We start from the raw sequence: 288,358 nt of genomic DNA, 5'->3' as shown, positions 1-288,358 counted from the left end.
CAAATGGTCCCCCTTGCGGTGGACGATAAAATAGAATTTAACCTGTTATTACTCAACTTGCGCCTAGAACAACTAAGCCGTTGTCACAATCGAAACCAAAGCGGCTAAATTTACCCCCCCCCGAAAAAAATCCTGGCTACGCCTATGATGTGTATAACTAATATTGCAACAAAACAGCTCTATACGACATGACAACGAGCTACTGGTCTGAACTGCCCACAGTTTGTGACGTTGCAGAGACAGTGTTCAGGTCTTCTGTATCGATTGGTCTCGAGTAGCCGCGGATTGGGTCCTACGTCTGAATTATCATGACACTAGTCTAGATCTCATACTCAACGACTTGGCAGTCTCCCCATTAGATAGACACATTTTGAGACTGCCTACAGATAACGATCTTTAGATCTGTAGAATGTGTATCTACTTTATTAGACTTCAAATTGTTTACAAATAAAGAGTGTTCAAAGGCCTAACGTAACCATTAGCACAAATCCACAACAGAAATATTTCACGACGTTCTCTGAGGATAGTATTAGCAGAAGTAAGACATTTTTTTTTATTCAAAGGCGGCTCAAAAATTGCGTCTTGTTCAAATCAGGAAACGGAGCGAAATAAAATGTAATAATAATAATAATAGATCTATATATTTTAATTATCTGTGACAAAATTTGTTTTACAATTTTACGATACGCAAAACAAAACATGTGTTCATACTACTGTTTCACTCTAACATTACATGTAGTATTGTATTTAGTGATTAGAGACAAAAAAGTTTTCGTGTCTGTTCTTATAATCGGCATCTTGTAGATTCTCTGTGGTGGTTAAATATGGGACGTGTGGATGAGTAGTCTAAACAGCTTGACCACCTATGGAGTGGTCTAAACAGCTTGACCACCTATGGAGTGGTCTAAACAGCTTGACCAACTATGGAGTGGTCTAAACAGCTTGACCACCTATGAAGCGGTCTAAACAGCTTGACCACCTATGGAGCGGTCTAAACAGCTTGTCCACCTATGGAGTGGTCTCGAGTTCTAGACCTAACTCGAGCTAAGATTTGTTTGTTTGAGCTTAAAGGCAGCACGATAACCCCCCACCCCTCCTCCAGAATCTCAAGGAGATTAGACCATAGCGTAATGAGCATGCTATAAGTCAGAGGCGTAGTGAGCAAAACGTGAGCCTAGAGCAAGATATTGGCGCCCCCCTCATTTCCCATGAAAATCACATAGATATATATAGGCTGCGTGTGCCACCCCCTCCCCCTGACTACCTCTCTGCTATAAACATGAAAGATCCGCTATATAAAATTGTTAAAATAAGTGTCAGAATAATTCACTTATTTTGTTCGCTTTAAGAATTTTTTTTCTTTCAATAGCACAAGTTACAGTTTTAGGCCTTGGGAGACCTGGCCGAGGCAGCATCCATGATACTTTAGCACAAAGTCACTTCCCTTGACTTTGTCAAACACTGTACTAAACAAGGGTTAATTCAAAATAATAGATCTGTTGTTATGAAGTGTGTACAAAGTAAACGTCACGCATGCGCCTGAAACCTTCCATTGTTGATGTTTTGTCTTACGAGCTACTACCACACAGTGTTCTGTAAGTACAGACTAGTTCAATGGATGAGCAAGGAAGAAAGGATATAGACCTAATATTTCTTTACTTTGTATGCCAACCTGCTTTAGCTATTGTGAATCAAGTACATAAACTTCTTAATGTAAATTGTTGGAGTAATTCTTTTGCAACCCGGAGGTTTTGACATTTTAAACATTAAGCTTATTATTAACTCACTGAAATCTGATCTCAAAATTGGTTCTAAAGATTTTCCTATGAATTTAAAACATTTGATGTATATCGCTGAGAAAATAATTATTACCTCGTTCGCCACATGGAGAAAACTCTGGTTTGATCGTTATAATTTTTCAAAGTAAAAATAACGAAATTGTAATTTGGCTAAAGTTTAAATCTAGGTCTAGATCCGACATCGAATTTTAAAAGGACTATCGCCTTCTTGAAATGACTATCGCGATTCAAGAGTTTAATAAAGTAATATTCAGGAAAATTTTGCTCATAGTCTTCTAAGTCTAGATCTAAATGTTTATTTATTGAAATTTAAAAAATGTACTAGATCTATTCATTCATTTAACCGGAAGTCTTTCTCATGGATACGTGGAAAAAGGCGGGGTAAAAGAATGTTTTTGAATCTAACATTCATCAATTTTCCAGAGAAAATCGCTCCATAAGTTGCCTAGAGGAGATATTGTCTTTTTTTTTAAAAAGTATTTTTAATGTTTTTCTTGTTAATCTTTAGATAATTTCTACTAGATCGACTGGTATTTTAAGCTTGATCTTATTTCCTCTCCTTTTCATTCTATCCACCCAACTCTAATAAGTACCTGACTTCCGTTGGGGAAAGTAAAGACGGTTGGTCGTTGTGCTGGCCATATGACACCCTGCTCGTCAACCATTAGCCAAAGAAACAGATGACCTTGACATCATCATCATTGCAAGGTCTGAAAGGGGAACTTTTCTTTCTATCAATGTAGTCGCCCTGGCTCTAATGTTCTCGGTCTATTCAACTTCAGTACCTCTGGCGAAACAATGTGTTACAATATCGAACTTCGATATTTGTTGTGGCTATTCCTATAAGTGCCGATACAATAAAAGATCGTATATGTTAAATCTAGAATTCATACGTGTCTCGCGTACTCGATACTTCGGCTTGTATTTTCTTTAAATCCTTTACTTGGCACGCTAAGTTGATTATCTTATCTTCTTATCTTATATAATACAGACGTTACTTCAAAAAAGAAGATGATTACGTCCTACGCGTCATGCATTTAGTCATGCATATTAACCAATGACTTAAATTCTGCCAAGTCACTGGTTTTCCTGGCTAGCTCAGGCAACCCATTCCATGCTCTAATAGCACTAGGGAAGAAGGAGTATTTGTACAAATTTGTCCTAGCATATGGGACGAGGAATGTGCCTTTATCTTTGTGTCTTTCAGAGTATTTTATTAAATTTTGTTTTTGTATTTGAAGATTATGGTTCAGTGTTTTATGTATGATTGCTACTTTACTTTTGAGCCTTCTGTCCTGAAGGCTTTCTAAATTTAGTGATTTTACTAAAGGTGTTACTCTAGTCAAATGTGAATATTCGTTTGTTATGAATCTCACTGCTCTATTTTGTGTCTGTTCCAGTTTCTTAATGTTTTCTTGAGTTGAGGGGTCCCAAACGGAGGATGCATATTCTATTATTGGCCTAACCAAGGTTAAGTAACATTTTAGTTTTATGTTCTTATTTGATTTATAGAAATTTCTTTTAATAAATCCTAATGCTTTGTTTGATTTTTTTGTAGTTTCATCAATATGTGGATTCCATGATAGTTTTTCATTTATTATAACACCTAGGTATTTTGCGTTTTTAGTCTGTGATACTGGTTTGCCATGAATAAGATAAGTGGAATTAATTTGTTTTAGTTTTTTTGTTACTCTTAACAACTGACATTTTTCTGGGTGGAAAGACATGCTCCAATTTGATTCCCATTTCTGTAATTCATCTAATTCTCTTTGTAAAATATCTGTGTCTTGTGTTGTTTTTATTGTTCTCTATATTATGCAATCGTCTGCAAATAATCTGACTTTTGTTCCTGAACTAATGCAATTTGGTAAATCATTTATGTAAATTAAAAATAGTAGTGGACCCAAGACTGTACCTTGAGGTACACCTGAGTTTACTGTTATCGGTGTTGATTTAGAGCCATTTATTATTACAGTTTGTTCTCTCCCTATCAGAAAGTCTTTAATCCACTGATGCAGTGGACCATTAATGCCGAAATATTTTAATTTTTTAAGCAAACTATGGTGGTGAACTTTGTCAAAAGCCTTAGAAAAATCTAGTAAGATAGCATCTATTTGTTCACTATTATCTAAACCTTTTGAAAAATCATCAATTAGTCCTATTAGTTGTGTTTCACATGATCTATATTTCCTAAAGCCATGTTGGTATGGTGTGAGGACATTATGTTTGTCTAAGTGGTTTATGATGTTGCTACATATTATGTGTTCTAGGATTTTACATGTGATGCTGGTAAGTGATACTGGTCTGTAGTTCCCTGGGTCAGATTTTTCTCCTTTTTTAAATAGGGGGGTGACATTAGCTTCTTTCCAGTCCTTTGGTACTCTGCCCTGGTTAAGTGAAGCCTGAAAGAGTATTTTGAACACTGGGGCTAGCTCATTACTTAGTTCTTTGAGTAATCTAGCTGGAATACCATCAGGTCCAGAAGCTTTATTTGGTTTGGTGTTGGCTAATAGTTTTTGAATTCCATTTTCTTGTACTACTATATCTTCTATGTTGTCTACTTGGTTCAAATTCAGTAATATGTCTTTGTCTCCTGGGGCTGAGAATGCTGATGCAAAGTATTTGTTTAGAATGTTTGCTTTAGTTTCATTATCATTATGTATTATGTTATGTTCATCTTTTAATGGCGCTACGCCTGTTGTTTCCATTTTCTTAGACTTAATGTATGACCATAGGTTTTTGTTGTTATCTTTAGATATTACATTGTTTATGTATTCACTCTGCAGCTGTCTGCTTACTTTTTGGGTTAAGTGTTTAATTTTTATATACTTTTTGTAAACTCTTTCTGCATTAGTTTCTTTAAATTTTCTATAGAGGTTTTCCTTCTGTTTACAAAGCTTCTTTAGTCTATTATTAAACCAGCATTTATTTATTTTGTTTGATGTGTATTTAGTTGGTATATGATTTTCTATTATGCTTTTAAGATGGTTTTTAATGAAATTCCAGAGGTCATCGACTGGTTGGTTAATGTCTTTTTCTAATAAGAATGTTTGTTGAAAGTTTAGTGCAGCTTGGTGTAGTTGTGTTAGGTTACATTTATTCCAGAGTAAGATTTTTCTTTTGGGTTTTGTATTGGCTACTGCTTTTATCTGACTGTGTATTTTTATGATCTCATGGTCTGATAGACCAGGGATAATTTCATAATCAACTACTAATCCAGGTCTGTTGGTTAAGAAGAGATCTAATGTGTTGTTTAATCTAGTTGGCTTTTTAATGATTTGATCTAAACATAGGTTGTGTAAAGTTTCTATGAAAAGCTCATTTATGTCCTTAAGGTTTTGGTGTTTATCTATGGTTAGTGTTTTCCAATTTATATCAGGTAGGTTGAAATCACCCATAATCCAAAAAACTGCATTTTTATTTGTCTCTTTAAGTGTAGTAATCTGATTACATAGTTCCTGCATGTATTCTAAACTAGAATTTGGTGGTCTGTAAATGCTGCCTATTATTAGGGATGTTGAGGTGGTATTAATTTTACAAAATGTTGATCCTACATTTTTTGAGTTAGGTAAGGTAATTTCTTCTGCTATAAGAGTGTTTTTTATTGCTAAAAGAACTCCTCCATGATTATCAGCCCTATCTTTTCTAAAAATTTCATAATTACTATTGAAAATTTCTGCATTATAAATTTCAGGATGCAGCCAAGTTTCTGTTCCTGCAATTATGTCTGGTTTCTCACATTCTAATAAAATTTCTAAGTCTGCTGTTTTGTTCCTAATGCTTTGAAAATTTATAACTAAGGTTTTAAGGTATTTTGGTATTACTTCTTTAGTAGGTTTGTTTAGTGCTCGATCAGTTATGAAACAAAGAAGACACAATTCGAAATAATTTTATTATTAAAATAAGACCGAACTTAATACAAGAACAGTCGTTGTTCCGAATGAATTAGTAATACTATTTGATGCTTAGTGTTTTAACAGTAGAACAGATAAAAGAAAACTTCTCATAAAACTAAAACGAAATCTCATTAAATAATACAATAATATCATACTTCTCATTCAATGGCACTTTTGGTTTTTTTTTGTTTCCAGCTTATTTTTTAATTATTCGTATGTCTTTTCAAAGCAAGACTCTTGACCAGAAAATAGCCAGAGTGCAAACCCAGTTATTTGAAACAAGACAGCTACTTGGCTGAGTGGTTATCCCTGCTAGCGGCCATTTCCTGCTGTCCAGAAAATGTAGCCCTGCTAGCTGCCATCCCCTGCTGTCCAGAAAATGTAGCCCTGCTAGCTGCCACCCCCTGCTGTCCAGAAAATGTAGCCCTGCTAGCTGCCATCTCCTGCTGTCCAGAAGTCTTGACTAGGACGTAATAACCTTTATTTCTGAAGGAAATTTCGAGACTTGAAAAATAAAACAATAGAGAAAGAGAAATTAACAATAGAATGAAGAGAAACTTGCAATTCTTTCCAGCCCTTCCCAATAAAAAAAAAACCACGTATGGACTTTTTAAAAAAAGAATAAAAACCCTCCAAGCCTTATTTTAAAGAGACCCTCTTTTTGTCTGTAATCATATAACACTAGGATCTCAAAAGTGAATGCACTTACTTATAAACTCTGAGGTCATGACCTGTTAGTCACCGACATTGTGACGTAGTACGTAATAACTTCAACCAATCCTCTAGGAAGATCCCTAGGCAAAGCGAAAAAAAAGATTCACAATGTACACAAAATAAACCAATTGTGTTTGAGATATCCTTTGAACTTATGACGTTCTTTATCTAACCTAGAAGTACCCAAGGTAATCTAACGCAAAGGTTCTCACTATGACGAGGCGTGCCCCGATGATCCAAAATCTCAAATTAACTTTCTTTATAAATTGTCTTCTATTTCATCCCAGATTATCTCGTGTTCACTCAAACTGATTATTCTATGAAAGAATCTTAAACTTCTTTTTTAAATATCCTTGTGTAATCTAGATAACGACATTTTTTTTTAGGTCTAATCAAAATTTTATATCTAGAAATTTTCTTAGATATAATATTTGAACAGATGCACACGCTGAAAATGTTTTGACCCAGAGGCCATAATCCTGGTCTAAATTCTATTTTTTCGCTTATTAAATGGCACTAATTATTAACAAGAAATTTCTGGCGCATATCTGCGAAAGTTGATTACAAACCATAAAGCAATACTTGTAAAGCGCTTTAGTGGAGAGCTGAAGTCTGGCTCTTGCAGTTACTTGCACGCACTATACGCGAGATTTCAAAACATTGACTAGAATATATAATGTTATTGTTTATGTTAGCTCCTGCTTCGTGGTACTATATGAACTCAAAGTTGGCAGCGGATATGATAATAAATATTAGCTGCAAACAACCACAGTTGGCAGCAAGACGTTTAACAATATAGAACAAGCCTATAGAAAAACAAATAAATTGGAGGCTACATAAGATTTAGATACAACTATACGCTTGTTGGTGACGGTCATTGACTTGTAGCACCAAACTGCTGGTAGACAACTAAAATCGCTGTAGGCATATTATATTTTAACTGGTAAAGCTTAAAATAACTTGAAATGACTTCTTTTTGAACAAAACTAAATGTAACTTTTTATTACAATGTAGACACATTCAACTTGAGATAAAGAAAAATAAAATAAATTAAATGCTAGTAGACTTTACTAATTATATAAAATGGTATTTTGAACGAAATTAAACTCACTACAAAAACACGTCTTTTCACTCTGGCATTCAGGAGTCGCCTGGCCTCCCCAAGACAGCTTACGACAATGTTGCTTAACTTGCATCATACACACTGCACGGCCACCAACCAATCGCTAACTTCTTCTCACTGTCTCACCACACACACACACACACTCCATAACAACACTGTACAGTGGATATTGTTCGGACGAGACCATGAATGAAGTCAATTCCATTTTGTTTGCTTTTAATCGAACTCAGATCCACTGTAATAGGTAGATCCTATTATGTCTTGTTTACACGCATATTTTGCAGAGTAAATAATCTAGTTGAACAAGAGACTCTAGCTATCAAATCGAGTCTATCCTTAGAGTTTTAATCTAAGATCTTGTTATGTAGTCTGATAGGTGAACAAGTAAAATGTGTGACATACTGATGCAATACAGACTTACGACGTCATTGCGTTACCTGTTACTCGATATTTCTTAACATTTCATTTACAACTCTTATAAGGGTACTTAAAGAATCAGAAGGGGGGTCACTGTGGGAGCGTGCTGCGTCTTTACGAGGTGTTGACGAGGGCTCGACGAGTCTTACGAAAACAACCACGTGACCTCGCCGATCAAAGAAAACAACCACGTGACCTCGCCGATCAAAGAAAACATCCACAACAAACTCATTCATAAATCAAGGACGTGTTGGGTAGTCAGCGGCACGGTTATCTCCCCGTAACACGCAATAACAACCAACAACACTAATATACTGACGTCGTTTTGTCATAATTGACATGTCATCTAATTGACATAGTTATGTCATTTCCTTATTGGTGTCTTTCTTTTGTAGAGAGCGTAAAGGGGAATAACTTTCGGAAAAAGAATTCATTGAGACATTTTGAGTGGAGCTTTTTTTTTTTAATGTTGCAATCTCACACACTCATACACGTATTCACACACTTACACGCACACACTATCACACTCACACACCTGTAATCACATGTTTGGTACAAATTTTTTTCCTAAGCAAGCTCTTTAAAATATATATATATATGTTAATTCATTTTTGTTTTATATGTTTGGTTTCGGATGTTCCTTCAAAATTAGATATCATCAAATTCTAGCCCAATACTCCCGCAGGACCGCGGGGGATGTCTTCAGACAGGGTTCGCACCCAATAAAACGACAGTCCAGAGCGCAGACCACCCGAACAGGCATAATGCTAAGTTTCTGTAAAGACTTATTTAGGAGCGAGTTGAAAATGCAATAAAAATTGTTTACTGAAACAAGAGATTAACCATTCCGCCCCCGCGCCCCCGTTAGGTACTGAAGGAGGTTTAATTGTGTAGGAGTTTTAACAATTACTATTAAGTCTTTTTTAAAAAAAATAGTTCCAAAACTGCAGTCACTCTGACTGAATGTTCTACCATAATGTACAAGTTCAAATATACAGAAGAAAACGTTTTAAATAAATTGGCTAAGACTTTCCCCGTTCATCATCATCATCATCATCATCATCAAACTCCATTTGAGTGAGGGCTTGAGAGGCTCAAATCCTCTCTTGCAAAAGGCCTGGACAGAAACCCTGCTGTCTTGCGTAGTGCATACATGTTACTATACAGGTCGAGAATTTTTGGTTTCCCAGACCTGTCGAGGCGAAGATCAGCAAGTCTGGGGCAGTCAAACAGAATATGTGGCACGGTTTCCTCTTCTTCCCCGCAGCGGGGGCACCGTGAATCGTACATAGATATGCTCATTTCGTCCAGTAGAAACACGAAGGAGAATGGAATAGTAAGTTTTATGTCCTCACAAAGATTAAGGTTGTTCAGAAATCGTTCATACTTCACGGTGTGTATATTATCCAATGTTATCTGGTGTAGCCGCGTGAGTGTACACATCGCACACGAACGAAGTCCTTAGAACTTGGGATTATTTTTGAAAATTAATGTCTTAAGTTGCTAAGTCACCTAATACAAAATTATTTTTTCCTTTCAGGCAGACAGATAAGCGTGAGTTTTTTTTTTGTTTTTTTTATAGGAAACCTTAGAATTTGATATATTCAATTTTAGCTTTATCATCATAGGAATCCTTGCGCCTTAGGCCTCTTTTCTTTGCCTCTTTTTGGGGCTTTATATGCCTCTTTTATGGGCCCTCTTGCCTCTTTTCTGGGCTTTTTTTCGCTTTTTTTTTTCATTTGTAAGTTCTCATAATTCACACGTATTAAATCATGAACAATTGAAAAGTGATTAAGCTAAAAATCTAATAATAGTAATAGAAATATTATTTAATATCAAAGACATACTACCTAACCATTGAAACTACTAGAGACAGAAAAATGATACAAGGATCCTCTACCCCAGAACAATCAACACAATATCAAATATCCCTGACCCCCAACACCCCATTTCTGGATTACTGCCTGAGTATTGTACAAGCATATGAAAATCAAACTAGATAATTCTCTACCCTAAAATCAATAATTTTCCTAAATGTCAATTCTAAGTGATTAGGATCAAACACTTTATTTTTAAGTAGAGCTTTGAGCCAACTAGCACAAACAAGATTTCTGTATTCGGAAACAATAATCAAATTGAAGTTTTTTCTAGTTTGCTAGTAAAGAGAGATTTGCGTTCGTTAGATACTAAGGACTTAAAAGACCTCGAGAAATTATCATTCTAATTCACAAACAAAAGATACGTTTTAATAAAATGAATAGAATTGCACATTTTAATTTTATTTCATTGATACCTTTCATTTGCTAAGTTGGATATTTAAAAAAAATATCACAATGATTAAACATCCTCTTCTAGACGTCATTTAAAAAAAAAACGATTTCAGGATTAAATGATTAGATGTTGATCTATGTTTAGGCTTATATTCCTTTACATACATTTATTAGGCTTGCACTGCACTGACGGTTAACGAGGGTGTCATGTGACCAGTACAAAGGCAAACGCCTTTACTTTTCCCCAACTAATGTAAGAACTGAACGGACTCAAGGGCGCCCTAACAATACCGAAATTAGAAATCCTAGTCCTAACAGAGAATAGAACCCGATATCTCCCGGTTCGGAATCCAAAAGAGCAGTAACGCTCAACCATCACGCCCCAAGAAATACTTAATTCAAAACAATATTTAGTTTATTTTGGAGATCATTTGAAACCCCACCGGAAATAAATATCACTCTGACGTAGCCGGAAATGGGAAACATAATGAAATCAATTCTAATACACAACAATTAATATAAAACCAGAGCATATGAAGAGCGGCCATCTTTATTTAGCGTTTCCGGTTTTAAGATATACGTTCTGTCAATTTTAGTTTTGTTAGTTTGTTTTAGACAATTAGTAGCTCCTTTAAAAACTTCCTGCAGGACGGCGGGGAACAGAAAGGGCAGGGCTCAAACTCGCGGCTATTATGACGTCTGTACGAAGCGCATACTACAGGAGCAGTCAGTCATCCCTATGTATCACTTTTGTAAAGTAACCTTTGAATATTACACTTTTTAATAATCGTATCATTCTACCCCCACTGTAAAGATTGTATAAGAATCACATGTCCTGCCCCAGATCTTCTGCTCGAATGTCAATGTTATCCTTAAAAATGCAATACCCCATGCCATAAACAGCCATGGGATTGTGATCTTCGTTGAACCAGAACGTACCTGAATAGTTGTTCCGGCATTTCGTTTGTTACCGACATTAGGTGAAGCTTTGCTGACGTGGATCTATGCGCTTCTTAATTCTCAACGTGCGACCGCGTTCCGGATTAGATTATCATCACATACACTTTATAGTGTTAGCGTTATAATGTGTGATCAACGTTCCCAATACTGTGCAGGTCAAACTTTAGTGCTAAAAAATGAATAAAATCTAGACCACTAGCGGATCCAGAACTTTGGAGTGGGGGGGGGGGCGATTTTTTTTCAAACCCTAACCCTAACGCCCAGTAAACCCAAACCCTATGCATAAACGTGCGTTAAGCATATATATATATATTTATGGGAATAAAATAAGAGAGTGTTAGGACTCCATTTTCCTCCTATATAACACAGTGGCCGTCTTCAGGCCGTGTAAGTGTCCAGAATAATGAACGGTTATCAGCTTGTGGATTGTGTCTCTCCTCAAATCCCCAACCAGTGCAATGAGCAAAGTTCTTGGGGCGCCACCTTCGTGAATGAAGACGGTCCTGCTTAGGCCGAGACCATTCGCTATAGAAGGCCTCAACACTGATCTGCAACGTCACAACCTGTGGGTAGTTTAGATGAACAGCTCGTTGCCACGTCGTACAGATGGTCTCAAGAAGTCCTTGTACATACTCCGTAATCTAGATTAAACGGGTTTCATCGGTATTCAACCTTAGCGCAACATATATAGGTCATCCAAATGTAAACTCCCACTACCAGACTTTGGCGAAGCAGGATTATACTAAGTTAGATTAAAAGAAACTAGTTAAAAGGGTTTTCCTGTGACCAGAGAGATCCTAGTGCAAGCCGTAGAAAACGCTTGTAACCCTTGCAGTAATCCAACATGGCGAACTCTTCAGAGCTAGATCTTAAGTTTGAACGATTGTTTTAGCCGTTTGAAAACCAGATCGGAAGTTGGGGGCTCAACAGTTTCTTATTTTCCTCTTTCAGTTCATCAAATGCTTGATAAGGTTATCCACCTTTAATTATTAATTAGTGCATGTGTTTGTGTGTTTATATTCTAGTAGATTATCCAAGTAATCATTTTACACCAGCATGCCCGAGGCTGTATTAGTTCCGGTCGGCACTACAGATTATTAATTCGTTCTCCATCTCCATGAGGTGGATGAAGAAATCGATGCTGCTTGGTTTCATACAATGAGATATACACTACATCTTTCCATTGTTTTTTTTTAGCTTTTTATTTATTTTTATTTTTTTTACCGAAGTGCCATTCAGTTTTGTAGTCAGTTGTTTGGTATTAGTTCGAAGATAAGAAAGATTTTAAACTACAAGTATTTATTACAATACTAAGATTCTTTTGGCGCATCCAAAACATGCAATTACTTTACAATATCTTCCCTTTGAAGATCAATAGCTTCCCCTTCGAGGTCAACAGCTTTGCTTTCAGGTTAATATCTTCCCCTACGAGGTCAATAGCTTTGCTTTCAGGTCAATAGCTTCCCCTACGAGGTCAATAGCTTTGCTTTCAGGTCAATAGCTTCCCCTACGAGGTCAATAGCTTTGCTTTCAGGTCAATAGCTTCCCCTACGAGGTCAATAGCTTTGCTTTCAGGTCAATAGCTTCCCCTTCGAGGTCAACAGCTTTGCTTTCAGGTCAATAGTTTCCCCTACGAGGTCAACAGCTTTGCTTTCAGGTCAATAGCTTCCCCTTCGAGGTCAACAGCTTTGCTTTCAGGTCAATAGCTTCCCCTACGAGGTCAATAGCTTTGCTTTCAGGTCAATAGCTTCCCCTACGAGGTCAATAGCTTTGCTTTCAGGTCAATAGCTTCCCCTACGAGGTCAATAGCTTTGCTTTCAGGTCAATAGCTTCCCCTACGAGGTCAATAGCTTTGCTTTCAGGTCAATAGCTTCCCCTACGAGGTCAATAGCTTTGCTTTCAGGTCAATAGCTTCCCCTACGAGGTCAACAGCTTTGCTTTCAGGTCAATAGCTTCCCCTACGAGGTCAACAGCTTTGCTTTCAGGTCAATAGCTTCCCCTACGAGGTCAACAGCTTTGCTTTCAGGTCAATAGCTTCCCCTACGAGGTCAATAGCTTTGCTTTCAGGTCAATAGCTTCCCCTACGAGGTCAATAGCTTTGCTTTCAGGTCAATAGATTCTTTTTCGGGTGACGCTGGAAAGGTCCAAAAAGTATGATGTGAGGCTGAGAGGCCGAAAACCGCTGGGCTACGCTTCGTCAACTAACAAATCGAGCAGAGTTGTGTTTTCAGAGCGCCTAAAAGCAGCATGGAAACCTTCTCCGGGTACCCCTCCCCCACTGGTCCACATTTCCCACAAAAGGGATTGAATCATTGAGCATACGGTTTAAAAAAGTCAATTCAGTTTATAATTACCAGAACAAAACAATCGACAATAGCTAACAAAACAATCGGCCATCTAATCTGTGGCGGCCCTATACTTAACTAGATGGGCTAGATGTCACTACATCAAATCAGTCACTATTGCGCATATAAAATACTTGTTAAATCAACAAAAAAATCAATCCCACAAATAAAAGGAAAGACATCTGTTTTGTTTACGATTTCCTCTTCTTGTTTCTTAATCAACATAATTTCAATTGTCCAAACATATTTGTATGAATTCGGAGACAATCCTTGAAGCAATAAAGGGCAATAACCTGCCTCCAGGTTACCTTCGTGCGCGTGCAGGCTTACTGCCTTCTCCTCCGCCCCTCCTCTTCACTCGGTCATTGTTTTATTGTGCCAGCAAGACATTAATAAATAGATAAAGCAATTCTTGATCATATTGTGATTACCTCCCTTCCAAATATCCCTCTCTTATAAACAGGCGCGTCTCTCCCGCGTCCCCGACTCAGTTAGCAGCCACAGCTATGACGTAGCTGAACCGCTATCACGTGCTTCCGGAAGCCATATAAAGTGGCGCGCAGTTTCAGACGACTCTGGAGAAGTCTAGACTAAAGTGTTGGTTTTCATTCCAACCTGGTCACAGATGACACGTTAGTGAACGCGACGTTTAAATAACGTTAGGCCAGGCGTTTAAAGTTTAAAATATAAACAACTTTAAACAACAAGAGACATTAATTCGGCGCTGAACAGTAAGTAATGATTAAAACTAAAATGTAGAAAACAGACGTTAGTTTTTAAATAAAAATACACGTATCACTTTAAGATCCCAGTTATGTGTTTATAGTTCTCATTTATACGTTTATACTTCTCATTTAAACGTTTATAGTTCTCATTTATAAGTTTATAGTTCTGATTTATAAGTTTATTCTTCTCATTTATAAGTTTATACTTCTCATTTATAAGTTTATACTTCTCATTTATAAGTTTATACTTCTCATTTATAAGTTTATACTTCTCATTTATAAGTTTATACTTCTCATCTATAAGTTTATAGTTCTTACTTGCTCAAACTTAAAAAAAGTTTCCCACTAAGAAAATAAGGATACAGAGCACAACAACAGTTCTACTTAAGTGTTCCTAGATTTCATGCAGGAACTGCAACTTCAAATTTAAACGTCTGAACGTTTATAAGTTGCACTGCAAAGACTTGCTTCCAAACCAATAATAATCTCAAGCAAAGGCGTTTTTTTCTTTCTAGACTGGAGGGTCACTTAAAAGACTTTCTATTAAAACCTTCATGTACAAATTCATTTAGAACTAAAAGAACACCAAAGCGACTCTTTGCAAAATGAGCTCGGAAATATTTTTATCTTATGCTTTCTTCACAAATTATCTAATACTTTATAGATATCTTTTATATGTTCATAATTTCCATGTACTATTAGCGTATTCACTCTATAAGCAGAAAAAAACAACACCAACATAATAATGACTTCTAATTGGTTGTGATATCACTTTGACAGTGACCTGGTACCCATTTCATAACACAGACGTTACTTAGGGCGCCCCCCTCCACAATCGACGAATTATTTAATTCATCCCACTAATTCATCTAATTACACCGCCAGCAATGGGCCAGACCTCCCAGCCTATAATAACCCTGGTTGACCTCAGGAATTCGATTAATGAAATTGACCTAGTGTGAACCATCGTCTGCTGGTGATTAGCGAATGATTGAAAAGGGGTTCAAATTGCTAAAGCTATAAGTGTTTACTGTGTCCAGGGAGTCTCACGTAACAAATTGGGAGAAAACTTTCCTTCACTGCATTTTTATAGGAAATTTTAATGAATTAAAAAGAAATAAATATTTTAAAAAGTCAAACATTTATGGAAATTATTCTTATTGACAAAATTTAATATCTTTTTTTTTGTCCGCACACAAAAATAGGTAACGTTAAGTTAAGGTACATCTTTCAGACCTTGTGATCTAAGTGAACAAACAATGTGATGTTCATATGTCTTTATTCCCGACGGTTAACGAAGGTTTCACGTGGCCAGAACAACGATGAAACGCCTTGACTTTCTCAAAGAATGCCAAGAACCCATTAGAGTTGGGTGGACTTAGGGTCGTTTGAAGGATTCCAAATTTTAAAATCAGTTTTCAGAGCGATAAACGAACTCTTCTTTGGCCTGCATGTCGTTCCAGCAGCTGCGTGCCGTCATACGACTTAGGGTGCTGATCATTCAGAATATGACAACACTTTCAAGCGACCTAGAACGTCTGATGTATTGTTTTTTTCATTGTGCGAGTTTACTTTTCTTAACTCGCAAATAAGTTGTTAGGTTCGTTGACTAATGCTGTTCAATGGGACTTTCGAATCTATTGTTAATATTTCCAGAAATCTTTCAAACACTTTAATGTCGCAAATCCAATGATTTCTTTGTGTTTTTTTAAATACTCAACTTGTGTATTTCATTTCTAACTCAGCTTTTTTTAAATACTCAACTTGTGTATTTCATTTTTAACTCAGCTTTATTTAATACTCAGCTTGTGTAAATCAAAACATGTTCCAATTCTATGATATGTAGCCAGAAGCGACATTTTGGCGGGAAACGGGAGTGCCGAGCTTTGTCTCCGTTGAGCAGACGCGTTAAAAAAAAAAGATTCCCGTTCGAACCCAATTATGTGTTTTTTAATTTGACTTGGTGAGCATTTGGCTGATCTTTTGGTGGCTAGTGGTCTTTTTGTGTTCGGACTGCAGACTTAATGATGTGAGATTCGAATTCGAGCTGCTCTAACGTAGATTAATAGTTATAGAAGGCCCGAATACAGCCTCGTCGCAACATGTTGACAAGAACTATAGATATCCACTACCCAGAGGCTACGATGTTATAGGTCAGTGTTAGGCCTTCTATGAAGATTGGTCTCTTTCCAGCGCCTGCTGATCTTCAGATGCATAACACTGAAACATGTTTTCAAATTCTATCAAGAAGTAACCACCGCAACCTGTAGCCTACAAAAAAAAAGTATAATTTCGAGCGTGCACAATTTTTAGACATTATTAACTTTTCTGCTAAGGCTTTTACAAGTCTGAACTGAACTTAATCTGTTATCTTTGTAAAGCTCTTTGACGTCTGTTAAAAAAAAGCACTTCTGGTCTTCTTGTAATTTACAGGAAAAAAAAACAAACTAGCTTAAACCCATGAATTAATGAGTTGAATGTAAAATTGTAGGACTGTTGTTCCCTCTTTAAATAGAACTGACTTGATAGCGTCAATTTAAGGAGTAGAGATAAGTGATGGTATACGAATGACGAACTGTTTTCGGTGATGTGTGTACGTGCGTGCGTGTGTTGATGTGTTATCGCAGTGCTGTCGTTTGTTACGTTGGGACAGGCTCATTGAATGGTGTGAATTCACTAGAGTGACAGACTATATTAAGGCTTTTAGAGGTACGCTTCAAAGTGTGGAGATAGAATCTGAGAAAACAGGTTGGTGACGTTACGTAACGATAGATCATCTAGTCACTGCAACATTACTCGTGTGTGTTGCATACATGTGAAGTGGTGTTTGAACTTAGCATACATTAGTTGAAGTTCTAGTTCGGGTCCATTCTGTGTTCAGTGTCTGTGTTAGAGTCGCTGACATCCTGACAGACCAAATAGCTGCTATCTCTATCCACTGGAGCGTGGTTACTCCTTGTGAATTAGGAGGGCACACAGAAGTTTACTGGCGTGTCAATAGCATTGGAAATAATTTTAAGTTGGTTTTATTTTAAAAACGACGCTAAAAACAACAGTGTTAAAAGACTTTCACTACGACAATGACGATAAATTATGTTTATTTTTTTTTAATCTACGATCTATACGCGAAATACGGACAAAAACAAACCAAAAAGATTTTTTCTACCGTGAACCTTTGTAGAGTTTGCACTTTGGATATCATCTGCTCTAGAATCGTGCTTTGAAAGGGCATACAAAGAACAATACCAAAATAAAAATAAAAATAGTCGGGTCTCCGTTCAAAGGTCAAGGATAGAAAGATTGTATTGTGACGTAATAAAGTGTTGAAATCTTTGCGGCTCCATAAGAACTTAAAAACTTAGACTTTCAGTGGCGAACTAGGGTGGATGATCGATCTTTGAAAATCGCCACTGTAGACTTTACTCGTAGTAAGACATACACAGACTCTTGAAGCTTTGAGAAGTCGTAGTTGTCACTTTAGTACATTCCATGAGAAGATCCGGGGGTCATAGACTTGTCAACTTTTTTGTGTGTAGAAATCAAGTTTGAAACCCACGTCCTTGGTCTCTCTACCACACGTTATGGGCCCACCCCTCTACACTTTCTAGTCTGCTGTTGTACTGCTATAATCCAGATATTGCCATGGCATCCAACATTTTCTAAGTTTATTCCCTCTTTTACCTAATTTCAGAACCAAAATAAAATGTGTGTGTCTTTTTATCATGTGTACGATTCTGTGTGTGTCTTTTATATCATCTTTAGCACTATGTGTATGTGTCTTTTATATCATCTTTAGGACTATGTGTATGTGTGTCTTTGCATCATGAATAGGATACTCAGTGTGTGTCTCTTTCTATAATATCTTCTAGGAATATGTGTGTGTGTCTTTGTCTTTGTATCATGTGTAGGATCAGGGCCGGCATAAGCAAACTAGGCAACAAACTTGGTGGAGGCCTCGAGCAGGGCACAAAACAGGTGTTGCTAGAGAGGGTTTGAGTACTCTAGGTTTGAAATAAATGATGTCATTTTATTTTTTCGTTGCTTTTCTATTTCATTTGGGGCCACTTAGTGTGTGTGTGTGTGTGTGCCTTTGTATCATTTAATGTAGGACTATACGTATATCTCCTTGTATCATGTGTCGGACTTTATGTATGTGTGTATATGGACTATATGATCTTGTATTATATGTGTAGGACTAAATGTATATGTGTGTAGTGTGCAACACACTAGAAGACACATTAATATATCGATCATTTGTAACAAACGAGCTAGTTGTGTTGTTGGACCTGTGCTCCCATGTAATCAATGATCGTCAAATTTTAATTACCTCGTACACCGCGGGTCTGATTACACGGCGCACGTCCTAATAGAGTACCATCGCCACACTCGCTCATTGCTGCAGTGACTGAACGTCTGAATGAACGAGACATTTGACCGCGCACGTCCTCACAGCTAGACCATCGTCAGACATCAGCCAACCAGTGAGTGTATGGAATTATTATCTTATATAATACAGACGTTACTTCAAAAAAGAAGATGATTACGTCCTACGCGTCATGCATTTAGTCATGCATATTAACCCAATGACTTAAATTCTGCCAAGTCACTGGTTTTCCTGGCTAGCTCAGGCAACCCATTCCATGCTCTAATAGCACTAGGGAAGAAGGAGTATTTGTACAAATTTGTCCTAGCATATGGGACCAGGAATGTGCCTTTATCTTTGTGTCTTTCAGAGTATTTTATTAAATTTTGTTTTTGTATTTGAAGATATTGTCATTTTTTTTTCTTAATGAGGACAATGAGTTTGTTAGATTCATTCCCATAAACCTTTTTGGTGGTCGATGAATCTTAACCCTTCAATTAACCCATGTTGTACGTTTATTTTAGGATTGGGGGTATATGCAATTTTAGATGTTACATAAACTAGACCAAGGACGTGGTGGCTGAGGGTTAAAGTGTTTAGCTTTCGAACTGAGGAGTCTCGGGTTCGGATGAAGACTGGGATTTTGAATTTCGGGATATTTAGAACGCCGCCGAGTCCCCCCAACTCTAATGGGTACCTGACTTTAATTAGGGAAAACAAAGGCGCCTGGCCTTTGTGCTGGCCCTCATTGACTGTCGGTCATAGAAACAAATTGCATCTACTGCTATATAAATCGCAAGGTCTGAAAGGGGTACTTTTACTTTTTTTAAAGCTAGAACCACTGATCATGTCAAATGTCAAGATAGCGTGCTTCATCAACTGGTCATTTCATTTTTTGCTAACGTGTCACACACACACTTCTTTACAACGGCTGAGGTGAATGTGTTAAAAGAGAGAGAGAGAGAGAGAGAGAGACGATATTTGAGTAGACTCTAATTAATACTCATTAAGACACTTGGGCACGGAGTTAGATAGAAAGAAATAATTAAACGTACGACAGCTGGCTGAGTAAACGGCTTAATTTTGTAAATGTTTATTTAAAGAAATGTTTGAACTTGAGAACTGCGTCCTGTGACTACATTATAGAAAACAAAAATAGCACAACGTCAAGGGAGATCACTGCTTAACTTCGTTACAACTTTACAAATAATTTGGATTATAAAAGTATTCTTTAAATTTGTTTTATGTGAGATTATAATGTAACAATATTCAATCAGTCGAGGTTTATGTCAAGTTTACGAAAATCTATTCCCTTCCAAAGATCTGAGAAAAAAAAAAACACTTGACTTCTGCAACGCTGTCCACTTCCAGGCTTCGACCAGCAGAAGGAGAAGTGAACGATCTATTACATCGTTATTTGAGGGCTTGTCCTCTCCACACGAGGGCCTTGTCCACTCATCGCCCAGTCATAAACTGGCTGTTAAAATTAGGTGATGACTTGACCTCCCCTAACCTCTCTCTCCCCTCTCCGTGTCACCATTCACTTCCTCTCGCGCTCTGACGTAATTTTAAATAACCCTACTTAGCAGGACTGCACCTCAGTCTTGACCTGGACTCAGACCTGTGCGCATTTCTGTGGCTGGGGTTAAAGTTGTTCAATGAAGTTGTTTGGTTTATACATTTCTTCATGAGTATAATTCTTTCATTATATATACAATTTTCTTCTGACAACAAGAAGGTAAAATAGTGTTATACTTCTATATTGCATAGCTGTTCATGTGTAGATCTATGTAGAGTTATGTAATTGTGTATGATTGCTTACAGCCAAACGCAGCCAGTCGGTCAGTAATTGGTTTATTTTTTTAATTTTAGGTTTGCATAGACTTCCTCAAATTTGCTTAATCTATTGCTTTTCTATTTAAACTTCAATTAAATATTTACAGAATTTGTGTTTAATCATATTGGAATCTTTAAGAAAATGTTTTCTAAAATATAGATCTATAACCGAATATTGTTGTTTTTTGTTTTTGTTTTAGATAGAAGATAGAATGAATGAAGTTCATTTCGTAGACATTATTTTAGTGCGACTGTAGACGGCAATTCATTTGCTTCATTATTTGAAACATGATCTCGTGATGCAGCCGTAGGATCTGTGCACTTTTAAATCTGTGCACTTTTAAATCTGTACACTTTTAAATCTGTACACCTTTAGATCTGTACACCTTTAGATCTGTACACTTTTAGATCTGTACACTTTTAGATCTGTACACCTTTAGATCTGTACACTTTTAAATCTGTGCACTTTTAAATCTGTACACTTTTATTTCTGTACACTTTTATTTCTGTACACTTTTATTTCTGTACACGGGCGTTCTATTTAGACTCATATTTACGTACATGTAGGTTATCCCCTATATTAATATCTCCACTTTTAAATTAAATTAAGAATCTTGAAATTCTAGAGTTTAGAATCTGGACGGACGTTGATTTTAGTCTCACGCTACTATAGAATGCCTAATGATGTTCAATGGACTTAATGAGTTCTGTGTTCTACGTGCATAGCAACTGGACACGCCTCTGTACGTTGAACATTACACATGGTAGTCCGGTGCTTACATACTGTAATTCTCTTGGACACTTAAACCTTATCTAACATTTAATTATATTTTAAATTGGTCTAGGTTCTAATAATTAATTCAACTTAAGTGCTTGAGTTATAAACATGGGTGTGACGACCATTCCATTCATCACAATTGTCGATCCGATTTTTAAAAATTTTTGCTGTATTTTTTAAAACATTTACAAACATCGCTGATGATGTAGGTGGGCGCTGATTCTGTTGCATGTATTTGTCACCTAACACATAGTAAATGTTTTCTTTATACATTTTGTACTGTAAACATCTGTAAAACAATGTCATTGTTAAAATTTTAATATTTATTTATAAAGACAAAGTAAGTACAGTTTGATTTGTGATAACAAAAAAAAAAGGTTTTATCTTTACTTTTAAAACCCCCTCGCGTTCTTTCTGTTCAATTGAGAACCATCTTTAAGTATTCAATCTTGTTTTAAAAGTAAATAGTTTGGTTTGTTTATCCAGTACATCATGTGGCAGGATGTTTATCTCCTCTCACGTCATTGACAGGATGTTATACACTTACCCGTATATTTCCTTTCACAAAAAATATAAAACCAACATTAAATGACTGTCATCCGTCAGACTGGATATAACAAGCCAATTAGGTCAACTTCCTAACAAGATATACTGGCTATTTATATAAACTAGTATGCAATTTTTTACATTTATTTTACAGGTTAGCTAATAAGCAAACTGGCTATAATAAAGCTAAATAGCTGTACTTGCTAACTAGCTTAAGACTGATTACTAGCTGAATTAATTACTTAACTATGTATCTCGTTATCTCAAACAAAAAAACAAGCAAATAGTCCGTGAATTTGTCAAGGTGTTAGTACAATCTTTTCCTTTACTTGCTCAAACTAGATCACTACCAGCTACAAACGAAATAAACTTAGGTCAGCATTAAGTTCGTATCTCTTTAACAGTTTTTTTTTTTTGTCTTCTTCAGGTCATTGGCAGGTATTTAAGATAGTCAGCTCTTAGCAACAGAGAATAAAAACCACCGAAAGGAAAAAAAAATTAGGCCAGATTGAAATCTGCTATTACGTATTGTCATTCGATTATCTAATCTAATCCTAGAGAGAGAGGGAGGTGACAGAAACACAGAGAGGGACGAGGACCGGAAATTTCCAAACTTAGAATATCAGCCGTCATCTCGTTGTGTAAAGTTGACCGGAGCTTGAACCAGTAAGGGTAAGGCTTGACGATAATCTTTGAATCAAAACACCCGCACCTACCTGGTTGTACACTTTGGTCACATGACCCTCTTTCAGGTGTTAACGTTCAGACGAACAGGATTTACCTGAGAGACCCTCCCGCTACCACCGTGCCCCCGAGATCTAGGATTTTAATTCATTTAAAAAAAAGCGGACCTTTTCTCAGTGACATTGTGTCTGTGCCCATTACGTTGTTGTTTGATTCAGTGCCATCAATATTCCCAGGGATCGTTTATTGAATCACGTACCGAGCTGGCAACAAGCTTTTTTAGCTCGGAGGTTTAACTCAAGTCTGGAGTGAAGATCGAAGCATTGACCTTCAGTGTTTAAATCGTCTGTTGACAAACAGTTTAACCAACGGTTTAACCAAGCTGTAAACACCTAACGACGTTTCTGTGTCTGATTCAGTACTTGGGATAAATTGTTATTTTGGATATTGTGGTCTACCAAAGGCTCGACACGATTTCGAGATATTGTGTTTGAAAGGATTGTTTGATCAAGTCATAACAAACACCTATTCACAGTTATTTATAACTCTAATCAAAGGGAAGATAAAGTTTTCTGTGTAAAGCAGTCTACTTCACAATTACCAGCATGACATCATTGGCAGTTTCCAAGCAAGTCATTGTTGACTTTTTCGTCTTCCTTTCACGTAAGTAATTGATCTGTACACTGTGGATTTATACATTTATATTTATATAATTATATTACATTATTATATATTTATATTTATTGTTTAAAAAATGCATTTATTTGCATCATACCTATAAATATAATATATTGAAAGCCGAGCCTAGATTACCTTCAAATTTGTTTTAGAAAACAAAAAACAATAACATTTCTGGTCTTAATAAATACATTACATTAAACAATTCATCACTATTTATGTAAACCCATGGAACCTTTTTTGCAGAACGAGAGATAAATTTTCAAAGTACATGAGAACTCTTTTTTTAACTGCACAACAAGTATGCAAGCGATTGGCCAACATTCTCCCTTTTGGAGAGTATGTTGTTGTTTTTTTCAATTAGAATACCAATTGTGGCAAAATATGTAGGTCCTATCTGGGGTTGCTCAACATTAATCTTCGGACTCGAAGACAAGCCTTATTGTTATTGATTGTAACATCGGCGTCTACCCGATTTCTGTCTTCCTTAGGCCCAATAGCATAAACAAGCAAAATTTAGAAAAAAGGTTATAAAAGGGAGAAATTACTGCCACTTCTCTCACTACTGCAAGATTAATCTCCTTTCTTTATATACGACAAAATTACTTACTTACCATTAATAAATTAACTAATTGGTTATTTTTTTTATGATTCTTGTGTTGTTGACGACAATGAATAATTGTGCTAAGTTTTAATTAGATCCTGGAATGGAAAGTGGCAGAAATAACGTGTACAAGATTTGTACCAGACAGACAGACGGAGTGAGTTGATCTAAGACTATAGCTCATTGATGCTGTAGAGTATCATGTAAGTTCGAAGGGGCTCGTTGCGCCTGGGCTCAAGACTAACAGGGGCCTAGAATGGAGATTACAAGATAGCCGTGAATTACTTTTCAAGACTTCGTGCCACTTTATTCATTGTTCTGTGACCTGTTGTTATAATTCTTGAACTCTGGCCCACTGTCAACTTGCTACGCCTCTGCATAGATTTATTTTATACACAGACGTAATGGAGTATAGATTCTAGCTTGATAATGTCTAGTAATCAATTAGTTATCATAAGCAAAACTTGTATTCAAATATTCCTACTTAAAATGTTATCATTTGAAAAAGAAATGTAAGACCTTAATGTCCAACTGAAATGTTTCGTTAACGTATATTTGTGTACCTTGTCAAAGATTTAATGACACCTACACACCGTACTAGGCTTTTATTTCCCATGGGCACAGAAAGACTCGGAACTGGCAGTAACTTTAACTCGAGCGTTGATCTCTTCTAATGCAGGCGAACTTGAAACACGGCTGTTGAAGACAAAACGTGAAACACGGCTGTTAAAGACAAAACGTGAAAAACGGTTGTTAAAGAGATATGAACTTGAAACACGGCTGTTGAAGACAAAACGTGAAACACGGTTGTTAAAGAGATACGAAGTGAAACACGGCTGTTAAAGATATACGAATGTGAAACACAGCTGTTAAAGAGAAACGAACGTGAAACACGGCTGTTGAAGAGACAAAACGTGAATCACGGCTGTTAAAGAGATACGAACCTGAAACACGGCTCTTAAAGAGACACAAACGTGAAACACGGCTGTTGAAGAGACAAAACGTGAATCACGGCTGTTAAAGAGACAAAACGTGAAACACGGCTGTTAAAGAGACAAAACGTGAATCACGGCTGTTGAAGAGACAAAACGTGAATCACGGCTGTTAAAGAGACAAAACGTGAATCACGGCTGTTAAAGAGACACTAACCTGAAACACGGCTGTTAAAGAGATACAAACCTGAAACACGGCTGTTAAAGAGACACTAACGTGAAACACGTCTGTTAAAGAGACACTAACGTGAAACACGTCTGTTAAAGAGACACTAACCTGAAACACGTCTGTTAAAGAGACACTAACGTGAAACACGTCTGTTAAAGAGACACTAACGTGAAACACGGCTGTTGAAGAGACAAAACGTGAAACACGGCTGTTGAAGAGACAAAACGTGAATCACGGCTGTTGAAGAGACAAAACGTGAATCACGGCTGTTAAAGAGACAAAACGTGAATCACGGCTGTTAAAGAGACACTAACCTGAAACACGGCTGTTAAAGAGACACTAACGTGAAACACGGCTGTTAAAGAGACACTAACCTGAAACACGGCTGTTAAAGAGACACTAACGTGAAACACGTCTGTTAAAGAGACACTAACGTGAAACACGTCTGTTAAAGAGACACTAACGTGAAACACGGCTGTTAAAGAGACACTAACCTGAAACACGGCTGTTAAAGAGACTCTAACGTGAAACACGGCTGTTAAAGAGACACTAACGTGAAACACGGCTGTTAAAGAGACACTAACGTGAAACACGTCTGTTAAAGAGACACTAACGTGAAACACGTCTGTTAAAGAGACACTAACGTGAAACACGTCTGTTAAAGAGACACTAACGTGAAACACGTCTGTTAAAGAGACACTAACGTGAAACACGGCTGTTAAAGAGACACTAACCTGAAACACGGCTGTTAAAGAGACACTAACGTGAAACACGTCTGTTAAAGAGATACAAACCTGAAACACGGCTGTTAAAGAGATACGTGAAACACGTCTGTTAAAGAGATACAAACCTGAAACACGGCTGTTAAAGAGATACGTGAAACACGGTTGTTAACGAGACACAATCGCTCCATTTATTGTGACAGAAATGACTTGTCAAACAAAAGACTTAGACGTGACTGCACGGCTCATCTCCCTAAATGTGAAATCATGAATGTGTACTTTAAAAAAAAAAAAGTGTCGCGGCATTCTTCTTCGCTACTTCCAATATAGAGACTTCGAAACATTAAACCCTTGTATACTTTGGAAAATACAACTTCCTTGTACAATCTTTAAGTTAAGGGCAAGTGGGAATAATGGAAGTCTTATAAAGTTACGAGTAAATTATTTTGTAGTGTGTCTTGCTGATTACAAAGTCGGTAAATAACTTCAAAATAAAAAATTACTTTTTAATAAAAAAAAAAAATAAATATAATGAAATCCCCTACAAGTATTCACTGGCTAGCTGTCCAGTTGGTCGAAAAAAATGGCTATTCAAATTCCAGTTCATCAGGCGTAGTTTTAAATGAACTCGTTGGTCAATGAGTCCAACTAGCACGCACAATTTAGATTTCGTAAAGACTTAATTAAATCACTGTTTAATTTAGACAAAACACTAAACTCCATAGTACTCTAGCTATCAGAACGATTCAATATGTTGCATTATAGCTTTCAGAATGATTCTGTTGGTTGTATTCTATGAACTCATTGTATGGTTCACTTTTGCTCAAACAGTTATTTACAGATATATGAAATTTGTTTTGATCGTGGAAATAGGGTATCGAAATTAGCAAAAGGCCTTATCGTTTGCTGAGTTTATATTGATAAAGTCATACTATACTCAGAAAAACACAACGATAAAGGCACATTTCTCGTTTCATATGCTAGGACAAATTTGTACAAATGTTCTTACCTAGTGCTATGCATGGAACGGGTTGCCTGAATCAACCAGGAAAACCAACGACTTGGCAGAGGTTAAGTCATTGATTAACATGCATGACTAGATTGACCTAGGGACACGCGTAGGACGTAACCATCATCTTTTTTGAAGAGTCGTCTGTATTTTATAAGATAAGATAAGATTTAAGACATACAACACACACACACACACGTACACACACAAGTCATGTGATGTGTAATACAAAGTACTAATTGTCACATTAAAAGAAAAGCGTGTATCCCCATATACCCCCCCCCAGCCCTTACAAAAAAACAACAACATTATCTTGAGGGTGGGGCGAGGTCATACCAGTTGAGTCATTCGAGTCGATTCGACCTTTAGTATCTTGAGGTTAATTAAATTGAACCTTGAACCTATGACCTGCGCGTGAATTTCGCCCCAATGATCCTCGCGTTGTAAAACTACAAGTCTTTTAATGAATCACCTTTTTCTTTTTCAGCCTATATATATATATATTAAATGTTCTTATGGAAGCCCACTGGCTAGACCAAATGGCGAAATATCTCGAACGAATTTCTCACTTACCTTCTGTTTGCCATTCGGAAATTAAAAAAAATTTTTTTTGGTAAATTAAAAAAAAACAAACTTAAGTTAAAAGTATTTGGCGAATGTTTAAATACATTTTAAAAGATATTTTATTTTTACCAGCTTCTCCGGACAAGACTACTTTTTACATTAAGGGGTCCTATAGTATCATTACCGTCGTTAAGAAATTCATAAAAGTCACTTTAAAAATATAATTAACTGGAGCGTACACCCGTGACAGTCCAAGCTCTGCATGACACCAATTTATTTTTATCAATGCACACACACTTCAAATAAGTGTCTATGTATGTGTTTGTTGAAGTGCGGCGATGGTCTATTTAGTTTACAAGCTGTGAAACATTTTTGAAATTCAATTCAGATTTTTCATTTGACTAAATCATTTAGAAGCTCTCCTGTATACCTTTACCTACCCATGATGTCTGTCTGTCTGTCCTCTCCGTCTCTCAACGAAATTTCTTTCACTAAAGTCTTTCAACCAGACTCCCAGGGGCATTGTGTACCGTGAGGTGATGTCGGCCAGGGGTTTAAACTGTATGAATGAAATGTTTCACGTCTGCTTCGTTCACTTCCCGCCAAGCTGCACGCTGTGTCACGTGACACGAATATGCCACAGTTAGTTTATTTAATTAAAATTTTTAGGCTCAGTGTCTTCTCCAGTTCTTTCACAGATTGGTATTTTCCACTAGCAATCTGAGTATTTTGATCTGGGTAGATAGTAATTTTTTTTGTTTGTTTTAGATTTTAAAACCTAAATTATTGTACTCACGTTTTTTTTTTAATTTTTTCTTCTTAAAACAGTAAATACATTTCTAATTATCATAAACATAACACTTCCCCCCTAAAAAAACACCTATTTTTGATTGCTTGTGTGTGTGTGTTTCTATAGTTACGGTGGAAAGATGCTGTCGATTGATTGTGAATAATGCAATATAGGTGGCCTTGTCATCATTGTAATTAGGACAGGCGACTCCCGAACGTGAGACTGAAGGGTTGTGTTATTTGTAGTGAGTTAGATTTTGTTTAAAATGACAATTTATATTATTACTAAAGTTTACCACTTTACTCCTATTTCATATGAGCTGGATTTTTGTCTATATTCTGATATAAGTTATATTTTCTATTGTTCACAAATAGTCATATTTCGGCGGATGACATGGTCAATTGGTTTTTCCATTCTACATTATCACCAAAATGTAACAACAAACATTTGGTGTAGTGCTACAGATTTTTCATTTAGTATTGACTATACACTAATAGAGAAGTTCTATATCAACATGAACTTAAAATAAAAAACTATCTCATGTAATATCCTCAGTTATTGTATTTATTGCGGTCAATAATGATGGGCCTTTAAAAAGGAGATAACCAGATTAATACAAACAGACTTTTACAAACGTGGTTATCTGCCCTTTACAATATATATATATATATATATATATATATATATATATATATATATATATATATTGTATTTAAAGATAAAAATATGAAATAAATCATGATATTTATTAAGTTTTACTCTTGAAACTGCTGTTAATCATTTCTTACTTTTAATTTGGGAAGTTAGGGTTCGTCTGAACTATGATTCAAGGGGGATCACAGTGTCCCTATTTCAGGATGAGAGAAAAAGTGTTGCATGTTCTTGGTTGTCCCAGAGTTGCCTCCCATTCATCGTTGAGGGTCATTCTCTACTGATTTACAAACTGCGGGTTTCTTTTCATGGGCTCTCAAGCTAGAACTCCAGCCTTTCAAGCCCTAAATCAAGTGGGGTTGGATAATTAGACGGTGCTTGATTTTGACTTAGATAATTGGAGGCCCTCGGCAAAATGAATTGTGCTGGTTCTAAATGAAATAGAAAAATAATAAGCGGCAAAAAAAACAACAACAAAAAATATGCAATTCATTGAGAACCTAGTGTACTCCAACAATAGCACTAGGGACAGGTTTCTCTATTTCTTCATTAAATAATTCCCATGAGAGACCTACCAATCGGAGGCTCTAGGCAGCTGCCTAGTTTGCCTATGCTTAAGGCCGGCCATGCTTGATATATTGCTAGAAGGGAGACTAGGGTTACAATGTAATAAACATCTATTCTGAAGGGGCTTCCTAAACATATATATATAAACAATCGAAGGGGTTGCGCATGTCTGGTTTAACTTGTATATAGTTCATGTAATTGTCATGCATTTAAGTTATATTTGCTAATGAAAGAAGGCTCTAATAAATGTGCTCTGTTTCTATCACAGTATGTGTCCCAGTTTTAATTGTACACATCATGGCCGAGCCGGTCAACGTTGGCTTTTTCTGCAAGGACGAGTCACTGACCCTGCCATACAAACCAGACACTGTCTCTCAGGCTTTGCTTCTTATAGTCAGTGTCGGATCTCCATTCGTGGTGGTAAGTAGTAACATAGGAGTCAACTTAAGACCTGATCTTTTATCGATACAATTTCTGTTCATCAGTTTTTTTTAAGTTTGTAACTGAAGAATCTAAAAGAACGTGTATCTTCTTTTTTTTTTTTTTTGAAGTAACATCTGTATTATATAAGATAAGAAGAAATTACAGACGTTCCTTCAAAAGATAAGATAATTACGTCTCACTCGTATTCATGTGTCAATCTAGTTGTGCAGGTGGGCCCAGTGGCTGAGTGGTTAAGCGCTTGGCTTCCGAAACGGGGGTCCTGGGTTCAAATCTCGGTGAAGATTAGTAATTTGCATATCGGGATTTTTAGGTTGCCCATGAGTCCATCTAACTCTAATGATTTAATTAAAGGTGTTTGGTAGTTGACTCGTTAGCCGTTTGTCAAAGAAATAGATTACCTTAATATCATCTGCCCCATAGATCGCTAGGTCTGAAAGTGGGACTGTTTAGAATACAGGTATGAGTGTTAATCAGTGACTTTAAACCTGCCAAGTCTTTGTCTGGCTGATTTACTAAGTTTGAATTTTAAAAAAATTGACACTGAAGGGAAAGTGTAATCCCTTGACGTGATTTAAACTGCGATTGAGACATTATAATCGGTTTACTGCAGTAGCCAGCATTAATGATTTTGCCAGGTACAAACTTTTGACGATCTTCCATTCAGTTTCTTTAACATGGATCACTTTTTTTTTCCACTATTACATTCTGTTTTAGACATTCTAATAATAGAGTTACTTTCCTTTTTTTGTGATTAAAAAAAAATCTTAAAGTTAGTGACCTTTTTCTGATACTGATCTTTAACCCAACATCTAATTTACATAAATCTTCTATCCGAAGAGTAGCACTACACTTTGCAGCAATCTAACACAAAAATAAGTATTTAAAAAATTATTATTTAAGGTTTCAGATCATAGTAAACCTAATTCTGATTTGTTTTAATAGGGCCATATGGGTGCTATATATAGTGATGCTGTATTGAATCTAAGACCTGATATTATTGTGACTTGCTAGAGATTACATCCATATTAAGCTTCAATTACATCCCTTTATAAGTCTTTCCATCTAACCTTTGCAGATAGCTGTCACTGAAGGTTTTCGGGCAGCTGCCAAGACACGACAGCCCCAGCGTGTGAGGACCGCCATGTTTATTTACGCCAAAGCTTTTGGTCTCTTCTTGTTTGGATTGGTCATTAACTGCATTTTCACGGACACCATCAAATATTCCTTTGGCCGGCTGCGGCCACACTTCCTTGACCTTTGCAAGCCAGACTTTACCAAGTTTAACTGTACAGATGAATACGGAGTCGCTAAGTGAGTTGTTTTTTTAAAAATCAGATCTAAATCAATGGCTTGTGAATTATGTGGCTCCGTTTGTTGGCCATGGGTTTTAGTAGTCTAGTTCAATTCAGATTACATTATGTTTGTATTGTAGATAGTAATTATGTGAAAGATGTTATATAGACTGAAAAATAAAAGATTTAATGCCATTCGATGATCCAAAAGAAACACTCTGACATGACCAACAGGAGAAACAGTTTGATATGAGAAACAGTGTGATTGTGATTTGAGAAACAGTGTGATTTAATAAACAGTGTGATATGAGAAACAGTGTGATTTAATAAACAGTGTGATATGAGAAACAGTGTGATTGTGATTTGAGAAACAGTGTGATATGAAAAACAGTGTGATATGAAATACAGTGTGATTGTGATTTGAGAAACAGTGTGATATGAAAAACAGTGTGATTTGAGAAACAGTGTGATTTGAGAAACAGTGTGATAGGAGAAACAGTGTGATATGAGAAACAGTGTGATTTGAGAAACAGTGTGATTTGAGAAACAGTGTGATAGGAGAAACAGTGTGATATGAGAAACAGTGTGATTTGAGAAACAGTGTGATATGAGAAACAGTGTGATTTGAGAAACAGTGTGATATGAGAAACAGTGTGATATGAGAAACAGTGTGATATGAGAGAAAGTTATAATTTGTATATGAATATAAATTGTATATGTTTTTATTCAATGATTTTTTTTCTATGTGCAGATATATTCAAGACTATGAATGTACTAACACATTAGCAGATGAGAAGTTAATTAAGGACAGTCACATGTCATTCCCATCAGGCCATGCGTCAGTCTCAGTTTACAGCGCCATATTTGTTGTGGTTAGTCACATTCTTTTTCTAGTTTTGTTCTAAGTAAGTTTGCAGTTTTATACATTTTAAAACATGAACAAACTATTTATCTTATATTCTAATCATTTAAGGCTATTATTTCAATTTAAAATTTTTATTTGACAGTTGTACCTTCAACTCAGAATGAACATCACTGTCTCACATTTCCTGCGCCCTGCCTTGCAAGTCGGCTTCCTGCTCATGGCCACCCTATGCTGCATCACCAGGGTGACAGACCACAAGCATTTCTCCACAGATGTCATCGCTGGAAGCTTGCTGGGCGCCACCACAGCTGGTCTCCTGGTAAATGTATTTTCATTATCTCTGGATAAATTAACTATGTAACTAACAGGAAACTGATTGTGCAGTGCTATTGGTCCACCTTGTGACAAAATGCTTTTTATTGTAAATTCTGTTTCTATAAAATATAAGTTTAACATATCCAATTTTTACTCATCAACTGGAAAGGGCAATAAACTGATTTATGAAACTTTTCAAATAAATTATATCTTTATATTTTTAGTGCTTTTAAAATGTCATGTCAATCAATAAGACATTATAGACTTAGACTTGAACGTAGTTTAAACATCTATAGTTCGGGCCAATGGTGGATCAACAAGTCAATAAATTATTTGGGACACAGAAATCAATTTTATTTTGCATTATGTGGTATAAAAGTGTGACATTGCATGAGCTAATTGTCATGGAGCTTAGAGAGATTTACAGAATGTTCCTTGACGCCTTCAGCTCTTATGATACCTGACATTTGTTTGGGAAATTAAAGTTGGAACGTGGATTAGAAGACTTCTTATACCATTAATAAATTCCTTGTCATACAATTTATAAAAACAAACTTAAGTTGATGTTCCTTTCTTATGTTTCCAATTAAACTTGTACTGTAATTTATAGGATGAATAAAAACTGAAGTTAATAATTCTTCTTTCACCCAACGTTTCATCTCTTTGATTACATTTTTCATTTCTATGTTTGGATCATTTTTTAAATGGATATGTGGGGCATTGATATTGAACCCTGTATCATCACCTCATTATCAACTTCATTTGACATTGTACAATATTTTGTATTCCAACAGTTCTTTAAAATTGGCTGGAGGCTGATCCCAGGAGCTTTAACTAGTAGCCCACCGCGATTGCCAAGGGCGACGTCCATAGAATCTGAGCCACAGACCCCAACACCGCTGTTAAGGCCAGAACGGTTGGTCATCAACAACATCTATAAGAACGGTAACGTGCAAGGACTGAAGGATGGATTTCTAAACAAAGTCTGAAAAAAGTTGTTGACATTTAGTTGAAATCGTAAACTTCTACCTAATTCTTATCACAAGAGCTTGTTTTACAAGTGACCTGTGCAATACAACTACTGGATACCAGTTTGTACCAAGTATTCCCTGTAGTTTATACAGAGAACAGTGGTGTTTGTGATTTGGGCAGTGCAAGACTGATTTTGGCCAACTGAAAGTCCACACCAGAGTTCTGAAAACTGTTGGCTTGGGTCTATGTTAACTTATTAACTCCACAAATGGACAATTTTGTTTTGTTATTTTAACAACTTCCGTTTTGTATTTTGAGAAGTTATCATTTTAACTTGTATGCAATTTATTATTATATGTAGTTTGAATGAGCACCTTCGTTCACAGCCCCCCCCCCCCCCACCTACGCACACACACACTCACACAAGCTGAGGCTATTTTACCAATTTTTAAGTGAATGTATTTAACTATATTAAGATACTGTATCTTATAAACCTGGTTAAAGAAATTCTTATTGTCCTGTGTTTGATTGAAATAGAAATTTTGTTAGTTTTGTAGGCAAAAAAAAACAACAACAAAGCAAAACAAATGTATCATGTTTTTTGTATTTTTGTTATTTGGATATTTTTCTTGATCTAAAAATTTTGTCTGTTTCTGTGCTGTTGCATTACTTTAATTATTGGGCGCTTAATTGAAAATCTAATATTATTTTTATCCAGGAAATATTGAAAATACATGAATTAAAGGTTATTTTATTGAGGGCTACATACACATTTGATTGTGGGGCATGGGAATAGTGGCTGTGTTTTGCTTAGAACTCGGAAAGGGAGATCAAATAGTACTATTGGTCTCTATTCCAAAATTGATACCTGAAGGAAACACCAAGCTGTCCCAATGTCAATTAACATTAAAAAGTAATACAACATGTAATCAAGTTTTTGTTTTAGCACATCAACTCCCACAACTAAAAACACAAACGCTGTTCCGAGACTAAACAGCACGCATCCAAGTCCAGTAAATGACTTGTCCCAGCTAATCCCTCACTGTTTGCTTTGAATACAGCAACCAATGTGTTACGTAGAGACTAAGTTCATCACCTGTGTAGTAGTGAATAAATTATGTCCACACACTTCAAGCATTCCTGTGTAAATAATGTATTATATATGACCGTCCAGCGGTGTTAGACTAGTAGCTCTATACCACTATTGTTGTAACACACCTAGATCAAGATAGTAGAATATTAAATTAAAAAATTATTAAGATAAATGAAATGCAAATAAAAACATTTATTTCATATCGTCATTTAGTTTTTCTTCTTTTTTTTCTTGAATTGATGATTGATTTAAAATATCAACTTTTATTTTACCAAAAGCTAATTTTGTATTATGCATATAGGAAGGCTAAGATCTCTTTCCAATCGCCTCAGAGCAGTGAATGCGGGTTGCCTGAATCAGATAAGGAAAGCAACTTAATTAGATTTACGTTTGATCCACATTTGTAAGCTGCCATGCACCAAGGCTCCTTGCGATACCTGGCAGTGTTCTGTAAGGTTTGCCTGTCTCCTTAACAAGGGCAAGATCCCCGCATGCACCAGTTCTATCTCTTATCTTATCTTATAAAATATAGACGTTACAAGATGTTTCAAGACTAGTCGTATCTTGTGTTTCTGAGCACCCTGCAGTGGTTGAGGATGTGTTCTACTGTCTCGTCTTCTGTGTGACAGTGTCAACATTTAGGATCGTGATTCTCTCGGACCCTAGCGAATTAGGCTCCTGTCGGACAGTGTCCGATTGGCCTGATCCTTTCTGTTTGGCCCACAAGATTAACTCATAGATAGCCTACATGTAGGACGTAGGCCTACTAATCTTCCTTTTTTGTTGTTTAAAGGAACGTGTGAAATGTATAATGTAAACACTTACATTTACCCACCGGCTATGTCCATTGATTTGTTAAGCGATTTAACACAATATACTCTTGTTGGAAAATTTCAAGATGTCTCAAGGCATTCTTGTACGATTCGAGGATAAACCCTTCCAATTCATGCCCTGTCAAATATTTAAGCGCAGAGGATTGGCCAAATTAAATCATAGATTTTTAACGTTTCATTTTGTTTTAGATTAGGTTGTCATTTCAACAGCGCCTTGAGCGTACATTATGTTTGTTTACAGCGCTCTATTAATGAAGTCATTATTATTTCCGGATAAATATGGCAGAAGTCTCCAGATTGCTTCAGATTTTTGGGATTGTCGCAAGAGTTGAATCGCAGACTCTTGGAAATCTGTTCCCACGGAAGCCCGCGTACATCGGCCTGTCTCAACTATTGCTCTGTCTGGGAGGTCTCCAAGCTGATGTAGGACCCTATTACCAATGGCTCTTATCCCAAGACGCTCGGGTTAGAGGCGAGGCCGAACACACCAGGGTAATTCCCCCATATTTCTTCTCTGTTCAGGTGTACAGGTGTTCACCATAATAACGGTCCTTTGAGGAAGGAAGTGTGGATAATGATAAGCTTTTTGAAGCTTTCTTCTATCTTCCTTGTAATTGCAGAATTGAAGTCATTGATTAACATGCATGACTAGATTGACTCATAAAATACATAGGACGTAATTATCTTCTTTTCTGAAATAACGTCTGTAACATATAAGATAAAGCTCATTTTTTCATTCAGTAGGGCAAAAAATGGCGCGAAAAAGAAAATCTTAGACATAGAAATATAGGTCTGTGATTAAAAAATGTATCAAGTTCAAGGTTGTTTTTTAAACATGGCAGATCTTCCTGTGACTATGAACTCTGATAAAGAATCTTCGCCGTGCAATAAAAGTAAGAACGACATAGACTATCTATTGATATATGTACATATAAAGTGAAGATCTAAATTAAAAAAAAAAAGCAAAATGATCTTTATTTTAAAAATACAAAGTAACTGAAAGTAGGTTAAGGCACAATGTTGAGAATAAACAAGTAGATGTACTAGATGTAGATCTAACATAAAAACAAGATAGTTTAACATTTCTTTTTTGGATCGAATTGGATCTGATTAGATTGGTTTTGATTGAATCGGATCGGACCTTCATTAAAAAAAAAAGATCCAATATGGAGATCGAATTTACGTGGTGCACCTTCCTACCAGCTTCTAATACATTTCTTATTCGATATTCTAGATTAAATACAAAATGGAACTCCCTCTATCCAAGTGTCAATAGAGCATAAAACAAGTTGGTCTGAAGAAGTTGAAAGAAAAAGAAGCAATACAAAAAAGAATACTGTTTAAAAACAAAGCTGGTCTAAGGGAAAGAACTGCTAATTGTTGCCATTTACTGAAAATAACAGGGTTTAGCTCCCTTTCTGTTACATAAATCAAAATCAGTTAATTAGTACTAAAAGATTCACTAATTGGTATTTTTTTTATGGATTCCTACATTTCGATATGAAACAAAGTAATCGCCAATAATTAATTCATTGTTTTTTTTTTATTGATTCATGTGTTGTCAGATTCAATGAATAATTGTGCAAAGTTTTAATTAGATCCAGGAATGGAAAGTGGAGAACTAACGTGTACAATATTTAACCAGACAGACCGAGTTGATATACGCTTTGTAAAAAATGACTTACTTCACTTCATAAATCAGTTAACTTCATAAATCACAAAATATATAATCAATAGTTGAGCATACATTAAGTACGCGAAATTATTTATTTTAAAGAATGTTTGTAATTTATAAGATGAGATACCATATATATCTAAGGACTAAGTAGAGACCCAGATAGATTCATTAACAGTTAGAAGGTCAAGAGTAGATGTGATTTCTAGTGCTGTGTTTAGACCCACATTGACCTCCCAATGTTCTTTAATACCATGGACGTCTTGTCTCTTCAGGTATGCTGGCCAAAAAGTCCGTCCTCTCAGTCCAGTTTCTCTGTGATTGTTTACTCTTTGCTATACGTAAGTACGTCCAACTGGTTCCAATTTTTTAAAGACCCTATCTAACAAAGTAGAGGCAAAGCAGCGTCACAATTAACTCCCTTTTTACTGGTAAAATTTGATGTCAGTATTTTAGCTTTAAAAAAAAGTCGTTATTGAAGACAGGCGCAGAAGACGGAAAGAAAACCAACATAGACCGCCAGTGGACAAAGGCTTTGTCTGCACGAGATGCGGGAGTATAAGCAGGTCTCAACTGGCTCTGCGTAGTCATGTGAAACATCCATATATATAATTCTCTTCTTCGCTCAAGAGTTTCGACGAGAAGAAGAAGTAAAGGAAAGATCACTCTCTTATTTCTGGTTTAATTTAATAATTTATACACCTTGAATTAGCGCGGGTTTTATGTAAGTGCGGATCCTATGAAAGTGTGGGGCCCACTGCAGTCACATAGGTTGCAGTGGCCTTAGGCCGCCCCCTCAAAATAGCCGCCGGCCGACTAGTTGCATTTATTCTTAATCATCGGAATCGAAGACATCGCCATTCTTATTAAATCAACTAAATGGAAGTCTTCTCTCATAGGGGAAAACAAAGAGGAATCTGTTCTTCGGTAGTTAATGATAGCTTTTATTTATAATTACTACCGAAGCAGTGGCGTAGCAAGGTTCAAGAATATGATGGTGTCCCCCCAAATTCTCAAAGGTTGAATGGGACAAAAAAATAACAACAATCAAATAACAATCATTATGTATGTAGATGTATTTTAGAATACACTTTCATTTATCACCTTTTTACAATACCTCTATTCAAGTCATGACTTCTATATAGGACTACTGTTTCTTGGAAATGACCCTGACGATTTTCTTGGAAATTTAACAGTTACTAGATCGTTGGCCACACTGGGAAAAGTCTAGTTTTGCCGTTTTAGATTGCAAAAGTAAAAAAAAATAGATAAATTTGTATTAGCATAGAGAACGAGAACATATTTTTCTTGGTATTCGATACTCTAAATATCTAAATATTCGATATTTTAATAAAAATAAAGAGGAGAGAAATGCAGAAAAAAAAAAGAGATCACTCCTAATTTACCGTTTATCGCCCTTTTTAAAATACCGCACACACATAGAAATAGTTGTCTAATGTTTCTTGAAGACAGTTTTAAGCCTCATTATAAATGGAGGAGACTTCTCTCAGATACCCCCCTCACCCCCCCCCCTTTTTACAAAGGATGGTTGTCTGGTGGTTTTATGTGCACTCTGGACTGTCGTTTGGTGATCTCGATGGTCCTCGATTCTAACCCTGACCACTGCAACCTGTTCACGCCACACCCCGCTATCCTGCTGAATGTTTTGGCTAGGATCTATAAACCTGAAGGCACAACTGAAACATATAAAACGAAAAAACAAAAAGAGGTTTGAACAGCGCGCTCTGAGCATGCATATAGCATACAAAAAATACTGTCACTTACCATGTTAGCTTATATTTAAAAAAAATTAATGTTTTCTTTTTCATGAAACTACTGACTTGTCAACAGTAGGTATAGCACTCCTGCTCATCCGGTCCGTAGCGGAGCCCCACTTCCACGGGTTCTGGTGTGGCGACAAGTCTTTGAGTCTTCCTTATAAGAAAGATACAGTGACCACGTCACTCCTGCTGGTAACAAGTCTTGGTGGTTCATTCTTAATGGTAAGTTGAGAGCTTTCGTTGTTTTTTGTTTTTCAATTGTTTTGGTAGTTAGCCCTAAACAAATACTTAGTGTAAAGACTCTCACTGTCCAGGGCTCCAAAGTAACGCAACAGTTTAATGCTCATTAAATCATAGCTAATACTGTACAACTGGCAGCATGTAACTCTAACTGTACAAATGTTCTGCCGTGGATATCTGAACCGCCCTATAACAATTTTTATTTTATATTTGTTTGCCCCAAAGCACAAGTGTTACAAAGGCATTCATTATAAATAATAACAGTATAAAATAACATGCTCAAAATAATCAAAATGAAAACAAAAGTAATAATGATGTATCAACTCTGTTGTAGCAAGAACTCTGCTGGCTTCTCTGTACCTTGTTGAACTCACACAGTCTTGACCAGATGACAATAATGGCCTACATAGATCCAGTATAGTGACAGACGAACCATTTAATTCTTGGCAAAACTGCGCGACAGTGAAATTACTAAGGAAGCATTTTTTTTTTTACTATTTCCATTTATTCGTCTATTTTTTTTTTTCTTTTTAAAAAATGTTGTTTTTTTTTTTAAATCTATTTCTAATCTGCAAGACTTATGGTTACACCACCAATATTTTCCCCTACCTGTTTTCTCACACAGTTTGCAATCAACGAAAATTTAGTGGCAGTGGTTGAGAAGGGTCCGTTCATGGGATTGAAGAACGTTGTTTTCATCCAGTTCAAAACCTATTCCATATTTTTCTTCGGCTTCATTATTGACGTCATGTTCGTCGACGCCATTAAAAATACATTTGGCAGACAAAGACCGCACTTCTTTGATGTATGTAAGCCAGATGTTTCTCAAAGCAACTGTACAGATACAAACGGACTTGACAGGTAGGATTAACTTTTTTTTTTTTTTTTTTTCGCTTGTCAGAATTTAACAAGTTGTGTTTCATTCAGTAACTTGACCTAGACTCATACGAAGTAATGAATTGGAACAATTGAACCACAATTCAGTTTATTTTTTTCAAACTGTGGTAGGCGTGCCGCTGTGATTGGCGTATCGGTTGCGGATGTGCACTTTAAGCTATGTCACGTGATACACGAATCGATGTTTGGATCTTTCCGTTTTTCTTCTATTGACACTTTTTCATCTAAGTTTATCACTAGACGATAAACGGGAACATAGTTCAACTTTTTGTTTTAAATTGTTTTATGCCTCCTAGTTAGAGACAAACAAAAACAAAATAAAACAAATAATTATTAAAAAACAAACAAACTATATTATGGAAACAACTGTACATTTATAGCCATATCTATCAATTAAAAATATTTTTATTTCTCTTAATCAACATCGAACTAAATTGCTTATTTGCCAATAATTAATTGACTAATTGGTTTATTTTTTTTTTATTGATTCGTGTTTTGTTAGGTACAATAAATAATTGTGTAAATTTTCAACTTCACCCGAGAAGGAGTGTGGGAGAAAAAACGTGTACAAAATTTGGCACATCCAGGCTGACAGCGATTTGGTAATAAAATAAGCTATGTAAAAATAATGTAATACAAGTCGTTCGCCAGTTCGCTGTGCCACACCTGGTTTCTCAGCAGTCATTTTTGCAGTATAATCTAATATTTGTCTCAAGGAATGTGTTTGAAGTTTGAAGAGCATTGCCATAATTTACAACTAAAAAATATAGTCTAATAAAATACCCAGAAAGACACACGGCTAGAAACACAATCGTAGTGTTAATTTCCTGGAGAAACTTGTCTAACAAATTTTAAGATACCTTTAGAAACCCAAATCTTTCACACCCATAAACTCGATCGCCCGGTCGGATATCCTGGATCCACCCTCAATATGCTTTATATATAATTAAATGTTTACAGTTTTGCGCACCGACAAGAGTTTGCGAAAAGATTTTTACAGCTGAACATATTTTATACGAATTTCCCGATTACTTTTAAGTTGCATTGTGAGAGGTTTAAAGAAGTCGAAATGCAACCATGACGAGCAGTTCGGAAGGGAAGATTGCGTTCGATATTGTGGTGTCTTTTCTCAAGCGGAAATGTTCCTTGGTCTCGTGGCTCCAGTTCCTGGTGTGTCTGTTCTTCTGGTTGATGTTGTGGGTCACGATGATCGCCCTCAACGATTTGATTTTCAGAGACAGTCCGATACGTCGATTTCTGATCAGCAACTTACCTATAGTGTAAGTGTACATTATATTTATATTATTTCTTATCTTATCTTACCTTATATATTACAGATGTTTTTTTTTTCAATGTGATATAACCTAATTATACCCTAGGCTAAGTTATGTGTCAATTTAATCGTGCATGCTATTTCTTTGTATGTATTTAAGTAGATCTATATCTAGATTTAGATCAAGTCAACTTACGTATAGACAGAGTGCTCCTTCTTCCCAAGTAACATTAGATGATCAGCCAAGCTAAGTAGAGTTTAAGTCTCTAACATGCATGACAAGATTAACACATGGATACGCGTAGGACGAAATTATCTTTTGTTGTGTAGAAACGTCTGTAATTTATAAGATAAGATAATTAAATCTAGTTAACTTATTTATAAGTTAGAAAAGACTCAGCTCAAGAAAACTTATTTATATTAACTTTTCAATCTTAAAAAAAAAAAAATAAAAATAAAAAAAATAAATAGATAAATAAAAAATAATATATTATATTTTTGCCTTAAATTCCGATTTAAAATGAATATAAACATTGTTAGATCTGCACTACTTTTATTGGTTTTCTAATAATAACAGAGTGCAGCAAACATTTATAAGCTGACGCCAGCTAAACATGCTAATTGAAGGAAGATTACAGCATATTATGATACATACGTTAAGAAGTAGAAATAGCAGTATTAAGAACAAAAGACTCGTTTGAGGCACGATACACAATGTAGTCATCTTAGACATAAGGTCAAAGTCATACAACTGAGACCACGTTCCATTGTACAATTATACCATAAAGTTTAAGTAGCAATGCAAACTTACGTGCTTAGTATTGTGGTAATGGCTTCCTGGTCGGAGTGGCTTCCTGGTCGTGTGGTATGCGCTTCGGACTGTGGTCAGGAGAGCTTTAGTTCAGACCCTGCCTGATTCCTTCTCCTGCCGGCTTGCTGCCTCCCTGGAGAAAGTTTGGGATAGAAAAGGATATATGAAAAGCTAAAAAAAATTTGATTTTATTTATCTATTAATTTGAGTTAATGGCATACGTGTTGACCTGAGTTGACCTAATTGTCCATGTCTCGTTAACTTTCTAGGGACGATGATGAGTATGTCCAAGCTCGACCGATCAAATATCCCCGAGACGAGCAGACAGAAGCCCTGTTAGGCCACCCTGACCACTGCAGAGAGGTGCATTTGTTCGACGCCCTGGTGCTTGTTCACTCCGCCACGTCCCACTTTCAAAGAAGGAACGAGTACAGGATGACCTACGGAAACTTTGAGTTCACTAAACCATACAAACTGAAGGTGGGTATCCACCATACAAACTTAAGGTGGGTATCCACCATACAAACTTAAGGTGGGTATCCACCATACAAACTAATGGACTAAAAGTGACCCCCATTGCTTAATACCCATCCTCACAACCAGAGGGTTACAATGCTGAAACAAAAGTGTTTCTGTTGTTTGTATATGTGCGTATGTGTGTGAGAAAGAAAGGAGAGGTAGGGAGAGAGGGAGAGACGGAGGAAGGAGAGAAAGAGGGTGGGATTGAAGGATGGATTTGAGAGAGAGAGAAGGAGGGAAGAATGTGTCTCTGAAAAGTGCTTTGCATGTAAGACGATCGAGCGTGATAATTATCTTAATGGTAGTTAATTGTCAATCAACTCTAAAAGCTGAGAGCTTAATATCTCTTGCGTTTGGAATTCAATGTAGGTCCTTTAACTATGAGGACATATAAGCAACACTCTGGTATCTGCGAGTTTCACTGCTCATGAAGATGCAACAGCTTGCTTTCTTTTTAATTTCCTTACCTCAAGCCATTCAATGTAACACTGGAAGGACTTTTTAAAAAATGGCAATGTACTCTATTGAACAATACCCTGTCTCAAGATTTAAGAGCATTTCTATACAAAATTCCTTTTTTTTTAAACGTTTTTGAGACCCCTTCCTTTATGATACAATTAGGTTGTGTTTTTTCTGGGAATCCCCGAAGCCTCGAGCCAACAAGAGAGCATTACTACTGAACACAAGCACCACAAGGACACTGTCCAGGGGAACTTCTTGGACACCTACCAGAACTTGACCTATAAGGCCGTCATGTCATTCAGGTGTGCGTTAAATTAGCCACAGACGTGATGTATAAGTTTATAGTATATACGTTTATCATGAGTACTTTTATACAAGTTGATGGTATTTTAAAGTTTGTTTATTGCATCTAGCCTCTAATTGACGAAGGTCTTTCATAGAACGTGAAGACTGCAATGAAGACTTTAATATTTCTGTTTGGGTTTAATTTTCAATAAAAGAAATCACAAGTTTAAGCTTTTTTAAAATGTTGATTCGGAAATCCTTGTGATGAAACGATAATAAGAAATAAATGAACCACGTTGTTTAAACAATTGTCTTGTAAATAGTCAAAGATGTGCTGACTGGAACCTAACTTTATTTATTTACAACAGTGTTTCTCAAACTTTTACTTATGACTCCCTCTGACACCAAATAGTTACGTTCTCGCACCATCTCTTCTTAGCCAGATGACGTCTGGTGGAGCGCTGTAAGCTCCCCAATCAGGGTTGGTTTTTCTGCATTCTAAACTTGAGATATTCATTTTCTTGGCGTCTACAACGAATTATTACTACTTTCAATTAGTAACAAAAAAAAGGATAATTAGGGATAAAAAGGGATGATACTGTTCAGTTCTATCATAATCAGGCCTTCTGTAAACACTGCTAAACATACAACAGCACATCTAACACATCAAGAACTTGACGACAATGCTCCAAATAATCTGGTGCTTTAATAATGGTCAATTAAAACAGTCAATAGGACACTATTGGCAATACGTCAACACTAAAAATGCTATACTGTACATCACCGTACTAAACTAATAAACTCTACTGTCTCTATCTCTTCCTGGACTCGTACATTCAGTTCAGGACTCCACCAGGACCGACTTCATGGCAGACTAAGAGTCCCGGTCTTCTCGCTGTCTTGTCTTGAACTGCACTGCCTTACACACACTGTGTCTCTGGTCCACGCAGGCTTATGATGACCATAACACGGGTAATTTTCACGAGCCAGTACTGTCCCTTGCCCTTCGACATAGCACACTAAATTATCTTTCTGGCCTGTGTCACATAAGTCAGCTGATCACACACAGTTAACCCTATCGCGTCGCCAATAGGGTTACAACAATACTATAATCTGTGAGACATTCAAGGCTTTTAGATCATTACAAGATCATCACTAGGGTTCAGCAAGACATTTAAATCTATCAGTAGGCACGATTTAGTTTCTCAAACAAATGGCCAATAGAACGACTGGGATATATCACTTAAGAGACATGTGACCTTTCAGGCGTAAGGTAGACGATTTGTAGTATAAATACCATTGACTGCGCACTATGCAGGTGTATGAATATACTCTAGAATCTGTTTGGTACAAGCGTTTCAAATCCATCTTGTTGCAGACGTCCCTCGAGAGACACTGTGAAACGCCCTGCTAAGATTATAATGGGACGTCTATACGTTCATTAATTTCATAGTTTAAACATTAGATTGTGTCATTTGTACTAGATTAATACTCATATATGGGTTTGTTACTACAGGGAGACACAACAGGTTTTTTCCCCCTAAAAAATAAAGTAGACCGCCACTCTGATTTAAACCCTTAAACCTGTTTAAAATTACAGGTGGGCGTCGATGCACTGTAAAGAGGCGAAGTTGATCTTGAAAATGGACGATGACGTCATTCTGGACGTTCACAGATTTTTCGAAGTAATCTCCAAACTTGTAGTTAATCTGTCACAGTTCTGTGAAGAATGATTTTAAATTTTAATATGTCAATTAATTTACTGAATGAAAAATTTTACTTGTAACTAAATAGTTTTAAGTTTCCTTTCAATAGTTTATGCCTATGCTGAACAATAAAACCTGGCTACATCTAGTTTTCCCGACCATTTAAAAACAAGCGAATAAGTGAAACCAGACCTCCTAAACAAAACTGTTTCTTTTTAAGATGTTGTCAGATAAGTTCTCATTATATTGTATCTTTTATTTGGTAAGATAATAGCAATAACTGTTAATTTGCCAGGTCAATAATATGCTGGTCGGACAACAGGGACTGCAACTCTTAAGATTTAAGCAGAAGTCACTGAGTTTGATAACTGTACTCTGGAAAAAAATGAATGCTTTTGGTCGTTACAACAGAATTTAACACGATTTGACATCCCTACAAGCTTTCAAACTTCATATCTAGCACTGCTGGCTTTTCTAAAGGGGACTCCTTTTTGCTTGGATTTAATGAAATATTGTATTCATAACACTCCATACCAATCCATCATAGAAAAGTAATAGTATTAAATGTACCTACTATAGACGAGTACTGAGGTGTTCACACTCACTAGACGCAAAGTTGGCGTTGTTTTATAATTGGATATATACAGATTAAAGACAAGTAAAATAGCAACAATCTGTTTTTAAAAATAAAGCTTATCTTAGGGGAATAACCTCGCCCTTACTGCTAAACCTCTCAATAATATAGACGTTTTTTTTCACTTTTTCGATACCAAACAAAATAATTACTTCTAATTAATTGGTTAATTTGTAAATTGATCCATTTCTGTTGGGTCCAATAAATAATTGTTTAAAGTATCAACGTGACCCAATAATGCGAGTGGGAGAAATAGCGTTAACAATTATTTAAGGTGATAAAACTCTACAAATTTAGACAAATCTGTGAATACTGAAGGAATGATTTCCCTTTATAGTATGATGCATAATAATCAATTACCAGTGATTAATTAATTAATTGTTATTTTTTTTAATTGATTAATGAGTAAATGTACAAAGTTTAAGCTTATTCCGAAAATAGGTGTAGGAGAAATAACGTGCACAGACATTTTATCAGACAGACGGACAGACATAGATCAACAAAGTAAGTTGATATAAGCTTGGTAATAAAAATAAAATGTGGTTGTGATCTCTGTTTGTTAGAGGTCAAAAGTCATATTCTTATTGTTGTAGACACGACATGAAATAACTTTAAAGCATCTCTTGACAGAAAACCTGTTATAAAAAAATTATCACCTATGCAGGAGTTCCCGTATCCACCTCAATACCAACAAGAGTTGATATTTTGCCACATGTGGATGTTTGCGGAAGTGGAGAGAACGGGCAAATGGGGCATCTCGCTACTGGAATATGGACAAGACTACTACCCACCCTACTGTAGTGGATTTTTCGTGGTCATCATGCCAGCCATTGTGGAAGATATTTATCAAGTATGTTGTAATTACCTTCGACAAGTCGGAAGTTTGAACTACACGGAAAGGTTTAGTTCAAATCTTGCCGAAACAATATTTTTATACATTGTACCTTTTTCATTTTTCTTTACAAATCGGATTGCAATTAAAAATTGGACATGTATAAAACTAATCCAAAGCTATCAATTTTGACAATGATCTCATACAGAAATTTCAGAATAAATTATTCAACTGTTTATTTCCCAACGATCCTACTAAATCCCTTAAAACTGTGAAAAAGTAATCAGCTAATTTGTATTAATTCTCTAAGCTGACCTAGCAGAAGTGACATAACAAAGACAGATTTTTCAACAGTATCAGAATTGGATTTTCAACAATCAAATTTTAATAAAAATAAGTCTTCTAGTTTTCCTAAACGAGTTTCTTCTTTCAACAGGCAGCCAAGGCAACGCCCTTTCTCTGGCTGGACGATGTCTTCATCTACGGAGTCGTCAGGGAAGAAATGCATTTTGTTCAGATCGTTCACCTTGACGAAGTGGCTTACCGACAGGAACACTACAGGGACTGTTATAAAGCCTATGGGTACAGGTGGGGTATAGGCTTGCCTGGTCGAATAGTCCAGCAGGGGATCGGTACAAAAGCGCTATTATCCTTATGAACGGGTTTTATCCACTGGACAGGCGTAGACAGAGAGCTCTTCATCCCGAGTCCTGTTCTGAAGGCTCCGCAATATTGGCGACCATTTCAGTTATTCGGTCATACCATATAAGTGGTGCACTTCCTCTGGATCCGACCCGCTCGCTATACGCGGCCGAAGACCGCGCTGACCATATGGAGGACCTCCATAAAATGCCAACTCGCCCACTTAAAGGCGTCCCCTTGTGGAGCGGCGTGGCGGACTTGGTGGTCTGGTAGTCAGCTCTCTGTTCCATCCTTAGCCTGGAAGAGAACAAAATCTCAGCCAAGGTGACCCAACGGAGGCTGTGTTTTCTTCGTATTTAGGCTTACCAAGTATTTGTTGCTAAAAAGAAAATGTTATACAGTAATAATTTATATATATATGTAAAGGTAACGCTACAATTAGCACACCTAAACCGATGTGGGTGTATTATATGCTTACTGTAAAATATGAAACAAACACATTTTTTTTAATTAAAAAAATGAGGGTAATTTTTAATAAAAAATGTATAGAGCTTTTAACTACAATATAAATACAAGCGAAATAATGATACTTTAAACAAGAACATCTTGTCCTTTAGAGATTTAAGTCACTCAGCTGTGTTGATAAATAGCTTGCTTTTAGTGTACATTAGTCCTATGGGTTTGCCTTTCAGTTAGAGACTTAAGAAAACATTAAGAAACTGGAACAGACACAAAATAGAGCAGTGAAATTCATAACAAACGAATATTCACATTTCACTAGAGTAACACCTTTAGTAAAATCACTAAATTTAGAAAGCCTTCAGAACAGAAGACTCAAAAGTAAAGTAGCAATTATACATAAAACACTGAACCATAATCTTCAAATACAAAAACGAAATTTAATAAAATACTCTGAAAGACACAAAGATAAAGGCACATTCCTTGTCCCATATGCTAGGACAAATTTGTACAAATACTCCTTCTTCCCTAGTGCTATTAGAGCATGGAATGGGTTGCCTGAGCTAGCCAGGAAAACCAGTGACTTGGCAGAGTTTAAGTCATTGGTTAATATGCATGATTAAATGCATGACGCGTAGGACGTAATCATCTTCTTTTTTGAAGTATCGTCTGTATTATATAAGATAAGATAAGACTTTATGAGTTCATTTAGTCCTATTGGTTTGCCTTTCAGTTAGAGACTTTATTAGCTCACCTAGTCCTATTAGCTTGCATTTCATTTAAAGACTTTATTAGCTCATCTCTCAAGTTGACATTTTGCAGTCATTTCTTGTACTGGACAAAACAATAATCAATAAAAAAAAATAACCAACTAGTTAATTAACTATTTGGTCAATAATTATTTTCTTTGTTATCGAACAAATAAAAGAAATCGTATTTGACTGATGTGGTGATATATGTTGAATTAGTCCTCTTGAGGAGGCTTGAGCCTTGAGTCAACAATTATTTGTATGCATTTAAAAAGCGATTACGGTAACTTTTACCCAGATACCCCCCCTTTCTTCCACCCACCTTTCCCCAACTGGACCAGACATGTGATAGAACCATAGCGCATTGAGAAAGCTAAAAGCATGAAATAGCGCTAAACAAAAATAATTGGTAAAAATATTTCTAATCGCACAGATTTACTATTGTCAGCGTTGATCTATTACAAATTTAATCGCATGACTGATCCAAACTGATATAAGTACACTTAATTTGAGCTTTTTTTAAAAAAATAATGTTTTCTTGTTTCTCAGGTGTAAATACTATGTTACTGTGCTCGGCAAGTCAAAGACCTTCGCCCAGGAGATGCTGACCCTCAGGGCGGACAGATTAAGGACTCTCTACTCTTCTGATGCTACCCTTACCTGCCCCGCCATCTTGTTTGACCCCTTTCTTAACAGTGCCCCAGGTGTAGCAGAGCAAATACCTATATCGAAAAAGCAATTAGGCCTACCTCAGAATAGGTCTATCTAATCTATTGACTTATCCTTTTGTTAATTCACTAATGGATAGTAAATGACAGTTAAAAAGACTAACATTTTTGTTCGACCTTCTCTACTAATAAACAAAACAAAGGAATTGTGAGCTCTATTGAAGATTTTGGCTTAGCATTTCCCTGTCAATGTGACCTATATTTGTTTGATATCAATCCAGGGCTATCTGGGACAGGTCTATCTGGGACAGGTCTATCTGGGACAGGGCTATCTGGGACAGGGCTATCTGGGACAAGGCCATCTGGGACAAGGCTATCTGGGACAGGTCTATCTGGGACATAGCTATCTGGGAGAAGGTTTTCAAGCTGCCTTTGAGGGTTCAGCAAACACAACTCAGTTCGAGTCGGGATTCGATCTGGAGCCCCCTTGTTTTAACTAATACTATCAACCATATAGTTCTAATAATACCAACCAAATGATTTAACTAATATTACCAACCAAATGTTTAACAGCAATGAAAATTAATAAATGCAAAGAGGACATGTGAATTGTGTAAAAGTTTTCTTTTGTCTGTCTGTCTATCTGTCTGTCTTACTCTCTCTCGTTCTCTCCTTTTCTTGAGTTTGGTCACATATATGTCCTCAATAAAGATACCTATAAATATCACATATTTTGTTGTTATTGAGTATGTGGTATATTTCTATGTCATTTTTTCACCAAATTTTTATTGATCCATTTTTGTTTAAATTTTTTAGTTAATGAAATTTATCAAAAGTAAATCAATAAACGTTTTCTTCAATTCTTTGGTCAGTTTCCTTTCAGTTCTTACTCTTTGTAATTTATATCTGTCTTCACCATGGATGCGATATTGCCTCCACAAGCCTCATAGTAAGCTCCTAAAACAAAGGTCAGAGCCCAAAGGAACTCAACTTTTACTCAACTATTGTTTTTACAAAGCATATATCAACTCCCTTTGTCTAGCAAAATGTTTGTACATGTTATTTCTCCAACACCCATTTTCGGATCAAGTTAAAATATTAAGCAATTATTTATTGTACCCAACGAAACATGAATCAATGTTTTTTTTTTTAAATTAACCAACTAGTCAATTTAGTATTAGTAATTAATCTTTTTGTTTGATATCGAATACGGGAAACAACTTCCACATTACTGAGCGATATAGTTTAAGTGCGGAGTTATTTCCTTGGGATAAACTTTATTTTTAATAAAATATTTTTTAAATATTTTATTTGTTTTGTTTTAGAAAATGCTGTAGAACATAGCCAATAGAAAGAAACATGTGACATTAATAATTACTTCAAGCTGTACACATTAACTGGCGTAAGAACAACAATTTGGATCATATTGGAGATCAATAGTTAATATTCATTCACACATAAACTAATCTAATTAAATAGTACTCAAGCCTCTTTAAAAGCCTCAAACCGTTACATAAAAGTGCAGTATCAATTGATGCTGTTTTTACTCACTCTAGGAATGAACTCAAATTTGCGTTTTTCAAAGTATATCTTTACCATTATAAGAATACTTGGGCCCTACGACTCATTTTTTTACCTTCTCTTTTAAATCAATATTATTTCTATAAAATGATGTATGTTGCTGGAAACTACTAAGAATATGGATTGAGTATAAGTAACACACTTTCTTCTAAATAAAAAAAGTTATTTCAAAGCACGTGCATTCTTGCACTGCCGGTATGTTTCCTGAGTATCCATTGCTGATACAACATTTTAATAGCTTCAGATCCCAACCAAAGAAACATGAGAAACAAGGTTATATAAGTTTTGAATTATAAACGTAAAAGTGGTGTGGTTAGTTTTCATATATTGTTGTTGCACTAACAGTCGTAAGCCATCGAGACATTAAAAATAGATTAAGAATAGAAAGTCTATGTTTAATTGTGTACTTCGTCTGTTGATAACACCGTTTCGCTACTGTCCTATGTCCTTCCTTATCGGCAGATATATTGAAGAGTACACGTGTACCAATATGTTGGCTACAGAGAAACAAATGAAGGACATTTACATGTCATTCCCATCTGGACATATGGCCGTGGCTACGTACAGCGCCATCTATATTGTGGTTGGTAATGTTTCCATTGTGTTGAATTAACTATGTGTAATTAAGTTTTAGAAATTAAGTTTTTATTCAAAGGGGGTGGGGTGGGATCTTTAAGACCAGTGACTTGGCAGAATTTAGGTCATTGGTTAATATGCATCACTGAATGCATGACGCGTAGGACGTAATCATCTTCTTTCTTGAAGTAACTTCTATATTATATAAGATAAGACAGTAGGTACGATATATGGGACAGATTAAGAATGAAGAATAGATTGTTTCGTTTTTTTTTTCTATGGAGTGTAGAGTCCAGTCAGCTGCCTGGTCGAGCTGTATGTGCTACCGACCGTCAACTCTATGTTCCCAAGTCAGCAGCCAGCCCCAACCGTCATGCGGGAGGTTTGGGATAGAACTTTATAATCTCACTTAAGTGACGTGGAAAAAAGGGGAGTGGTGGAGAGGCCATTCATGACAGACTGACTTTATTAATTGTTGATAGTTATTTGAGCATATGACTGTACATATGTGTATATCAATGAGCACTATGTTGGAGAAACATGCTGACCTGTAGTATATTAATACATTAGTTGCTGACCAATGAGTTTCATGACTGATCTTGCTTACCATCTTCCCTTCTATTTTTAGCCTCTCTAAAATCAGCTTCTCCAATTGACAAAAAAAGAACTATGACGCTTTTTAAAAAAAAATTCCTTGGCTATTTTTAGTACTATTTGGAATTTTCTGTTGTTTCTCGAAATGCCAATATTTTGTTTTTTGTGTTTCACAATTAAAACAAAGCTTGAATTGGACCTTGACGCATTTTATAACGTGAGAGTTTCTCTGAAAAACTGTATTTCTGTTACCATTAAACTGTATTTCTGTTACCATTAAACTGTATTTCTGTTACCATTAAACTGTATTTCTGTTACTATTAAACTGTATTTCTGTTACCATTAAACTGTATTTCTGTTACCATTAAAGCTGTATTTCTGTTACTATTAAACTGTATTTCTGTTACCATTAAACTGTATTTCTGTTACTATTAAACTGTATTTCTGTTACTATTAAACTGTATTTCTGTTACCATTAAAGCTGTATTTCTGTTACCATTAAAGCTGTATCTGGAACTTCGGATGTCCGCAACAGTTTCTTATTTCCTACGTCCTGCAGTCCAGTCCATTGTACTTCTGCTCTGCTTACTGTGCGGCGTGACAAGGATCACAGACCACAAGCATTTTCCCAGTGACGTCATATTTGGGGGACTCCTTGGAGGGCTTGTCGCTTGTGCTGTGGTAAACAAACGTTATCTTTTCTTTTTTTTAAGTCTTGAATTTTATTCAGAACGCAGAATACTTATTTTAAAATGTATATTTTAGCGTATTAGATATTGCGCAACAATACCAGACACTGGGTGTGTTTAGCCCCAACTCATTACTTACAATTGTATATAGTACTTCGTGTTAAAAATAGAAATATCCGACTTCAAGATATAATTACATCAAAGTTTAAAGCTATATGGTAATGAAAACATCCTGAAACTCCCAAAGTAGATGCTAACTTATTGGAGAGAAGACCTGTACTAAATGCTGGCCCCATTTATGTAGAGCTGCACAGCGCAGCTTATCTTAGATATGAGATGAGTTGAGGACACGGTGGCTGAGTGGTTAAGCACTTGGTTCCTGGGTTCGAATCTCGTAGAATTTTGAATTTTTCGGGCTATTAATTATTTTTCCAACTATATACATTAGCTGTCAAATATCTATGAACATCGTCGGAGCCGTTTTCGAGATCTGAGTTCAACCAGGTTTTTAAGTCCACCCACCCAGAAGGTTTTAATTTTCACGAAATTGAATAGAGGTATTGTAACAAATTTAAGCTTTGAACCCAATCAGATGAAAATAAAGTCTAAAAGTAAAACTCAATATCCCTCGCTTCTCCCTTTGTCTTCAGAACCTTTAAGGGCATCACACGTGATCTGTTGACCGATTTCTCCATTCCTCTGTCTTTTGCCTCGACTAGAATCTCTCTCAATAAAAGGCTTGTCCGTTCTTTCATTTGGTCTTTGCCATCGCATCACTCAGTCATTTCTGGAACATCTATCTATCTATCTATCTATCTATCTATCTGTCTGTCTGTCTGTCTGTCTGTCTGTCTGTCTGTCTGTCTGTCTGTCTGTCTGTCTGTCTATCTATCTATCTATCTATCTATCTATCTATCTATCTATCTATCTATCTATCTATCTATCTATCTGTCTGTCTATCTATCTATCTATCTATCTATCTATCTTTTCTATCTATCTATTCTATCTATCTATCTATCTATCTATTCTATCTATCTATCTATCTATCTATCTATCTATCTATCTATCTATCTATCTATCTATCTATCTATCTATCTATCTATCTATCTATCTATCTATCTATCTATCTATCTATCTATCTATCTATCTATCTATCTATACATCTATCTATCTATCTATCTATTCTATATATATATATATATATATATATATATATATATATATATATATATATATATATATATATATATATATATATTGTATATTGTATATATAAATTAAATAGATAAATTAAGCATTCTATTGTTTTCTTCATGTCGTTCGAGTGGTAACGAATATTTTAAAGCTGCCTATAGATCTAGTATAACTCTCCCATGTGAGAGATAATTAAGAAAAATCTCTTTTTTTTTGTTCTGTACAGTTTTACAAAATCGCATGGAATGTTATACCCAGTCCACTACCAGAGAAAATGGCCTCTCAGTTGATCTCTATGGCAACAGCACAAGGAGGGGCAATGGATGCAACGGGAAAGTTCTCCTCACAACCAGTGGATCCACCTTTGATTGTGATTAAAGAGACTCGTTCTCAGCTAACTGGTTCCTCCTTCGGGATTGACTCTAATAAGGTTACCACTAAGATGTCACCCTTATGAATGCTATTTAAAGTGACTCCTGTGAAGTGATCCCTTCAATGTGACCATTGACCATTATAAAGTTACCCTTAGGAAGTGACCCTATGAGGTTACCCTTATGTTGTGACCCCTATGATTCCCTTATGAAGCGACCACTATTAAGGAAGAGCCACCTATGATGTGAATACCGTATGAAGTGATCCTATGATGTGAATGCCCTATGAAGTGACCCTATGATGTGAATGCCCTATGAAGTGATCCTATGATGTGAATGGCCTATGAAGTGACCCTATGATGTGAATGGCCTATGAATTGACCCTATGATGTGAATGGCCTATGAAGTGACCTATGATGTGAATGGCCTATGAAGTGACCCCATGAAGTGAACCCAGCGAATTGATTCATATGCTTGTTACGTTGTAAGACATTATGCTCTTGTGAATTTCTTTATTGCTACACCTCACTCCCGTTTTCCAAGTGATTTGTATCGAACTCTAATTGATCATCAATACATGATCTCAGGAGCCATCATTTGTCTATGTTCATTACGATGCTTAATGCCTCATCCTAAGTAAGTTCCGTCCATTCTTATATTTATGCCTGACTCATTCCGACTTATGATGCCATCATTCAGTGTTATGTCAAACTATTATATTATTGTGCAATAGTATTTAGAATGATCATGATTGTAACTTATTTTAAAATATATTTCTTCAAATAGATGATTGATTATGAATGAATGTTGTACATTTTGTGTCGTTATTAGACATTGGAGTGTATCGGTGTTGCAGAAATAACGTGTACAAACATTTTACCAGACAGAGAGACAGACAGTAAATTGATAAAAGCGTTCTAAACACACATTTATTATGGCTAGTCTAGATCTATCTATTGACTGATTCAAAATAATTGATATAATGTCACCTGACACAAGCCTTGTTTAAAAATATAGATATATATTTTGATTTACACGTTGTAAAAGAAAGAATGACCAATGGACGTCAATAAATCGAAATAAACATTGGACTATGACACATTTTTCTTCCTTGATTATAGTCATCAATCCCTTAAGGGGAAATAACAAAATATATAAATTCGAAAAAAAATAATCTCCAAGAGTTATGGGCCGCCAATGTTACTCTCTGTCTCTCTCTCTCTCTCTCTCTCTCTCTCTCTCTTGTAAATTATGTAAAATTCAGCTCTTAGTTACATAATTTTACATTTAACGAAATGTTTTATTGTTCTAACATTCATCAAGTAGAATAAAAATCATGAGCTGAAAATAAGGTTATTTCCCTTATATCTTAGGAAGAGTACGTTCGCTTGCATGTCTGGTAGGAGGCGCGGTGGCTGAGTGCTTTGCTTCCGAACCGCAGCGTCACTGGTTCGAATCCTGGTATTATTTATTTCGGTTTCGTTAGGGCACCTCTGAGTCCAACCAGCTGTAATGGATGCTTGACATGGGTTTGTCGTTTTACTGGCCACATGACACTCTCGATAACCGTGGGCCACAAAAATCAGTTGACCTTTACAAAGGGGAAAGCTGGTAGCTAGAGCATACGTTGGAATATTGTGCTAATCTCCATAGAAGGCCCCATCAAAATAGGATTATTGAATCTTACTACTATAAGACGTGTTAAAACAAGATTACATATCAATATCTCCTTCATGGATTCACTGTTTGGAAAGTAATGCAGATAAAAAAAAGCAAGTCTCGATATTGTCAGTATTGTCAGTAATAAACTATCAATATTACACGTTCACCTGGATGTATTATAAGATATCATTACTACAGGATGACCATAGACATAAATAAATATAGACTGGAAAAAGGAAATAACTTCATGTAACTTGAAAACATGTACATGTACATTCGGATTTCCGAATTCTGAAAAATTGAAAACTTGCATGATCTTCAGTCTTAGAGATTAAACAAAACTCATAGACATAAATAAAGTACACAAAATTGCAAGTCACAAATTTTCGTTTCATAAAACTCTTTTATCGGCCAGTCTATATTTATTGATGTCTATGAGGATGACACTGTTTTTGTCTATAAATGTATAAGCTCTATATTGACCTCCAAATCTCTAGGCATATTTTAATAATCTTTTATTTCCGGCTCAAACTAAGAGTGACTCCATATTTGTTTTTTTAATGCCATTTAAGTGTGTGTTTTTTTAAACAGTCACACTTTCTTTACAAAACAAAATATATTGGCGATGTGGAGGGAGTTTTGGGGGAAGGAGCGTTTAAAATTTCGGTGTCTTATTTTTAATTTACTTAATTCGATACTTTAAAAGTGTTTCTGCTAGAGTAAGCAGTTAGAATTTTGGCATTGTATTGGACCATTGTGAAACTAGACGCTTTCAGGTTCACTGTCAAACTAGACGCTCTCAGTTTCACTGTAACAACTGTTAGCTATGGCTCTGACTCGTAGAGAAGAAAAAAAGCAAACTCAGATAAAGGGCTTTCAGGTCGTATTCATCTCACCAAAAGAAGTTCTGTGATATTTGAAAGATGCGCATACAAAAGTAGGTCCGTAGGTATGTAAAAAAATAAATCAATAAATAAATAACTGTAAGCATCCAAAGGCTGCGTAATGTGTCTAAACTCAATTCTCAAGTCACTGACTTGCATCTTATACAAGTACACATCACACACTGACACAAGCACGTACATCAACTTTAGAATTACACGGACACACACACACAAACCACGCTATACTCTATTCACGCCACTTCACTGCTGTGCAAGGCGTTTAACTTAAGCAAACTTGAGTCTAGAACTGAACTCTGTTGACTTTATGAGGGAAATGAATTGAAGGACTTTATTTGCTGTTTCTCATATTCCCACTTCCCATTTCAATTTTTTCCAAACCTCTTTCAGTTCTTACAGCCTAGGGACTAAAAATAAACTCCCCTAATAGTCGACATACTGACATTTCGTTTGTCCATACCCGAGACTCTAACCAAAGTCTCTTCCCCTCGCTGCCACTAGTTTTCTAGTTTTGTATTATACATATACATATAAATTTAAAATAGTAGGCCTATACTTTGTCATCTTCAGTCACTTTTATCAGTTTTATATAGTCATTGAGGGTTAGCATCTACTGACATTGCTGCTCCCAGGTATTGCACAGCAAAATAAAAAAAAAATGCATGCACCTTTAAGACTTATTGCTGTGATAATGGTTATACCTGAGAAATAACTCAGTTTCATGGATGTCGTTAAACTTGCAATATAATGATCGGGAGTTTAAGTCTAGGTCATCTAGCTTGCGCTATTCAGATTTTCAAAGGTGCCAGGGTCTTGTCAAACAATGTTGTTTCCCCAAAGTAAATATATGTGATCCTGTAAGTATAGAATAGTTAGTTGATTATATATTTTTATAGATAAAAGGTTTATGTCGCTGACTGTTGTACGTAAAGTTGGGAAATAGTCAGTTTTAATCTGAGTGTTATCCTTTAGTTACATGAACTTGAATGTCTTCATTCGGCGTGTACTGGGGGGGGGGGTCATTGTTTTTGAGTTGAGATGTTATCTAATGACATAGATGTAATGTACATTCTATAATATTTACGAAATCATGTTTCTTTCTAGTTCTTTATACAAAATTATTTTTTTATTATTATGTTTCGTCAAGTTACTTCAATGTATTTGGTCTTTGAGCTAAAACGTGAAAGAAATGTTAAGAAAGAATTAGGTATAGATGAACTGATAGTTGAAATAAAGAAAACAAAAAGTCAATGAAGAGAGAAGCGAAGACAGTCTGACAATTGGAAACTTTAAAAAGGAAATATATGATTCTTGTTTCGAATATAAAAATCAAGTCATGTGTGACCTATTTTACAATAACCAAACTGCAAAGCTTTCCAAAGATCTCAGTATAAATCATAGACTATATATAGTCAATTGTAGTATATGGTATAAATAAAGCAAGCTACATAATATTTGTAAAAGAGAAAAACTCTATGTGATTCCGGTGTAGGTTTCAACGCATGTGTTCACAGTTGAATTGCTAGACTCCTAAAGATTAAATTGAGAATTTTTTCAACGTCTATTGGGATCAAATATAGGGCTAGGACTAAAGACAAATTAAATTTGGGTACAGAAACAGACTCTGGAGTACATATTAATTTAAGCGACCTAATGTCTGTAAAATTGTCGAAGATCTCCGTATAAATACTAGACATATTGACGTTACATATATGAGGACTGAGGTTATGCTATCCATGAGACTAGGCTCATGGACTTGACTTTCTTGACTTAGAAGAAAGTTATAATTCTTGTTTCCCATCTCTAAGGGCATTAAGTACATTAAGAGACGTGCTATGCTTAATTATAGTGCATAAATTGTGAAAACGGCATCATCAATAGTTGAGCATCTCTGTCCTCAGTATCAATTTGTGTGCGAATGTATATAATCCGGCTCAAAATTGAATGAGAGAGAGAGTGAGAGAGAGAGTGAGAGAGAGAATGAGAGAGAGAGTGAGAGAGAGTGAGAAAGAGAGAGTGAGAGAGAGAGAGAGTGAGAGAGAGAGTGAGAGAGAGAGTGAGAGAAAAAGAGAGAGAGTGAGAGAGATAGAGAGAGAGAGAGAGAGAGAGAGAGAATTAGAGAGAGAGAGTGAGAGAGAAAGAAAGAAAAAGAGAGTGAGTAAGAGTGAGAGAGAGAGTGAGAGAGAGAAAGAGTGAGAGAGAGAGTGAGAGAGATTAAGTCAATGAAGAAATAAAGATTGACTATTGACTATTTCAAGCAATGTGATGTTCTTGACAGAGAAACGTGTACTTACTCCTCACAGCTTATCTTATAATTTACAGACGTTATTTCAAAGCAAAGATGGTTTCGTCTTACGCGTTCCATGGGTTAATCAAGTCTTGCATGTTAATCAAGGACTAAGGCTCTCTTAAGCCGATTGTTTTCCTGGCTGATTTAGGCAACCTATTTCATTCTCTAAAAGCACTAGGGAAGAAGGAGCATTTTTATGGATTCACCCTAGCATACGAAAAAAGAAATGTGACTTTATCTTTGAGTCTTTCTAAGTATTTTATTAGGTTTTGTTTTTACATTTCTAAATTATGGTTCAGTGTTTAATGTCCTTATTGCTACTTTACGTTTTAGTTTTCTGTCCTGAAGCGTCTCTAAATTTAGTGATTTTAGTAGTGAATCTTTACATTAACTGTTGTACATCGTAAACAAAATTCTAGCTACATATTAGTTAATTAGAAATATGTTTATTTATAATGGATGAATTTAATCACCCGTCAAAGAGTAATCCCAAATAATTAGATTTGACAACCCCAGCCCCCCCCCTTCCCCCACTCTTGCTAATTTTATAATCATTAGAAAAATCTATTTCCATGTATCCAACTTAATTTTTAATTTACGCGTGCAGCCCAGAGAAATGCAAATGAACCTCGCTCGTGGATCAACTGAACTTTGTGTTCAGGGCGTGTAGTAATGGCAAGCTCTAGCAGTCATCTGTCACACAGGCCTGCTCTGTTTAAGTAATAAAAAAAAGTCAGCCCTTACTGCAAGAAGAGGTTCCAAGGTCTTACTAGAGCTGTTTAGTCGTAATGAAAACAATAATCAAATATAAAGAACAAACAAGAAAACATTAAAAATACTTTTTTAATTAAGACAATATTTCCCTTATGAGTGAGTCTGGTGTGAATGTACATTTTGTTTCTTTCTAGTTACGATGGTTTGTTTGGTGTAATGCACAAATTGTAAGAAAAATTTCCATATGGACAATAAAGATTATTATTATTATTATTATTATGCAACTTATTGAGCGATTGTTTTTCTCTTAAAAATTAATGAATGTCAAATTACAATTTTTTTAACCCAGCCCCTTAACCCCCTCTCCCCAAGAAAGAATCCTGGTTAAGCGAATGTATAGATCAAGTACATCTTTTATAATGAATTTAGGTCATATATGCATGACTAAATGCATGACGCGTAGGACGTAATCATCTTCTTTTTTGAAGTAACGTCTGTATCATATAAGATAAGATAAGAAATTCCAATAATAACATGTAGATCTAGACTTTGAAGCCAATGCGCAAAATTTTCCTGAACATTAATTTATTAAACTCTTGAACAATGGCTGGGTATCAAAATCGGCCCGAGCATTTCTATATAATCCGGCCCAAAATTGAATATTATATGTTGGGCATCCATAGAGGCTTACCTGTCTTCAAAATCATGTTAAATTTGATAATGTATCGATAACTGTAGGACACGTGCATACAGTGGACTCTATGTCATTAAAAGAAATATATAGATCTATATTCTTATGTTGATTTTTAATTTGTAATTGTGAATACCCTAAAAAGATGAAGCCTGCAAATAGCAATTTCTACTGAATAGGCTTTTATTAATAAGCCGAAAGATATGTTAAGATTAAATTAGTATTACACTGTCGAGCCTGTAAAATATTTTTTAAACGAATTTCAAAGGGTCACATTTATAACAGAATGTTATAAAACTTTTTAAACAATTTCGTACGTGTCATAATGCCCCTTTCGGCCCATTTGGGTACTCGCTCACCGGGCGTTTGCCCGAAAGCCCATATACCAGTCCGCCCCTGCTCTTGAATCAATAACGCCTTACATTTAGAAATTCCCGAAAGTGATAGTCCTTTTAAGAACGCAATAGTCCTTTCCAAAACCGATATAGGATCAAGTTATTTTCACTTTGAAAAATTATAACGGTCAAACTAGAGTTTTCCCCTGTGGTCGATGAGCTAGTCATTCTTTTCACAGCAAGATACATCAGCAAGATACATCAGCAAGATACATCAGCAAGATACATCAGCAAGATACATCAGCAAGATACATCAGCAAGATACATCAGCAAGATACATCAGCAAGATACATCAGCAAGATACATCAGCAAGATACATCAGCAAGATACATCAGCAAGATACATCAGCAAGATACATCAGCAAGATACATCAGCAAGATACATCAGCAAGATACATCAGCAAGATACGTCAACTGTTAAATTTCTAGGTAAATCGTTAGAGCCATTTTTGAAATCAGCGTCCGCCCACCCTCCATGAAGGAGCGACTTGAATAGTGGTATTGTAGAAACTATATTTCACATAACGAAATGTACAAAAATACGATCATCGTGACTATTAATTGGTATTGAACATAAAATGCTCCAACAAAAGAGGCGCTTAATGAGCAAGATGAATTCACAGTGTAAAATAGCAGGCATCGACATGTCATATCAGTTTGAAGCTATTTTTAAATAGCGCTCCGAATATTGAAATCGATAATCAAAATATTTAATCAGACTTATTCTTCCTCCGATTCGTTGTCTCTAGGCGCAGGATCAGGCGGCCGACTCTTCGATTAGAACATGGTGTGCGACAGAGAGGTAAGGGAGGGGTGGGATGGGACATTTTGAAATGCGATCATGGTTCTCACATGAGTGTTTTTCTAGAAAGTCCACAAGAGCAGCTTTTAACATCCTGATATCGGTAATAGAAGTAGAATGTATTGAGAGCAGAGACGGACTTAGCAGTGCGCGGGGGCCGTGGAAATGTGACATATCAGGGCTACGAAAATGTGTAGCATAGGCTGACGGTGACAAGAGATTCTCTTTATACCCCCCCTACCACACACCCAGGGCGCAGGGGCCTTCGGAGATTACCCCACTTGCCACCCCTTTAGGCCGCCTCTGACAGTGTAAAAGAAACAAAAATTGATTTTAAAAGATTCGAAAACTCTTTTAGAGATAAAAGCATTGAACACCTGCAGAAAGACAAGGGATGCAGTATTTCCAGTCGGAACGCAGCTCCAGCCGAGACTTACATACTTTGCCACAGCCAACGAAGATATAACCATTTTGTACCGGTGGGCGATTTAGACTTTCTTATCGCAATCTACGTCTGACCTCGGCAGTAGATTTTCTTTTGGCCTCAAATGTGCGTTCCGCGGGCTTTGTGAGTGATCTCCAGCTGTCTCGTTCCTGAGCCCTTTACAGCCAGGTGTTCTCTTCTATGTCAGTTAAAACAAGTTGCCACCTTAGGTTACCTTTAAAGCGTTTCCGTGAGGCACCTGTTAAATCGACCACCTTTCAGCTCAACTAATAAGACTGCTTCAAGCATACGTTCGTCCCCCATACGGGACATGCCCTGCCCAGCGTAGCTGTCGGACCATAAGAAGTCCCTTTATACTGTCCATACTGGCTTTCGCAAGGACATCGTTGTTTCTAGTGCGACCTAGCCACCGGATGTCCATACTGCAAGCATCTTTGGTATTCTGACAACCCATTATTATGGAATGAGTTGCCTGAATCAGCCAGAAAAATCAACGATTTGGTAGAGTTTAGCATGCATTGACTCTTGGATACGTGTAGGACGTAATTTTCTTCTCTTTCAAACTAACGTCTGCTATTTATAGGATAACATTCAAATTTCTGGGAAAATCGATTTGAGCCGTTTTGAAAGTTCCACCAAGCGTCTTGAGCCCATGAAGAGTTTGCAAGCTAGTAGGAGAAATTGTCAATTATATTTTAAGATAACACAAACTGTTTTTATGTGCGCAAACAGTTCTAGTCAACCTCTTCTAGCTTCTTGTCAGACTTGTCTAACTCCTGGTCATCCTTGTCTAACTCCTGGTCATCCTTGTCTAACTCCTGCTCATCCTTGTCTAACTCCTGCTCATCCTTGTCTAACTCCTGGTCATCCTTGTCTAACTCCTGGTCATCCTTGTCTAACTCCTGCTCATCCTTGTCTAACTCCTGGTCATCCTTGTCTGACTCCTGGTCATCCTTGTCTGACTCCTGCTCATCCTTGTCTGACTCCTGGTCATCCTTGTCTAACTCCTGCTCATCCTTGTCTAACTCCTGCTCATCCTTGTCTAACTCCTGCTCATCCTTGTCTGACTCCTGCTCATCCTTGTCTGACTCCTGCTCATCCTTGTCTGACTCCTGCTCATCCTTGTCTAACTCCTGGTCATCCTTGTCTGACTCCTGCTCATCCTTGTCTGACTCCTGCTCATCCTTGTCTGACTCCTGCTCATCCTTGTCTGACTCCTGCTCATCCTTGTCTGACTCCTGCTCATCCTTGTCTGACTCCTGCTCATCCTTGTCTGACTCCTGCTCATCCTTGTCTGACTCCAGCTCATCCTTGTCTGACTCCAGCTCATCCTTGTCTAACTCCTGCTCATCCTTGTCTAACTCCTGGTCATCCTTGTCTAACTCCTGGTCATCCTTGTCTAACTCCTGCTCATCATTGTCTGACTCCTGCTCATCCTTGTCTGACTCCTGCTCATCCTTGTCTGACTCCAGCTCATCCTTGTCTAACTCCTGCTCATCCTTGTCTAACTCCTGCTCATCCTTGTCTAACTCCTGGTCATCCAAGTCTAACTCCTTCTCATCCTTGTCTGACTCCAGCTCATCCTTGTCTAACTCCTGCTCATCCTTGTCTAACTCCTGCTCATCCTTGTCTAACTCCTGCTCATCCTTGTCTAACTCCTGCTCATCCTTGTCTAACTCCTGCTCATCCTTGTCTAACTCCTGCTCATCCTTGTCTAACTCCTGCTCATCCTTGTCTGACTCCTGGTCATCCTTGTCTGACTCCTGCTCATCCTTGTCTGACTCCTGCTCATCCTTGTCTGACTCCTGCTCATCCTTGTCTAACTCCTGCTCATCCTTGTCTAACTCCTGGTCATCCTTGTCTAACTCCTGCTCATCCTTGTCTGACTCCTGCTCATCCTTGTCTGACTCCTGCTCATCCTTGTCTGACTCCTGCTCATCCTTGTCTGACTCCTGCTCATCCTTGTCTGACTCCAGCTCATCCTTGTCTAACTCCAGCTCATCCTTGTCTAACTCCTGCTCATCCTTGTCTAACTCCTGGTCATCCTTGTCTAACTCCTGCTCATCATTTTCTGACTCCTGCTCATCCTTGTCTGACTCCTGCTCATCCTTGTCTGACTCCAGCTCATCCTTGTCTAACTCCTGCTCATCCTTGTCTAACTCCTGCTCATCCTTGTCTAACTCCTGCTCATCCTTGTCTAACTCCTGCTCATCCTTGTCTAACTCCTGGTCATCCAAGTCTAACTCCTTCTCATCCTTGTCTGACTCCAGCTCATCCTTGTCTAACTCCTGCTCATCCTTGTCTAACTGCTGCTCATCCTTGTCTAACTCCTGCTCATCCTTGTCTAACTCCTGGTCATCCTTGTCTAACTCCTGGTCATCCTTGTCTGACTCCTGCTCATCCTTGTCTGACTCCAGCTCATCCTTGTCTAACTCCTGCTCATCCTTGTCTAACTCCTGCTCATCCTTGTCTAACTCCTGCTTATCCTTGTCTAACTCCTGCTCATCCTTGTCTAACTCCTGCTCATCCTTGTCTCACTCCTGGTCATCCTTGTCTCAATCCTGCTCATCCTTATCTGGCTCCCATAATATGGATTTCTGTCAATAAAGTGATCTATGGGCGACGGGAGCAGTCAGAAATCTCTCATGTTGGTATTCTCGTATGATACTTGTGCCAACATAACAGTTTCATCAGTCCTACTGGTAGCTCAGACTTTTTTTCATAGTTCAAGAAAGTAGGAGTGTAGAAGTTGGATATAAAGAATGCACTTATTTGGAGCTCAAATTTCCACAGTTAAGCTCAGTTAATAGAGGATGTATTTAATGATCATCTGTGTCTGTGGCCCACGGTTAACGATGGTGTCATGTGACAACGAATAACTTTACTTTTACCCAACTAATGTGAACTCAGAGGCACCCAAGAATCCCACAATTAAAAATTCTAGTCTTCACCAGGATTCGAACCCGGGACTCTCAGGTTCGGAAGCCAAGCGCTTTAACACTCAGCCACCTCGCCTCCACAGTTAAGAGATCGTCGTGAATGTTGTGGGTTCAATCACCTTATTGGTCAATTTGTTTTCTCTTTTTTTTTAATGACAAATTAGATTTGATAGTTCAGTTGACCATATTAATAGAACATAAACTGGGAACTTATTCTCTATGTTTTGTAAATTAAATTGGTACTTACAATTCATAAATGTCATTTTGGTAACTGTTTTAGTCCTTCCTGTTAAGGCAAAAGCCCAAAACATTTTTTCATTGCGAAAGACTTATTAGACACGTTTAGGAGATAAAAATAAGCACATTTTTTACCTCGTCGGTGCCTCAATAGCCAGGCTTCAGTTGAACACTGTCATTCAAAGTTTAATTTGTAGAAGTTAATATTAATTTTTTGATACTTTTAAATCTTCAGGCACAGTGGACAGATTCTAGTGATTTACTTTTACGTAAATCTACATTCATAAATCTTAATTTCATTCGGTTTAATAAACTTTCATGAACAGTCACTCTAGCGTGACACATCTTTTTTTTTTTTCCTCAGGGGAGATCACCCATTGAGCACTCTTCAATGTCATTTTTCTTTCAATGGAAATTCCCTACTTTGGCACCTTCTCTTTTATCATGCCGTCAATCGCTTTTGTAGTTGGCATTAAACCTATACTTCTAATTGAATGAATTGAGCGTTTTTACCCGGCACGCCTCCCATTCAGACCTGGGGCGTTTTATTTTTACTTTGGCAGGGGCGAAAACTCTTTGAAGGAAAAAATTACCTCTCTTGTTAATCTTGGCGAGGTCAGAAATAATTCCGTATAATCGGTTCTTATCTCATTTACCTGTTTCTGCTCAGTATTGTTTATTAAACATTAAGATTTATTATCCAGTTTGCGATTATAAAAAATCGGGCAGGTGACACGGTGCGCCTGGAGTAAAAAAAAAGGGGGGTGGGGTGCTGATACAGATTTCTAAAAATGTCTTCGATTTAATTTTTATTACTAAATAATAGAGAGGAATTAGAGAATGGAAAGTGTGGGAGGGGACAGACAAGGAGAGACAACTACACAGAGAAAAGTCCAGGTGCACAGTTTGTGTGTGTGTTTGGGTTTGTGTGTAATAGTGAGTGTGTAATTCTGCATAAGTCGTTTACGCTGGTGAGTCTGAAAATTGACAGACTTCTGAGATTTAATTGCAGCGCTGGCGTAGACTGTGCCCTCCTGCAAAATTGCATTGAAATGATATGCTTAGAAATGTCAGTTCCAATAGTTTCTCTCAAAAAATGTGTCAAGATCTACGACTCTGGATTGATTTCTCTAAAGCCGCTCACGGATTTGGATTTAAACATTACAAGTTAAGTTGATAACACTACTCACTACTTTATGATAATGTCAACAAGTTCTTGAAATCAGAATTACACTAGATATCTTCAAATTCCTCAGTGGCTACCATTAAAGTGACTGATTTTGGATTATGTGTCCGTTTAATAACTCTGCTGCATACCAAGATTCTGTTGTTATTGACTAGTTTTAAACCTCCATGCGCTATAACTATGTACCGAGACTCAGTTTCTTGCAGCACGAGCCAAGTATTTAGGAATGTTTAGCAAGATCTCCTTATCATGACGACAGCCTTCCCCGCCTGTATATAATAATAGTTATTTACATAGCGTAAAATGATTCTATTGTCCAAATGCTTTGTGATGTAAAGAATTGATAAATTGTTAAAACTAGTATTGATGTTTTATTTTGTTAAGATCAGGACCGCCCTACAAATTGCGGGGCCCTATACGAAACGGATTGCGCGGAGCCTAGTTTGGTTAGAGTTAAGGATTTACCTTTACCCATTCCTAAGTCTGTTGGACCGTTGGGGCACCATGCAAGATTTGTCGACCGTCTTTCTCCACTCATCTCTGCTTTTATCTTAGTTAGAAATTCTTTCGATGGCAAGCCTCGTCCATTCTTTTGTGTTGTCTTCCCATCGCTTTCTCTGTCTGCCTCTTCTTCTTTTTCCTGGTACTGTTCCCTGAAGGAAAGTCTTTACGAGCCCCGAAAACCTTGTAGTATGGCCATAGATTTTTTAGCTTGCGTTTGTTTTACGATGGTTAGCAGGGATAAGGATAATAAATGAAAATTAAGATTTTGTATTTGCATTTTATTAATACTTCACTAAGTACAAAACCATGGTCACATTAACTTTACGAGCCATCTACAGTAGATGGTGATATTTTTTTAAGAGATCGAGATAGATTTACATCTATATGTACATGCCATTGACTATTAAAGTAAATAAAGTATTGGAACTTTCGGTTTTGGTTAAAATTCGCCCAGTTTTTACATTTTTATTAAATGAAAGCTGACAATGCCGTTTTTTTAAATCGCTAGTAGGATTGGCGTTATCCATATTGAATGACACCCCTATTTCTTTAGGAGATTTGTATGAGTTTTCAGGCGATTTTTCAGTTAAAATGATTAAATTTAATAAGTTACACCTAGAATTAGCGCGAGGCATATGAAAGTGCGGGGTCCACTTCGGCCACATAGGTAACAGTTGCCTAAGAACGGCCCTGGTAAAGATGATCGCTCTTATATTGTAAAATGTTTGACATGTTTCGGATGTTCCTTCAGAGTTGAAGATAATTACTTCCTAGTCCAAACCTCCCGCAGGACGACGGGGGATGGGAGCGGGCAGGGTTTGAACCCGGGACCATCGATAAATCTGAACGACAGTCCAGCGTGCAAACCGCACGACCAGGCAGCCAACCATTGTTGTGTAAGTAAACCACGCGTTCTCACACACACACGAGCGTATTCATGTACAATCATACAATCATGGTTCGTTTGATAAGATCACTATAAAAAAAACAATCATCATATACCGATAGTATTGGTTTCTAATTTCAGCTAAACTCTCCTTTATTTAGAGTCATTGATAAGGCGCTAGGTCTGTCTCTGTTCAGGGGATATAACTTTTTGTTTGTCGATAATTCTAATTTTAGTCTAGTTTTAAGTAGTCATGTCGTTCACCTTAGTTTTAGAAGCGTTTTTTTTTCTATTACATATATAAAACAGAGCGGCAGCTTTTTTATGCTTTGTAAATAAAAGAATAAATATTTAATTTTAGTGGAACAATATGTTCGATTTCTCGGTACACATATATTATGGCGTGTCATCTCATCAATATTGATTTTTTAATATCGCCGCACTACTTTCATTAAGTATAGATCTGTTTATTATGTGCGCGTAGGAATACACGTGTAGGCCATTTTCTAAAGCGAATCTCATCGAAATGTCACTTCTGCTAAATTTGTTTTACTCTACTGCCTGCCACAACCTGCAAGGGCGATGGTTAATAAAGCATTAGCTACTTCATACTCATCACGCACAGTAGACATAGAGGGGGGGGGTTGTCATGAGCGAGGAACCAGTACACGTGATGGTTGCCAGTGGAGAGGGGGGGGGCCTAATGGGAAAATGGTAATGCAGAAGAGGGATGGGGGGGGGGGGTTCAGGGAGATATGATAAAAAGTTGTGAAAAAAACAAATCTTAATTCACCAAAACGCCCCATATGGGGCTAGAATGTCGCTAGATGGTAAAAGGAAAGACCAGGACACACTGTCAAGAGTTGTTGTTTTTTTGTTATCGTCACTTGGTTAGCCATAATGTTTATCACAATTTTACTAGAGAATTTTACAAGTAGTACAAATAGTAGATTATTGTTACAAACTATTTTACTATTATCTTTAATCCTTTAGACTATTTTAGAAGACATTTCTTCCATATTATTTTAATACACTCTTTTGGTAGACTTTTGTTATAGACTATTTTAACAGATTTACTGAATTACTTCAATTCACAATTTTAGTAGATGATATATTAGATTAGAATATATATTTATTATCATTTTGTCTCAAGGCACAAAGCCAGCGCCCTGGTGATTATTATTAGAAGCTTAGAATCTTTAGTAGATGAATTTAATGGTTTATTATAGCTAGCTACTAACACAAAAAGACTTGAGTGTGCCGATGTACTAAAAAAAAACCCCCAAAAAAGACGACAGGGCCTACTATTAGCATAGCAATACCCAATTCGACAAAATATAAACTAGTTTTAAGGTCTAAGAAAATAAATATTTGTCAACGCTTCGAATTGTAAACAAAATTGTCATATCAATGACAAACTTGCAAATTCATTCAATACCACAAAAGCAGAAAAAAAATGTATAATGGGGTCAGTTAGTTCAACATAGGTTGGAACCATTAAATGAACCCAGTGGTTCTAGCAACAATCTAGTCACCACTTGCTCTGCAATAAAACAAATTTAAACTTAAAACACAGTGGCTCTTTTTTTTTTTTTTTTTTTTAAGTTTTTTTTTTCATTTGAAATATGTGTTTGCCTTGGAGTTGGGCAATATTTGTCTGCATAAAAGGGGAGTAACTCTGCGAATCGTAGATAGCGTGTCATATGACCCATCCGTCGCCATGGTTACAGTAAACTCTCGTTCTGACCGGATACTCCACTAGGAAAACAATATAGGCTGTGCGAATGTAGAGACTTTATACGCTTCATAATATTCAAAGTCTTAGGACAAATTCGTACCCGTGTTCCATATCCTCTAGTGCAGGGGTGGGCAAATTACGGCCCGCGGGCCACATGCGGCCCGCCGAAGTGTTTTATGCGGCCCGCCGACACCTATAGAAATCAGGTGTGCCCACAGTATATACATATAAAAATGCGAATATTAAAAAAATATCTATATAAATTATTCAAACTGTCTCATTATAAAAGTTTTGAGTAAACGAACATTATGCTTATTGACTATACATCAACACACTCGATTCAAGACACAATCTCTGAGTGTTGGGTTGGCATGGAACAAGATGGCAAATGTAACAACTGATGGAGCTCGATGTTTGAGTGAGAACAAATATTTTTTTAATAAAAATTATCCCAACCATAAACTCTAACATGAAAGTTTGCACAAAGCTGCATAAAATTTTAAATTTTATTGGTATCTTACTAAATTAACTTATTAGATCCAGGGGTGTTAGCCACGGGTAGTTCCGAATTATAGACAAAAATGAATATCCAATGTATCTGCTAGCTTAGCATGGGAAAGGCAAATATGATATAAAATCTCAAGGAAGAGATTGTTATGTTACTTGACGGATATTGACTGTGACTTAGTTACCAATATTTCTAATGAAGGGTGGAAGACAGATTTCATGTTTTATATAATTGTCATTGCTATTGGTTGTTTACACATGAAATATAAATGCATGTTAAATCTCTTCAAACAAGGCTTTCCCATTTCTACAGACAAGCTAAAGAAAATAGTTTTTGTCATTTTCCTTTGCTGAAAGGTGAAATTATTTTTAGTGAAATAATTAAGTACATAATAAAGTACAACACTTATTAAGATTCCTTAATTGTGCAATTTATAAAAGCAAATTTTAAGACGTCAAGAACCAGTTCTCATATCATCAGTTCACCATCTATCGCAGAAGCTGATTCAGCTCCAGAGGACATAACTCCAAGCAAAGAGTACCAGTAAAAAAGTACAAAGTACCAGTCAGTACTACCACGGGCGTCTTATGGGTACCAGAAGCTGTATTTCCACACTTTAAAAAACTTTGCTGCTGTTCACACTATTTGTGTACACATACATCTGTTCTTCTTCTTCTTTGTTCTCGTTTAACATGTTGGAGGGTTCAGATCAGTAATTGTATATCTGAGATGAACCGCGCAGTAGTTTCCAGATCAGGCAGTTTTCCGAATTGTCTTTGGAGAGTATTGTTCGGGTCTCTTGATTTAGTATGCACCATTGAAGGACATGGTCAGCATTATCTGGTGATCCTCGACAAAGGCAGGTTTCGCTGGTCCCGACATTTAACTTCCGAAACATATATTATTGTCTCATTCAGTGAGCAAACATTTTTTTGTGGAAACTCAACAAGTCTAATCACTGGTCAATGTTGACTGACTGTAATTTGACAGCAGTCACAGGGCTTAAAAACTAGTAAGATAGTTCCACAGTTCCGGAACATTATGCACGAATATAAAAAGTAAAATACTGCACATTAATTACAACTGTATCTTTGTGGGGATGTTGTGATATAAAAAGACAACAACAGTTTTAAAACATCGTAAAATTGGTTTCGAAAATTGCTAACTCTTGTTGTAATTTTACAACGCGGAGTGTAAAAAAAAAAAAAGAAAGAAACGTAAATAATACAGTGTAAATATGAATTAAAAGATATTCTACACAGTTAGCGAGCGTATCTTTCTAAGATATATACATATATGCGGCCCGCCATTCCCAAACTTTTTTTAATGCGGCCCTCGATACAAAAAGGTTGCCCACCCCTGCTCTAGTGCCATTAAAGTAAGGCAAGGGTTGCTTGAATCAGACAGGAAAACCAATGACTGAACAGAGTTTAAGTCTCTAAATAAACACATGCATACACATAAGACGTAATTACCTTTTGAGGGAACATCTGTAATTGATAAGATAAGATAGTAAAAAGCGCCGTATGTTAGTATTTGTATAGGTGGTTGATGAAACTGCAAGCTATTGGGGAATCACCACTTGAATGTATTTGCTGTTAGAAAGATTCTGACATAAAAATAGAAAAGGTTCAAGCGTTATGTTGCATGTACGGGAGGAAGGGGCGTCTTCTCAGACATATTGAAGACTTTTGTTTGAGAAAAAAGGGTCAAACTTTGGGTCTTCGTTGTACAGAGCTGATTGCACTGAATACAATCAAAACATGTAAAGCAGACAACATCTGCCATATTTTATTTACAAACTCTGTCTGTCTGTCTGTAAAACAATTTGGAACATGTTATTTCTTCCACACCCATACTGGGATCAGGTTGAAACCTTACACAATATTTATTATATCTAACAAAACATGAATCAATAAAAATAAAATTGACAGAGTATTCAATTAAATATTAGTAATTAATTATTATTGTTTTATATCAAGGAAAATAACTTCTAGATTATTGAGATATAAAGTTTAATTGCGGAAATCTTCCCCTTCGATATGTCAATCATTTTTTTTCCTCCTTGCTGTCATTTCTTTTCTTTTGTCAAACGCCGGTCTTGAAGGAGGCGCAGGGGTTATTGTTTGTGATTAGAAGTCTTCACTGAAGGACCTGAGTTTAATCTTTGTACTGGTCACATTATATCGTTTACAGTTGATGAAAAAATATGTGGATATTTTCATCTAATTCTAAACATTCCGTTCATATCCAATGCTGAACAGTGCGTTAGTGTGCAACATAAGCATCGGGTCAAGAGCAGTAGTATTGCTTGATACATAGTGTGTGTACAGTGGCGTAGCTAGGAATCCGTCATCATTTGTGGAGGGGGAGGGCTTGACCTCTCTGTGGCTCGGGGGAATTTTGAAATTCTCCCCCTCCCTCCCCCACCCTTGGTACGCCTCTGTGTGTGTATTCAATCTTTTAGGATCTTTAAGGATTGTTTTTTAAATTTAGTTAAGAGAAATTCTGTTAACTGGCCACCTAAGCAAGGGTCATCAATTTTAAATTTTGAAAATACTATGTCCTAATCATTTCCGTGCATCAGTGGGTCAAAGCTATGTCTCCTAATTCACGCAAAATACTAGCATCTTCGTGGACCCGAAGATAATGCATTGCAGGATAGTATTTTTACAAAGCCTATATCAACTCACTATGTCTGTCTATCTGTCTGTCTGATAAAAGTTTGTACACGTTATTTCTCCGACACCCAATCTCGGATCCAGCTGAAATTTTACACAATAATTTCTTGTATCTGATAAAGTCAGAATCAATAACGAACAATTAAATAGCTAGTCATCTAAAATGATAATTCATTGTTTTGTTTGGTATCAAACAAGTGAAAGAAATCGTACATGACTGATGTGGTGGTATAAGTTGAATTTGTGTAGAGAATTAGGTCGTCGCTTCAAAGTTTAAAAATAACAATAGACAGATGTGAAACTTTCTATTTTTATATGCACCTCGCTGGCAGAGTGGTTAGTGTATTGGCCTGAGGACGCTTGAGCCTTCGACTTAAAATTCAAGTCGTACATTGTTTGTTTTTTTATAAAATGCATTTAAAAAGCGATCACGGCAACATTCACACAGATACCCCCCCTTTTTTTTTCTCCGTCTATCCCCTTTCTTTCAACTGGTCCAGACAAGTGATTGGATCATAGCGCATTAAGAAAGCTAAAATCATACATTTCCGCTAAACAACAATTGGTAAAAATATTTCTAATCGCACAGATTTATTATATTTAATCTAGGACTATTATAAATTTAATTACATGACTGATCCAAACTAACTGATAAAATTACACTTTATATAAACTTTTTTTCTAAAGTATTTTCAAAAATATTTTTCGTATTATTCAGTTGTCTTTAGTTACTGAAGACTTAGCATGTTTGGATATGGGGACTGTGATACTTAACACTTCTCTTTCAGTTGATTGAATTTTAAATGTCTTTTGGTTCAAGTAAGTAAAAAGAAACTTTCTCATTTGAACTTTGTTATTTATTTTTATTTTTTTTACGAAGTTTTCTTAACCAAAATTTCTCAATAGATAATTTTCTTTCATATACATATTGAATCTACACATGAGCCCAACTTCGATTGTCTCTTTGATTTCATTGATTACTTTTAACGTTTGTTTGATGCAATGCAATAGAGAAATACCTACAACTGACAAGATGCTTATAGATCTAGAGCACGAGATTCTGACAAGGTCTAAGATCACAATTGTCTCCTAGCACGTATTCTGCTACAGGAGCAGAGATCTATATTAAGTTTTTTGTTTTTTTTTCAATGCATCCAGCAGTTCCCGTGGGCAGAGGCGTTACTGCTGAATTCATTACTTCAAGCTAAAAGTCACATTTAATAAAGTTGTGTATCCAGATATCATTGGTGTTGGGCTATCTTTAGTTAAATTAATCAAATCTTGTGTTTCATCTGACTAAACAAAATAAACGATTTGTAGAAATGCATCTCTCTTGGAAGCATCATGGTACTTTGCTATTTATCTCTCTCTCTCTCTGGCATTTTACGTCTCGAGAGACGATCTTTTCCCTTGGCAACTTCTTGTGTGACTAAAGAGGCCAATCCTTGATACACAGCTGCGATCGCAGGTTGGGCATATGTGATCACCAGGCGCCGTTGCATTTTCAACCTTCTTTCTGCTTCTGTAGTGTATGGCATCTGCAATCCGAGACCCTTCCTTTAGTCTCTCTCTCCATGTAGATCTATCCTATTTATAGGCCTACAAATAATATTCAAAACTTGTATGACCCTAGGCAAAATAGTGAAAAAGTTTGTCGGAAACAAAAAACGCACTTGGAACAGTGGCGAAAGTATTTGTTGGATGAAGCGGCTTTGGTTATAGAAGCATCGATTTAAAGCATTAATTGAGCTAGAGGCTACATTTCAGATATAAAAAAAAACTTCAACTTAGAGATAGTGTAGAATGACATTAAGGATTATTCTCGTCTTCTGCCAGGCCCATGGTATTTACACTTCTGACAGTCTTCACAAGTGTCCCGAGTTCGAAACTATATCCTTGACCTCTGAGGTGTGTTGGACTAATAACAACGATAACAATAATAATACTATTAATAATCTTCATCTGGTGGGACGTATCAAACTTACATCATTCTAAATAATGTTACCTCTGTGTAGTATAACGTACCAATTTAATCCACACCCGACGTCATGCAGGTGATTTAGTGATTTCACCTTAATAGCACATTTGTTTGATTTTAAAGTAAATATTCCCCAAATGAGTTGTTGTTTTAAAATGTGTACCCTAGCTTCAAAGATCGCAGTGAAAGACTATTTTTTTTTATACAAATCAGAATTAGCCACTGTATAAAATCACAATGTAAAAAAACAACAAGAGAAATAGAGAAACCTTGTCTTGGACATTGTGGGATTCAGTAAATATAACCTGAAAGAATTGTAACATCATCCGAATGGCTGTAATGAAATGACTTGTCCCTTAACATTCCAGAGGAAGTCTAAATTTCCCTTAAGAGGGAAGTATTGTTGCAGTACTCAGTGGACTTGTTGCAGTACTCAGTGGACTTGTTGCAGTACTCAGTGGACTTGTTGCAGTACTCAGTGGACTTGTTGCAGTACTCAGTGGACTTGTTGCAGTACTCAGTGGTCTTGTTGCAGTACTCAGTGGACTTGTTGCAGTACTCAGTGGACTCTGCTAAGAAGACTACAGTACATTGTCGTTTTTTATATTTCGATACTCATAGTACCATATAAAAACCATTGCGGTCACTAACCTATGTTTCAGAATATGGCAAGTTCAAGCGCGTGAAGTTTGCGCCTGCCATCTTTCTCTGTATAAAACTTTCTCATAGACTTTTCCAAACAAAACGAACGAGCGAAAATAAAAAGCAATTTTCATTTGGCTATTTACTTGGTATCAAGTTTCAGACGATGCGCTGAGACCGCACCCGATAAATCGATGTAGTTAGTTCATCATCTGACCATTCACAGACATATGGTCTGTGGGGGGGGGGGGGGAGGGGGGGGGGACAAACGCTTCGTAGTTTCGAGACATAGTTTTACTATTTTTAAATAGATTTTTGACGTTCTTTGCTGTTTTCTCGCCTTTCTCCAGTAGCCTCACTCCCCCGCCCTCTTTTTATATGTCCTCTTCTTCTTACCCCAAAATTGAACATTTGGATAAATCGTGAGTGAGTGAGGGAGACAGTGAGAGAGAGACAGAGAGAGACAGAGAGAGAGATGGAAAGAGAAAGGGAGTCAAGAGTATTTAAGCTTTATAGTTTGCCTTTGATCTATTTTATACCTAACTCTATAACTATTTATTTTTAAGAAACTGTTGCCTCATCCTCTCGCTCCTGTGTAGATTTCTTGTCGAATAAAAGTAAGAGGGCAGAAAGAAATTGACTCCGAGTGGGTGACTGGCTAGTGTGGGCTAACTAGACCGTAGTACTTGCTGCTTTTGCTCGATTTTATTTTACCCCCCTCCCCATTTTTTTTTATTCCCCCCGCCCGCCCTACATCCTCGGCCCCTCCCAGACAACACACACACACACACATGAATTAAACTTTGGTTTCTACTCATTGCTCCCTCTCTCCTTCAACAAACACACACACATATTCCCCCTCCCCGGTCCCAAGACAAACAGCATACTGGGGGCGATGTAGTGGCTCCAAACCCAGGGTAGTACAAGGGACGGAACTCTGTGTGGCTTCTCTTTACACGCCTGTGTTACCAAGGACTATAACTCTCAAGGAAGGAGAAGCAACCGTAGAAAAATATAATCCACTAGATAATGGCGTAAGAACCTGCTATATATATATACCTATATAGGTGAAATCCACATTTATCACGTGCAATATGGTTTAATGTAAGTATTATATATTATATCATACGGAGAATTTAAAAAAATATTTCGGTGAAGTTAATTTTTTTTTTCGTAGAATTTACCTTCACGAGATCTAGATCTAATTGACCGGTAAGGCCGACACAATAGATTATGACGTTTAATGCCGTGTTATTTTTAGACACACCCATGCTCTCAAGGGTTATTGGGTATACGATTGATTGACTTGGCCTGAATTTTGCGTTCAACAGAATCGTTCAAAAGGATGAAACTGGAGAATGCTCACCTTTCAAAGTGAACAACAACAGTGCCAAAGTAAAGTTGTACTTTCAAAATGCAGTTACTATTACTTTCATAATAGGCTAATATAGAAAATGTCGTATACGTATTTGGGTTAAAAGTTATTATAGTACGGAGTATAGACTGTGTGGTAACTTAAACTAGACAAATGGCATTAAAAGTAAATGCAAAAGACGTATTGTGTATATACAATTATAATATACATACAAGTGATAATTAAAAAAAAACTGCACTTTTATATAAATGTACTTATTGGTAAAATAGTTTTAGTGCTTTGGAAACTATGAAATAAAGAAGATAGTTCACGGTAAGCATATCACATGAATGTATAACATTATAAGCATATTATATAACTTAATGTATAACATTATAAGCATATTATATCACATGAATGTATAACATTATAAGCATATTATATAACTTAATGTATAACATTATAAGCATATTATATCACTTTAATGTATAACATTATAAGCATATTATATCACTTTAATGTATACCATTATAAGCATATTAAATGATTGTTTATGGACGTAATTATCTTCTATTTTGAAGTAACGTCTGCATTATAAATTCTATATAAATTGTAGATGTAAGTTAAATTTTCTTTGTTTTAATTAAACATGGCCTAATTTCTATTTTCTGGTATTCCGAAATCTAGATTCTATAAATGGAAGCAAAGGGTATTCTAGTGTCTGTACGGTCCTATTGTGTCATAATGCGGCAGGTCATCGGCAGTAGCACCCTTTGATAACGCACAAAAAAATTAGTTTAGTGTATTCATAATCTCGATAATGTCTATAATTCTATTTCAATATTTTTGTACTATATGATTGAATATTATAATTTTAAAAAAGCAAATAATGCTGTCATGTTTGGTTTACTATAACTGGTTTAGATATAAGGGAATTCATTTCAATAAAAAATAAAACAAGTACACATTTACAACCATATCTCAATACTGTAAGATTTATTTCCCCTTTTCGATATCAAACAAAGTTGGTTACCAATATATAATTAACTAATTGATTGATTCGTATTTTTTTTTAAAACATTGAATAATTGTGCAAAGTTTCAACTTCATCCGAGAATGGGAAATAGGAGAAATAACGTGTTCAAAATCTGTACCAGACAGACAGACAGAAAGAGTACGTTGATATAAGCTTTGCTTAAAAAGTGGGATATTTTGAAATTATTCACATTGACAGTTTACATAATGGAGGATAAAACTTGTAAACATATTTAAATTGTGGAAATGATCTACGGCAGTTTGAATTTTGTAGAGCAGAGTTTGAATTTGAATGTTTTTATGTTCATAATTTGACTACAAACTAGGTGAGTCTTGAGTGTACAGTGACATCTACATTAAGTACAATTATAGCACAATCTTTATGTTCTTCATATGACCAGAGTTTTACCCGTCTGTGACTCATGCGTGTGTGATAACATGTTTTCATTAAAGACTAATTAAGGCTAGTATCAAAATGTATCATATAAGATCATAGTTTTGCCACAGACAGACAATTTAACAGACCATTTAACAGACCATTTAACAGACATTTTAACATACCATTTAACAGACCATTTAACGATGTTTTTTTTTATAAATATAGAAATCCTTAATTTAAAAGTCAAACTATCCTTAGTACTTCAAATAATGTACACAATATATTTGATAATATGTTTTTTTAAATTGTAAGTCCTTACATTCTATCATTATGCAATATGATTCTGAATTCACTACAAATTATTTGGATTAGCACAAACTTTTAATTCAATAAACCTGAAATGTGGCTTTTGTAGTGATCATTGCTTGGTTACCGAGCTAAATGTCTCTAGTTCAAATCGAAATAAAAGCTAGATGAAAATGAGCTGAGTTGCGTTTACCTAGGTGTTAAGGGGAAAGCTCAGAAAACTTATCTTCTTATCTTATACATTGAAAAGAGAAAATTCCAACCTACACGCATTCATATGTTAATCAGGTCGTGCATGTTAATTAGAGAGTTTAACTCTGTTATGTCATTGGTTTTCCTGGCTGATTCATGCAACCCGTTCTATGGTCGTAATACACAAGGGAAGAAGAACTACTTGTTCGAATCGGTCCTAACGTATGAAATATGAAATGTGCCTTTATCTTTGTGTCTTTCTGATAACTTTATTAGGTTGAGTTTTTGTATTTGTAAATTATGGTTCAAGGTTTTATGTATTACTGCTTCTCCTTACAATTACTGTTCTGTCCTGAAGTGTCTCTAAATTAAGTGATTTTACAAATGCTGTTACTGTAGTGAAATATTCATTTATTATAAATTTTTATGGCTCTATTTTGTGTCTGTTCTAGTTTCTTTAAGTTTTCTTGACTTGAAGGGTGCCCCAAACAGGGGACACACATTCTAATATTATTCTCGCTAAGGTTAAATAGCATTTTACCTTTTTGTTCTTGCTACATTTTTTAAAATAATATATAATTTTTATATACTCTAAAGCTTTGCTTGATTTTTTTGTAAATCAATGTCAATGTGGGGATTTCTTTCTAACATTTCATTTCACACCTACACCTACACACCTGTGTAGCTGGTTTATCATGAATAGGATAAGTAGATATGATGTTGTTTTTTTATTTTTGTGTTTTTTTCTGTACCCTTAAATTGGTAGAATTCTGAGTGGAAAGACATGCTCCAAGTTGATTACTATTTTTGTAATTTATCTCTTTTTTTATATTTCAATACCTTTTATTGTATTGTTCTATATACCAAGGCAAATAGTAATTGTTTTCCTGAGCGTATGCAATTTATTCATATTGGTAAATCATCTTTTCCTAGTTCCTATTCCACACCAGACACATATCAAAATTGAATCAGAGCTTAGTGATCGTACTATGGAGCACTGATGATTCTAGATTAAACTTTTAATGATTGGCATGCATTGTCAGTTTTGCGCATGCTAAACTCTATAGATTAGAAACTTTTAATATTAAATATTTATAAAGTATTTATGGTGAAGACTTCCATTAATATTACTGCTATTTCATTGTTTAATTTTTTTTTCAAACTTTAAAAAAAAGTAATAAAAATTGTTATAAATGTTAAACATTATCTAGTAAAGAAACGTGGGAATTTTTAAAAAACATTGGCTTTTATACCAGTTAGTTATACCAGAATGATAGAAAATTAAATTTCTTTAATGTAATAATTACAAATGAGAATCTAGTTGTAACACACATAGTCCTGCATTTAGTTAAAAATTGATGTTAATAATAAAATTAAATCTTTAGAAACAAACGTTACAATATAAACGATTTAAAATGTTCTAACCAGCCTAGATTAAGTAAACTCTAGAGTGAGCGTAGAACACTCAGAAACCAAGATGAAAGAAGATAGAAATTGATAATAGAAGTCAAAGGGTCATCAGTTACATGGCATTTTATATGATTAATTACTTTTACGCGTTTTTCTATTATTACTTTTTAATGTCCACATTTTTCTTATAAATAGCAGACGTTACTTTAAAAGAGAAGATCATTAAATTGAAATGTAGTTATCTTATTGTCATATATTTTATTTCTCACTTGGAAACATTTTTATGTCTTAAAACAAGAAAGATGTTAAAAACATGTCACCGTACATGTCATTGCAAATATAATACAAATAAGGCTTCTCTTCGAGTCCGCAGATTAATGAGGAATGCAATATTTCTCCTGGCTCATTGCACATATAATTACAATTTAAATGTCATCGGATACATTAAATAAGTCACTTTTAGTTGTATGCTTACCAACTAACTTTAAACATTCACTACACATGAAACTTCCTTCGTATCAAAATATATACAATGATTAAATGTAGTCTTCTGAAGCTGAATCTTTGTTATTTTGTTTTCAAAATCAAATATTTAAAATGTTTTTATATACATGTAGACCTCTATCATTTAAAAGCAAGATATTCATGTTATATACAATGCTTACTGAGTGGCCTATAAATACAAATATGCAGAATGTCCTACTTAGAAGCATCAGTCTATTAGTTCTCTGTAACATACACATTGAAATTGAACTAAATAGAATTTTGATACTTGCCAAATGAATGTATTAAATGAGAAATTAATCTTAAAATATATTTTCGTTCATACGACAGCTACTTTTGGTCTGCCGACAAATCATACACTTCTGATATTAAAAACTAAATATGCATTCTATACGTAATTAAGAATAATTTTGAAAACAATTTATGTAAGCATGAATCAGTGAGGATACACAGTGTACTGTATTCCACATAACACACAGCACTGTATACGAGTACGAGTTTGTTTTGTGTTTCAATGTTTAGTATAGCTCTTTTAAAATGCATCAACAATAAGTTAGGATCAATGTATTGTGGAACTCTCGAAGACATTGTCAATCGTTCAATGAAAGAAACACTGGCTATTAATTGAATTAACTCGTTAATTGCATCTTATCTTATCTTATATAATACAGACGTTTCTTCAAAAAAGAAAATGATTACGTCCTACGCATAAACTAACTTTCTAGCTTCACTTACAAACATTCAGAGACATTAATTAGCTCACAGACTATAGCCCTACCTAATATTAACAACTAACAATCGAAATGAACTTTATTAAACTCCTAATCCAAAACAATTGCACAACTTGACTTGAGAGTAGGTATAAGAGTCATCTCTCATGCAGAAAACAATCAGTGCCCTGGTGCCACATTTCAATCTGTTGTGCATTTTTTATGACAGGCTTTCTATAGAATTTATATTTGAATAAGGTGGCTCTACAACATTTCTTAAATGTTTGAAATTTGTAAATGGTTGTTGACCCCCTCCCCGCCTCTCATCCGGACCTTTGCCTTAAAGTCGAAGTGTTCATTTTACTATTAGCATAGTGTATATCCATTTGTTATCTAAATTATAAAAAAGTTCAAATACTTAATTTTTGGTTGTTCAATTTCGCTCTTGATTATTTGTTCATAAATACACACACATATTACGCCCCCCCCCATATATATACACACTCAGATAGATGTTTTTTTTTTAAATATCGTCTGAAATATATATTTATAAAAAGCAAAAAAAAATCCAGCAGACGTGATGTTTTATTTATGCACGTTTGTCTTTCATTATAATTAGAACGAACTAGAAATTCAAACTTGCAAAAAAAAAGAATTTTTTTTTTAAATTGACTATTTAGCAACTAAAGAAATGCTGAGACCCTAATGCCCAGTGCGTCGATATTTCTGCTTAAGGTTGTATCGTTTGGGTCATTTCTGTATTTCAGTGATACCCAGCATTATTCGGGCCGCGGGTTTATTCGAGGCTCATGATGATGGGGGATGGAAGCGGCCAGGATTTGAACCTGGGACCATTGATATGTCCGAACGACAGTCCAGCGCGCAAACCGCACGACCAGGCAGCCAAAGCTGGGAAATCTGGTGACAAGCAAACATTCTTATGAAGAGAATAGTTTTTAAACACCCATATTCCAACATTTCCAGTATTACAGTGGAGTTCACTACAGCAAGAGTTTCATCTTCTTATCTTATCTTATCTAATACAGACGTTACTTCAAAAAAGAAAATGATTACGTCATACGCGTCATGTATTCAGTCATGCATATTAACCAATGACTTCAATTCTGCCAAGTCACTGGTTTTCCTGGCTAGCTCAGGCAACCCATTCCATGCTCTAATAGCACTAGGCAAGAAGGAGTATTTGTACAAATTTGTCCTAGCATATGGGATGAGGAATATGCCTTTATCTTTGTGTCTTTCAGAAGATGATGATAATGTCATTTTACAGTACTCTTAAAAAGTTTTCACCAAAACAAAATGATTTTAAAAATTATGACTTCATAATATTCAAATCTCTTACATATATTTTATCTTTACATCTTATCAATTCAATGATTTCTTTGTTTTTAAATAGGTAGTTATTTTCAAACATAGTTTACATAAACATCTCTATATATAATTCTCTTCATGGCTCAAGAACTGGACAAGAAGTAAAGGAAAGATCACTCTTTTATTTCTGCAAGTCGGACGAACTAGATTTATCCTACGAAAAAAAAAGAGAAAGGGGGGGAGGAGGACCGATTAGTATTCACCCATAACAAGATAGCAGGGCCGGACTTAACTGTTGTGACCAAGAAGTCATGGAAAAATCACTCTTTTTTTTATTTCTACCTCACGTAGTTTTAGCGGCGAAAAAAAGAGGGGGGGGGTTGAGGCGAATAAGTAATCTACTCTTTATTCACTCGTCACTAAATAGCAGGGCCGGACTCAACCGCTGTGAGGCCCTATGCGAAATGGATTTCGCGGGGCCAAGTTTGGGCAGGGATACGGATAATAAATAAAATTTAAGAGTTTTGTATTAAAAAATAAATTCGTCTTTGCATTTTATTCATTCTTTACTACGTACAAAACTACTTTACGAGCCTTGCGTGTAGCGAAGTCATAGAGTATATCATAAAAAAATTAACCTAGATCACGCTCAATAGCAAGAATTACCATATGTTTAATCTATCTACGAGAATTGTTGACCTCAAGTAATTCTTCATTAGTTTAAGGCACGAGAAGCTTCTTTCACCAAATTACACAATTACGGGATAATGACGTTTTTTTTTATCGCGCGTAGGATTGGCGTCTTCCATATTGAATGAGACCCCAAAATAAAAATTTTTTTGGTCTATATATTTCAGGAGATTTGTATGATTCAAAAGATTTTAATAATTTCCGGATATTTCCAGGAATTTTTCGTATACTTTCTAAATTCAGGAGTTTTACAGGAGCTCGACAGGAGGCCGCGGGAAATCTGTTATAAGTTATAAAATGGTTTAATTTAATAATTTATACACCTAGAATTAGCGCGGGTCCTATGAAAGTGCGGGGGCCAATGCTGTCGCATAGGTTGCAGTGGCCTAAGGCCGGCCCTGCAAAATAGCGGCGTATGCTACGCCACCGGTCGACTAGTAATTTATAAAATCTGTATTACTTTCATACAAATGCTTAATTTCTAAGAGCATTTTCCGACAAACCCAATGAAAATCGTTCGTCCCCGTCTTCGTTAATGTAGTTAAGCAGGATTTAACGCGCTGGTCATAGATCCCAACGACAGGGATACAAATAGCCACGTAGCACGCAATGCTTGTAAAATGTTTGACATGTTTCGGATGTCCCTTCAGGGCTGAAGATAATTTACTTCCTAGACCAAACCTCTAGCAGGACGACGGAGGATGGGAGCGGCCAGGGTTTGAACCCTGGACTATCGATAAGTCCAGAGCTCAAACCGAACGACCATGCAGCAAATGCCAGGAGATGTGGTGACAAGCAACGATCAGCGAGGTTGCAATTGATTTCAGCCGACAAAGAACTTAACCGCCAAGCGCTGGCACCTCTAGCACCCAGTCAGGTGACATATTCACGAGTAATGCATGTGGGGGCAAACGCTTCTTCAGAAAAAGAATTCATACCCAGAAGTTGAAATTCTCAGTCGTTTTAGGACTGAAGGCGGCCAATTATTCAAAGTTTCATTAACCAGTTTTTTCACTTGAATATTGGTGGCTGTGATTCTATTGACTTTTCATTTGACGTCTGGGAACATGAGAACCTAATGCTCCCAGTCAAACATAGACTCTGGGAACACCTCAAACATAGTCTCTGGGAACACTTCAAACATAGACACCGACATAGACTACTTATTATAAAGCAAATAGTAACGAGGACCGTTCCAACGCTTCACATTTTGAATACCTGTTTCTCTTTTATAGCATTGACACGCCTCACCCCTCCCATGTCTCTCTGTATCCCCCCCCCCCCGCCCCATTTCTCACTGCGGTCACGGTATAAACTTGTCCATATTTACTTTCCGTTGATTTAAAATGTCGATATTTGCCAAGAAAAATCTACGGCTGTTGATACGTAGTTCTCTTTTAGCCTTTCCTTTTTAACAGCGGCGTTTTTTCCCCATTCATTTGATAGGGCTCTAATGTGATGCTATAATCAAATTAACTATTGTGTATTTATTTTAACACAAAGCTTTTATTTATTTTTATTTTTGAAAATAAAATGGATTGGACTAGATGACAGATGATAGTTAAAAAGCAGTGCTCAATCTGAAAATTATTTTAACTTTTTAAAATGACTACTCCTTTGATCTGAATGTTTTAAGCATTTCGTCAGTAATTATTACGTCTTAGCCGAAACATTTTACAGAAGGGCATGGGTTAACTGCAGACTTTCACAGCCAACAAGATTCGGTGCCATAATGATGACAATCCAAAGCGCTCACCACGTGGTCATCCATAGATAAACCTGGACACTCTCTGGCACTAATGTGACATTCTCTCCTGTGTCTGTGAAGGAAAACAAGCAAAATACCCCAAACATATTTTCTAAAAAAACGAAACTTCTATTAAGTGTAGTTGTATCAGTTAGTTCGGATCAGGCATGTAACAGTTGTTGTAATAGTTGTTGTAACAGTTGTAACAGATCTAGACTAACAACAATAAATCTGTGCGATTAGAAATATTTTTACCAATTGTTTTATGAAAGTAGGTTTGATATTTATTTATACACTTTTCTTCTTACAAACCATAAAGGGGACTAATTCATATATACCACCTTATTAGTCAAGTAAAATTTCTTGCCCATGTTCGAGATACAAAAAAAAAAATTAATTGCTAATTAACTAATTGGTTAATTTTTGGCGGCCCCCGAAAGGGGAAAAGACGCTATTAGTTTTGTGTGGCCTGTCTGTCCGTCCGTCCCGTTTAGATCTCAGAACCTAGAAGAGAAAATGAAAATCGGACATCATGATATTTTAAATCATTCAAAGTTCTGATGCAACGGCTACTTTTTTCTTTTCCGAAAGTGAACCATCTAATTTTTTAAATTATATATGCTAGCAGATTTTTCAAAAAAGTATACCACTTTTAATGAAAAACTTCAGGGGAAGTAAGTCTAATTAAAAAGTTCACAAGCTTCTTCATTTATAAATCAAGCTTCATTCATAGATTTGCGCATTGGTCAAAAAAAAAATGCATCTAATGTCACGATTGAAAAAGTATCAATGGATCATTATAAAATAGATTTTCCAATTATTAACTAACTTATGGAATAGAATACTGATTCAAATGTTGTTTTGAAAAAGAATTTTTATACGAACTTCGTTTCAATTTTAAGTTGAAAAAAAAATGAATAAAAGTTTGTACCGCGCAGTTTTCACACATTCTTAATAGGCTATACACTTGACAACAATCTAAAATCTAAATTACAATAAATAGAGGCCAGATCTACATAGATCTATATTTATAATACGAGTTCTAATCTAGATATAGTAGATTCTTTATCAAGATTCTATATCTAGATCTAGACTTAAATATAGACATAGATCTAACTCTAGATCTAGACTTAGAGACTGAGATCTATTTCTAGATCTAGGCTTAGACTTAGATCTTGAATCTAGATTTAGATCTAAAACTAGGTCTAGATCTAGCTAGGTCAATGTCTAGTTTGTATGACAAATGACAATGAAGATATTAACTTTTATTTGCGAGGGGAAAGTCTTGTCATCTGTACAAGATTTTTTTTGTGTTGCCAATTTATCTAATCTTGTAAGAAGAATAAATCTTTTTTAGTTTCTCTTTATTATATTGTTACATGTTATTAATTTTAAATGTATGGATAAGGTTAATAATTATTATCTTTAAAAATATAAGTGTACGCTAAATGAATATATGGAGATGCTGTGGCTGAAGGGTAAAGTACTTGGAACTGGAAGTCACTTGATCAATCCTGGTGAAGACTCTAGGTGGACCACTTCGGGGGGCCGATTTTGAGTTTGTGTTTTACACAAACTGTCTTTGTAACCTTGTTTTTTTTTATTGATTCTTGTGTTGTCTGGTAAAAGAAATAATTGTGCAAAATTTCAGCTTGATCTGAGATTAGGTGTGGAAAAACTAACGGGTACAAACTTTTTACCAGATAGACAGACAGAAAGACAGACAGAGTGAGCTGATGTAAGCGTTATAGTAGATGCGTCAAGCCAGAACTACCACTTTATTGCCGTCACTAGAATCTCTGAGTTAGTTCAGAACAAGTAACATATCATGGAATTTTTTTGATCTGTTTTAAGTATTAGGGAAGTAGTCAACTTAGTCCAAATGTAAACACCAGGATTTAATCATGAAAATATTATACAAATAGAAAGGAAAAATTAGATTGGCCAGGGCTGAGGCCTCGGTGTATGTATCTATCTGTGTGTCTGTCTATCTATCTATCCTTCTATCCGATCTATCCACGTTGCATTCTGTGTGTGTCTATTTCGTTTAGCACAACACAAGTGAAATGACATGATCAAAGACACTTAAGATTAGTTTTATAAACTGTACGATTGTCTGTAGATCTCAAAAATAGCACTTACATATAAACAAATTAAACAAACCCTCAGATACACACACAGGTTTTCACTATGAAATTAAAACAAAAGCGTAGTTTTAAAAAAAAAAGGGGGGGGGAGATTAAAAGAAAATGTCGGGTACCACCATTGATCCGACAGTGTGAAACAGTGCACTCATTTTTGTGTCTATTTGTACAGACCATTATTGACAGTACCCCCCCTCCACACCCATCCGGACACACACACACACGCACACACACACAGAGAAAGCGCACCTCCCAGCCAGGGCACAAGTTGGCCGCCATATTTTCCCCATTGAAACCTTACGAAGAATACCAAATGTTGATTCTGTCTTACAGAGCAAACAACAATTTTATAAGAGGTTGAGAGAAGCAAGAGAGGGGAGGCAGGAGGACTGGCAAAGGAGGAGAGGGGAGGGGGGTGCTATCGGATGCACGGGTGTGTCCACATGCGAATGTGTATGTGTGTCTGAAAGAATGTGTGGGTTTGTGTGTGTGCCTGTGTTGGTGTGTGTTGCATTTAAAAGTATATCATAAATATCTGGATTAAAGACTTTCAAAGTGTGTGAAATTTTTGACTGTCCTTCATTGCTAGCATTACGTGAGCATGCCCGCATAGACTATGTCAATTAAATAGTTTTGTTGAATGCCCTTCAATACATCATGAGATTTAGAATAGATCTTACTTAAAGAATTGTATTTAGCGTTCCATTAGCACAACCTAATTTCCCACTAAGCCAAAACATAAAAAAAATATATTTTGGTTATATAAATACAATATCGTTTTCTTGGAAACCTAAAAAAAAAAAAGTGCAGTTATTGAGGTAAAAACATAGAGCCAGCTGTGACACACACATTTCGCCATTTCAAACGTAGACTATGTCATTGTTTAACAGCGTTTCTCTTTTTGGCATTACGCCTGGCTCTAGAGGAATCTTTCCTTTGGGTCTCGGATTTCTGCAAGCAAGAGATCTGCAGCTGTCCCTTACGATCAAAAGCCATTTAATGTCTGGTGTTCTTTGAGCCATAGAATGTCTGGTGTTCTTTGAGCCATAGAATGTCTGGTGTTCTTTGAGCCATAGAATGTTTGGTGTTCTTTGAGTAATAGAATGTCTGGTGTTCTTTGAGCCATAGAATGTCTGATGTTCTTTGAGCAAAAGAATGTCTGGTGTTCTTTGAGTAATAGAATGTCTGGTGTTCTTGAGCCATAGAATGTCTGGTGGTCTTTGAGCCTTAGAATGACTGGTGTTTTTTGAGCCATAGAATGTCTGGTGTTCTTTGAGTAATAGAATGTTTGGTGTTCTTTGAGCCATGGAATGTCTAGTGGTCTTTGAGCCTTAGAATGACTGGTGTTTTTTTTAGCCATATAATGTCTGGTGTTCTTTGAGCCATGGAATGTCTGGTGGTCTTCACTGAGCCAATGAAATCAAGATAATGCCCAAAAGTTCTTCATCTCTTTTCGGAAATCAATTAATATCCACTGCCCTATACCTATTTACGTGTTTTAAAGGAATAGTCTCATCTGAAACCCCTTTCTTGACGAGCGGCGCCTTTAATAGACCTAAGACTGTTCCTGTTTACTGTTATTAGTGTTCATATGTTGTCATTTATTATTACAGTTTGTTCTCTCCCTATCAGAAAATATAGAATGTACTGATGCAATTGTCCATCAATATCAAAATATTTTTATTTTTTAACCAAACTATGGTGGTGAATTTTGTCAAAAGCCTTGGAAAAATCTAGTAAGATAGCATCTATTGGCTCACTATCATCTAATACTTTAAAAAATTTTCAATTAGTCCTATTAGTTGTGTTTCACATGATCTATATTTCCTAAAGCCATCTTGGTATGGAGTAAGGACATTATGTTTGTCTAAGTGGTTTATGATGTTTTTACATATTATGTGTTCTAGGATTTTACATGTGATGCTGGTAAGTGATACTGGTCTGTAGTTTCCTGAGTCAGATTTTTCTCCTTTTTTAAATAGGGGGGTGACATTAGCTTCTTTCCAGTCCCTTAGTGCTATGAACTGGTTAAGAGATGCCTGAAAAAGTATTTTGAACACTGGTGCTAGCTCATTGCTTAGTTCTTTGAGTAATCTAGCTGGAATACCATCAGGTCTAGATGCTTTATTCGGTTTGTTGTAGGCTAATAGTTTTTGGATTCCCTTTTCTTGTACTTCTATATCTCCTATGCTGTCTACTTGGTTCAACTTAAGTAATATGTCTTTGTCTCCTGGGGCTGAGAATACTGATGCATTAAAATAATCCTCTAACACAGTGTTTCCCAAACTGTGTTCCGCGTGGTCTAACTAGGTGTTCCACCAACTACTGGAATAATAAACTTGTAGGCCACCATGTGAAGTAACCTCTCTAAAAAGATAAGCAAAGCGCTCCGCTAAATACGTGGAATATACAAAGTGTTCCGTTAAGGAAAATGTTTGGGAATCTCTGGTCTTACAAGACTTAAAAACTAAACACACGGCTTTACCTTAGGAATACGTTCGATTTATTAAGAAATATTTCCTCTGTTTACAAATCATATAAATCGTGTGTGTGAGGTAAAGCTTGACAAGCTACTTTGATAAATTTTAATTAATACTGATAAATCTACTAAGTGGACAGGAGTTATTTTCTTACTCATAGTAAACTTTAAGAAAATAACTCCTAATTCGTATAACTTTTTGTTTTGTTATTTTATTAAGCATTATGTTGATAATATGATAAATGTTTAATCACAATGATTTTTCTTTAAAGTTAAATGATTTAGCCTTTTCCTGTTAACATTTTATATAAAAAAATGTTTCTTAAAATTTCTACAGAAATACGAGGACTATGGAAAATAAATTATTCAAATGTGTCTATCTAAAGCAGGGGTTCTCAACCTGTGGGTAGCGACCCCCTTGGGGGTCGACTGACGATTTGCCAGGGGTCGCCAAAGACCATTGAAAAGATGGATTGTTATTGTATATTCTTCTATTGCTGTGTGTGTGTGCGGGGGGGGGGGGGGGGGGTCGCGGCTAAGTGGGGGATTGTAAAAAGGGGTCGCCGAGCATAAAAGGTTGAGAACCGCTGATCTAAAGGAATATAAGTTTCAATAGATTACATTTAAAATATTGCATTAAACACGTGAGCTCCCAGGGGAGCTTAGGGCCACAACCACACCTTTCCACCGAACTTTGTACTGAGCAGATTTCTTAATCTGCTTCCATGTCATTTCAGTATTCTCAGCTTCACTGGTGATTGACCTCTTCCAGGTTTGCTTGGGTCTGCCCACTTTTCTTTACTATTGCCGATTCCAATCAAGCGCCTACCTAGCAACATTGGTAGCTGATTTTTGCAGGGTGGGTGCTATCAAGCTTCACTTTCGCTTTTTGATATCTTGGGCTATGGGCTTTTGCCTAGTTTTCTCCCATTAATTGAGTTATCTTTTTACAATGCCTTAATCATACGCCTCCCCAGCTTGTAATTATAAAAGTTGTGTGGAAAGTGTAAACCTCGGCATTCCGCGAACAAGAAATAGAGTCTGATGCTTTAAGAAGCCAAGCGTTTACCATTCAATCACAATTAAGAAGAAGGAAATTTGGGAAAGCGTTAAGAGTCGAGACCATGACCTTGGGACCATAAGACATAGAAGAAGACAACATCCTCCCAGAGTCTTTACTGGCCAGGATCAAAGTTAATTTTAGTTTTACTTTCTGTCAGAGAAGGTCCCAATGTTACCTGAAGGTATTTACAAGAAGATTCATTTTTCAATTTGGTGAAAACTAACCTCTATACGCTATAAGGATATGCGAAGAGATTTTGAACATAAAACATGAGTTGTTTGTTGGAGATATTGGAAGATTGCAGGATTTCATATAGCTACGCAGACCCAACGATGACCTACCTATTTTGTCAGACCTTACAGACATTGTCCTCAGGGATTTCTCTTTGTTTTCTTTTGTCGTCAGTCGGTACTATCTACGCCGTTTCTCAGTTTAAGTTTGTCTACTGGAAGTCAGACCTGGCGAAACGAGCAGACTAGAGTTCAGACCAGGCAAGATGTTGGCATAGCTGAGTCAAACAACTGTCAGCTGTGTCATATGTTGCCAATTGTGGACTCGTTGCGTCATCGACATTACGTCATCCTAGAGACTGTAAAACTTGTTGTTTTTGTATTTATTTTTTAAAAAGTTTTGAATCAGATAAGTTGTGTTAAGTTTTGAATGTTTCCATTAGATTGTCTTTGGAGAAGAATTCGTAACTAATGGAGTTTTAAATAGGATTCAGATTGAGGCTGCAGTACCTGTCAACGTTTAACGAATTCAGAAGAAAGTTTGGTTTCGTCATTTCTCTATGATTCATCTCTATCCTTTAGTATGTCGGACCACTGGAGCGCCATACATGACCTGTCGACCGTCTTTCAATTTCTCTGTCTTTCGTCTGGACTGGAATCCCTTTCAATGAAAAGCCCATTTATTCTTTATGTTGTATTCTTATTGCTCCATATGTCTACCTATTCTAGGATTATAAACTAAAGTAAAAAAACAACAACAGTTTTTATGTTTTAGGTTCACACCGCAATCTAGATTCTATCAAAGTCTGGTACACATTGCCTGGGTTCATTGTAAATGTTGCACAAAAAGCTTTATTGGTGTGTCTAATTGCAGTCAAACTCAATTTCCATTTGTTCGGACCAATAAAATTGATCTTATTTTATCTTATCTTATCTTAATTGGTGAGTTGCTTTAAACGGCGCTTCTAAAGAGTGGCCCTCAATTTTATTTCAATATTTATTTGCGCCAAAGTCATAGAATCGTGCTTAATGAAGTCTTGAAGATTGAGTGTGGTATACGCCCTGGACTGTCGTCCGGTGGTCTCGAAGGTCCGGGGGTCCCTGTTCGCTGCCATACCACGTCGTCCTGCAGGAGGTATGGACTAGGATGTATTTATCTTGAGAATCTGACAGAACATCCACAACCTGTGAAATATTTTAAGCAAACAAAACTTCCATCGAAATGGTCTAGTAACACGAGCAATTAAAAACTTGGAGAAGGTCTGTGATATTGAAACAAAAGGTGTCACCACAGTGAAAAAAACAAAGGACATCACAAATATTGATAGTCATAAAATATGGAAAGGAGAAAACGTAGATTCCCCTTGGAATCTAAAATAGTTGTTTGGGAGGGGGGGGTATTAGTATAGTCAAATTAAAGGTATAAGTATTCACAATGGAAGGACAATTGGTATTAGTTTTGTGTGGTCTGTCTGTTCGTCCGTTCGTCCCGTTTAGATTCCAAAAACTACTAAAAATGTTGAAATCTCCGACATCACGATAATTTAGAGCTTGCCAAGTTATGGTGCAACGGTTAATTTTTATTTTGTTTTAAACATTTAAAATTTTAAACTAATAACTAAAAGATAAAAGCACATTACTCGTTCCATATGCTAGGACAGATTTGTACAAATGCTCCTTCTTCACTAGTGCTATTAGAGCATGGAATGGGTTGCCTGAGCTAGCCAGGAAAAAGAGTGATTTGGCAGAATTTAAGTCATTGGTTAACATGCATGACTAGATGCATGACGCGTAGGCCGTAATCATCTTCTTTTTTGAATTTTTTTTTTTGTATTTTATAAGATAAGAACTCTACTACATTTAAAGCAAATAACTATCCATTTTATTAATAAGAAAATTCAAAATACCTTTGTAAAGAAGAAATTAACTGACTTATAACTATACAAAACATTACACACTCTCACACACACACACACATATTCACACATATACACACAAAGAGGGGCAAAAAAAAAAGTTACATTTAAAATTGGTTTGTGACTAGCTGTATTAAAAATAAGTGATGATAATGATACAGTATAAGACATCAAGATGAAGTATGTAGCAGCTTAGGAAATATAATGCAATAATATAGTCGTTTCTACTGATTTGATTTCACGAGCCTTGGTTAAAGGGGCAAAAGAGAAGGAAATTTTAAAAAATATATTCTTTATTTAGAAAAAAAAAAAAGATTGATGCTTATCTAAGGAAAGAACTCCATTTTTACAGCCATCTTTCAAATTTGTATTACTTATATACTTTTTTAATATTAAAAAAATCAAATACTACTATTTAATTAACAAATTGGTTAATGTTTTTTGATAGTTTTGTGTATTGCTAGAAACAATAATAATGGGAAGTTTTTACCTGACAGACAGAGTGAGTTGATATAAGCTTTACAAAAAGCACATTGAACTAAGTGGCTCTCTTGATTTATATTGGCGTCGTCCCTTCGGACGGTGTCACCTTGTGCGGGCTGAACCCTTCCATTTAAAACCAATCGACACTACTTAACCTCTCGTCTAACACAATTGACTAGTGTGTGCGCACAGAAATCCTAAATAAAAAATCTGATATATTATTTAAAACTAATCTTAATTATGTTCACTGGCAGTGAAAAAAAAAAGCAGCTGACAGTAAGTGGCCCCTGAAAGAGAAGCACCTGGAGGTCTCTCACGAAGTTTGATGGACTGAAGACCAGGCGCAGACAACGAAAAGAGAACTTAAATAGATCCCCCAGCTGACAGTGGCTTTGTCTACACTAGATGTGACAATGGTGTAGGTAGCAACTGGGTCTGTGTAATCATAGGGACTACTTCACTCATACTTAGTCTTGAGAATCAAAGGTGATGTCTTATTATTATTTAAAATCAGATCGATAATATTTTATGTAGACTATTGTATCTATTGATAATTTACCGTAAGCTATTCCTACATTAACATTACTAGACAGTCTAACATTGTAGCATCAGTAATGGTGTCTATGTATTCATTTAGTGAGAATAATTCCATGCTATTAATAAACAAAGATAGCTATAAGGTGTCACTAGATATGTGACCACAAGATATAATATATGGGGACCATAAGATATGGGGACCTGAAGATATGTGGACCATAATATATTGGAGTCACTAGACATGGGCGTCACAAGATATGGGACTACAAGATATAATATATGGGGACCACAAAATATGGGGACCTGAAGATATGTGGACCACAATATATTGGAGTCACTAGACATGGGCGTCACAAGATATGGGGACCACAAGACATGTGGACATAAAGATATGGGAACTGGCTAGTATAGGAGTCACAAGACATGGGAGCCACAATATATGGGAGTCACGTAATACACCTTTACCTGCTGATTAAGATGCCCGATTTTTTTGATGAAAAAAAAATCTAAGCATAGACCAGATTAAAGTACTGCCCTGTGAAGGGAGCATGTCTAGAAATAGATTGTCTGCTCTATTTCCTCTGTGCAAGATGGAAGCAATTTCTTTATTTGCCCAAAAACTTTCTTTTCTTTTTTCTTGGTTACTCCCCTTCTCTCTATGTTCAAATGCAATACCATTTCCGTCTTAAAAGAGAAAAAAGAGAAAAAAAAAAAACTTTTTCGTTTCTGTGATTTTTTTTTTTTTGATTTTTTTTTTATGTGTAAGCAAACTTGACAGAAAGAATAAGGTGATGACGCTTCGATTTGTGGGCAAAAGAAAACAGGGGTGAGGGAAGGGGGGCTATTTCTTTTCTGGCATCCAATTTTTTTTTGTTGTTTTCTATCCCGCACGTGCCAGTGCCTAGTTACCGCCGCCCAATGATCGATGCCCCCTTGAGTCACGTGATCTCCAGTTCGTGAGAAGTTAAAACATGCAATGGGACACTGACCAGGAGAAGTGGGGTATTGGGACGACCGGCTGGAGATCGAAGAAAAAATAGGGAGTCTATCTATCTATCTATCTATCTATCTATCTATCTATCTATCTATCTATCTATCTATCTATCTATCTATCTATCTATCTTTCTCTCTCTCTCTCTCTCTAGAGAGAGAGAGAGAGAGGAGAGAGAGTCAGTAGAGAGAGTTAGAGGAAACAGAAACATTGAGAGAGATAGAGTTGAAAGAGGAAGACAGAAAGCTAGCAAGAAAGAGATAGGGAGGCGAGAGAGAGAGAGTGAGTGAGACTGAGAGTGGAGGACAAATAGGGTTGAAAAGGATTGGAGAAATAAAATTCTGTATGAGTTCCTTTTTTCGTCTTCTAAGATACATTAAAATTTGAACTTTTTCTCAAGTTCTAGTTTTTTTCACTCATCACTTTAATTGACCTATCGATTTGTTTTCAGCCATCAGAACTATTGCCTCGTTGTCAGCGTATGTGTAGACTCACTATTTGTACACCGCAGGAAGTTGTAGGCCCACTTGTGTTTTCTTGCAGAAAATGTTTTAAAAGTCTATAAAATTAATTCTCCCACAGAGTCTAAATACAGTGAGCTGAGACATTTCGTTTCTTGATGCAATCGTTAAGAAAGTTTGCTCGCTACAAGTAACTTACAAATAGCCAAGTTTCCAATTAGAGTCCAGACTTTTCAGCATCTCCTCAAACTGCGCCATGAAATCGTGTTGGCACTATTTCGTACTGCTTTTTGCCTTTCTAATTTATTAAGTACTACAATTTCTTAAAGTTGACAACAATGCGGTTACGGAAGCACTTCCGTTCTTACGGTTTAAGTAACTTAGCCTCCATTTTTTAGAAGTAATTCTGTGTCTTGCATGTTGACCTTTATGTAGTATGGTAGCATTTGTCACTTTGCAATAAAAAGAAACTCTGAATAATTTCAAGACTATAGACGTGAAAATGACTTGACTGTTAGAGCTGTGAACGTTTCAGCAATGACCAATGAAGCCAGTACGTAGAAAGTGATGCCACCACTCCCCGAGATTCTGCTAACGTTCCTCATGCTCCCTCTCTGGCGTGTACTCTAAGTGGGGACAAAAAATTCCTCCAACTACTTGTGGACAGAGAGGATGTGAGGGGTCATAGTTCTGATCTTTTGTTTGGACATCATCCAGGTCTTAGCTCGGACGTGCTTTGGGTCACTTTATATCCCGTGGTCAGAGAGTAGATGGACAGCACTCATATTATATTGCATGGCTCTACTTCATGATGAGTTCACACACACACACACACACATGCACACACACACACACACTTTCACTCACTCATAGGCTCAAGACCCATACTTAAACATATATACGTTAAGGTAACCGCAAAAATCTTTTCAATTACACGATCTTTCTCTCTCTCTCTCTCTCTCTTTTTCTGTCTCTTTCTTTCTTTCTTTTCAATGTTTTGTTTGTTCATAATTTTGCTAATATCTATAGACCAATACTATTTTTCTTGGTTTAGTTACACTTAGAATCTTACCCAAGCAATAGTCTAGTTTATATCTGTTCCACTCGCACTATTAGCTAGTCAGTATATCCTATGACCTTACTCAACGCTTTTAGTGGGGCCACGTTTCTCTCTCATAAGTTATGGTCTGCGGGCTTTTTCAGTGCATGGACCAAAGGTTTGGAACTCGCTCCCCATTGATCTCAGACATGACAGACAACATGCTATACAACTTCTACTTTCAAGTAGAACATTAAGACTTTTCTGTTCAAAACATTTTTAGACTAGTTTGTCCTTTCAACTCTCGTGTTTATGTTTGTAATGTTATCTCAACATCTTGAGCTAAGAGTATATTTGTTAATAGCGGTCTATAGTTTAAAATAGTATTATTATTATTATTATTAGTTTGCTTACTTATGCAATTAAGCTTGTTTCAGGTATTTCCGGGGGAAATATTTCGAAAGGAAGTATTACCAAGAGAAGTATTTCCAAGGGAAGTACTACTTAGAGATGTATTGACAAAAAAAGTATTTTCAAGAGAAGTATTTCCTAGAAAAGCATTTCCAAGAGAAGTATTTCCAATAGAAGTATTTCCAAGAGAAGTATTTCCAATAAAAGTATTTCCAGTAGAAGTATTTCCAATAGAAGTATTTTCAAGAGAAGTATTTCCAAGAGAAGTATTTCCAAGAGAAGCATTTCCAAGAGAAGTATTTCCAAGAAAAGTATTTTCAAGAGAAGTATTTTCAAGAAAAGTATTTTCAAGAGAAGTATTTTTTTCAAGAGAAGTATTTCCAAGAAAAGTATTTTTAAGAGAAGTATTTCCAATAGAAGTATTTCCAAGAGAAGTATTTCCAATAGAAGTATTTTCAAGAGAAGTATTTTCAAGAGAAGTATTTCCAAGAGAAGTATTTCCAATAGAAGTATTTCCAATAGAAGTATTTTCAAGAGAAGTATTTTCAAGAGAAGTATTTCCAAGAGAAGTATTTCCAATAGAAGTATTTCCAATAGAAGTATTTTCAAGAGAAGTATTTTCAAGAGAAGTATCTTCAAGAGAAGTATTTCAAAGAGAAGTATTTCCAAGAAAAGTATTTTCAAGAGAAGTATTTCAAAGAGAAGTATTTCCAAGAGAAGTATTTCCAATAAAAGTATTTCCAGTAGAAGTATTTCCAAGAGAAGTATTTCCAAGAGAAGTATTTCCAAGAGAAGTATTTCCAAGAGAAGTATTTCCAAGAAAAGTATTTCCAAGTAAAATATTACTGAAAAGTGTTGCCAGAGTAGAATTAACTAGGAAAGAATTAACAAAAAAAAAGTATTACTAAGAGAAGTATAAACAAGAAATAGAATATATATACTCTTTGACTTAATAAAACTGAAGTTCTCAAGTATTTTATATTTTTACAAAAGCTGTTCTTCTATTGTGACTGTTGCTGTTTGAGTTTCAAAATGAATAAATTCTAAAAAGATCGTCTTAATAGTGAGTGTTTAATTCAACGATTGTCTGACAGTTAAACTAGCAGCCTGAGCGTGAACTTTTGATGTTCTTTTTATTGACACGGATGACATGGCGCTACGCAGCCCAAATCAGGTCGCTCTCTTGTTAAACTTCTCTTGGGTGTAGATTTAATTTTATTTCTCATTTAAATTGTTGTGACCTTTGTTCCAGTGTTCTTAGAACAGTTTTCTTGTCGCCTGCCGCCTATTTTTCTCTCTACTTTCATTCTGATTGTCACAGCTTTCCTATTAGATAACTCTATCTACTTATAACTCGATAGAATCTACCTTAGGTCTTGCTACGTCTAGGTGTCCCTGGTTCAGTTCTAGTTAACGAAATAAAACAATTAAACCACTAGATCAAACACAGAACCTTTAATCAGCTTTATTGCATATCACACACCAGCTGGACTCTGTCTAATAACCAACACACTTCCGGTCATTCGCACAGATTGTAAAAATAGGTTATACATACATACACACATTCATCCGTGACACTGATGATGTCTATGTTTCTTGCTCTACTGGAGTTTATTAAAACACTGGTCACATGTTTAGGGGACTGAACAGCCTCGCTTGAATCTGCTCATTAGCAAATACAAAACTGCACTACCATAAACATTGCAAGTTCGTCCCTCTTTTTCTTTATATTTACGTTAATGAGCTTTTTCTAAATTACATCATCAATAATTTTCTAGGGGCTCTACCCAACAAGAAGGAAAATATATCTTAATCAGATTTCGGTAACGGTCAACTTTACCCAAAACGTAAAAAAAGAGTAAAGTTTACCTTTCAGACCATGCGTTCTATAGGGCAGATGATGGCAGATAGGGCAGATGATGGAAAGGTCATTTGTTTTTGTGACCCACAGTTAACGAGGGTTTCATGTGACCAGCACAACGACCAACCGCCTTTACTTTTCCTCAACTAATGTCAGTTACCCATTAGAGCTGGGTGGACTCAAAGGCGCCCTAAAGATCCCGAAACTAAAAATCCCATTATTTTCCAGGATTCGAACCCGGGTCCCTCAGATACGAAAGCCAAGCGTTTGACCACTCGGCCACCGCGCCTAAAGAATGTACATCTTAATCAATTTTTTCTGAATTTTACCAGAAAATAAAATGTTTTAAAAGCGTTTATGTTTAGAACTGGGATTTTCGGCCATGTTAAAAAAACTAAAACAGACACACTCAGGCACTTACACAAACACACACACACACATGTAAAGATGGACGTCTTTTAGACACGTTCGTTTGGTCTTAAGTTGTCAAACGAGTTCTGAAAATCAATCGTGTCGATATATTTTTAAAAAAGATTTTAAACAGTGTTGGCCCACACGGCTAATCTAATCGATATGATCCCAATCGAAGTTTATAATACAAAGGCTTTAAAAGTAGCATCTTCCAATGAAATAATTTCACCAGCAGAGGCCAGGTCACATGTCTTTTACACACACACACACACACACACACACACACACACACACACACACACACACACACACACACACACACACACACACACACACACACACTGATTGATTACAACACATTTGTTTGTTTGTTTGTTTGTTTGTTTGTTTTTTTTTGTTTGTTTTTTAACAAAGATTCTATCAACTCATTCTGTCCGTCTGTCTGGTGAACATTTTGTACACGTTATTTCTTCCCACACATGTTCTCGGATCAAGTTAAAACTTTAAACATTATTTATTGTACCACACAAAACATGAATTAATAAAAAGAAATAACCAGTTAGATAATTATTTATTGGAAATTAATTTATTTTGTTTGATACCAACAAGAAACATGATACCTTCAGTATTAAGTGATATGGCTAAATATGTGGTGTTTTGTTCCCTTATATAGGCCTAATTGTTCACGTTTTTGTTTTTACACACCCACTCTCGAACAAGTTGAAACTTTATACATTATTTATTACCCCTTACAAAAAATGAAAAAATGAATCAATTAGTCAATAAATTAGTGGTTATCAATTATTCTGTTTAAAATCGAAAAGAGAGGGAAAAAAATTATATTATTGAGAGATCGTTGTAAATGTGGAGTTCTTCCCATTAGATATGCTTTGTTTTTTTACTTTTTTTATTAAATATTTTGATTGTTTTTCATTTTGTTTTCCGATTTGATAATTTGTGTACATTCAAACAATTTATTCCTCAATTATCATTACATCTAGTTTTCCGGGTCCCTTCAGGGAGTTTTAATTTCCTCTATTCTACAAGATTGAATGTGTTTTAATTTCCTTTATTCTACGTGATTGAATGTGTTTTAATTTCCTTTATTCTACAAGATTGAATGTGTTTTAATTTCCTTTATTCTACAAGATTGAATGTGTTTTGATATCCGAACTAGAGCCTACCCGTGTAGCATGGAGCAATTTGAATAGTCTTGACCATGTGAGCATCATGACGGGTCAAACAACTGAGCATTGAATCCCATTGAGTACTGGCCATACAACTGAGCATCGATACCTATATTCCATTAAAAACTGTATGTATGACAAGACATTATTTATGAGTGCGCTTGTGTTTTAACAAATACTAAGAATTGGATTCTATTGTTTGATAATATACCATATCTGGATACAATAGAGCAGAATATAGATTTAGTTTACAATGCCTACCCGACGGATGGTCTGGTTTCAAAAAGTAGGACACGTCCTCGTTTTATCGGACGTCTGGTAACCCTACACATAAACCCACATTGTATCGTCTGTAGCCTGACACCTGTATCTGGCTCATATCACAGCCAGCGTGTGACCTTTTGTCTGATTTCCCATGTCATCATACGCTATTGGTCTCGACTGACCACTCGCTGACACATCACAGGTCTACAGTCAGGCTTTCTACAAGAACTGGTCTCGCATGGGCTCACTTTGCGTTTACACAACGATGTCAGATGTTCTCTTTCCTCAAACGTTTGTTAATGATGTCTTGCAAAAAGCATAGAGCAAAATTAAGAGTTGAGATGTCTTGTGATTGAGTGAGGTGAGGACTTAATGTTGTTCAACAACTACCTACTCTCTTTTACCCTCTCTCTCCCGCCACAGATCTCGACCACACCCTCCGTCGAGACTTCCGTGACCCGAAACGTCACTTTCAGCCATCATCCTCTCCTCGCCTCCTCGCTTCCAGCTTCAATCCCGGACGGACTTTGGTCCGGACTCTAGCACTGCTTGTGGAGTGATACATCAAATTACAGAAGTGTACATACGACTATATTGTATTAGTAATGGCTGAGATAGATCTATGCACAATTATTATGAAACAGATAATAGAGATATGTACTTTTTAACTGACAGTACAAAAGTGTACTGTGGCACAGTTGGTAGGAAAGTGTACTGTAGTACTGATGACAGAGATATGTCTTGCATTCCTGTTGTTAGAAATGTGTACAGTCCTGTTGTTAGAAATGTGTACAGTCCTGTTGATAGAAGAGATCAACCAATAAGAGAGATTTGTACAGGACAGCTTATGTAAATGTTTTGTGCTGTGTAACTGATGCTCAAAGATAAGTGGCTGAGTGATATAGACCGCTTGGCTACCCAAAACGAGGGGGCGCAAGACGGCGCAAGTTCAAATCCTGATGAAAATTATTTTCTTTTCCAGATTTTACTCAACCAGAGTTGAGTTGAGTTGAGTTTCTCCATTGAGTGGGGAGTGGAGGGGCAATAGTGCTTTGTATAAAGGGCTACCAAGGAGGAGGCAAAACAAGGGTTTTTTACACTTATAATCTTTCAGGTATAAATTATGGGCTGAAGAATTGGATGTTTATAATGGGGCAGTTGGGACTAGGTCTAAAGGTCGAAGTAAAGACTAAATACTATGTGTGTCACTGTGTGTCTATGTATCTTTGATGTGCTTTTGTGAAAGGAGGATTCTCTTGAGCTCTTCTTGTGGATAAAGACAAGTAAAATCATTTATTCGGAAAAAATATTTGCAGACGAGACCTAGAAGTTTGTAGATAACTGGCCGCATTGTAGCAGGCAAGCTAAGAATTCTCTACACGACTTTTATGATAGAGCAAAAAAAATGTCTTCTGCGACCCTTTCATGGAAGAAGAAAAAGGAGAGTTATTTTCTCCTTATCGGCTTTGACTGAAGGGTCGAAAGAGGAGTGCTTATGTAGGTGAATACTAAATAGAACTCTTATTACAATATTAAAAAATTCAGCTTGAGTTGAAATAAAATCAACGCAGTAGACTTTAGTCATTAGATGAAATGGTATTTTAAACAAAATCGAACTCACTACAAAAACACGTCTTTTCAGTTTGGCGCTCCGGAGTTGTCTCTCCAACCTAAAACCGCAGACGACAATGCCGGCTTATCTTGCATCATTCATTCTCAGCCAATCACTAACCTCTTCCCATAGAAACACACAAAGACACTCCATAATGGTGGAAGGGGGGGGGGGTCAAAAATTGTGATATTGTGAGAGAGCATTTATGGAAGGAACGCTTAACGAGTATGTTTACTGTCTTTTAATGTATTTAGAAACATCCAGCCAGAGTACTGGAAATCCTCGAAGGGTGCCATCTAGTACTCTGCCATTGCAGTATACAACAGTGGGGAAAGACGGAAATTTTTATACTTTAGGCTCACGCTGGCCGGACGGAGGACACGACCCCAAAAAGAAGGGCATGACCTCTTTTTTCAGGACTTCTTGTAACCTTACCCCAGAGCTACATGTTTTTCTGCCTCATGAGCTTCAGATGTTCTGGGGTCTACAACGCGCTTTTTCTCGTAGTGAGAAGTAAAGAGGTCCTCATGTAAAAAAAAAAATAGTTGTGGGTAAAAAGACGTCATCAGACTGGCTAATTAATAAGCATGTCAAATTATGTCTAAATAGGAAGGAGGCCAATTATATTATGCGAGGGATATTCGATGTGAATAAAGCACACATAAGTTTGCATGATTGATGGGCGCCAAGCCAGTTTCTATAAACATCTTCGGAAGGAGGAGTAACCCTTCAGCAAGGGACGGAACCAACATCATTTTAATAGCAAATTTTATTTTTATTGTTCAATAGTATCTTTGAATGAAGTTGTCTAATATATTGTAATTATTGTTCTTTTATGTTAATTATTTTTTTTATTTGCTTGTTCTGTTGTTGTTGTTGTTTTTTAAAATAAATTGTATACTTTTAAAAAATGCAAACCTCTAACTTACAGAGAAGTCCGCAAGCTAAAGACATCAACGAAAGCATTTGGAAGGATGTCACATGGAATCAGACAGCATTGAGAGAGACAGTGTAACTTCACAGACAAGAGAAAGGGAAAGAAATCTGCCCATCCACTAGCCGTAAAACAGAAGCATTTAATAACAAACTAAAGCATAGCTACAGTTATCGAATGCCATTAATTAAAAAAAAGTAACGTAATCAATGGTCTATTTGAGAGTAAAACTTAAATCCAATGTAAAGATAGAAAACCATGAAAAGAATGTATAAAAACACAAAGCTTATATTAAGTGTAATTGTATCAATTAGCTTGGATCTGTCATGTAATGACCTGTATTGACCTAGACATTCTAAATCTATGCCATTAGAAATATTTTAGCTTTTAGCTTTCTCTATGCGCTATGATCCTATCCAGGGGCGGACTGGCTATGGGCATTCGGGCTAATGCCCGGTGAGACGATAAGGCCACAGAAAAGGGCCGCATGAGTGCCAGTAAATTGTTTTAAGACTTTACAATAGTATCTTTAAATGTAACACTTTAAGCGTCGTGATTGTAAAAAATCTTTTACACTTTAAAATCTAATACTAATCTAAAGCACTGTCGTCCGTATATAATGCGTCAATTCCTTATACAGACTAAATGATAAACAAAGAAACTTAAGGCCTTTATTTCTTATCGAGATCGACGTTATTATTCTCTGTAATGGATTTTTTATTACATAAAGTTTTTTATACTTATTTTTTTATTAATAAATAATAAGTAAATAAGTAAAAATTGCAATATAATGTGCTTACTTATTTTATCTTTTTTTTTTTTACTATTTTTATTATCATCAGTCCCCTAAATGGTGTCGCTTGGGCGCTGTTACGGTTAGCGTAACAAAATTTCTTCACTCTTTCCAATGAGAGGCTATCCTTAGTAGAAATCAAGACTAAGGTAGATGGGATGGCAATCATCTAGCTTTTCTTTTTCACTTTGTGTCTTTTGTACCTTTATTATATGGGATCGGACCTGTCTTACATTCCTTGAATGTTAATGTAAAGTACATGTATATGCTAATGTATAATATTGTAATGGTAGTACGAATTTTTTAATAATAAGAGATTCACTATTCCAAATCTTATATTTTATTCATTTAGTAATATTACTTATTATATAGTTTCAAAATCATCTAATAAATTATTCCTATGGCAAAATATATTCGATACATTAGTAAACTTTACACAAAGCTTTTGAGGACAGATATGACTGGATGCCCATCATGTGACATACAATTTGTGGGCCGGATGGTATAGAAATGCCCGGGCCGATTTTGACACCCATTCCACCCCTGGTCCTATCACTTTTCTGGAGCAGTTGTGAAAGGGAAAAAAAAAAGGGGGGGGGGGGAATTTATCTTGGTGAATGTCTAAATACATAAAAAAATGTTAACTCAGTGCTCAAGAGTCCACAAGGGAACTAATTCAACTTATACCACCACATTTGTCAAGATACCAAACAAATAATTAATTGCCAATAGTTAATCAACAAATTAGTTAATTTTTTTAAATTAATTTTTGTGACCCTAAGGCAGTTTGCAGCACCCAGTGCTACACTCTAGCAGAACCTGCGACGCCGCTGACCCCAAACTGTATCGGCACTGCCGTTTCTTTGGATACATCAGCTGCGACATCGGTTCCGACCACAGCTAATGCCCAGGCATTCATCTCATTTATATGAGATGATCCATAGTCGCTTCACAACTGAAGATGACCATAGAATTCTTGTTATTAGGTGAAAGAAATAATTGTGCAAAATTTCAGCCCAATCCAAGATTGGGTGTGGGAGAAATAACATGGACGAAGACCCCTTGTAAAAGCAAAGAAAAAATAGGAACAAAAATGTAGATCCCCTTCTAAAAAAAAAATCCCTTTCTAAAAAAAAAATCCCGGGCTACGGACATGTCTCTTTATGACCAACTAAAGTCCAACAAACTGTTCAACATTTGGAAATTCAAAAATCATATCCAAGGGACGTAACTGTATTTTATAAAGTCTTCCTAGTAGTAAGTAAAAGTGGTCTCCCTTATTAATAAAAAATCATTTCAAAATAACATTTTTATTTGATCTGAAGCTTCGGGTGAATGTTGTTGTTTTAGCGATTTTATTCAAGTCAACATCTGGCTAACAAAAAAAAACAAAAAAAAAACGCCGCGCTTTCGTAATAACATTGTATTTGAACATACTGCTAGACAAGACGTTACTTATGATTTTGACGTCTATCGCCTATCTTAGTATAATTGTCAAAAGCAGTTTGGAATAACACCATTTAAAAAAAAACGTGATATTTATTACAAATGAATACAGGTGTAACAACCTTAAGACATTCACTAAGTAAGAATTAATCTAACGAAATGGCATTTTTTTAATTTTAAATTATCTCAACAAGTAGAGAAGATTTAATAACTCCACAACGCAATTCATTCACTTTCACAGCATGGTCTGTTGAAACGATGGTGCACCACACATGATCTGTCTACCGTCTTTCTCCATTCCTCTCTGTCTTTCCCCTTGGATAGAATCTCTTTCAATGACAGGCCAGTTTATTTTTTTATAAAGTCTTCCTAAGGATTTCTCTGTCTACATCTTCCTCAATACCAGCCCTAGTTGGGAAGTTTGACTCGTTCTTCACCACGTGAAAAGCAGTGGACACGACAAAATGCGTTGTCTTTGATGATGAAGTAGAGTTCCCCTTTCAGACTTTGTGGTCTATAGAGCAGATGATGTAACGATCATCTGGTTCTGTGGCCTACGGTTAACGAGGATGGTCATGTGGCCAGCACAACCACCAAACAGCCTTTACGTCAGGTACCCATTAGAGCTGGGTGAACTCAAAAGCACCCGAAGATCCCGAAATTAAAAATCCCAGTATTCACCAGGATTCGAACGCCGGACCCCGGTTCGGAAGCCAAACTCAGCCACCGCGCCTCTCGCGTTGTCTTTACAGAACGAAATCAAGTTATTAACATGTACATTAAGATATTGATGGGGACTGTTCATTACTAATAAGTAAATTATAAATAAATATATAGGGCTTTGTATTTGTATATATATGTTCCTTTATTTCGATTAATTCCCACTAACTCGAATCCATCTATATACACAATACACAATTACAAGGTTTTTATCAACTTACTCTGTGCGGGTGGAATCTTGTATACCTTATTTCTCTCACGTACCAGTCTTGGATAAAGCTGAAACTTTTCATAATTATTCATCGTCGATGACAAAAACAATTGTTGTAATTAATCAATTTCGTTTTTATATAGAGACAGTGTAGAGAAATAGGTTGTTCGATTACATTTTTTAACTAGCAATAAGACATACTACTTTTAAAAGCACTTGGTTAGCTCAGAGGCTAAGAAGTCGACCTTCCATCGTGGAAGCTCAAGCTCGACATCAGACTCTCGAGCAACTTTTTGAAAATTAAACTATTTTTTAAAAGGCCTCATCGCAACTTTCTCCCAGTTACTCCCTCCACCCACACCCACCCTACTGATCTAGAAAAGTGAATGAACCGTAGTGCATTAATTATGCTAATCTTCTTCTTCTTCTTTATCAAAGTTGAGTCTAAGACTCTACGCCTATGGACGGCTAGAACCTTGACGCCATCTGCCTGTCTGCACACAGGGCCTCCGCTACCTATTGTGAAATGTGTGCATTGAACGCAGGCGGCCGAATGTAATGGGCAGGCGAATCATTATTGCAAGGTTAACTTTTTTTTTTATTTTTAGTTTACAAAAAAAAAATGCTTAAATATTGAAATGGAATTATTTTATATGAATTCTAATTATTCCATTATCCTTTTAAAAATGACATTCGTAAGTAAGAAGTTATTAAAGAAATTTTTTTTTTTAAATTGAGCGGCGCGCGAGTGATTCCAATGTTGTTGTTTTTTCATAGGTGCCTACTCATTTTTGGCCTTAAATTTCTACAAATCATTTGTAATTTTTGTTGTGAATGACACAGAAGAAGATCAGTCAACACATTTTCTTTCGATTGATACGGTTGCGGAACCTAAATTACACAATGTTATTATATTGTAATATTATACTAACAGTTTTATAGTTCACAAGAGAAGTTTGCCCAACTTATTTGGGTGTATTTATGAACACTATAGAACACCTACATCGGTTCAGTCGTAGGTCTACTAGCTGTTTGGATCTTTAAGCCAACTCCCGGACCAGCAACAAGGATGAAGGGGCAGCAAAAACAATGTTTATTTTTATTGTAGTCATTAATCCATGTCTGAATATTATTAAAATTACACAATTTCCAATGTTTTAAAAATTAAAATATTTTAAGTAAGAGACGTCGCTTCATCTTCTAATTGGGCCTTGTTAAATGTAGACCTTTTTTGCGAGAGGCGTTTGCAACAAAACTTTTTGAATAAAACATTGATTTAGCCTATATTAATTTAACACTATTTTTAGAATCCAAATCTATATTATGAAATATAACAAAACGAGTCCATCTACAATGCCTTTTCTCTTGTAGTAAGAATGTCAAATAGGTCAATAGTGATGTGTTTTCTTTCAGTACGGACGGACAGACGAACAGACATTTCGCACAAAACTAATAGCGTCTTTTCCCCTTTCGGGGGCCGCAAAAAAAGTTGAGAGCCATATTAAGTCTAAGAGGTAGCGTTGGTCAATAGTATTATGCGAGGGATATTCTAGGTACATATTGCGCGCAGACGTCTGTAATGGGCGTGATCTTTTTAAAGATCATCATCGTGTTAAGTACATCTCTGTCGCAGACCTGATTTTTCCACACAAAAGTCATCACTATAATTAAATGCAATAGTCAGAAGAAATTCGACCATCCAGAAGAAGCGGAAACTTTTGAAAATATTTTATTCAAAATGTTTTTCTAGAAAAAAAAAAGGGGGAAGGGGGCGGCATTTTAAAATTTCGCACGCAGGCGGCCACAACCCTCGCGGCAGCCCTGTCTGCACAAACGTTTGTCTGGTACTGGGAAAGATCTAAACAGATGTATATTTAATCCCTTTTACAGATGTCTCGTATCCCAAAACACTTGGATTGGAAGCGAGGCTAAGGGCCGAACACACAGTTGAAACTCTACAATATTTCTTCTGTGCCACATCAGCTATGTATGTCTCCGCCATAAACAAAAGGCGGCCTCTTGAAGAACGCTGTGTGGATAGTGACGTGTTTGTTGGGGCTTTCTTCCATCCTGCCAGTGCAATGGGATCGGTCCCAAGGCACCAGAACTGAGGAATTTTTTTTTCTCCCCTATTGAACTAATCCAGAGATGCCCAAAAATACGACCCGCAGGCCAAGTCCGGCCCGCGACGTGCTTCCGAAGCGTCGGCACAAAATATAGAAAAATCCCCCCTCCCCCAAACAAAAATGTTCAAAATGTATCTTAACCTACGTTGGGGCCTTCAATTTATTCTAATGGATTACTACCAAGATATTGAACATTAATGCGTTGGACAATGGAAAAGTAAGAGTGAGTAGGTTGTTACTCTAGTATAGAACATGATTCCATTGCTAGCCAACACGTTTGTTGTTATAAAGAAGGTGTGGCTGTTTTTAAAAAACAATAGCAACAAAATATAAAAGGAGCGCCCATGTTTACTTTGGTTTCACAGCCTTCCTCTTCCCATGTGGGTTCCAGTTCGGAGCCTGCTTGGCAACATTTTCACTTGTCCTCCAGCATGGTCTGCCCAATCCAGTTCCATCATTTGATTTCCTGCTCTATTGGTGTTTGCTGGGCTGTTTCCAACAGATTGTAGTTTGAAAATTTCTTGGCCACAAAGCACCCTTAAACAGTTGTGTTTTTTTTAAATATACCTTTTATAGATGATAATGTTTGTTTTGTTAACCATTATGTTTCCCTATCCACGTGAACTAAGTTGTGTGGAATAGCGGTACTGCACAAGTTACTTTTGATTATAAGAAAATAATGATTAATTTCTTTAATTTTTTATAAAGAATATATACAACAAAAAATTGGGTTTTTTTTTCAAAAATTACAAGTTTAAACATTTTATTATTATGTTTAAAATAAATAAATAATATAAATTTTGTTTGTTAACATTTTATAATATGTAATGCTAAAATAGATTTTACATACGTTATGATAATTTTTCAACTTACTTTAAATAAATTTTTTTTTTGGACGAAATATGCAAACTTTTGCTATTAAAATGTTCCTAGAGTTCTCTATATCTTTGTACTACGAAAATAATCTACCGAAAGGTCATCGTCAAAGGCTGATAACTGTTGGAAAAAGATGTCATCTATTTATAATTTATATAAAAATTACTAGTTTTTCAATTTTAAATGTCCACTACATAAAACATTTTCTTTTTTTTTTTTACTAAACTGTTTTAAATCAAATCTAATGTTTTAATTTTTATAAATTTTACCATTTTGAACTATTATTGAAGTAATATTTTATAAATTTGTATAGAAAAAAAATTGTAGATTTATGTTTTATAAAGATAATTTAATTCAAAGTATGTTTATATAACCTCAATTCATAATGTTTACATTGTCCCTTTGGCTTTTAGAGCCAAAGGTGCATGGTTCAGACTCTCATGGATGCATTTTTTAATTATTTATTTTTTTGTGTGTAAAAAAATGAGAATCTGTACTACGATGGCCTAAATATTAATAATTTTGTCTGAATAAATATATATTCTTAGCTTCAAATGAAGAGAAAGACAGACTTATTACTTCAAGATGTTCATCTAGCATTCTTTGTAATGTTATTACTTCTGTTATTTGAATGATGATTTTGACAGCTAGTCTTGTCTAACAATATGATCAAAGCATTTCTTTAAAAAAAAAGATCAACATATATAAACGGCATTATACAATTAATATGACCGGCATTTTCTATTTAAACAGCGAATAAAAAATTGTTAAACTACGCCTACAGATTGGAGGATAGATGGGAATATTTACCAAAAAGAAACAAGAAAATGAGTCGGTGGTGTAGCTAGCTATAATGTTGTTCATTTTTTGAAGTAGAGAAATAAAGCCATTTTCTAAAGCGTGTAAAATAAGATGAGCATGAAGTACCCTACTCATTAATGTAAGTACTACATCCACGTACTTCTAATCAAATAGTTTCAGCTTAATTTCATTTCGTTTCTGTAACTTTTCGTTCATATGGCCCGCGATACGAGTGTCGGAAATTAAAATGGCCCGCAGGTCGAATTTGGTCGGCATCACTAGCCTAATCGTTTTGTTCTAACTATGACGTTTACGAGATAGTCATGGTGACATTAAGAATCATTTCCCGAGAAAAATATGTTAGAAGTGCTTAGGTTGCGTTGAAAAAAAAACAACAACAATTTTTTCTTTTTTTTCCTAACCGTACAGATTTATTAGCGGCCCCCGAAAGGGGAAAAGAAGCTATTAGTTTTGTGCGAAATGTCTGTCCGTCTGTCCGTCTGACCGTCTGTCCCGTTTAGATCTCGTAAACTAGAAAAGATATTCAATATCCGACATCACAATATTTTAGACCAGTGATGCCCAAACTACGGCCCGCGGGCCACATCCGGCCCGCGACACGCTTCTATCCGGCCCGCCAAAACATTGGAACAAAATGTAACAAAAAAATGTTTAAAAAATTAGAATGTTGAAAAAATATTCTAACTCTGTCCTTCAAGAATTCCATCTTTATGTTTGGTATTCTAATATTTATAGTTAATACATTTTTTTTAGTTCTAAGAACACAAGTGTTTGGGTTTTTTTCAATGACGATAAGACTTAAGAGCTATTTTTAATTTTTGGAAAATTCCGCTTCTGTCTTGAGCTAGCCGAGTCATTGAAACCTTGTGTGTGAAACAGAGAACATCATTGAGGCACCATTTTGGGTCGTTTTCTTGTGATATCAAAGTGATTGGTACCGCATTGTTTAATGTTTGTGATTTAATGAAATGGCAGAGCCTAAGAAACGAAAAGTGGACTCTGAATGTAGAAACTTTCAGAAAAAGTGGACACATCTTTACTTTTTTGTGGAATATGATAGTATGCCAACATGTTTGATTTGTAAAGAAAGTGTGGCTGTTTTTAAAGAACAAAAGATTAAAAGGCATTATGAAACCAAACATATAAACACATATGGTGGCATTCTTGGCTTGAGCCGCGAAGACTAGATTTCTAAGTTACGACTAGAGTTGGGGGGGGGGGGGATTGATGAGAATATATCACAAAAAGAGACAAGAAAATGAATTGGGGATAAGGGCCAGCTACTGAGTTTCTCACATCTTAAGTAGACCAATGAAGCGTTCTTCCGATTGCGAATTTTAAAAAAGTGCTTGTTAGCAGGGTTGGAAGAAACGTGTCCTGAAAAGAAGAATGCAGTAGAAGCTGTCAACATTTCTCGCATGACAATTACAAGGCGAGTTTAAAATATGGATAAAAATCTCCATTCACAATTAAAAGACAGAGCAGAAGAATTCGAAATGTTTTCTATCGCCGCTGACGAGTCCACTGACATAACTGATACCGACGTCATACCGCGCATTTCTTGGTATTTATTTGCAATACAAACAGCAATTTTTTTATATAACAGGAGTAAGCAGCTATGAGAAGCATGCATAGGACTAAAACTGGAGAAGACCTGTTCAAAGATGTGTCAACCATCATAGAGGACCTTGCTCTTCCTTGGAATAAATTAGTTGGAGTGACTACTAATGGCGCTAGAAATATGGTTGGATGTCACAGCGCACTGACAGTAAGAGTTATTTATAAAGTGGTTGAGTCAAATGGAACTGAACCCCTGCGGCTTTACTGAATCATTCACCAACAAAATCTCCCTGGAAAGGTTTTGAATCTGGACCATGTGATGATGAGATTATGCTCAACACTGTACATTTCATCAAATCACAGAACGTTGATTCACAGAACTTTCAAAGATTTTCTGACAGAAATAGAGTCTAAACATGAAGACGTTCTATTTCACAGTGAAGTGAGTGGCTGGTTAAGCCGAGGAAAGGTGTTCAAACGTTGTTTTGATTTGAGACACGAATTGAAATATTTATGACGGAAAAATAAAAAAAAAGTGTCACAACTGAACGACCCCTCATGGTTCTGGGATTAGGCTATTTTATGCGACATCACATCACATCTAACTGAACTCAACACCAAACTACAAGGGAAAGACAAATTGATTTCACATGAGTATGCAGACATAAGCGGTTTCCAAACAAAATTGCAACTCTTCATTCAACAAGCGGAAAGGGTGCATCTTGTCCACTTTCCAACCTGTACCACTATACGAAATGATAAGCAGCTCAATATGTCTCTCCCAAAAGAAAGAATGATCCAACTTCTGAGTCTCTTGATGAATAATTTCAGTGAAAGATGTGTAGATTTTCAAAATTTAAAAAATGAAATCCGTCTTTTTGAAAATCCGATTGCTGCCGATGTGTCAAGTGCCCCGACAGATCTACAAATGGAACTGATTGACTTACAAAGCCAGACATCCCTGCTTGACACATTTCAAGTGATGCAGACCATTGACTTCTACTCCATGTTACCTGCAGAATTGTTTCCAAATCTTCGACAACAAGCGCTAAGGATGATCACAATGTTTTCAAGCACTTATTTGTGTGAACAAACTTTTTCAATGATGAAACGGGCGAAAACCAAGTGACGTAATCGCATCACGGCTGAACATCTAGATTCAGTGCTCCGACTTGGTGTTTCATCTATGCAGCCAGATATTCAGAAGATGGTTTTGGATAAACTTCATGCATCACATTAATTTATGTAATTAGGTCCACAAATAAAACTATTTAAAGAAGCTTATTGTATTTTTTTTTCTTTTTGGTGATATGGCCCGCGACACGAATGCCAAAAATTAAAATGGCACGCAGACCAAATAAGATTGGGCATCACTGTTTTAGACCATTCAAAGTTCTGATGCAACGGCTACTTTTTTTTTTCTGAAAGCGAAAAATCTAATTTTTAAAATCAGTTATGCAAGCAGTTTTTTTTAAAGAGAAAAAGCTAATTAGTATGCATTATAAGTTAGACCTAAATCAAAACGAATAGTAATCGTGTAAACTTAATATTGCAAACATTTTTCAAAGTTCACACTTTAAAACATTCGAAAAAAAAAAAAAAAAAAAAAAAATAGAATCAAACTAAGAAAAAAAAAAAAAAAAACCTTTTCAAATCAACTACATCAATTATAAGACTTCAGTTAGGCCAGGAGAGGCGCGGTAGCTGAGCGGTAAAGCGCTTGGCTTCTGAACCGGGGGCCCCGGGTTCGAATCCTGGTGAAGACTGGGATTTTCAACTTTGGAATCCTTAGGCGCCTCTGAGTCCACCCAGCTCCAATGGGTACCTGATATTAGTTGGGGAAAAGTAAAGGCGGTTGGTCGTTGTGCTGGCTACATGACACCCTCGTTAACCGTAGGCCACAAAAACATGAACTTTACATCATCTGCCCTATAGACCACAGGGTCTGAAAGGGGAACTAGTTAGGCCAGGTTCACATCTAGCTTTGCATTAACTTGCACCTATCCTATGATCTGCTGTACCGTTGGGGCACTACACAGGATCTGTCAACCTTCTTTCTCCATTCTTATCTCTCATTTGTCTTTGATATAATTTCATTTGGATGTTCTTTCTGGGTGGACCACTTCGGGGGCCGATTTTGAGTTTGTGTTTCCACACAAACTGTCTTTGTAATCTTGTTATTGCTAGTTTAGATCTAATAAAAAATAATTACGTGATTAATTCATGATATTTGATGCAATTTCTGTTAATATAAGTCACATGTTTCACTTGTTTTAAATCATTAGTTGTATTAGTAAAGAAAGACAATGAATAGAATGGAAATGAACCTTAGTTCTTGTTTAGGATTATCTCCCCTACATTGTCCTGCAGATTTACCTCAAGTTATTTTTTTTTTATTTTTGTTATGAATAGGACATACAACACGTTTTGTTAATTCCATGGTTCTCTTTAACAGAAAGCTTTAAACTTATTTACTATCAGGTAAGAACTTTAGTACAATTTTCTATTCCTCCGAAAGTAAGACATAGTGCTCTTCAATGAAGGGGACAACAATGAAGGCTCATGTCAAATTGCAAAATATTTACTGACGGGATTTCAGCTAACAGTGAAGGAGAGAGAGGGAGAGAAGAGAGAGAGAGAGAAGAGAATAGGGAGAGAGAGAGAAGAGAGAAGAGAGAGAAGAGAGAGAGAGAGAGAGAGAAACTTAAGAAATGTTACACACACTTCCAATCCCTCCATGTCAATGAAAACAATACCATTATCTCTGTTTGCATTTTATTAAATAGGAATCATACATGTTCAAGATACGACAGAATGCAGTTCAGTTTAGATGTGAATGTACGGGTGGAGAGGAAATTTTGTCTAGTTTTTCTGTTTTCTAAAAATATTTTATCAAACTTTTATAAGTGTTTATAAGTCAACTGGCAGATCCTCGATCATCCCCGTTGTTTTGATTCATTTGTCCTAACACTTTTGTCTTGTCCATGTCACTTCAATTCATCAAAGTCACTTCATCCCCTGGTTCTTTAATCCCCTGGTTACTTCATCCCCTGGTTCTTTAATCCCCTGGTTACTTCATCCCCTGGTTCTTTAATCCCCTGGTCACTTCATCCCCTGGTTCTTTAATCCCCTGGTCACTTAATCCCCAGTTCGTTTAATTCCCAGATCAATTAATCTCCTGGCCACTTATTCCCCTGGTCCTTTCATCCCCTCTAATGCTCTGGTCACTTCATCCCATGGTCCTCATTTAATCCCCGGGTCACTTAATACCATGATCCATTAATTCCCTGGTCCCCTGATTCTTTTATTTAAGAAATTTGAATTACTCTATTTTCCAAACATGCGCAATATATCAATCAATACAAAACATCTCCATATTGTGTGGACCTCCTCTTCTTTTTTGTTCCTTTTTTATGTTTTTATTCAACCCGCGATAGCACTTTCCACATTCACACCACACTGTGGACTTTGAGCAACTTCCAACTTTTGCTCTCACCCAGTAAGCTAATAGTAGAAATTGTGAGAAACAAAAGAGAAAAGATGGCGTTTAAGAGACGATGCTAGAGTAGATAAAAAAAACAACAACAAAGAACATCAGGCAACCTTAATTTTAAGTGGTCCCCGAAAGGGGAAAAGACGCTATTAGTTTTGTGTGTAATGTCCGTACACCTGTCAGTCCGTCCGAGCAGTTTAGATTTCGTAAACTAGAACAGATAGTGAAAATCCGACATCAAGATACTTTAGACAATTCAAAGTTCTGATGAAACGGCTTCTTTTTTCTTTGCTGAAAGCGAAAAATCGAATTTGTAAAATCACTTATGCAAGCAGTTTTTTCATAAAAATACACCACTTTTACAACTATTCACTATTTATAGTAAGAAATACGGAAGGTTCTTTAGAAGGGAACAACCTGTATATCCATATATATAACACATTTAGGCAAATGGTTAAAGTTTTTTTTTTACATTTGTATTGCAAAGTTAAATAAGATGTGTCATACTAACTACAACATTTACACATAAAAAATGTTTACTTTTTTTAAAGAGAAAAAATCTGATTAGTATGCATATAAGTTGGACATAATTTAAAACAACAATAAATAAGTAGTTTTTCATATTATCGCGTGAACTAAAGTGCCGCACTATAGCCATAAAACACTTAACTAAAGGAAATTGTTATTTCGAATAAGAGATTGACCCTTTACAAAACAATTAGATCAATTAGATATTCATTATAAGACATCAGTTAGGCCAGGTTCACATCTAACTTCACATTCACTTTCTCCTATCCTTTGGTCTGCTGGACCGCTGTGACACCACACAAGATCTGTCAACCTTCTTTCTCCATTCTTCTCTGTCATTGGTCTTTGATAGAATTTCATTCTGATGTTCTTTCTGAAAATATTGAAAATATTGAAACCTTACTTTTTACCTGCCTGGTTGGACCACTTCACATAAACTGTCTTTGTAACTTTGTTTTTTTATGATTTTAACAATGACCAAGGATTACGATTTTAAACTTGCAATCAAGTATACAAAGTAAACACTGCAACATAGCTATTAGGCTGTCTGGTCGTGCGATTTGCGCTCTGGACTGTCGTTCGGTCTTATCGATGATTCCCTGCCTGCTCCCATCCCCCTCTCGTTCTGCGGGAGGTCTGTGCTAGGAAGTAAAATATCTTCTACACTGAAGGAACATCCGAAACATGTAAAACATTTCACAAACATAAACCCTACAATCTAAACACTGCAACCTAATCATTATATAAAAAAAACAATAATTTAAACACTTCAATCTGCCAGAACCTTAAGTTAAAACTACCATCTAAACACTACCATCTAGAATATTCTAGAACCACTACACTACAAAGTTTACTTTCTAAACACTAAAATCTCATCTCAACAATATAAACAGACATTGTAAACACTATAACCTAAACATAACAATGTAAACACTACAATGTAAACACTACAATGTAAACACTACAATGTAAACACTACACTGTAAACACTACAATGTAAACACTACAATGTAAACACTACAATGTAAACACTACACTGTAAACACTACAATGTAAACACTACACTGTAAACACTACTATTAAAAACGTAAATAAAAGACAAGTGTTTCATTGGCTAATACTTGATAGAGTAAAAATTTTTTTTTTTTTTTTTTAGCGATTTCCAAGACACAAACTCAAGATTTGTACAGAGAAGTCTGAGATCTGATAACGTTGGAAATCGCCAACTTAGCCAGAATGCCTCAACAACACATTAACTGTCTGAACAACTGAAGCCAGCTACATTCTTAAAACCTGGTTGGAGTTTAAGGTTGAAATATTGACAGCAAACAAAATGTCAGGAGGAACACAAGATCGCCTGCTGAATGACTTACCTGATATATTTTTTTCCCCTACAACCTGGAAGTGGCAACTACTGTTGTTTTATTTTTAGCACTAAAACATTCGTACCAGGAAATCTGTTGTTTTTTTGTTGTGTTTTTTTGTTTTTGTTTTCTTTTTTTGTTTAGTTCACTGACTGAACTATCTGCCAGGATTTCGCACCAGAAGGTTTATGATCGGTCTCAATAAAAAGTTTAAAATTTACATTTTTTTTAAATACACACAAAAAAATCTCAAATAAAAATAAAAATTCACAATGTAAATGCGTTTCCTCATGTACGTAATGCTGATGGCTGACACAGGTGCAGAGACAGGGACAGATACAGAAAGAGGGGGGGTGTGGAGTCAAAAAGAATATGAGAGAGAAAGAGAAAGATGGAGAAAACATGGAGTTTAAAAAGAGTGAGAGAGAGAGAGAGAAGTGGAAAAAGACAGTTAAGGCGAAAAGAGTGAGAAAGAGAGAGCTAAGCTAATACTGTAAATATAATCAACAGTATTAGAAATATATTTTAAGAGGATTTAAAGAAAATAGTTTAAGATTATTTTTTTTTCATAATCAATTTTTTTCTATAAAGTATCTGGAAACAAAAATATATTTGTACACGTCATTTCCTCCACATCCAATCTCGGATCAAGTGGAAATTTTGCACATTTTTTTTTTGCACCTGATAAAACAAGAATCAATAATAAAAAAAAATATCCATTGGTTATTAATTATTTAGTTTGGTATCAAACAAGGGAAAGAAATCCTACTTGACAGGTGTGCTGGTATACGTTGACTTGGTCCCTTTAAGGAGGCTTAAGCCCTGAGTGAAAAAGTGTTTTTTTATGCTTTTTAAAAAGCGATGGCGATAGCACTTAAGGCAGCCTTTATCCCCCCTCCCTTTTCCTTTTCCCAACAGGTCCAGACAAGTGATGGGATCATAGCGCATTGAGAATGCTAAACGCATGAAATTGCGCTAAACAAAAACAATTGGTAAAAATATGTCTAATAATAATAATAATAATAATAATAATCTTTATTGTCCGTATGGAAATTTGTCTTACAATTTGTGCATTACACCAAACAAAAAAACATTATAACTATAAGAAACCAAAGTGTACATTCACACCAGACTCACTCATAATTTACATGTGACAAAGTTTATACCAGATTGTTCTTATTTAATGATTTGATTGCTAGGGGAACAAAAGAGTGTTTGTGTCTGTTTGTCTTTGCTATCGGTGTCTTGTATCTCTTTTGTGATTGTAATTACACTTATTATAAGCTTTTTTTTAAAAAAAAAAGGATTTTTTATATTTTTTTAGTTTGTTTTTTGGAATAAACTGTGTATATTCCGTTGTTATTCTTGTGTTTTTTTATAATTCATAACATTTCATACTATTATAAAATATAAATGTATTAAATCGGTCTCTGTAATGTATCTTATAGACGAATAACATTGACCTTGCCTGAGTATCTGTCACATACGGACATCATTGACCCTGCCTGAGTCTCTGTAGTACATCTATGACATAGTTCGTCCTATCTGGTAACAGAACTAAAATAAACCAATTATTTAGTCATTAGTTCTGTGTTTATCTTTACTCTAGTATTTGTTTGTTTTTAAGGTAAGTCTTGCAGTTTCATGTTAATGTCATTGTGACAGATTTTTTTGCCACTTGATACTATCTGGACCAAACAGCAACAACACCAACAACAACAAACATTGATGACTGTTTCAGTACAATGCTATGGGCATGGACTCACTATATGTAAAATCCACTTTGAATCCATGATCTCATAATAACAATAGTAAGGTATGCATTCAGATTGCTGAGATTTTTAAAAAAGCAAAATTTGACGTGGATAAGCATTAAAAATACTGATATCTTACTATCAAGTTGCCAGGGTCCGAACCTTTTCCCCTTCCAGGTCATAACCTATGGCAGTTTACCATAATCCTCCGAATCCAATTAGCCGACAACTGAGTTATCAACCTACTCCATACGTATTGAAACACCCCCTGGTCTACTTTCATAAAAATATATTTCACGGCAGAACTTTCGGTGGACACCAGCAACAAGACGTCAGACGTCAGCAAGGTCATTGTCACTACCACACGGTGGACGACTTCCAGTCATGCATAACATAGCTGATCAGTTGTCCTGTAGACCGTTACAGACTTGGTCTAGATCTAGGTCTCAACAAGTCTATCAAAGAAACAATATTTAGGACACGGCCCAATCACTGGATATAAATAGATAGGCCCATTGGCTTAGGCAAATTTACCTTGAAATCTCTCTCTGTCTGTCTGTCTGTGTGTGTGTGTGTGTGTAAATGGTTGTGACATCTTAGCTTACCGATTGAGATTTACAAAATCCACAATTTACCATTTCCTAAATTAGAATTTAAAAGTATTTAATAGGATTTAATATAACGAATTTTTTGGTTTAAGTAAAATTAATGGGTCGGCAGAAATTTTTTACAGTTATTGTTGCTGTTACGGTTGTAATTTTTATGATATATTGAAATATTCCACTTCCTTTTTCTTTTTGACTATGTCTACTAATGGCTTTACTCTGAATAGCTTGCTTGCTAATTCATTTTCCCTTTTTTTCAACGTCCACACTGAAAAGATTTTGTGTCGTCTTTTGAACAATGATTACGTTTAGTATCATTTCTTTTTTATCATAATTTATTCTTTGCAATATATAATTTTATACATAAATAAAATTATTTCCTTCTTATATTTTAGCATTCTTTATGTCCCTACTTATAAGTGTATTCAATTGCTCCCAAGAACCTTCTGGAAAGTTGTTGAACAGAAATTTGAGTGAGAATGCAAAAGACTTTAAAATTCACACTTACTCGATCTTAAGCCTGTAAACTTCGGAGAACATACTGTCTTAAGTCAGTGAATGAAGTCTTAAACTACAGAGAGAAAGCTGAAGAGATGCATAATCTTCAAATACGAGATCAAAATTTAATGAAATACTCAGAAAGATACAAAGATAAAGGCACATTCCTCGTTCCGTATGCTAGGACAAATTTATACAAATCCTCCTTCTTCCCTAGTGCTATTAGAGCATGAAATGGGTTGCCTGAATCAGCCAGGAAAACCAGTGACTTGACAGAATTTAAGTCATTGGTTAACATGCATTACTAGATGCATGACGCGTAGGACGTAATCATCTTCTTCGTCTGTATTATATAAGATAAGATCGTAGAAATCCAAAGGCGAAGACTACAGAGAGAAAGATGAAGAGATCTTAAAAGTCTATATTATTTAACAAGGATTCAGACACTTTCACAATAATGAGAATTCAGAAGAAGCTTTGGGCACTGAATGCTTGCTGACAATCTAATTGTCTCTATCGAACTAAATTGCAGGCTAGACTTTGATCGTGCAAAGTGCTTCAGCACATGGGCTCGCTATTGACGAGCCGCACACCTGGTCACGTCCAGTGTTGAAATCACTTATGTGCTTCTGTGTGTGTGTGTGTGTGTGAGAGAGAGAGAGAGAGAGAGAAAGAGAGAGAGAGAGAGAGAGAGAGAGAAGTTAATAAGGCTTGAGAATCACTGATCATGATTATTCGAGAATTTGATAGACTGTAAGATGACAACGAGATTTATATCACAGTAAGAAAAATTTGTAGACACGGACAAAGACACTTGTTAATGGGCTATACCCCCCTATAGGTTAAAGGTTTGAATATCCTGTTTTGTTGAAACTGAAATACAAAACAAGATAAATAGTTGTGGACTTGTGTGTTTGAAGACTGAATACCTCCATGAGCGTGTTGGAGATGTTGGTTTACTAGAATAGCCCTATAGAAAAACACTTTCAGTGGAATTAGTTGCCTACCTCTGACACTGTTATAGCACTGTCATGGCACTCTCATAGCACTGTGATGCCATTTTCAAAGCAATGTCGTAGAAGTGTCATAGGATTTATAATCTTGTTCACAAAGAAGTTACTGAAGTTATTTCAAGGTTTTACAAGTTAAAAAATACGAAGAGAGCATGCAGACTCTTGACAACACCGCACAGTGGACTGCAGAGGATTATTAGTACCAAATCGATTAAAAAATATTTTTAAAAAAGTTCAACAGGGAATTAACTGGTCTCCCTCCTTTAAAAATTGATTAATGTAGTGCATCTTTCATGCTTACTGCATGCTCAGAGCGCTCTGGTCCAATCTGTATTGTGGATCAGTTGGGGAGGATCTGGGAGGTTATCATGACACCTTTAGGCATTCAGCAAACGCAACTCTGCTGGAGTCGGGATTCGAACTGGAGCACTACTGATAGGTCGAAAAACTGTTTTGGTCTCTCAGCCCCCCCCCCCCCCCCCAATTAAAAAAAAAGACCATTCAATAAGCACATTAGATATTCAGTCTACAGAGCAAGGGGAAGACCCATAAACAGATGGATTAACGTAGTGAGAGCAAATCTAACAGAGGATACTGCACTTCAAACTGCCTCTTTCTTGGCCATAGACTGCCATAGACCATTTCCCTCGCTACCGCTTGCCTATATATTGGGGAAGTATACAGTTTCGTAAGTCACAGAGATAGATGTACATTAGAAGTCCCACACAGTATCACACACACACAGGCAATCCACGAATCTTGTTCGCACCTCTCCCCCGCGTCCCCACAACAAAAAACTTTACGACTCCCCAGTCTTCAATGTTATTATTTTCCAAAGTCTATTTATAGGTGTTCGGTTGTCTTTTTTTTTTTTTTCTGTTTTTTGAACCGGTTGACCCACTTCACTCCAGAGGCAGTTCTCCCCCTCCTCTCCTAACCTGCTTCACTCTTCAACTTCTTTTGCACCCCCCCCCCCCCATTGCACATTTTTTTTTTCTGATTGTTAAAACTTCGGCGGCTCCACGAAGCAACTTTACAATGTTGGCGGCCTAAGCGGCCACCTGGAAAGCGGCGGCCAAGCCAAATAAACACAGTTTAACATGGCAACTAAAATTTGCTGAAAGCAGACCGAAAAAAATCAACGGAACCACACGAAGCTTTCATGTTTTGTTTCGTTTTGTTTCTTTTCGCTTGCACTGCACATTCAAAGTTATTGTTTTGCATTTTTTTTTCTTTTATCAGTCTAGAATCTGTGCTCTGTAGGTTTGGTGATAAAGTTTATGGTAAGGAAGTTTCTCGAGTTGATCTTAGTGGTACATAATCTAATATTGGCGTCTTGCTATCGATTGATTTCGTTGTCCCCAGTTCTTATCTAAGAGGAGTTACAAGATTAGGGCTGGGAATGTTAGCGAAGAAACACCTTGGTATATTAATGTAGACTTGCTATTATGGTGTAAACCTTATTGAAATCACAAATGAGAGAAATCATAACTCTCTATCTTTATCTCTCTTGCTCTCTCTCTCTCTCTCCCTCTCACGCTTCCTAGCTTCTACTTCGTGTATTTTCCTTCTCTCTCTCTCTCTCTCTTTCATTCTCTTTTTTTTTTAGTTTCCTACTACTAGCATTTAGACAAAAAATTTTTTAAGGTGTTCAGTTTTCATTATGTTTAAAAGAGACAGGGGAGAAAAAAAAAGGGGGGGGGGAAGCTAGAGTCTCTAAAAACATAGATCTATATATATGTAAAAAAAAAGGGGGAAGCTAGAGTCTTCAAAAACATAGATCTATGTATATAAAAAAGGGGGAACTGTGGAAGGAATCAGGTATGAAGGCAGGGATCTGAAATGGGGTCGTTGTTCTTAACCACTGTTGAATGCGTTAATTTTTTTTTTTTTTTTTTTTGTATTTCTTTCTTTTCCTTCTTGCTCTGTCTGAGAGACGGGGGGAGAGGGGGGGATTATGTGGGGAGAATCTCTCGGCACCAAGACACGGCTACCTGGCTTGGGGGAAGGTTGTTTCTATCGAGTTCTACCTGTACTGCTTTATACACACACAGGTATAGGCCTGGAGGTACCCCGAGACCGTTCTGTGATGGATTGATACACTGTTGGCTGCATTCAAACTGTTATAGTTTTAACTTTTGAGACACAATTCTGTGGAGTTTGTGTTTGATACTTCAAGTGTCTTTTAAAAATTATATTGTGCTTCTATTAATGTAATTAGACTTTTATGGACTCATTCAGTGCCGGTTTTCATATGCTGACAAGGGATTTATAAAAAGGTAATTGTGCGAGAGTGTCAATATAATATTTTTAAAAAAGCAACTAAAGTGTTCTTGTAATTGGACTATAGACTTGAGGTAGGTTCGTTTTTTTTTTTACAGATCGAAGTATTTTATTTGTTTGTTTACATGAGTACTTCCGTGTTTGCCTCCGTGCTCTCTCTCTCTCTCTCTTACTTTCTCTTTTTATTGTCTCTCCCTTTTTAATCTCCTCTTTCTCTCTCTCTCTCTCTCTCTGTTTACTCTTCTCTTCTTCTTTCTCTCTCTCTCTCTGTGTTTACCATCTCTTCTTCTCTCTCTCTCTCTCTCTGTTTACTCTCTGTCTCCTCTCTCTCTCTCTCTCTCTCTGTTTCTGTCTCCTCTCTCTCTCTCTCTCTCTCTCTCTCTCTCTCTCTGTGTTTACTCTCTCTTCTCTCTCTTAACTATTTCTTTTTTGATTACTCTCGCTCTCTCTCGCTCTCTCTCTTTACTTTATTTCTCTCTCACTCTCTTTCTTTCTCTTTTTCGTCTAAATCACAGTGTTGACCTCTGAACTCTAATATCATTTTGTTTTACAAGTTTCTGGCGTGCCTTCAGGAATGACACAATGTTTACGTCCTGCTAGCCTTGACCTCCAGGACGACAGTTGATGCCACCGGGAAGGTTTCGAACTCAGAACCATTGTGATGTCAGTCTGAAGCTCAGACTACCAAATTCTTTGTTATTTTACAAAGCGTTGAAACAGACTATTAAAAAAAAAATTGAGATCACCTTAGCTGTTGTTTCATCTAAATTATTCTAAATTCTCATTTCTATGGTGCTCCGAAATGGCCAGGTAATCGATCTCACACTTCAACATTCGAACGTGCCAAAACATCGTGAATCCTTTCTATTAACATGCTCAGAAATTCTCTGGACAGGAAGATTTCGAAGCACTCTGGCACATTCACATTGAATCTTTAGATGAACCAACAGACGTTTTAAAAATTGTGATGCAATTGTTACGTTTTGTGCGGCACGCAAATCTACACATACAATTTTCAATCAGGTGCCGAGCAAGTTGCAGAAAACTTGTAATAAAATGTTTCACTTCGTTGTGGACCTTTGGATGAGAAAACATTTTTCTTTTCCTTCAGGTTTAGACTATTCTTTTCCTTTCTTTGTCTCCTTCCTAATTCTATGTCTTTTCACTTTCTCTACCCTCTCTCTTTCTCTGCCATCTATATCATTCTCTGCACTTAATCTCTTTCTCTGCCTACTTTTTCAATGCCATTTATCTCTTTCTATTCATACAAAAGTCGATGTCGACATAGCCAACTAAGCAAAAACTGACCCTACAATCACTGTACAACTTGTGTGTGTGGTGAGGTAGCTACTGTTTGGCATGGCTAGTTTACAACTTGTGTGTGTGGTGAGGTAGCTACTATTTGGCATGTCTAGTTTCCTTAAGTCTCTAAAGTTATGGAGGCGTGGACTCAGAGCGGGTAAAGCGCAGATACTCCGGCACCGTCCGGCTCGTGGGCGGCAAGCTGTCTCCATAGAGAATGGTATTTTGATCGGCACGCTGTCTCCATAGAGATTGGTATTTTGATCGGCAAGCTGTCTCCATAGAGATTGGTATTTTGATCGGCAAGCTGTCTCCATAGAGATTGGTATTTTGATCGGCAAGCTGTCTCCATAGAGATTGGTATTTTGATCGGCAAGCTGTCTCCATAGAGATTGGTATTTTGATCGGCAAGCTGTCTCCATAGAGATTGGTATTTTGATCGGCAAGCTGTCTCCATAGAGATTGGTATTTTGATCGGCAAGCTGTCTCCATAGAGATTGGTATTTTGATCGGCAAGCTGTCTCCATAGAGATTGGTATTTTGATCGGCAAGCTGTCTCCATAGAGATTGGTATTTTGATCATGATTTATCTCTAAGAGGTGAAAAGAAAATCCAAAAGCTAAACCATCGTGAGATAATTTTAAAAAAAGACCAATAACAATATCTACATATATAAATTATTTTTTTCCTTTTAGTTCTCAGCCGCTATTCCCACCACGTTTTTTTTTTCTCCCTCAGATGAATTACAAAATGTTGATATGTACAAATATTGTGGTTACTTTCTTGTCTCAAAAGTTATCTCGAAAGAAAGTGTCCCTGGGTGAATCTCTTAATAAAAAAAATACGACGAGTGACTAGGCCGTATTTAAAAGTACAAAGTAGAGAAATAGAAAGTGGGGGGTTGGGATCATAGGATGTGGTGACATTGTTAATGTCTCTTTCATTGAACTGTGTGTGTGTTTTGTGTCGTAGGTAGTAGTACCAAGAGCTGATTCCAACAAGTCCTACTTTTAGATTGATTTGAGACAGAGAGAAGGAAGATGTAAGAGAGGGAGAAAGAATATGTGTAGGTGTAAACCAGAGAGAATGCAGATCTAAGAAAGGAAGTGTTCATTGAAGGGAGGGGAAATATAGAAACAGAATGATGATGTAAGAGAATGAGAGAGAATGTTGATGTAAGAGAAGGAGAGAAAATGTTGATGTAAGAGAAGGAGAGAGAATGTTGATGTAAGAGAAGGAGAGAGAATGTTGATGTAAGAGAAGGAGAGAGAATGTTGATGTAAAAGTAGGAGAGAGAATGTTGATGTAAAAGTAGGAGAGAGAATGTTGATGTAAGAGAAGGAGAGAGAATGTTGATGTAAAAGTAGGAGAAAGAATGTTGATGTAAAAGTAGGAGAGAGAATGTTGATGTAAAAGTAGGAGAGAGAATGTTGATGTAAGAGAAGGAGAGAGAATGTTGATGTAAAAGTAGGAGAGAGAATGTTGATGTAAAAGTAGGAGAGAGAATGTTGATGTAAAAGTAGGAGAGCAAAAGTGCCTCCACTATTAAAACTATTATACTGAATGTTGATGTAAAAGTAGGAGAGAGAATGTTGATGTAAAAGTAGGAGAGAGAATGTTGATGTAAGAGAAGGAGAGAGAATGTTGATGTAAAAGTAGGAGAGAGAATGTTGATGTAAAAGTAGGAGAGAGAATGTTGATGTAAAAGTAGGAGAGAGAATGTTGATGTAAAAGTAGGAGAGAGAATGTTGATGTAAGAGAAGGAGAGAGAATGTTGATGTAAAAGTAGAAGAGAGAATGTTGATGTAAAAGTAGGAGAGAGAATGTTGATGTAAAAGTAGGAGAGAGAATGTTGATGTAAAAGTAGGAGAGAGAATGTTGATGTAAAAGTAGGAGAGAGAATGTTGATGTAAAAGTAGGAGAGAGAATGTTGATGTAAAAGTAGGAGAGAGAATGTTGATGTAAAAGTAGGAGAGAGAATGTTGATGTAAAAGTAGGAGAGCAAAAGTGCCTCCACTATTAAAACTATTATACTGAATGTTGATGTAAAAGTAGGAGAGAGAATGTTGATGTAAAAGTAGGAGAGAGAATGTTGATGTAAGAGAAGGAGAGAGAATGTTGATGTAAAAGTAGGAGAGAGAATGTTGATGTAAAAGTAGGAGAGAGAATGTTGATGTAAAAGTAGGAGAGAGAATGTTGATGTAAAAGTAGGAGAGAGAATGTTGATGTAAGAGAAGGAGAGAGAATGTTGATGTAAAAGTAGGAGAGAGAATGTTGATGTAAAAGTAGGAGAGAGAATGTTGATGTAAAAGTAGGAGAGAGAATGTTGATGTAAGAGAAGGAGAGAGAATGTTGATGTAAAAGTAGGAGAGAGAATGTTGATGTAAAAGTAGGAGAGAGAATGTTGATGTAAAAGTAGGAGAGAGAATGTTGATGTAAAAGTAGGAGAAAGAATGTTGATGTAAAAGTAGGAGAAAGAATGTTGATGTAAAAGTAGGAGAGAGAATGTTGATGTAAGAGAAGGAGAGAGAATGTTGATGTAAAAGTAGGAGAGAGAATGTTGATGTAAAAGTAGGAGAGAGAATGTTAATGTAAGAGAAGGAGAGAGAATGTTGATGTAAGAGAAGGAGAGAGAATGTTGATGTAAAAGTAGGATAGAGAATGTTGATGTAAGAGTAGGAGAGAGAATGTTGATGTAAAAGTAGGAAAGAGAATGTTGAAGTAAGACAAGGAGAGGTGATATTGTGTGAGGTATATTCATGTTTCCTGGAGTCTAGAAGTCAGTAAAAAGATATGTACATAATAGAACTTAACTTACATACCTACTTGATTGCAGAAACTTATTGTTCTAATGTTAACCAGCAATTATAAAGAAGGGTCGTGTCCCTTACAGTGTAACTTAGGAAGCCCAGGCCGAGCAGACACAATGAAAACTCCCAATAAACCAGACTTACTAAACAGAGTCAAGTTCCTCCCTCGCAGAGAGCAAAGTCAAATTTATTTTCTATCTTAAAACTGGACACTTAGCTTTAACTCTTTCTCTCCTAACTGACGATACCAACGTTGATTCCACCAGAATGTGGTAAATAATTACGGAGAGAAAGAGTAAAATCTCTATCTAAAAAAACTGGGAAACAATTTATATTTGTATTTCTTTGAGAAACAAAATACTCGCCTATTGGCTACACAAGCAAAACTCTGGTTGGACCGATATATTTTTTTAAATACATAATCATCTTAAAATTAAATTTGATCTGGAAATCCCTATCTTGACTACGTCATAGGAGATTCCCGCTTATAGGCGCTAAAGAGTTAAATAAACAGTTAGACGTTTAGACATTTTCCGCACCGTCTTATGTAGAACTCAGTCTAGACTACTGTCTTCTTATATTTTTTTTTAAGTCTAGATCTGTTTCACCGAAATAGAATTTTCTTTACTCTGAGTAACAAGGGCGTATCTAGTTGCTTTTTTCGGCGGGAGCGGAAGGAGGAGGGTACCTGGGGCTGGTTAATGGCTGTTTCTTTGATCTACATTACAAAAAATCATCAGCTTTATAAAAGAGGAATTGTTTTTTAAAAAAATACTTTTCTATGTTACTTATACTATGACAAAGGCTGTAAAATAGCTGACAGCTCCCCAGCTGACGGTTGACTAGAAGAAGACGAAGAAAATAAACGTGTCTGACTTGATATGAATTATCATTAAGGATGTAACGAAGCCCATACAGTAAGACTATTTCATAAACAACCGTTTCGATCGATGTCACACTGATACAGACATTCACTTAAGATCAAATCAGCAACACTGATACACACATTCACTTACGATCAAATCAGCAACACTGATACAGACATTCACTTAAGATCAAATCAGCAACACTGATACACACATTCACTTACGATCAAATCAGCAACACTGATACAGACATTCACTTACGATCAAATCAGCAACACTGATACAGACATTCACTTACGATCAAATCAGCAACACTATTACAGACACTCACTTACGATCAAATCAGCAACACTATTACAGACACTCACTTACGATCAAATCAGCAACACTATTACAGACACTCACTTACGATCAAATCAGCAACACAAAAAGAATTCATCTTTTTTTCAAAATAAAAACAAGTAGGCCTACGCAAACAAGAACTTTAGTTGCGCTTTCTTGACGTAAGTTTTTGTTTAGTTTTATTGACTTGAGATGGCTTTAGTTTCATTTAGTTTAGTTGACATCAGTTTAACAGACGAATTTAACTGACCTCAGTTGACTTTAGTTTAGCAGACTTAGCTGGCTTAGCTTAGTAGACTTTCTGTTTTTTTGACATTAGTTTAGTTTACACAGGTTTGATTGACTTAATTTACTTACGTTTTCTAGAAATTAGTTTATCTTTAGTTGACTATAATTTAGTTGACTTTAGTAAATAAGTATTAAGTTATGTTAAATTCAAATAATTTTACTACTCTCACTGGTAGGTAAATAAAAAAAAGAGCAATTATAATCAGTTACATGATGTTAGTCCCCAATCAGCTTAATAGAGAAATGCATATTATGAGTGCACACATAAACATGTATGATATGAATTTATTTTGTTTTATTTTATTTATTTTTAATGTGTAATTTGACAAGTTTGTGTCTCTATACAAAAAAAGATCTGCATCTCGACCGACCACACCATTTGGATACACTCTAGTTTCGTTTGTATCGACATCCCTATACCTCCTCCTCCCTACCTCCTCCTCCCTACCCTCCTTCCTACTCTTTCAACCCCTTAAAGTGCTCATTTAAATATCAATAATTTTATGGCCATATTTTGATTTGAAGTAACTCTCCATGCCCTCGCAATATTATTCTGAACGTATTGCTGTGACGTCTCTACGGTTGTTATTAAAACATTTATGCTGATTTGGAGTGAAGCTCAAAAGGCCCCAATGTTTGCTTGTTGAGGTAGGCCTAAACATTGCTTAAAAAGATTAACAGAAATATAATTAAATAGTCCCTACACTCACTGTAGCTCATAAGGTCCAGGCTTGAAGACAAGTGGCAAGAGTGACTCCACTATTGAAACTATTTTACTGAAAGTTACACAAACCGTGATTTATAAGGAAGTAACATACAAAAAATTAAAAATATCAATTGGCATTTTATGTTTCAGAATCTAGTAAACGAAACAATCATATTGTAATTGAAAAATATACATCATATTTTAAAAATACTTTAAAAAAAAACAAAGCTCATATTTAGCATACTTGTATCAACTAGTTTGGATCAGTCTTGTAATTAAATTTGTAATAGATCTACCCTAACGATAAAAAAAAGCATTTATATAAAAAGGGGGAACATATTGAATTCGAACTCATGACTCAAGCCTCCTAAGGCCGACATTGTAACCACTCTGCTAGTAAAGTTCTTATGAATCTAGACGATTGAGCAGTTATGTATTGTCTCTATGGTCTCGTTGTGATTCATCATTGTTCATAAGACTCAGTCGACGGCCTATAAAGGGTACTAATTCAGCTTATACCACTACTTCAGTCAAGTACTATTTCTTTCCTCTGTTTGATACTCAAAAAAAAAACAACTAATTACCAATAGTTAATTAGCTGATTGGTTAATGTTTTTCTCTTTATTCTTGCTTTGTCATGTACAAAGAAATAATAGTGCAAAATTGTAATTTGATCCGAGGTCGGGTATGGGGGAAATAGTGTGTACAAACTTTGTATCAGACAGACAGAGTGAGCTGATATAAGCTTTGTCAAAAGATCTCAACCTGAATTGTCTGATTGCTGTGCTGGCTTCTTTTTCTTGATTACCTTGTCAACCGGTAGCCACAGAAACATTGTCATCTTCTGCTTGGTCTCAACAGAAAGGGAGGTTTTATTTTCCTCATTTACCACAGTTATCAATAAAAAAAAAATCAGCAAAGTGCATCTGCCGGAAGATTTTTTCGGTAACATAAAATAGAAAAATCAAAACAAGTGCCCTGGGGCAGGCCCGACCCCAGAAATATTTGGACCCCCACAACACAGGGTACATGGGGGTCCCACTGCTTTCTCGCCACATGCGTATTAAATATTCATATAAAATCATGAAAGCCCCCCCCCATCTGTTGGATCTTTGAATAAGATTCCTATTTGCCCCCCCCCTTTTTTTTCTTTTGGGGTCAGAGTTGAAGAGTTATAATAATTTGTTTTTTTTTGGTGGGCTGGGTAGAATTTTGAATACAAATAAAGACTTTACAAATGTAAGCTCGTTTACATTGGTTCGAGAGTCAGTGTTTATGAAATGTATATCTTGAGGTATTGGTCACACACTGTCATCGTATTTCTTGGTCTACTCAAAGATAATTAAGACTAAGACTTAGACTGCTTTATTGATCCTTACGGAAATTTGTTGTGATTACAAGGACTCTTTTCTCATATAAAGACAACACAACACAACACCAATCGTATACAAACAACATTTAGCCATGTGATAAAATTGATAAAACAATGAATTTAAAAAATGTCACGTGACAGCCTGTGCGTATTACGTAATTTGTATAGAAGAGATAGAGAACCACGTGGCTAAATGTTGCATGTTTACGGTTGGTGAATGAGATCCATTGGAAGCATGGAGCAGGCTTAAAACAAACGTGAATCTAAAAAAAATGGTCAGGTCTGGGAAAAAAAGTGAACTCCAAATGACCTTTGTCGCCAAAGATAACCCCCAATCGATCAAATGTTGAAAACTTGTAATCTGCTAACACGTGTGGTTGGCCCCCCAACCGCTAGACATCTCCGACTGTTTCCCATGTTTTCTCCCGTCAATCTTTCGCGTCATGCTTTCACTTCCGGGCGAAGATGTTCACGTGCTCGTCTCGTCTTCTAACGGCCCAATCGTATGCATGGCAGCCATTTTTAAAATATTACGAATTCTGTTACTTTGTTACTTCTTTTCGTAACTGTTTGTAGATGGTCCCTCTCAAGACATCGTCCCATAAACTGTTGATGTTGCTTCTAAACAATAAACTAATTCGCGTTTGTTTAGGGTAAACAAATCCTAGTGGTTACGTAAACTTTTCATCGCCAACTATACTGGCAGAGGTAAACTTTTGACATAGCACTGATCCTCAACTTTTGTTTCATGGCACACAAGTGTGTAGTCAGATTTGGAAAGTGATGTGCTAAAACTGATTGAAACGAATAATTGCCAAAGAATCTTTTTTTTTCGTTGTTGTTGTTTTAGAAAAAGAGAGAGAGAAGGAGAAAAAAAAGAGAGAGCTGCGCCAGTACAGCAGTCAGGGCCAGCCTTAGGACACTGCAACCTATGCAGCCGCAGTTTACCTCTCACTTTCATATGTCCCGCGCTAATTTTACCTTTAAATTATTAAAGTAAACCATTATATATAATCCAGGGTTCCCGCGGCCTCCTGAATTTCCAAAAGATCTTGGAAATTGCAAAATATACGAAAACGTCGTGGAAATCTGAAATTATTAAAATCTTCTGAAAACTCATAATAATCTCCTTAAAAATAGACAAAATTGTCATTTTGGGATGTCATTAATCCTAAGATAAAAAAAACGGCATTGTCAGCTTTCATTTAATAAAATGTAATGCAAAGACAAATTTATTTTCTAATACTAAATCTGAATTTTCACTTATTACCCTTATCTCTACCCCGATCGGGCCCCGCGCAATCCATTTCGTATAGGGCCCCGCAATTGTTAGGGCCGGCCCTGACAGAAGTATATATATCTCGGAACTAAAGTAAAGCAAAATGTACGACCACCAAATAGCTACAAGAAGAAGAAGTACACCATACAAAAGTTAGTTTTATTAGACTACTACTCACCTGGACAAGGGAACACTAAAGATAATACGTAATAATTCTCATAATACTTTTCACCTGTGGCAGAGAGATTCATATAATTAAATCTTGAAGACATTGAGAACCTCTAATTATATGTAGGTCAGTAATTAAATAAAAAGACAAAATTTTCTTTTTAAACTCATATTTTGAGAGAGGGAGTGAGTGAGAGAGAGAGAGAGAGAGAGAGAGAGAGAGAGAGAGAGAGAGAGGGAGTGAGATAGAGAGATCTCCTGTGCTTAAAGCTAATTAACGTATTTGTGTGAAGTTCAAACTTAATGTCTATCGGGGACCTGCTGAATCACAGAGAGATCCATGAATCTATTTAATCATTCTTGAACTCCACTTAAGTGCACGTACCTTGCGAGCACAACATTGTACTGGAATTGTGCATTTATATACCAGGAAACTGACACACTTCACTACAGAGAACTAGTAAACTCTGAATTCAGAGAAAGTGTGGAAAGAATCATGTGATATGTTTCAGGCGAGATTCAAATCCACGACCTCTGGGCTTGTTTTATTAGGGCCCTAATCTACTCCAATGGTTTAGTACACTGGTTTCCCTTTTTATTTTATTTCATTTTTAAAGTTTCATCGTTTAAACTTATGTAGCAATAAGGCCAACATCTTTTTGAACCAATAATGTTATTATTAGGGAATCTATCATAACGCAATGTATTTTAATGAGATTTAAACTGTGACCAGTGGAGGACTAGGTTGTTGTGAAATGTCTGGGAAGTCGGTGAGGTAGAAGACAAAAAAAAATCCTAGACTCAAGAGAAATTAGTTTAAAAGTAGACAAGGAGAAGATAAGATAATTGTTTGATGAGATATCCAGCCATAGCATGCTTAGACACATTTGTTGATTCAGTGCCAGAGTGCTTAGTTAGGAGACTAAGGCCCTAAGTTCGAATCCAGCACTAGATATGATAAAGACTGTTTAAATATTGAAGTATGTTATCTGCAGGGTGCTTTTACATATATTTGAAGCATACTCAGTGTTCCCCACATTGCATTCGTATCAGTATCATAGACAAAAAAAAAGGGAGCGAGGTGGATGAGTGGTTAAGCGCTTGGCTTCCGACCAGGGGTTCTGGGTTCAAATCTCGTTGAAGACTAGGATTTTTAATTTCGGGATTTTTAATGCGCCCCTGAGTCCAAACTCTAATGGGAAGCTGACTTAAACTTGAATAAGTAAAGGCTGTTTGTCGTTGTGCTGGCCACATGACACCGTGCTTAATAACCGTTGGCCAAAGAAACAGATGACCTTAACATCATCTGATCCCTTTAGATCGCAATTTAAGGAAACCTTAAGAAAAATGTAAGAGGCAAATATTCTCACTAAAGGAACACGTATATTCAGTTAATATATTTTTTAAAAACTCATTAAAAAAAAATAATCTGGAAATTGAACCTCTGACAATTAGTTCGACATCTAATCGCCTTCTACCTTATAAAACAACGTTTAAAGATTTGACAGGTGAAAGGTAAAATTAATCAGCAGTGCAAAAAGTATAGACACAAACTCATTTAAAAGTGGGTAATGGCACTCAAAGACACTGATTCTCGTGTTGAATGAAATCATTTCGTGTTTTTTTTTTCTGGGCATTAGTGAAGTTATAGTGATATGATATGACTTTCCACACTTCGACTATGCAGAACAGGTGAAGGGGAGATAAACCAGGGTCTATTTATAGCCGTATCACTTGTCATCCATTCAAAGTTTGGATCAGTGTCATTTCTAAAAAAAAAGAAAAAAACAAACAAACAAACAAGAAAAGATAGGATGTTATAGTCTTAAACCCCATTATATATTTTTGTATGAAGTCCTCAGGCGCTGCCTTCTTTTCAAAAACGGTTTGACAGACATTTACAAATAAGAGACAATAGTTTAAAGACTAGATGACTAAAAGATAGAAGACAGAGGAGATGACAATACAGAAACAGTCTTTTCAGTTACAGAATAAAAAAAAATCAAGTAATAGATTTCTACTTTTAATTACTTTTTTTTCACTCTGACAAAGACTTTGTTAATTCTGTGTACAAGATGAGAAGTATAAGAGAAACAACAATTTTTTAAATGTCATGCATTCAATTTAGTAAAGACCTGTGACATGGCAACGAGCTATTGGTTTAAACAGCCCACATGCTGTGACGTTACAGGTCAGACTTAGGGCCCTCTGTAACGATTGGTCACGGCGTGTCTCCCTACTTCTAAGCTCAGCTACGACAAACCTCGTAGTTACCTCAGAATCTGTTCAGGCAATACAACCTAATTAAACACTTTGTTTTACTCACGGTGACATCAGAAACACACACACACACTGCAAGAGATCAACGTGTTCTAGTTTTCGGACGCCGATCATTTTTCTATTTTTGGCTATGACGCCGCTGCAGGTCACGTGTTCTCTGTTACTAATACTGGTTATCTAGTTGTGTTTGTTTGTATTGTTTATTGTTTTGTGCCTATAAATAAATGTCAGTCACCCCACACTAAACAAACTTGGATACCTTCCCGCAACTAGGAAGTACAACAGGACTCAGTACAAACCTAAATGTCGAACTATCGGAGATTGCGTTACATGAACAAGTCTATAAATAGCTCGCTATCTGGTGCATCCGGTGTACAGAATAAAGGAAGTGTTGATAAGCTAGGCTTTTTTTTTTAAGTTATAGGATTATTTCTGTGCACGCACTGCAGAATCATTTCTCTAAACTTTTGTTGATTTTATCTAGTTGGCAACATAAAAGTTTACTTTAGCCTCCTTGACAGTGTTTACTTATCTTGAAAATGTAAACTAGCAACTATCATGAACGATTATGGAGGTTATATGGCACCATTGCGATTCAAAAGCAATTAGTATGTCACCTAAAACGTTGTTTTTACTTTACTTATAGATAAACCAAACAACATTTCCGTTTACCGGCACGTTTGATAATTTCGTTTCCCATTATGTAGCAGAATGTTGCAGAGAAGTTAATATTCAGTTGATTAGAATCCTGTTGTTTATATTGTAAGTTTAGTTCCTTAATAAGAATTTTTTTCATAAACATTATACACAGATTTATGGAGCTAAGTGCCTTTTATTCAAACTAAATATCCTGTTCACTCTTATAAGGCCTATAGTATTGACAATCAGGAATGAAGTCTGAATCTGTTACATTTGTATGAAGTGGTATGAGCTGGTAAAGTCATAAATCATACAGTGTATGACCTAAATAATAACAATATTTTTAATATCTTTTTTTTCAAGTCATTTATAATGGTTCTAGAAGCACAATCTTGTGTGTTTCTTTGTTAAACGTGTTGGAGTATTTTTGTATATAGTAACTAGTTAGATCAGTGTTTCCCAAACTTTTTTGTCTCGTAGTCGTGGTAGACCCGTGACTGACTCTGGGGGTTTATATAGACCACTTTGGGAATCACTGAGACTGCTTTGTATAATTGTATTGTCATCAAATAGTTCATTGTGATCTACTTATTGTGTCTCAGAATATCATTGCGAATCAAGGTTTGTTTGTTTTTAATACCTTCTTGATTTTAATATCATAGCGCTTTTACCAGGGAAGTCTTCGCGGCAATCGGTAGCATACGATCTGTGGCTAGGTGTGTTTTGCTTTTTGACGACAGCATTATAATGTAAGGCAGTGGTCTTGAATATTGGCCAACCATTTACGACATGAGGGTCAAACGAATTTCCGAAACATGTGTCGCAGGCTGTATCGACGCAAAAATTCGAGTTCAGTTGAATCGATCTGAGGCTTCATTCTGCACTGTGAGCTAGAACTTTCGCTGGGCCAGATAGAACAGGGGCCGGATATGGCCCACGGGTGACAGTTTGGGCATTAATGGTCTAAGCGTAAATAATTGGTCAGTGTTCGAGTATACATTGCTGTCTAACGATTACTCGCGCCTGTGCGAACTGGACGTTGACCTTTGAAATGTGAATAATAAATAAACAATTTTATGAAAAAAAAATAATATTTTAATCACGATCAAAACACGTTTTTTTTTCCTAGTCAACAATAGTTGATCGTAACTTGATATTGGGAGGAGAAAAAAATGGGTGCTGGGGGAAAAAATGTAGGGGGGAGGAAAACTTTAACGCTGAGAATGACTGCTCTGTAATGTCACTGTTAGGAAGAAGTAAGTAGGTCAGACGAGGAACTTTTGGACACGTACAGGCTTGCTAACTGTACAATGGCTATTGTTGTACTAACTGTAATACCATTGAGTACTTTCATTTCGAGGTATCGTCTTTGGCTACAGGGACGTGACTAGTCCCTAAGGTTAGGTCACTGTTCATTTAATTGTTCAAGAAAAGACAATCAGGGGATCTGTTTCGATCGTGCTCGATTATCTCCTCCTGTCAAACGTTAAATTATTGTTTCAAGACCCGAGCGAACATTTCAATGTAGATATTCCTGTCTTATCTTTTCTATTGAAATTTTAAGGAGGGACACACACACACACAAATGTCCATAGCTGAAATATTTACAAGCTCCCCCCCCCCCTCCATTTTTATCTCTATAGAAGATAATTTTAGTCCATGGAACTGTAGCACATACCCAAACTGCACCCTAGCAATAAGACTGGACTTTCTGAATCCAAAAAATGAATATAGCATTTTCTATTTTTTTTTTTTTTGGAGTTTATTACTTCTACTTTTCATCAGGAACATCTTTCATGGTGGAGATATGTTTGTTTATTTCTGTTATTTCTCTCGCTGTGCATATTGAAATGATTGGCTGTGATTTATTTTGTTCACGCCTGTGACATAAAGCGATCAATATTTACTACATTTTTATTGATTAGTGATTAAAAAATTAGCACCAAGAGTTGGTTATTACAGCAAAATGACGCATAAAATTCAAGCCATAAAATTTAAACATAGATACTTTTTCTGTATTTACATCTCCACGAGTCTAATTAATAGATGTGTACAACGGAATCTAAATGAATTAACATGGCAAGCAACAATTGACAACAGAGGCGTGGGGTGGGGCAAGGGGGCACGATCCCCCGGGCCCACTTTCAGTTCGAATCCTGCTCGCCGCCATCCGCCTACGGCCACATTGGGGCTTAGAGGCAAAAGTTTTTATTTTGGAAGGACCGTCTCTGGACATTGAACAGTTGGAACTGTGACAAACATATAACTGTCAACTTATTAAACATTTCACGTATAGAGGCTGACTATCTTATCATAAAAATTTAAAAAAAACTTTCTTCAAAACTGAGGCTGACTATCTTTACTTATCTTAGAAATTAAGACTTACTTCTGAACCGAGGTTGAATATCTTTACGTATCTTAGATATTACAGACTTTCCTTCAAAGCTTATAAAGACTTACTATCTTATATATTACAGTCCAGGTTGTTGTAATTTAACAGCTCGGGGTGGCTGACTGGTTAAGCACTTGGCTTCCAAACCTAAGATCCTGGGTTCGAATCTCGGTGAAGACTGTGATTTTGAATTTCGGGATTTTTTAGGGCTCCCCAAGTCCGCCCAACTCTAATAGGTACCTGACTTTTGTAGGAGAAAACGAAGGCGGTTGGTCGTTGTGCTAGCCACATAACACCTTACTCGCAGCCGCTGTCCAAAGAAACAGATTACTTTAACATCATCTGTCCTAAATATCGCAAGGTCTGAAAGGGAAATTACTGATTACTTTAGATATAATATATGTATGCTCATTCCATAATGTAAGCATGTCCATTCACTGCTTGATCTGTTCTACACGCCTGAGAAATGGTAAGGCTTCACTAGATGACGAGGGATTCAAAATGTACAGATATTATAAGGACAGAAATATTCATTGATATTTGTTTCCCTACATTCAGTTATGAAGATCATGTAGTGTGCTATGCAACTCGTAGTTCAAACTGCATGTGCTATCTAAGTGATTGATTGATTGATTGAGACATAATTACGAGACATTCGATCAACGATAAAGGATTAATAAAAAAAACGCATAAAAAGATTATAGGAATCGCAGACGTTTCACGCATGACTGAACACCGCATTCAGCCAGGTGCTGGTATTTTTGTTTAAAGAGTCTACAAATTCGTGTCGTTAGATCAACCATGATCGTCTAATATCCACGTCACAGTGTTACGGACGCGGCTCGCAGGTATGCGATCACAGGCCTCCTGGTGCGTTCGTTACAACGAGGCTTCGGGTAAGTACACCCTATCATTACACGTAAATTACCTAGATTACACAAGTTATTGGGTGGTACTTATGTCACGATGGCGTAGTTACGTGTGGGGCGTTCAGGTTAAGAGTTGGGCGCTTTGATGTTGAACTGAAAGAGTAGGGCTCGTGCCCAAGCTATCAAAATAATAATTTCTTTATCATCAAGATTTGAAGTAACGTCTGTATCATATAAGATAAGATAAGAAGATTTGACCATGTTTTTCTTTCGTTTTGTTGATATATCTTTTGTTTTGTAAAGTATTTTGAAAACCGATGCAGCTACTAACGGTTGTAGTAAATTATAGTATATCACTATATTAATGCTATTTGGAACATTCTATACCGTAGATCCACGAAGCAGGAGATTGCGATACCGCCGTTTTGGCGCGATGGTAGTTTTGGCGCAGCTGTTTTGGCGCTGAATATTCTGGCGCTGGACATTTTGGCGAAAGAAGTCTTGCTTACATTATCTATGTTTATTGTATTATGTCTTTAAAAAGAATGATTTTTGTTGACGGTCGTTGACTTGTAGCACCAAACTGCTGGTAGACAACTAAACCGCTGTAATTCTCTTATATCTTAACTAATACAACGTGAAATAACTTGAGTAACTTCTTTCAACATTCTAGTCTCCCTTTCTGGAGTCGGCTGTACTAACTAAGACTAAATGACGACAATGCCACCTATGTTGCAACATTCACAACCAATCGCAAACATCTTCCCATTATCCTTATACACAAACTCACACACACAAACACACACACTCCGTAACAATGATACATATCTATGTTTGGCATGTTTGTTAATGTTCGAACGTATTTTATATGTAAATAAAACAATAATTAGTTTGTGTTCATTAGATTTTGGGACATAAGTTGGTTATGATCATTTTTGTTATGTCCCTTGAATTGCAATATGTGTGTGTATGGGTTTTAATATTCTCCCCCCCCCCCTAAAAAAATAAAATAAAACAAAGCTTCGTTTGAACGAATTTCGCATCAGAACTAATTTTCTAAACACTTGTGTTTTTAAGAGTCAAACTTGTTGCTATAAGTCAAATTAAGTTTCTTGTGCCATTTCGTAGAAAAAAACAAAACAAATTCCATGGCGATAAGTTCCTTTGTTTCTACCCTCAATAAGGATAGAAATTCAGATATTATACAACTATAAGAACACGATAATAAAATAATCGTGCTAAGTTTCAACTTGATAGAAGACATGAAAGTTGGTGAAATAATGCGTTCGAACTTTGTACCAGACAGACGGACAGACAGAGTGACTGATATAAGCTTTGTAGAAACGTGTACATTCTTCTTTATTTTTAATGTCCCTCTTATTTGCATGGTCCGGATAATTGCATTACATGAAAACTTTGTGACAAAATATGCACCCGACTATATATAAAATATATGTTATTGAGAGCTCTAGACTATATGTTTTAAAAGATATTATTAAGGAACTTATTTTACACAGTGAATTTATGAGTACTTTTATAACTCAAATAGTAATCTAAGTAATTACTTATATTATTGCATATGGTCTTTTTTTTAATAGTGAGTATATTTGTAAAACAAAAATCAAGACTAGAATTTGCTCCCTTCCTAAGGTGCTAGATTTGGCAGTGTTTGACGATAACACAGGTCATTCACAAAGACAAAGTATTGTTGTGTTTATAATAATCTCCCCTTTTTTTCTCCCAGGAGTGTATGGGAACCCTGGCTCTCAGCTTCGGTTTGACATGAGAATTCACATTAAACACTCACCTCTGACAACAATGGTTATGGTTATAGTACTGTTATAGTACTGTTATAGTACTGTTATAGTAACTACATTCACGGGAGAAATCTTAGGGATGTGTTACTCCTGTATACTAGTTCTAGTTTTGGTAGTGTTGACATTGAAGTACACTAATTTGCATTTTAATTTGATTAATCATAAATTGAGACTACGATGGAACATTATTTAAACTACACGGGCTTGATGACCTTGTGCTTGCAGACGTATAGGTCTCGCTAAACCTTTAACACTTACAGTCAAAGCTCAGACTGAGAGAGAATTACAACATATATTTTATATGCTGTGGTTATCTTCCTATTGAGCAGCGGTCAGAAACAGCAACTGTTCTAATGGTATAATCTGTTTCGCATTGTATTTTAAAGTATATACATCATAAGACGGGAACGCTTTAAAAATGCTGCAATGTCAGCATTTTTTTATACTTGGAGTAAAATAAATTATTTCTCATAAAAGAAAACTGATTTATATTTATACATGAGGTGGAGGTGTCGAAAATATTAAAACTTATTTATTAATATACGTAAGTAACTTTGTTCTTCTTATCTAGACCCTACACATGTAAATCTCAAACTAAAACGGAACGAATTCATAATATCTATAACAACAAACATCCGAGGCTACTCCAGGTTTTCGACCAATCTGAGTAGATTTATTCGCAACAACCAACAAATTAAAACTGTAGACTTTGTTTAATGACTTTCAAAAAACAAACAAAACATTTTTCATCAATATATAAACTTTGCCGTGTACATTTCTTGTTCTAAAACATCTTTGAAACACCTGCTTCGCGCGTTCATAAACAGTTTTTTTTTTATTTGCACACACAAAATAGTGCATCGAATTCGGACATGGGTTAGTATAGTTCCATGATCAGATGAAAAGAAAATTAAACAGAAACTTTTTCATTTGTTTATGTTTAGTGACGCAGTTTCAAAAACAAAGCAAAGACAATAACAACAAGCAAAAGTTTAAAAAAAAACAAACTCTAATGCATGTCGGGGGGGGGGGGGGGGCAGAAATACATTTTTGTAAAGAACCGTCAATGGAAATAAATCCCTACACTTTAAATGTTCGCACTACTTCATACTGTCACTTACCTATGTAGTCCCTGTATGGGTCTATTTAGAATGTGGGCATGTCGATACGCCTGGGTGTGGTTAGTGAGGAATGTGGATATGTCTGAATGTGGATATGTCTGAATTTGGATATATCTGAACGTGGATATGTCAGGATGAGGATTTCTGAGTGTAGATATATCTTTATTTGGATATGTTTAAATGTGTATATTTCTGATTGTGGATGTGTCTGAGTTTGGATATGGCTGAATGTGGATATTTCTGAATGTGGATATGCCTGAATGTGAATATGCTTGAATTTGGTTACGTCTGAATGTGGATATGTGTCTGAATGTGGATATGCTTGAATGTGGTTATGTCTGAAAGTGGATATGTCTGAATGTAGATATGCTTGAATGTGGTTATGTCTGAAAGTGGATATGTCTGAATGTGGATATGTCTGAAAAGGGTGGAGGACCGTAGATCATTGTAGGTTGTAGACTTTGTTACATATCAGTCTCAGCGTAATAGGCCGCACTGTAAGCTAGACAAAATCAAAACGATGAACAGCAATAAACTGTCTAGAAAGAGCAGTGTCAAGCTATTGCTCTACATCAGTGTTTCCCAGAGTGGGGTGCGATTACCCCCAGGGGAGCGGGAAGGCTTTGGAGGAGATACGCGTTGCACCTCATTAACAATGCTGATTTTATTTTTGAATATCCATTTATTATGTTCTGTTAATCAATTAAACTGTGTGTGTGGGGGGGGGGGGCGAGGGGTGCTCAGCATTACAAAAATTATAAAATGAATACACATAGGGGTACACATAGGTCAAAAGTTTGGGAGACACTGCTCTACATTGTTTGTGCCAGTCTGTCTCGTTTTTAGGTTTTTAGAAGCCAGGTTTTTCCTACAGCTGTTTTCATAACACAAAAATTAACAAATTAGTCGAGATTAAAAGTAAAAAACACTTTTAAGTCCCTCTTATACAGTAACTATGGTGTCTTGTCGTATTATTATATACGGTCACATAATACATTTGGACTTTAACAAGATTTTGAAGGTGGATCCGAGGAGACCGAAAAATTCAACTTCGATCTAAATTTAGGCGAAGTTAGAATCGAGGTCAGGTTAGTGACGGGTGCACACCTAACTACTGTGAGACTGATGGCATGTATGATGTTAATTAACTAAGCAATCTAATAGCTCTCTCCCTCTCTCTCTCCTTCTTTCTTTCATTCTTATCAGCATTATGTGTATATCTGGTTGTCATTTGGAATGCGGCAACGATGCATGCCCTTTGCGGATTTTTGTTTTTTAAACACCTCTCTCTCCCATTGGCTTCAAGCTATTTATGTTGGCTCTCAGTTGGAAACATTATTAGACCAACTCCAATGTAGTCTGTTGATATACAGTGCATGCGTGCGTAGTGTATTGCTTTAAGTGGAAGTGTGCGTCCATGAGTGGTGAGTATAATTGCACAATAGCTACATACATAAGGTTGAGTACACATTTTTGTATTCCGAGTGAGAAATCGGTGTTAGTAGATAAATAGGCTTACATTAAATGAATTAATTGTAGTTGATTTTTCTTTTCTAAATAGGAATAAAGATGAGGATATAATTGATTTTTTTTTAAAGATAAGAATCGAACAATATGCGCAAAAATACATAGAGGGCTAAGTCTGTGAAATAATACATTTATAACAAGTCTTTTTTTTTTTGGCTCATAAATAGAGACATTTAAAAAAGGAACTTATTTAAAAGAACAACATAATAGACTAATATACATAATAGAACTATGCATGACCTTGACATATATATATTAGTAGTCTACTGAGATTTAATGTAATCATTGTACCGTAGAAGGCTTTAAAGTAGATCGGATTAAATTTTTGTCAGGAAAAGAAATAGGCGCGTAGAATTAAAACTGTTAAATATAGGTTGTTAACACACACACGCACACACAAACACAGACACACTGATGTGATACAAATCAATTATCAAGTAGATGGCTCTATTTTTAGAAGCGGAAGTATAACATTTGTAAGAGTGAGTGCTGTATCCATCCGAGATGGGGAGAAGGGGAAAGGGGGAGTGCGAGGAAAAGAAAATATAGACATACTAATAGATGTGCTGGTTAGTTAGATATTTAGATGCTAGCTATCTGGCTAGCTAGATAGATAGATAAATAGATAGTATTCATACGCATGACCTAGATCAAAGAAGTTTTCAAGAGGTCACTAGCACACGAGTGCTTAATCCCAGCATGCTAGCTCGGCTATTAATAGAACATAGATACAAATGTAGACGAAAGATAAGAGAATAAAGAGTTGGGGTGAGGGTGTGTGTGTGTGTGTTTGTGTGTGTGCGTAAATGATTGAAGGGGAATAACATTCGTTGCAAACAATACCATAACAGCTTCTCGCTTGCTACAAGACTGGGAAATATCTACATAGAACTAAACAGCGCGTTACAAAGTTGTTAACTTGGCCGCTACAGTTCACATTTCTTTACACCTATTTGTAATCATAGCACAGGAATTAGACCTCACTGGTCAGGGTTGAGGTCACGCTTTCAGCACAATCCTCGATCGCACCAGATGAAAAGGCTAGTGACAACCAGGGGAGGCAACAATTGTTGAAATCATACATCTTGCGGCCCCATGAGAAGACGTTTATTGTTTGGTTAAATATTTGGCGTTCTCAAAGTCTTAAAGAGATGAAATTTAGAAATAATAATAATACTTAATTAAAAATCTAGAAATCTAGATCCACGGTGTTTAAATTTAAATATTGTTTAAATGTTAAAGTTACTCAAGAATAAAAATTAAATTTAGGAAATTATTTTTTGAATTGTTAAATCGACATTGTTGTTGTGGACACATTCAACAGACATTTTAAAAGAATATCTGCTGCATTAAAATAATCTATTTTGAAAGTATATAAGTGTGTATGTGTGGGTATAATTCATGGGGCATAGTATCCAAGTGGTAAAGCGCTTGAGTTCAGAACCGAGCTTCGAATCTCAGTTTACAGTGGAATTTAAATCAAACTTACGATATTCCTAGGTCCAGCCAACTTTATCTGACTTCTGTTAGCAATGTAAAGGTGGTTAACTTCTGGTAGCAAAGTAAAGGTGGAAGGTGGTTAACTTCTGTTAGCAAAGTAAACGTGGTTGACTTCTGTTAGCAAAGTAAACGTGGTTGACTTCTGTTAGCAAAGTAAACGTGGTTGACTTCTGTTAGCAAAGTAAAGGTGGTTGACTTCTGATAGCAATGTAAAGGTGGTTGATCGTTGTTAATGAAACCCTCGTTAACCGTCAGGCATAGAAACAGATGAGCTTTACATCATCTGTCCCATAGATCGCCAGGTCCGAAAAAGACGCCTTTACGTCATCTTAATTCACTTCAGTTTGAAAATCTACAGAGACAGAGATGTTTACCAGATCCAAGCGATATTTAATACATTTAAAACACGTTAGTTATTGATTGTACCTAACAAAACACGAATCAATGTTAAAAAAATTAAATGTGTGGGGTTTTGTTCCCTTGGATATTTGTGCACTTTATTTCTACCATACCCTTTCTAGGATCAAGTTGAAACTTTAAATAATTATTTATTGTACCTAACAAAACAAGAATCAATTTTTAAAAATTAACCAATAAGTCAATTAATTATTAATATTTAATTATTTTGTTTGATATCGAAAAAAAGGGGGGGGGGAAGTTTACATAATGATAAGGCTTAACTTCGAAGATTAATGAGGAATGCAGTATTTCCCGTGGCTTCGAGCCCCAGCTATGATTTACATATTTTGCCACATCCAGGGCATGCATAACCTGTGGTCGATTAAGATTTTCTTTTCGCCGACTGGGTCTCGACAACGGATATATAGTTGTAGATGTGGGGTTCTTCCCTTTATATTTCCTTAAAAAAATATTTTGCTTGTTCTCCACTGTCAGTTAATGAAATTAGTTTATCTGAGTTTCCCTTTATGTGGTCACCGTGTGTGTACGCTTGTGTGTGTGTGATTGCTATAAATTCTGTGTATTAATGAAATGAGTTTATCCGAGTTTCCCTTTATGTGGTCACCGTGTGTGTACGCTTGTGTGTGTGTGTGATTGCTATAAATTCTGTGAAATAATGAAAAGCCTTATATGTCGTTGTGCTGCTTTGTATCAGTGGTAATCTCTCTATATGTTTGTGTATTAACTATAAGTCGTATCAGTCAGTTTGTAGAAGTTTTCTGTATCTGTGCTAATTTTATCAATTGTTTGCCCTACTTAAACAAATAATCATACAATGGCCTATTTCTTTTTTTAAAATCTATTTTGGTATCTCCTTTTTTGTATAAGCCGCCCCTGTCATCACTCCCTCTCCCGTAGTGGGTTGGAGTTAAGCCAGTATGCGTTAATGTGACCTTTGATTAACTAGTTGTTTTAAGAATGCCAAATGACAGCATTATATGATCCAAGCGAGACAATTTATATATATCATTCTCTTCATGGCTCAACAGTTTGGACACCAAGAAGTAAAGGAAAGATCACTCTTTTATTTCTGCAACTTGGATTAGAGTTACCTTAAGAAAAAAAAGAGGGGGGGGGGAGAACAAGTAATCTACTCTGTGTTCTCCCGTCACTAAATAGCAGGGCCGGACTCAACCGTTGTGAGGCCCTATGCGAAACGGATATCGTGGAGCCAAGTTTGAGTAGGGATACGTATAATAAGTGAAAATTAAGAGTTTGTATAAGAAAATAAATTCGTCTTTGCATTTTTTTCATTCTTTACTATGTACAGAATTACTTAACGAGCCCTGCGTGTAGCGAAGTCATACAGTATATCAAAAAAAAATCTATTTTCTAAATAAATCACGGTCAATAGCAATTACCAAATGTTTCAATCTATCTACGAAAATTGTAAAATTCATTAGTTGAGGCACGAGAAGCTTGTTTCACCAAATTCCACAAACACTGGTATTGCATAATGCCGTTTTTTTTATTGTGTATAGGATTGGCGTTTTCCATATTGAATGACGCCCCAAAATGACAATTTTTGTTTATGTATTACAGAAGAGTTGTATGAGTTTTTAAAAAGATTTTAATAATTTCCGGATATTTCCAGGACATTTTCGTATATTATGCAATTTCAGGAGATTTCCAGGAGCTCCTGGTAAATCAGGCGGCCGCGGGACATCTGTTATAAGTTATGAAATGGTTTAATTTAATAATTTACACCTAGAATTAGCGCGGGTCCTATGAAAGTGCGTGGCCCACTGCGGTCGCATAGGGTCGACTAGTTCTATATACTATTCTATAAATATTGGTCTCGATTCAAGACGATGTAGTACAACAATACTATGACTGTCTACGACCTTATAGACACCCCATGTACAGGTTCAGGGGCGTAGCTAGGAATTTGCTATCATTTGGGGACCCGTGGACATGAACTCTGTTGGGGCCCCAGCATTTTGCGTAATATTTAATATTTAATGTAAAATAAAACACACATTTGTGGGCCCCCCTCAAGTGGGGCCTGGGGGAGATTTTCGAATTCCCCCCTCCTCCCCCACCAGGCTGCGCACAAACGCACGCGCACACACTCACACACAACAACAACAAAAAAAGCACACACATGTATGCGCAAACACAGAGGCGCGCCGGCCACTGCTCTGACTGGTGTTTACAAGTCAAAACTAACAAAATCTATTCCATGTATCTTTCTTTAACATTTCGCTAACCTTTGACCTTCTCTCCGTCTTAGTTAAGTCCACCCAACCCCCCTCCCTTCCCCAATTTTTTTCTCACCACCTCTAATGTGTTGTTGATTTAACACACACACACACATACTTCTTGGCCCGCGAGCGCTCTGTCCTTTTTTTTCTTTTCAAACCACTAAGGCGTACTGTCACATTAACACAGAAACACACAACACACACACACAATCACACAGGGGCTAAGTCGCCGGCCATGCCGTTCCGGTTTGGATACCTTCAAACACCAAAATTTGTTCACTTGGAATTCTAAATAAATAGTATCGACTTAGGTCAACCCCGTGTAGGACAAGACATTTCTAGTTCAATGCATATATGTATTTCTGTTATTTCAAAAGAAGGACCCTCGGATCGATACGTGTGATCTAGTTCTATATTGACAAACATATGACAAACTACACACGGATAGTTAACTAAGGACAGGACTATCTCTAAAACCTGTTGTCCAACTAGGAAAAAAGAGAGGAATAGAGAGAGAGAGAGAGAGAAACAGCGCGAAAGAAAACAGCAACGTTCAAAAAAGGAAAATAAAAATACAAGGTACGTTACTCGGAGTGCTTGGATTGTTACTAAGCAGTCAGCAATACTACACGTTATCTCAATGTATCATATTTTATGTTGTCTTGCTGTGGTCTAAATTTTGGAAATTTAGCGGCGCATTTTGCTCATACAAGAGGTCGTGGCTGCCGATCGGTAAAGCGCTTGGCTTATAAAATAAAGATACGTTTTGAGTTTGATCAGAGACTCAGACTGGGATTTTTTAAATTCGAGATATTTTGGACGCTCCAGAGTCCAACCACAGCCAACTCTAAGCGGTATCTGGCATACACCCTAATCTCTACACCAAAATGAAAGTTAAGTGGACTGACTTGAGTTTGAAGACATTCATTCGGTGAATGGTGATTAGGCCTACGTCTTAACCGAAATTTAACCTCCTGCGCGACGACTTGAACCCGAGACCACAATGATGACAGTCGGATCGCATACCACAAGACTCAGCAGGATGTCGAAAAAAAAATCTAATCATAACCCTCTATAATTAGCATCTATTATGTAAGATAATTAAATATATATAAAGCAATATAGCTAGAGAATATGAGACTTGAGATCTTTATATAAATCTACTTGAGAGTATACTTTGAGAACCATTTTTAGAATTATCTCAACTCAAAGTCTTTCCGATTGGTTAAACGTCTTAACTCTTTCTCTCCGTAATTATTTACCACATTCTGGTGGAATCAACGTTGGTATCGTCAGTTAGAAGAGAAAGAGTTAAACAATGTTTGATCACATATACTTTATGAGAGACAGGAAAACTAAAAATAGAACCTACTAGAATGAATTTAGAGTCGTGTGTGACTGATGGTGATTTCAATAACACTAGTCCTAAAAGCCTAATGTACCTCATTCACCAATCGTAAACAAACAACATTGAGCCACGTGATTCTCTATCTCTTCTATACAAATTACGATCTAATTTTTAATACACAATGGCTAACACCTGACAGTTTTTTTTTTGTTGTTTTCTCAATATTATCACATGACTAAATGTTCTTTGTTTACGATTGGTAAATGAGGTCCATTTCGAAATGTGCTAATTGGACAATTTAAAAACTTTAAAAACTATTCATCCTTAATTTTCTCAAGGTGAAGAGCGACTTCGCGGAATAATTTGTCGCCCATTTTAATTTTCATTATTGAAAATGTGTATAAATATTTAATTTGGCTTGAGAATCGGCCTCCGTGTCCAGTTCAAATGATACTAGATCAATCAATGTCATGACTATTGACTAGGTGAACTTTTTTTTTTCTATTTATAATAACCTGTCACTACCACAGCAGCGTCGCAAGGCTCAGTGTCGCCCAGTGCTGTCTTCCGCATCCTCGACATCCCCCAGCGACACTACGCCCTAATTTTTTTTTTGGGAAGGGGCGGGGGGGGGGCTAAAACTTCGAAAAACAGGCAGTTGGGTATTACCAACGCAGGGGACGCAATTTCATTCTATTCGTAGCATAAAAAAAATAGAATAAACTTAAAAGAGTTATACATGCCAACAATTCAAACTATTGGATAGGCTTTTAATGATACTATGCCTGATATACGCAAACATAACGAAATGAATTCTCTCGCAATTTTGATGTTAACTCTTGGGGAAGATTTTAAGGAGTTGTATGGGATAGAGTTTTTTTTTCCACACATCTTTATGACGGTGATACCCAATCTACGTTCCGCGGGACATATCAGGCCCGTGTCGCTGTTGTATTCTGATCTAGGAAACGTTTGTCCACAGTGCACATACTAATGAAAAAGAGGGGGAAAAAGTATTGAAATAATAGGCCTATGCTTGGGGCTCCCCCCACTCCCCCGCGAAAACAAAAACAAAAAAAAAAAGACTGGACATTGTTTTAAAACATTCAGAGTAATGGCGACTTTTTTTGTCCTTACATTATTTTAGATCCCGTTAACTGACACCAAATCAGACTTTTCTAGCTTTCTTTACATACAGCCAATGTAAATGCTTAAACGATAAACTTGATAAAATATCTCTAAATATGGGGGGGGTGTCAGGGTACTAACCCGGTACCATCAAAACGACAGTACAGAGCGCATACTACACGACCAGCCAGACAGCCATCTGTATATGCATATATACAAAACGAAAAGTACCCCTTTCAGACCTTGCGATCTATAGGGCAGATGATTATATGGTCGACGGTTAACTAGGGTGTCATGTGGTCAGCGCTACGACCAACCTCCTTTACATTCCCAAACTGTCAGGTACCATTTAGAGTTGGGTGGACTCAAGGGCGTCTTAAAAATAAAAAAAAGTTCAGAATCAAACGTTTCACTGATATTCGAACCCAGGATCCTTCGGTTTGAAAGCCAAAGCGCTTTAGCACGCCACCACCACAACCACCTTACATGCATAAGTAGATTTACTACTTTCGTGTGAACCCTTATTATATGCAGGCCTACATCTCCAGCTAATCCACAAAATGTTAACAATTTACAGACAAAATTTCTGTACAGTTATAGCTCTTCTGGTACATTGTCCGCTTTTCGTTTCTTTTGCTCTATATGTGTGTTTGTGTGCACACAGCACAGGGGGGAGGGGCGTGCACACAGTCTCGTGTGTAAGAGTCACAAAAATCAGTTGTTTATTTGCTTGTCTATCTGTGTTTGAGAGTATATTTGAGTGCTTCGGAAACAGGGAAAAAAAAACGAATGGGAAAAATGGGTCACATCTATATTTAGACACCGCTCTGTTGTATAGTTCAAAAAGAAAAAAAGAAAATCGTGCATTGTGAGAAAATAAACATTTGGTATAAATTTTGTAAAAAAAAAAAAAAAAAGGTCTAGTCCTGGAGTAGTAATACAATATGATTAGTGTGTGTGTGCATTGTCAGGCTTCATGTTTTAAGACGTAGGCTTATAGACCTTCTTTGTGTTGCTGTTTCTGTCTACTCTTAAAAAAACAACAACAAAGGTTAGTCCTATTTACTGGGAAACGCTTTAAGTGTACTTAAAATTGCATGAGACGATTTTTCATTTTCATTCGTTTTAAAGATTTGACATATAGATCTAGATCTGTGATAAAGTTTTGTTGTTACTAATTATACTTTCCCAATCGTACAAAAATGTTACTAGAATCTAGTTTATTTTAGAAAAAAAAACAACCTATAAAGGTCTTTTAAGACATATATCACCAGAAAGTATTCACAAGTAGTGAATTTTTTTTTCTGACTTTGCCATATCTATGTGCTGGATGATATAAAGCCCATTTTTTTTTATAGCTAACGAGGGTGTCATGCATGGGCGTAGCCGGGGGGTCGAGGGGTTGAACCCCCGAAAAACAACATGGCTACGCCCATGGTGTCATGTGTCCAGCAGAACAAACAACGATTACTTGCCCGAATACATTTTAGGTACCCATTAATTCTGTGCTGTTTGAAACCGTGGTCTTCAATGGGGCTCGAACTTAATACCTCTCGGTTTAGAAGCCTCCCATGCCCCTAGAAGAGAATTACGTTTTGGCTAATGATAATAAAATTAGGATAACCACGAGAGTGACTGAAGTTACAGCTACAAACAAAATTATAAAATCCTAAAAAAAGACTCAAAAGCTAAACTATTGTTCCTTTACTTATGACAGCGTCAACCCGTTCCTATCCAAGAACGTTTCTAGCATTCGACAGGTCACGTTATCAGCCTGGGAAAGCGACGACTAAGTCTCTAACATGAACATTTGTATTTGAGAGTTAATTTTTTTTGCAAATTGAAGATAGCCTAGACATGAAAGTAAGCGCGTCTCTTGATAAGGAGCCATGACGTGGTATAGTGTATATTGTATATCCAATGACTTCTTTAAGTCAACATTGAGCTTTCGTTCACATTCAATTAGCCTGTTGACTGGGACACTTGTGTAATCAAGTTTGAAGATATTCTCATTATCAGTCATTCCCAAACTACGGCTCGCGGGCCAAATCCGGCCCGAGACAGAATGATGTCCTGCCACTCAAAAATTTCTACCCACAATGCAAAAGGATCGTTTCCACTGGACGCGACACGTATTTTTTTTTTCGATATTTTGGCCCGTGACAGGTGTTTAAAAAATTACATGACCACCAAGTTTAAAGTATTGGTCACCACTGGTCATTGTAATACCGAAAAAAAATTTTTTTTTGAAATGTGTTTGTTTATCAAGGCCGAGGCAATCAGCTGCCAAATAATATTGCCTTTGACAAGTTTTGTTCTAAAAGCAAGATTTATTTCAATAGTAGACGGATTAATAGTCGGAAACAATTGAGTCACAAAAAAAAAGGGCCTAAATGATTCAACTACTACACACTCGCAAACACAATGTTTAAAAAAGAAAGTATAAAATGAAATAGTAATAATCTATTCAAGTTGAAGCTGACCTCCTTCAATCGTAGAACGACCATAATTCATCTTAAAGAGCACATTTTGTTTGACTATAGGGATTTATTATCGTGAGACATTCTCGTCCATATTTAACGCAGGTTAGTGGCATTCACTTTGATGTCAGACATTTTTCGTTTGGCTAGCTTTTCTACCAGAGTGCTTTTTTACTGTCCAGAGCTTTCTTGGTCACCATCTCTCTCCACATATTCACGAAAGTTTGTGCTAAAAGAAATTTCTGCTCTGGTTTTATTAATGACCATGGTTCGAATACAGCTGTTCCAAATGCCGTTTTAGCCCTTCGAATAGCGTAGACAATTCCTAACACTGTTTCAACAGAGAAAGTAGTTTTTTTGTTGTTTTTTTTTTACTTAGTGCTTTTGTTTTTTAGCATAACTTTTTTTTATTGCCAGTCAGTTCCATGCAAAGTTTGTTGATCTCAATATCCTATGTACATTTAAATAGATTGATTACCTAGATCTTTCTACATTAGGTATTTGAAAATTGCAAAATAATAAGACGAGAAGGCTCTTATTTTCGATGTTCAATTACTAGAACTAGATCTAAACATTAAATTATATGTTACATAGGTTAGTGTTGAAAAAAAGCAACTCTACTTCTTATAACTACTTGACAAAACAACGTCTTGATTTCTAAAGTTTTTCACCACATTTTTGTGTAGTGTTAGAGATTTCCATGTCCAGTCTAGGTCTAATATCTGTCTGTGGTTCAGACATTTTGCACTAACGTTTAACATGATGCATCAATTCTACTAGACCTATCAGATTAAATGAAGTGTAGGTCAGTCGGTCATTTTCCTACTGTCCGTAACAGTTTAAGGTTAAGGAAGAAACCACAACGAAAGAAAGGGCCCGGAACATAATTTAAATTCCACGTTCACACCCCACCACGTGATCAGCTATTAGCCAATAAAAAAAAGCCTATAACCTAGTTGTTAACAGATTGTCCATCCTATAGATTCCACTTTCGGGTCCACATAGTGCACGCCGACACATCTGTTTAGTGTGTCATAGCTCCAGGGGTTATCAACACGTTCAACCAATAACACATTTCGCGTTAACAGATAAATTCTCCGCGTGCTGTTAAGTTAGCGAGAAGTTTTTTTTTTTTTCCATCTTCATCGTTCAAGTGTCGTTCACATGAGTAGTCTAAATTTTTTTTTATGTGACATTCAAACTAGACGTCTTAATTAGCCAAGCCACAAACAGACATAGCTAGCTTACAAATGTTATAAAGATCCCTGAATGTTGAACAAGCACTTGCTGGTCTAATAGTTGAGTGATAGACGGATGTGTTCTTCATCTGGAATGGGTTGTCGTCTCTTGAGTCTATTCTGCATAGATGGGTTTCTGACATTTGCTTGGTCAGCGTAGATATTGTGCTGGCTTCATAAGATCCTCGTTGATAATCGACATCTCCTGGCCAATGCTCACCTCCTTAAGGCATATTCCATGGACCACTTTTATGATCAAGGGAGATAATTGCGTATACTTAGATATATTGTATATGATCTTTCATTCTTTCGATTTACCAGGGGTCGCCTAAGACCATCGAAAATAAGGATTGTTATTGTCTATTCTTCTATTGCTGTATGTGTGTGTGTGTGGGTGGGGAGAGTTGCCGGACATAAAAGATTGAGAAACGCTGACCTAGTATGCATACACACACTGTGTTTTGGGGTGGTGAATACGTCGTATTTTTTCCTGAAGTTACATCTGATAACGCAATATTGACCTTCTAAGTGTAAGAAATAACAGAAAATACTCTTTAAGGGATTAATAATTTAATATTTCAAATAGAAATTATTAAATTATTAAATACACATTACTAAAATTAAATATAATTTAAATTCGATAATAAATTCACAAAAGTAGCTTGCAACGTATTGACTGAATCCGTTGATTGTCTTCCCTTGTATTTATACACTCTTAAATTAGCTTCACCGAGACAGGAAAGAACCAGAACTTTTGACTATAAAGATCCCTGCTTATTTTTAACTCCCTTGGCTATTTTTAGTTCTATTGGAAACTTACTGTTGTTTCTCGAAATGTAAACACGCTGTTCATTGTTTATACAATGAAATCAACTTTGACACTTATTATTATTTAATATTATGTGACATTACGAAACAATAAATATGCCCAGCAAACTGAATGGTTGACTTAAAGACAATGGGAACACATGGTACAAAAGACTTGGATGGTGCTAAAAAAAAAGGGAACGCTAAGTCGAAATAAATTAAAATGTATTTTCTTTACATGCTCTACAATACAACGAAGCACTTCATTGAAAGAGCAAATAAAAAGACTGAACAAAAATTGCATTAGACGCAATCTCCAATCACATTAAATAACATTTGATTTCTTGAGAGTTTAACTGTTGATCAAAACAGTGCTTGATTGCCGCCAATTCCGCTTTTAACCAAACAAAGATAACAAACTCGTCCGCTATTATGTTTTTTTTACTTGGTTATCTGTCCCTGTGAACTAGATGTCCACGTCATTTTCAAATGACATGTTTGACATTCTCCGTGTTCTGTGACATGCTTGTACTACAGAGCGGCAGGGGGCAATTAAAGCAAACGATCTAGTTGAACATTATATATTCGTTGTACCATTCACCTTTTTTTTTGGTTTTGTTTCTTTGAAGCTTAGTTTACACACACGCACTTACTATCCTGTGCACAAATACATTTACAGACAAACCTTAAACGAAATGCTGATTGTATTGTCCGAGTAATCCCCTTTCAATCATTTGTCATGTGTTGCTTGCTTGGATCGCTACCACCAATCACTGATAGGCCCACACTTCCAAAATTCATTTAGTCTAGAAGTGTAAACCAGCACATTTATATAAGCCCAAAGATTGTATGGAAATTTTACGTCTGCTGAGAAAGTATGCCACGCTCATCAAGTCTGCTAGAAACCAAAAGAACTCTTTTCACCAAGGCTTAACGTGACTATGCTTCATTTATTTAGATACATTCCTATACTACATGTTTACCAAAAGAGATTTTGGCTACATGGCTTCTCAAATGTAACGGCTTTCATCTATATATAATTTATACCATAAGGAGGCGCCAAAATATAACATTTATTTTTTCCTCGTGTTCTACTGACATCTTTGCGAGTTTTATATAGGTCATTGTTTTTATGCTGCTTGAATGTGTGGAAAAAAAACTTTTTTCTTGTACATCATATAAATGATTTTTTGTTGTTTTTTTAATACACAAAACGGTAAAAGCAATAAAATTGTTTCAGACACCAGGCCTGTGTGTAGTCATGCGAGACTGAAAGGTGACATCTGCAGTTTATTTTGAAACTATGTACGAAACTATTGCTGCCTTCTGTCGGAAAAGAAACATGGCTCATCTCATGGAGCATTATATCTTTAGCCCTATATTGGAGAGGTGTTCTTGCCAGGATACAGCAGACGTGAACATAGTGCCAGGATGGATATGAGAGAGTTGGCCATTTCTGTTTAGCTTTTGTGTTTGTGTCGATTGAGATCATTGTTACCTATGCTGCCTAGCTGCCCACTGCCATTTTAGTTTGTGTCGATTGAGATCATTGCTACCTATGCTACCTAGCTGTCCACTTGCATTTTTGTTTGTGTCGATTGAGATCATTGTTACCTATGCTGCCTAGCTGTCCACTGGCATTTTTGTTTGTGTCGATTGAGATCATTGCTACCTATGCTACCTAGCTGTCCACTACTAGTCTTGCTTACACTTCTCTCCTCATAGTGCGGTCAAAAGATTTGTCTTCCCAAGAGATTACCTTGTATGCTCAGCGCTTCAAGATCTTCTTAGTATTACATCCTGTAAGGAGGTTGGGAAAGATCACTGGCCCGGTGTCTGTCAGAGGATGACCATACGGAGAACTGGGCCAAAACAGAGACGTTGTCTGAGAATTCTAAAATTATTAAGGCAATTTTACAATAAGATATTAGATTATAACATTATTTTTTTGTAGGGCCCGCGCGCGCTTTTGAGTGTGTGTATCGGGGTGGTGAGGGTAATGCGTTTTGTCCTTAATGATTAGCGACAGGCATTTCACGTGTCTCTAAAGTCGCAAAAAAAAGAGAAATAAAACACTTGTAAGCTGCCCCTATGGGTCCGTTGTTGGATGTGCAATGTAGGTCTCTCTCTCTCTCTCTCTCCCTCCTTCTCTCTCTCTCTCTCTCCCTCTCTCTCATATTCACAAAATAAATGCATGCACATTGAAGACATTCTTTTTGCATGTTCCTGCCTCAAAGTCAAGTGGTTTGGTTATTTTAGAGTACATAATTTGTTTGAGATGTGTGCATGCATACGATTGGTCCATCAGACACGTCACGTGATGGAAACGTTTCACTTTAGGTTTTGATTTGTTTCACATGTTTTGGATGTTATGTCAGAATTTAATATTACTGCATCCTAGCCCAATTCCTACCACAAAACGGAGGGAAATCGCTGCGGCTTGAGTTCGAACCCGGGACCATGGAGACAACAGTCCAAAGCATATACCACACGAGGCAGCCACCCATCGAATGCATCCGTAAACTGGAAACATTATCTGCCCCTGATTATCTGCCCTAATTATCTGACACTTATACCCATCCATCCACCCCAGTGGCGTTACAGCCCATGGAGGGCTCTGGCTTGCTGCAGCACAACCTTCCATTCAGATCTCTCTTGAGCTTTTCATCTCCAGGCCGGGACTCTTAAGTTGTTTTAGATCTACTTCCACATCGTGAATCCATCGTATTCGTGGTCCTGATATTTATTTACGGAAAACATTTTTTTTTATTTGTAAATATGTTGAAATCTCTGATATTTTCTTGTTTTTCTCTTCTATCTGTCCACGGCTAGATCTAAATTTGGTGTAGCAGAAAGGTGAAATTAAATAAAAGTTGATTATTTTACATCATTTTAAGTTTTAAACCAAATAATAATAATAGGGAAATCGTTACATCTGGTGTGAAAGAGTGGGGACAACTTACTGCGCGTACATCTTCAAGGACTTAAATATACCTTAGAAGATTCTTGCTACCTGTGAGAAGGCGGTACTAGTGCAGACCTGGCATACCATTAGAAAGTGGACACTACAGTGGACTTTGTTTCTTCGGTCCAGTACCAGAGAATTATTATGAGCTCATTTTGTTTTTTTTGTATAAAAGTAAAAACAGTGTAATAATAAATAAGTAAATACAATTAAAAGCCGAGATGTGATTAACTGGATGCATATAGTTTGAGAAATTGTAAAATTCCTATGACATAGTTAAAAATTATTATCTTTACTCTTTACAAAAATTAGAGAGTTTTTATGAAACAAGATAAGAGCAATGAAACTGTTTTAAAATAGCTTTTGTTTACTTTAGGGGGCGTGGTGGGTGAGTTCACCCAACTCTGATGGGTACCTGACATTAGTTGGGGAAAGTAAAGTTGGTTGGTCGTTTAGCTGACTACATGACACCCTGCTCGTTAACCGTTTTTCAAAGAAACAGATGACCTTAACATCACCTGCCCTATAGATCGCAAGGTCTGAAAGGGAAACTTTAATTTTTTTAAATGTTTATCTTATGTTTATTTTTCTCATAAACGTCTGGGTGAAATCGTGATACGATAATGTAGATCTAATATCTTTTAAAATGCCATGACTGATTATTGAATCAAGTAATCACAAGAATGATCTACTCAGTTCAAGGGTCAAGTCGATCACTGTATCTCTCTCTCTTTCTCTCTATCTCTATTTCTCTTTCTCCTTCTCCCTTCCTTTTCCTTTTTTCTTTCTTTTCATCTTTCTCTTTTTCTCTCTCTTTCTTTTTCTCTCTTTCTCTCCCATTTCCACTTTCTCTTTCTATATCTCTGTATTTCTCTTTATCTCTCTCTTTCTCTTTCTGTTTTTCTCTCTTCTGAAATGTTTTATTCGTAGTTACGTAATTATTTTTTCTATTTTAAACTTTCCCATGCCATAGAAAGTTAAGAAAGTGATGTTAGAAAGCAGTTTATCTTATTATTAAAAGGGAATTACCTGGATAGTACATGTATATACTTTCAGAAGTGCATATATCCAATGGTGTATCGGAGGTGAAGAAGTAACAGATTTCCTCCTTACAAAAAAAAATAATCTTTCAAGTAGAGATAATGAAATAATTACACGCACTAAACACACAATAAAAGTGGACTTAACATGAAGCTTACAACTTATTAACTAAACAGATGTCTGACCCTGATATTATCTTTTCTCCCCTATTTATAGTTTTTGAAACCGAAAGCTACGAGAAGCCGAAGTATGAATAATTTGTTTACACTTCTTTTGGAACCTTGACGCGTACACCACGTGATACATCAAGAATGTTATTGTTATAAATTTTCAAATACAATTTAATATCATCTTCAGTCCGTCATCTTGTTTTTACAATTTGTGCCATTACATTGATTTAATGCAGTTGTCCAATCAGACAAATATACGTTGTTTTTTTTAATCCACGTTTATTCAAAAGATTGATTATGCGCTTTTTGGAAAGGATCGGGTTCGTTGCCCTCAAATGTGAGACTCATTTTAACTAAGCCATTTTACCTGCCTTTTGTTACAAATACTAGATCTTATCTTGGGATAGACTATTTCACTGATTGCTTTATGTGTACACAAAAAAAGTGTAAAAAGTAATCAATCATATAACAATAGTCAGCAATATAGTTGTACACAATACATCATTCTAGCTGTGTCTTAGCTGGCTTTCAGCCTTTGCTAGATCTTTATCTTCTTACCTTGGCAGAGATTAAACCGTAATGGGTAGAAGAATAGCGGGAAATTTCCTTGACATGTTTGACTGATCAAAGCGATGAATTACTGACTTCAAGAAAAAGAAGTAATTTTAAGTTATTTTTAAAATCTTTTCTTACTTTCTGAAGTTGATGGTAGTCTATCATTTCTCATTTTATTAATTTGTAAATGCTTCAATTATTGAAAGGAGTCTTTCCTGTGAGCTTTGCACAATAAAGTCATTTCATTAGCGGCCCAGCTAATGATTTAAAAAAAAAAAAGATGAGCCAAATTTAATTTTTAAAAGATTATATTTTTTTTTTATTATAGGCCAAATGGTCAAACCAAAGTTTTTATTGTGTTGCCAATTATTTTTTTCCCAAAGATTTATATAAACTGTCAAATTTACTAGAAAAATCGTTCGGGTCTTTTTCAAAATTCCCGTCCACTAAATAACCAACTTCTACACATCCAGAGAATGCAAGGTAGTAGTGGAAATTATAAGTAAGTAACATAAAAAAAATTAATGATAAGCTAAATAAATCATCGGTAGACTACTTCTTCCGGCATTTATTTCTTGTAATGCTTTATTGTAGCAAAGAGTCTTTCCGGTGAGTTTTGACAATCAAGTTCTATTTACAGTACAGTTAGGGATTTCTACATAAAACGGCGCTCAACATTATGTAGTCAAATGTAGTCTATTTATTCAACTCCTTTTTCAATACAAAGAAACATTCGAGTCGAGTTCGGGAATTCCCGCTGTACGTAAAAGAAAAAAAAAAGACGTAATAAAAATGTAATTTTAAGATTTTATTTTGAAAAATTCTAACGTTCAAAGCAGAGTTTGAACTGTCTGACCAATTAGCTAAAACTTTTGTTCTCAATGAACCTGTCCAAAACCTGGCAGATTTCTAGGAAAATCGTTTGATCCGTTTTCAATAGTCCCGTTCACCCAGGTTCCAGTTTCCAACTGTTTTGAACCCATAAAGAGAATGTAATCTCATCTCATTTTTCCCTTGGCTTTTGTCGTAGGGGTGCTGTGACATTTCACGACGTAGGGGTGCTGTGACAGTTCGCGTAACCAAATCCCTCCACTTTTCCTGGTCAGCAGCTGTTCTTAGCAGGATACAAGAGAGAGGTCGGTTCATTCTTTTACGTTGTCCAGTCAGCTTTTCTTCGAGCCTCCTCCGCTGTACCTGGAAGAATGACTTTTGACAGTGAGTCATGTCTTACACTATGACCAAACCAGCTCAGCTTTTGTCTCTTCAGCGTATTGATGAGTTTTTCCTTTTTACCAGCCAGAGTGTTGACTTGTTTAAGTATAAACTCCCATGTCTTCTTTTCCTGGTATCTGATACCCAACATTTTTTCCTCTAGGATTGACTAGAAATAGAAGATGGTTTAACGCAGTATACCGAGTAATTAGAACATAATGAGTATATCTAACGACATTTTGATAAGATAGTAGATTTGGCTCGAGATAGCTTTTACAATTTCATTTGTACAGTATTGTAGCCTCGTACCTCGGCCCCCTTTAATTAAAACGCATAGTTTCTTTATGGACATTGCACCCTTTCGCCTACTGTCACTGTGAACTGGACTTTGGTCAAACATTGATAACACAGTCAAATAAAGAATACGCTGAAAGCGATGCTGTCATTAATTACTAAATACTAGCCTTTTACCCGATAAATTGAAGGTTTAGTGACATCCTTTGTCGTTTAGAAAAAAAAAAAGATTAAGTTTACTGTCTTTTCTGTCTGTTATTAGATTCAGTGGCGTCACTAGGCAGTTGTGAGTATTCGCCCGCACCGGGTGACCCAGACCCTAGTGACACCATCGGACTACTGATCAGTGAAACTGATGGCTAAAGTAACTCTATTATTGTGATATTTAGAGGTGATAATGTTAAAATACGAAAAAAGCATTAGATTTTAGTTCCATTATTATGGAAGAGTGCAGAATTTCTAATTACTAATCAGACCTAGCTGCGACCTATATATTTTGTCACCCATAACGCTGGCAAAGCGATTGTATGCTGTGTTAAAAGTTCTCTTTCGTGTCTCCTGTGCCTTTCTTTGACGTCAGCTTTTTTTTTAGGTCTCAAACTCGAATGTTTGTCTGGCGGTTTAACTTAGAGTGCACTAACTTTTTTTTTAATTTTTGTATAGCTCACCTTTCACGCTATGGTTTGATGGTTTGAAAAGTGCGCTTTGGTCAGCTCTAGTTGGGATTCGAACACGAGCCTCTTGATGGTTAGCCAACGGTTTATGACGCCCACCCCCAGCTTTGTGATACGGGAGGGTAGGCCATCGCCCAGCTTTGTGATACGGGAGGGTAGGCCATCGCCCAGCTCTGTGATGCGGGAGGGTACCCATCGCCCAGCTTTGTGATACGGGAGGGTAGGCCATCGCCCAGCTTTGTGATACGGGAGGGTACCCATCGCCCAGCTTTGTCATAAGTAGGGTAGGCCATCACCCAGCTTTGTGATACCGGAGGGTAGGCCATCGCCCAGCTTTGTGATACGGTAGGGTACCCATCGCCCAGCTTTGTCATAAGTAGGGTAGGCCATCGCCCAGCTTTGTGATACGGGAGGGTAGGCCATCGCCCAGCTTTGTGATACGGGAGGGTAGGCCATCGCCCAGCTTTGTGATACGGGAGGGTACCCATCACCCAGCTTTGTCATAAGTTGGGTAGGCCATCGCCCAGCTTTGTGATTTAGGAGCGTAGGCGGACAAATTTAACGTAGGCCTCTATCTAAGGCAATAGTTTTTCTTGAAACGTAAAGGATGGCGCATAGTCACTCCTAAATATTATGAAATGAAATATTTAAGCTCTACTGAAGATACTGACAGTAGAAAGGAGATACTCTAATGGCCTAATATAATTTTAAAATTTGAGTAAGTACCTAAAACAAAAAAGGGGTGGGGTATTTAAACATAGAGTGGAAAGGTTGGAGAAAGATGTGGAGGGAGAGAATCAGGAAGAAAATGGCAGATGTTTGGTAGAGAAAATAAAAAGATCTCATCTAGATCTACATTCCAAACTCAGAACGGAATGTGACGACTACACATGTAATAAAGTGGCGTTGATGGCTTTAGAGCCGGCACTGACACTCTCTGTCTGGCCAGCACAGCATCAAACTACCTGAGACAGTAACATTTTACCTGTCTAAACTAAAGCAGGAATCCAGAGCAATAGATTGAGACATTTGTGAGAGCAGCTGGAACTCGGAATAAATGGGTGTTGCTAAATTACTATTCAATCTGTCCACATGACGTTATTCATTATGCTCTCTCTCTCTCTCCTTCTATTTCTCTTTCTCTCTCGCTTTCTATCTCTCTATTTTTTCGAAGTCAAATATATTAGAGGAACCTTTAGCAACAAAATCTAAAGCTATAAAGTCAAAGAAGATTCTGGCCTGGCCTGATACGTGTATGTTTCGCTCACAAATTCAGAGGGAGCTATAGAGCTGACGGAATTGCAAGAGTGTCATCACTTTCCGGAGCGTCTGCAGTTTGACTCCCAAGCTCATTGAACTTCAAAAACTCAATCCTCATTGTTCCTATGGATCTTCGCTATCGGTGTGAAATATCATTTTTTTTTTACAAGGCGTTTATCTACTCACCTTTTCTGTCTGGTACTAGTTTTGTACACGTTATTTCTCCCACTTCCCATTCTTTGTACATTTATTTATTGCCTCTAAAAAAAAACATTTTTTTTTAAATTCACTTATTGGTGATTCATTAATCTTCTTTAAGAAGTGGGGAAATAAATCTTACAGTACTGAGAGATATGATTGTAAATGTGCAGTTCTTTTTTTTTTTATTTCTAATGATTTAATAGATGACACACTAATATTTATAATCTTTTTTTTTAATGGAAATTTCGACAGAAATGAATTTTTAATCAAATTTTGCATAGCATTATTAAGTCAAACATAGTTCGTTTATTTTACCAAGACCTCCGAAAAAAAACGGTACAAAGGATTAACAATAAGATAGCTATGCAAATACACAATAATTAAAATACATCCATTACTTCTATTATTTTAAACTTTACTAGCAAGTTTTTTAAAAAATACACCAGAATTGAAATACATCTATTACTTGCATTATTTTAAATTTCTACTAGCAAGCTTCATAAAAAAAAATGTTTTGCAATGTCTAAGTTAAACTAATTTTTCAATTTGTACTTATTTTTGTTCAGATCTCCACACACACCTTGAGGGGGGACAATATCAAGGAACCAATGTCCCCAGGATATCGACATGTGAGAACGTTGGACGGTCAACGGAAGGACCTATGATCAAGTAGTGCTGCCAGATGGGAATACTTTTGACGAAACTTTACGTTACACGTTAGTTCTCGTTAGAACGTAAACATTTTGGTGGAATTCTGGTTTTAAAATTTTCCCTATTTTGTGCACTCTGTATGATTTCTTGGATGGTATTAAATTTGTTGGTCAGTGAATTACGATTCTAAAAGAAATAGTTCAAAGTTATTCAGTATACTCAAATATTTCTTCCAACAATGGAGGATTCCAATGAAGAAAATGGGGCGAGCAGTGGTGGGAATCATTATTCTGAAACGGATCAAAAGTTCTGTAAGTATACAATTGATTTTTAGAATGTAAAGTATAACAAACACCAACAGTATAATGTCCACCATCTGTAGTAAATTCTGTTTATTGTGCATGTCGTTGATGATAATCAGACAATTCGGTCTCTCTAGACCCATGTAAATAGCTAATACAGAGATTATTAGACGTAGGGGAAGGCAGGTTGGGAAAGAGTTCGCTACTGACAGACTCCTCTACTGACAGACTTCGCTACTGACAGACTTCTCTACTGACAGACTTCGCTACTGACAGACTTCTCTACTGACAGACTTCACTACTGACAGACTTCTCTACTGACAGACTTCGCTACTGACAGACTTCGCTGCTGACAGACTTCGCTACTGACAGACTTCGCTACTGAACAAGTTCTTTACTGAAAGAGTTCTCTGCTTAAAGACCTCTCTACTCAAAGAGTTATCGACACTAAGAGTTTCACGCTAACAGAAATCCACGCTAAGAGTTTCACTCTAACAGTTATCCACGCTAAGAGTTTCACTCTGACAGCTATCCACGCTAAGAGTTTCACTCTAACAGTTATCCACGCTAAGAGTTTCACGCTAACAGTTATCCACGATAAGAGTTATCTATGCACAGAGCTGTATACGCAAAGAGTTCTCTGCGCAAAGAGTTGTCCGCTCTTTTTTGTATTCAAAGAGTTTTCTACTCAAGGAGTTTTCCAAGCAAAGATTTTCCTTTCATTTACGAAGAAGTAAAAATAACGCAAAAGAAATACAAAACTTCTATAGTATTGCGAGTAACAACGTTCTATTCGTCAAACGTTTAAGCATACGATGGGTTAATGTGACCTTTCCAACGATTTCTGCTTTCACTGTCAGCACCTTAAACCGAGTTTCAGGTCCTGAACTGGTTGATAGTCTTTCAACTAAATACACTTTTACTGTATAAGCCAAGCTACTTGCTACGCGTAAACTCTTCAACTCCTGTAGCCATTTGTTTTAGGCTACGTTCTAATAAACTCCACAGTCGCAAATATTTCAATAAAACTTACTCTTGGTATATCATATTGGTAATTAAAAGAACTATAAAGTTTACTATCATATTTGTGACACGTGTGTGTCAATTACACATCAGCATGTTATTTAACTTTAGTTTGGCCAATATTAGAATACGCATCCTCTGTTTTGGGCATCCCTCAACTCAAGAAAACAAACTAGAACAAATACAAAATAGAGCTGTGAGATTTATAACAAACGAATGTTTAAATTTGATTATAGTAACACCATAAGTAAATCACTAAACTTAGATACACTTTAAGGCAGAAGAATAAAAAGTAGGCCTAAAGTAGCTATAAAACATAAAACACTAAACCATAATTAGGCCTACAAATAGAAAAACACAATCTAATGAAATACTCAGACAGACTCAAAGATAGAGGCAAATTTCTTTTTCCATACGCTGGATCAAATTCGTACAAGTGCTCCTTCTTCCTTAGTGCCATTACAGAATGGAATGGATTGCCTGAATCAGCCCAGAAAACCAACGAATTAGCAGTCATCGATTAACATGCATGACTAGATGGACTCGTGAAATGCATTGGCCGTAATTTTCTTTTTTGAAGTAACGTCTGTAATAACCGGTATATGAGATTAGTGGGATCGCAACCTGGAGACAATGGTAAACGCTTGTTTATGCATATGTAAGAAAGTGATTTAACTTTGGACGAGGGTCAAAGTTTCTTCTGTTTGAGCCGCCCCGTGTTTGCGCGTTGTAACTAGACTATGAGAATGGTACTAACGTGGGTGACTAAAAACGATGAGAACCTCTGCCAAGTACAGTTTAATTTGAATCTACTTTTTTTTTTTAAAGTAGGTTAAAAGCAACTAAAAGACATACTGCTCTAGGGGTGGGGGTGAGTGCGATGGGCTTAAGTGATTTTTAATAGCGTTCGACTGTTCTTTTTTTTTTTACCAGGTTAATGAGGTTTAACGCCGATGTTTTAGACAGGAGAGTATACCTGATGTACAGAGAAAGAGAGAGAGAGAGAGTGAGAGAGAGAAAGAGAGAGAGAGAACTGCTGTTGATTGGCTCACGTTGGTTTAAAAAAGGTTTGACATGGTTGCTGATTTGTATCCACAATGGAGCAGCTATGGTTATAGACTACTCTGTTCTTCTCTCTTAGCAAGTCTATGTCAAAACATTTTAGTGGCTTTTAGGTCATCTATTAATAGCACTATTAGTTGGCTGCCTGGTCGTGTGGCATGCGCGCTGGACTGTCGTTCTGTCTCGATGGTTCAAACCCTGCCTGCTGCCATCCCCCGTCGACCTTCGGGAGGTTTGGACTAGGATAGAGATTATCTTCAACTCTGAAGTAACATCCGAAACTTGTTCAATATTTTCAAACAAAACTAAACAAAAGGGCCGGATTTAATAGATCTTGAGACCTCGTTCCCGATCCACAAGTTTATGTTCTAACTTTGTTTTAGTTGATTACTTACATGTGTAGGAACATTTACGCTTGCACCTAGACTTACACTTAAGTATTTGCATGTACTTACACAAACACACTCACAGTGCTTGTCTTAGTTGTTTTTTTTTTTTTGTGTGTGTTTTTCCAAACATTGCTGACCAGACAATAATCAAACCACGAAAGTAAAAGGTTAAATCTCTAGAAACTAATGCAAAGGATTTTCAATGCGCCTAAAAGAAACTATGTATTTAGACTACAGTAGAAAGTCGTTTATCCAGACGTCGTTTATTCGGAACGTCTTATATTCTTATGGCTGCCTGGTCGTGCGGTTTGCACGCTGGACTGTCGTTCAGATTTATCGATGGTCCATGGTTCAAACCCTGCCCGCTCCCATCACCCGTCGTCGTGCGGGAGGTTTGGACTAGGAAGTAGTTATCTTCAACTCTGAAGGAACATCCGAAACATGTAAAACATTGTTACAAAAACATTTTACAAACAAAACAAACATTCAGAACGACAAATATCCTGACTGCCTTTTTTTCTGTTTTTATATATATATATATATATATTTCTATCTACTTTGCGGTACCTAAGTAGTCTTGCCGATGTGCACGGTAAGATCAGTGATTATTGCTCTCAGTAATGGTAGGCTACTATGTATAACTTTTTTTCCCCTGTAAATTTTACTTGAACTGTATAGTTAGTGTATGTAATCTTCTTTATATTGTTGAAAGAGGCCGTTTCGAATATTCTACACTCGGACGATACGGACACACCCCTATCTCAGTTAATAAGGATAAAGGACTGTAGATTATCCCTAAATTTTGTATTACATGGACTTCATGGTACAGAGGTTGTCAAACTTTTCTTGACTCGGGGGAACTTTTATGTAGTACAACCTTGACCTAAGTAAAAAAAAAAACAAAAAAACGACAAAAATACATAATACATAAAACAAATGTTACAAATGAAAAAAGTAAACAACACATTTTATTGAAGGAGTGTTTAATCTGTTTCATAACTTTTGTTTAAATAAAATAAAATTGCCTACTAATTTGAATGAGGCTGATGAGATAAATGAATGTATTTATGTCCAACTCAATGTTTGTAATTAGATTTTGATTTGATTTTATTGCATACTGGGTACCATGTTGTGCCTTTAGTTTTTAAAGGAACCCTTCCTCTGTTCAGTAAATACAGCAGTGATATTAAAAGTTATGCAAGTTACTGTTTTAAGTTTCTCAAAGAGTTCACATTTCCAGTAAGTTTCATATAGTACACATGAGGTTCATCACTGCCATAAATCCACGTTGTACCAAATAATAAGATGCAAAAGCTAGTCAACCACTTCTGTAACAATAATGCTGAATATGAGAAAATATTATTTTGAAATCTGAAAGTAGGGTCATATGTGTGCATATAATAATTGAAATTTATCGTTAACGGATACTTTAATAACCTTCTCCTGTACAAGCACGAGTTCATCTGTGATTGGGATCTGAGTTTGTCCACGTGCAAAAGTCTTATTAAACAGTAGTGCGTGGCGATTTGATAAGTATTAAAATAATCCAATCCGATAAACTGGCCTTTAGAGTAGAAGTTATTTTAATTAAACAATTCTCATTTTTATGCGGTCGTCTTGTGGACCCCTGGGGGTCCGCGGATCACAGTTTGAGGACTTCTGTCAAAGTACAATTTTATTTTCTTTAGCAGTCAGCCAGGATTATAGTTTTTGATTTATAGTTTAGACAAATGCGCTTAGTTTTGCTATAGCATACAACATAAATAAAAGGTTTCGATAAGTTACGCATTTGACATCTAACAGATTTAAGAGTATTTCATTAGGCTAATCAGAATATTGCACTATTTCGTCTATAATTCTAATCTTGGTTTTATATAAATTACAAAGCTTTTTTTTTTTTGCTGTTGTTGCAATAACAAAAACCTTAATGGGCAACTTGCAGTCTCTCGTAATTTCGTCTCTGTTGATTATCTTCCCCCGAAAACACAAACCAAACACTTTCCTCTCTTTATTTTTTTTAAATGGCACTTTTTTGATGACGACTATATTGACCTAGTTCTGAAAGTCTCAAGATCATTCATGCGCGATGTTTGTGTTCTGGAATTTTACTGCTTGACGTTTCTTACAAAAGGCACTGACGTCATCACTTTTGGTTCTTCTTATTTTGATTAGCGTATTCCTTTATTTACAACGGGAGTGTGAACGCGCGCGCGCGCGTGTGTGTGTAGATGCGAGGATGTTTCAAAAAATAATGTCACACTATTGTGTTTCGAGTCACGTGCTCTTCCTAGTGCATCACGTGGTCCTTCTTGAGCATCACATGATAAATATTGACTTTTGAAGAATTACATTTGTTGTTGTTTTTCTCAAGTGCAACTACCTTAAAATACAGTGGGTATGGGGCTAAATTGTCCTCCATCCGGAGGATCATAACATAATGAAAAAGCTAAACAAAAACAAATATTTCTATCGCACAGGTTTTTATGTCTAGGTCAATCATACCTATAACTACATGACTGATCCAAACTAATTGATATAATTACACTTAATATAAGCTTTTTTTAACTTTTTTTTTAATGTTTATGTTTCTTAGGACAATGGTTAACAAGCAGAGCACAATGGCCAACCACTTTTACTTTGCCCAACTAAAGTCGGGTACACAGTAGAGTCGGGTGGACTCAGGGACGTCCTAACAACCCCGAAATTCGAAATCCCAATCATAGAGAGTGTATGTGTGTGTGTGCGTGTGTGTTTTCATTCCCAGGTGTTCACACAGTATAAGAACGACATTATAAAAATAGCGCATTAATTTCTTCCACTCGCTTGCCAGGTGATTCCTTCTACAAAGTATTTTTAGTCAGTACTCGCCACCCCCAGTGCTTTAGGCTTCTGCTGGGCCCTGCTTGTTTCCTCAACTTGAATATCGTTTAATGTGTTCATAAGCCACCTGAAGTAAATCTTATATCTAGTTTTGTGTGCAGTGCATAAAGTACTCTTAGTACATCTCAAGTAGTCTTACGTCTAGTGTGTAAAACCAAAGTAGTTAGTAGGTTCACACGAGTAATTTAAATTTGCAGATTTACAAATTGAAAGTCGACCTTTTAGCGCAGTAATTAATCAGTACATCTGTTGAATTATAAACCGAGTGTTGATCTTTTAGCGCTGAAAGTAATCATTAAGGCAAATTAAGGTACGGTACACCTTTCAGACCTTGCGATCTATAGGGCAGATGATGTAAAAGGGTGATCTGGTTCTATGGCCGACGTTTAACGAGGGTGTCATTCGTCCAGCACCACGACCAACCGCTTCTCTTTCCCAAACTTATGCCAGGTACCCATTGGAATTGGGTGGAGATTATTACATCTGTAGTATTATAAGCTGAAGGTACATTTTGAGGTGCAGAAAATATTTTGTAAAATTTCAGAGAGGTTTTTTTTTTTTCCAAAATGTGCAAAAGAAAGAGAAAGAGACAGGAAGAGAGGGTTATTACCAGATGTACGAACCGAAACTGAAAGAAAAAGTCAACAATTAGATTTGAAAACCTCTCCACTATGTTGACATTAGAATGTTGCGGCTGTTTTTCGTCGGAAGTTGGTCAGACGCCATTGCAAAACAAAAGAGAAAACGTTATTCCGGAAATCGACTTCTCAGATCTGGAATGCTTTGTTTATTTCTCTGAAAACGAGGTGATGGAGTAGTCTGGGTTTTTTTTTTTAAGTTTTTAATTTTACTTTCCAACTATTTTTTAGGGCTGGCATTGCATGCGCCTATTAGGCTACTTCTTGTATGCAAGATCTGATCTCGTCCTAAAAAATAGGCATGGGTAAAGCTGCCTTTTTTTTTTTCAAAGCTTATATCAACTCACTCTGTCCGTCTGTCTGTCTGGTAAAAAGTTTGTACACGTGATTTCTCCCAAACCCAATATCGGATCAAGCTGAAGTTTTGCACAATTATTTCTTTTACCTGACAACACAAGAATCAATTAAAAATAACCAATTAGTTAATTAACTATTGGTGGAAAAAAATTGTATCCCGAACAGGGGAAAGAAATTGTACTTGACTGAGAACAAGCTAAATTATAAGCTGAATTAGTCCCCTTCATATGTCATCGTCTGAGTCTTAGTGAACACAAACCTGAAAAATAGGACGACACTATAGAAACAATATATAGCTATACAATCTTCTATGTTCATAAGCTGCCCACTAGTAAAGTGGTTACCTCGTTGGTTTGTGTAGCCCGAATCTAGATCTATTATCTATTTACTTAATTACATCGCTGATCCAAACTAATTGATGCAAGTACGTTTAATATTAGCTTTGTGTGTGTGTGTATGTGTATATTGTATGCTTAAAGATTTTTAAGCTGAAACTCTTAGGCATACTTTGTATTTATCTGCTCGCACTAGCAATTAAACGTTTGCATGCTTTTTGTTTTCAGACTGATTCAGACAATTCGACTCAATCTCAGATCTTAGTTAAGAACAAAATTCGTCGTTTAGGTCAATGTGTTTGTCCTAGTATGGGGAATAAGAACTATTGATTTTCGTAGTATTGCTTTTGTTAATACCTTTTTGTTGTATTTATATAACAACTTTCTATTTGTTAGCAGAATTTTTTTTTATTATAGGCTAAATATGTCCCCGTTTACATGTCAAAATAGAAAGATTAAAGGGTAAAGGGAGACAATATCACATCCTGGATGAACCTGGGTGATGTTGGTAATGCGGTGTGGAGGTATCGGATAGCTTGGTGGAAAGAGATGTTCATAAATCTCATCTTTACGTGTTTATCTCTTTTTAGGCCCCCCTTCCGACAAAATTTGAGTCACAGGTGACAAATTATATAGGTCAAAGCTGGCTTGTTCTGTGTAACCGCGTAAAATGACTTATCATTATTATGCATTTAGTAAAATGTTCATATGTGATCGCATAACAGAACTATGCCATTTAATTTTTAGTTTTAGCTAAAGGAGAAAAAAATTAAATGACAATAACATTTAAAAAAAGGAAACTTTCGATTCAATTAACCTTGTACAACTACAAAGAGTTTGTTTGATACGAAAATGAGTGGGTGGCCAGGTGGGTGGATGTCCTCGGACACACGGGAAATGACATGAAGTGCTACTTACTCTGCAAGAAGTTTGTGTAGTTGCTGAGCCAGAGAAGTTGTTTACCCTTCCATTTTTATCTCATCTTATCGCGCTCTTCTGCGCTAGCAGACGATTGTTGACGCGGGTGAAAGCTGTCCTTTACTCATTGTTTCAAGACTTTCTACCAATTACTTTTGATAATAAGCACAAGGATTCTCAAATTCTGGCGTGCAGGGCGAGTGCGGCCATTGAAAGCAGAGTTTAGTTTAAGTCCACAACATGACGTCTTGCAACATATTGTTTTGAGGGAAAGGAAGATTTTCTATACATTTTCAAATTTACTGAAGTCCCGATACACTTGGTAGCTAATAACAAAAAATCTGGACAATAGCTAAAGTGACTGCGTTACATAACCTTAAGACATTAATAAAAAAAAAAAAAAAGAGGCGTTAAAAGAAAAAAAAATGTTGATATGAATCAGACATTCGCTTTGTTACTGATTAAAATGCATGACTAGATTGACCCATGAACACGCGTAGGACGTAATCTTCTGTTTTTTTAAAGTAACGTCTGTATTTTAAGATAAGATTCGCTTTATCACCATTATGTAGGCATATATAGCCACGTACAATGCTGTAATCTATTCCTTAGGATGAATACATGTAGATCCGCTGCAATTATAAAGTAAAGGGCCTGGCACATTCTACATAAACACAGTCTTAGTGTCTAGCTTCTTTTTATCCACATCGGGTTATTTTCAAAGGAAATCAGTGGCGTACCTAGGAATTTACCATTATTTGGGAGACGGGGGAGGGGGGGGGGCTTGACCTCTTTGGGGGCCCCTGCATTTTGAGTAATATTTAATATTTGATGTAAAAAAATTTTCGAACACTCATTTAGCCCCCCCCCCCTCTAGTGGGGCCCCGGGGGATTCTCAAATTCCCTCCCTCCTGTATTGCGCTACGCCACTGAAGTAAATGTTCACTTTTTATAAAATTTTATTTGATACTTTTCTTCAGTCTAGGCGTTTGTTATTTTCTCGAAGTGCAGGCCTACTTGTAACACAAATGTTTTGAAATATGCTTGTATAAATAGTGGGAGCATTAAATGTCCACTCATCTAGGGCTCTATTGACCTTGAAAAATAAGGCATATTTAACAATAATTTACTAATATTGTGACTAAATATCTAACTACTTGGAGTCACCAAATCGTCTGCTTAAAAGTCAGTATCGTTGCATCTTGTCATAGATGATTCATGGAATACTTTTACCGAAAAACATTTTGAGAAAACCTTGATTTACGAACTAATGTCGTACATTTTGAGAAACTTTTATCTTCGGACGAATGTAAGGAAGACAACACCAAACGAGATAACAGAACAATTAATTTTCTATTTATAATTGTCTTCCCGGAATAAATACGGCTATCTTTGGGATAGAACTAATTGTTTAATAACAGTTCTGCCTGCCCGTCTAGAGTATATCGTTTCTTTAACATACCTAAGCAGGTGTGGGCACAGAGTGGAGCACAAATCACGTGATACCTGCAAAAGCGTTTTATCATTTATGCAAATAAAATCGCATGTTGCTAGTGAGTTTACACTGCACTCAGTAATTTTACAGGGCCGGAGTATGACAGGCGAGGTACTACCCCGATCCCTCCAAAAAAAAGGGGACCTCCTCAAATAAGAGAAAAATATATCTGAATTTCGACGGGTCGAAAACCTTAACTTTTTTTTTCTAATATTTTTTTCTTCTAATTTTTACCACTAACACTTAAAATCTTACGTCGTCTGGTTACATTGATTAAGAAGTGTCCCCTTGTAGCATGCTCGTAATATGCAAATACATCTCCGGATTTACGGCACTGCGTCTACCGATGGTCTTACCCTCCACAATCTAAAAAATATACACTTTTTAAAACTGAAATATGAATATTAAATATAAACAAAAATAGATTTAATTTGTAATAATATCTTCTTCGCTATAATATCACATATAATGATATGTATGCTTATTATTCACAAGTTGATATGTATTGAAGCTTTCGAAAAAGTGTAAGGGCTTCCACAAAAATCCTACCCCGATGCCCCTACATACTTAAATCCAGCCCTGATTCTATATCACGTTCATATTGTTGTGTTCTTTTATTATTCTTATTAAACACATACCGTAGTAACTAGATCTAATTAGGTAAATAATAAAAACTGCCTACGATTCCAAAGATGAAAGAAAACCTATAAATTACATATTTTGGAACAAATGTCATAATTACTATTTTGTGTGGTCACCTTAAACAATATTTAATATAGTCAATACTGACCAGTACCATGGCCCACAACATTTACTTACCACTTGTGTTACTTGTAGCATCAGTTCACTACTGTCAGCATCTCTACTCTACATTGAGGCCATTTAGTACCTCATATCCGAGTTGTCATTTCCGGTGAAGAGTTCTGTATATTCAGTTCAAGGAGATGTATCACTTTTTGGTTGAGTTGAAACATGATGCATCACTTTTTGGTCTAGTTCAACTTGAATCATTCACGACATTGAAATGTATCACTTTTTGGTCTAGTTCAACTTGAATCATTCACGACATTGAAATGTATCACTTTTTGGTCTAGTTCAACTTGAAACAATCACAACATTGACATGTATCACTCTTTGGTCTAGTTCAACTTGAAACATTCACAACATTGAAATGTATCACTCTTTGGTCTAGTTCAACTTGAAACATTCACAACATTGAAATGTATCACTTTTTGGTCTAGTTCAAGCTGTTCAACTTGAAACATTCAATAGTGAGCTCAACAACAGGTCTAAAATTATAGTTGGCCTATCACCACCAGAAAAAAGGCAGCAGTATTCAGCGACCGTCTCGAACTGTAGTGACTACGACTAGATTTGTGTTTCTTATCCGTCTGGTAGCTCAGCGGGCACATCCCCTGCCCTGTCGTCTTTTGTTCTTGTCCTAATTCTTTAAACCGTAGAGTCTTTGGCATTGTCTCATTAGGGTCTCTTTCTCTGCTGTCTGGTAGGCCTACTGCAAAATGAGGTCTTTTGATCTCTTTCTGCTTTCTGGTAGGCTTACTGCAAATGAAGTCTTTTTGTCTTTCTCTGCCTAATGCAAGAAGATGTCTTTTGGTCTCTCTCTGCTTTCTGGTAGGCTTACTCCCAAATGATGATTTAAAAAAACACACACATTTGTTTATGTCAGGAGGTCGTCATGGGAATGAAACTCTCTTGCAATTCTACATTATTGTTCAGCGTTCAAAATGTTGCCCTGTTGGGTTGATGACTAACAACTTTCACAAGCCTTTCTTTGTCTCGCATGACATTGTTTATTTGTTTGTTTGCGCCTCGACATGTGTGCAAATGAATTGTCGGTTCGTTGATCAACGCAAGCTAATTAGCTGGATACCAAATTTTGAACAGGTCTTCTAACTAGAGTCAACACGTAGGTCCTATTAACAATGTACTTGATATACATACCCACCCACACATGTTCCTATGCTACGGTGAACTTCGACCTCTTCGGAATTGCATTAACCCTTCACACCGAAACAACAAACGCAGTGAGAATAGAAAACATAAACTGCCTCACTTTTGTAGAGACTATCGTGTCAAGCTAGAAGAACGATTTGTTACGATGCTTATATCAACTCACTCTGTCTGTCTGTCTGTCTTTCTGTATGTCTGTCTGGTAAAAAGTTAGAACATGTTTTTTTCTCCCATGTCCCGTTTCCAGTCTGAGATGAACAATTGAATGAATTAATTGGAGCTAAACGTTATATTGCATATTGTACCGTAGTAAAGCTGGTTAGGTAACAGCTCGAGTGTTCGATCTCAATATTAGCCTTTTTTTTTCTTAATTCTGTCACTGACAAATAAAATATGAATGTTGAGTTAACTACATTATTTGAACAAGGAATTGAATGTTTCAAAATGTTATATTACTTGTTTCAAAACTATTTTGCGAGTTAACCCTTTCAGACCCTGCGATCAATGGGGGCTGATGATGTAAAGCTCATTTATTTCTTTGGGCGACGGTTGACGAGGGCGTCAACGACCAACCGCCTCTACTTCCCCAAATATATTGGAAACCCATTTGAGTTAGGTGGACACAGAGGCGTCTTAAGAATCTCTGAAAAATTGTGTGCGTTCAGCTAATGAAATACGAAATCGAATGAACCTCAGTCACCCATTTTACCATGTGCTTTACCATCTTTTCTATACAACTTACGAACTAATCAAACATGGATATCATGTGACCGTATTTTTTGGTGTTTCATCCATGGTCATCACGTGACCGTTCGTTTTTTTGGTGAATGATTCCCATTTTATTTTGTGAGTGTGTGTTGTATGAACAGTTTTTTGGGAGGGGAAGGGGTACTTCTATCACTACCACATGAGCAGGTGCAATAGTGAGTGGACCTCATTCCCCAATCGTAAACAAACAACATTTTGCCACGTGGTTCTCTATATGTTCCATACAAATTACGCTATCCATAAAGACTCTCACGTGATACGTAATTTTCATTGTTTTATCAATATTATCACGTGGCTAAATGTTGTTTGTTTACGATTGGTGAATGAGGTCCATTGTTTCCGAGTCACTTCAGGTTCCAATAAGAGTGTGATGGATAGAGTTCACTTGTTAAATGCCTTTAATGTATTCACAAAAGTGTAACACTACTGCAGGCTACTAAATGCAGGTTCGCCCTTATCCCTTCTTGCTTCTAACAATGCGATTTAAAACTACAGAACAAGCAGGTTATATGCTATCCAATGTTCATAAGCTCTGTCTTCTACTCTAGAAAATGCAATTTCAGTTTGAGGGCTCTCTGCCAAAATATTACTACTGCAGATTGTGTTTACGCTAGTTACCATAGCAACCGCAGCAGGTTTTTTTTTTTTAAAGGGAAAAAAAAAACGAACGCTAGTAAAATGTTCCATCATGCACTTGCTTCCCGTCTTTTCTTTTTGTTGTAATTTATTTTGGTCTACACTCAACATCCCCACCCTTAGAACGAACGATTTCCCCAAGCTTTACTTCTTCACCAACGAACGAATGCTCAAGTAATCACAGGTCTTAGGATAAAATAGGATTGCCTCCCTTGCCAATGACTACCATATATATTTATTTGTCTTGTATTTTTTTTTTTTAAATTGCAACGGTTCTGACCTGTTATTATTATTTTACTTTTCTCGCCTGCCATTACATTTTAAAACCTTTACATTGTAAACGTGTCCCTTTCTAGTGTATGCGGCAAAGAAATTTAATATATAAATCTTGTATTAGATCACTACTATCATAGTGCAATCGTTTACATGGCACCCTTCATGCGTAGAGGATGCTCAGTGCGCGATGGTCCATCTCTTTTGTGGGACTGTGGGAGGAGGGAGGGGGGATGTCTGGACGAAGCTGACCGTGCTGCCTTTAGTTACTTACTGTAACCATCAAAGTTCAAGGCAAATGATTGTGGGATATGAAATAATGCACTGATATTGAAAAGCTTTTAATATGGCGATATATTGATTTATTCTCGCACTTACCGTGTGCTTATGGTTTGTCGGGAAATGTCCAAGGCAAAAATGTCGAAATTTTAGAATAGACATATAGTGGAGGTAGAATTTTTTTGTTTACTTCACTTACTATTCCGACTTTCCACCTGCGCTCACACCTGTGCTCATCTTATGTCACGGCTCACACATGTCCTTTCACTTGACGAGTAATGAGGTAACAGTTTGCTCCAATTGAAATACAGGTAGATTTTATATGCAATAATCGCCTTACCTTCCATGGTTAACTTTATTTTTTTTTTTTGTAATTTGGTGGGTGAAACGTGTGTTGTTGTGTTTACGTCGCCTACTCCATCTTCCGAACCGAGAAGGTCCTGGGTTCGAATCTTGGTGAAGACTGGGATTTTTAACTTCGGCATCTTTAAGGCAGCTCTGGGTCCACCCATGTCTAATTCCTTACATTAGTTTGGGGAAAGTAAAGGCGGTTGGTCGTTGTGCCACTGAATCAGATCGCAAGGTCTGAAAGGGAAACTTTATTTTTACCTTACATATAGGCCTACTTTATAAAGTATTCTCCTCCTTTACATACAAACACAATTATTGATTGTAGATTCTTATTTTGGCTGCCTTGAACCTGCCTCATTTCCACTACTTGAGCTCTTTTCAGTGAAGGATTATATCTTAAGTACCTCGAGGGTACGGAAATCTCACCGCACCCGACCGCACCCCCTATCATCTCTTATAAACAACTTGATTTCAGTTTCTATCCCCCAAAAAATGTTTAGTTTTAGAATCAACAAATGTGAGAGATTTTAAAATGTTATGTGTGAGACTGATGAAATAACCCTTTGGAAACATACCCATCAATTCATAGTTATGAATCTCGAGACAAAAAAAAATCTTAAAATGCGAAAAAGGCTTTCAAACCTGACCACTTTTCTTAAAAATAAAACATTTCAAGGAATGATTGGTTTGTCTTGAGATTTAAAAGAGTTCTTGGTTCGATTAATTAATTGGACATTTGAAATATCATCTCCTGGTGGGTTAAGACTTCGTTATTGAAGCTCAACATATTTATACTTTAGTTAGGTTATGGCCTACACATAAAAAAAATGAAGCGAATAGCACATAATTTATTAGTAGGCCTAATTATCGCATCCTGAAAGTCATTCTCTTCGGGCAACTCGCATCTGGCTCAAGGAAAACTGGTCGTCCCCACCTCCGTTACGTGGATGTAAAAAAAAAACGGGACCTTAAAACAGTAAACATTGATACTGACCATTGAGAAGACATAACCCTTGACCGCACTAGATGGAGAAGAGACGGTGACCAAGAAAGCTATGGCCAGTGAAAAAAACATGGGCCTCAGCTCTGAAAGAAAAGCGTGCCATACGAAAAATGGCCAGCCAATATACCAACAAAGTGAAAGCCAACTTAACCTGCGATATTTGTGGGCTGCACAGTCACACGAAAAAAGTGTTCGTGATGAGCCATAGTCGCTCTACAAACTGAAAGAGGCCATCAAAAACAACAAATAATTAAATATTATCTTATAAAATAAAGAGATTACTTCAAAAAAAAGAAGATAAACATAAATCGTAATATTCCGCTTTTCCAGATTTCACGACATAGTAGCCAACTGTTGATTGATTTATTTTGAAGCCCTGTTTGAGACCATTCGTTATATAAAGCCTCAACACTGACCGGCAATGTCACAACTGTGGGCAGCTCGTTGCCACGTGTTACACCCCTCTCCGCCACTTTTCTATTTCCTTTTCATCAGCCATTCACGTCAAGAATCCTTTTTTTTTTTATTATACCTCACAACTTGTTATTTACTAGCCCAGCTTACGGGTGCAGAGGGTTAACCAAACCTGACGAGTCACATCGTTGCGTGGATGCGCAGAAAACGTTTCTAGAAATTGCACTTGGCGTCCTTCAACATTTCCGGCATCACATACTCAGAAACTCTGGCTGCCATAATATATACAACTTAAGCAACACACGCGCGCGCACACCAACACATAATTTTAAAATATCCCTGATAAACGAACCATGGCCTGATTGTGAATGTTTATATATATAAATACATATATATATATATATATATATATATATATATATATATATATATATATATATATATATATATATATATATTCTTTTTCTGTAGGCTACCTACAATAAAATGTAGATTTATTGAAAAAAAAAGTATTTCTTTTTGCCATTGCTGATTGAGAATGCTGAGCGTAACAAGTAATTAAACCAAGTTCAAAAATATTATGATTCTATTACTCCTAAATCTACGTGCTTAATATGTTGGTGGGGGCGGGAGGGTTCTGATAACTAGTCCGATATTTCAGATGAACTACAAGTTGTTTTGTTTCCAGATCAGGCAGCATTGACAACTCTACACTCAGTTTTTCTTCAATAAAGGTGTTTTGGGGCCAGTGTCTTTTCGATAAAGTTATTGGGAAGCATGGTCGAGAGGCTAAGTACGCTTGAACCTGGCTTGGCTTAGCTACCTATGAAGGTCGAGATTCGACACCCGCCTCCAGCAGAGTATTTCTACTGAGCGCCTAAAGGCAGCATGGAAAACCACCTCCCAGATACCCCCTCCCCCTACTGGTGCACAAATGCGATTGGATCATAGCGCTCTGAGCATGCTATAAGCATGAAAGTAGCGCTTTATAAAAGCTATTATTATAAAGTGGCCCTATACAGCGTTTACAAGGTCGGCATTCTCTGATGACACTCCAAAAGGCTGTGTTTCGCTAGTTCCAATTTTGAACTTTCAGACCATCTGTTGTCTTATTGTAATGTCCACACTTCATATACTAAAGATTATTCGTTGATTGTTTCGGGATAGAATTTTTAACAACTTTTAACTCGTGCTTTACCTGTTATATAACCAGTGGCGTAGCTAGGGTTTTTGATGCCCTGTGCTTCAGTTCCTCATGATGCCTTCCAAAAAAAAAGTTTTAAAACAGCGAAAAGTTTCTGATTTTGAATAACGTGTATTCATTATTTACGCTTTGCTATTAAAAAAAAAAGATAATACAAGTGAATTCACGTGCTTTCTTGCAGGCAAACTATCGATAATTTTATTGAAATCATTTTTGTTCTACTAGGCCTTGTTAAATATACGAAATTGCCAAATTAGCGAGTCGTAAATTCGTAATCGTTGATTGTAAATATTTCTTCATCAGAGTAAGTTTAGAAAAACTTCGCTTGCTTGCCACACTTACACAATGCTAATCAAGATGGCAATATTCGGGGATTGACATATTTAAAAAAATAAAACACTTAATATCAATTAGATTCTTGTTTTGAAAGTTCAGAGAAACTGCGACAATTAGCCTACCTGAAGCCCCCAGACGAAATTCGTTTTAGACTATTTCGCTGAGAGAACCATCGAAGGATTCAATAAAGGCGACTAAAATTCATATTTATCATGATGTTGTTCTTATAGGGTTTTTATTTCATGAACAATATGTTCTAAGTAGGTATCTTTCTTGTGTGTTGATAGAAAATCTATATCTTTTTTGCGCCTGACATTTTTTTCTTTGTGAGGTTCTGCATGACAATGTACCATACAATTTTGATCTAGATTTTAGATGTTAGGTGTGCTTTGGAAAATAATCGAGAAATATTAGCTTTTTAAAATTTCTGTAAGATTTTGTGTTTGTTTTCATGAGGACTTTTATTCGTATTTACTTTGTTGGGACATGTACTTATTCGGTCTCTCAGGAATGGATCGTACTTAGAAAGCAATTCCACTCCAGGATATTTCTTTCATTTTGTGCTGCCAATTCTTCTTCAACTCATTCGCGATGCCCACGGAGTGCCAGATTCTGCTTTAAGAGAAAACACATGATGTCCAAGATTCTCTACAGATAATCTCTCCACGTTTTCCCCTCTTGTTTATTTAAATCTTGAGTCTTGCTGTCACAGACAAACTTCAAGTTCCCTTCAAGCAAAAAGTGTGTGAATGAGAGGCTAAAACCGCTTGGTTACGGCCTAGCCACCTTACAAGAGGGATTGAGCTCGAATCCCGACTCTAGCAGGGTTGTGTTTGCGGAGCAGTTGGAAAACCCTCTCCCATATACTCCCTCCTCCCACTGGTCCACAAAAGAGATTTGACTATTACTTGTTAGAATTAAGATGAAATAAACAACATTATAAACGTGTGTATGACCAGTGCATTGAACAATGACGTAACATTATGTAAGGCTTTAAAAAAAGTTTAAAAGTTGCCTTCAGAGATTTAAATAAATTTAGTAAAATTTTATTCAAGATTTTCTACGCTTACATTTAGTTTAATCTAAGAAAGTATGTAGGACATAACAAATTACAAAAACAAATAAATGTATTTGTTTTTATTTATGTTATTAAAATGTGTAGTTCTACTGGGAAAGCTTTTTCCTCAGTTTGATGCCCCACCACTTGATGCCCCGTGCGGCTCGCCCCACACGCACATTGCTAGCTACGCCACTGTATATAATGAATCCAAATCGGTGAAAAAAAAAAGCATTTGTTCTATAGGATTTCAGACTTACAAATTTAATGCTTTCTCTTCAAGAAATGTTTAGTAAACATTTAGTAAACATTTTAAGTCTCTCACTCTTCCACCTCAACTGTCGACACAAGTCAAAAGAATTTCATTTGTTCAAAAGAGTTTCAAATCGAGTCTATAGGTTGATCTGTCTTGTCATTGCGCACCTACTCTTTTTTCTCAGCCACTATCTAACAGTTCCCACCCTTTTGACATTACTCTCTACATGTTCTTACATCCTCACTCCATCCTGTTCTTTTTTCCGGCACCCTATTCCTGTAGGCTACGTCTGTAGGTCTCGTCTGCTGAACTTAACCCGTAGACATGTTTATTGTATTCACACGGGCTGTGGTAGTGAGAGGGCTCAGAGATGGTGCAATCCAAGTCAGCAACGAGTAACGAAACACTGAAGCCGGGGCTAGATGTAGATCTTGTCCTTAGCGCACGCTTACCTGGGGGCATAGCCCCCCCCCCCCCACACCCGAAAAAAAAATCCTTATTAAATGTACATGACAATTTTAAAATCTAGTTTCACTGATATTAGACTTTTAAGTCTATCTCATATTAGATAATTTTTTTTCAATTTAATAACGTAGTAGCCTATAAAGGCTTAGACTTAGAGTTAAGAGATTTGACTTGTTAATTTGGGTTAAGCCTAAATTGGAAATAAAAACTTAATTCATGGTAAGAAATAGTAAGAATACTAGATCTAGCCTATACATAGAATTTTTGTTTGTACACCAGTTTTGACATTACTTTTTTTTATTAGGGCTAGAATCTAAATCTATATAATATACTTAATATAGGCCTAAATATAAATCTATTCTAGTCTGTCCCGATTTGAGCAGCTACTGAAGCTGAACGAATATCCTTGACCTTTTCTTCTGGCCTGTGTCAGGTCTACCTGTGCTGTGTACTAGGAATGGGAGGGGTTAAAAAAAAAAGGTTTCCTTAACGTCTCTCCTGTTTTCTCTTCGTTCGTTCATTCTTCTACCCCCTCCGCAATTCTTTCATTTTTGAAGTCCTACGCATTAGCGCCTTACAAGATGGCTGGCGGAAGTTATGTTAAATAAGGGGGAACAAAAGTTTATACAACTTTATCGCTAAGTTTGTGGGCTTTTCGTTTACAAAAGTTTTGTTTAATTAAAAAGTGATTTACATGTGTAACTTTGTGTAGTTTGTGTGAAGTGTATCAGATTATATTGTCGATTCAGTCGTATTTAGAGATCTAAATGGCCTAAACAAGTAGATCTAGACAATCTAGATCTAGATTTAGATTTATAAGACTAAGACTCTTACTAGATCTAGAGTCTCAGTGACACTCAGTCTAGTCTAGTCTTGAAGTTTGTCTAAGTCTTACTGTCATAAACTTTGAGTTTGATAAACGATAAAGAATAAAGTGACACTAGAGTCTCTAGAGTCTAGAGTAAGAGTAGATTTACTATCATCTAGAATAATCTAGATTAGATCTAGAATCAAGTAAGAGTGTTACAGTGATTACTTACAGTGTAATGAGTATCATTCACATTCACAGTGATGATGAGTGATTCACTAGAATTCTAGAGTCTAGATCTAGTCTGCTAGATCCATGACCATATTGAGTCATTGACTATATTTGACTACAGAATTAGAATCTTCAATCTACAATTATAGGCTAAACATCTAGATCTACTTACTACTAAATCTAAAATCTATACCTGTATATATTACTCAATTAGAAATACTATCTTAGTAGGCCCTATCAGTAGTATCAGAGTCAGACCTATCTAGCAGTCAAGTCAATAGTAGGCTAATTTAGATAGATCTAGTAGATATATTCTATATAGGTAGGCCTATTCTAGCCAATAGGCAATAGATCTAAATCTAGAATTCTATAGAATTCTAAACCTACTCTAGATGATAGATCTAAAAGTCTAAATACAAATCAGTAATCTAGAATTCTAGATCGAAATCTAGATTAGTTTATTTGTATAAATATATTTAAATATTATACTATATAATATTGTTAAATATTAAAAAATTATATAAATTAAGACAAGACTAAGACTTAATCACTAAGTGATAGGTATAATTCACCAACTCATTACCAAGTACTGTTAAATGGTCTACACAGTAATAAGTCACACTTACAGTATTTTTTATATTTAAAAATAACAAAAAAAAAAAATAAATAGCAGTGATTTATAAAACTATATAAAAGAACTATTTGATCAAATATTGTTAGTTAGGTCATAGATCTACTAATACCTTAGTTAAAAGAATAAGTAACATAAAAAAGAAAGTTTTTTTTTTAAGAAGTTAATAATGGTGGTCTTTAATTTTTCATTCTATTTATTTCTTAATTGTAATGCTTAAATATTGCAATGAGTCTTTCCATGAGCTGCACAAATAAGTCTAATGATAGTCTAGCTAATTTCTACATAAGATGTTGCACAAAATGTTCACAAACATTATTATAATGAATACAAAGAAACATTTGATGAGTCTAGTTCAGAAATTATCTGCTGAAAGAGTGTTTGAAAAAGAAAAATTTAATTTCAAGATGGTTATATTTTTTAAAATTATAATGGTCAAACCACAGTTTTCACCGTACGGCCAATCAACTAATAATTGTTTTCCCATAAAAATATACCTAAACTATCAAATTTCTATCTAGGAGAATCATTAGAGGTGTTTTCAAAATCATACATCAGTGCCCGTCCACTCATGATTATAAAGTCTGAAGGCTAATATGGGAATTGTAAAAATTAATTAGAAAGGTTACATTATTTTAATCACCAAGCCTAACCATTGGAAAAAAAACAATACACTCATAAATAAAAAAATGAATTCATATTAAAAAAAAATAAAAGTAAGATTTGAAACTGGAACCAAAGAACTTCATTCATGCAGTAATGAGAATATCTTAATGAACTTAGTGTAATAATTCTCATAACCATAGTAAAATAGTAGAAATATTTATTCAAATCATTTTTATTGTTAAAAAAGAGCTTGGAAATCTACAAACACAAACAAACAAAAATCAGCGTTTTGAGAATTAGTCTCAAATATAAGCCTACAGTTGTATTGTATCATTTTAAGGGATACAAATTTCTTGTTACTGATTACAGTTTATTTTTTATATAAATATGTTGAAATTTTTACAATGATATTGAATGTTTTTAGGTATGCACAAAAATCATATAATTATTAATTTAAAAATTAAAAAAAGGCCACATAAAATATTAATTTTACATGCAAATAAAGTGATAAAAGTATTAACCCATTTTTTTTTTATGTATAATCTTTTAGGTCATAATAGATTAATAGATTAAATAGACTAAAGACAATTACCTTATATTTTTCAAATAACCAAGCCTAAATGAAATAAAAACAATTTCCATTATCTGTGTTATTGTGCTAAGTATTTCTTCAAATTTTCTTTTGGAACTTTGCATTATTACTTGACATAAGTGAAGGGTAATTTACAACATAATGACTGCCATGGATCAAGAAAAATTCTACTACCGAGCCTCTTGCCTGTGTCACTTGTGACTCTAAAGTATGAACTTCTTCTTAGATATTTTCTACCCTGAAAAACGAAGGCGAGAAAAAGAGCAAAGAGAACGGGAGCAGAAAGCAGCCGAGCAGGTTCAAGCTGGACCACAGCTTGTGAACCCAGCTTATTTTTTTGACAATAACCTTTACGTTCATGGGGGTCTGGACTATACCAGCGATGGGTACATGTCATACGGAGGCAGAAGTCATAGTCGACTTCGGCATCCTTACGACAACAGCATGGGCTACAACAGTGATGGTTATGTTTGCAACTTCAACGACAGGATGGGCTACCCGATAAATGCCCCATTTGATGGTGGTGGGCATATGCCCAGGCTAGTGCCTAGGTGGAAACAGGGCAACAGTCATCTTGGTAAAGGGGATGGTGTGCCAAGCAGAAGTAGCAATGAAAGGGCTTTCGGGTCTCAGACCAACAGTACAAGAGGAAGTGTACGGGATGGTCGAACAAGAACAAGCCAGGGTAGCGGATTCCCAGGCATGTTTGGCAGGACAAGGTCAAGGACATTGGTGTTTCCATTCAGAAGAGAGCGCGGTTCCTTTTGGGGCACTTTTAGGCTAAAGTATGACCCTAGGTTACTGGACGTTAAAGATGAGAAATCATGGTGGAAAATGGCTCAGTATTACTGGAACAGTAAGTAAATAATATTTTTAATTGTATTAAACAAATTATAAAGTAATGAATTACCAATGGATTAGTACTTAAAGGATTACTGGTTTTTACCAGTTTTGTGAATCTAAAAATCCTTTATTTTGACATAAATTTAGATCCATTTAAAAGTCCGGCAGGTGCTGCACCTTTCAAAAATAGCTTTTTCATATATGTATTGAAAATATAGTGTCTTGATCTAGATCTATTATGAAGTAACTATCAGTTGTGCAATAACTAAACCTATGTTTGTAAAAATGTTTTACATGTTTCGGATGTTCCTTCAAAGTTGAAGATAGTTTACTTCCTAGTCCAAACCTCCCGCAGGACGACGGGGGATGGGAGCGGGCAGGATTTGAACCCTCGACCATCGATAAATCCGAACGACAGTCCAGCGCGCAAACCGCACGTCCAGGCAGCCATCCTAACTGGGCAGCTGAATGGTAAAAGTACTACAGCTTCTACATTCCGATTCGTTCTTGCAATAATTTAATAATTATCTCGCTCTTTTTCTTTTAAAGTCGGTTACTTATCATCTCATCTGTCCCTTGACTTTCGTCGTAAGGGGTGCTGTGACAGTTCCTTCCACTTTGCCCGGGTCAGCAGCTGTTACTTATATTTCTGTTGATTAAGCAGATATATATATACTATTGTTTCGTATCTCATCTAATAGTGTAAATCCAGGTATAGTTACTGTAGATTGTTATAGTGCTATCATGTAACTCAATTCAAAATGGCCCAGCGTACTTTTCCCCAGAATGTAATCGGCGAAGATAAGAATGCTCAGCTACATTCGTTAACTTTATGTTCACCTTCAGTGGCCTGAATAACGTTTATAATTTATAAGATACGCCTCAGATCTACTTAAAAACCAAAACAAAACAACATTAAAACCTTTCTGGGGCCATTCCACATTCAAAAAAATCTATCCCGTCAGTTTTTTTTTCTCCTGACTTTTAAGTATCCTTTGACCGAAGCGCACTGATAATGCCAGTGACCAAACTCTAGTACCTTTGGTAGGGGAAATTTAAAATAGCTAGTAGCAGTGTACTGCTGATTACATACAAATAGGCCTATAACTGACTAAATAGCGAGTTAATAGCTACATCGGAATCAACCAAGAAAATAATGACTTTGTAGAGTATTTAGTACTAATTCATGCTCGATTAAACTAACTTATATGGATTTAATTATTTTTTTTTTGAAGAAGCTCCTTGTTTTATATATATATATATATATATATATAAAGTTAATTTGACTAGTCACTGTTTTTTTTAGATGCGGTAACTTGCGCACCATTTCTTCGTGCTTTTAGCGTCTTAGTCCTGCGCATTCCTGTTTCGTGCGCCCCGCACTAAGAAAAAGCAACACCAGATGCTGAACGGATAGCGTTTTCCCTTTGTGTGGCTAAACACCAATAACATAAGTTGTGTTGTGTCAGTTTGTACCTCGGCGTGCCCAGCTTCTCACCCTGGCGCCAGACCCTGCTTCCTCGATACATACTCTTTGATGACGGTGGGAGATCTGTAATTCACATGCTCTCATTCTGCTGTGGTGGAAATTCCCCCAACAGGCCAAGGAGTGTGACCACCAAACACAGTAGTATCACTAGCTCGGAACGAGGAGGTGACGTTTCAATGACCTTTCTAACTCCGCAATACGAAGAGTGGCGTAAGTTATTAATAATATTATGTCTTGGTTTATGAATGAGTCTAAAACCTTTTTTTTTTTTTTTTTTTTTTACATTTAATGAATTAACTATGTTGTGCGCTTTTTTGTTTTAATGGCGAAAACCTGAAATTGGTTTAATCTAGATCTAAATATCCAAAATCAGATATAGATCTAGTCATAATTCATAAATTGACTTAACACTTAAACACATTTATTTATTTTGCTTTTATTTAGATATCTCTCATGCTTATAGTATGCTCTTTGGTCCAACCATACATTGTGCCTATGGACCAATTTGGGAGAGGGTGTCCATGCTACTAAGGGCTCTGGAAACACAACTCTGCTCTAGTCGGGATGTAAACTCGAGCCAAGCCGTCAAGCGGTATTGGGCCTCTCGGCCACACAATTTATCGCATTCTTCTACTTCTACCTATCGCAGGACTACACCTTAATGCACCGGTCTGTAATTTATTTCCATTGTCACCAACACCGTGATCCATGAGTGTATCATCGTGAACTATTGACCCTTTAAAAGTTCTGGTTCGTAAAGCCTTGAGAGAAAAACATAAACCTTGTTTCAAAACAGCTTCATGTTTTCAACAAATCTGTGCATATGAATATGTAGCCTGTGTATTGAACTATTGTTGTCCACTTCACATGTCATTGTCAAGTTCCACCCCAGCTCCCCACGCCAAGCTCGGCTCTGTTCTTTCCTACTATATCCACCTGACCAATAAATAAAAGAATAATAAAAGAAATAAAAACGTGAGTTAAAACAGATTATCTCATGAATCCTGAAGATTGTGACTAAACTATATTTACTGTGAAATGCGACACTATTTCTGACACCCTCTACTTTCTGTTTAATTTTTTTTTTTTACTTTAAAGAAAACAAACAGACAAACTAGAAATGTAGTGTGATAGTGACTGAAGGCTTCTTATTACGTGGTCAAATTGGCTGAACTTGGTTATATGGGTTTGGGGGGGGGGGGGAATAATCCACTAAGAGCAGTAACAATCTTTAGTGAACTGAACAAACTTTCAAAACAAACGGACAAACAAACATCTTGAAATGAAAGTTTCTTAAATTTTATTTTTTATCTTGTTTCTGTGTAGATTCGGCTATTTTACAATGTTATGTAAATAATAATAATAACAATAATTTTTAAAGCGCTGTTAACAAACAAAATGTAGGTTCAAGGCGCTGTAATAACATTACAAACACAAACGCGACAGCTAAAATGACAAACTAATCTAAAAAGCTGCGAATACATAACTAGAACAAACCACTAGCACATCCTCAGTGTTGTCTAGTCCATAGAAAGTTCCCATCACGGGACATGACATTGCATAATAAATAAAATATGTTGGGTCCAAATTAACATTCTCCTTTTGGTGATTCATTACATGGGAACAGATATCTCAGCATCACGTCCGTAGTTTTGAGCATCAATTAAAATACTTATTCAACCATCACTGCCCAATGTTGTTATTTTTTTTTTAATGTTCTATTTTTTTAAATTCGCTTCAATACCAATGTTTTAGTTATTCAGGTTGAGGTAGTCGTGATTATCACAGTGGTTTGTTCTAATTTTATGGGTTACCTCCCCTGAAATAGTTATCCCCTTAGAATCTAGAGACAGGATCGCTGGTATTATCCAACTACTTTGTATGAGCGGGATGCGTGATTGCTTGTTCCTTCTACCTCCCGCACGTTGTAAAGACAATAAAGGGTCCAGTCTCCATCCCGCCTCATTTTCACTTGGTGTAGGTAGATCTAATTTAATGTTACGGTCATCTGAACTGACCGAGAAAGAACTCTTGACTTACGTCATGCGCTCTTGGTCCAACTGATATGCACGGATCTGTTTACCTTCGAGAATTCAATTAGTCTCAATGGTCGTTTTTTTTTTTTAATGGATGTCGGCCCTACTATTTGTTTGTTTTTGTTGAGTGTCCACATTAAAAAAAAAAAGAATATATATTTATTTCTCGATGAAAGGGAAATTTAATGTTGGGGGGTCAAGAGAAGCTCATAAGTGTTTACCGTATTTCTTTTATAATTATACTTGTGTGATGCAAGTATTTACAGTAACTGTCATTTTATACTTGTAGCTTTGATAATTGCTTATATTAGACAAAGAGATAAGCAGCTCTCGGCTCATTGTATTACAAAACCCGTGCCATAGTCATCAAGTGTTCATTTAGTTTAGGCCTAAAATATCGTTTGTGCCTAAAATTACTTATTAGCTTGATAAAAATAATTGATAAGCTAAAAATAGGCATACAGTCTTGCTTGTAATCTAACGTGGACATTGTAGGCTAAAAATGCAGATAAAGTGTGAGCTAATCTTGTTCTGTGGACTTTATCTGTCTTTAAATTAGTAACAGCTATCTGTACCCTACTTGATGATGATAGTTGAAAAGATCATCTTTTATGATGGATTCATACTTCACCTTTATTACAAGGTGTGATTGACCTTTTATTATAAATATATATCTTGATCGGTATTTAGTTAGGCCCAACATTGTCTATTTACAATCACCCATATATGATATGCCTCTCTCATCTCTCTCTCTCTCTCTCTCTCTCTCTCTATATATATATATATATATATATATATATATATATATATATATATACATAATGTCCTCGTTGATTGTTTGTACATTCAAACATTTTTCTTAAATAATTTTATTTGTCGAAACTTCAGATAGTTAAAGTTGTGTGCCTATCAAATGTTATCTGAACGAACGCCACACTGGTACGGATTGACTCTTGTTTATTTTTAAATGTTGACGCCTCCAACAAAAGGCGCTGTTGTTGGTACGAGCTGTTAACGGCTCCAGTTTCTAGACAAGGTGTCCAGATAATCCTCCCAACTCACACTCGTAAGGCTCGAGAAAGATTTGTGTTAGGAAAATGCATTGGCAGGAATGTGGGTTAATTTATCGGAATGAATAAATTATCGACCGTACTATGCAACCAATGCCGAACAAGGCATATTATTTGTTTTAAAATTTATAAAGAATTACTTATTTTGTTCAGATATTTAATGCAAATTTAGTTATCCTTGCATCTGTCTGGCCTATGTAATAATTTATTATGCTATGTGTGTTAGAATCACACGTTGTATATGTTTTGAAATAGGCCCACCAATATTCATGACCTATTTAATACACTATCAGTTATGGTAAGCAGAAATCGTATTATATCCCCTTTCCTTTTAACATATAAATGTGCCCTACATTTCCATCTAACGCTGACACAATAAACTCGAGACTTGTGTATGTTAAGCAAAAAGTTGGGGGTAAATTAAATACACCCTGTGTAGCATATAAACTGGGTCTAATTGTCATCTCGCCTGTGTGTTATCGCTCCGCGCGCAGGGCCAATGTTTATGAGGATTCTACCTGTCCACAATGCCTTGCGCGCTTAACGGAACGGAGAGGAGCTGTATGCGTACGCGAAGTAATTCATTTCGGACGTCCTATTTTTGTAGATGCTTAACACGGGCCTTGCCAGCAAATGGGGAATAAATAAAAGCAGCTGAGGTCACCGTTGAAGTATACGTTAGGCCTGTCCTTTATTGTTATTTCATATGGATACATTCGATATGTCTAGTGTCTGTTGCTGCAGCTGATATTCAAACTGTACATTAGTCGGCCTCTTGATAAAATCTAAATTCTAGTCTAGATTAGCTAGTTTTGATATATTTTTTTTTTATAAATAGACCAGTTGCTGCCTGAAGTGTGCTATAGTCTAGTTGTTAAGAACTAGGCTCAGTCGTGTTATTCTGTAAAGGATAAAGTAGGCTAGCCGGAGGATTACACTCAATTCTGTTGGATTTTTATTAGACATAGACTTGGAGATTTCTGTTCTTTGAAGATATTTATTGATTGCGTGTAAAGATAACATATTGAGGTTGAGGTAGCAAGCAAATACGGGATATGGGCAATGCAGCAACGGCTAAAAAAGGGGACCCGGCGGAAAACGGTAAGGAATGGCTCGACGTTAATTAATGCATTTTCCTTTTTTTTTTTAACAAAAAAAAATGAATTGCCTAACTGCAGCTGAAACTCGACACAAGCCTCGTTTACCATCCTCTCTGGCACACTGAACAATGGCAATGTCTTGTGATGTAGGCTCTCGTTTGGCCTTGGAGGTCGTGAACTTCCGCATTTTCACTCTTGACTACTTACATTCTTAACCTTGTTAGACGATTACATTAACCACCTCAAAGACGTTCAAAATTCCCTTTGTTTACTGTTAGCAATTCTTATTGTTGTATTGATCAGTATCTTTAACCTAAAATATTTTGATCCACAAGACCACTGGCTAGACTGGTGACCCGGTCACTGATGTATATAATATACTAACCGTTACTAACCCTAATATAGTCTTGTATCCGAAGTGAACCGGTTGCCATGCTAACCCAGATAAACTAGTAACTAGAGACTCAACGTTACATTTCTAGAGGACATTGTTCCTTACCTTGCGCAATAACTTAATAATCATTAAATTATATCTCTATATAATACAACCATATAGCCCATTAATATTACTATTGTTACTTAAACTTAAATGTTACCTATTCATATACTATGATCTAGATCATTACATCTATAGTATAATTAATATCCTAAGCCTAGCTTAGCTACTAAAACATATTTATTATTAAAATTAAAATGTTGTGGACATTCTTTTAGTTTTACTTTTTTTTTTGGATAGGACTATACAAAATAATTTATAAATAATAAATGCTCTCTAAGCCTGCCAGGTAGCTATAATAAAAAAATTAATATATATTTAAAAAAAATAATTCTATATCTAGTTTAAATACATTGATTAATTATATAGAGAGGATCTAAATCTAGTCTACTTATCTAGTAATAATACTACTAATAATAAAGTAATATAGTATTAATATTATAGTTCTAGTCTAGTTTAATAGCCTATATTTAGATTTAGAGAGTACTCTTATACTATTTATCTTATCTTTATCTTAATTTTTTTTTAAATTACTCAACATCTATTAGATCTATTATAATATTTAGATCTCACATTATCCTTCTGATCGTTTTTTAAGGCAGTATATTCTATTTGACCTAGATTTATGAAATTGTACCTATCTATAACAAATCTGATTTCTCTCTCTGAAATAGATTTATAAAAATTACTCTCTATAACAAACAATCTGGAATGAGTTGGGGAAAAGTTTAGAGTAGACACATCCACTAACTAGGCATACCTGGTACTAAATAAAACACACACACACACACAAGTTAATTGCAAGCTTCATGCAGAATTGCAGAATATTGTTCACCTACACAGTCCATCTTCATAGCATACAAGATGTTTAGACTTATTATTACTTAGGTACATATACAAGTCAACTAAAGTAATTCCTGTAATAATCATTATTTAATTGTAGGCTTGTTATTTAATATTATTTCACTATACAACTAGTATCTATGTTTACATAGTTACTTGTTGACCTGGATGTTTTCTTGTACATGTTTGATTTTGCCATAAGATTTACATATATATATATATATATAACAATGTGCAATTAAAATTGAAAGGAAAAGCTCATATTTAAATCTGTAAGATATAATATACAGATTTGCCTGATGACATTTTTCATTGGGGAGCTATTGACATTGATGAATACGTTAAAAGGCAAGTGCTATTCAAATAAAGTTTTCCCATCCTTGTGGTATTAGAAGCAAAGTATTTCACAAAAAAAAAAAAAAAAAAAAAAATAGCTGTCAAGCTGCCCGTCAACAGGAAAATTTGAATAGAGTCAGTTTGTTTGTAAACTTGTTAAATGGATGTCACCATCTTTTTTCTTATCACTTGTAGTGTCAGGCTTTGAAATGGTTGAGGTAAAGACAGTTCTATTGTATGAACTAAAAAGTCATTATCATTTAGGGTTAGTTATCAGTTTGACATAAACTCTAGTTAGCTTTTTACTCAGCTGGTGCTTGATTTTCTTTTACTAAATATAATATATATATATATGCACTATAGATAGAGTATAATTTACCAGTGTCACAAAAAGTAGTTAGACGTTGTATAATTATAATATAAAAATAAATGTAAAACACAAAGTAAGGCATATGTATGTATGTCCTGAATAAAAATCAAAACCATTTGACCGATCTGGATAAAACTTGGCATAAATATTCATTACATCATGGCGGAGACCGTAATGTATGTTTAATGTCACTCCCACAACCGATAGGGCCTAAAAATATTGTATAGATCTCTATTAAAGAATGAAACTTTTTTAACAAATTGGGTAAACCCGTTTTCACAGTATTTTTAGCAGCCCCCAAAAGGGTAAAGACGCTATTAGTTTTGTGTGGCCTGTCTGTCCGTCCGCCCGTCCCATTTTGATCTCAGAAACTAGAAGAGAAAATGCAAATCGGATATCATAATATTTTAGATCATTCAAAGTTCTGATGCAACAGCTACTTTTTTCTTTTCTGAAAGCGAAAAATCTAATTTTTTAAATCAATTATGCAAGCAGTTTTTTCATAAAAACACACCATTATTACAACTATTCAATATTAATAGTAACAAACACTGAGGCTTTTTAGTAAGGGAGATGACTATTTACCATTTCTTAAACACATTTATATATATATTATATATAAATGCAAATAATGGTTTTAGATTTTTGATCAAAAAATATTTTTTTTACAATTATATTGCTAAGTTATGTAAGTTCTGTCATACTAAAAACTACATTTACAAAAAAATGTTAACTTTTTTTTAAAGAGAAAAAATCTATTTACTGTGCAAATAAGTTGGACATAATTTAAAACAACAATTAATAAGTAGTTTTTTCATATAGCGTGTGAACTGAAAGGTGCAAGAACCAGTAACACAACCAAACACAAAACTAAAGGAATTTTTTTTTTTAAATGTTTTTTTTTTAAATGTTTTTTTTTTGAGGCTTTTAATAAAAAAAGATTGACCCTAACCCTTTACAAAACAATTAGATCAATTAGATACTCATTATACGACATCAGTTAGGTCAAGTTCACATCTAACTTCACATTCACTTTCACCTATCCCTTGGTCTGCTGGACCTTTGGGGCACCACACAGGATCTGTCAAGCTTCTTTCTCCATTCTTCTCTGTCATTTGCCTTTTATAGAATTTCATTATGATATTCTTTCTGAAAATATTGAAATCTGCCGTTTTACCTGCCTGGGTTAACCACTTCTGGGCCGATTTTGAGTTTGTGTTTCCACACAAACTGTCTTTGTGACCTTGTATATTAGATATGATATGTTGGCTGATTGGGTGAACCCATTTTCACACTCTACTTTTATTTTCGTGGAGGCGCGGTGGCTGAGCGGTTAAGCGCTTGGCTTGCGAACTAGCGTTCCGGGTTCAAATCCTGGTGAAGACTGGGATTTTTAATTTTGGGATCTTTGGGCACCACTAGAGTCCACCAAGCTCTAATGAGTACCTGACATTTGTTGGGGAAAAGTAAGGCGGTTGGTTGTTGTGCTGGCTGCATGACACTCTCATTAAACCGTAGGCCACAGACACCGATGACCTTTACATCATCTGCCCTATAGATCACAAGGTCTGAAAGGGGAACTTTACTTTTATTTTCATGGTAACATTCTCCATGTTTGACATAGATTTTAAATTCAATCCAATAGATCAGCAATACCCAAACTAAGGTCTGCAGGCTCGAGTCATATCCAGCTAGTGGTTGATAAATTAATATATAAGATTTTTAAGGTGGAGACAAATAAAGACAATAAATTCATCAAGAAAGTATCTTGTCTGTATTATAAGATTTATACATTCTCAATAAATGTTCATTAAAAACTATCAGATTTTAGTTAAAAATGTACTCGAATTAGCTTAATGTTCTAAAGGAAAATATAGGTAGTAAACTGTTATTGTTATATAGACTTTTAATGCCCGGTAAAAAAAATTTTCAATTTGATATAAACTATATTGCTTTTATTAACAGTGCATGCATACCTTTTATTTTATACTTTAATACTTACTTAAGCACATCGTTTTTTTATAGGTGGCTAAATTTGCAACCAAAACTAGAAAATGTAATTTTGTAAAATCACAATCCATTGTCAACACAAAGTGATTTTTGTGGTGCTTACAAATAAAGATGCTTACTCGTCATGTAAAAATGAAAGTTCATGGGAAATATGTTTATTTTATAAATTTTATGTGTTTAAAACTCTTGACCAGAGTCCTGAAAAAATCTCATATTTAACATTGACGTCACTCTACGAATGCTATAAATATAAGATAAAAGTTAACTAAATTATGATTAAATATTGCCATGACCATAAAAGGCTAAGCAATAAAACAGCATAAATCTTCCATTTACTGACATCGATGTTTAAATTAATATTTTTGGGGTTTGGATGGGTTGGGTAGGATATAGACTGCCTGGGTACCTCCCTAATCAACAGCCCAGGGGCTCTTTTGAAAGTCAAGATTTGACCTAAACTGTGGTATTATTTGCTGAGTGGCTAAAGGCAGATTGGGAACCTTCCAGATACACCGTCCACTCACATGTCTACTAAAGAGATTGAACTCAGGCACTCTGAACTTACAACACCAAATCAATAAGAACATTAACTAGTTAAAAATTAAGTTGGTATTGATTTACTAAAAAAAAAATTTGATCTGATAGATTGCCTTAATTAACGACAAAGAGATTTCTTCCTGGACACACATTTTACTTTTATCAGAACCTATTTATAAGTATAAAGTACCTTTGCTTATAAATTCTACTCCAAAATCATCCTTCTTACTCTCACACTTTGATCTTTTGGTTAATATTTTAACTGAACCAGTGGATGTGCTTCATGGGGATAAACTTCCCTTCCCCAATTCACATGACGTTTGCTCTGCCAAGTGTTGTTGCTAATTATTATTGAGCTTGGGTTTGAGTCTTGTTAGTTTATAAATGAATGAAACTGTAAAAGGGCAGTGAGAAAACACCTTAAGGATAATTTTTTTACATCATTCATGTGTTTTTGTGCAATTTAATAAACAAAATGTATTTTTTCTTTGTCTTCCTTCAGTCAAAGAATTTTTAGCCAAGGCTAAAGAAGAGTTCCAACAGAAATGGGACCATCCACCTAATGTAAGTATATTTATGATGATATTATGAAACTTTTCTAGTAATTTAACGCTTGCTTTACAAATATTATATATTATTCTCTTCTAATTCTAGATCTAAGTAAACATTACAGAATTATAAATAAATAAATTATAGCTTTTGTATAGCGCTACTTTCATGCACAGAGCGCTATGGTTCATTCTCATTTGTGGACCAGTTGGGGGGAGGGGGGTATCTGGGAAAAGGTTTTCCGTGCTGCCTTTAGGCGCTCAGTTAACACAACTCTGCCTGAGTCAGGTATTGAACCTTGAGACCCCCTTCATAGGTAGCCAAACCAAGCTGAGTTCGAGCATACTTAGCCTCTCAACCATGCTTAAAATATGTAGCAAAGGGAAATTGCAACCTAAATAGCTTATAAATAGTATGGACGAAATTTTGCCAATGTGCCAAAAACTCAAAATATCAAATATCACCTTCTAGTACTACAATATTCATCTTTTTTTCTTTTTTTTTTTTAGATAGATTTACTAATACTTAGATTAAAACTACAAAATTTGACCCTTTTGATGAGTAAGCAATTTTAAAAGCACATACCCGGTATTTATAAGGCTTAAGACATGTTTTTTAAAATTCAAATGAGAAAAAAAAGGGAGATGATATGGTATGGAAAGGAAGAAATCTATTCAGCTTTTTTTAAAGCATTGCAAGTCATTATTCTGCACACAAGCTTGAGTTTAGTTTACAGCTTAAAAGCACTTGTTGTGACCCTTAAGGGGTCGTGAAAGTGTGCACTCCAGCCTCATTGACAAAGTATTAAGAAATGAAGCTGTGTTAAACAAAGGGGCTGTGTTTCTTACTATTTTGGCTTAGAATCTAGAATTTATTCATGATAAAAAAAATATTGCCCCACGTAGAAAACTGCTACCATAAAACAGTAAAGTGTGACTTACAATCTTATTTTTCTATTGATTTCTTATTATCTGCTTTGTCTCTTGTTATTTATCTGGTCATTGACATTCTTGAATTGAGAATCACTGTACAGTGTGTATATTTGATTACTAAAGTGATACCATAGCATTGACAAAGGTATTGTGTGGAAAGGATGGAGCTAACTCTTGGAGTTTATTGATTCTTAGCCAAAACTTTTCTATTGCTTCCAACTCCACAGAAACCCTCTCCTTTGGTTTGTATAACTTGTTACTTTTGTTGAAATTTCCTTGTGTTGAGTTGGGTTTCTTGTTTCAGAATTTCTACCTAGTTGAGACACCTTAAAGTTCTATTACATCTGAGGGAATACCAGTGGCCCATCTAGGGTGTGTGGGTGTGTGTTGTTTTTCCATTAGATATATTACGCAAAATGCAGCCCCCCCCCCCCCCCCAAGAGGTTTTTTTTATCCCAGCAACATTTTATGTTCAATTGATTCTAAGCTTTTTTAAATGTCAAACACCAAAAAGTATGTTGGACTTTGGGTGGGGTGAGGGACAATCTAGATGATGAAAGTTGAAAGTATTTATTTTGTATTTTCTACTTTATTTGACTGGTTTTCCTGCTGAAATTCTCTTGTAATTAGCATTCTAAGGTTTTATTTTCAGATTACTAAATATTTTTTTTTTAATTAAAAATTTTTAAAAGTTATTTTTGATTTTTATGATTATTAATATTTAGTTCAAGTATACTGTTAAATTTTCTTTTTGTAGCCATAAGCACACTTATCCTTATTGATTACTGTTTGACATTAAAAACAACTTAAGTTGGAATTAGTTCTGAAGATCTGCAAGTTTTACAATGGCGTAGTTGGCAATTGAGAATTAAAGGAATAAATTTGCTTAGATAAATCACCTTTAATAAAATTAAAAGTTGCAATGGATGAAATTGTCATTTGTTGCATGACAGAGCGATATTGTATTCATTTTACACACACGCATCAAATAATCCCTTGTGGGGGGTATTTTTTAATCATGTTAAATTAGTTCCCTAAACCTAGCTCTAAATCAGTAATAATTTTGAACACTCTTAACTATAATGGACTGTAAAGATCACCAAACTTATCTCAAAATTGGCTGTAATTTCTAAATTTGATCTGAATGCAAAAATCAGTGTTTTCAAAGTCTCTCCCTTCACCCCAGAGTCTCCTTTTATACAATTAAATTAGACTCTATAACTCTTAGAAATGTTGAAGGAAAGATGTCTGCATTGGACAAGTGAAAGAATTTGCTGTAGGAAATAATTCCACTATCTCTTAGTGTACCAACTTTATATATTTGAAAAAATTACAACCTAATAATTGTTCAGTTTTACTCAATGTATTGTTTTGATTTCACCAACAGAGTGCTTGCACTTTAGATGATTTTGACAGAATCAAAACACTTGGAACCGGTTCATTTGGTCGTGTGATGCTAGTCCAACACAAAGGGGAAAATAAAAGTTTCTATGCTATGAAAATTCTAGACAAACAAAAGGTGAGTTCAGCTCAATGCCAAGTGATTTACTTGAGCAGCACCTGCACAGGTCTGCCTTACCTTCTCCATTTTAGTGTGTTTCTTTTGTGCTGACTGTTTCTTTATGAATATCTTGGGATTAACCTGAACAGAATGGATACAGTAATACAGAGGTTCTCAAACTTGGGTCCGCGAGAAGATTGAAGTGGGTCCACGAGAAGATTGAAGTGGGTTCACAGTACAATGAAAATTGTTATCAATTAAAATAACTTTTTGGATAAAAGCCAGTTTATCAGATTGAACAATATGAATAATAATTAACTCGCTCATCATTAACGTTTTATAGGACATATTCTATGTCAACCTAAACCAAAGATTTGAAGACATTCTTCACTTGTATTGAACCCCTTTGCACGTGGACAGACTCAGATCCCAATCACAGATGAATACATAATACAGAAGTTGCTTATTGAAATATCTACAACCCAGGAACGTAAACCAATGTTTTAACCACAAATTCTCGCTTGAAAAACATATTTCAAATTTATATCATGAAAGTATCGGTTATTGTACAGAAGTTGTTGACTGCTTTTTTTTTTGTCTTATTTGGTATTATTTCCATAATGAGCCTCATCACAAATAAAAGAAACCGACTAGAAGTTTGTGTGCATTGAGCCGGGGCCAAATACACCCATTAACATGACCCAAGTTTTTTTGTTTTTTTTTATTTCAAACAAAAGCAATCACTCCTGTAACAAAATATTGTTTTTTTTTAACATTAGTACGTAACTTGTATACAATGCATTTATGTAGCTTTTTTCCATTAGGGGTCTATGGGCAAGTTTTGACTATATTAAGGGGACCCCAGTTCAAGAATTAGAGAACCTCTGCAGTAATATTTTAAATGCTTAAGAAACATTTATCTGATTATCTATGTTACTGTACAATAAGTGTTTTCCAGGGAGGATTAAATCTTTTATTCTGGAAACATTCACCACAAAAAAATTAAATTTGACTTTGTTTGAATTTGTATAAGGTATGCTCACAGCAATAAATACAAAATGTTAGGTGAAATCAGTGTACTTCTCATTTTACTTACTTGCAAATGTCCCATGTATATCTAATCGGGCCTATCAAAAGTCGAAATTGTTTATTTCACTATTTTTAAAAGACATTTCAGCTCATTAAAGGGTACAATTATAACCCTAATGTGAGCCTTGGATTTGTTTGGAAAATTAAGGCTGCTGATTACAGATAGGACTGAGTGGAAGGGTCTGTCTAAGTGGTTAATTGTTGATAATGAAAAAGCATTAAAGTGCTGTTGACACACATGTTGATGCAGAGCAGCTAGTCCTGTAGGAAGGTGCTGAGGAATCTAGATCATTTAAATACTGTTTGTATTATATGCAAGAAATGCAACTACACTGGATAAATATAATTCTTAAATAAATTTGATTTTCTTGTTGCTCTAATTTTTTACAATTACTTGTCAGTTTACACTACTAAATAAATTACAGGAATTATGGTTTCCATTTCTTTAATGAATGTCTTGTATCAAGAAGAAAAAAAAAAGTTAAGTTAATCTCCTTGGTTGGTTAATTAAAATTTTACATTTCTTGTTAAAGGTGGTAAAATTAAAACAAGTTGAACACACACTCAATGAGAAAAAGATTTTGCAGTCAATCAATTTTCCTTTCTTGGTGAAACTAGAGTATGCTTTTAAAGTAAGTATTTGAAACTGTTTGCATTACTTTTGACCAGACTACATTCTCACATTTTATAAATCATTTGAAATGAAATGAAATACTGCCAACCACTTGACAAGTGTTAAAAAAACAAATTAACACTAAAAACAAAAGTGATAGTAATAAGTAAACAGTCATCTTTAAAATTTAAAAAAATTTGTTTTAAATGTTATAGTAACTCATCTGCTTAAAAAAGTGGTGAAAACTAAAAGAAATGTTGTGATTTATTTTAATGCAATAAATCTACTGGAGTATCTACAAAAGTCCACATAAATGAATTTTCTTATCAGTAGAGTCTCCTTTATGTAATAACTTGTCAGACAGTAAACAAATCAGGAGATCAATTTGTCAGACAAATATCTGTAATATCTGTATTTCAACTTTTTTGTCCCAGTTACCTTAAAATAAAAGTAAATCACTTGTAAACATAGGCCTGCTTTAACACATCTTTTCAATGTTGTGATAATGTAAGCATTGGTCATATTCAATTATGATCTTAACATTTTGTATGTTCCATATGTCCCTCAGAGTCCTGCACTCCATAATAGACTTAACTTATCTTCTAAAAACGTATGGCGTGCAGGCCTTTTTACTGCGCAGACCAAAGCTTTAGAACTCACTTCCATTAAGATTAGTTTGCCTTTTTGTGGCTTTTATTTTAACTGTATGTTACGATCTCACAATGCCTTGAGCCTTGTTAATGTTAAAAGTGCTTTAAATAAAATAATTAGTATTTTGTCCTGCAAATAATTTCTGTTGGGAGGGGGGTGGGAGATCCTACAACTCTGGATAACTGCCTTTACTTCGTGTAAGAAGCACTAGCCTTAGTGAATCCATCCACTTCTCTTCCTGCAAGCCGGCAGGTGTCAATATTGGTCCATACTGGTTGTTTAATTTCTTTGGTTACCCATTATATCTAAAGGAAGTTCCCAGATCTGCTTCCTGTGTATGCACTTGGTGGAAATAAACAACTGCACACATGTTGCAACTATTTACCACAAACAATATTGCTTAATGGCATTACACTGCCAAACAAAGACTTTACCATTACAGATATATTTCTTGATTGAAGTCAAATTAATTATTTCATTCTTGAATGTTAGAATAATTTGAAGTCTATTAGATACAATTAATGCTAGAAAAAAGGACTTAAGCTACCAAGATAAACATGGCTGTTGCTTTCTCTAATGTGGGCATTGTGTGTTTGTTGTTAAACAGGACAATTCCAATCTATATATGGTGTTGGAGTTTGTCACTGGTGGTGAGATGTTTTCACATCTACGGAGGATTGGCAGATTCAGGTAATACTTCTCGTTTCAATATTGTGACATCCATTTCAGGGTGAGACATTGGTTTACTTTGAAGATAAATATGGTTTTAAAAAGAAATAAATGTATGTCTTCGTTGTTAACATTTTGTTTTCTTGACTGACAATTAAGTTAAAGCCCAAGAAGTTATTGTATTTTTATTTCAAAAGAATGTTCATGCATCATTTAGATTTAAGAAAATTAATATTTTATATCTAGACATCTTTACATTTTAATTTATTTCATTTATTTACTGTGACAGCATTGAAAATTTTCCTTTCCAAAAAAAACCCCTAACAACTTCCCTTCTTTTGACTCCCCCTTTTCTTCTTGAACAAACAAAAGATAACAACAAATATGTTAAGCTCAATTATTATTCATGCCAAGGGCATATAGATCCATATAATTATGTAAAAATAAGTTAAGCTCTAGATATTTCCCTAGCCTTAGGGTATTGGGTAAAATCAAGTTTACAAAATTAATGTCAGGAAAATAAAAGGTATAGCATATATAATTAGGTTATTTGATCTATATTGAAAACTTATAAAACATATTTATCAAAAAATATTTATTTAATGTCATTGGTTTAAAAAAATGATTTTTGTAATTTCATGCCTTTTCTGTTTGTAACAATGAAATGAAAAAGAAAAGGTAGCCTTGAGATGTACTGGTGGACAGTACACCTTATTGAACTCTAAGGCCACCATTTTAGACTGCATTATTATGTATTGATGGGCTGTTCAAATGAATTATATGTCAATTTGTTTTACTTCGGTTTCTTTTTTTTTAAACTGAGGCTATTTAAAGTATCCCTGGCCTGTGCTATAATAAATCAATGATCAAACTGATACTCTTTATCAGTTCATCTTGTTGGTATGGTAATTCTAGGTATCTCTTAAATTTGAGAAAGAAAAAAAAATAGCAAGAATTTTGTTTTCAAAGCTCTGTTTTACAGTAAAATATCTATTTCTCTTACCATGACTAATATTACTCAATAAGTTTATCTGTGATTACTTCATCATCATCATCAGAATAATTAGATTGAAATACCTGTAGTGTTGAGTGAAGCAATTTAATTGCATCACTATTTTTGCTCTTTTGGTAATAGATATAAATGAAAACATGAATAGCATGAGCAAGTGTCAAGTTTAAGTGTTAGACAAACTCTGCACATTCGAAACATGTTCATCACCTTTAGTTTTGGTTAACTTCATCCTAACTTGAGTTTCATTTTTATTAAACAGTTGGCAAATTTAATGTACGTTATTTAAGTTAAAAAAAGACAGCATATCCATTAGTATTCTTATTATCTTTCCATAATATAGAAATTCACTAGTCATTCTTTTACAATATTCTTTCTAGATAAATAGAATAGCTTTTTAACTCTGTTTTCACCCCTTCCCTTTTCCTTAATTTTACCAAGTCAGACTATAATAGCTGAGCTTATATATATATATTTTTTTTTTATAATTTATTTATTGTTTGTTTGTTTTGTGTTTGATCTTGTGTGCTTTTCCTCCCTTGTTACAGCGAGAGTCACTCCAGGTTCTATGCAGCGCAAATAATTTTGAGCTTTGAATACCTGCATTATCTGGATCTTGTTTATCGCGATCTGAAACCAGAAAACTTGCTCATAGATCCCCAGGGGTACTGCAAAGTAAGTCTGAACAGCCTGCATCCACATATTACATTGCCACTACCACCACTGATGTGCCCAGGCTTGGCCGTAGCCCAGTCTGAATACAAAACCCAGTCTTCAGTTGTTGAGCAATGTTTGGACATGCCCAGTTTTTTTTTTCCTTTTTGTTTGACTTTATTTTTCATTCTGCGTTTAGTTTTCCTTCAATATCATGTCACTAGCCTAAAAATTTAGATTCTTTGCTTTCAGGTGCTACCTTTTTTTAAACCCTTTTTAATATTGTTTTAATCATTATTTCAACAGTGTTTAATCTCTAGAAACAGACAAATTTAAGTAAACAATTAGATGCCTTTTTTATATTCATAGAAGTGTTAACCTAGATTTTTTTTTTATTAACATTTGATTAACCAATGTTTATATCCAATTCAACAGAGATTGTTACAACATTATGAGTGTAGCACTCCATAACAAAGTAATCCATATTTTAGGCTATGGACAGATGTTGTTGTTGGTTCTACTTTTTTTTTTTCCAGGATATTTTTTTTTTCATTTACCCTTTTGTTTACACCTTGACCAAGTGGACTTAGAAATGAGAACCAGACATGGTATTGTCTGCCGCCCCCCACTCTCTTTCTCTCCCTTCAGGGTTTGTCATGTGATTGATATCTCTATGTATACATGTATTTGTCTTCCACTTCTCTTTGACAGCGAGCCGCATTCCCGGTTTTATGCTGCACAAATAGTGTTGGTGCTGGAATACTTGCATCACTTGGATATTATGTACAGAGATTTAAAACCAGAGAATTTACTCATAGATAGCTACGGTTACTTGAAGGTATGACTTGGTCGGAGGCGCAACTCAAATCTCTCACTTTGGCCTGGGTTCATTTTGTTTTTGAAGTGCTCCTATCTTTTTTAAAGTTTTTTTCCCCCTCTAATTTATTAACTTGACTGCATATTTTTAAGTGCATAATTTGATCCAATCTTCACCATTACTTCTGAAGAAATTTTGTAGTTGCCTTATTTTTTGTCTTGCAATCTTTTGTCTTCAACTTTGGAGAGAAAAGAATTTATTTGAAAAAAAAAATCAGCAGTAATTGGTGGGGGCACAGCTTCTGTAGAGCTTTTTTTTTTTTTTTTTAATGTCAGTATATAAATAAATATAATGTATCTAAGTATATTTATTTATATATCTTTTTTATATTGGTGATGGTGCTTTTAAAGTTTTAGATATAGTGTCAGTATATTTCTTATGCTTGGCTAGTTTTTTTTATTTCTTAATATTGTTTTTTTTTTTTTTATTAGAATCTCCTTGCTAAAATGTACCCAAAAAAAAAAGATTATCTTTGATCTCATAATTCTACCTACTTTTTATTTCATAATACTTTTAGGAATCTTGATCGATTCATTCTGCCTTCTTGTAGTTTTCATCTAGTTTACCTTTGTCTTCAACAGATCAACCTTTTTTTTTTTTAAAGATAAGAATTTATATTTGTAGCATTGCATAATCTAGACATTGATAGTCTGATCAAATAAAAATACTTCTTTTATCAGCACTTGTAATAGCATTTTGATTATTTTTTATGGATGATAACTGGGCTTTTCATATTTTTTTTAAAGCACTTTTTTCAATTATATATTTTTTTATTAAAAAAAACAACTTTCATATCTTTTGATTATTAAATTATTAGTTTTTTTTTTTTTTTTGGTTGATCTGTTGTTGTCCAACCCATAGCCAGATAGATGAGATTTGAGGCATACTATAGTTTGCCTTTTTTCCCAAAACCAATATATTTTTTGTTAATTCTTTTCACTCTGACATTGCTATTAACCAGACAACGCTTCAGTTTAGAATTAGAGTGCTTCTTAATACTTTCTAACCCTCCTTTTTTTTTTCCTGGGTGATCTAGTGTAGAGCTTTGCAGATGATTTAGTTGACCCACTTGAAATAATGTAATATTCTGCGATTGTTCTGTGCTATTTTCCTTCAAAAGTTCTGATGTTGTTTTAAATTGCCTCATTCAAATTAACAGACTGATTAAAAGAGACCAAAAAAAAAAAAAAAGGTACAAGCTGACTAGTAGAATAATGGTTGAAAGTGTTTTTATTTCTTAGTATTCATCTCCGATATTCAGCCCTGAATCTTTTAAGCTTCAATTACAGCTTCAAAATACAAATCTTTGAATAGCTAATTACAGTGTCTTACCAATTTTTTTTTATTACAAATTTCTTGATTGCTTTTAGACTAGTCCCAGAAAATATTTGACTCGGTCTTTGTGTGTGTTCTAATTCTTTTTAGTTTTCCCTTAATGCTTTCTGACAAATCTGCCATTTGGTTGCATTTTAACTTCTAGATGTTGTCTTTACTGACCATTAACCTCTTCCCACCCCTCCTTCTAAGTGTTGTGTCGACTAACCCGCGCTGGACATCGTCTGCAGCTGCAGAAGAGAAGCATGTTACCAGATTGTCTGCATGTTACACAGGGCTGCTTGTTTGAATTTGATTGGTGGCTTTTGAAACATTTAATTTGAAATTATAGTTCAGTGTTCGTTTAGTTTTTGGCTTTTTTTTTCCTCGGTGTTAAATAAAATTGATGTTATGTTTTCATAAAAGTAGTTGCCAGATTTTTAAAAAATAAACTATTCAAGATTTACAACCAAAATATATATATATATATTTGGTAAATTTTACTGCTACCCTAATGAGATGCCTTTGACTGTAGAAACGCAAAAAAAAAAACAACTAGATTTAAGTTCAGAAAATGTTACAAAGGAATGTACACATTGTTTGTGTTGTTACACTATCAAATCACGATTACCACGCCAGGGTTTCGCTGAAATCGATTTCCGTGTGAATGTCTTTTAATCCATAAGCCCCTTTAAATACCACACTGTGTTTACCTTGGCCTATGAAATACACCCCCCCCCTTTTTCCCCCTCTTTTCTTCGTCCCCCACTCTTGACTACTGAGTAAACATTTAAATTATTTTTTGTTCGTAAGCTCGTGTAAAGAAATATATACTTGTCCTGTCATGCAGACGATTTATCACGCTCGAGGCGGTGAATTATAGGCTCAGTATTTGTATACAGTTTGCTACCGTTCTGATGTAAGAATTGTTTTAACCTAGATACATTCCCACTGTAAACATGTCACGAGCTTAACACTCACACATATTCCCCAGTTTTCGTCTTTAAATTGGTTATACACAAAGGCCTCTTTTCATTTCTTTAAAATTCTTATGTGCAGTGGCAGCCTTAGGAGTTTAAGAGTAGTAACCACTATTAGCACCTGTTAGCTTGTAAACCTACCATCTTCTAACTTCTTGAAACAAAAAATCACCACCAATAAAATGACTCAATAAGTAGGTGAATGAACTGTGTCAGCCGCTAGATCAAGCTCTAGCATCCATCACCTTGCGCGGGAAAAGAAAAAAAAAAAACAACACGTTTTTAACTGCTGTGTTGGTTGTTGGTTTACCTCCCTATTAAAATTGTGCTTGCGTGTACGCGAGGTTACCGGTTCTAGATCTAGCAGAAGACTTCGAATTGAATTTTGTTTCTCAAATAAAAAACGAACGTAGGGTTTTAGGTAGGAATGAGGGGAACTACTTATCTACATGTAGCCTATTACGCGTATGTGTACACTTATGAAGACATTAAATCTAGATTTATCAAATGGAAATATTTAATACAGAGTAGACCAACGCGGTTAAACAAGAATCAAACTAGGCCTTCTGGTAGGGAGTCAGCACCGACGGTAGAGAATTAAAAGGAGACTATTTGAGGGTAGTAAAGAGACTACACGGTACAGAAACAAGACGTCCAGTGTTCCATTCAACACTCCGGGGGTTCTGGCACTGCAGCATGAATTGTGTAACTGGTGACAACATTTTGCCTCATGTCTTCGAGTGACTGTGGCCCCCCGAGTCCGTACAGTATTTCCAGGACTCTTAAGCCTGTCTGGCTGTTGTAATGGTTGTCCTAAGTTGATTCAGTGACCGACTTTAGTTGGCCCACAAACACCGCGATGTATCCCAACTTCAAATTAAAACTGCAGTATTGATTGCATTTCCTCGGTGACGCCATAGTTTGGTGTCAACAAGAAGTTGTTTAGCTTAAGCATAGGTTGGTGTTGTTCTCTTTGACTTGAACCACTCGGAAAGTGTAGAGTTACATTTTCTATTGAGTTGTTTGATTTGAACCACTCGGAAAGTGTAGAGTTACATTTTCTATTGAGTTGTTTGACTTGAACCACTCGGAAAGTGTAGAGTTACATTTTCTATTGAGTTGTTTGTCTTGCATAGCTCAGAAGCCACCATCCATAACCTCCTTTTCTAAGCATTCTGTTACATTTTTAGTATTAGATTTTGTCACTTAAGTTGGCATGTAGAGAGAAAGCTGGTTATGTTCCATGTTCACAGAGTTTACACTGTTTCAATGCATTACGTCTATTGGTTGGTTTGTATTAAAAAACAAAAAGGATGTAAGGTACTTTTATTGCGTACACAATTTTCAAAAGAAACTGCTTGTCATAAATCGCATACTCATTTTATGGCAATGAACCTGATATTTGGCGACACTTGTAAGCTATTTTACTAAGGATCATAAGAGGCTAGATGCGCGTGTGTGTAAGCAGAGCTATTTATAGATTGTGGTATTACAGGACAACGCAGGGTTGTCCGCACCGATTCCTGTCCCGCGCTCCCCCACCGCTAGGGCTAGTGTGCCAACATCCTACCAAGGTCACGCCTGTCGCGACAAACTCAGTTTTCGCTTCTGGTTGCAATCGATTCCAAGGCTAGCTAGCCGCAAAAAAGTTTTGACACATCTTACTATCGACCAGGGCTCTCTTCAACCTTTCTCCACGCTTCTTCTCGCCTCCCGACTCGCTACGGGGGAAAAAAAGCGCCTGCGTAAAGAAGAAAAACTGTAATATCAATGACTACATCAATAACCGCGTGTCCACCGAGATGGCGCCTCCGTTGGGGGCGGGGAGTAGACCCGTGGGCAGATCAATGATTTTCATATCTAGTATAGCACAAACATACCTTTTCTCTCGTGTATCCTCCCCCTCCCCCTTTTTTTTTTCAAATACTCTCTGGCGTCATGCGAACGCAGATCAACATACTCAACTAGAGCCTTGGTACTTCGACTTTCATTACGATGAATACAGTACCGGTACATCAATACACGCGTTCATTGTCACATTAGTTTCCGTAATACGGTAGAAAACGTTGGTAAGACTGACTTTTAATGGAGCCTAGCGTAGTGCACAAAATTATAACATTTGTTGAAATAGAAAATTGTTAGTGTAGGTTAAGATAGGAATGGTGTGTAGCGTATATCTTGCAATGTGTTCATTGACTGTGCCATAATACGCTGGTTGGGGATGAATAAAAAAAAAAAGCTAAACCTCTCCTGTCTTAATATTTTGATATTTCAATCACATTTCCCAGCTCTTTTCCTTCTCTTACTCCTGCGATATTTGTCCTTTCATGGGGTGCTTTCTTAAAAGAAGAAGTATACAATATTCAATGCGTCTAGAAAAAGATAAATAGAAGGGGTATTAGTGCATATTTTGAGTGTAGCCAAGTATTTACAAACGTCACTATTTTACACACACTATGATCTGATTATTACCTTCCTTGCAATATACATTAATATATATCATACATAATCTAGGTATATACTGTAACTTTTGTGTCTCATTGGTTTCATTTTCTTAATTTGATATATATATATATACACTGGTACTTGGAATAGGTATATAGAGAACTTAGTTGTAAGTGATATGGTTAATAATTCTGAAACCGACAACATCTGGTGAATAGAACACTTTAGAAATCTGGGATGGGTCTGAATTTTCACTACTCGTTCATCTCATCCCTTTCTGATAAGAATGGTGGAATCTTCGAAAAACTAGGGCAAAATGGCTGCCAAAGTATTGCTTTAAAAAAATAATGCCCATTTCTATATCTAATCTAGTATCTACAGAAATATTCACATTCACTTGTATCATTTTTTATAATGTGCGAAAATATCCAAATTAGATCTACATCTATAAATAGATAAATCTAAATCTAGTTATTTATTTTTCGCGTTGAGAATCTTTGTATAGACTTTTCGTCAGTGTTAGGGACTTGTATACTCGGCTAAGTGATTGGCTATATTATATCTCACAACCCGTTCTGTCCTCTTGTGGCATGATAGGATGTAGATCTATTCTATTTTCGAGTATATAGATCTCTCAGAATCTTTGTTACTTCTAAAGATCTAATCTATCTAGATCTAGACGTGGTAACGTTTTAAAATCTAGATCTATCGACTAGTTAATAGAAATCACTTAAGGCTTATGTCTGATTTAAAAGAAAGTTGTAGATCTATATGGATTAATGTAGATATAGATCTATATTGAATGTTACAAAGCAATATTGTAATTGCATACAAGAGAGTTGCTTGAAAAGAATGGATGTAGCAGGATCAATACAGGCTGGCACTGTGGCAGGCTTCTAGATCTAGGTGTGTTAGCTTCACTAGAAATGCTGGTTCATTTCACCACAGTCTGTAACCATTTTTTGGACATCGATATTTACACACACACACACTTGGAAATATGTCTTTTTTTAATATAATACAAATTTAAGACTTGTTATAAGAGTTGTCTGTTAATCTGACTACTGACCCGTTACACTGCAGGTCTTCTTGTCTTGTTCTAAAAATAGCTGCTGAACCCAACCCATACTTTTTGTTATATAAATATACAAGTTTAATAGTCCTTTCAAACAATGGCAGCCCGAGGATTGTGCTAAAAATAGCTAGCTAGTAGGGGGGTTGTTGCCAGGGTGGAAGTTGTGTAACCAGTGTTGTTTTGAATGTGAGCTTACCTTTCTACAACACATGAGTGTATGTGTGTTTTCAAAGACTACAACACGATGCGTGTGTATTGGGGCTTGTCCAGCTATTCTTCAAAACTGGCAGCTTTATGCAGTGTAGTGGCCTCCCTCTTTCACAAAGTAGTGAGTGTTGTTAGCTGCCTGTCCTCACAGGACTGTACTGCTAGGCACTGATGTCAATGTGTTATCTGTGTATCTATGTAGTCAAGATGTTGTAGCAGGTCCTCTATGTTGTCAAACCTATTTGTTGACCTAGTCTAAACATTGCAACAACTTCCTCCCCACTCCCCCCCCCTTCTCTCATCCAAGTGGATGATGAATTAAAGGTTATACTGGAAAGAAGTCTCAGTTCACCACTTCCTTCTTGTGTGCACATAATTTACACACAAAAAAAAAATATTACTTGAATGTCTGGTATCTCCAATCTACCAGGTCTGCCTTTTTTTTTTAAGATAACAAACAAAACAGATTGGCATGTCACACAATGTTCATTATCAAGCAAAGTGCCACATTTTTAAACATGAGGCTTGAGCCTAAAGGTTACCAGAGCTTGAATGATAAAATGAATGCTTTAGATAAAACATTCTTTGCTTGCATCAACACAGAGTTACAGCTATCAGATTTAAAATAGTGTAGTTAATGGTTAAAAATAACAGATTACATTTTAATATTGGTTTAAATTCATTTGTTTAATGTGCCTATTTTGATTCAAAATGAAAGAATTAGATTCAGTGTAGACATGCAGTAACAGTGTTGCTTGTCACTAGCTCTGTAGCTTTCTATCAATAAGTTTTATTGAACTTGTATTTTGGAAAGAAAAAAAAATGATTAGCATAAGATTTGGTTGTGCTGCTAAAAATAGCACCACATGTTTGGCTGGGCAGGTGAAACACATTTTGATTGCTCAACAAAATGCCTCTGACCAACATTAGTGACATGACAGAGAACAACTAATGTTTGCAGGTTTCCTGACATGGCACACACACCACACTCATGACACACTCTGTCAAGGGTGCAGTCTCAGCATCAATTGCTTGTAACATTTTTTTTTAGTTTTTTTTTTTTTTTAACTCTTATTTGGTTTTCACCTTTATTATTAACCACTTAGCTTAAATGGTATAAATGTGTTTTTTTTTCTATTAGTTAAGATCTTCATTTTTCTTGTTTATAAATCATATTCCTAAATGACAAGGTTGACATGGAAACTGCTGATTGCACCAGTGAGAGAGATCAATTAACATAATAAAGAAACTAACTTTGTTTGATGTTTCCACATTTGAGTTAGTTAAACATAAAATCAGGCATGAAATGTCAATATTTGGATCAGTCAATGTTTGTACTAATTGTTTTACCTAATTTGACCAAATTTAATTTTCCATTTACTACTTTACAATCAACAATAGAAAGAAAATACCATACAAAAACTCTTGTAAAAAAAAATGTTAAGTTATTTTGAATCTCAACTGGTGGAATCTGCATAATCACTATGATATTTATAGATCTATGTAGTCACTTTTTAGTTCAATTTTTTTGTTTACTTTGCATTTTAATATTATTTCTGTAAGAAAAAAAAAAGCTTCATATTGATAGGCCAGGATAAGATTGGCTAAGCTTAATTATACAATAAAAGAATTTTTGTTACAGCTTTTTTAAAAACATTTTAATAGAAAATGCATTAGAGCTGGTGTATAAAGAGTTCAAAGCTTATAATTGACTTTACAGGATCCATGCTGAACATGTTTCACCAATTTAAAATATTGCTTCTATTGTTTAGGTGACTGATTTTGGCTTTGCAAAGCGCGTAAAAGGACGGACTTGGACACTGTGTGGCACCCCGGAATATCTAGCACCTGAAATTATTCTCAGCAAAGTGAGTGTCTTCAGGCTAAATTTTAAATGTCCTTCCCCCCTCCCCTTTACAGGTTGAAAATAATGATACTTCGCTGAGCATAACTGCAACCCAAAAATATGGCTTCAAAGTACCAAAGGTTATATACTAACATATGGTATCAAATTAAAGGTGATCTACAATTCTGCTGCTTCATATTTTTTTAAAGTGATAAGTATTTTAGTATATTCATTGAGGTTGTTTATGAAAGATTGCAAGTCTGCCACCTAACCAAGTGATATAATGGTTCTAAAACAGTGTTCACTGAATATAGTGATCATTTTAAAGTGTTTGTTACTATAAAAAGTTCTTTCTGGAGTGAGTATTGCAGAAGCTGCAGGTTCCCCTCTGCATCCAGCTAAAGGATCAGGGGGAATGCTAAAAGCTTTCATCTTGCATTCTGAGCTTCAGAAATTCATTCTCCTGTCGTCTTCAACCCTTTTTTTTTTTTTTTTTTTTTTTTTACAATTCCTCTTATCTGCTTGCAAATTTTTCATAGGTTCCAAAATATTAAACCTGGGTGGGTGGGTGGACATAAAGCTCGAAAACGGCTCTAATATTTTTCCTATAAATGTGAAAGTTTATGTTTATCTTTGGGAAAAAAATATACTATCTAACTTGTCAGTCAGGCAAAACTTTAATATTTCAAAATATAATCCTCTTATAATAAAATTTGGCTTGTCTTTTTATTTTAAACACAAGTACATTACTGAAGTACATTACTGGGTATTCTCGCATGTATTCATAGAAGAGTTAAAAAAATAAATAGGTGCACATGATTATTATTTTGCACCAACTTGTGTAGAATTCATTAGCTAAGCTGATATGATTATTAGTTTATTATCAGTATATTATCAATACTATATCTCTAACTAAATCCAGTATTCTAGTTGTTTATTCTTCAAGTCTGGATCTTTTTACTTTTTAAGGGAAGACAAACAATTCACTTGTATAAAATGAGTACTCAGACAAAGTTGCTATCTGGATATATTTGAAACGCAGTAGTATAGTGAATTGTCAACCATTTACTTAGTGGACCCCCATTGAAACATATTAGTTACAAGTAATTGTTTATATTAAATATGTTACCGTGACTACTTGGCTAGCGGAGGACAGCAGTAACTAATGCTCTGTACTTCTTCACCTTTCAGACTGGCAAAACTTCTGTGTTGACTATAAAATGTTGTGCAGGTAGAATAACTGACATGCTACAATGATTTGCTTGCATTGATGGTGATTTATCTTATAGGAAAGTTCAATGTGACATATTCTGTGATTAAATGTGTCCTTGTCTGTACTTTACAGGGCTACAACAAAGCTGTGGATTGGTGGGCTCTTGGCGTTCTCATCTATGAAATGGCTGCAGGCTATCCACCTTTCTTTGCAGATCAACCAATTCAAATTTATGAGAAAATTGTTTCAGGAAAGGTTAGTAATTGTTTTGTTAAATCAGTCTTGTGGACTAGGATTTGAAACAAACATGTTTTTTCACTCCGTAAAAAAAATATTTTTTTTTACTTATCTAATATATAAAGCAGAAAGTAAGGTGTATGTATGTATGTCCTTCATAGAAATCAAAACCATTTTACCAATCTTGATAAAACTTGCCATAAATGTTCCTTAGATCATGGCGGAGACCGTAGTGTATGTTTAATGTCCCTATTACTACGGAAGGGCCCTAAAAATAGACAAAAAGCACCTAATTTGTATCTATTATAAAAATATTTTTTAAAATATCGGGTTAACCTGTTTTCACAGTATTTTATATTTGATATGAATACGTCAGCTGAACGGTAAATCCATTATCACACTATACTTTTATTTTCGTGGCAAAATAAAAAAATAATGTGAAGGGAACATTCTCTATGTTTGACATAGATCTAAATTCAAACCAGTAGATCAATAATACCAAACTAAGGCCCGCAGGCCGCAGGTCATATCCAGCTAGTTACACATATATATCTAAGCTTGCAAGAAGAAATGTTATTTTTACTAAACGTTATTTGAGAACAAGACACTGTGACACTTGATATGTTTTAATTAAGTTAAGACTTTGCCTCTGTTGTGTCTAGCATTCTAACAATATTTATGTTTGCACACTGAAGTAAGGGAGACAAGCACACATAGGACAACAGTTAGAGGAAGAGTTATTTATATGTAGATATTTTATACTTTATATATATATATATAAATATATATATTAAGATTGCTCTGGTTAGTAGCTCCTGCAGAATATCAGCCATTATCACTATCTGGCCATATTAGGCTACGGGGGAATATCTCAGGTATGTGCAGGTATATCTCTAGAGGTAGAGCTGAACAACTTCCACCCCTCTTTTATTTGTTTAGTCCATTACATTGTGTTCTTAGATAGACGTAATTTGCAAAGTCAATATGTTAACACTGTCTGAGGGAACTCAGTTTGTTTTACTTGGAGATAATCTCAATTAGGGGGCTGGACATTAAACTACAAGCCACACCTCTATATGAGTACTGAGTTTGCTTACATAGAGATAAATTTTGCTTAACCACTCAGTTACCATGCCCAATATATATATATATATATATATAGTAAATGGGGAAAAGATAAAAGGAGAGAGAATAACTGCAATGAAGAAAACAACAGCAAAACTTTATTCTAACTAGCTAACTTGATTTATTTTGATTACCTTATTGTGATCCCGTAAATGATTCTCTACCAGGATGAGTGAATCCTAAGCCTATCAGGCAGTGTTGTGGTTTTTGGTGGCGCTAATGTTAACTACTCGAACTCCAACAATAGAATGTTATCTTAGTGGTTTGTATGGAACCTCAGAAGCTAATTTCTTGTCAGCCGCCATCTACTTATGAATGCAGAGAACTGCTGTGGCACAAGATACTATCTTTTCAGGGTCAGAAGAAAGGGTGGCAGGTGTGATAGACATAGACCAAGATTGTAGTTCTCAACACCCTTGGGTGTGAATAAAAACAATTTGGTATATTCATGGGATTGTCAAGAAACACTAGCCATAAAGCAATGGTTGGGCTGAAAAACATAGTTGTGTTTGTAAGTAATTAAAATATGAAATGCTTGTCTAATTAAGTATTGGTCAATTATATTTGTTCTGCTGCCATTTGGTTATAAGACACATGCTTAACAGATAAAAATGTATTTTGACTAAATCATCAGATTCTTGTTTTATTCTTCAGGTTCGCTTCCCGTCCCACTTTAGTTCTGACCTAAAAGACTTACTACGTAACTTGCTTCAAGTAGACTTGACTAAACGTTTTGGCAACCTGAAAAATGGGGTAAATGATATCAAAGGCCATAAATGGTTCTCTACTACAGATTGGATAGCTATATATCAAAGGAAGGTGAGAAACTAGATACAACTTTTTCCTTATCTCGTTTATACTTTTATCAAAATTTGAAAATCATCCTCTACTTTTTTTTTTTCATTCTTTTCATATTTTAAGAGTGTTCAAATTATTAAAATGTTTGTTGTTTTCTTATTAACTTATGTATGATCCACATTTTTCATTCCAATTCTAGGTAGAGGCTCCATTTGTTCCCAAGACGAAAGGTGCAGGAGACACAGGAAACTTTGATGACTACGAGGAAGAACCGCTTCGCATTTCCTCCACAGAAAAATGTGCCAAGGAATTTGCAGATTTTTGACGTAGTTTTCTTAAGTGGCTCAGTGAGCCAAGACTCTTAAAGAAATCTTTTGGACTCTTCAGCACAGTCATTGTATATGTCCACTGATTGGTCAGCCTTGTGAAGATGTCTTCTTCTGGCTGGAATTAACAAAACTTGGTTCATCACTAGTTAGGAGAGTGTCTGCAGAGACATCAGAGAGGATTGTGGTGTGCATGTGTGCGCGTGATCCATCCAGCTTTTTGCAGCTGGACATTTTATTTATTTAGGCAAAATGTACAAGTATTTGTGTTTCTACCTACAGTTGATTACTTAGATTGACGACTACACAAAGAAACTTAGCTCTTGGGTTGAATATTGATTATATGGCCTTGCCTTCTGAAGCTGGACAAATATTATTTCATTGTATGTGCTTAAATGAGTCCAACATTGTGATGCCAGAGTATTTCATGATTTGACTTGTGATGGATGCTTGTTAGGTGTTTGCAGGAAGTATCTGTAGCCAGAGTATAACATAGTCAAAACATTATTTATTTTATACATTAAAGAGAAATAGTTTTTATATTTACTAATACTGGAGAGGTAAAAATCCTTGACCTAAAAAGCTTAGTTTAGACATGCAGAGAGAGGTGTGGCTAAATTTGAAGACTTGTCATATCTGTCCAACACATTTTCATGTTACATGGTTTCTTTCATTCTCTGCTCTTGCAAAAATAACTTGTGTTTCAATAACTATGTTTGTTGCCTGCTTGGATGAATGCCTGAACTAAATGTACTTCTGTGTTCTTCAGTATGGGCACCCATTGTTTCAAATGATACTTTAATTTTTTAAGGCTTTTTGTGTTTCATGAATGTAGCACAGGGTGAGAGATTTTAATAAGTTGTTTTTTAAACAGAAAGTGTCACCAGTGTCAAACATTTGTAAAAGAATTTATAAAAGGCCTATGATTGCGCTGAAATCTGGCCATACATAATTCTGTACAGTCATCATTTTGTGTTGTTGAAAGTGTACTAGTTGTAATGACCAGAGGACTTTTTTTTTTTTTTTTTTCATATTTAACTCTGCATGTGATTATTTGTGTGTAGGGCACCTTATATAAAGTATCTCTGTGTCCATTGATTTAAGATGTTCAAATATAACATTATTAAAAACTGCATTAAAAATGTTAATATCAAACCATTTTCCATAAGATCACCATTGTCCATGGCAGGTATTGAAGTACAAGTCACCAAATCAATGATCAGATGAAAGCATGTTTCATTTTAGTGCTAACAAAACAAAATGTGCACCTTTTTTCTTACTCCTTATATTGGAACCTCTATTCTTGTGATTGTCCACCAAACAAAAGGATTTAATTCAAATACATACATTTAACTATTTCTCTTTGTTCCATATACTCTTTTCATTTGACCCTTGCTGTTAGCATGTATTTATACACAGCCCTGGATATTCAACAAGCTCCTCCCTCTATCCCTTTTGATCATCTACATGTCCTACTATAATAAGTACACCTATTTTGTACTGGGGTATGCTACATGCAAACCAATGTGTGAATGGATGTGTGTGCCTATGGAACAGCTTTCTTGTAGTAGCTGTCTCTCTCTATATTCATTGAAGCAAGCTATAATTGTTGTACAAAGAGTTTACAAAGCAAAAAACAAACTAATTATTACATTTTGTCCTGAGCCACTAGGCCAGATTTTACCGCTGAGTCAAGTGAAGATGAATTGTGCTGCAATATAATTTTTCAAATATTTTTTTGTCTCCTGGGTGATGACAGTGACTAGCTCTACAAATTAACATTTATAATTTTTGTTTTGTTTCGGTCACATTTTAATTTTAGCTTTGTTCTGTAGCCTTCTGGAAATGTCTACCTCCCAGCAAATCATTTCATTGGTAGTGAATGTATCCCATCATGCCAAGTCAGTATCTAGAGCCATTCAACTTGACTTGTAACTCCTTTCTAAATGTCTTTCTCTAAAACTCTTTGAATCTTCAGCTCTACCTCCCTCCCCCCCCCCCCCCCCTTTCCTTTTCCATGAAAGGGCAACTTAACAGTCAGCACTGCTAGGAAATGTATTCTTGAATCACTAAGTTTTTTAATTGGAGTCCACTTCAGAGTGATACATTAGTGTGTGTAAGAGTGGTGGTACCTTAGAGAGTTGATTTAAACAAAAAAAAGCCCCTCCCTTAACCCACTTGCAGTAAATGGCAGTCTTAACTAAACAGTATGTGATACCTCGTGTATTTAGTGGGTATAACATCAATATTTTTTTTTTCTGAAACTGTTCTAGCTTTATAATTTTGAATTGTGTTTTTAAGTTAGATCTGATGTCATTGGATTCAAATAAAAACAAGAAATGAACATTTATTTGTCATTGAAGAGTTCACTCTGTTCACAGGTAGAAACACACTGTTCACAGGTAGAAAAAAAAATGATTCTTGCGTTCACACCAATCCATGCATTCCTCAAAACTTGATGAATCACAACTTAGTGTCAGGATGACTACATCGCTTACTTAAGTGTCCAGATGACTACATCACTTACTTGACAGTGTTGGGATGACTACATTACTTACTTGACAGTGTAAGGATGACTTCATCCCTTATTTGACAGTGTCAGGATGATTGCTTCACTTTCTTAAGTGTCAGGATGACTGCATCACTTACTTGACAGTGTCAGGATGACTGCATCACTTACTTGACAGTGTCAGGATGACTACATCAATTAAAGTGTCAGGATGACTTCATCACTACTTGACAGTGTCGGGATGACTGTCACTGCTTGATAGTACCGGTACCAAGATGATTTTATCTCAGCCTGACCATGTCACGTGACCTGCAGTGTTGTGTGAAATGTTATTAAGGCTGAACAGAATCTGTAGTGTCAAAACGATATGGTTGAAACATCAGGGAACAACAGAAGCATTGTTCTAAGGATTCCATTGGAGGAACTGAAGAAATGGAAGTATATAGACACACACACACAAATGGTGCCCTTGGGAGTATATATGTTTTAAAAAGTGACTAAATGAGGTGAAGAAATGTCACGAACAAACTTTACACTTGGCTAAGAAAAAAAACACGTTATACAGAAGTTCCATGAGTAGGCCTGCTAGCAATCAAAGAAAATGCATACTTCCAACAGTGAGACTCAGAACGGTCAGTTTAGACCTATAGTTGAACATCTACTTTTGAATAGCACTTTCAGTAAGTTTTTGATGAATTTAAATGAGATTTTTTTTGTAACCGAGTCTCGTTGTTCAGCACTGGGCCTACATGATACCAATAGTGTCAGTCTACATCAGAGTAGGAGCTTGTCTAGACAAGTGGGCTAGTGTACCTTTTATTACTGGTACTTAGAAGAAATACATTACATGGATGGGGTCTTGTTTGTGACTTCTGACAAACTGGTGTTGTGAATGTCATATTATAGAAACAATATGTTTTTGAAATTTGTAACATTGCCTACGTCTTTACCTTATCACGGCATTTGTGACTAGTTAAATTCATCTCAAAAGTTCTATTTTAAAATGTTCGATCATCTCTTTATTCTCATCTATGTGCTGATGCGTCATTGAATACCGTGCTTAATTAGGCTACCAGATATTTAAAAAGGGAGGGGGGGGGGGGGTTACCGCGTTGATTACTGAGTAGATTTTGTTGGGAGACTTCTGGAAAAAAAATAATTTTCTTCTGAATTATATGTTTCACCAAAAGGAAGGGGCAGCTGGAGCTCATGTTTAATGTGAACAAGTAGCGCGCAATCATCGGAGTGGCGATGTTGTGGGATGATCACCACTATTATTATGGTAACCTGACAGAGAGAGGTACCGGTAAACATCTGCCTAAGGCTATTGGTACTTTTGGAAGCCCTCCAGTGAGAGCGTGACGGAATAAATTGCTCCGTCTGTCTACAAAATTGTCTACTTAGCAGTGGTTCTCTGAACCCTTCTTGGTCATGGGTAGGCCTACTATACAGAAAGCAGCTATTGCTTATTGAATGCTATCACCAAAGGTAGGCCTATGTGCGCTCAATCATGGTTTGGCCAAGATGTAATGCCGGTATGGGCAGTGTAGATGGACTGCTTATTGTTGTACAGCTACGCAGGGCACATATCCGGTATGTGGTCGGTTAACAAAAGTGCTCCCCCTCCCCCAAGAAAACACTTTCAACACCAGTTTATAGGCACCAGCTAGCTTTAACTGACAAATATTTATCAAAGTATGCATAAAAGACAGGGCCAAGGGTGTCCACTGATTGCTAAATCTCCGTCTTGCGGCCCACGTCGATCTATTTTTGGCATTGTAAGGCACACACTTCTCTTAAATACTTCTGCGTGGAGGTGCATCAGAAGTAGCTCTATCTTGGTGGCAGGAGCCAACACAACGTGACGCAGTGACAACCCTGATCTGCTTCTATTTTGGTCCACCATTCTAAAAGGGTTCATTCTGCTACGCTACAAAAAAAGTTTTGAGCTACTGCATTATGCAATATTAAAGTGTGAAATGTATTAACCAAAAAGGTTTTTGTTTTAGTTCATTATAGTTAACATGTAAAGAAGGATATTGACCAGTGTAATATTGTATGATGCTTAGGAATGGATCCAGATAGGCCCATATCAAAGTTGTCTAGTTGCAATATTGTATGATGCTTAGGAATGGATCTAGATAGGCCCATATCAAAGTTGTCTAGTTGCAATATTGTATGATGCTTAGGAATGGATCTAGGTAGGCCCATATCAAAGTTGTCTAGTTGCAATATTGTATGATGCTAAGAATGGATCTAGGTCATGGGCGTAGCCAGGGGGGGGGTTCTTGGGGTTCAACCCCCCCCCCCCGAAATGAAATCCCCTCCCCCGCAGGGGGGGGACGGAATTAAGTGACTGATTTTTGCTTTCATTTTGTTTATTTTAGGTGAGATTTTAATACTAAATCATCACTTACCACAGCACAGCCGAGGCAGTTTTGAGCTAAAAACCTTCTACCAGGGGGTTTTGAGTTTAAATCCCCCTACCAGGGGGTTTTGAGATTTAAAAAACACCTATCAGGGGGTTTTGAGATACAAATTCCTCTACCAGGGGGCTTTGAGTTTAAAACCCCCTACAGGGGGTTTTGAATTTTAAACTCCCTACCAGAGGTTTTTGAAGTTAAATCCCCCTCTTCTATAAAACAAAACAAAAAAAAATGCAAACAACAATCCCCAAATTCCAACACCACAGTTGAGGAAGATTTTGATTTTAAAACCCCCTCCAAAATTTACGATAAACCCCATCTTCAATATAAAAAAAGCGAATTACACACTCAAAATTCTATGAGCGTAGCCAAAGGGGTTTTGAGTTTAAACCCCCCTCCCCTCCAGTTGGGTTTGAAGCTAAAAAGTACCTCGTCAATATATATAAAAAAAGCAAATTACACACTATAAAATCTATGAGCGTAGCCAAAGGGGGTTTGAGTTTAAATCCCCCTCCTCCAGATGGCTTTTTCTTTAAAGTTTAAAACCCCTCCAGATGGTTTTGAGTTTAAAATTCCCCTACAAAGTATTTAGAGTTGAAAATCTCTCTCTTCAATATTATTTTAAAGCAAACTACAGTCACCAAATTCTATGATCGTAGCTAAATGGGGTTTTGAATTAAAAACAAAACAAAAAAACTCCAGAGATTTCTTAGTTTAAAACCCCTCAACAGATGATTTGACGAAAAAACTTTCCTTTTCGATATAAAATCTAAAGCGAAATACAGGCATGCAATTCCAAGAGCGTAGTCAAGAAAGGTTACAAATTTCTACCAGTGGCTTGGGCTCCATTAATAAAGTGTGAATAGTCTTCTGCCGAATTTGAAAATCATTAAATGTGTCTAAACAAAGATGACTAAGACAGATTTTAGGAGTCAGTCATAGAGATCCGGTCTAAATCAAAGAAATCATATGCCGAACTGGGAGTCGAATCCTTTGTAAGGTTGTGACAGAGCGTCGCATGAGGTTTTGCCGACAAAATGAATTACGCAAAATAAGAGTTGCGGAAACAGCTTGCCGGAAAATGCGCCGAACGGCGCGAGAAGGTCTAAGTCAGTAAGAATAGCACATTAGGTTTTTGAAATAAACTTTTTAATAGCAAGATAATGCACTGTAGATACCTCAGAATATGCATTTTGTTGGCTTTCAATACCAGAAATAGTGCTCGGCGGCGGGGCTTCGCCCGCGCTGGGGGAGCGCTGCGAACTCCCCCAGACCCCTTGCTAGCAAGGGCGGGGAGTCAAAAATAAACAATAAACGTCTTCCGAAAGGGTCAGAATGTAATAAAGATTAATTATGTACACACACACACACATATATATATATAAATATATATATATAATTTTTTTCCGCCGGGGGGGGGTCAGGGGGGAATCCCCCCCCCAAAACCCTCCCCGAAAAAAAATCCTGGCTACGCCCATGATCTAGGTAGGCCCATATCAAAGTTGTCTTGTTGCAATATTGTATGATGCTTAGGAATGGATCTAGGTAGGCCCATATCAAAGTTGTCTAGTTGCAATATTGTATGATGCTTAAGAATGGATCTAGGTAGGCCCATATCAAAGTTGTCTAGTTGCAATATTGTATGATGCTAAGAATGGATCTAGGTAGGCCCATATCAAAGTTGTCTAGTTGCAATATTGTATGATGCTTAAGAATGGATCTAGGTAGGCCCATATCAAAGTTGTCTAGTTGCAATATTGTATGATGCTTAAGAATGGATCTAGGTAGGCCCATATCAAAGTTGTCTAGTTGCAATATTGTATGATGCTTAGGAATGGATCTAGGTAGGCCCATATCAAAGTTGTCTAGTTGCAATATTGTATGATGCTTAGGAATGGATCTAGGTAGGCCCATATCAAAGTTGTCTAGTTGCAATATTGTATGATGCTAAGAATGGATCTAGGTAGGCCCATATCAAAGTTGTCTAGTTGCAATATTGTATGATGCTAAGAATGGATCTAGGTAGGCCCATATCAAAGTTGTCTAGTTGCAATATTGTATGATGCTAAGAATGCAGGTATACTGAAGTTGTTCAGGTTTGAAACTTTAAAAAAAAAAAAAAAAAAAGCTGTATTAAACAAAATACAAGTTAACTGGTCAGTCCTACTTGCGTAATATGTCTTTACATTATACCCAAGCACCAATATTTCATCAACATGTGCAGAGTTGCAGATAACTTATATCCCCAACAATCAGGGAATTACACAAAACTACATTTTAAATCTTTTCTTGTGCACATTATGTACATATAATACCAATAATTATTTAATTTAAGGAATAGTTTTATGTGACCATCTGTGGCATCAATGAAGACACTCCACATGTTTTAAACTAAATGATTGATATAAAGTACACAAATTTAATGCTACAAAACTACATGACACTTTTAGAGGATCTTTTTTTTTTTGAGCCAACACAACACAACTAAAATCTAAATGAATCTCCATGGTTATATTTAGTTATGAGAAAGAAAGGTGTGAAACTCTTTTTCATGAATAAAATTGGATTATATGTTTGTGTATAGTAGTGTATAACACGCATTAAGAAAAAAGGGTTGGCTTTAGAAGAGCAATAGTAGCCATTACACTTTTTTTCAAAGACATTTAAAGTACCCCTACGTTAATGAAATAGAATTTTAAACTGTGCTTTTAAAGAGATCTAAAATAGCAGTTCAGAATGAGTTAGTTAGAAATCTGTAAGTAGACCATATAATGAAAATCTAAATACAAGTTCTGTATTGTAAAAAGAACAACTCATTTACATTTTTTGTTTTTGGTTTAATATGATTGATGGCAATGAATATATTAATAATGAACTAAACATTTTAAAAAATCATGGAGTAAAATAAAATCTAACATTAACAACTCAGTTCATCCAGCCCTTAGTAAGAAAAGATTAAAATCTAATTTACAAGCCGAAATTTTAGAAGTCAATATTTTACACAAACGAACATAGCTTGAAAAAAAAATTGCAAAAATAAAAAAAAGAAGGTTCAAAGTTCAATAAAATTGTCCACTATTCAAAGCCTTGTTTTAAAAGTTTGAGGACGTGGAAAAAATTTTTTAGTACATCTCATGCTTCACTACAGTCAAGAAGAACATTAAGACCTATCTGTTCCAAACTTGAGTTTGTCAGTTTTACCCTCATGGTTGTTTGTTATGTTATCAAAGTGCCCTGAGACTACATTATGATTGTTAATAGCTCTGTATTAATTTAAAGTATTAAAAATAAATAAATTCCTAATTGAAGGCTGATAATGAAAGCCTCGCTTTTGGCTTCATGGAGTCCAAGAGAAGTGGATCAGAAGACCCAGAAAGGGAGAAGTGTTCAGTCCTCTTTTGTCAAACAATAAATCAGCCCTAAACCAACCTGGTAGCAGGACCACATCTGCTGGATATGAACACTAATGGGTCTTGAAATTTTGATAATGGTGAGCTTATCTTTGTTATTTAGGACCACATTTTCCGGACAGCATGAGCACCTTTAGCTGGAAAAACATGTGTGGTTTCACATCTTTGGTTTCAAATCTTGTTAATGCTTCAATTTGATTAAATTTAGCCCAAGGAGCTGCTTTCTATAATATATGCAACAATCCATACAGTTATTCATTTATTCTCTTCTAACATGTATGATGTTCAAAAGTGAACCCAGTCAAATCTGTGCAACAGTGATTCAATGGACTATGAATCTCACAATAAAAACCTAAGGAGTTTCTGTACAATGATTTAAACATTCAACAAAACATATTTCATTACAGTACACTGTAAACATTCTCAAAAACGTGCACACAAACAGACCAATCACACCAGTAGATTGTGCGTAGGTTTCTTCCCAGGCCACGCCTCCTTGGCATATTTCTTCTTTTTGGGTTCTTTTGGACCTTGTTCTTCCACACTGGCCACAGGGATTGCTGCTGGCTGGACTGTGGGTTGAACAGGTGCAAAAAAGTCCACATCAGGGGCGAGATTAGGAACTGGCAGACCAAGTTTTGCTGCAATGCTGAGTGGGTTGGCCAACATAGAGCCAGGGCCTGCTGTGGGGAGATCCCCATAGAGACTGTGACTGTTGTGCTGGTTCTTGTTTGTTTGTAGATGTAAACCAGAGTTGACAACACTGAGGTCCAGTTTACCTCGCTGAAGAAAATAAAATACAGTTATGGTCAGAGTTAAAGTTACATATAAATGACAAGTCTAATAAATGATAAAATAAATGATAGAAATGGGCAATAATAATAAAAAAAAAACATCAATTTAAAAGACAGCAATGAAAAAGGAATATGAAGATTAAAATAAGAGATTTTGTTTTTTCTGTGCTGATGTTGGTTTACATCACTTCTGCTAGAAATGCTTCACCTTGACTAAATAAAAAAAAAAAAAGAAACACAGCTGAAGAAGTCTTCGAGAACCACATGGCATGGCTAAGAGCAAAACTTGTGGCCCTTTAGACCCTCCTACAGACACAATGTATGATTGTCCACTTGCTGCCTGTGGCAGGCTGACATAAATATATCAGAGTAAGCATAACCCATTTCAAAAGGAACAACAAATAATCATTAACACATGAACAAGAACCACAAACTTCCTTCTCATAGTGATCCTTGTTTAATAACTGAAGCACCTTGCACTGGCTAAGAATGTCAACATCCTCAGAGCCAACATAGCACCCACCAAAGCCAAACAATCAACAAACTTATTGCTGACTAGACCACAATGAGCAGGGATTCACTGTATCAGAACACACTAAATGTCATTTCACTGTCTAGCCACTCCACTCACACCACTAAGACTAAGTAACATGCTCAAGTGGCTGTAAGTTGAAGGGAACATTTGTGATGTAGGCAACATTAACATCACTGCCTGGAAAGTCCTTAACTTATGCAAAATTAAGAACAGCAAGTGAGTATGGTCAAGCAGCATCTTTCTTTCATAGAAAGAATTGATATATATTGGAACTGACATCTTTTTAATACTAGTATCTTTAACTGATTTGCCACTGTCTTTTAACACTAGTGTCTAGAGCTGATTTGCCACAATCTAAAGAAATAATGCAATCTATTGTAATTTGACACTGCAAGAAGTTTCTTTGTGCCCATGAAATAAGTTCCTTTCCTCTAGGTACATATTTTACACATTTTTCAATCAGTTGGTGTTATCCTTTCTGTTAAAAGTTTCAGGTGTACCTTATTTTGTTATCTAAAGTATTTCTCCCAAAACAAGAAGATTATTACATCCTACACCTACCCATGTATTAACCTAGTTAGGCATGTTGATTAGAGACAAACTAAGTCTCCTCCATGCCCTAGCAAGAAAGAGCAATTTTATGAACTTGTACAATGGAATAAGCAATGAGCCTTGAACTTGGCCTCTTTCTGAGAATTTGATTACATCATGTTTTTGTATTTCTATTATGCTTTAAAACTTTCTATGTTTCATGGCTATTTTTTTTTTTACAGTCTTCTGGAATGTCACTAGTTTGGTGATTTTACTGATAGTGTTTAGTTTTATGTTCTTGTTTGCTAATATTTCTTTTTATGAACATTAATGTTTTAACTTGATTTCAAAGGTATTGGGTTTTTAGTCTTTATTATAAGTATTTGTTTTGTTTTGTAGCTACTCTTTAATAATTTGCATTGGATGGGTGGAAAGCTTCAATTTGATTTTCATTTCTGCAATTCATGTAACAATGAGTATGTCAGCCCAAATCTACAGGATGACAGCAAATACAGGAGTGAAACTCTGGATAACAGTGACAACAGCCTGACAGGCATATCCAATCATCACATAGTCATCTCATAATTTCTGTGTGAATTTGATGTTACACTCATGTCTATGCTCTACATTTATATATAGGCCAAGGATACAGACCCCAATTTTCTTTTTTTCTTTTTGTTTTTGTTACCAGTGTGAAAAAGTAATTAAGAATTTGTTAAAAAGAAAAACAAAAACTACCAACCTTTGAAGGTATGACTGTTGTTTGAACAAGATTTCTAAAGCGACCAATGGAAGGATCTATATCTTCTGCACAGATAAAAAATAAAAAATAACAAACTAGTTGAAAAAATGTGCAGTTAGAAAAACTATATTATTACTAAACAATTATTTGTTAAACATAGTTATTTGTAATGTAGTCTTGCCAGCGTATGCCCATCACAAAGTGAAGGCCCCTTTGATGGAAGTGTTCAGGAAGCTTTGGGTAGAGCACCCAGGTCTGAAAGCCATACAAAAGAGTGGTGAGAACCACTGCTTTATAAACATTGATTTTTGTTGCCAGGTGCAGAGACCTATGTTCTGATGGAGGCTGGTGTGGACAGTATAGAAGCACTAATTACCATTTGACAGCTGCATTGGGTTGGACACTTATCCTGCATGGGAGACGACTGCATGTCAAAAGTGATTTTCTTTGGCGTGCTTTAAGGAGGATGCTGTAATAGAGGTGCATCTCATAAGCGCTATAAAGATCAACTTAAGTGCCATTTCACCCTCACTGGCATAGAGGAAAGTAGCTGGCAGCAGATGGCCTATGAAATAGACAGAGTTGGAGAGCTCTCACAAAGACTGCAGGACAAACATTTTGAGACTCAAAAAAAGACATTATTGAAAACAGGCGCAGAAGATGGAAAGAAAACTTAAATAGACTGCCAGCGAATGACGGCTTTGTCTGCATGAGATGCTGGAAAATATGCAGGTCACAACTGGGTCTGCATTGTCATGTGAATCACTGTACCAATCCTTATCTTCAGAATCGAAGACATTTGCCATTATTTGTTAAAGAAAATAGATAATAGTTACAATGAAAATTCAAAATATAGACTCAAGTGTTTTTAGTTAAAGAATAATATAAGAAAAAAATTATTGCAAATAGAAGTTAACTCTATCTCTACGTAATTATTTTCCGCGCTCAGAAGGAATTATTCATTTTTTCCATTTGTATTTCACTAGCCTGTTAGGGTTAAACTTCAATAACATTTTTCTTTTAATCAGACAATGTTATAATTGGAAGAGATAAATGCATGCCCTTTTTATAGAACACAAATTAAAATTTATGAACCCAAAAATTAAATTAATTTAATGGGGTCAAATAAAAGATGGTATCATCAATCAGAAGAGAAAAAGTTAAAATGGAAGTTTTCAATGCACTTTACAAGCTGCCTGCAATGAGAACAGGATAATGTGACTAATTATCAAATGACATATTAACTTGCTCATGATAAGGTGGAGCCTCAAATCCAAATAGTATTTTTAGTACCTTAACATATACAGTACACATAAAGAGAGCCCTAACATTTGTAAATCAGGCAAACTAAAACAAAGGAGGCTTGTAGAAAATTGTTAATAAAAAATGTGTTAAGTTTGTTCATTTATAGCTTAAACTTTGTACAATCTCGTCACATTTTCTTCCCTACAGACAGTCATTGAAAATCATCAACTAAATAGTTTTATTTTTAGAAAAAAATTGAATTGGAAATTTATGAGCAAATAAAATATTTTTGATAAATGTTTATGACAAAAATTATTTTTATTTTTTATTGTTAAATCTGGCATAAATTCTTTTGAAGTATAGCTTTTGTCAATGCAAGCAAGCTAAATATTAAATCAATGGATTTCTATATAAATGGTGCATAAAATTAATATACACATTCATACACACATGATAAAACACACATAAGTTTTGAAAATAGAAGAAATTACCTGGGTTGATAATCTCTTCTTCATCTGCAAAGTTAACATGGTAAGTCTTGTGTTTGCGCTTGAGTGGGTTTGGAACATCAGGCATATCTGCCACAGATATAACTCGCCTGTTGTGTGCTGTGTTGAATTCTGTGAGATTCTGTGTCAGAAACAAAAAATCTTTAAATAAAATGTGGAGCAATTTGTTGTATAAGTCCTGATATATACAGATAGATACAGGATACACAATCAAATCTGAAATGATTCAGTAATGAACAGGAAATATTGATTTTAATCACACAAGGTGTCTTGACCTAGCCTTCCTGTGATGGAGGCTACCCATGCACAGTGCAAGATGGGCCATTATCTCATTGCTTAGTAATTTGCATGGTTCAGGCCAAATGTTGACTCATGGTGCCCCCATTGCAGGAAGAGAGAAAGAGGAAACTGTGTCTCATATTCTGTTAACTGTCACCTTCGATGAAGTCCAGTAGGGAATCGGCGCTGGAGGCGCCATTATCCTGTTGATGGTTAGAAAGGCTTTTATCCAACCACCAGGCCTGGACATGGGGTTCTTCACCCCTGTCCTGTCTGAGGGCACCCAACGGTAGGCGGCCATATTGGTTGACTGACTGGTAAAACCGGGCCGTGCCGTGTACACAGCGCGCCGTAACCGGTCCTGGCCCACTCACTATAAGTGGCCGGGAACAGCGCTAACTGCGGGGAGCTTGTCTCATATTCCTATACTGTAACCGCCACTAGTTAACTGTCACCAGACTTGCCGAAATCTGTCTCGACAGTTGGGGAAGGTACAGGCTCTTGACTTGTATGGAAATGTGCACTGTGCATCACCGCAAGATTTTAGTCCAAGGCTTTTGTAAGAGAGGATTTGGGCTTTGCAAGCTCTGAATGGAGTTAAACGATGAGTTTATGTAGTACTAGAAATGGAATTAAAGCATGATTTTAAGAATTGAAATCAAGTATCAATTTTAAACATTAACTGTGTATAAAAAGAGCATTTTAGAAATTGCAATTTGAAGTAATCAAGCTTAACCATCTAGGTCTAGGTATTTACTAGTTACACGTAGGACGTAATCAATTTCTTTTTTGAAGTAACGTGTGTATTTTACACCTGCTGCTTTGAGAAATATATGAGAACCGACTTTGAAGGGATGTGACACTCTCTGGCCTCTTGAAACTTTAAACCTAGAGGCCTAATAAAGTCATAGAGGCTTTGCCAAAAACATTGTGTTTTTTAGTTAGGCAGTCTGGGATGTTTATATTGTATGTATATGCCCTTAGGCAATGAAAGGTTGGCCCCACTGCCTTAACTCTTTATGCGCAAATTATATTGATAGAAAAAATGGAGTTTTTTTGGGACGAAGAAAAATTTGCAGGGTGGTAGTGTTAGAAGAACTAATCTAACACTTTTATAACTTATTATTTACCGTATTTGATTGTATTTTGAAAGAAAATGAATAGGCTACAAAAGTGTAATAAATAACAAGAAATTGTTTCATAAAATATTTCTTTTACTCTTTTAGGGACCTACTGTTGTGGAGGGACATTAAACAGTATCTGCCATGATCTAAGGATCATTTATGCCAAGTTTTATCATGATTGGTCAAACGAATTTGATTTTTTAATTGGGACATACACACATACAAACACCTTACTTTCTGCATCATATTATAGATCTATATACTAAAAGATTTGGCCTTACAATTGTAAATTTAATCAATAAATATTGAAAAATCACAAACAAACCTAAACACTTAAAATTTGAAAAAAGATTTTAAAATTCACAAAAAAATTGTATTATTTAAATATTTTTGGTCCCATAAAATATAAACTAAAAATGTGGAACTACTAACACAATGTTGTCATTTAAAAAAGACAATGTGTTGGTCCTGCATACAATTTAGAACAAAAATGAAGAACAATTTGCTGAGAGTAATGCCACACTCTCCAGTGCATGCAAAGTTACTCGTTGAGAGTAATGCCACACTGAAAGAGTTATGAAATCACGAACTGGCGAATCCAGTGATTTATGAGCCACAAAGTTATTCTTAAAATGAATGTATTTTGTATCATTTCAGATTTAACAATGCAGAATTTTGTTCTTCTATAAGAAACAAACTGTAATCGCTAAAAGTGTAATGCCAACCGAGAGAGTTAGTGTGATTTTTTAAATTAAATTAAAATAGGCTTACCATTTAGAGAGAGGTAATTGACAACAAAAGAAATTGAATTTATGAGTAGTCCTTCATTTTACTACCTCACTGCAGACTATTTTGGGAATTTAAGTTACGATTAACTCAATTATTAACAATTTTTTAATTTCCTTTTATGGAAATCAAAATTATTATTTTTTTTTTACTATGTCATTGGGTGTTACAGATTTCAAAGTTTCCATTTTCTTAATTTGTATTGGAAGCCATTATAAAAAAATCTAAATCTACAAAAAATCTATTTTAGTGTACATTATATGCTTTCTAATAAATTTATTTTTTAAAAAGTCTACTAGGTTTAGTTGGATGCTTTCAATATATACTTCAATGTACAAGTCGATGTTTACAAACTAATCTCATCTGACAATTACAACATTTGATTTTGTGTTTACAACCAACACATCTTGTCACAAATGTCTAATTTAGGGTTGCATTTGGCTTCACTCACATCTAATTCAGTTTCAGACTCTGGCAAACCTAACAAGTTGCCCTCAGAATCCTCTCTCTTTCCATCTTTCTCATCCATGTTGCTCAGACCCATCTGTGGACGCTCTCGGATGACATAAATGCGAGTTGATGCACCAAAATGTATTTCACTGTCTATGGGAATCTGCTGTGGTTTTTTAGACTCAAGTCGTATGTGGCCAATGTATGTACCATGAGCTGTAAGAGAATTTAAAACATACATTAGATGACTGGTATTGTTATATAAAAAAGATTTAATCACAAGTACAAAAATTTCATATATTATAACTTCACCAAGGTACAATATTTTCCGACAGAAGATTAAGGAAGAGTGCATTATTTTACAGCCTACATATCTTGTAACTCAGACAAAGCAGTTGTCTGCCAGGGGTCTATTTAAGTTCTCCTTTCAACATCTTTTTTCCTCTGCTTTCAGTGATAGAGTTTCTTAGAGGGAGATAAGCATTTTCCATCTATTTCCATACACTGTACATGAAAGGGTTAAAAATTATGGAAAGGTTTGTCCCTATCTGATAGTTCCATGGGAGCAACAAGGAGTGCTAGAATTCATTGGCCATTGCTTGTGAAACTTTTACATTTAAGTAAAATAAAAAATTTTTGCACTCACTAGTCAACTATAGGGGTCAGGAGTGTTGTAAAGTTTAGAAGAGAAAAGAAACCTAAAGACATTCAATTATAACACAACTTTCTTTGCCTACATATATTTACAATATGTTTTGAATCCCAATTTACACAATGAATGCTCATTAAAGTAAGCCCTGTTTATTTATTATTTTTTTTTTGGAAATAATTTTTTATGCATAATTTTTAAGTATTTGATAAGAATAGAAGTATAAGAGTGGCAGCAGGTTTCCCTTGCTGGCTGGGAGAGCACTAAAAGTTTTACCAGTGGGCTCTGTATTCTAAGCTTCAGAAATGTATTTTCCTGGCATCTACCAGACATTTTTTCTCATAGTAAGATGACAGCTGGTAAAAAAAAAAAAAGAGGTAGGAGAGCCAACATTTAAGTGTTTTCTTACAAAATACAACGCAGGTCAAATTAAGTCAGATAAGGGAGACATCAGTGGTTAATATTTTATATGTGGGACATGTTTTGAAAACTTTTTAATAATGTTATTTTATTTGGTTAATATTCAGCATAGGATTAAAAACTACATCTGACGCGTAGGACGTAATCATCTTCTTTTTTGAACTAACGTCTGTATTATATAAGATAAGAAGACATTTTGAAATTACATTTTTTTGTGTGTTTTTGAAAAATAAATTGACTAGCTTCAAGTCTGGTTGAAACTGGTATGAACATATAAATTTAGTGATAAATGTATAAAATATTTGCTCTAATACTAGAGTATTGTTATGTGTAATGCACAATTATTCAACAATTTTCCTCACAGGTAATAAAAATTATTATTATCAACAATTTTAAATAAAGGGTGTCATTTTTGAAAACACTTTTAAAGCTATGTTAGCGTCGAGTGTTTCCCTTTAATGAGATCGACAGAGATCACAACATGGAACCAGACTTACTGCTGCCAAGGTCTATAAGAAACGGTCGCGCAAGGTGCCGATGCCATATCAAAGCAGAATGCACACGTGAGCATGATGAGTGGTCTATTGTAAAGTCACACAGCTGTTTATTGCGGCCAAAGAAGTAACATTTCTTTTCATCAATCATCAATTTCTGAAACCATAAAAACAAAATTTTCAAACAAACATAGCAAGAAGAATCTCAATAAAACATGGCAAGAAGATTCTCAGACAATCATAACATAAAAAAAGATTCTTAATCAATCTTGTCAAACATGGCAAGAAGATTCTCAAACAATCAATCTTTGCAAGAAGATTCTCAAAAACAATCAATCTTGGAAGGAAGATTCTAAAAAATTCAAACATTAAAAAAGAAAAATATAGATCTATGTAACAATGCATAAGAAAATTATCATGAAATTATTGTTGAAACTAACCTGTATCATTTTACCATCTTTAAGAACATCCAAATGCAGACCAGCTGGGGGTTTACCTGCCCTATACACAGAAAGTAATATAGTGCTAACTAAAACAAACTAAATTGATGATACATTAAAAAAGACTCTAGGTTCACGATATTGTTGACAAAAGAAAAAAAATTATAGCATTCATTGTAATTGTACAATGAGGTAGTTCCGAATTCCCCCCCGAGTCACGTGGTTGTGTGTACACAACGCGCACCGTGCTTAGTTTTAGTTAGTTTGTAGTGGGAATCTGAAGCGTTATAAGTCAATATTTAGTAGTTTCAATTTACTCATTAGCGCTAAACTATAATTTGTTAATAACAGGAGAATCTAGAGATACATTTTTTTAATAGTTTCAACTAAAACAAATAGTTAAACCTTTGATAGAAGGTACCGAAGCGTTGGCCTATAATCTGCCATACTGAGATCAAGATTTCTTGATCTACAATGAATGACTACACTTACAGTTCTTAGGATTCGGGTAACCAGTCCTAGAAAAAAAAAGTAACACTTTCATCCCCCCCCCCTTTTTTTTCCTCTCTGCCCAAAATTAAACAAGCTTGAACTTGAGTAGAACACTAAAAGTTGGACAGCAGACCAGTGTGTATTGGTCAGATAGCTCTAGGGCTAGTGTGTAGTCGATATGTCGACTAGTTGTTAGAAAAGATAAAAGGACTTCCATGAGTTTTCCTTGTGCGTAATAGGCTTCAGTTGTTTAGCGAACAAATAACACATCTGATAGTCAAGGATAAATCTAGATCTACTCTTACAGTTACACAAGCCAAATGTGTCTTACCCCGCCCTTTCATTGTTAAATTTGCTCTCTGAGTAATAAAATGGATCTAGATCTGTTTCGTCGACGCATTTGTGAAACTTTAATGTAGGCCTAACATTTTGTGAATTTCTTAAAAATGATAGAACTTTTAATAACATAATAATACATCATGTGTCCAACACAAAAAATAATTCTTAATGTTATCGATGTGCATGATGTATTTGCGATTGGCGGAATATGAAATACATAACGTTAAAAAATAGCCGAAGTTAATGAAAATAACAATCAATGTTTCAACAAATATGCATATTATCCAATATATAGGCCTATAAATATAAATATAAATATATATATATATATATATATATATATATATATATATATATATATATATATATATATATATATATATATATATATATATAAGTGTGTGTGTTTGTGTAGTTTATACCAAGCCTTTTTTTTAATCTTACAAGACACGTTTGTAAAAACATGTTCTTCTGTATGTGAATGTAGATCTATCATCAGCAAAGTGTTGACGCTTGTCATGACTATAAAGGAAATATCATTGATATAATTTAAACCTATCCTTAAACAGTTCTTGGCCCTTTATGAAAACATTCGTATAATTATTTGAACATTCAGGGAGTTCGTTGATGTACTCTGTATATTTTAAAATGTTTGTAAATGTAAAATTTCGTAAAAATAGAGGAGCAACAGCAATGGAAATATAGAAAGAAAAGGCCATTCTCCTCTTTGTTGTCCTACTATCACGTGACTTTGGTTAAAGTAGGTCAGAAATACGAACTACCTCATTGTAAGCCTACTTTTACTTTAATTAAATTTTTTTTGTAGCAAGTGAAGTTTCACTTGACAATAGTTGAAAATGCACATTATGCAGACTAATGCGTATCTTCAAGTACTTATAGATTCTAGATCTTATTTTCACCAAGTTTTTACTTGCATAAAGTGTGCATGAAAAGATTTCTATTGCAAAATAACATTCTTACCATGAAGGAACCTCAAAATTGTTTACCAGTGGGCCCGACATTTTGAAACATGGAGAAGAAACTCTGTTGACAGAATAAATAATTATTATAGTTATTTCCCTTGCACTAACAAAAGTCTACCACAGATTCTGTGATCGTAGACATAGGGTTTAAGCTATCTCTACCGGACTGGTACAAAGAAGTAGGCCGAAAAAAAAAAAGCTAAATGGTAACGTTGCAGTCATTACTATACCAAGATCTTCACGATCTAGATTCTAGCTCTAAACTTTTTTCTAGATAGATCTATGTAGATCTTGAGTAGCCCTAATTAAAAAAAAAAATCACAAAATAACAACAAGCAACCAATAATTTGCTAATTAGTGTTTGAACTATTATATAGGCCTAAAACGTTTTTATTCCAATAATCGAAAGAGCACGTCAAAGACAAGAGTTTTTGTTAGCTCTAGTCTATATCATATGGAATCTCAATTTTATCTAAGGTTCTGGAGTAAACCAAAGAGATGTTAACCGTAATCATTAATTCTTTTTCTAACATGTAAAGGCATGATTTAAAAAACAAAATGCGCATATTTTACCATTTACAACATATTGTGCCAACAGCGCAAAGATCTTTTAAAATTGTTTTTTCAAGGACAAAAATCTGTTTTATTTGCTTTGTAGTTATAAATCCTTCCACAACTTATCCGTTAGTCTGTAGAACCGTTGGGGCAACACATAAGATCGCTTGACCCTCTTTCTCCATTGCTCAGTCTTTTGCCAAGAATTTCTTTCAATGACTGCCCATTCTTTATGTTGTCTTCCCAATGTTCTGTCTGCCTCTTCTTCTTTTTTTCTGGTACTGTTCCCTGAAGGAAGCCTAGGTCTTTGTAAGCCACAAGGATATTGTGAAATGGCCATAGAGTTTTAATTTGCATTATTAGACAGTTGTTAGCAGGTCATCGTTGGCTTCAGTCGTGTGTACCTATTAATCCTGTTTCTAATCTCTTAATTTGTGATGCGGTTTTTGTAAGTGATACCTGGGAACTTTCTGTAGCATCTCAATTATATTGCTAGGATCCTCCTTTCGAGATCTGCAGTCAGCATCCAAGATTCGCATTAGAATGTGGCCGTGACCAGAGAGCGCATCAGTCTGATTTTAGTGTCTAGGGCTATACCTTCGTCTTTCCAGATTGTTTTGAGTTTTGCAAGTGCTGTTGTGGACTGTGCAATTCTGGCCAGTAGTTCAGGTTTGGTTACTTTATCTGATACATTGCAGTAGCTCCGAGGCATTTAAAACTGCTGACACTGAGTGACACTTGTCAGCTTTTCACCTCCAATGTTGATGTCCCTTTTAAAGTCCTTGGCTATCGGTCATATTTTTTTTTTCGCCATTGATTTGCGTACCATATGCTGCAGACGTGTTGTGTATGCGCAACACTAAGTCAGCTAATTCTACTTCTGTCCCTGCCAGACCATTAATGTCGTCTTCAAAGCCCAAGTTATTAATTCTCTTCCTCCAACTCTTTCAGAACTTTCGTAGCCCTCGAGATATTCTTCCATTATCCTTGTTTGTCTGTAAAATGTTTTACATGTTTCGGATTTTTCTTCAGAGTTAAAGATAATCTATATCCTAGTCCAAATCTCCCACAGGACGACGAGAAATGACAGGGTATGAACCCGAGATCGAGTCAAACGAACAACAGCATACCGCACAATCAGGCAGCCATCTTTAAAAGGAAGATATTGAGAAGAGTTGCTGAAAGTAGGCAGCCTTTTCTCACTTCAACTAGGCTTTGAACTAGTCTCCAAAGTCAAAAACCCTCATCAAGTGAAAACGAAATCATTTCGAATGTAAATATTTGAATTGATTGCGATCGTTTTATTTAAATTGGACCTTTGATTCTTACTATCGCACAATTAAGATTATGGAGTCAAAACATTTGAAGGATAGGCCTACATTTCAATACGCCTGGGCCAATGCGATTCAAGATTTTAACTTATGGGATGTGTGGCATGAAAGACTAAAACTAAGTAAAACCTATTTAGAGGGCCCGATTTTAAATCCCGTTAGCTGAGCGCCTTATAATGGCAACCTACTCCCATGCATATCCAACATAGGATACTGGACCAGAGCGCTCTGAACATGTTTTAGTGTAAGGATGCGCTAGACAATGGCAATATATACATATACAGTGCTTTTTTTGTAACAAAAAAATATATGCCGGTACTCAGTGATTGATTGCCTAACTTTTAACTTCTAATAAATTAATAATATACGTTAAAATACAAGAAAATTAATATTTTTTCCCCACGTTCAAAAAGGTGCCGGTACGTCCTACCGGTGTGTACCGTCACAAAAAAAAAAGGCCGTGTATATATATATATATATATATATATATATATATATATAGGCCTATATTAAATTTCTCTCGGTTGAAATACAATAGTTCTGTTGACGACTTTGTGTGAACAAAACTTTACCACTACAAGACATGTCGATCATTCTCACTACAAAATTTCATGACTGCCCTGAACGTCTCTCGATTTCCCACTTCAGCATCGGCCTTCCTCCTCTTCTTCAAATAACTGAAATAATGCCTTGTAGAGAGACCAATCATTATAGGAAGCCTAAACACTGACGTCGCAACCTGTGGGCAGTTTGGACCAATAGCTCGTTGCCACGTCTCATGTCGTGACGCCAGATTTCAAAGGTTAGTATATAACTCCCCAATAATGTCAGACATTCTTCACTACATTCAATTAAGACCTATCTGTTAAAAATTTTTTTTTAGATTAGTTTGTTATTTTAGCTCTCGTGTTAAGGTTTGCAATGTTATCACATCGCCTTGAGCCTACCGTTTGTTTGTTAACAGCGCTCTATAAATTAAATGATTATCATAAAGATTTGTGTTGCTTGTTGACGCAAGTAGAATGAATATCTGAGGCTTATAATAGTGTGCAGGAAAATGATTGATTGAATAGGGTCTATGAGGAGATGGGTGATGAGCGTGCATAAATAAAGCACTAGGCTACACAGTTTGTTTTCTAACTGAAGTGGCCCAGTCGGGTGGGAGAGGAGGGGGCAATAAGGAGTCAAACAAATGACCTTAACCTCATCTGCCCTGAAGATCGCAAGGTCTAAAAGGGGAACTTTTTTTTTTTTTACTATTTAAAATATTATTTTGAGGTTTCACTCAGCAATAGTACCCCAGAGATGGATGAAATACTGAATTACAATGCATTTCATTAAAGAACTTTTTCCATTCTAGAAAGGACATTTATTCAAAGCCACTAAAAAAATAAAACAAATATCATCTTATATAGGTTAAATCAGTAACATATGAAATACTTGTAAATTTTTCAGTACTTTAATTTAATATCAAACATTTATTGATTTTGTTTGAGGGTGCTCAGAAAGATAAGAATATCCCAGAATCATACACCAACATTTTTTAAAATGATTATCTTTAATGAATAATATCTAGTTACCTAAGTCTAATCTAAAACTCAAATACTTAAGCACTGTCTATTATGGGACATAATACTAATATAATATAAATATTACACAAATATGTTGATTTCTTGTGCTTTGATTTTTTTCCAGCAAAATTTTAAAATTTCTTTTTAGTATTTTGAATTATACATACAAATGAAAATGACCATTTATACCATAATTGGGCAATGGATTTTAATACCACTTTGCTTGCTATTAATGAAAAGAAATGAATACTCTACTTAGAACTTTTGAAAATTAGGACGTTTAAATTGTATCTATACAGAATTTTATTTATGTATTACAACTTGCCTTCCTTCACAACATGTTCACATTATTATGTACTTATTGTTTATGTTTTAATTATAATGCAAAAATGATTTACTAATAAGTATTAAAACAAAATTTTCTAAACAGTTGTTAAACATTAATTTTAATGTCATTGATGAATATCACTACAGTTCATAATATTTTTACAATTTTTTTTTTGGCTAAATAATTACACTCGTTCAAATGAAAATATAAATAAATAAATACATATAATATAAATTTATATGTATGCACAAGGTCTGTGTACTGGGATTAGAAGTATTCTAGTTTTTGTTTTTGGGAACATAATTTGAGTTGCTGTTACTTTCACTAGGGACCAAAGATTTTTGCTGTAAATTACGAAGCAGATCTTCCTCCAGCAGCTTGTTCGCTTTGTCTTTTGCCGACTGAAGCATAGCAGAGATTTTTGCATCATTTTGATCCAAAGCTTTCTGATATTTCGAAAATGAATAGCTGACAACTATGAGATGAAGAATTATTCCTACCAACATCAGACTCAAACATGCCACCACTATTCTACTGTTAGATACTTTGTTAATCCCAGGAATACCATAGTATGGTCTGTTATGAGAGCGTTGAGCATCAGGCTTCACTGAGTGGATATCATGAAAAGCTCGAGGGTGTTCATAAAAGTCATCCCTTGTGGTTGAACTATGAGCCTGATTTACTGAACTGTTAAAGAGATGCTCCTCATTTTGAAGAGTTAAGTCATATTTCTGACGGGATGACGGTTTACTTAAAACAGAATAAGCCTCATTTACGAGTATAAACTGCTGATGATTCTCGACTGAGTTTTTGATATTGATATCAGGATGACATTCCTTGGATCTGCTTAAAAATGCATTGCGTACATCCTCTGTTGTTGCATTCCTATCAATGCCCAATATAGTGTAATGATTAACTTTAGTGCTAAGGAAACGACCAAAGTGGCAAGTACAAGATCTACTGTGCAAGGCAGTGCTGAAAATTTTGAAGCTCCAAGTTATGTGATTGGTGTGGAAGAGAAATCTGCATAAGATCATCTTCAAAGATAATTGTCTGTAAAAATTAAACAAGATAATTAATAAAGAGAAATAAATACCTAAAAAAATCTGTAAACAAATGTATTTCTAACAAATTAATTGTAAGTATGTAAAAATGTCATTAAATTTCTAATTAAAATCTCCATCTTATACTTAAAATAGTGAAAGTTTAAAACTCTATCTTGAATTTTGAGGCATTTGAGGTAATTTTCTCATGCAGACTCTATATAGACACTAGATCCACCATTATTTATAGTATTATCATTGTTATTTTGTATACTGTATAAAGTGCAGATCTCTATATATATATTATATAGTCAGCTAGATTGCCTCTACTAGATCTCTACGACTTCGGTCTACAAAATCTAGATAGATCTATCATCTCTTAGTGAAGTTAGTCTAGACTAGACAGTAGACTAGCTAGATCATCTATGATCTACTACTTACTAGATCTAGTTAATTCTAGTAATGCTACACTGCTACAGTAAAACAGTACTAGACTGTCTAGATCTAGATAGTATTCTCATTCTGTAGTGTATTCTCCTTCAAATACCTGACTTAATGACTAGTGTCACTACTCAGCGACTACTGTCAGTAGATTAGTGATTAGATAACCTAAAATTAAAATCTAGATCTAAAATCTAAATAATTAGTTAGTAATTACTTAGTTTAGTAAATACACGACATTGGACAAGAATTAGAATATAGATCTATATATATATTATATTCATTGAAAGAAAAAACAGAGAGAACGCCACTGTGTGACTATTGTAACAGATCTAGAGATATGATCATCTAGAATCTAGCTAGACTCTCTAGTCTAGACCTATCTTTAGTAGGCCTATCTAGATCTAGAGACTAGACCTAGATTCTGGATACTTGATTATATTGTTTTCCTTTACATAATATCAAAGGGACACTACCACGAAAATATTCTTGAAAATTTCACAGTAATATTCCTTTGTACGTTTTTTTTTTGTTTTTTTTTGGCAAGGTAATTGATTCTCATAAAAAAAAAAATTTCACCTGATAATGACACTGAACATTTAGTGAATCAAATAAGTATGAAACAAAACAAACGAGGCGACGTCGACGCTTATTGACGGACATTTTTGCTTGTTTTTTATTTTTACAATAGGCCTACCTGTATTCATGTCACTCTTTCATGGAACCTGGATCCAGGAACCTGGACACTAGATCCCAAAAACGACAGATTTTCCATGTAGGCTAATTTAACAGTTGATGTAGGCTAATCGCTGGGAAAAGAATTAGGCCTACTAGCTCGTTGGCAACACGGGGAAAACTCTAGTTTGACCGTTATTATTTTTTCAAGTGAAAAATTAAATTAGGCCTAATTTAAATTTGGCTTGATTCGAGATCTATATCTAGAATTCTAGGTCTAGATCCAACATCGGTTTTACATTTCCGAATGTAATGTTAAGGAGCTATTTAGCTCATCGTCTTCTAAGTTTAGAATTAAAAGCCTATCATTGGAATATTCTAAAGTTTAGCAGATCTATACATTCGCTTAACCAGGATTCTATCTCGAGGAGAAGGGGGTAGCAGGGTGCGGGATAAGAAAATGTTCCATTGTTTTTTAATCAAACATTCATTAATTTTTAATAAACAATCGCTCTATAAGTTGCTTAAAGAAGGTATATTGTCTTTTTAAAAAGTATTTTTATCGTTTTTCTTGTTGAATTAAAAATATTGATTATAAGATAAGATATAAGATCGTTTTTATTGATATCCAATCAAACGGAAATTCAGTTTGACAACAATTGACAACCTCATCTACTGTAACAATAACATTATATATGCAAATATGAACAACATCCACACACGAAACACAAACACACTCACAACCAGCGATTTATAAATTAGTCTTCTATGTACTTCTCGATGATGACAGATGATCTTGTAACACTCTGACCGACAGTGGGATGAACTAGGAGTTTTTAAATCTTTCTGTTTTAGTTCTAACGGAAAGGAGACGACCACTTCGTTCAGATCTTATGTAATGTGGTTTAATGGGTGCAGGTTATCTTTAAGAATCGTGAGTGTTTTGGAAAGGCATCTTTCATTGAAAGAGATGGTAGCTGTGTTTGAGTTATATACGATGTTTTTTAAAATTAGTTTGTTTAGTCTAAGTCTTTGTGCAAGTGGATTATTACCATACCAGCAGGTGATGGCAAAATTAATTAGACTACTGTTTTCAAATGATGCCAATAAATCATGGTGGTCTTTCTCAAAGTTGTGGCAGTCAAATCGGGGTGGACTGGGTGTCAAAGTCGACCCAGGTATTTCTACATAACCCGGCCCACAAATTGTAGGCCTATATCATGTTGGGCATCCACTTCTAGGTCTACCTGTCCTCAAAATCATTATTATAAGTTGATTATGTATCAATAATTGTACACAAACTCTAAATCTTTATAAGAAATATAGGCATTGTGTTGCTTACTAGTAGTACTGTCAACGAATGTAGGTTATTACTTTCTATCGGAAAATGTGTTATATTAAATTACTTTTAAACTGTATAGCAGCGGTTCTCAATCTTTTTAGTTACTCGACCCCCTCATATGATAGGATACCACTAGGCGGCGACCCCATTCGTAAATTCTTTTTCTCGTTCACAGATAAATACATTTGCGCTCAAAAAAGGATTTTTATTCGGACTTACATTTATTTACTTTTCTATTGCGTAGTCAGAATATACATGTCGCATACTTAAGTGACAATTTGACAAATATGGCGAAGTATGGATAACAATCTTTGATACAGTAAACTACATTGTTGCAGAAATAATGTTTTGGCAGTATTTACAGACACGCCGCTGGTAGTGCGTAGATTGAGCTTGTTTCTGTTCCACCAGATCAGGAGACTCAGTAGCACAATGTCAAGTCTGCTTCTGAATTCGCACTTAATAACTAACAAGCTGGAAAGCCTTGGTTCTTAAAGATTTGCTCTTGGGAATGAAAGAAGAAGAACGCTATCTCAAACAGACATGATATAAACTACTTTGAATCCAAAGTGCGGTGCTGATATGCAGTTCCAATGTTACAGCACGTTAGAATAGACAAAGAAAAAAAAACTTTCAAGGAGGAATTGACAAAAAATCCAAATTTTCAGGGGGTCTTAGGTGACCCCTGGCAATTTGGCATTCGACCCCCAGTGGATCGCCACACACAGGTTGAGAACCAAAGCTGTATAGTCTGCTCAAGGGGATCACTTTTATAAAAGAATATTATAAAACTTTTAACACTTTAATACATGTCATGGTGGCAGCCAAACGGCTCTTACGTTGGCTCTACCGACCCATTTGGGTACCGGCCCACCGGGCTTTTGCCCGAGTGCCCATATAGCCAACCCACCCCTGCTCACAGTGGTACTCAGAGTAGGTCTACAATAGCATCCCACTTACAGTGGTGTATACAATAAAAGTACACAAGTAGCCCAGATACAGAGATGTACGCAACAAGAGTTCACAAGTAGTCCATATACTGTACATAGGGGCCTACAGTGATGTACAGAGAGAGAGAGAGAGAGTACCGGTACATGCAGTGATGTACACACAGAGAGAGTACACATGAGGCCACCTCAATTCCCAACACGTTTTATACATTGGAAGAGAGGAGTCCAGTGACGTCATAACGGTCAAATACTCATCAGCCGATCAGCAGATAAGGATGGGTGGTGCCGTAGTTGAGAGGCTAGTTTGAATTATCGTAAATCTTTCGTGGTTTCTCTACCCCCTCTTTTTTTTCCAATAAAGAATATTTGGTCACCATACCGAAGCCCCTGACAATGAACAGTAAAATGTGTAGTCCTAAAATGAACAGTAAAATGTGTAGTCCTAAAATGACTTCTTGTGAATCAGTGTGTGAAAGTTGTCTGTGTTTGCATCTATAGGGCCTATTGTTATTAGAGTAGTATTATAAGTAGTTTATATCTTATCTTATCTTATAAAATACAGATGTTGCTTTTTTTTTGTCAGCCTTTTGTTAGTTCTACGTTCTTTCATGCTGGCCGCTTTCCTCACCTGGTATCTTGAGACTCCGACACTTGCAGTCAAAACTGAATTTCAATGTGTTTGGCCCAATAAATTTCTATTCTTGTCTTAAACTGCTCTCCTCCTGGGTATGATGTTGAACTGCATTCATCTTGAGTACAAATACTCTTTCTTTCCGAATGCAATTAGAGAACGGAACGGTTTGCCTGAGTCAGCCATGAAAACAAATGAGCCACTGACTAGCAAGCATGACTAGATAGACCTAGGGACACGCGTAGGACATAATCATCTTCTTTTTGAAGTAGCGTCTGTATTTTATAAGATAAAGATAAGATAACTAAATTGCTTTCGTCATTTGCATTCCGCACTTATCCACCAACATGCCGAGTGGCCTACTAAACAAGACTTAAAGTATATGTTCCTAAGTATAACGACCAACCACCTTAACTTTCCCATTATTTCCCGAAATTCAAAATCCCAGTCTTCACCGAGATTCGAACTCAATACCTCAGGTTCGGAAGCCAAGCGCTCAGCCACCGCGCACCCCCAGGTTTTGGCTATTTCATAAATAAATATCGCGAACTTTGATAAGGCAGATTCCTATTTGACTAATTTGAGATGACAAAGTTGACATGTTGTGAACCAAAAATTAAAGACGAGGTGTGTAAACCGCACAGAATGGCATCCATCTTTTATATTTTTAATTTTACCCAAAAAGCTGGTTTGATCAGAAACACACATGCACAAACAAAGATACGTTTTTTTTCCCAAAGACATAAAAAAAATTAACATAAATAATGTCTCTAAAACATTTAGCGCTAAAACGGCAGCGCCAAAAAACCTCTGCCTCAAAATGGCTGCGTCAACACGTCCCGGTTAGCGTCTAGTCGTCTTTCTCTCCCCTACTTTGTACACATCTCTAAAAATTTCTCTGGACCATTCTATTTCCCTCTATTTCTCTCTGAATCTCTCACTGATATTCATGTAATTCATTGGGGCGCGTGTGTTCGTGCTGGTGTGTGAGTGTGTTTGTGTGTGTGTGTGTGTCTATGTGTAATGTTTCATTTAAAAAAAAAGGGAAGAGAGAATGTAAACGTTATAGAATGTGACCAGAACGAGGGGGCGATAACAGACCCGGGAGGGGGAAGGAGGGTTAGAGGAAGCTTTATCCAATTGGATAAATTGGATTTTCATTGCGCCGTCATAACCGCTTGATTTTTGGATTTTTTTGTTTTGTTTTGTGGGTGCGGAGTTGAATCTAAAGGTAACCCCCCCCCCTTTCCCTCAACAAACAGACACACTTATTGCTTTTTTTTTTTATTCCACGTTACAAAGCGAAAAAAAGGGGGGGAGGGGGGTCTTTGGGGGTGTGTGTGTGGGGTGGGGGGGAGCAGGAAACTCGGGACAAACAAATATTTGTTTCAATATCAAACGCTGATTTAGATCCGTACAGAAATATCAATAAAAACGTCACTTGACTCTTACCGTACTCCCCCTCCCTCCCTCCCCCCATACCCTAGTAAGCCTGTTCCAGCCAATCAGACATTTGTTTTAAGTGTGCATTGATCATCTTTCTCCCCCGCCCCCCACCAAAAAAAATTGTTGTTGAAATTGCTAACATTTAATGTCCACTTGTCCGATGCGTAATGTTATTTAAATAAATGTTTGTAAATTAATTAAAAGACATTAAAAGATTAACAAGAAAAAAAATAAATTTAAATCCTTTAAAAAAAAAAGACAATACCTCTTCTATATAACTTATAGACTATAATATAGAGTGTTTTTTCTCTTTGTAACTAATGAATGTTAGATTAAAAAACAGTGGGACATTTTTAACCCAGCCCCATCCCCTCCCCCCCCCCCTTTTCTCCTCGAGAAATAACCCTGGTTCTAGTACAATAACCCAACCATAGGTATTTAAATCTAGACTTAGAAGACGGTGCTCAAAATTTTCCTGAACATTAATTTATTGAACTCAACAAGGAATGCAGAAATACCCGATGACGTATAGTCATTAACAGTGGCGTAGCCCAAATTTGAAAATCCCCTCGGTCCCCACTTGAGGTGGGCCACCAAATCAGTGTCCAAATTTTTTTTTTACATTAAACATTAAACCAATGCCATGCTATCTTGCTATCTTGTTGTTATGTAAATTAGTGGCCATGTTGCATGTATTCCACACATTAAACATACATTTATTTAGTACATTAGTTCATGTCGTGATGTCGATTGTCAAAATCAGGGGCCACTGAAGAGGCCAAGCCCCACGAGCCGCCAAATCCTTTGCTACGCCACTGGTCCGTTCAAGATAAATATTTTCTCGTTCTTATAGCCAAATGTATTTTTTTTTTCTTTTTTTCCCCTTGAAAATTTATAGCGGTTTAGCTAGTTTTCTCAGTGAGGCCAACGAGCTAGTAATTCTTTTCTCAGCCATATGAATCAACTGCTAAATCTCTAGGTTCCAACCACACACCCAGAAATTTTCACGAAGTTACGAGTTGAACAGAGGCATTGTAAAAAAGACTTTGAAGCGAAAATAAATAAATAAATAAAACCCATTGAAAACGAAAAAGTTTGATCTCCCCTGAAAAAATTTACCCACTCGAATAAAAATATGACGGGCTTTGGGGTGGACCAAAATATATTGACCAAAACAAGAAAAAATGTACTTCTAAACTTTGCTGGTTGTTAATTTCTTCTTTGACATCAAGCAGACCATAAGCCGAATGGCATTAAGTTCATATGTTACTAGGTCAAGTAACTACGTTGATGTTTGGTTAGCACAACGACCAACTGCTTTTCTCAAGCGATAGTCAGATCTTGCTGAGCCAAGAGATTTTAGACATATAAATCCACTAATTTCGACTCGACAACCGCTCAACATTTAGTAGGAAACCTGGGCGGACATTGTGATAAGAGCTTGATCTCAAAATATGCAGGCCATTAATGCCGAACAAAAAGTTTCTCTTTCAGACCTTGCGATCTACAGGGCATATGATTTTAATTAAGGTCATCTACTGTTAACGAGTAGGGTGTCATGTGGCTAGCAAGATGACCAACCGCCTTTACTTTTCCCACCTAAAACCAGGTACCCATTAGAGTTGGGTGGACTCAGGGACGTCCTAAAAATCCCGAAATTAAAAAAATCCCTGTCTTCATCAAGATTCGAACCCAGGACCCCAGGATCAGAAGCCAAGCGCTTAACCACTCAGCCACCAGTACCAAATATACTACCCGTAAAAAGGTGCTATCCGACCCCAAGAAACGGCCACTGATCTAGATGATCGAACGACAAGTATCTTGCCTGTGTAATATGTAGGCCTAAGCTTACAAGACAAAGAAAGGGTATAAAAAATACATATAAGAACTAAGATAAGTTTGTTTTTTTCGGTCAAAAGTCAAACAAATCTGATGCCCGATGACAATATAATAAAAAGTAATCAGCTTTCTTTTTAAAAAGTCACTTTTATTTTGTTCTAATATTTATGAAATTCCTCCACGACATGATTGAAATAGTTTTTCTGAAGTTTCCACCACTCCCACAGAATCTTGTAATTAGTTCCCCAAAAAATTAATAATCCGAGCATTCAGAAAAAATATTTTTTTAAGAGCAATGCTAATGAGCAGAACGCGCGCATTATAAACGTTTCGTTTCGTTTCTTTTTTTTTTTTGAATTGGTATTAGAATTATATTTTTTTGATATTCCAAACTTTCGGGGTCTGAATGACGTATGATTAAGTTAATAGATTGCTGAATCAATCCAACATTTGCCAAGCGTTCACATTTCCGTTCGGGGAAATAATATTCTGACAAGGAATTAAACGAATCTGTATGTGGTAAAAATATCAAACCAAATTTTTTTTTCGTTTTTAAACGGGAGAGCTAAAAAAGAAAAAAAAAACTGGCTTGCCAAATTTTCAATCGTGCGAAATTGAATTTCGCTTGTCCTCCGCCCCTGTGTCGGATTGGAAGCAATCAAAAAGCTATTATCTTTAAGCAGCGCATTCAATCAGAATCTGTAATGTATTGGCTGTTATTTCTTCATAATTGTTTCGATTGCTAAATTTTCCTTTCCTGTCCCCCTCCTTCCTCCCAGCCCCCCTACCCTAACAAGCACGCCCTGGCTTTTTTTTTCCTTTTTACATCATCCCTATTACCCTACCAAGATATCCGCCTTTGGTTCCCCAACACACACTAAACGTACACAGATTTTTTTGTTCACCTTTTTTAATGACATTATAGTTTCGTTTTTATTGTCCTGTCTCCCTCTGTCTCTCTCTTTCTCTCCTTCCATGCACACACACACACGCGCGATGCCAAACCACACATTCACCCCCACAGAGTTGTCCACACACTCACGGAAGTGCACGTTCCTACAGCTACTGCCTTTTGAAATGCCATCAATTGAATGTAATTTAGCAGAGTGTTCGTATGACAATGTCCAGGCGCTACAAGCTGGCCACTCCCCCCATTGACCGGAAATCAGCGAACGTGCGAAACCGGACCTTCCTGAATAATTTCAAACATGAAAAAAAAACACACAAAAAAACAACAACAAACAAACAAAAAAAGAACAAGTCATATTTTGTCCTAATTTTATGTTGGTTATGTTCGCCAGTAAGAAGTCCTATAATGATTTAGAAATCCCTGGTGTATAAAATTCAAATTGATAGATGCCAACTTAAAAAAAAAAGTTGATGGATGCCAACTAAAAAAAAAATTGATAGATGCCAACTAAAAATAATTAATAGATGCCAAATAAAAATAAAGAACTGTAAATAACAATATCAATTTATATGTATGCATCCAGTTTGGTAAGTAAAATCAGAAAAAAATATTTACATGTTTCTGGATATAATTTTTTTTTATTCCAGCATAGTTTGATATAAATGGACTCTCTAGGGTGAGTTTCATTCGGTGCCGTATATGTGTTTGAGGTTGAGTGCGTCCTCTTGATAATTCTCCGTGAAACAGACTCGCTTAAAAATACGCTCTTAAAAGGGTTCTTAATCAATATAGCTTCTTCAAAGTGTTCAACAGTAGCCCATAAGCCGTGATGGTTAAACTATATTGTCATGAGTTAAATGATAACGTTTGACTCCAGTGAAGCAGATAGTGTTGTACATTCAATGATGACGACTGCGCCTTCAGAGGTCTTCGTCACTTTGTTTTTAGTTGTCCTTGGGCGACCTTGGGTTGTGTAGAAGATATTGATGTCATTACAAAAATACTGAAAAAAAAAAAAACACCTCAGTATAGGGGGCGAAACTTTTGGATTGTTCTTACAATGATTTCAACTTTGAACCCTGGAATAGTCATCTTCTTTAGTCATTTTCTTAGCGACATCTTGAACGAATCATCTTCTTGGGTCATTTTCTTGGGCAAGTCATTTTCTTGGACGAATCATCTTCTTGAGTGAGTCATTAAAAGTTTTAAATAAGCGATTAGAGTGACCTCTTTTTCTTGAGAACTCTTTTAAATTTTGGTAATATTTATACTTGGTCAAGGGATATTCTATTTTGAGTTGGATTGCTTTAAACCAGGGGTGGACAACCTTTTTGTATCGAGGGCCGTATTAATTTTTGGGGACGGGGGGCCGCATACATACATACATATATACAACTTAAGGGGATACGTTAGCTAACTGTGTATAATGTCTTTAAATTCATATTTATATTGTATTATACATTCTTATTTTCACACTCCTAATTGAGGAATTACAACAAACCAATTGTACGTTTAAAAAAAAAATATTTGCTATTGTCTTTTTACATCACAACCTTAAACCCAAATGTACATATGAAGTATTGAACTGTTTACACTCGTTCCTAATGTTCCGGAACTGTGGAACTAGTTTACTAGTTGTTATCCTTGTGACTGCTGTCAAATTACAGTCAGTCAACATCAATATTTGATTACACTTGTTTAGTTTCCACACAAAAAAATAAATGTTTGTTCACAAATGTATGTTTACCCAGATAATGTGAAAGTTTAGCAGCAAAGGTTTTTTAGTGTGGAAATGCAACTTCTGGCACCATCGGAATTACTGGCTTGAACTTCTCTTTCAGGTCATCATGCATTGAGTTATGTTCTTTGAAGCTGAATCAGTATCTGCGCTAAATGGTGAGCTGAGGGTATTGAAAACTGGTTCTTGGCATCGTAAAATTTGCTTTTATAAACTCCATAATTAAGGAATCTAAAATAAGTCTTGTACTTTTAACCATTTCACTAGAAATAGTTTCATCTTTCAGCAAAAGAAAATGACAAAAGCTGTTTTCACTTGCTTGCCTGGAGAAATGGGAAAGCCTTGTTTGAAAAGATTTAATGCAAACAACCGGTTATGATTATCAATATAGATAACATGAAATCTCTCTTCCACTTTTCATTAGAAATTTTGGTAACAAAGTCACAGTCAGAGGCCTTCAAGGAACATAAAAATGTCTTCCTTTAGATTTTATATTCTTCTCATTGCCTTGCCCATGTTAAGCCAGCGGATACATCGGAATATTTTGTTTCTAAATCTTCAAGTACATGTTGGAACTGCCTGTTGCTAAGACTCCTAGCTCTGATAACTGTGGTTATAATGGTATACAAGTATATAATATGTTATTTTATGCAGCCTTGTGCAAACTTTCCTGTTTAGAGTTTATGGTTGTGATATTCTTTAAAACAACAACAAAAAAAAAAAAAACAACAACAATAAACAAACTGTTTCTGTCAAAGATCGAGATCTATCAGTTGTTACACTTGCCATCTTGTTCCAAGCATATCCAACACTCAACACAGTTCTTCATAGCATTGAATAAATACTGGCCTGAGATTGTGTCTTAGACTGAGTGAAGTCTGAGTGTATTGAAGTATAGCCAATTAGCTTAATCTTCGTTTACTTGAAACTTTTTATAATGAGACAGTTTCAATAATTTATACAGATATTTAGAATTATTTTTAATATATTTACATTTTTATATGTATATACTGTGGGCAAACCTTATGTGTAGGTGTCCGCGGGCCGCAAAAGGAAGAAGAACCGCATGTGGCTCGCGGCCCTAATTTGCCCACCCCTGCTTTAAACCTTTGTTTGTAGTCCTGTTCTAATGTTCAGTTTTAAAACAATATAAAAGTATAATAATTAATTCGCTCATTTAATAATAAAACTAAAGATTGCAGATCTTTACAAAGTTTAAGTGAATCAAAAACCCTACCGAGGCACGCACGAAAGTTTTATCTATGTGTGTGGCGCAATGTGCCTGTTTCAATTCATTTTGTCTTAAACGCTTATATTTTTCGAGTTCTTATCATGTATTGTATTTAATCTATGCGTACGGTTATATACTAAACTGATGACCAAATTTTTAACAATAATTAAAAAAAAAACAACGTAACATAATTATAGTTTGTCATTATACGAAAATGTAACTGTAAAAAGATACACAAAGACACCGATGAATGACTCGTATCTTTTACAATATTGTTTTTTTTTTCATGCTCACTTTTGTATTCGTTTCTTTGTTTAAAAAACACAACAATTTGTTGTCTCCCTTTGCGGAGTCTCCTAACAAACAATCGCATTGTGAAATCTAATTTTTTAATTAAAAATATTAATTAATGTTAAAATTAACATCAGCTAGCAGGATGTGTACAAGGGGAAAAAAAAGGAAAAACAAATAATTCAATTATTTAGAGCCAAAGAAGAAAGGAAAAAGCAAAAGAACAAAGAAGTTATGGAAATCTTGTTTTGTTCAAATAGGCTATTGTAAGCTCTTGAGTTTAATGTCATTGACAGGGATCGCTGCTGTTATTAAACTTTATTGGAAACGCAAGCTTCATCAGTAGTGTTATATTTATATTGATATTAGAGATTGATCTACATTCATTCGTTTAATAAGCCTTTCTCTCTCTCTCTCTCTCTCTTTCTCTCTGTCCACGTTGTAGAACTCTGTCCACTTCTGTCCGCTTTTTACGATGTCCGAAACTGTCCACTTCTTCATGATGTCCAACTCTGTCCACTTCTTCATGATGTCCAACACTGTCCACTTCTTCATGATGTCCAACTCTGTCCACTTCTTCATGATGTCCAACTCTGTCCACTTCTTCATGATGTCCAACTCTGTCCACTTCTTCATGATGTCCAACTCTGTCCACTTCTTCATGATGTCCAACACTGTCCACTTCTTTATGATGTCCAACACTGTCCACTTCTTCGTGATGTCCAACTCTGTCCACTTCTTCGTGATGTCCAACACTGTCCACTTCTCCATGATGTCTAACTCTGTCCACTTCTTCATGATGTCCAACTCTGTCCACTTCTTCATGATGTCCAACTCTGTCCACTTCTTCATGATGTCCAACTCTGTCCACTTCTTCGTGATGTCCAACACTGTCCACTTCTTCATGATGTCCAACTCTGTCCACTTCTTCATGATGTCCAACTCTGTCCACTTCTTCATGATGTCTAACTCTGTCCACTTCTTCATGATGTCCAACTCTGTCCACTTCTTCATGATGTCCAACTCTGTCCACTTCTGCATGATGTCCGACACTGTCCACTTCTTCATGATGTCCAACTCTGTCCACTTCTTCATGATGTCTAGCTCTGTCCACTTCTTCATGATGTCCAACTCTGTCCACTTCTTCATGATGTCCAACTCTGTCCACTTCTTCATGATGTCCAAGTCAGTCCATTTGTTCACGATGTTCAGCTCTGTAAACTTCTTCACAATGTCCAAGTTTGTCCACTTCTTGACGATGTCCACTCAACGTCTAGAAATGTGTATGTACATGTAGTTTAAAAAGAATAAGTCTAAAACAATGTCGTCAAATTGTCTTACAACTTGCGGTCTCAGAGGTATGTGCACTGCTTTGTATGGAGCACATTTCTTTATAGCTAACAACGTTACAACACTACAACCAAAACTGTAAGATACTAGAGATGTGATATATAGTATGGGCTAAATATACGTTTAGTTATTTCCTCATTTGTCAGTTGGTGATTTCATGTTTTAAATTTTAAAGTAATAAAACTTTTTAAAAATATTTATTTAAGCGTTTCTCTTCAAATTTTAAATTATCTGTGAAAAATATCAAATTTAGTAATTTAACAAGCATAAAAAACGTGTACAAAACGTAACAAGGGAAATAACTGCAAACATACAGTCACATCTTTCAGTAAGTAGCATTTATTTCCTTTTTTTATACCAAAGAAATTTAATATCAATAATTAATTACTGATTGCATTTTTCTAATTTATGTTTTGCTAGGTACAGCAAATAATTATGTAAAATTTCAACTTGATCTCAGCATGGGTATTAGAGAAATAACATACAATACAATTGTAACAGACATATAGACAGTTAATGTAGGCATTTTTAAAACATATCACAGGGATATCCACATAGTGACAATGAACAATATGTTATCAAACACAACCTTTTCTTAATAGCACCCCCATTCTAGTTGCAATATAGATATCAAAATACAATAGTACTCTGTATTGCTATTTAACTATTTATACACAAATAAGTCCAACTTAATGATACCACAAAACACCCTCTACTTGAAAAGAAACAAGGGGAAAATTTAGCATGGCGTAACAGCACATAAAATACTTGATTTCTCTCCCCTTGTAAATCATGAACTCATTTTCTTTAATTCCCTTTGATATATAGATTATTTTATAGCCTTTACATTTCTTTAGACCATCATACTTATTATTATCGTATTATTTGCCTGCTTAACAGGGCAAGTTCAGCTTTGGGTGTACATCAGCTGTCCCTGAACCAACAGAACGTCACCTGTTTCAACAATGTCCCTGCTGAATTTACAAAAGCTACTTGTATAAATCCTATACAGAATACAAACACATTTCTAACATACATAAAAAAGACATCTATTAAAAAAGAAATATAATTATACCTATAAGACTTATCTAGCTGTTTCGCAGCTGCTATGAGAAACAACAAAAAGCACCCTTGTATGTGTGTGAGTCTAGTTTGTATGCAAAATAAATAAAATAAAACTACCTGTCTCAAAATCGTTTTTAAGACCTAATAGAAAAGAATTTATTGAAAAAAAAAACGCAAAACAATGTGTTACACATTGAAATAAATTGAAAGATGCTATGGCTTCATGATGTCCAACTCTGTCCACTTCTTCAAGATGTCCAAGTCAGTCCACTTCTTCATGATGTCCAACTATGTCCACTTCTTCATGATGTCCAACTCTGTCCACTTCTTCATGATGTCCAACTCTGTCCACTTCTTCGTGATGTCCAACTCTGTCCACTTCTTCATGATGTCCAACTCTGTCCACTTCTTCGTGATGTCCAACTCTGTCCACTTCTTCATGATGTCCAACTCTGTCCACTTCTTTATGATGTCCAACTCTGTCCACTTCTTCATGATGTCCAACACTGACCACTTCTTCATGATGTCCAACTCTGTCCACTTCTTCATGATGTCCAACACTGTCCACTTCTTCATGATGTCCAACACTGACCACTTCTTCATGATGTCCAACTCTGTCCACCTATTCATGATGTCCAACACTGTCCACTTCTTCATGTCCAACACTGTCCACTTCTTTATGATGTCCAACTCTGTCATCTTCGGCTTAGAATAAATTCCCTTGGAGAAGTTGACATTGAATAGGTATGAAAAATACAGTTTAGACGTCACAATCGTTACTTGGGGAATGAAGATAATTTTTGATCTCGTTCAGGGATGCAGAGAATGCTGGTACAAAACTTTGGATCTTAAGCGCATAAATCAACTAAATGCCTTAAGTCCGGCGTAAATTATTAGAAAATTGTTTAATAACAGTACAGAGTACTATTGTATTGGGATATTTATGTTTGCATCCAGAAAGGGGGAATGGGGAGGTGCTGTAAAGACAACTATTTATTGTGACACATGGTAGGACGTAATCATTTTCTTTTTACAAAGCATATATCAACTCACTCTGTCTGTCTGTCTGGTAAAATGTTTGTACGATGTTATTTCTCCCACACCCAATCTCGGATCAAACTGAAATTTTACACAATTATTTATTTTACATGACAACACAAGAATCAATAAAAAAAAATCAATTACTTAATTAACTGTTGGTAATTAATTATTTTGTTTTGTTCTCGAACAAGAGAAAGAAATTCTACTTGACTGATAAATTGGTATAAGTTGAATCAGTCCCCTTTATTGTTTGTAGAATTTTTTAAAATAACTATTAACTTACTTTCTTAAACAGCTCTCTGGCACAATGGTTAACGTGTTGGCTTTGAGGTGGCCGAGGAGGCCCTAGCCCTCGAGTTGGAATTCAGGACCTCACTTTTTTGTTTGTTTAAGTGATGACTCTAATACCCTCTTCTTTTTCGCCCCTGCCCCTGTTCAACTAGTCCAGACAAGTGATAGGATCATAGAGTATTTAGAAAGCTAGCATGAAAATGCGCTAAACAAAAAACAATTGGTAAAATTATTTCTAATATCAAAGATTTAGATCTATTACAAATTTAATTACATGACTGATCCAAACTAATTTATACAACTACACTTAATATACGCTTTGTTCTTTTTTAAAGTATTATTACTATTATTTTTTATTTTTGTATTTTGCTTGTTTGAGTAATGTGTTTTTCATAAGATAAGATAAGATTCACTATAAAGTTGAACGAACCCTGGCTGTCTCTAAGTAAACTCGAAGTACATCTCGTGTTAAGATGTGAACAGGCCAGAAGAAAACAAGTGAATTGTGAGAGAGGGAGATTCAGAGAGTAGATAATACCTGATGTGCTAATTTATTTAGGACAAATTATTTAACAAAAGTTGGACACACATTGTATATAGTGTGTGCTCTCCAATAGATTTGGTCACGTGGTTTACTATATTTCTTACTGAGCCAGTTTTGGTTTCCAGAATTATATCCCCCTTCACATATCCCATGGTCCAGTGGTTCCCAAACTTTATCCTTAACGAAACACTTCGCACATTCTGAGTATTTACTGGAACTCTTTGCTTAATTCAAGGGTTGCCTACTAGTTAATTATTCCATTAGTTGCGGAACACCTATTCAGGCCTGGTGGAACACAAGTGTTCCGCGAAACACAATTTGGGAAACACTGCCTTAGTCTGTTGGACCACTGGGGCACCACGATTGATCTGTCGACCGTCTTTCTCCATTCCTCTTTGTCTATCGCCTTGACTAGAGTCTCTTTTAATGACACGCCCTTCCATTCTGTGATTTTCTCTTCCCATCGCTTTCTCTGGCTGCCTTTCTCTTTTTCATGATATTGTTCTCTGCAGGAAAGTCTTTGGAAGCACTGAGGACCGCGTGATATGGCCAAACAGTTTAAAATGTTAAAAAGAGTAAAAGAAAAAGACAGATTAGAGCGAGAGAAAGTATGAAAGAAAAATTAAGATGGAAGAAGAGATTAAGTCAGAGACGTAGGGAGGGGATGATCCTTAATCGTCAAAAAAAAATAAATGTTGACACCTTCCATTACGATTTATCAAAAAGAACTCTTAGAACAAAGGGAAACAATTCTTAGTTGACTTTAAACCGGAGTTATCGATCCTATAAATTCTATGAGACAAACACGAAAAATCCATCGTCTCCTTTTAATGTACATTCTTGCGTGAGTGTGTCAGGGAGGGGGAAAAAGAAGCAATGGTTTAGCGTGTGTGTGTGTGAGTCTGTGGCTCCTTAACTCTTCCTTCCTCTCCACTTTCAACCCTTCACCCCATCCACTCTTTCCTAAAAGGTCATCACAATTAAGAGCAAATTAAATTCACTATTTTTCGAATGTCACACTCACATCTTTGACGTCACGTGACCTTAGGACTGATGTCTGAAAAGTCACGAGCAGAGACTCACACTCGTTGGTCGTCCCTCCTTTTCTACTCTCCTGATTCCTCCCCCCCCTTCCCACAATTCACTCGTTTTCTTCTGGCCTGTTCACCTCTAAACACGAGATGTACCTCGAGTATACTTAAGAGACAGCCAGGGCTCGTTTAAAAACATTAAGACATGAAGAAAGGTATTTCACAAGTCACGTGGTAGTTGTGTTAATTGTTTCGTATAGATTTCCTTCAGCACTGCAGTATTCTCATTTATTATCATTGATTACGTATAAATGTCTCACTGGTACATAGACATTTAATTTACATAAATGATTTACCAAATTGCATTACCTCAGCAACAAAAGTCAGATTATTTGCAGACGATTGCATAATATATAGAACCCCTTTTGGCAACGCTCATAGCATTTTGAGTGCGTAATTTGCTTTTTTTTTATACTGAAGATGTACTTTTTAGCCTCAATCCCCCCTTGCGGTTTAAACTCAAAACCCCTTTGGCTACGCTCATAGACTTTAGAGTGAGTAATTTGCTTTTATTTATATTGAAGAGGTACTTTTTAGCTTCAAACTCCACTGGAGGAGAGTTTAAACTCAAAACCCCTTTGACTACACTCATAACATTTTGAGTGTATAATTTGCTTTGTTTTTATTATTAAAGAGGTATTTTTTACCTTAAAACCCCGTTGAAGGGGGGTTTAAACTCAAAACAGAGTCAAAACCCAATTAGCTACGCTCATAACATTTTAAATGCGTAATTAGCTTTTTTTTATATTGAAGAGGGGGTTTATCGTAAATTTTAGAGGGGGGTTTTAAAATCAAAATCTTCCTTAACTGTGCTCTTGGAATTAGGGGATTTTCGTTTGCATTTTTTTTGTTTTGTTTTATAGAAGAGGGGGGGTTAACTGCAAAAACCCCAGGTAGGGGGTTTAAAACTCAAAAACCCTGGTAGGGGTTTTTAAACTCAAAACCCCTGGTAGGGGTTTTTAAACTCGAACCCTCTGGTAGGGGTTTTAAACTCGAACCCCCCATGGTAGGGGGTTTTAAACTCAAAACCCCTTCGGTTGTGCTGGGGCAAGTGATGGTTTAGTATTAAAATCTCACCTAAAATAAACAAAATCAAAGCAAAAAATCAGTCACTAAATTCCGGGGGGGGGGGGGTTGAACCCCTCCCCCCCGGCTACGCCCATGATCTACATCTATGTCAAACTTGGAGAATGTTTCTTTCACATTTTGTTATTTTGTCACGAAAAAGTGGAGCGTGAAAATTAGTTTACTCATTCAGACAGCATATTCATATCTAATATATAAAAATACTATGAAAACGGGTTTACCCGATTTGTTAAAAAGTTTCGTACTTTATCTAGATTTGTCAAAGGGTTTTGATTTGTAGTTGAGATATATATAAATATACACGCCTTACTTTCTGCTTTAAAGTATGGATATGTAATGAATGTTAGATTTAAAAAACAATGAAACATTTTTTACCCGGCTTATAGATTCGTATGCCTATTTGTATACACGTTATAATATTCCAATTATAGGCTTTAGTTCTAGACTTAAAGACAGTGCGCAAAATTTGCATTAATCTTTTGAATCAATCCTGCCTTACATTCGGTAATTCCCAAACACGATAATCCTTTAAAGAACGCGAGTGTCCTTTCAAAACCAAAGTAGGATCTAGATCTAGACCGAGTTCTTAAGGCAAATTTAAATTTATTTCTCTTCTTTACTTTGAAAAATTATAATGGTCAAACGGTCAAACTAAAGTTTTCCCAGTGTGGGCAAATCGTAAGTGCAGTTTGTAAGATCCGTGTCCAGGTTCCGGATTCCTTCATGAAGTTGTGACTTGATTATAGGTTTTGTAAAGAAAAAATAATAATAAAAAAATTTAATATCTCTCGAACACGACTACCATCTGTTGAAAAACTTTTGCCTATCCAAAAACACACTGAAGTCTCAAAGACAATTTGCAACCATCAAATCAGAGGCTAGAAACAGAAATATGTATTAACTTCTTTATCCCACATTTAGTCAGGGTGTTTCAATGTCACTTGTCACCGAGAAGTACAAAGTAGCCTAATTCACAAAGCGTTGTTGTGTATGTGTGTGCGTGTTTTTTTTTTTCGTACGTTACAAATGTGAATGGTGCTAATGTTTGAATCTATAATGTTATTGTTATAGCAGGAATGCTGAGGCGGACGATGTCGTCAAAACTGAATTTCCATTTGTTTGGACGAAAATATAATTATCTTATTTTAGCATTGACTAGTCCAATAGCTATTTCCCTCTGCCCCAGTGAGGGTAAACTTCTGTATTACTTGGTTTTTATAGCGATTCCCCCCCCCCCAAAAAAAAAAGTGGGGGGGGGGGGGCGGGGGCTACTCTGTTACTCCGTCCACCTTCTAGCAAAAAAAAAAGTGGGGGGGGGGGGAGGGCGGGGGCTACTCTGTTACTCCGTCCACCTTCTAGCAAAAAAAAAAGTGTGGGGGGGGGAGGGCGGGGGCTACTCTGTTACTCCGTCCACCTTCTAGCAAAAAAAAAGTGGGGGGGGGGGGGGAGGGCGGGGGCTACTCTGTTACTCCGTCCACCTTCTAGCAAAAAAAAAAAGTGTGGGGGGGGGAGGGCGGGGGCTACTCTGTTATTCCGTCCACCTTCTAGCAAAAAAAAAAAAGTGGGGTGAGGGGGGCGTTGGTTACTCTGTTACTCCGTCCACCTTCTAGCAATTAAAAAAAAAGTGGTGGGGGGGGGGGAGGGGAGCGTGGGCTACTCTGTTACTCCGTCCACCTTCTAGCAAAAAAAAAAAAAAGATCGCATTTGGCATGTGGTCATCTCCCTTTCGTGATCGGTGTCTGAGACAGTTGCTAATCAAACAAAATATAATAAAAATTGCTTTAAAAAATAAAATAAAACAAAGCTTATTAAAGGGAAATAACTACACATTTAGAGCCATATATCTCTCAATACTCTAATATTTATTTCTCTTATTCAATAAATAATTGATTTTTAACCACTTATTAATTAAATAATTGGTTGATTTTGTGGATGAATTCATCATTTGTTAGCAGCAATGAATAATTGCGCGAAGCTTCAGCTTGACCCGAGAATTGGAAGTGGGAGAAAGTAAGTGTACAAAATGTGTACCAGGCAGACCAGATTCCTCAGTTGATATAAGCTTTATGCATGTACACTGTTCACATCAACTGATTTTGTTACTTAGCCTTGTCTGCGTATGTCCCTTACGGAGCGCAGACACCTTTGGTAGCTGTAGAACTCTTAACAATGTCAAGGGACACACATTTAAGACCCGAATAAAAGCCCTGTCCTAATGACGGACATTGGCTGTCTGCATTAGTGTTATAAAATATGCAGGTCTCAACTAGGTCTACGTTTTTAAGAGAAATACTTAAATGTCCCTGTATAGTCAAATGTCACTTTATAGTCAAAGGTGTCTTTATAATCTAGTGACACTATATAGTGAAATGCCAGATTATAGTCAAATGTAATTTTATAGTCAAATGTCACTTTAATGTCGATTCGACACAGTATCAGAGAATTTGAAGACACATTTTCTTGATTCCAAACATAGGTTTGGGGAGGAGAGAGCATTTTGAACGTGGGAATGGGTGGAGCCGTTAGTTTGTTATTACTTCAGTTGTTGTTGTCTCATGTATGACAGGTGGGTGGAGTGAGCCGCGGGGCGTGGCTAGGTAACTGTTAAAATGCAGAAACATAAACATAAGGAGAGAAAGAAAGCACTGGAATAACAGAAGAGACTGAGAGAGAAAGAGAAAATGTCATAGAATGTCATAAAGAGAATGTCAGATTGTCAGAGAGCAAGACTCATGTTTAAAGAGAACATGTTAATAGAAATTGGGTCAAAGAGCAAGGTCAGAGAGGGAGATCAGAGAGCGAGGCCAGACAGCGAGGTCAGCGAGAGGCCAGATTGCGAGGTCAAAGAGCAAAGGTCAGAGAAGGAGGTCAGAGAGAGAGGTCAGAGAGTGAAGTGAACAAAAATATTTCAAAGAGCAAGACCGGATAGCGATGTCAGAACGCGAGGCCAGAGAGTGAGGTCAAAGTGAGTCAGAGAGCGGTTTCAGAGATAGAGGCCAGAAAGAGGTCAGAGAGCATAGTCAGAGAGAGGCCTGAAAGCGAGGTCATAAAGCGAGGTCAGCGAGCGAAGCCAGAGAGCGAGGTCAGAGAGAGGCCAGATAGCGAGATAGGAGAAAGGCCAGAGAGCGAGGTCAGAGAAGGAGGTCAGAAAGCAAGACCAGTGAGCGAGGTCAGAGAAGGAGGTCAGAAAGCAAGACCAGAGAGCGAGGTCAGAGAAGGAGGTCAGAAAGCAAGACCAGAGAGCGAGGTCAGAGAAGGAGGTCAGAAAGCAAGACCAGTGAGCGAGGTCAGAGAGAAAGGTTATAGAAAAGCTAAAATGAATAGGATAAAAAAAGGGAGAGATTTTAGGCAGAGAAAGGTCAGAGTAAGAAAGTCAAGAGAGAGAGAGAGAAAGTTATAAGGTTATAGAAAAATAGGGCCAGAAATAGGTTAAGTAAAGAATTAGTATCTAGATCTACGCACAAAATACTATTTATAGAGAAAACAAAGCTGTAACGACTCACTTTAAAACTCTGAGGCGTAGTTACTTGTGATTCTACTTGTCTAAGTTCTTAGTAACGGCTATATATATATATATATATATGTATATATGGAATATTGTACACGTTGTTTCTCCCACCTCCCTGTCTCAGATCAAGTTGAAACTTTGCATAACTATTCACTGTCGATGACAACACACGAGTCAAATAAAGAAATTCACCTATTAGTTCATCAATTAGTCGTCATTAATTCATTTTGTTTTATATCGAGACTTTACTAATCAAGTGGAGATAAACCTAGTGTAGAGAATAGCCTTTTACTACACATTTTAAACAACAGACTATAAACCCTCTATTTTTATAAGTACTTGGATAACTCAATGACCACAAAGTCAGCTTTTCATCATGGAGGCTCGAGGTGTCGCGTTCGAATTCAGACTCAAGCAACTTTAAACAAATGCTTTTGAAAAGACTGCACGCAAATCTTCTCTCCCCCCCCCCAATCCTAGTGGTTCATAAAAGGAATTGGACCATAGCGGACTAAGCTTGCTGTAAGCATGTAAGTCGCACTAAAAACAATTAATATAGATATTTCCAATCGAATGCATTAACTAATGTTAGTCTAGATCTATTAAAAATTACCAAAAAAAAAAAATAAATAAATCAAAATATTTGAAGCAATTCCACTCAATAGAAGCTATTTTTTTAAATATTATTTTTATATATAGTTTAGATATTTTCACTTATCTAATATTGCCCCCAGGAATCTCTATTGTCTTCTGTTCAGCCCCGGTGGCTCCTCATATAAAAAAGGACCTTGACATATTAATGTTGTAATTATCTTGTTACAAATTCGCAGAAATTACCAAAGTAAATAATGGCGAACTGAATTTGTTAAAAAAAAAAAATAATAAAATATTAATAAATGTATACAGACTATGCTGTGAGTTAGGGGGAGGGGGGATATCAGAAGTAGCCAATTAAAACACGTGTTATTTAAAAGTTGTTTCTCTTGTCTGCTACAAATTGAGACACAAAAGAGAAGAAAAAAAGGTTCAAAGGCCGATGCCATTACGTCACGCTAGTGTCTCACCCACCCTCACAACTTTCTTCCAGTTGTCTCCCTTGTTTGTTTTCAATACTGAAGCTGCTTCAGATGAAACGAACTGTACGCGAAAACTCAATTTGACGTCGCACTCACGCACGTCCTCAACGCGCACTCAAAAGTCAATTCAATACGAAACAGCGCGGCACTACGAAATCTGCTTCTGTCATTACAATCACTTTTTGTTTTATTCCCTCCATTCGCTTCGTCCGCCCCCCTCCCCCCATCTTTTAGCACCCAACGTCCCAACTCCCCCAGTTTGATGCTTTTTTTTTAAAGTACAATCTTCCGCAGATAATTGATGGTGTTTAGTCAGATCGAATTATACCTTCTTGACACTTGCTTAACCCTTTTAAGCGGTGTCTGTGTAAAAATCACTCTTGCATTCAGATCGCTCTTATGCAAAGGTCGCCGGTTCCACGCTCACGCTCCGGATTCACCAATAGATCGACACTCACTCCGTTACTAACAGAAACATGTCCGTCACCATCATCTTCTAATTGTTTACATCAAGGGAGATCAACCTTTCGGGAATGGTATCACGTGACAGCCTGAAGGGAGCAGACGACATCTATTGTTTGGGTTCCCGCTTAAATATTATTCTACGAAACGGGAACTTGGAAGTGACCTATTGTGTACCTCACCTTTGTCGACGGGCTTCGAAGTGGAAATACTAGTTGGTAGCAACATCAGAAGTAGAAAGAAGGGTTAAAATGAAGTCGCTAAAACAAAACTCTTTCCTTTCTTTCGTGTTAGGCTATTAATCATTTTAATCATCAAAAGTCGTATGATTATTGGAACAAGAAGTTTCATTTGCTAAAATTTTAACAGAATCATCACACCAAACAGTCCTGCTTACTCTACCTCGTTATAAATGTAAAAGAACTTCATTTATTTTGAGAAATCGTGTTAAATACAGAAATAGAAAATATAATCAAGTGGACACCATTCATGTTTTTTCTTAGACAAAGTACAGACGATAAGGAAAAAGAGAGTTTTACTTATTTTGGCTAAATAAGTCATTGTAATAAACGTTGTGCTGATCACATGACACAATCGTTAATCATCAACCATAGAAAAAGCTGACCTTTATGGCTGCCTGGTCGTGAGGTTTGCGCGCTGGACTGTCGTTCGGATTTATCGATGGTCGAGGGTTCAAATCCTGCCCGCTCCCATCCCCCGTCGTCCTGCGGGAGGTTTGGACTAGGAAGTAAACTATCTTCAACTCTGAAGGAACATCCGAAACATGTAAAACATTTTTACAAACATCTGCCCTATAAATTGCAAGTTCTGAAACGGTTACTTTACTTTTTTTTTTAAATCCATGTTGAGAAAAATGTAATTCTGACGTGCTAAACATCAAACATTAATTAATTATATCAGTCCTGTTGCATCTGGTGCCAGAAGTGGCAGAATATATTTAAATATGGTAACGTTGAAAAGTATAACCCACTACAAGTTTCATCTAACTGTATTAAAAACAACAGCTTTAGTGTAAGATTCACGAAGTGACTACGTAATACATCCGTCATGCTAAGATTAGCAAAGTTGGCGCCGGACCTAGAGATCCTCATCAGTAATTAGGAGAAACAAAAACACAATTATTCACAGGCACATATACTTAATATTGAAAGGAGAAAATTATAATAAATAAAAATTTAGAAACAAAAAAATGATGGATAGCGTGGAAGAACTCCACATTCTGTTTATCAAAGTAAAAATTATTTTATAGAAAATTTTCTCTGGAATACAAACAAAAAATGTTATCTTTAATGTCCAGGATTCTGTCGTAAGAATGTTGATATGATTATCTGATGCATAAAGGATCCATGTGTATATAAATTTGCATAGGGAATCTCCATAATATTGCAAATTATGAGGCTAAAAAAAAAAGCCCCGCTTTAAACTAAAACCTGAAGCATGTCGTTAGCCTTTCCCCTTATCTACATCGTTAACTATCGTCATAATCATTCTCATGTTCTTTCTCATTCTTTTTACATTTATCTCATCGTGTCCGATGGAAATATAATCCGTTTCATTCGATTTTCTTTCTTTTTTTTTTTTTTTTATAGAGTTTATGTTTTAATCCTGATTCCGCAGAGCCCCACAGACCCCCGCTACCCCTCAATGTCCCCATCCCATTACATGATTCATTTACATATATCGATTGTTTGACGCTCAGTAAGATGGAGCGTAGAATGGGATGGTTATAAACCTGGATTCTAATGTTAGAATTAAGAATTCAAGGGGAAAGAAATCACAAAAAGGAAAGATTACATTTCTTGAATTAAGGCCCTTGAATCATTTTTTTTTTTTACAACGGAACACGACATCAGCATACATTGAACTTAATATTTCACCATTAGATGTTGACATATTCAGATGTACAGACTAAAGCAGAGTACCTAATACATCAAGTACTCCATTACACCTTATGAAAATACATTTTCTTCTGTATCTTTAAATTACTAATAATGAGTAAACTTTATTTGTAAGCCTATGTCCATAATATCAACAACTTCTACATAATACATTTTACTGCATAAGCAAACCATAACAACATTGATTTACCTTAATAACATAGTCCTCTAATGCATAAAGTTGAATGTAAAGGGTATGTACGCATGTATGTATGTCCTTTATAGAAATCAAAACTGCTTGACCAATCTTAATGAAAATTGTCATGAACGTTAATTAGTTAACAGCGGGGGGTCTTGGGGTATGTAAAGTTGCCCTGAAATAAGAGAGTTCACTAGATGTATGTCATTGATGCATAGATTTTTAACTATTAAAACAGCATAAATACCTTTTATTATATAACCAAAAAAAAAAAAACAGAGAGAAAAAGCATAGCAAAGCCGGGTAAAAAAACAGCTAGTAAATAAATAAAGAAATGGATATTTTAGCAGTAAATAGAGAAATAGAATTAGACAGAAGTAGATCAGTTTTTTATTTGAACTCGATAAACAGAAGATGATAAAAAAAAAAAAAAACTTATCTATGACAAAATTCCCAGTCCTTCGTGTCTTGTCACTGCCCTGCGTTGTTATAAAAACACATTTCAAACAAGCATTTCGTATGAACATCTTTAAATTTAAGATTAGGTAAGACAAAATAGAATGACATGGGAACAGATGAAGAAAGCTGCACAAAACTGAGTTCGGTGGAGAGGTGTGGGGGCGGCCCTATGCTCCCCCCCTAGGAGTGCACAGGATTAAGTGAAGACTAAATGTATAAATGGCAGTTGATGAGACAGATATCTACGCAAGACCACTTGATGAGACAGATTTATTGGCCTACGCAACACACCTTGACGAGACAGATATTTATGCAAGACACATAGATGAGAATATATATACTTAAGAAACACTTGACGAGACAAATGTATACAAGACAGATGAGACAGAGAAGACAATGAAGTTTGGATAGTGGCATTGCGAGACGTAAATCTTATATCACGATGATTTTGAGAAAGTTTCGTATCTAATCACTTAACTCTAAAGGCGGCCGTGGAATACTTTGATTTACTTTGTGAGCCTTAGTGTAGTATTACAGCATACAATCGGCTGCCTTTGAGAACAAGTTGTTATGGTGTGACTGACACCTCTTGTAAATGTATGTGGTGGTCATTGTAAACCGCTTTTTTGTTTAAACCACGGAACCAAGGTTTACCACAGAACCAAGGTTTACCACAGAACCAAGGTTTACCACGGAACCAAGGTTTACCACGGAACCAAGGTTTAGCACAGAACCAAGGTTTAGCACAGAACCAAGGTTTACTACAGAACCAAGGTTTACCACAGAACCAAGGTTTACCACAGAACCAAGGTTTACCACGGATCCAAGGTTTACCACGGAACCAAGGTTTACCACAGAACCAAGGTTTACCACAGAACCAAGGTTTACCACGGAACCAAGGTTTACCACGGAACCAAGGTTTACCACGGAACCAAGGTTTACCACGGATTTCTATGTTTATTTTACACGTTTCTGATGGTCTTTCAGGTTTGAAGATAATTACATCTTAGCCGCAGGAAGGTTGGGATGGCGGCGGGCAGGATTCGAACAGGACCATTTTGATCATCGAACGACAGTCTAGAGCGCATACCACACGACCATGCAGCCATCCCCTATCTTACCTTACATTTCCTTACATTACTTCACAAAGGTTGTCTTTGATCAACTCGTAAATTTAATGCTCGCGCTGCAGAAAACTCTCGTCTGTGGCATTTCACGTTTCAAGAGACAATTTTTTCCCTTTGCAACTTCTCATGTGACAAAAGAGACCAATTCTTATCCGAAAATTGGGCATCTGTAATCACCAGGCGCTGTTGCACTTTCACACTTCATTCTACTTCCGGTGTGCATGGAACCTGCAATCCAGGACCCTTCCTTTATGCTTGCCATCCGTGTGGATCTGTCCAGTGTCTCTTTTTTTTTCCCCAACTGTTTGTGTCATTTTTGAAGAGCTTCATGTCGCGTTTGAATACATAAGTATACCTTAAAAGTGGGCGACCAGCGGCTCTCCTGCCTTCTTTTAGATCACCATACAGAATGTCTTGAGGGAGTCGACCTTGTGGCATTTTGTGAACAAGACCTAGCCAGCCAAGTCATGTAATGCTGATAACAGTGCTCTTCACAGCGCTTCCTAATTTGTTATTTGTTATATCGGAGGTGGAAAATACTCAGCTGTCAAGAGTAGATTGACCGTATAGCAGAGGGCTCAGCACACAGCAAACTTTGGTAACGTTCTTAAATTTGCACTAACTGAATAGATCAGTGTCCTAGCTAACAATTTGCCATCATTTGAGGGCCCGGGGGGTTTGACCTGTTTGGGGGCCCATGCATTTTGCGTAATATTTAATGAAACAAACGCTCATTTGGGGGCCCCCTCAAGTGGGGGCCCGGGGGATTTTCAAATTCTCCCCTTCCTCCCCCCACCCTAGCTACGCCTCTGGAATAGATTCGTGTTCTTTTAATAAAACCTACCAACATAGATTTTGACCAACTCTATGAGTGATAATTGAAAGTTAAACATCAATTACATAAACAACAACTTTCTTTTATTGTAACCTTATTATTTAGCACTTATTATAATTATATTCAGTTCAATATAGATTAACATTTTATTTTAATACTTAGATCTTAATATCGCTAGTCTTTTTTTCTTCTGGCACTATATTTTATTGTTTACCCTTGCATCTCTCTGTCTCTTTCTCTCTCTGTCTCTGTCTCTCTCTGTCTCTGTCTCTCTCTGTCTCTGTCTGTCTCTCTCTGTCTCTTCTCTTTCCTTACAATTCTTTCTCTTTCTCTATTTTGTTATTTTTAGGGAGAGACCAAAAAAAAAAGGCGCCAAACAAAAGAAGAGGTCTGAAAAAAAAAAAGCTTTACACACGCTATCGTCTGCAGGATAAATTCTTACTTCTGCTACGAAACCGTTATTTTAGCCATTAACTGTCCCGTCCCTCTTTCTCAAACGAAATATGAAGAAAAAAATAATATAGAAAAAAAAACAACAGACGGGAGGTTGGGGGGGGGGGCATCTGATGTAAAAATAGGAGAATGAGAGCAGAAGAAAATAGCTCATAATTCAAAACTCCCTTTTTCCATTATTCAAAGTTGGACGCTCCATTAAGACAGAAACCATTCAAAAGTGAAGCTAGGACATGAAATGTATCATAAATAAACATTGCTTTCTTCTTCCGGGTGTGCTTTTATTTCAAACAGTGATAGTTTTGCGCTGAGCTGACGGGCCCTTATTCCAGCCCCCCTCTTAGATACCCCCCCCCTGACCTCCTACTCAGCCCCCTTCTTCTCAAGCTTTTTTTTTTTTTTTTACTTTTATTTTTTATTTTTACTTTTCATTCTGTCCAGACCGTTTAACAGTTAAATATGAAAAAAAAAAATGCATGCGAACACACACGAGGCAAAGAGAAAAGGAATGGGAAGTGGGGGGGGGGGGGAGAGGGTCAGAACGGGAGGGACAAGGAATTCAGCAATAAGTGAAGTGTACACACAAAAAAAAGAGTAGATATTATAGACAATTTGAGATCCTTTCATTTCCTGTTACACTCAAAATGTGGAATATATATGCAAAGGTCTATCAATTTGGTCTGTATTTCTTTTCCAGTATATTTGAATTCTTGTTATGTATACATTTAATACTTTCTTTGGTTAAAAAAAAGTCTCTAAGTCTTAGTCATAACCTCCTGCAAGACTGCAGAATATAAAAGTCGAAAAAAGCTCGAACTTTGGACAAAAGTTCTTACCCAAGCAATGCAGTAATATCCGGTATGATTTACTTTATATAAAAAAATCCAGGTCTGTGTTTAATTTATTCTTAACCCTTCTTTCTCCATTCATCTGTCATTTGCCTTTGATAGAATTTCATTTTGATATTCTTTCTGAAAATATTGAAACCTGCCTTTTTACCTGCCTGGGTGTACCACTTAAGGGCCGATTTTGAGTTTGTGTTTCCACACAAACTGTCTTTGTAAACTTGTTAAAATTGAGCTTTACAATAAATCACGGATGAAGCATTACCAGAACAATTTACAAATGCTAACCTAATTTATTTCAATTTGGTCTTTTCTGAAAATAATAAAATAAGACCAAGAAGAATTTGATTTTCTCACTAAAAGTTGTTCATGTTTATCGAATATATAAAGCTAATTGTAAGGAGTATGTATCTGTGTATGTTTGTATGTATGTCCCGAATAGAAATCAAAACCCTTTGACCAATCTTGATAAAATATGACACGAACATCCCTTAGATCGCAAAGAAGACTGTAGTGAATGTTAAATGTCCCTCCCACAACCGGAGGACCCTAAAAATAATATTTAAAAAAATTTACAACTTATAAACGCAATTCACTTTACTAGATTTAGATCAAACTAGCCATCTTGCGATAGTTCCATTCATAATTGCATTTGGCGGAGCAGTGATAACTATTCAAATGAGCATGTAAGGTCACAAACCAAAAACAAAATGAACCATTTCATCATTAATAACTAATTCATTTAATCCAATCCATGTCGTAATTAACACCAGTCTTAGAACTACGCGTTTGCTTTACGAGAATATCATGTGGTCAGCACAACGTTTACTCTCCAAACCGAAAGCAGACGACATCAATTTCAGATCTCAAATAGTTCATTTTGTCTTGACATTTGATCTTAAGCACTTCATTGTTTAATTTTAGCCAGTGAAATATTAAACTTAAGTGAATTTATCTTGCGCTAATCGCAAGTGATCAGTTACAAAAAAACAACCTTATAACTACCAATAGCTGTAGCTATATCACCGGTTTACTATCTGCAAAAGAAGAAGAACAAATTTATAATATCAAATCGCGCACCCCTCGAAAGGTGAACAAATAGACTCGTCCATATATAAATGCATTCATCAATTTACGTAGTTGAACGACAGTGTCAGTTAAACTGGGAGTTCAAAGTGCAGGGTCACAACCAAAGACAGACGGAGTGAGTTGATATAAACTTGGCAAAAAGGTTTTAATTTAACCCAATTTCTCCCACTATTAAAATGTAATCTTATCTCCGTTACGTGTGCACAGGCAAATAGGGTGTCAACTACTGTTCAATTGGTAGGTATTGCAACGTACACATCATTGGTATGTTATACATGCAGATTTTAAAACAAAATAGCTTCTTGCATTCAGCATAATCTGCAAATACTTGTTTTTTTTTTGCCACCAACATTCTTTGCTCTTCCACTGACCCAGCCAAGATTGTCTCCGAACCAAAAAAAAAAAATGAAGCCAAAACATGAACAAAAACAAAACAAAAAATAAAATAAATATTTAAACATACGAATCATGTTTGTTGAGACTGGATATTTTTTATTTCCCCTCATCTAAAGCCTCTTCTTGCATTTATTGAATTTTGTGTAGGGGAAATACATGGGAGACATGTGAAATATTTAAATGAAATTGACATAGCGTGTCTAGATGTATATGCTCTAAACATAGATTAATATTAGAAATACATCGATCGAGTGAGAAGCTGATTAACTTAATGTTTTAAACAGTTTGAATGGGAACTGTTTCTAGAGGCACACAAATATTTGGAACTGGCACATGGGTCTATTTGGCACGTTAAAAATGGGAATTAGATCTAGACTCACAACTTGATTTCTGGAACATGTTTCAGCGTTGTCACATCCGACCACACACACACATACCTTGGTCACACGCACACCTTGGTCACAAACACACCTTGGTCACACACACACACACCTTGGTCACACACACACCTTTGTCACACGCACACCTTGGTCACACGCACACCTTGGTCACACACACACCTTGGTCACACACACACACACCTTGGTCACACACACCTTAGTCACACACACACACCTTGGTCACACACACACCTTAGTCACACACACACACACCTTGGTCACACACACATCTTTGTCACACACACATCTTTGTCACACACACCTTTGTCACACACACCATTGTCACACACACCATGGTCACACACACACCTTGGTCCCACACACCTTTGTCACACACACCTTTGTCACACACACACCTTGGTCACACACACACCTTTGCCACACACACACACCTTGGCCGCACACACACCTTTGTCACACACACACCTTTGTCACACACACACTTCTTTGTCACACACACACCTTTGTCAAACACACACCTTTGTCACACACACACACACTATTGTGTCATCATCATAATGATCCTCTACAATAAGGCTCCCTTTGTCTCGAGGGAGAAAAAGTTAAAAGAGTTTTCTTTTTTTTTTTCCTTGGGAGTAGGGAACGGCCTACTGCAAAGGAAAAAAAAACAAAACAAAATTCAAGCCTCGTCATCCCTCTGGCACAAACATAAGGAATTCCAGCCATTACTCCTGACAGTTGCAGGAATTGTCGCAAAGAAAGCTCTAAACACCCAAGGAGCCACAATACTGAACTTTAAGTCTGAAGACTTGTCTTGATTACACCTGTTTGAAGAGTCGAAAAAAAATAGGTTAAAAAAAAGCTAAATTTGAATTTAAAAAAAATACTAATTTAAAAAAAAGCTTATATAAGGGTAAGAACTCAACATTTAAAACCTTATGTCTCAATACTGTAAGATTTATTTCCTCTTTTTGATGTGAAACAAAATAAATAAATTAACACTATTTAATTAACCATTGGTTATTTTTATTTTTATTGATTATTGTTTCGTTAGGAAGCGTGAATTTTGCAATAAAATTTCGGGCAGCGTGGTTTGTAAATTGGATCTATTTTGCATCATACTTACTGCTTCCAGATAAAGACGGGGCGTCACTGCTAGTAGATCTTGATCTACCTAGAGTTTCACAATAACTCTAAGGCCAAGTAGCTCTCCTCTTGTTTTTCTTTCACAATTTGCGAGGTTTTAGGAGACTCGGAGAGTGTGGCGGTGGTGGTCAATAAGGGTCATCTCCTGAAAAAAACAACAACACATACACACATTCCAGCGCTGGAGGCTAGCGTCGAATGACCTCTGACCCGTGTATGATTCTTACCCCTAGACTGGAAGGAGAGAAATGTGGAAAGGGGGGGGGGAGAGGCTCTAAGGAAGTTGGGGGGTGGGGGAGTGTATCGATTTTGAAAGTGAAGATATGAAATTAAAGAAGAATATTCATTGGGATATTCGTGGTGTCTCAACTTCCTTCGTCTCTGTCTGTCTGTCTGTCTGTCATCTCTTATTTTCAATATATATATATATATATACATATATATATTTCTCCATCTCTCTAGTATCTCTATTTTTTTTCTGTTTTTCTCTTTTCTCTATTTTTCTTTTTCACTTTCTTTCTCCTTTTCTCCTTTCTCTTTCTTTTCCAATGTATCATTCTCTCTCCACCTCTCTCTCTCTTTTAGTTCATCTCTCTTTTCAACACTTTTTCTCATTTTTTCTCTCTCTCTCTCTCTCTCTTTTGTCGATTTCTCTCACTTTCTATCTCGCTTGTTCTTTCTTTCTCCCTCTCTCATTTCTTCCTCACACATATTCACACAGATACCTACTCCTCTCCCATTATTTTGTGTGTATCTCCCCCTCCCATTGTTCCTCATTCCCTACTCTAACTCTTATTTCTTTTTAATTCTCTCACTCTTTCTTATCTCCACCGATTCTATGATATCCAACCTATTGTTTGGGCCAGCCTGTGTCTGTGTTTCTCTCTTGAAGTACATACGTATAGACTGGACACAGTGGACCGGGCGATGGACCTTCAAGTGGAAACCATTATGCAAATAGTGCGGCCTATGACAAGGAAATGAGTCTGCTAGCGGCCACTCATTAACTCGGCTACTGACCGGCTGACCACCATATTTTAAAAACCGATCGATCCTTTTTCCATTCCGGCCAAAGCCGTATTATTATTCCGCCCAGATACCCTCTCTCGATCAATTTAGAAACTGCCCCCCCCCCTCTTTTTTTTTCATTCAAAAAAAAAAAATAAAAAAAAATCCAGCACTTTTTCTTTTTGTGTGTAAATGTTCACTTTTACTTACTGTATGTGTCTGCAAATATAAACACATATTCCTCAACTGAGAGTTTTCAATACATCCATGTCTCTTGATTAGAATAAGCAATGTCGCTTAGCGAAAATTTCTTTTCTCAATACCCAATTACGTCCCTTTAGATTCTTATTTTTATTTTTAGAAACAAGGTTTTTTTTTGGCTTCTTTTTTTGTTATAATCTGCGTCCCTGAATTAATATGCATGAATTTGTTCATACAGATTTAACCATGAGAATGAAATATATATACATGGGCGTAGCCAGGATTTTTTTTCGGGGAGGGTTTTGGGGGGGGGGGGATTCCACCCCCGACCTCCCCCCCCCCCGCGAAAAAAAAAATATATATGTGTGTGTGTGTGTGTGTGTACATAATTAATCTTTATTACATTCTGACCCTTTCGGAAGACGTTTATTGTTTATTGTAGACTCCCCGCTCTTGCTAGCAAGGGAGTCTGGGGGAGTTCGCAGCGCTCCACCAGCGCGGGGCGAAGCCCCGCCGCCGAGCACTATTTCTGGTATTGAAAGCCAACAAATGCATATTCTGAGGTATCTACAGTGCATTATCTTGCTATTAAAAAGTTTTATTTCAAAAACCTAATGTGCTATTCTTACTGACTTAGACCCTCTCGCCCCGTTCGGCGCATTTGCCGACAAGCTGTTTCCGCAACTCTTATTTTGCGTAATTCATTTTGTCGGAAAACATGTCCCGCAAAACCTCATGCGACGCTCTGTCACAACCTTACTAAGGATTCGACTCCCAGTTCGGCATATGATTTCTTTGATTTAGACCCGATCTCTCTGACTGACTCCTAAAATCTGTCTTAGCCATCTTTGTTGAGACACATTTAATGATTTTCAATTTCGGCAGAAGACTATTCACACTTAATTAATGGAGCCCAAGCCACTGGTAGAAATTTTTAACCTTTCTTGACTACGCTCTTGGAATTACATGCCTGTATTTCGCTTTAGTTTTTATATGGAAAAGGAAAGTTTTTTCGTCAAATCATCTGTTGAGGGGTTTTAAACTAAAAAATCTCTGGGTTTTTTTTTGTTTTGTTTTTAATTCAAAACCCCATTTAGCTACGATCATAGAATTTGGTGACTGTAGTTTGCTTTAAAATAATATCGAAAAGAGAGGTTTTCAACTCTAAACGCTCTGTAGGGGAATTTTAAACTCAAAACCATCTGGAGGGGTTTTAACCTTTAAAGAAAAAGCCATCTGGAGGAGAGGGATTTAAACTCAAAACTCCTTTGGCTACGCTCATAGATTTTATAGTGTGTAATTTGCTTTTTTTTTATATTGAAGAGGTACTTTTTAGCTTCAAACCCCAAATGTAAAGGGGGAGGGGGGTTAAACTCAAAACCCCTTTGGCTATGCTCATAGAATTTTGAGTGTGTAATTTGCTTTTTTTATATTGAAGATGGGGTTATTGTAAATTTTGGATGAGGTTTTAAAATCAAAATCTTCCTCAACTGTGCTGTTGGAATTTGGGGATTGTTGTTTGCATTTTTGTTTTGTTTTGTTTTTATAGAAGAGGGGGATTTAACTGCAAAAACCTCTGGTAGGGGGTTTAAAATTCAAAACCCCCTGTAGGGGGTTTTAAACTCAAAGCCCCCTGGTAGAGGGATTTGTATCTCAAAACCCCCTGATAGGGGTTTTTAAAATCTCAAAACCCCCTGGTAGGGGGATTTAAACTCAAAACCCCCTGGTAGAGGGTTTTTAACTAAAAACTGCCTCGGCTGTGCTGTGGTAAGTGATGATTTAGTATTAAAATCTCACCTAAAATAAACAAAATGAAAGCAAAAATCAGTCACTTAATTCCGTCCCCCCCCCGCAGGGGGGGGGGATTTCATTTCGGGGGGGGGGGGTTGAACCCCAAGAACCCCCCCCTGGCTACGCCCATGTATATATATATATATATATATATTGAGAGAAATATATACAGATTATGACATTAAGAATTGCGTCCCTTTCCTCTTGTCTTTGGATTTATATTTGATAGATTCACGGGTCCTTAATTGAATCTATATGATTGTTACAAACATGGCGATTTGAGAGAATTTCGTAGCGCGTGGAGATAACGTTACATAAAACAATACACAGATTGATGTATGAAAGTGTGGTATGCGCTCTGGGCTGTCGTCTCGATGGTCCTGGGTACGAATACGCCTGCCACTTCTTTGGTGTTACCTGCATGAAGGTCTTTGAGAGCCCTGAGGACATCATGATTAGGCCAGTGGTCAGTAGGTCATGGCGGCTCCTGATGGTCATTATGATCCTGTTTCGAATTTCTTCATTTGTGGTGCGGTCTTTGTGGGTGATACCTAGGATCCTTCTATAGCATCTTGATTCTATTGCTAGAGTCCTTCTCTCTAGTTCTGCAGTTAGCGTCTGTCACGACATAGAAACTAATTATTATAGTGATAAGCAGGGGCGGACTGGCTATATGGGCATTTGGGCAAATGCCCGGTGGGCCGGTACCCAAATGGGCCGGTAGAGCAACCGAAATGACCGCATCGATGTCACTATGGAACGTAAGAAATTGTTAAAGGTCTTATACTATTCTCTTATATAAAGGCCCTCTGAGCTCTGAGCGTTGTGTTTAAAAGCAAATCTTTCACAGACTCTACAGTGTAATACCATTTTAATGTAACACGTTTTCCGAAATAATGTAATAGCCTTCATACGTAGACAGTGCTACTAGTACGCTTTATACTTTTAGGGCCTACACACTTAGCGATTAAAAAGTAGCATAATGCCTATATTTTTAATAAAGATGAAGAGTTCACTGTATACATGCATATTAATATATTATCAAACTTGACACAATGACTTTGAGGACTGGTAGACCTAGAAATGGATGCCCATCATATGATATAGAATTTGTGGGCCGAATTGCATAGAAATGCCCGGGCCGATTTTGACAGTCAGTCCACCCCTGGTGACAAGTAACGCCAAGGGGTGTTTCTATGAACGTAACATAAGTTTATGTACATGAAATTAAAATATAAGAAATTCAAATGAAGTCTATAAAATAGCAATAGGAAACAGTTCCAAAAGTTGTAAAAAAATTACACAAAAAAAAAAAAGAAATCATACATGAATAGAGAACAGAATAAGACATAGAATCTAGATTATATATTGTAATTAACATCCAAAATTAGTCATTCTTGATGTAGTAGCTCAATGATCTTCTGGAAGTCTACGGCTGTACGTGTATCAACTCATCACCTGCCTCACGTGATACAATCTCTAGTTCCTCACTTCTTGAGTCATACCAACTCTCTCTTCTTGACGATACAGTTTCTAGTTCCTCACGTCTTGAGTCATACCAACTCTCTCTCTCTCTTCTTGACGATACAGTCTCTAGTTTCTCATGTCTTGAGTCATACCAACTTTCTCTCTTCTTGACGATACAGTCTCTAGTTCCTCATGTCTTGAGTCATACCAACTCTCTCTCTCTTCTTGACGATACAATCTCTAGTTCCTCACGTCTTGAGTCATACCAACTCTCTCTCTCTCTCTTCTTGACGATACAGTCTCTAGTTTCTCACGTCTTGAGTCATACCAACTCTCTCTCTTCTTGACGATACAGTCTCTAGTTCCTCACGTCTTGAGTCATACCAACTCTCTCTCTCTCTCTTCTTAACGATACAATCTCTAGTTCCTCACGTCTTGAGTCATACCAACTCTCTCTCTTCTTGACGATACAGTCTCTAGTTCCTCACGTCTTGAGTCATACCAACTCTCTCTCTTCTTGACGATACAGTCTCTAGTTCCTCATGTCTTGAGTCATACCAACTCTCTCTATCTTCTTGACGATACTGTCTCTTCCTAACGTCTTGAATCATACCAACTCTCTCTCTTCTTGACGATACAATCTCTAGTTACTCACGTCTTGAGTCATACCAACTCTCTCTCTCTCTCTTCTTGACGATACAATCTCTAGTTCCTCACGTCCTGAGTCATACCAACTCTCTCTCTCTCTCTCTTCTTGACGATACAATCTCTAGTTCCTCACGTCCTGATTCATACCAACTCTCTCTCTTCTTAACGATATAATCTCTAGTTCCTCACGTCTTGAGTCATACCAACTCTCTCTCTCTCTACTTGACGATATGTTCCTCTAGTTCCTCACGTCTTGAGTCATACCAACTCTCTCTCTCTCTCTGTTCTTGACGATACAATCTCTAATTCCTCACGTCTTGAGTCATACCAACTCTCTCTCTTCTTGACGATACAATCTCTAGTTCCTCACGTCCTGAGTCATACCAACTCTCTCTCTCTCTCTTCTTAACGATACAATCTCTAGTTCCTCACGTCTTGAGTCATACCAACTCTCTCTCTTCTTGACGATGCAGTCTCTAGTTCCTCACGTCTTGAGTCATACCAACTCTCTCTCTCTCTCTCTTCTTGACGATACAATCTCTAGTTCCTCACGTCTTGAGTCATACCAACTCTCTCTTCTTGACGATACAGTCTCTAGTTCCTCACGTCTTGAGTCATACCAACTCTCTCTCTCTCTCTCTTCTTGACGATATAATCTCTAGTTCCTCACGTCCTGAGTCATACCAACTCTCTCTTCTTGACGATACAGTCTCTAGTTCCTCACGTCTTGAGTCATACCAACTCTCTCTCTCTCTCTTCTTGACGATACAATCTCTAGTTCCTCACGTCTTAAGTCATACCAACTCTCTCTCTCTCTCTTCTTGACGATACAATCTCTAGTTCCTCACGTCTTGAGTCATACCAACTCTATCTTGACGATACAGTCCTAGACTAGTTAACATTTAGGGTTTCAAGCCACACTGACAATGGCTCTAAAACAATAATATTGTAACAATCGATATAGTCTAATTCTAACAATTAAACAATATTATCTACAGTTAGAGCAATACAAGACCTTGTGAAAAAAAACAACAAGTTACCCACTAAAAGTGAATAAATGACAATGGTTTTCAACAGCATCTGAGACCAAACAGTACTTATGATGATACTAACAGCGTCCAAGATAAATGACAATGGTTTTCAACAGCATCTGAGACCAAACAGTACTTATGATGATACTAACAGCGTCCAAGATTCGCAAGCATACAAGAATGTCGCCATGTCCAAGGAGTGTGTCAGTCAGACTTTTGTCTATTCTTTCCATATTCTCTTGAGCATCAGTGGTGTGGGCTGTGCTTGTGTAGCCAGAAGTTCAGGTTTGGTTACCACATCTGAAACGATAACTTCCAAGTATTTAAAGCTTCTTACGCCCTTTTCTTTTTCACATAGTACCAAAAAATACCGATGTCCTTTTTCAAAACTGTATTCCCTATGCTTTGTAAGATGCACTTTTTTTGTTTGCTTTGATTTGCATACCTTACTTGTTAGTTCGCAACACCAAGTCAGCCCTCTCTTCCTCTGTCCCTGCCTGAATCAGATGTGCTTTAGGATTCGAGACGACCGCATCCCTTTTATTAACCATGTGACCTGCTAAAGGCTTTAACCTGTGGCCAGGATGAGAATTTGGCTCTTCACCAACTTCTCTGTCAGGAGTCCCCCCGGCAGCTAGGTGATCATGTAATCACACCGGGCTTGTCATGTTGCACGGTCCTCCAAGCCACGACATGTTCCTCCTTCTCATGCTGGGCCGGAGGTCCAAGACCCACGGGGGGGCCCTCCTTATGCCTATACTGTCCCACCGCACCCGTGAGTTGACCATCACCACTCGGAACGGATCGGTGGGATTAGCCAGCACATCCCCACCACGTGCAGCTACACTCGCTAGAGCATACAGAGGTAGCTCACTGGGAGCCATGTTTGCTCTCGTTCTTGGCCTATCCACTTCCCCGGGCGGACGTTTCCACGGAGGTGCCACGATGAGGCGACGGGAGCTGGTAACCCTCCGTCTGTCTCTGCCAGATCACAATGACAATTGCAAATGCTTATTTTGTTTTCAATGCTAAAAGTAGCCAACATTTTATTTTCTCTGTTACACATGATTGTACAACATAGTCACGACGGCGGAGTCTACGGTGTTAGGCAAAGGGGAAAGAATATTAGCGTAACAAAGTGATGGTTGAAAAAAAAAATTAGGTCAACACCTTGACCTCATCAAAATGTGTTCACACGTACGACTGACCATAAACAAAAAAGTATGCCCTACGAAAGTTTCAGTACCATTAACTCAAAATTCTGAAAACTCAAAATTCTTTAGACGTTAGCATGGTAAAGATAAAAAAAAAGGGACAAAACTTTATTCTAACACTAAAAGAGGTCATTTTCTTTAGTAGTCTAAAGCCTTGCAATCTTTTTTTTTTTTCTTTGGTTACATTATGCGAGTTTTCAATGTAACGTTTTTTTTTAAAGTATGGACAATTTCAATGTTCTCTCCAGCTATAGAAAATGAAAACTGCATTTTCGTTCATCGTAGTTTAAATCGCTCTGTTACTTCAGGTATTCAAATCATTTTTTTGTTATATAATTTGTGTTAGGAGTGAAATGTATTTTCTAAAAGTTTGGACTATTTCAATATTCTCTCAAGCTACAGAAACTTTCATATTCTTTCATTTGCTTATGAAAGTCAGTTATCATTTCTTTATTTGTTTTTTTTTTAACACAACAACACGTCAAAGCGAAACAAAACTATTGCATATTAATTAACTAATGTGACGTCAACTTAAATGTAATTCGCTACAGAAAGTTAACAACAGTACCTCATGCTACAATACAGGCGCACACATACGACACACACACACACATACGACACACACACACACCACACATAAGACACACACACACACCACACATAGTTCTCTCTCACACACACGCACACATATTGGTTACTCCTTTGTTCTAGTCATGTCTCATGCATGTATCAATCTCTTTTTTTTTTTTTTATCTCGCCTTCAGCTCGCAAGTAGAAATTTGCAATATTAATGGTCATAATAAAATTTACTGCTCTCAATCACGGAAGGGTTGTCATGGCAACCCATGTCAATTAGAACTGAAGGGGTTAAAATTTACTAAGGCAGTTCACCATTCACACACACACACACACAATCAACACGCTCAGACCCGACCACGTCTTTAGTGAGATTAGTCAACACACACACACACACTAACGCGCACGTGCGCCTACTCGCGACTACCCACTATCGGACCGCAGATGACTATGTGGTCATTAAATTGGTGAAAACACGAAATGCTTTAGGCAAAGAAACGAAACAAAATGTAATAAAGTCAAAAGTCACTGAAACATCAGCTTATAGGGGCGTATAGGCCTACGTAGCTTTTTGGTAAAAAAAAAAATAGGTACCGGTACTCCGTGATTAGGTGCCGGTACTCCGTGATTAGGTGCCGGTACTCCGTGATTAGGTGCCGGTACTCAGTGATTAGGTGCCGGTACTCAGTGATTAGGTGCCGGTACTCCGTGATTAGGTGCCGGTACTCAGTGATTAGGTGCCGGTACTCCGTGATTAGGTGCCGGTACTCCGTGATTAGGTGCCGGTACTCCGTGATTAGGTGCCGGTACTCCGTGATTAGGTGCCGGTACTCCGTGATTAGGTGCCGGTACTCAGTGATTAGGTGCCGGTACTCCGTGATTAGGTGCCGGTACTCAGTGATTAGGTGCCGGTACTCCGTGATTAGGTGCCGGTACTCCGTGATTAGGTGCCGGTACTCCGTGATTAGGTGCCGGTACTCCGTGATTAGGTGCCGGTACTCCGTGATTAGGTGCCGGTACTCAGTGATTAGGTGCCGGTACTCCGTGATTAGGTGCCGGTACTCAGTGATTAGGTGCCGGTACTCCCTTATTAGGTGCCGGTACTCCGTGATTAGGTGCCGGTACTCAGTGATTAGGTGCCGGTACTCAGTGATTAGGTGCCGGTACTCCGTGATTAGGTGCCGGTACTCCGTGATTAGGTGCCGGTACTCAGTGATTAGGTGCCGGTACTCCGTGATTAGGTGCCGGTACTCAGTGATTAGGTGCCGGTACTCCGTGATTAGGTGCCGGTACTCCGTGATTAGGTGCCGGTACTCCGTGATTAGGTGCCGGTACTCCGTGATTAGGTGCCGGTACTCAGTGATTAGGTGCCGGTACTCCGTGATTAGGTGCCGGTACTCCGTGATTAGGTGCCGGTACTCAGTGATTAGGTGCCGGTACTCCGTGATTAGGTGCCGGTACTCCGTGATTAGGTGCCGGTACTCAGTGATTAGGTGCCGGTACTCAGTGATTAGGTGCCGGTACTCCGTGATTAGGTGCCGGTACTCCGTGATTAGGTGCCGGTACTCAGTGATTGATTGCCTAACTTTTAACTACTAATAAATAATAAATTAATAAAATACGTTAAAATACAAGAAAAGTAATAATTTTTTCCCCACATTCAAAAAGGTGTCTTTACGCCGTACCGGTGCGTACAGTCACAAAAAGATAGATATAGATAGATATAGATAGATATAGATAGATATAGATAGATATAGATAGATATAGATAGATAGATAGATAGATAGATAGATAGATAGATAGCTAGATAGATAGATAGATAGATAGATAGATAGATAGATAGATAGATAGATAGATAGATAGATATAGATATAGATAGATATAGATAGATATAGATAGATAGATAGATAGATAGATAGATAGATAGATAGATAGATAGATAGATAGATAGATAGATAGATAGATAAATAGATAGATAGATAGATAGATAGATACCACCTCTCCAACCGGTCAAAATAATAAGCATCTTAATCCTCCTTTCTAAACTAAATGTTGCGCTAGTAAGTCAGAAATTTTCTTCACACGATGATGCTATCACCTTTATAAACAATGGTGTTCGATCATCAATGAGAGAAGTGTATAGATCTAACAGGAAATTATGTCAACAAATAATTACTTAAAAGAAAATGCCAGTTTCATTGAGTTTCATTGTTATCTCAGAAACTTTGGTATATACAAATATTAGTTTGTAAAATGATGATTGGAAGACGCAAAGTAAAAGGCATAGTTTTCATTGTTATGTTTTTCATTACTGGACAAACTTTTCAGATGGATACATTTAACAACTTACTAATAGAAAAACCTAAACCTAATTGAATACGCAGAAAAAACACAAAGATATAGGTACTGTTACGTTTTCATATTGGATTAGACTCTTTAGACATGTAAACGACAAAATCACAGTTTATAAATACTTTAATCTTTATTAACACTGAAAACACTTTCTTGTTCATAGTCCTCCATTTCGGTTCTTCTTTCCTTTCAACACGCAATCGCACCATTTCACATTCACACTAAGATGCGCACGTAACACCCCCCCTGTTTAACAAGTTCGATGCACATCGAACGTCCAAAATACAAATCACTGAATATATTATCAGACTATTCCAAGTTAAAACAAATGGGTAACATATAAAACCATAATGTAATAACTACACAAAATCAAACACAATGTCATGTTAATACCAATACAATTCCAAAATGGAATAACAATTATATTCATCACAATAATAACTGTTATTATGAGCAATTGAAACCACTTCTGTTAACATATATCTATAAGTAATCATATTTTTATTAATACAACTCCCCACTCATAATCGTATGCCTGTACAAAACACCATCATTCCAGTCGTAATCAAATAGTTAACAAACAAAGTCTATCTTGCTCCATGCATATTGTAACAACAATATTCAATTCATTACACATATATTTATTCATTGTAGAATAGAACAATAATTAATGTCCATCATTCCCACCTTTTCTAATCCTATCTATATAATTCTAACATTATTGACATGCCATCCTTTCCGCTTCCCTCCTTTGCAATGATGTCCCATTGTGATCCTACTACCTAATGATCTAGCTGTACTGTTTTCTAGGCTGCTAATATCCCTCTCTTTTCTCGTATACGCCTCTTCACTATTGTACCTTGAATCCTTAATTCTAATTAATTGTTGACACTGTCTTCTAATATGCCCCACGTTGGGCGCCACTTGTTACGTTTTCATATTGGATTAGACTCTTTAGACATGTAAACGACAAAATCACAGTTTATAAATACTTTAATCTTTATTAACACTGAAAACACTTTCTTGTTCATAGTCCTCCATTTCGGTTCTTCTTTCCTATCAACACGCAATCGCACCATTTCACATTCACACTAAGATGCGCACGTAACAGGTACATATCTTATTCCATACGCTAGAACAAGCTCGTACAAGTGCTCCTTCTTCCCTAGTGCCATTAGAGAATGGAATGGGGTTGCCTGAATCAGCCAGGAAAACCAACGACTTGGCAGATTGATTAACATGCATGACTAGATGGACAAATAAAATGCGTAGGACGTGATTATCTTCATATTGAAGTAACGTCTGTAATATATAAGATAAGAAAAAGGAACGTTTCTTGTTCGATATGTTAGGACAAAATTGTAGAATTACTCTTTCTTCCTTTGCGCTTTTAGAGCACGGAACGGGTTGCCTGAATCAGCCAGGAATACCAACGACTTGGAAGAGTTAAAGTCAATGATTAACATGCATGACTAGATTTACCTAGGGACACGCGTAGGGCGTAACCATCTTCATTTTGAAGTAACGTCTCTATTTTATAAGATAAGACAGTGTTTGTTTTTCTTTTCTTCCAGCCATGATAATCCTGTTTAACCCAAGTATCAACATATAAATTGTAAGATATTCAATTACCATACGATAATACTGCAGCCCCAATTTAAAAAACACATATCCTTATTTTTAGTAACATTACAACGAAGTTCGATATTTCAGAAAAGGATACATGCTTAAACTTGTTTACACTTTTTAGAAAGTTCACATATATGAAATTAAGGGGGAAAAAAATTAAAAGAAAAATTATATATATGTAAATATTTAAACATTTATATTTTGCCTTTGGGGAAGAGTGTTAGCTTAATAAAATATTTCTTGCATGGAGAGATTCTGTCCAGATTTTAATATCCACCAACAAAACAAGCAATTTCCTTCGTGTACCCAGATCCGGCAGCTTTCGGACGCCATGCGAGTGACCTCTTCGTTTTTACTCATAATATTTCACGCGCTCGCTGGATGTCATTTGCAGTTATTTCTTTTTCGTGAGTAAAATGAAAAATATCGATTTTTTTTTCCACAAACGGTGTCTCCTGAAATAAATTCGGTTATTTTTTTCAAAAGCAATGTATTAAATTTCTGAAGGGGGGGAAGGAACTTGAGATATTTGCAAAATTTGAGATAAAAAAGAAAGAACATGGAATGGGGAGAAGAAAAAAAAAAAAGGGGGGGTGCGGGGGGGGGACCAAGGGAGAGAACACGATCGTCTTGCAGAGTTGTGAAAACCTTGGGACGCATTAAAGTGTGAAGGATGAAGAATAGATACGATTGTTTAAAAAAATGGAGTTTGAAGGAACGAAAAATATAACTGGGGAGAGGGATGTTAGAAACAGTTGAGAATGGGGGGGGGGGGGACGAGGATTTTAAAAAGTTGAGAATGGGGGGGGGAGGGATTGCAAACAGTTGAGAATGAGGGGAGAGGGGGATTTTAAAAAGTTGAGAAGGGGGGAGGGAAATCAAGTCAATAACTTTTATGAAATGTAAAGAAGGTTTTTAATGCCGGTAATTGATCAGACTCGATGTAGGAGCGCCATGCCATGGCTAAGATGGAGAGAGGAAAGGGGGGAGTTAAATAGAGGGGGGGGGGAGGGCGAGTCTGGACCACGCGCAAGAAGGAGCATTTAAATATATATAAAAAATCAATAGCTAATACATGTTTTCTAAGAAACCAAAAAAAAAAAAGAAAAAAGATAAATATTTGAAAATAGATTTGATTTAATAGAGGAAGATGTCCTGGACGATCTATTACCAAGATTTTTTTTGTATTTAAAAATATGATTTCTATCTTTCCTTAATAATTTAATTTTTTCTATTTTTGGTTGCATTTTCTTTTCAAACGTCTTTCTTTTTTTTTATTTTAGAATGACCTATATATTTTTTAAGGGGCGTTGGGAATAGAGTGGAACTTGGATGGGATATATAAATGCATCCTGTGTGTATTGTTTATGATAATATGGGGAATACAAAAAAATGTTTTATGGACATTGCTAGATATGAATACGTCTGCATTGATGTCAGAGTATATGGCTTCCATACATTCTTTCCCTTTCAATCTTCTTGTCATTTTTGGAAACAATTAAATTAATAATTAATATTTGTTCCTGTCTCACGTGAACAGCTGTCACTAGTTCATTAAGTTACATATAGCGTGGTGGCACTAGAGTAGGGAATGAAATTTAACTAGTAGCATTGTTATCAGTGCCAGATTTTTACTTAGTGGAGGCCCAGGACCTGGGTAGGATTAATGCGGAGACACGTACTCATTTGAAGATGAACTGTAAATACTCTTAATAATATTTTAAAAATATTAAAATATGTCGATATGGTTAAATAAGCGCTTATATCCCTTATTTTCTATTATTGAATATGCACATTTTTTTTTACAAATTTTATATTTTTGATATCCTTAGGAATGAGGCCTTTGCCGGCCGCTCAGTCTTTCGCACATATTTCGCCTTTAGTTCTATCATCACTTTTTTTAGAGAAAGAAAAGAATAATTATTATTTAGTAACAATTTGATTATTTTTATGTCTTCCTTCACATATTATTTTTATCTATCTATCTATCTATCTATCTATCTATCTATCTATCTATCTATCTATCTATCTATCTATCTATCTATCTATCTATCTATCCATCCATCCATCCATCTATCTATCTATCTATCTATCTATCTATCTATCTATCTATCTATCTATCTATCTATCTATCTATCTATCCTTTCTATCTATCTATCTATCTATCTATCTATCTATCTATCTATCTATCTATCTATCTATCTATCTATCTATCTATCTATCTATCTATCTATCCATCCATCCATCCATCTATCTATCTATCTATCTATCTATCTATCTATCTATCTATCTATCTATCTATCTATCTATCCATCCATCCATCCATCTATCTATCTATCTATCTATCTATCTATCTATCTATCTATCTATCTATCTATCTATCTATCTATCTATCTATCTATCTATCTATCTATCTATCCATCCATCCATCCATCCATCTATCTATCTATCTATCTATCTATCTATCTATCTATCTATCTATCTATCTATCTATCTATCTATCTATCTATCTATCTGTCTATCTATATATATATATATATATATATATATATATATATATATATATATATATATATATATATATATATATATATTTATCTATATATATATCTATCTTTTCTGTCTGTCTGTCTGTCTGTCTGTCCGTCCTCCCATTCAAATATCCACCCCCTCCCTCTCTCTATCTCTCTCTGTCTCTCTTTCCATATTAAAAGAAGCCTGTAAACGACGTGTGCTCATTATATTTTAGACATAATAAAATGAAATAAACTCATTAGCCGTTTTAAAAATATAAACTATTATTACACGATTTTAAATCCAATTTCCCATTAACAATGACACAAAATTAGATAAAAAGTTTGAACACGGAAACAAAGCTCTAAATATATTTTATTCTACTTCGGGCTTATTAATTTCATTTAAAAATTAGAACAAACATATAATGAATGCTATTTTGATAACGTCCGTCACATAAAAGAAAATTAAAACCTATAAAAAGAAACATTATGAGGTTGAAAAAACAAAATGGCCGATCGTACGAGAAGGTAGCGAGGCTAAGGTTACAAAACCATAATCTCGCAACCAAAATGATTGTTCGGCACACGCATAAAACTGCAATTTCATTTATTATGCCAGCTAAAAAAAAATCGATAGACATCCCCCCCACTGGAGGTCCCACCTCTCCCTTACTCTATGTTAGGACTTTTTTCCCGTTTTTTTTTTTCTAATAAAGGGGAAATGTAATTAAATTTTGTTAGCCCTAAAAATATGACGGGAAAAATTTTATGAGAAAAACTCATCATTTATTGTGGCGTGAGGAGGGAGGCAGATTTTTTTTTTCAGACTTTTTTTTTTTAAATCATAAAAGAAACTTGTATTAAATTGATAAGGGAATGGTGAGTCATTGTATTCAAGGACTTGCACAGGCGTCAACAAAGGTTTGAATCACTTTGATTTCTTTTTTTTTTTTTTTTTTCTAGAATTTTGAAATTAATGACTTTTCTGATTTCGTTGGCAATTGTACTGGAGAAGTTATCTGAAAAGTTGAGACCCAAGACTTTAAACATGCAACCAATATTTTTTTCCCACATTTATTATTTAATACTAATTTTAACAATTCTTGAGCTATTATGAAAATTAGAATAAGGTATGGGCTCAGAAAACATAGGCGTTCACGTGTAACATGGCGTCCGGCCTACATTGAAGACCTAAAGTCGTTTGGCACTAGATGAGAAAAGGCTGTGGAAGTAGCCTGTGTCCTATATCTGAAAAGAGACATTGTCGAGTGTGGTTCACTGGGCTGTCTTTCGGTCGTCTCAATAGTCCAGGGTTCATGCCCTGCCCGCTACCATCTCTCATCATCCTGCTGCGGGTTTGGAACTAGGAAGTAGATTATCTTGAACTCGGAAGAAAAATTCAAAACATGTAAAAAAAAAAATTAAGGGTAAAGAAACAAAGCAATTAATATAAGTAAATAAATAAACATATATATATATATATTATGGCCTCCTTCAGTCGCGAAGCGACTATGAATCATCTCATGGAAATGGGATGAATGTCTGGCTCGCCCACACATCAGTTCCCAGTTCCCCCCCTCTCCACTCAGCTGATGTATCCAAAGGAACGGCAGTGCCGATACAGTTTGTTGTCAGCGGCGTTGCAGGTTCTGCCAGGGTGTAGCACTGGGTACTGGCAAACTGCCTTAGGGTCGCCAGCTCCTGTTTTTTTCTCAGGGTTGACTCCCGAAGCCTTTCCCATGATTGGGTATAGCTGCAAGGCAGCAGAGGTTTGAACTCAGAGTTTTCCTTCTCCTAGGTGGGTAGCCAGCCATGGCTAAAGGTCCCCTCCTGCCCGAAGCTTACTGGTTTAGGCGCCAGTTACTCGCCTTTGCCCCTTCTCCTGTTAGTGAGAACGGTTCCGCCGGACTTAATATCTGAGTCACTCATGAAGGTTAGGAGTTGGACTGGTTGTCAGAGGCTATTTGAGATGCAGGCCATTAAGAAGCATTTTATAGGTAGTGGAGTGCTTACATCCATTACCACTTCTGTCAGTGACAACCTTGCGGAACCTATATATATGGAATATATATATATATATATATATATATATATATATATATATATATATATATATATATATATATATATATATATAATCTAAACGTCTACCTTCTCAATCGGAAACTGACTTAACTGACCTGCTACAGGTTAGACTTGCTTGGTTCATGTAGTTCATATACTTAAGTACTATTTATATTTACGCTTGCATCAACTTCACCTATCCCTTAGTCTGTTGGACCGTTGGGGCACCACACAAGCTCTGTCGACCTTCCTTCTCCATTCCTGTCTTTTGCTTTTGGACAAAATCTCCATCAATGGCAGGCCCGTCCATTCCTTTAAGTTGTCTTCCCATCGCTCTGTCTGCCTCTTCTTCTTTTACTTGGTACTGTTCCATGAAGGAAGGTCTTTGCGAACCCAGATGACCTTGTACTATGGCCATAAAATTAGTTTGGTTTTTATTTTACGCCTGCATGCTCCAAGATAATAGATTATTACATCCTATCCATGTTAATGTAGATGTGCATGAGAATAAAAGAATTAAACTCCGCTCCAAGTCATTTGGTTTCCTGGAGAGTCACGAAAGCCGTTTTAACGTGGCTTAAAAAAACAGCAAGGGTACATATATGAACGTGTCCAAAGATATATAATATGAAATCCATGAAAACGTATATTATTTTGCAATCACACATCAAATTTTATTTTGACTTGATCATGATCAACATCTAATACGTCACACAAAGATGTCCGTCTCTTTTAAAAAATATTTCCATTTTTTTTATGTTTACATACGTTTATGTATTTTATGCATTTTTTTTTTGGAAGAGGGAGTTGTATCGGATTCCAAATCTTACTGTTTGCACACGTGACCGAAGGATTTCAAAGAAGACTGTCCTCATCCACCCCTCTTTTTTCCCCCCTACCTCACTGGCATG

General features: G+C 36.1%; 8 protein-coding genes and 1 long non-coding RNA gene across 21 annotated transcripts; 4 read left to right on the top strand and 5 right to left on the bottom strand.

Annotated features, from left to right (window-relative positions):
* The first annotated feature begins 14,108 nt into the window (after window positions 1-14,108).
* LOC106067304 (phospholipid phosphatase 1-like) lies at window positions 14,109-34,391 on the top strand. Of its 3 annotated transcripts, none has more exons than XM_056030083.1 (7): window positions 14,109-14,255; window positions 22,200-23,119; window positions 29,471-29,622; window positions 30,722-30,957; window positions 31,690-31,810; window positions 31,946-32,122; window positions 32,913-34,391. In XM_056030083.1, exons 2-7 carry the CDS (start codon window positions 23,062-23,064, stop codon window positions 33,105-33,107), a joined length of 939 nt encoding a protein of 312 aa, XP_055886058.1. In that variant the 5' UTR covers window positions 14,109-14,255; window positions 22,200-23,061; the 3' UTR covers window positions 33,108-34,391. The 3 variants fall into 3 exon arrangements, with proteins under 3 accessions (XP_055886058.1, XP_055886057.1, XP_055886056.1); XM_056030082.1 differs by lacking the exon at window positions 14,109-14,255 and adding an exon at window positions 16,845-16,997; XM_056030081.1 differs by lacking the exon at window positions 14,109-14,255 and adding an exon at window positions 20,206-20,350.
* On the bottom strand, window positions 23,009-25,881 carry LOC129926406 (uncharacterized). The gene is made up of 3 exons (XR_008778065.1): window positions 25,750-25,881; window positions 24,302-24,434; window positions 23,009-23,139 (listed from the first exon to the last, which is right to left on the bottom strand). It is a non-coding gene; the product is annotated as an uncharacterized LOC129926406 (long non-coding RNA).
* Window positions 34,392-35,845: 1,454 nt separating the features above from the next.
* On the top strand, window positions 35,846-54,743 carry LOC106067306 (phospholipid phosphatase 2-like). The gene is made up of 7 exons (XM_056031113.1): window positions 35,846-35,909; window positions 36,967-37,032; window positions 38,543-38,694; window positions 39,338-39,573; window positions 50,693-50,813; window positions 51,905-52,081; window positions 53,510-54,743. The coding sequence occupies exons 1-7, from the start codon at window positions 35,852-35,854 to the stop codon at window positions 53,738-53,740; spliced, it is 1,041 nt and encodes a 346-aa protein (XP_055887088.1). The 5' UTR covers window positions 35,846-35,851; the 3' UTR covers window positions 53,741-54,743.
* On the top strand, window positions 40,234-49,376 carry LOC106062470 (beta-1,3-galactosyltransferase 1-like). Its single transcript, XM_056031112.1, has 7 exons — window positions 40,234-40,889; window positions 41,963-42,173; window positions 42,834-42,976; window positions 44,560-44,644; window positions 45,964-46,149; window positions 46,568-46,719; window positions 48,531-49,376. Exons 1-7 carry the CDS (start codon window positions 40,687-40,689, stop codon window positions 48,748-48,750), a joined length of 1,200 nt encoding a protein of 399 aa, XP_055887087.1. The 5' UTR covers window positions 40,234-40,686; the 3' UTR covers window positions 48,751-49,376.
* Window positions 54,744-62,288: 7,545 nt separating the features above from the next.
* Window positions 62,289-87,960, bottom strand: LOC106060130 (protein starmaker-like). The gene is made up of 2 exons (XM_056029671.1): window positions 87,565-87,960; window positions 62,289-64,073 (listed from the first exon to the last, which is right to left on the bottom strand). Exons 1-2 carry the CDS (start codon window positions 87,958-87,960, stop codon window positions 62,289-62,291), a joined length of 2,181 nt encoding a protein of 726 aa, XP_055885646.1.
* Window positions 87,961-122,379: 34,419 nt separating this feature from the next.
* Window positions 122,380-217,453, top strand: LOC106059263 (cAMP-dependent protein kinase catalytic subunit alpha). Of its 11 annotated transcripts, none has more exons than XM_056031320.1 (12): window positions 122,380-122,620; window positions 162,505-162,900; window positions 195,502-195,563; window positions 196,708-196,722; window positions 197,868-197,999; window positions 199,604-199,702; window positions 200,942-201,024; window positions 203,378-203,504; window positions 211,337-211,432; window positions 212,756-212,878; window positions 214,640-214,804; window positions 214,983-217,453. In XM_056031320.1, the coding sequence occupies exons 2-12, from the start codon at window positions 162,828-162,830 to the stop codon at window positions 215,106-215,108; spliced, it is 1,101 nt and encodes a 366-aa protein (XP_055887295.1). In that variant the 5' UTR covers window positions 122,380-122,620; window positions 162,505-162,827; the 3' UTR covers window positions 215,109-217,453. The 11 variants fall into 11 exon arrangements, with proteins under 11 accessions (XP_055887295.1, XP_055887291.1, XP_055887294.1 ...); XM_056031316.1 differs by having other exon boundaries at window positions 122,380-122,698; XM_056031319.1 differs by lacking the exon at window positions 122,380-122,620 and adding an exon at window positions 142,277-142,299.
* Window positions 217,454-223,465: 6,012 nt separating this feature from the next.
* On the bottom strand, window positions 223,466-234,392 carry LOC106059262 (nuclear inhibitor of protein phosphatase 1-like). The gene is made up of 7 exons (XM_056030804.1): window positions 234,265-234,392; window positions 232,453-232,513; window positions 232,016-232,169; window positions 230,451-230,665; window positions 227,793-227,931; window positions 226,057-226,121; window positions 223,466-224,237 (listed from the first exon to the last, which is right to left on the bottom strand). The coding sequence occupies exons 1-7, from the start codon at window positions 234,303-234,305 to the stop codon at window positions 223,905-223,907; spliced, it is 1,008 nt and encodes a 335-aa protein (XP_055886779.1). The 5' UTR covers window positions 234,306-234,392; the 3' UTR covers window positions 223,466-223,904.
* Window positions 234,393-238,150: 3,758 nt separating this feature from the next.
* On the bottom strand, window positions 238,151-239,986 carry LOC106072413 (dnaJ homolog subfamily C member 4-like). Its single transcript, XM_056031020.1, has 2 exons — window positions 239,953-239,986; window positions 238,151-239,104 (listed from the first exon to the last, which is right to left on the bottom strand). Exon 2 carries the CDS (start codon window positions 239,086-239,088, stop codon window positions 238,330-238,332), a length of 759 nt encoding a protein of 252 aa, XP_055886995.1. The 5' UTR covers window positions 239,089-239,104; window positions 239,953-239,986; the 3' UTR covers window positions 238,151-238,329.
* A 9,630-nt stretch (window positions 239,987-249,616) lies between these two features.
* Window positions 249,617-251,975, bottom strand: LOC129926342 (histidine-rich glycoprotein-like). Its single transcript, XM_056029670.1, has 3 exons — window positions 251,930-251,975; window positions 251,037-251,755; window positions 249,617-249,673 (listed from the first exon to the last, which is right to left on the bottom strand). Exons 1-3 carry the CDS (start codon window positions 251,973-251,975, stop codon window positions 249,617-249,619), a joined length of 822 nt encoding a protein of 273 aa, XP_055885645.1.
* Between the last annotated feature and the right edge of the window lie 36,383 nt (window positions 251,976-288,358).

The sequence above is a fragment of the Biomphalaria glabrata genome, chromosome 5, assembly GCF_947242115.1.
Source record: "Biomphalaria glabrata chromosome 5, xgBioGlab47.1, whole genome shotgun sequence".
Lineage (NCBI taxonomy): Eukaryota > Metazoa > Mollusca > Gastropoda > Planorbidae > Biomphalaria > Biomphalaria glabrata.
The sequence above is the reverse complement of the archived record's forward strand: the minus strand, read 5'-3'. Positions and strand labels throughout refer to the sequence as shown.

Excerpts from the sequence above, each read along its gene's own strand:
- LOC106059262 (XM_056030804.1), bottom strand. The coding sequence starts at position 234,305 with ATGTCGGGCCCACTGGTAAACAATTTTGAGGTTCCTTCATG. Across the intron at positions 232,514-234,264 it reads AATTTTGAGGTTCCTTCATG|GGCAGGTAAACCCCCAGCTG; the intron begins GTAAGAATGTTA and ends TTCTGTGTATAG. Across the intron at positions 230,666-232,015 it reads TCTTATAGACCTTGGCAGCA|CTCATGGTACATACATTGGC; the intron begins GTAAGTCTGGTT and ends ATTCTCTTACAG.
- LOC106060130 (XM_056029671.1), bottom strand. The coding sequence starts at position 87,960 with ATGGCTCAAAGAACACCAAACATTCTATTACTCAAAGAACACCAGACA. Across the intron at positions 64,074-87,564 it reads AGATTCCTCTAGAGCCAGGC|GAGTTAGACAAGGATGAGCA; the intron begins GTAATGCCAAAA and ends AAGGATGAGCAG.
- LOC129926342 (XM_056029670.1), bottom strand. The coding sequence starts at position 251,975 with ATGTGCTCCATACAAAGCAGTGCACATACCTCTGAGACCGCAAGTT. Across the intron at positions 251,756-251,929 it reads TACCTCTGAGACCGCAAGTT|TGGACAGAGTTGGACATCAT; the intron begins GTAAGACAATTT and ends ATCATGAAGAAG. Across the intron at positions 249,674-251,036 it reads AGCGGACAGAAGTGGACAGA|TTATCAGAGCTAGGAGTCTT; the intron begins GTTCTACAACGT and ends TTATAACCACAG.
- LOC106067306 (XM_056031113.1), top strand. The coding sequence starts at position 35,852 with ATGGCAGATCTTCCTGTGACTATGAACTCTGATAAAGAATCTTCGCCG. Across the intron at positions 35,910-36,966 it reads ATCTTCGCCGTGCAATAAAA|GTATGCTGGCCAAAAAGTCC; the intron begins GTAAGAACGACA and ends TTGTCTCTTCAG. Across the intron at positions 37,033-38,542 it reads TTGTTTACTCTTTGCTATAC|TAGGTATAGCACTCCTGCTC; the intron begins GTAAGTACGTCC and ends ACTTGTCAACAG.
- LOC106072413 (XM_056031020.1), bottom strand. The coding sequence starts at position 239,088 with ATGATCTTATGCAGATTTCTCTTCCACACCAATCACATAACTTGGAGC.
- LOC106062470 (XM_056031112.1), top strand. The coding sequence starts at position 40,687 with ATGACGAGCAGTTCGGAAGGGAAGATTGCGTTCGATATTGTGGTGTCT. Across the intron at positions 42,174-42,833 it reads CTAAACCATACAAACTGAAG|GTTGTGTTTTTTCTGGGAAT; the intron begins GTGGGTATCCAC and ends TGATACAATTAG. Across the intron at positions 46,720-48,530 it reads TATAAAGCCTATGGGTACAG|GTGTAAATACTATGTTACTG; the intron begins GTGGGGTATAGG and ends CTTGTTTCTCAG.
- LOC106059263 (XM_056031314.1), top strand. The coding sequence starts at position 184,080 with ATGAACTTCTTCTTAGATATTTTCTACCCTGAAAAACGAAGGCGAGAA. Across the intron at positions 198,000-199,603 it reads AAATTCTAGACAAACAAAAG|GTGGTAAAATTAAAACAAGT; the intron begins GTGAGTTCAGCT and ends TTCTTGTTAAAG. Across the intron at positions 211,433-212,755 it reads CTGAAATTATTCTCAGCAAA|GGCTACAACAAAGCTGTGGA; the intron begins GTGAGTGTCTTC and ends TGTACTTTACAG.
- LOC106067304 (XM_056030083.1), top strand. The coding sequence starts at position 23,062 with ATGACATCATTGGCAGTTTCCAAGCAAGTCATTGTTGACTTTTTCGTC. Across the intron at positions 23,120-29,470 it reads CTTTTTCGTCTTCCTTTCAC|TATGTGTCCCAGTTTTAATT; the intron begins GTAAGTAATTGA and ends TTTCTATCACAG. Across the intron at positions 32,123-32,912 it reads CCACCACAGCTGGTCTCCTG|TTCTTTAAAATTGGCTGGAG; the intron begins GTAAATGTATTT and ends GTATTCCAACAG.